This window comes from Syzygium oleosum, unplaced genomic scaffold, assembly GCF_021117445.2.
Source record: "Syzygium oleosum isolate NSW1041296 unplaced genomic scaffold, Sole_v2.1 Sole_v2.02, whole genome shotgun sequence".
Classification (NCBI taxonomy): domain Eukaryota; kingdom Viridiplantae; phylum Streptophyta; class Magnoliopsida; order Myrtales; family Myrtaceae; genus Syzygium; species Syzygium oleosum.
Window position 1 is genome coordinate 4,531,791 of NW_026607486.1, and position 244,281 is coordinate 4,776,071.

Here is a 244,281-nt window from a genome sequence, read left to right on the forward strand (position 1 = left end):
CCTTAATTGAAATTTTCCCTATGAATTATGTTACGGCGATTCGTAACTTTTAATGTATCGAGAAAATTGCTAAAAAGGGAAAAAAAAAAAAAAAGAAAAGAAAGGAGTTGAACGGATCGACTCTACTAATAATATGATGGATGACACTAACTACAGTTTACAATTAACTTGAAAGTCTGACGTTTGCTTGTGCACTGCGATGCGACTTGATATTTTTTTAAACAGAATTGACCCGATTCGTTAGAATAGGTTCTAACCGCTAATTAATCAAGAGAGAATATTAATGGATTATCACGCATCGAATCACCAGCTAGCACGTTTTAATGATCGATTTCTAATCTTCCCTCACGCCATTTGAAAATGTTGACTTCGAGTTCCGCGATACCTATCAAACAGCATACCTATTAAACAGCATGTATTATCGTCATTATTGGTCGCCATCCACCGTTCCATCTAATGACATGGTACGTGACATTCGGCAGACATCTCAATTGGAACGCTCACGCGTCGGTCGATCTATGGACGCTCTAATTTTGCAAGGCCCTCAAAACAGATCATTACTCAGAAGCGAGCGTCGACGAGCGGCTGGATCCGTCCCATCGCCGCATCAACCCCCAAAAGGACTAGGAGCAGAAGGCTCGTGCCGAGGAGGAGGAGGAATGTTCCGTTTTCCTCTTAACGAGGGATGGATGAGATGGATACAACTGGTTTGGTCCAGACTCTTAACACATCCACGCACACGCACATAGAGAGAGCGAGAGAGAGAGGGACTCACAACAAATCGGAAAGCGAAAACAGCAATAAATGGGGAAGAGAATGCAAAGGAAAAGAGTGGATAAAATTGCACGCTTGGTCACCTTCCAATTTCTAATGGGGATCGAAGGAGTGTGGATTGGCCTCTCGATATGGCCACTTGGTTTTCATATTTATGAGCATTTATGCTATTGAGTCGCTTGTCTTGGGGACCATTCGAACAGCTTGCTAAGTATGCTTCACAAGAAAATGTTGTGATTTTTAACAGAGAGCCCTTCGAGCCTCATGAAGGGGTTAAAAGAAGCCTATCCGACTCAAAGCAGTATGTACGCAATGGGTAAAACTTGAACATGTAGCCTTTAGAACTGAGCTATAGAAATCCTAATGAGCCCCACTCAATAGTACCAACCTCCAACTAGAGCAATTCCGTAGGACTAATTCGAAGGACGACGACTAGCTTTCGAGGAGCCCCACTCATTCGTGCCAACCTCCAACTAGAGCAATTCCGTAGGACTAATTCGAAGGGCGACGACCAGCTCTACAGGACTTAAATGACTCATATAAAAGGTCTAAGACTAGAGTGACGGATCGATGCAAGTTTTAGGATTTTCATGATTATTATCTCAAATAAATTGAAAAGAACGGACCAGTTCTCCTTGGATCAATGAATCATTGGAAGGGTCATGAGAATATAATATCCGTATGCTTGCTCTTTTTTCATAGACCACGATATGTCCATGCACCTAATAACGGTAAAAAAATTATATATTTCACTTAATGACTATATAGTATATTGAGTTTTAAACAATACCATAACCGTGTACTGATCTTTTTATTTCTAGCAAAAAAAAAGTACTTATCGTTTTATAGAGAACATCTCATCACCATCAATTAGGATAGTTAATTTCGACCAAAAAAATTGGGATAGTTAATTAATTACCATAAAGCATGGCTACTCTTTATCTTATTCCTTGATGCTTCGACAGCAGAGTAATGTCTCAATACCGGGTTTAGGATAAGAAATGAAGTGAATGTGACGTAAACTGGATTTCGGATCCACCTCACTTTATATCAGATCATGCTTTAAACCATAGGTTATTTCACAATGATGCATAAACTTGCATCATACGTATGACCCCCCAAAAAAAAACTTGCATCGTATGAATTTTTTTGGGTCTAAAAGAAATGCTTTTCACCTCTGATGTAGATTATGAAAAATCAATCTTTGTTTTAGATGGTCAAGTGGTATTCGAATGAATTTTGGTGTCCAAATTAACTATACTTCCTTCATAAGCAGACCATTCAAAATGAAATTAGGAGATTAGAATGACATACTTTGTCGAGGCCACACCCGACATTATCGAAACAATTGAAACTCCATGCCCTTTGGGATAAACAACTTTGATCACGTTACAAGATCGAGTAATCTTTTTTTTTTTGGTAAGGAAGATCGAGTAATCTTTTGACTTTATAAATTGAAAGTAGGCCAAGAAAACTACTAAATCGAATTTCACGAGACAATCGAAGTTAAATATCTCAGACGATGTCCTTTAAGAGATTAAGTAGATTAACTCACTTGAGATCGACCACAGTATGTTACTTTGCAAAATTCATCACGACTGTCCATTTATGGGCAATGCAAACACGTCGCAATCTCAATGGCTGTATCAAATTTAATGGCAATTTGACATCGTTATTGGCACCATCATCTGTACCTCTCTTCCACCACACTTTGGAGTTTGGTAGCAAATAACAGACAATGTACCCTCTTGCGTGTGGTTAATCGTGGCTAGCTTTTTTCTAATGAAAAGGGAAGTTTGCCTCGTTCACACATCCGTGATCCGCAGCATGAACAGCACCCAAACAAATCATGATTTGAAAGCATCAGTCTAAATGATGATTAAGTACAGAGAGAGAGAGAGAAAGAGAGAGAGAGACTCGAATCAATCATGGACAGAACCTTCGGGCCTACTCATCTCATGAATTGGCCCACGAGAAAACCATCACAGGACTCACATTGACATGACTGAAAGAGCTTGACATCCTAAGCATATAAGCCACTGCTTGTAGTGGGGTGTGAATGAAATTTTGCCTTTTTGCTCTTGATGTAACATAGTTGGGTAATTGAAAAGAAGAAGAAGAAGTGAAGTGACCCTCCAAATAATGACACTTCTGCTCCCTGAATTATTACCCATGATGTACAGTTGATGCAAAGTCGTTTTTCAAAAGTAAATCTGATCTTGTAAATCACGCGCCATCTTCAACCCTTATCACAACAATACATATCTTCAGAGCTTTCAAAACATTTTCGGTGTACAGGTCCATGCACATCGGGAGACGCTGAATCATACCTTACCTTCACTTTTAGTCGAAAGTGACCTTGTTATGTGGTTTACTTGGGCGGATGACTAGAAAGATCTTTTCCATCGGCAAAAAGGACCACAATTAATAATCCCTTGCTTGTTATTGGAGGAGCTCCGCACTCATGACTAGTGGTTCGGTTTAAGTTATAAATACTGCTCATTGTGAGCTAAGATGTCGCAGCTGCCCTGTCATAGTGCTAGTGGAAGTAAAGTCGAGATTATTTTACGTCTTGACACGGTCGAACCCACCCCGCGAACGGATCAAGGTTTCCGATGCCGAGTGGTTCGACTAGGGATCCGAACCCGTGACTTAAAGTTTCAAATTACTTGGGAGTAAGCCCTATACTATAAAACCAACCATCACAACCCTGAATAATAGGGATGATCACACGAGAAGAAAGGACCCCAAATCAATCAGTGCAACTTAAAAAGACCAAATTCTTGTTCTTTAGGGTAACTTTTCATGATTAGGATTTTGATCCCCTAAAAGAGGAGTTTCTAAACTCAATACAAATTCTGGAACCAATCTCAATCCCTCAAAGTAGCATCCATAGTGAATGAAAGCAGGACAAAAAGCTCCCTAGGCTTTTTAACTACAAAAGGAAATTTAAAGAGAGAGAGAGAGAGAAAAAATTAAAAAAAATTTTTTTTTAAATATTTTTTTTTTAAAAAAATTTATAAGGCAAGATACTGAAGACTTTTCTTCACCTTCAAATAGGTGCATGCGTAAGTGGGGGGCATCATTCCTCCACATCCCCTATAACATTACAACCAAGTGGATGTAACCCTCCAGTAATGTCTAACAGTTGTGGAGATGCCATGAGTTCCCTTCAACGTGTCTTGACAAGTGACATGCCTCCTTGTTGATGGTGACCAGGAGGACATAACATCACCCCACTCAATATTTGAGTCTTTTTGTTGTTGTTGTTGTTGTTGTTTTCCTCTCTTTTTTCCCACTCTTTAACGGCTAAGGATTACTATAAATTTTCCAACATAAATAATGACTTCCTTTTGCAACGAGTCTTTCATGTTCTTATCGTAGTTTCTCGATTATATAATAATCTGACTAGGAATGATAATTTCATACGTTTCATTGCACACCACACGGTTCTATCAATTTGAGATTTCTATGGTACCACTCTACAAGGAAACTTCTAGCTTGTCATGTTTTGGAAGGTGAAGCTATAGAGTCAATGAGAATGGCCGTTTGATACAGTTTTTTTCGCAGCAGTTTTCGGCTGTGATAATGAGTACGGTGACTTTCGGATGTGTTCGGGAACATCTCAATAACCACAAACATCGCTTCAAAGCCACAGCAATTTACTTTATATAGGTTTTAGGGAACTCCTCGACTCAGTTTTAATATAACGCAGCTTTATAACATGTATTACCAAGTACGTAACTTCACCATATAGCTGCTACCGGATACTACAATTACAGTTCAGACTTCAGAAGTAACGAGAGTTGTGCATAGCATTCTTCTTTCCCTCCTCGAAGATTTGTCTTATCCCGGTTAACTTCGAGTCGCCATGAAAGACTGGCCAACGACCTCTTCTGTAAAGAGCAACAGCTAAAAAGTGCAGCCGCATGCTGATGCAACACACAATGTATAAACCCCTCCAAAAACAATCATGGTCTTGAATTCAAAAGCGATCCCACATCAATTATTGCCAAAGGAACAGTAGGTTCGCTTTATGTGTCTTCTTTTCCGGTATTTCAGAATCTTCCTTACTTCCTAAACTAATTCTCCGAATAATTACATAGATCTCTACCCAATTAAATCATCACTATTGGACGTTGCTCTTTCAGTTCGATATTCTCTGCATTCGCCTCGATAAAGCTTCTTCTCCCGCCTAATCTATCTTATATCTCTTATTCAATCGGATCCTTTTTTCACCGATCCATCTTACATTGCGAGTCTCGAAGTTTTATCGGGTTCAATTTTTTCTTTTTTCTCGGATTTTTGGATTAGCGCCAAGTTGCAAAACTTCGAGGGAGTCAAATCCTAGATAGGATTAAACCTTGGTAGAGCTTCTAATGACTAGCCGCACTTCGAGGAAAAAAAAAATCGGTAGAAAGTATCTGTTATATTCTTTTATTTTATTTTTCGATTTCCTTACCCTAGTTGACCTATTTAATGACCTAATCTACCTCCTAAAAATGGAGAAAAAGAAGAAGAAAGAAAATAAAGAAAAAGGAAAAGAAGGAAAAGCTTTGCGAGGTGGGAAGTGTTGCGGCTTTGATGGCCCTAGGAAGGCGGCTCCTCGTGGTGACCGGTTGGCGCCGGTAATCATTGCTCCTATGTTCTTCCCAGCTGCAAAAGTGGGCATGAAAAATAAAAATAAAATAAAATAAAGGGCCTTCCTTTTTCATTTTAATTTCTGATTATTTTTTTGTGACACAAAAAAGGCAGAAAATAGGGAAGGAGATGGGGAGTCACAATTGAGCAACAATGAAATTTCACAAGACCCAAAACCAAGCGATGCCATATGGGATGATGTATGCATCGCGTATAACCCCAGTTCCAATATCAGAGAACATAATGAACACGTGTAATTATAATTAGACAAAAGTTCACTTAAAAAGAAACCTGATAATTTAATCGTGAATTTACAGAAGTCATCATGTCGCATATAAAGCTTAAAATAGGACCGCGAATATAAAAAAAAAAATTAGGTGATTCTATGCTTTAAAATCGAATCCTTGAAGCATGAGGGTCATCAAGTATTTTCCATTTTTTTTTTTTATATTTGGAACCGTGATAAGTAAGTCAAAACATCAAAATCGTGCGGTCCTGTAACAATTCTCCAAAAATTCGGGGGAATCGACGATCATCTAGAAAGTCAAAGATAAGTTCTTGTTTGGAAGAAAGTATCTGGACATGATAAGGACTTGCCTTGCCCGTTACTAGAATATTAGGTTTAAGGCGTCATGAGATGCGAGTAGGGAAGCCCGAGACCCACAATGCACGTAACTCTAATCCCGTCTTTTGCATATCAATCAAGATTTTTTAAGATCGATGATATATTGGAGCATGGAATTTGTGACTTTCGACTTGGAAATCAAATTTCAGGTCTTAAATCACTCGACGAATCACCTGATAAGTGAAAGTAAAAATATGAGTGGACGAATGAAGGGTGTGGTTTGCCTTTCAAAGTGGGTTCTATTCACCCAAGGGTAAATATTTATGCAACGTAGCTCGGAAACGCAATTTACTGAATTTTGGATCCCACATCCATAATCGATCTTCTTTTTCTTGGGGGGCAGAATATTTATAATTAATTAGGGAAACGAAAAGGAAGGCCATATTATATTTGGTTAAATATATATGTTAAGCAGCTATGACACAATGGTGGATCCGTGGCGCAATGGTAGCGCGTCTGACTCCAGATCAGAAGGTTGCGTGTTCGATTCACGTCGGGTTCAATCCCGCAATGTCCACCTCATCTTTTTGTCTTATGTTATGTTACGACAACACTAATTTGTTCTTAGATTTGTGTTGATCCTTCTTCTTATTGAACTTTTGTAGGAATGAATCTCTGTGGAGCACACGGGCGATCAATGTTTTCCTGGAATGAACTTTACTGGCAATCATCGGACACAATCAACCTGCATCTATTACTCCCCTTCTGTGTGTTTGCATCTGCTTCTTTTCTTTTCTTGCTTCTTCTTCTTCTTCTTTTTTTGCGAATTTCAAATGACTATCAAGACGTTAATAAAAAATCAACCTTGAATGAGTTCATGGGAATCATTATGATCCTTTTCACACTTCATGCCTTACCCACGATTAGATCTCACCCGGTTTGCTTGAAGAGTGTTTCCTGATATCATCCTTCAGTGCAACTTTTGCTGTTTTGGACTATCAGATCTTCCATGGGTACTTCCCACTTTTGTCCTTTGACAAATTCAAAGTGACGGGATGCAAAATCTCAACACTTGATATAGACGAGTTCTTCCTTATTTTCATTTCTTTTTTACCCTTTGATATCACTATAAGTAAACATTGATCTTCAGTAGAAGGAACAATTACATACATTCCACAGCGACATTTACATAAATTAGCCAACCAACAATTTTACTGTGTTTCGTCATCATCCGTGTCAAGCTCGAGGCCCTCCGCCGCTAAGAGCTGACTGATAACCTTCTTCCGTTCCTCTTCTGCTTTCTTTCTCATCAGATCTCTCTTCTTTAGGACGAGTGTATGTCGTTTAAGAGTGTTGGTGAAATATTCCCTGGATGCCTTCTTTTCTTTAGCCAGTATTCTTCTCTCCTCTTCTGGGTCGATCTAGATATGCATCGGAATGTATATACACCATCAGTTGGCAAAGAGCAATATTATCAAACAAAATCACTTCTGACCCAAAAATCGAAAAGGAAAAGAGAGAGCAGCCCAGCTGAAAAGACATCCACAGCAGTTCTGGTAGGGGGATCTGAAGAAAGAACTGGACTTTAAAGGATTAATCTCAAATCCATTGTTTCAGATCTTCTGAGAGTCTTGGGATTAAGAAAAAGAGCTTCCAAGAGGAAGATGGGAAACTGAACTATTTTAGCCACTCCTCCCACTGCCAGACAGCTTTCAAATTGCTGGATGAAGGATTTAATCGACTAACTATCTTTTTAATTACCCATGTATTCCCAGGTCTAACCATATTTTAATCATTCCATCAGTTGAAGCATGGTCTTGTTGACATTGTACATATAAATTCTCTCCTTGCTGTCGTACACCGCGGCTGTTTCCCTCATATAAATTGTCCCTTTTACCCGAAGGTCAGTCTGCTCACGTGTTCATTAAATTAATCAAATACCTTGGAACGTGCAAGCCGTCGTGCTCGGAGATTCATCTCACGTTGCTGCTGCTCAGCCCAAGCTGCAATTGCCATATCACCACGCTGATCAAATGCCTTCCGCTTCTTCATAAGCCATTCCATCCATGCTTGAGATGCCTGGAAAAATAAAATTCAACTGAAATGGCTAGTACAAAATACCTAAGTCATAAAGTACCCTATCACTAAAATTCCAACAGGCAGACTTTAAATGAACTAACAAGGGAAAAAGGATCCACCAAATTGCCAATGACTAACATCCTGAAGATAAAAATTGACAGAAAGCAAAATGATCCGCAAGACATTTTTCTTCTCTGCTTACTCTCAAAAGTGAAACAAAAAGAAATGCTGTATTTGGCTTAGCATTGAAGCCATACAGAGCGCAAATGAACTAAAATTTCAGGATCTGGTCTGCTGCCTCATTGATATATATTGCTACAGAGACACAGATCACGTGCTATTAAAAAAGAAAAGGAGATACAATTTTAAATTTAATCACCATCTGCTGGTATAAGCTTAGAAACCAATGACAGACAACCACAGTGTGAAAAAAATCTTAAACCATATGAAGCCTAGATAAAGTCACGGTAAACAAGTAACTTGCACATAGAACTCTAACCTTCATAGGGTTGACCCGGTTATCCATATCATATTTCCTGCGCTTCTCCTCATCTATGAGCAACTCGTAAGCAGCTTGGATCTTAATAAATCTAGCTTCTGCAGTTTCTCCTTCTTCCAGGGTGCCTCTACCATCATAAACTTTATCAGAAAAGAAAATCGAATCAGTTCAGACTTCTGATCACTGGGAGAAAAACGCAACCAACTCACTAACTTGCAGAAATGGTGCATCCTAGCATCAAAGAATTGATCAAATAACAATTAATGGCTACTCAGTGAGCTACCATCTTATCATTTCTCATGTTTCTTGTAGAATTGCCGCTACAGACTGATCTTTCTTGTGACATATAGCTGCTAACAAATTATTCAACCGTACCAAGCAAGCCCTCATGGCAATAAGCAAGGAACAAAACCGTAACAACACAAAATAAACTATCAGCTTGATAATTCCTTCTAAGTTCGTTTAGCCCATAAAAGTTTATAAGCAAAAACGAATTTCGCAACTTTGTAATGATTTTCTTTTCTATCTTACGCATTATGAGCATTATGAGACGCCCAATCAAGATAAAGGAACAAACCATCCGGATGATAATATTTTGCCAACCGTCTGTAGGCAATCTTTATCTGCTCGTCATCGGCATCTCTTTCCAACTCTGCAGAGATCAACGAATAGCAATTCGTCACCGAACCCATCAACTGAAAAACTCAGAGCCTCGCATTGCGAAGAATCGCTTCTTCCGCTCGCGAAGTACACCGAAAAACTCCAAATTTAAATTACCCAAGGTCTCGTACGGCGATTTCTCCTCGGCCCAGCTCGAAGCCTTGACCATGGTCCTCCTCTGGTTGACCCTGAACCACGTCGGCTCAGCTCTCTCGGAATTGCTCCAAGTGAACACGAAGGACGACGGGGAATTCAACCGCGGAGGCTCGCTGCTCGAGCTCTGGAACGGGACCCTGGTCACCTTCGATCGAGCTCGGGCTTGGGTTCGGCAACACGCGATGGAAGCGACCACCGCGTGGGGACGACAGATCGATCTCAGATTGCTCATGCTTCCCACCCCCAAAATCGATCGAATTTCTCGATCGGTGATGAATCCAAATTAGGGTTTCGGAGCTGAAGGCGATGAACGAATGAACCAACGGAATCTAACTGAATCTAATTTCCCATTTTTTTTTCCTTCTATTTCTTTATTGTATTTTTCCCGGGAATTTTGTGGATGGTTTTTTTTTGTATTTTTTCGACCAATGTGTGGCATTTATTGACTCTTGGGAAATTACTTCTCTTAATATTCTCCCCATCCTTTAATATGGAGAAAATGAAGAAATCATTTTGAAGTCAATAAGATAATTTTACATCTAACTGAAAGTGAATAAAAATAATAATTATCCAGCCGTTTCGATTGCGATTTAAAACGACCGAAAAGTCCTTTCTAAATTTCTCGCCCCAAGAACAAGAACGTTATTATGATATTTCCCAATAAAATTATGAAAAGACAATTCATATATTCGAATGGTTTGAGATGTATAGTGTCGATTTTAAGCTCGAAATAACAAGAGCCAAGAGCGAAACCCCCCATCTTTGGGTTAATTTCTTTATCACTTTGTCAAGCTATTAAACTGATTTTTCTAATTTATAAAGATCTCTACATGTTCCATAATCTCTAAAATTAAGAAATAAACTCAACTTTCTTAATGGCCCATTTCCTCTCCACTAGGTGTGAGCACAGGTTCAAGGCAGAACTGGGAACCGATCCGATTGGTTCTCGATTCTAAGGAGGGAGGTTCTGATTCCCTGTTTCATTTTTTTAGGAGCCGTCGGGTCCAGTTCGGTTCCTGGTTCCTATAGGAATTGGAATTGGGAACCGGAACCGAGAATTGGGAATGGAACTAAGAACCGGGAACCCTGAATCTAAAGTTCATAATTTTCCTACTACTCCTCACTTGTCACTTCTTAGCTCTCAAATTCTCATATTCGTCCACATGCTTATTGCTTTGCTTAACTTATCATGTAGAACATTTCCTAAGGTTTGTTTAGACCTTTGATTTATTATGGTTTTGGAGTACCCACCATTTGCATGATCATTGCTTTGCTTAACTTGTTATGTTTGGGTATTTATTGTCATGTATTTATGCCAAGTTTTTGTTGTTTAGTTAGGTCGATTGCTTTCGTCATTCACTCTTTCAAGAAACATCTTAAACTTGATGGTTGCATAATTAGAACCACGGTGATAATAGATGGTGAAAGGAGAAAAGAAAAAGTAGTTGCAGTTGCGGTTGCAAATAATCGATACACAATACTTCAATTTTAAATTTAAAACTATTATTAAGTTATCAACTATGATTATTGTTTTTTATTTTATTTTAGGTGATCAGAATTTGGAACAAATTTTCATAGATGGTTGAGGACCAAAAGCTCATCATTCATTTCTTTTTCTTGCTTCCCATTTTGTTTGTGGTCCTGTATATGAATATTGTCTTGATCGACATGCTAATCTCTCGTGAATTTTGTTGCGCATCGATTCTCGCAATGACTTATCATTTTAATTGTATTTATTTGAACCGTAATACTAGGAAAATTAGTCTTATGTATTCTCTTTAGTGAATGATAAGCTTGTTCGGTATTGTTGCGTTCATTTTCGTTTTGTTTAACTAAAAATGAAACTAAAAAAAAAAAAAAGAACTTGTTGGACCCTGAAACCTGTGACAGGGTAGGTTCTAGGTTCCAGGTTCCAACGGGTAGGTTTCAGGTTTAAAAAAATGAGGAACATGTACTCGATAGTGGGTTCTAGGTTCCAGATGAAATCTGTAAGGAACCTGAAACCGCTCACCCCTAGTCTTCACATTCAAACTCAAATTTAAATTTACTCTCCCATAATAAAGTTGTACTCAATATAATGATTGAGAGTTTCCCTCCTTCAAATACCACAACCCTCGGCATCTACTTTCCAACTTAACAGAAATTTACGCAAGCCGAATCATGCTGCAAACTTCATTCAAATGAAGCCTGCAATGCAAGTGTCGCTGGAAAGACGTGTACTATATATACAATAACGTCACGCACTGCGGAAGAACTAACGTGCCTAGATATTAATCGCGCGAGCGGCTTATCTCTATATTCACAATGATCAGAACTTGGGAGTCCTTGATAACTGCAGGCACATCCGTTGGAGTCTATAGAACGACAGCAGCAAGTTTTAGTTCCGGCCTGCTTGCCAGTGAGTCTTTTCCAGCTACGAAGGCCTACTTTTCCTGGTGCGGCTGTTCTGGTGTTGATTGCCTTAGGCAGGTTCGTGAGGACGGGCAGCCCACAGAGAGCTCAGTGCACGAAGACGGTGACAAAATTCTCCGAGGGCAAGCAATGCGCGGGCCGCTTGGCGGGTGGTTAGAATGCGAGACATTTGCTGCATGGTCTGCTGCCGGAGATGATCTGCCTGTTAATGTGGAAACGAAAAACGGCGTGTCAGCAGATCAAATGCGGTCAATGAGCAAAGCAAACAGAACTAGGGAAAACAGAATAGAGACTAGGCATTAAGCAATCAAATCCCTTGCTACTCAGATTTCTGGCACAAGCATTTCTGAGTTCGATTTCGTTTGAATTGAATGAGATCGTCACGTCAAGCCCTGCACCTTACGACTTGAATTGGTTTGGGTTGGATCCATTCCACCGAGAGACCTGCCTACTAATGTAATAAATCAAGAATCCTCCCAGGAGCGGCACAAGTTCGATAAGTGGAGATCACCTGGTTCACAAAGTCCTCCAATGCTCCCAATTTCTCCATAGCAGCAGCCACCTCGGAGGCGTAATGCCCTGTGCCTAGTTGATTATCGGCGACTTCCTGAACTAAATTCTGCTGAAGTTTTTCCAGTCCTTTAGATAGAGCCTCTTCGGCTTGCTGGGACAAATGTCGGAGGTTGCACACTTGCAGCATCTGTTGTTCGGTCAAAAGATCGATTTGCGGCAGTAGAACCTGTCGAATAATCGACGGATCTAAACTGAGGTTTTGATAGCGATTCTTTGTTACACAGGCAAAAGATTCTTTGGATTGGAAGACACTTCGTTCTCGTAAAGGAAGCGTCGAATGGAAAGGCAAGAGGGAAGGAAATTCTTACATTTAGCAGCTCCGACGGACGAAATCCTCCAATCCAAAGGAAAAACCGCTCTGCCGATGTCCTCCATGCGCCGGACATCAAAAAGAATATGTCGGCCTTGGCAGCTTCTGCTTTCATGCGGAAAAGATCGTAATAGTGTTTCAAGCCGCTCTCTACCAGGAATAGAAGCTCGACGTCACCTACTTGGCCTTGCAGCGCAATCCTAAGTTCACAACTCTTTTTACGTTGCTCTTCGACCCAGTGCCCATATTCCATCTCGAATGTGGCAATTCCTGGGAGATAAACACTAACGTTAATTTCTTTGAAGGAATTACATCTTTACTAGATGGTCCATCCATCTATTTGGAAGCTGAGAGGCGACATCTTATGTTTGGAATCATTAAAGGCTTTGAAATGGCAATCAGTTCTAACTTGCTTAGTGTTAAGCAGGATTGCCATAAATAAGCACCGAAACAGTTGCCAGATCCAGGAGAATACGAACCCGAGTTGACTGTTTGGGAGAATCCGAAATGATTAGCATCGTATGAATTTCCCAAGAACACCCCCTAAATAGAGAGAATTTAACCGGTCCATTAGAAAGATACTACGCAACCAATGTTGCACTAAAAAGCATTACGGTAGAAAGAATGACGTGATGAAAAGCTCTTAAAGAGTCGACATAGGCCTACTTGCTGCCTAGCTCTCCCGAGTTCCAGCTCCAACTGTGCTAGCTTCAAGCGGCTTGATTCTAGTTGTTGTACATATTTCTGAAAGACAACTTAGATCCAAACCTATAACTTGAAAGTCCAACAAAACTACAATGAAATGAACAGGACTGCACTTTCTTTTCTACCTTTTTCCGAAGACGACTTTTTCGAGCAGCTTCACGGTTCTGTGCCAGACGTCTCTGTACCTGCACAGTTGATGCACATGTTTGAATAGGTCGACACCGAATTATGTTGCATCGAGAGTTTATTCTAGGCAAAGCAATCTTAAAATAATACTTAAGGTTGCTTGACGCAAAATCATCTTGGATCTAGAGAAAGCTTGCTCGACCGTGGTTTAGATGGAGCATGAATAATTAAGCACATCCCGGAAACCAAGTACCGTTCATATCTGTAAGATGTAGGCAACACTGTTCACCTTGTCAGGTCTATTTGCCTCCTGATCGCTTCTGGAACTGGAATTTTCCGCCGATTCATGAGAAACATATTCAAACTGCGAAATTCAATGCTGAGAGAAATCAGTCATGACCCAGAAATACTCAAGGCACACAGTCTTATGAGATTAGTTCACCTTCTTGTCTAATCCATCATCTACTGCATGCACACTCATAGATGACGATGCTTCGAGATTTTTGACCTTGTCACCTTTGAAGGTGTCTCCCCACATGGTGAACTGGTCAAATGGCTCGTAAATGACCATCTTTCTTGGGTTGACAAGCTGGGCTAAAGGCGAGTTCATACCTGACCAGAAAGGAAGAGAAAAAGAAAGGTATATATTCACAATTATAAACAAGAAGGAAAACATCGGCAGTTATAAACAATGTCCTACACTTATGATAAGTAGGCATGCACGACTAATTTTCGGAGGAGCCCTAACAATGCTTTGCTGGTCTGGTCAATCAGAAGCCAAAAGCGTCTCTGAAGCTAATATCACAAAGCACACACCATGAATGGGACATTATGCAAACCGCATCGCCAATTAAGCTGTCAACACGGAGAATCTTCAACATACAAGACAAGCAAAATTAGATACTAAAGTATGAGATTTATTCATCCGATTGGAAAATTTTATTTATTCTCAATCAATTGACAAAATTGATGGCATCAATCATTGCGGCAACTTAGCATTATTTTCTTTTGTGATTGATGGTAAGGAAACAGTTTCTGGCTCTTTTAAAGGGAGTTTCTGAGCACTGCACAAGCTTCATTGTTTCGTGAAAAACCAAAGTCATCTGCTAAGTTCCTTGTTCATGTACGAGTTCCTTTTTCTTGCTTTTCTAGGAGCAAATTGGAAACAACTTTGCACACATATGCAAAGACGAGAGCTAATGAAGGAGATGCAGTCCATCAATCTTTGTTTATATCTTCGCTACATGTTATAAGTGGATTCCAATGCTGTGCCTATCTGAATCATCAGATTTACAACTAAGCAACGATGTCAAATCTTTTGAACTGCCTGGAAACAAAGTCGTATAGATCAGATTTCAGATCCTTGAAAGAAAAAGATTCTAATGTTGTCATGATTTTCGTCCCTTGCAGGTAAGACTTTAAGGCTCTCATAGGAAACTAACATTGAACTCAACCAAGAGAATAAGATGATCTGCAACATTTACTTGAGATCTACCGATTCTCTTTCCAAAATCCACTCAAGTTTGCAAGAACTGCAAAACGCTACAAAACATAAAGAAAAAAAGGAAAAGAAAACGAACTGGCGATCAAGTAAGTTATTTGTTCAGATATCTGTTTGGAAGAGAATGAGGAGACAGCTACTATCTCACTAAACACTTTGGTCACGCTTCAGCAAACCATTTGTTCTCATTTTCTGCAAAATCAAGTTGAAGGGAAGGATGAAGCAATAGTTTGTGAGATTCAAGAGATAGATAAATTCTCAACCTACTCAAGAATCAATTCACGAAGATATCTGGAAATGTAATCAAATCACAAATTTAGTTGGAAACAGAGAACAAGAGATCTAGAGAGGAAACTTGGCTTCGCAGCTTCATGATTTTTGTCAACGACCCATCAAAGGACCCATTTTGTTATCCTATGGTTCATAATAGCCAAAGATTGTGCAACTTCAATTCTTCCAGTACCACCACAAGAAAAATCTAACTAGAGGGAGCATGCAACTGTATTCTCTAGTAGTTTAAACTGTCATAGAACATTACCATATATATAAGACAACATACATGTTAACAACATACATCATCGGAAGGATGAATAAGAATCTGATTTGGCTTACCTCACTGGAACTGTTTCACAGCATCCTTCAAGAATCTAGCGCCCCGAAACAATTTGCTTACTGAACTGGAGCAACAGAAACAAAGCAAAACAAACAAATTTTCATTCATTAACAATGAAGACCGGAGAAAAGTAACAGCAAACTGGTGTATTATCAACATAAGAACTCTGCAGGGAAGAGCCAAGTTGAACAAAAGTTGCTGAAAAACATTAAGCTATTTTCCAAAGAAATGTCTGGAACAAAGTATGATCATGTTATCTTCAGCCCAATTCTCGAATCCAAACAAGAAGAATACGATCCTCGCATAAACAGTTAAAAGCTCAAGAATCAGATTACCTCCCACTTTGACTTGATTGCTGGAGAGCCAGAAACTGCTGGACTTGACCAAGAACTTAGCGCCTCTTCGCTCGCAGCTACAAACGGAGAATATCAAGAGTGTGCAAGTGCTGGTGTGGACTGCGGCGTACTAAAAGGAGGCTTATATTGGATCGCTCTCTCAGGTCCTCTGAGGGTCGCTGTTATTGGTCCCTCCAAAGCAAACAAAAACCATAAAGCAGATGCAAGACCGATAATAAACAATGACCATAACAACAATTATCAAGAAAGAAACAAAAGGAGCGATCAAAAAAGCAAGATTATTCTTTTAGCCTTTCCTTAGCTTATCAACCGATAAAAAGAAAACGTCTTGGTGTTCCCACTGTGAGGGGGAGTTTTATAAGGAAGGAAGTGAGCAAAGCAAAAATTACAGATGAGCGCACCAGCCACAAGCCACAACAGCACAAAACACCCCCCACATCTTTGAAAAGCAAAAGAGGGAGGCTGAAAACGACACCCTCAAATATGCGCACCACCACCAAACGCTTTGGAGCATCTTGGAACGACGATCACTTCACTGACACGAAAAGAAAGGGGCGGGGGGAAAAATCCTTTTTTTTCTTGATTTGATGGAAATTCTTGCATGTTGACTCGACTAATTACATGCAAGAATTTTCGTGGATGAAATGAGAGATTTTCTAACGTACGCATGAGTGAAAGGCTTCATCCGGACCTTGGGACGTTAAAATAAAAGGGTATTCTTGTTCTTCCTTAAGAAGAAAAACAATATTAGGGAGGGACAGGAGTGTTATGGCAGGGGACCTAAAACAAGGCGTTGTAGCCATAACAGGTGGAAACACCCTCCTCTGGGGCATGGGATCGTGATTTTCTTGATTTAAGTGAAGTAAATTAAAAATTTATCTCTACTACTTTTAATAGGATAATTGCAAGACAAATATAGAACTCGTCAATTTTGTGCACTTCAATCCAAAAACTTTAAGTTCATTCGTTTAAGTCACGAAACTTACAAATTCGGATGCGCTTTAAAGTCCTTGGATTTGCCTCGTGATTATCCTCTACTATCTAATTAAAGGGGTACATGGTGATTATGGTCCTAAAGTTTTCGTCCCTGAAGATTTCATTAAGTAAAGTCAAATTTCATTTTGGTGGTTGTGGATGCTTTAATAACTGGATGTGCGCCGTAATTATCACGCCGTCGCACTTTCTTGACAATCAAATCATCCACCTTCATAGTTTACCTGTGAAAGAAGACGAAAGAGGAAGACCGAGTGATTTAGCAATTTAAATTGATTTTGTGAAAATATGTTTTGCTTAAATGTATTCTACAATCCTTTTTCGGCTTAATCCCTTTAAAACAAACTCGATTTTAGATTCAGTCTCAATTCCGCCCAGAACTTTTTGTTTTGTTTAAAAAAAAGAAGGTCATGGAGAACGATTCTTATGTAGATGAGGGTGAACTTACTTTAGTCAACAACGTACAGAGACTGATATAAATTTACTTATAATCTTATTTCAATACCAACATAACCATAAAAAGAAAAACATACATATAAACAACTTGTCATCAAAAGGAGTCTTTGTCTGGCACAAACTAAGCAGGAGCATCTTTGTGCTCTACTGTTTGAAAAACAAAAAAACAGATAATCAATAAAAGGTTCGAATATCTCGCGTTATAAAATAAACAAAAAAAGAAATTCATTTTAATCGAAAAAGCTTTTTTGGGCAGTCAAAGAATAATGAATGTTTAGATTCTTCACGCCATTTTTTAGTCCAGTGGTTGGGAAAAGAAAGAGTCCTCGCTCCTCAGCTGAGTCCTTAAAATATCTCCGCAAATTGCACGCACAACTTGTACAATATTCCAGAATTTTTGGACCCATTCTCACTAAACTTTTTTAACTTTATTTTTTTGGATAAGTGCACTAAAAGTCCTAAAACTTATCACGAAAGTATAATTGAGTCATCAAACTTTCAAAAAATGCAATCAAGTCCTACAATTTGTCACGAAAGTGCAATCGAGTCATAAAACTTTCAAAAAGTGTAATCAATTGAAAGACTTGATTGAACCAATCTGACAAGTTTTAGGACTTCATTTCACATTTTGAAAGTTTTAAGACTCGATTGCACTTTCGTTACAAGTTTTAGGACTCAATTGCACTTTTTGAAAGTTTTAGGACTCAATTGCACTTCATGACGAGTTTTATGACTTCTGGTGCACTTATCCCTCATTTTCTTTTTTTTTGTAAATCTCTCGATCTTCTTACGTATCATGAAGCCCACTGAAATCACCATCACCTTATTATATATCGAATGCCACCTTTGCAATGTCTCACTTTACGTGTTCCTTGTGCATACCTCTCTTCGCAAAATGCAATAAAAAATATATTTTGCTGGGTGGGAAAGTGGAAAAAAGAGGCAAGGTCAGTCCAAAATATATAAATTGCCTTTCCAAAGTGGGTGTTGCTGCAAAGATTCATTCGTCGATCTTTTTTATTATCGAATGGGTTTGGTTTGTTAAGGAATTGCAGTAAATTTATTACTAGAAAAAGAATATACTCAGATTCGACGAGATATTTGTGATGGGAGCCAGAAGAAGTGATGCCATTTCATTAGAGGAAAAAAGTTGAATTGTGATATATATAAATTCAAAGTTCCCACCTTGAAGCATTAAAGCAAAAGTGACCCCCAATAAAATCGAAATTTTAAATAAGAAAATTGTAAAAGTGCCATCCCTTTTCGATGAAAAGCACGTATCATGAACGAGTGCTCTCTCCTGTGAAACCTAATTTTGCTGCTCAATGTGAACATAATCATTGGATCCTGTAACCCCCATCTCCATCCGATATCGAATACACAATTTGAAATGGTTTGGAACATCTGAAAAGCTTTCGTGGTCGGGAGGCCTTTACAATCTGTTCAATGAAATTGAAAAGTCGAGTTATAGAAACTATATAATTTGACTATAAGCGTTGAATTTTTTTTTATGAGCGTCGAAATAGGCAAGCGAGCGTGCTTGACATCCTCTTGGTTCTAGATGCTAAATCAATCAAGGGGGCGAGATGAAGTAATTACACTTTTTTTGAAAAAAAAAAAGATGGAAAGTAAATAGATTTATGAATCGTGGCTAACATAATCCCAAATTGAACAACTGTCTCCAAAAGTATGCTAAAAGAGGGAAATGTCTTAGGCTGCGTTTGGTTGTTTGGAATTCTAATTAAGATAGGACTAGATGGAATATGATATGAAATTAAGAGATTTTGCTATATCCTATTTACTAAACCGAATGTTTTCATTTTTTATTGTCACGAACTGTGATTCTCTCGTACTCCCATACCCTTGTAAGTGGAGCTTGGGGTTATCGAGTAAAGAGTGAAGATGTAGAAGGGATGAAGATAACTGGGTCATGGGAGTAGTGTCAGGACGATTGGTACTAAGATTTATAAGATAGAACGAATATACCCTTAAGAGCTATGAAGGCAGGGTTGGCCTCCCGTGCACAAACTGATCGGGAGCTGATGTCGCTCTCTTGATGTGGCTATGGCAGGTCAAAACCAGTTGTGGTGCCTAAAGTATTATGCGTGTATCGCTGGATGGACTAGACGTTCGACCTAAACTGGGCGTTGTACAATCTGATACAAGGAAACTATTCGCTGTATTGTTCTTTGGAATAACTAGAGAACGAGGGCTGGCCTAGCATGAATGACCCATTAGGTGCCGCACAAGCTATTCCGTGGCTAAAGAACTGTCGGCCCGTGACACTATCATGTCCATTATTTAGTACAAACAATGTATGTATATGATTTTATCCTATCTTGAATAAGAACCAAATACTGAATACGATAGATTATCCTGATTTCTACTCTGGCTACTAAACATACCCTTGCAAAACTCCGTGATACTTCCGTGATTGATAACTATAAGGATCAAGTTGACAGGTGTGTTAATTGCACCAATTAAGTATGCCTCAATAAAGAAAACCTCATCAAAATCACCGCTCTAAACACACCATAGGGAAAGAAAAGCATCTCCTTTTGGCTGCGTTACCAAAAAGCCAACACCAATCACATGACGCCGCGAGCTGAGAGCCACTTCAGTTCTTGCCCTAAAAAAGGTCCCAACCAAGTCAGCGTGAGTCGAGATTTTTTTTTCGTGACTCGGAAGAACCAAAGCTTTGGAACAAAAGAAGATCGGGTGAGTCAGATTCGGTAAATTCTCTAATTACATCGCCAACGTTTATGATGAAAAGGAACCCTTGCTTCACTTCGAATTTCATAGAATAAAATAATTAACCTGAACCGACATAAAGAAACAAAGGATAAGCAAAACAATTCCTTTTTCTCTATAAAGTGAATTTCTCGTGAAAAGCGTTTGATGTGTTAGATCAAGATGGGTTAAATTACCCAAAGTTGTGACCTTGCGCTGGCCTAATTTCTTAAAAACGCCCCCAATTTTAGGTCACGTCCCTAATCTGCCCCGAATATTTTTTTATTTCAGAAAAAACCCCAAGCTTTAGGTCCAATCCCAAATCCGTCCCGAACTTTTTTTTTTTTTTTTTGATAACCGGAACCCCGCACGGCCGACAGGGAGGGTAAACCCTGGGTGACGCTAGCGCAGGACCCACCACCACGACGCCACACTTAAGAATCCCTAACGACTACGGGGTTCGAACTCCGATCCCTTCGTGGGGGGACTAGAGCACAAGCCAACGCAGCCGCTGCGGGCGGTGGTTGCCCCGAACTTTTTTTTTTTTTTTTATAATCTCTGAAAAAAAAAACCCCAAACTTTAAGTACAGTCCCAAATCTGCCCCGAATTTTTGTTTTGTGTAAAAAAAAAATCACCAAAAATTCAATTTATTTTAAAACCCGAACTTTTTTTTCTAAAACCCCAAATATCACCTCCAATTTTTTTGTGTAAAAATCACCAAAATTCAATTTATTTTAAAAATATACGAATCCGTCCCAACTTAATGTGGCAACAAATCCACATTAACAAAGTAATTTGGTTTTTTTTTAGACAAAGAAAAGTTCAAAGCAAATTTGGACTGAATCTAAAAATTAGTTTTTTTTAAATAAAAAAAAATTCGAGGTGGATTTGTTGTCGTTCCTAACTTTCATATCCTAGAATGGTTTTATTTTGGAGAATTTCAACAATTTTTATTTGGTTTGATTTGTTATTGAAGTGGAAATGCGACTTCGGTCTGTACCTATCAGCCCACTACTTTGCTGATGTTGATTTGTTATTGATGTGGAAGTGCCACATCAAGTTGGGACTAGATCACGGGGGAATATTTTTGAAAATAAATTGAAATTTGCTGATTTTTTTACCTAAAATAAAATTTGGGAGAGATTTGGGACTGAACTTAAAGTTTGGGGTAAATTTGGGACTGCACCTAAAGTTTGAGATTTTTTCTGAGACAAAAAAAAGTTTCAGGCAGATTTGAGACTTAACTTAAAGTTTGGGGTTTTTTAGGAAATTCACCCCCTTACGCTCGCTAGGACAGACAATACAGAGCAAATCTCGTTTTCTTTCGACCCCCCGGCCACCCCCCCCTCCTTTTTTTTTCTTTTTTCTTTGTAGCCGAGGCAAACCGACAGACCGATAGATTATATTCCTAAATTGGATTCCTAGATTTAGATGGGTTCAAATGGTTATTCCTTTTGCCCTTTCCGTTTGGTTCTAATGTAGTTTATGTTGAGCATTGTTGATTATGAAAAATATACGAAACGCGACACTAGTTGTTGTAACTGGAAAATATAAATAAAGATTATAACTCGAAAACGATAACAAATATAATAACGACCAAGCCAATGTTTCTAAAATCTTAACAAATAAAGATTACAGAATTACGAACCAAATATAGATTTGCTATATGTTATAAAATCGTAGAGGAATTAAACCAGAGGTGAGATACGGATTACCAAATCTAAGGCGATTAGTTTAGTTTTTGCTAACGATGCTAAGCAGATCCAAACTATACCTCCCAGGATACAACATTTCGAACCCGTTTATATTAACACTATACAAATAAAACTCTGTCGAACATTTCTCGAAATTGGCACACTTAAAGAATGACTTATAGAGAAAACTCGAGGAGATCTTGTTTTTGAACTAAAGAGACGTTTATTTAAAGACAGAGTAAACAGTTGCAGAAAACCGAAAGAACGTGAGCTCAAGAGCCATGTCGGTTATGCTCACATTTGTTGAACCATTAACCCTTAATAGCAACAATATCAAAGCCAAAGAAAATTGCGACAGAAAACTGAAAAGACGTGTGAACCGAAGAAAATTACAACAGTTTACACTCATTCGTCATCCAATTTTATTTTATTTTTTTGCCTTTAAATTTCTTCCCTGGGTAAAGCTTTTCGCAAAGTCGCATTGATAAAGGAGGGTACTAAGATAGGCAAAAGTAAAGAGAGGAAAGGAAAGGAAAGGAAAGGAAGGACCGTGGTTTTGCAACTTGGTGCTTGAATAATTGGTGGGTCTTTCTTTCCGGAACTGTTTTGGCACGCATCGGATTAGCTTTGAAGGCAAAACTGGCTAAGCATGTGACAAGTCCATTGCCTTTAGCTTTTCAAAAGATTTTAAAGTTCTCATCGTCATCCTATATGCTGGGCAACCTGGATTTGTCTAGGCTCCTAGGCATTAGAGCCAAATTAATTCTTGCACTTTATGTCATAAAGTTGTACAATAGAATGTATTATTCTAAAATGAGATGGTTTATTCCCATCGGTTAAATTAGATGTTTCTGTCTTCGACAAAAAACAAAATAGTGAGTTAAACACACGATACATGCTAAATGGAGATGTAGATTTTTTTGCCTTCTCTAGCAGCAAAAGTCCTTAATTGCCTTTTGTGTTTCTAATTTTTTTTTTTTTTGTGGGTAGAATGTTTACGCGTCCGAAGCAACTTTAGATGGTCCAAGAGGGGATCATCAAAAGGTGGAGCTGGAGATATGCCCTGCAAGAGATCAATCAGGCAACAGAGATTCTCAGGGATAATCCCTAAAAGATTCATGGCAAATCTATGTGATAAGGAAAAAGGGCGACACAATTATTGCCGATATTATCGTCGTCACCGCCATCAAAATTACATGATTAATTCAATGTGTTATCCGAACTTTGGTCAACTAATGTACTGAACCAGAGGTGCTAATAAATCCGGCCCCTTTTTCAGCTATCAAAGCAAGGTATGAGCGATTCAACATGAACGAATGAAGCATAAATTGAAATTCAATCTCACAGCTGATGCATTGAATGTATGGTTTAATGAAAGCCCAGATTCTCGTTCCTTATAGCCACTGACCAGGTGATTTCGTACCACGGCATGGGCCTCTGTATTCAGGTTCAATGCAAAGAAGTCGACGATGGTCCAAAATAGACATGAAATCACGAGAGTAACCTTAAATTGGGCCAAGAAGGATGTCCCCAATTGAAAGCCCCACCCAAGAAAAAAAAGTCAAAAATCTTCCATTGCAAATCACGAGAGTAACCTTAAATTGGGCCAAGCAGAATGTCCCCAATTGACAGCCCCGCCCAAGAAAAAAAGGTCAAAAAATTTTCCATTGCCGGGAATCGAACCCGGGTCTCCTGGGTGAAAGCCAGATATCCTAACCGCTGGACGACAATGGAATTCTTGTTTTGTTGCCTCCATTAAAACCACATAACCCAATCTACCGCAACTATACAGATGCCCTGTGGCAACCCCGAGCACCGGGTCACGATATTGTCTCTTTCTGCGTTTTAATAAATGGTTAATATCACGAAAAACTCCAAATTAATACACTTATGATAATTTTATCTCAAATTAATTTTTTGACTACTAAAAAATTTCAAACCGAAACATTTGTGATAAATTTATTAAATTGGATTATTACCACGAAAAATCATAAATCGATACACCTGTGACATACAGAGGGTAAAACCCTAAATTGGTACATCCGTCAACTATCACATGTCAACAAATTCAATAATTTTGCGGTAAAATTTAACGGAAACTAATGAAGGATAAATTTATCACAAATGTACCGGTTTGGGGTTTTTGGTGGTCAAAAAATTAGTTTGGAATAAATTTATCATAAGTGTACAAGTTTAGGGTTTTTGGGGATATTAATCCTTTAATAAATAGAATTTGATCCTTGATTTTTTTTAAAGAGTAATTAAAAAAAAGAAGAAGCAGATGCAGCAACCAACTAGAGAGAACTTCGAGATTCAAGCATATAAGCAAAAATAATAATAATATAAGACCCTTTGAAGTGGGGTGAATATTTTAAACAGTAGAACAATAGTGTAGCGTCACTTCAAGCGAGGCGAAAAGGGGAAAAGGTTAGTGATCTGTGGGGGCTGTTTAGTGCTTAATTAATTTCGATGCACGTCCCTTTCCTCTGCTTAAACAACATTATCGCGACCTTTTTTTTTTTTCCCATTTCATGCGTTTCCCCGAGGGAACATCGGTTTCGATAAGTCAAAAGGGATGTAATGCGAGAGTTGATGATTTCTTTTTCCTCTTGAAAAAGGGCTTATCATTAGTGGCTCTTACATAACACCATCCCCACATTTCGCCCAATGCGCACGCCTATATTAGCCAAACTGATGTGTTGTATGCCTCACTGTCTTGCGATATCGGTAGCTTTTTTCGGAAAGTTCGTCTGGTGCAAACGATTGATGAATTCTTCTTTTATGCACGACCCATCGGTGATATGTGCGCATGGAATGTGTTGCTACGGCTAACTTGTTGCGCTATGAGTTTGACCCGATCCTCATCCTCACGGTATCGAGCGACAATTGGGTCTTAATTGCTAAACAATGTGTTGAGAATCTTGAGATACACGTGCGAGTTGTGTTAGATAAGTCCCACATTTGAGAATTGGTGTGATGTGTATCAGTTGGCCTTTAACTTATTGATTTAAGCTTTTAAGTGAAGCTAGGTCCAACCGGATATGTTGACGGGTTCGGACTTGAGTTCGGCCTTGGCGATCTTCCCGGGTGAAAGTATCGGGTTTCTGTTGCGCGCTCCCAACAAATGGTATTAGAGGCAATGATTGATTGGTGCTCCCTAATCTGTTCCGGTGTTTGGTGAATATCTCAAGAAAAAAAATCTCATGATTGTAGAAATTGTCATTGCGGTTGGTTTGGCAAGAACAGACCATGGATAGTCGTTGTGCGCTCCTAAGAAATGATATTAAAGCTGATAGTTGATTGGTACTCCCCAATCTGTTCCCGTGTTTGGTGAACATCTCGAGAAAAAAAAATCTCATGATTGACCCTTGTTTCGGGTGGAAATTGCTATCACGGTTAGTCCGGCGAGAAGAGACCATGGGCAATTGGTATGGTAACTCCTAACAAATGGTATTAGAGCGGATGATTGATTGATGCTCTCCAATCTGTTCCGGTATTTGGTGAATATCTCAAGAAAAGAATCTCATAATCAACCCTTGTTTTGGGTGGAAATTGATATCACTGTTGGTATGGAGAGAAGAGACCATGGACAGTAAAAATAATCTCATGTTCAACCCTTGTTTCAGGGGGAAATTGCCATCACGGTTGGTCCGGTAAGAAGAGACCATGGACAGTAAAAAAAATCTCATGGTCGACGCTTGTTTCGAGTGGAAGTTGCCATCACGGTTGGTCTAGCGAGAAGAGACCATGGACAGTAAAAAAAATCTCATGATCGACGCTTGTTTCGGGGAGATTCAACTTGAGATAAGTTAATGCAGAAGAATACCTAAATTTAGGGGGAGCAAACCTGCTACTGTGTGGTATTGAGCAATTAATATATCGAAGTTGGCTCACAACTCATTGGCTTAAGTTTTTGCATGAAGGTAGGTTCAAATAGATATGTTAACGGGCTCGGACTTGAGCTCTCTTTGGCAATCTCTCGGGATGAAGGTATTGGGTTTCTGCTGCACGCTCCCAACACAATGGTTAGTGGTCTGCCCTAGGAATCAATCAAGGTTGATACTCTAATATTAGTTGTGGATTAGGTTGTGTCGGAAATCGACCTTCACTATACTTAGGTAGTCATAATGTCTTGCTAGAGACCGCTTATGACTTGTGGGCCAAAAAGAGTTTTGGGCACATTGTTAATGTTTAGTGAACCTATAGGGTCGCACACAATAGCGAACGGACTTAATATTGTACGTGCGCCTTGATTTACTTAAGAAGTAGATTTTAATTTATTCTCCTATTTAAATTATCTATGCGGTCGTGCGCGTTATGAAATAACGATTAAACGTACGATTGAAGGTGGACGGTTTGGCGAGCCCAAATAGCCCGGCCCACTTCTTTTAATTCCGTTAGATAATAAGGCTGTATAAATAGATAGAGAATCGTTCTCATGTCTAGGGTTTTTCGATAGAGTATCGAAAATCAAAAGGCGTTCAAGAAAAAGGAACTTCAAGATCTTTCGCTAGCACGTGGATCGTTGGAGAATTCCGTTCGTGTGTGTGGATACCGGTAGATGCGCAACACTTGGAGCGCTCATCCGGACACAATCGATGCTTGATTTATCTTCGATCCGCAAAAGGTACGTATCAAAATTCCTTTTCGATTTCAATATACACATGGATCCTGTCTAGGTTCTATATTCCGCTGCGTTGTTTTTTGTTGATGAACCCTTCAAACCGACCATTTCGACACGAACAAAACTGAGGTCTTACTCGAAGGAGCACGTGTCGTCTTTCCAGGATCGGATCATTTCTCAAATCGCGGCTTTAAGGTATCCGGTTCATTTAGTCGTTCAAATCAATTTCGTGTTACCGGATCATCTGTTGGGCTTTCCTCATTCTTGTCAAGCTCAAGATATACTCCCACGTCATGAACAATATCGAACCAAAGTAGGGAATATTATTGGTTAGAGAATGGAAAAACTCGACTGGTTGACCCATCGCAAGGGCGAAGTTCTATTGCATGTTGACGTCCGGGAATGTCTTCTTTTTGCAAAAAATTGGATTCCGTTTTCTTTCATCGTATGATGTATCCAACAGAGTAAGAGAGAGAGAGAGAGAGAGAGAGAGAGAGAGAGAGAGAGAGAGAGAGTATTCGTCCATTGCTTTGAATAGAATCCATACTTTGGATTCCTTGGCTTATCTTGAAAGGACTTTTTCTGGGAATCCCAGAAAAGTCGCACACGTTAACAATTTTTGCATAAAAGTTAGAATAAAACCCTACCAATGTCTCATTCCTCAGGGCAAGTGGGCTTTTTCGGACGATGTACATTTATCAGATTTTCGAAATATTTAGTACATTTATCGCAAGAAAAGTCGGTGCGTGAAAACTCAACGATATTTTCCTATTTTATATCTTAACGAGCGCGTGCGAGACACTCTCTAACAAAGTTCTACCATGTAATGCGATGGGAAGAGATATATCACTAGGGTTTGCATGAATCAACCCAAAAAGTTGATTTATGATCTTGAGCATCCTCTTATTTGATTCACGTGTTTAAATGACGTGGCTAAATGTGAATTAACATGGAGTGAATAGGCTAATATTTAACTGTCAATAAGACTTGTGTTGACACCAAAAATAATCTAATCATCAATAAGCACATGCCTCCTAGCACATGAGTGTGAACAAACACGCGCATGGCACATGAGTGTCACTTCACGTACGCCAGCTTATTGACAAACACAAAAATATGGTAATTGGCATTCGTATTCATCAATGACACATATTCAATTATCGAAATACAATGATGGACGGTCGGTAGCCATTGATGTGAGCATCATCAATGAATGATTTGAAACTTGTAATCAGCAAAACAGTTGAGGTCAAGGGCACACATTTTTGGAGGGAGTAGTTATTACTTGAAAGCAGGATCGTGGGACAACCATTATTACGAGAAAAGACGATCATGAAGCAATTCACATACAACAATAGCAACCGCTTGAAAACATGGGTGCGAGACTTGTTGAGATATAAAAACATGGAGGTGATCGACAGGAGTTACTCAAGGGAATGCAATCGTCGGAAACCGTCAGAAGGCAGTTATTTCAGAATCATTATAAATATCATCAATCGTTCATAAAAGATCTCCTTGCACAAATCAAACACAATCTTTTAATTATCTTTAGCTTTTCTGCACTGTACTTTAAATTTCCTTAGTTGTAGTTTTCCATTTCGTGTTGTCGATTAAATTTCAACGTGTTTTTCTATCTCGGGTGCTGCCTCGTCCATTAAATTTCTGGCGTAGTGTATTTACGTTTTTAGGTTATGTCGTCGATTAAATATCAATAGAATCTAGTTACGTCGGGTTTACTTAATCGAGTCTATATTTTCCGGACCTTATTGTTGATTAAATTCCGGCATGGTTTCAATTTGTACGATTCAGTTTGGATCCGACAATATTTTTCACTTGTGCCCGTGATATTTTCTGTCCAGAGTTAGAACCTTGGTCTCCTAAATTAAGAGCCAAAGAACGACTTTCAGTAGAAGATATTTCGTCATGGGAACAAACTAGATGCGCATTTTCGGGAGCGGATTATTCCTATGTGAATAATAATTTTTGAGTTTCCATTTTCAGAAAGAGCAGCGTCCGACGCGTCCACCGAACACTACTGACACGAACATGGAAGGATATGTGCTGGTTGGGTCAGGGTGGAATTGACCGGAGGCCGTTCAAAAGCGATTCCATGTCCAATCTTGGACACGACCGAAGAAAGTGAGTTCGACTTCATGCTCCGTTGTCCGACCAAAACAAGGAAAAGAACCTCGCTCTTTCGCAGCAGAATCTTATTCTTTTCCTCGTCAATATTACCTTGAATGGGATTTGCTCGTCGGGGACGAGGATATTCGTGGGTCGGGTCCAATATTCGAAAAAGACGGGTATTCCCTCGACCCGGTTTTGTTCGATTCAGATTTTTACAAAGCAATTTCCATTATCAAACTTCTTGTCTTCCGTTGCTACTGAGAGGGCAGTGTTCGTGCCAAGAGCGATTCAGATTTGTGTTAAGGTGCACCATGAATTCGTATTTTAGATGGTGAAACTTTTCAATTTCTTCTTGTCTCATGTCTCTTCCGAAGGTCTCTGCAAGGCCTAGATTATGGAACGATCTTGACTGTGTATCGTATCTCCTTAAAATTGAATTAATCTTCGAGTGAACTTAATTTAACGAAACTAAGCATACGAGAGGTCAAGCTCTTTCGGAGTGCTGGCCCTTGCTATAAACTCAACGTAGCTAACGTTTCGCATGATCCGAATTACTATCCAGACAAGATCGTTTCATGGTCTTTCTCGATCATTTAAGTTACAACAACTCTTGCGGGCGACCATTCAAGTCTCGGGAAGTGAAGAAAAGTATTTTGTCCGTTTTCCTTCCAATTTTTTTTTTTTGGGTGTGAGGGAGAAAGCACAGTGATGCTGCCAACAGTTTTTCTTTATTCTCTGTTTTTTTTTTTGGGTGCTCTTGTAAGGGCAAAGGAGGAAGATAGGTCGAGGGAGATAGAGGCAAATAAGGTAAAAAAATGAGAAGTGACATGGTTGTTTCACGTCCCTGTACAGCACTCGTTCATATAGCCAAGCAAAGATGGTCCCTCCATGCATCCATCTTTATCTTCCTCCCACCACCATCACCCCACCTTATCCCCTCTCTTTAAGGAGAAAAGGCGACACCGTGCGAGGTATATACACTCTTTTTATCATATTCAAAACAACAGAAAACAAGAAAGCATCTCTCTCTCTCTCTGTGCCTGAGGACCTGTCAGAACCAGCAGGCCCCCGGCTAGTCTGAATCGTGTTGGATTTCTCTTGTTCTCTTTTATTGTCCAACGCGCGGTTAGGCTTTTTGCTTGTGCTTACTAAAATGGGGATGTGAGCGTTCTTCGGAGAGATTGCTTTTTGGGAAGCTGAGCAGCTGCTGCTGCTGCCAAGAACTGCAATACCAAAAAGGACAAACCCCCAACGTTTTAATATTACTGCTTGCGAAAAAGAAAGCAGGATAATACAGTAGATAATGTTGATGGGACACGTTTTCTAATATCTTTTACGATGTTGAACGGCCGAACATCATCGAAAGCACTCGTCTTATCATCAGGTGCACAATATACGGCGGTCCTCCTCCTGTCTCAGAGCAACCGGAGGATTATATGACAATTCGAGGCTCATGTCTGATGTATCAACTAACTTAACTAACGCTTGTTTGGAAAAGAGACCTACTTGAAACAGGAAACTTACAGTTTTAGAGCATACTAGACGGGTCTTATCTATTAAAAAGAACAATTATGATTTTTGCTCTCAGCCATAACGGCAAAAAAGAAAAGAAGGAAAAAGGAACGCTCAACTTGGAAGGTCATCATGAAGTGAAGAACTGGGAGTTACCTGATTTTGTTCTCTTCTGAGTCTATCATTCTCTTCATGCAAACGCTCAACTTCAATCTCCAACTCCATCATGTAAGCCTGCAATCTCCTCCCCAAAAAAGAACAATGGAGAGTATTGGAAATCCACGCGTTAAAAGAAAGGTTTTCCTACATCAAAGTCAGCATTAAAAATGACCTAACTTTTGTATGAGACACATATATTAGTAGAATCATCGTCCATAATGTTCAACACCTTTTGACTATCACAACTGGCCTTTACCCGAATACATTGTCTACCCTCATTTCGCTACGAATAAACTTATCGCTACCCAATGGAAGAAAGAAGCGATTCATCATGATAGGGAACATTTGGAAAATGTTATTAAGTTCTCATCAATGCTTAGCTGTAGAGTTTATCTAATTGATTGTCTGCTCATCCCAAATCTCACGACGAACTGAGTGTACTTGATCCGAGGGCCAAGATCAGGTGCATCGGGCACCTGATAACTGTCTGCTTACAATAATAGTCGGACACATACGGTGACAAGGTGTCTGGTGCACCTGATAAGTTGGGAAGTAATGTAATCAGTGAGAGCGAGAGAGAGAGAGAGAGAGAAATAGAGGACCTGTTTTCTGGCTCGGGAACGTTCTGCCGACTCGCGGTTCTTCATCAACCGCTGGAATCGCCGGTCACTCGATTCGCCGTTGTTCTCCATCGAACTCTTCCTCTTTAATGGTGGAGGGACTGTCGCCGGCGCAGGGGGCTTGACATGCGCGTCGGACGGCGTCTTCGTGGTACAGACATTACACGCTGGAGATACTCCCCCGCTGGCACGATGACTACGGGCCCGAGAAGTGGCCCCGACCCGAGCCCCCTTTTCCCTGTTCTGAAGACCCGACCCGGGGGCCAATCGCCAGCTGGACGATGAAGGGTCAGGGTCATACGCATTTTTTCTCGAACTTGGTGTTGGGTCCTCGTTGAAGGGTCCACCACCACCCCGACCACCACCCAAGAAGTCCTGGAGGTTTGCGTCGCCGTGGACGGCAGAGGAGGAGGTGGCGGCTGGCGGGCAGAGGGAGGACAAGTTGATGTCTTGCCAGAGGTCGTCCATGGATCTTAAGGAAGACGGAGGACCGGTAGAAGTTGGGGATGATGACGAGAGCAACAGTGAAGAAGAAGAAGACGAGCGTGTGGAGGAGGAGGAGGAGCTCGATTTGAGGGAAGATGAGCAAGATGATCTCTTGCTCTTGCTGCTGCTGCTGCTGTGTTTTTCGTCAGCAAGACCAGGAATTGATCCCATTTTCGCAATGTTTTAGGCTTGAGCGAGAGAGAGGGAGAGAGAGAGAGATTGGTGCACGGGAGATGGAGGACATGGATGGATATTCTTTTAAAAGCCCGAATGTGTGGCCAAAGCATTGCATGGACTTTGCTAAGTGGACGGTACCGTTGTCTTATAATATAAATAACGGTGCAATTCTGACCATGTATTTGATTCACAAGTTCATGGCGACCGGTTGGACTTGTGGAGGAATTTAAATATCAATTTCATAAGATACACATACCTCATTAACTCCTAGGTGGGAGCTGAAGAAAAAAAGGGGCAATGGCACCCTAAATTTTTTTGTTCAACTTGGCCATTACGTTAAAGAAGTAAATGAAAAATACTAATGCGGTCGACTAGTCACTAGTAAATAGTGACGTGGTGCTGAAGTGGTGCCTCACGTCGCTTTCGAAACTTTTTAACAAAGTGTAGGACAGAACAAATGCAGAAGAAAACAACACCAAATCACTAGACCCACGGTGGCATTCGAGAGAATTTTAATGATTTTCACTCGCTTGGGAAATTGGATCAGACCGGTCACTGTAGCTATTCTCAAAATATGATTTGCAATCACGGAATTAGTGGGTGTTTTCAGTCGTTACTAGTACTTATTATTATTATTATTGTTATTCTATTTTGAAGAAAAATACTTTACTATAAATCAGGGTCGGAAGTCACGTGATCATGTGAATTTTCTCAACGAACCAAACAAGGAAATTATATCAGGTAAAATTTGTATAGTATTTTATTGAAATATTTTTTTAACTTTAGCCTTGATTTTTTAGGTCCTTACACATATTCATCTATGAGATTCGAACGAATAGAGTAATTTTTTCGATTACTAATTTATTATTCATATATTTTGATCTTTTCTTTATTTCATTTGTTATTATACATAACAGATATCACCGGTCTTAATTTTAGTTAATGGAGAGTCCTTCCAAATCAACTTGATTTGAGTAAATAGAATGAGGAGCCGTTTGAATGCATAATGATTTCTTTATTAGTCTCAAAGCCAATATTTCTTGTGCTTTTTCATCTTGCAACTTGATTGATCTTTCTAATGACATTAACTATTCTTTTTTGTTAGAGATAATATTGTTCTATTTGTGATTATTTATATTTTGGAATCTAATTTATTCTAAAAATTGTCGGTTTCCTTATGTTATTTTTTCTTTTCTCATATTATGGAATCTCATGGGATTTATAGGAAACCCCCAAGTGAGATTTTCCAATTTTAAATTTTTCAAGGAAACCTGTTATGAAAAAATTTGAGGTGGAGAACCTACCATTTGGATTTGGAATCTAACAGAACCGTTACCTACTTTTTTGCCCTTATTCCGCCACCCAACTTCATTTTATTAGGTTAGATGGAGAGATATATGACCGTGATATGGGTGGATCGAGCTAGTTTTGTGTAGGGGTGAGCATGATATCGGGGTAGAATCGAGATATGGGTAGATCCAACTAGTTTGTGTAGGGGTGAGCATGATATCAGGGTAGAATCGAAAACATGAGAACCGGACAGGTGGGAACGGGTTCGGTTCCTTCCACCGGTCCGGTTCTAAAAATTGGGAGACCTGTTCCGGTGGGTAGATTTCAGGTTTTAGAACCTAGATCAAGTCTTTGTGTTTTTCTTGTTTTATGTTTTCGCGTGATCTTGTGGCATTCTATAGTGTCCAATGATTATGGTGTGATATGAAATCATTAGTATGAGCTTTCATTTTCGGCAATATCCATGACTGAGACTTATACGTTGTTAATGTTTGATATTATTTGTGTGTCTAAGTATGAGTTATGATCAGTAGATTAAATCAAATGATTGTCATTAGAGGTGATGATTCACTGCAATTGTTCAATTTAGAGTACAAGTGAAACCTGAGTAGACCCCGGAACCTGTGATAGGGTGGGTTTCGAGTTCTTAGGTATGCAGGGTAGGTTTCAGCTTCCAAAAATTAGGGAAATTGTTCTGACGGGTAAGTTCCATGTGGAACCTAGAACCGCTCACCCCTAGTTTTGGACTGGCTAAAAAACGGTCCTACTTAAATTGACCCATTTATATGTAATTCAAATTTAGTAACTCATACCTGACCCAATACATAATATTAAGAAACATCAATATTTAACCCAACTTAAGAAAACCAGTACCCACTTATTTAAAGCCCATTAAAACCCATATTTACGATACATATACGTTCTCAGCTAAGTGGGAACGTACTGAACTGAACACTGAACATAAACAGTAAGGTAAAATATGGGTTATCTAAGGGTGTGAATAATAACCATTATGTTTCTCTGTTTTTTTATTTTTTTGTTCTCGAGAACAGGTTTGGGACAAAAATCCATTTGGTAAAATAATTTCATTTTTTTTTAATTTCCGGGACAAATTTTGGCCTAGAAATAGATTTAGAATAGAAATGAGAAGTTAAAATTTTCTATTTTTCTATTTTTCAAACAGAAACAGAAATAGCATCTCTCTTTTATTGCTCACCCTTACCGCCCACCGCCGCCCACTCGTCGTTGGCCGCCCCTAGCCAACCGCCCACCGCCCGCTATCGCCGCTCACCGGCCAGCGGAAACAGAAATTTTATGCCGTTATGAAACGAATTTCTATTCCAGGAAATACATTTTGTGTCATTATCAAACACTAATTTTTGCTTAGAAACTCATCCAGGAAAGAGAAATAAATTTTTCTATTTCTAGCCAGAAATAGGACCAAATAAGAGAAATGTTGTCATTCGCGCTATAAATAATCCATTTAACCATGCCTTGTTTTTAGTGTTAACCCATTTTGACCAACTTTGTTGCCAAATGAGTGACCCACTATGTAAGGGCCATTAAATATGAGTTGCAATTTGAGATTGTGACCCATTTTGTCAACTCTAGAGAGATGTAAATAGCGAAATACTTTTTTCTCCAGTCCGTTAGATTTGGGGTTTGATCCGAGCTCGCATGAGTTGATAATTCACGTTTTGTCATGCCATATTCTTGTCACGTGGAAGTTTTGTGTCTTCCATCTAAACACAATAGACTTGTTGATGGTGTCACGACAAGCATATTATATGAAATAAAACGAAATGAGGTATTAAGTGCATTTAAGAATGACTTCTAATATACATACATAAAAAATACGTATTTGGAGGGTTATAAATTTGTTCAAACAAGCGTCTACTCATCTCATAAAACAGATTAAAAGAATCGACCGCACCCGATTAATATTCACATACAGTTCAAATCGGCCGTTCATGGCGCGAATTAAACTTGACTCGAACACCTTCTGTGATGTTCCTTGCTAGTGATTCTGTCAAATTGTCAGCCTAACTCAAAATAACTTCTTGACAAATCCGATCACGAGGGATTTCTTGTTGGTACCTCCAAAGTATTAACGAATGGCCTACCCATAGAATTGGAACGTGAGGCAGGAGAAGTTTGAGTCAGAGGTGCTGCCTCTTTCACTCAATGCTGTAGCTGTTTGTTCACATAAGCTGACAGTGAAAAGCCAGAGCATGGTTTTGAATGAAATTATTTACTTTACTACCTGTGCCTATTGCATTATAGATGTGGGGAAAATTACCAAAACAATCCTAAACCTATTGCAATTGTGCAAATTCAGTCCTAAACATTTTTTTGTGCCAATTCAGTCCTAAACCTTTTGCATTTGTGCCAATACAGTCTATCCGGCCAATTTTGGCCAGCTGGCACTGAAGTGGATGCTGGCTGGCCGGCCGACGTTAACGTGGCAATTTTTAAATATTTTGTCGAAATTTTTAATTAATTTTTTTATTTTTTCTTTTCTTTTCTTTATCCTTTCCTTTTCTTTTTTTTTTTTCCTTCATCTTCATCTTCAACCATGACCAACCGTAGGCGGGGCGGGGCGAGGGTCACTCACGGCCATGCGAGGCTCGATCTCGTTCCGCGATGAGGCCGACCTCGCCCGTCTTGCCGGCGAGTTCAAGCCTCGCCGGATCTCAGTGAGGGGTCGTTCTCGCCGTCACTTTGGCGAGGGCTCCAACTTGCCGGCACTGGTGAGGTCGGCCTCGCCCAGCAACGGCGAGGTCGAGCCTCACTAGGGGTGGGCGAGGTCGAGCCTCGCTAGCCCAGCAACGGCCGACCTCGCCCGGTTCTTGGCGAGGCTCGAGCCTCGCCGGCGAGCCCGGCGGGTGGCCTCGCCCGGCTCGGGGAGGGCCTCGTCCTCACCGGGGGGGTGGGGGCCGAGCCTCGCCCGGTTGCCGGCGAGGATGAGCCCTGCCAAATCTGCGGCGAGGCTCGAACTCTCCGATAAATTGGCGAGGTCGGCCCCGCCGGCCGTTGGCGAGGCTCGACCTCGCTAGCCAGAGGTTGAAGATGGAGATGAAGGAAAAAAACAAAAGGAAATAAAATAAAAAAATTAATAAAAAATTCGAAAAAATAAAAAATAATATTAAAAAATTACCATATCAGCATTTGCTAGCTGGCCGGTGTCCACATTAGTGCCGGCTGGCCAAAATTGGGCGGATAGACTGAGTTTACACAAATGCAAAAGGTTTCGGACTGAATTGGCACAAAAAAAAAGGTTTATGACTGAATTGACACAATCGTAATAAGTTTAAAACTGTTTTGGTAATTTTCCCCATAGATGTGCTATCTAATGGTCCCGGAATCATGGAATTGTCCTTATTGTTGCTTTGTGCGTGCACCCCGAACGTAGCCTAGGTTAAGGCAATCGAACTCCTCACTGCCCACATGCCCAAAACATGCGTAACCATTAGGGCACGAGCCTAGCGATTGTCCCGTAAACTCAGGATCGTCACTCAAGCTCGAATTGAGCGATAACGCATGAATATTCGGTTCAGCTTAAGTGCAAGGAGCAACTGCATCGACTAGACTCGGTCCGTTTGCACCCCTTTGTTCGTGCCCTGACTAAATCAGATCAGTGCAAACTTTATATTCTGGTGAAGAAGTAAGAGCTAATTCTTCTGTTCTCTGCGATTCCTTGACAGACATTTTCCATTTCTAGGTCCGTGCCACTTTCCTCATTCATGTATAGTTCTCCTGATTTTTGTGAATGATGATTTCCCCATTTTTTTTACCTAACGAACCAGTAAACATAGACTCAGCGTCAATAGGCGTGTACCATTCGCTGTTTTCAGTTTCTTCTACTAGTCACTGTGCAAACTCCACTGCTTTTGCTCTCATGTCATTTCTCTTGATCTCTCTCTAAGTAGGGCGAGAGAAAGTCAATATGATGTTTACATCCGTTTGCTCATCTAAGTGCACCCACTCTCTTTCCCCAGGAAGAAGTAACTGTGACCTGCCTCCACCATAACAAGTACAGAGTCGAACACAATTTGAAGCAAGGGGGTATCGAAAGGAGAAAAACAATGAAACTGGACAACTCATATGAACTGACTCGATGATCAAAAGGAGAAGGTATTTCTACAATAAAAGAATCGCGTATTGTTAACGGTGTGCCAAAAGATGAGTACAGAAAAAGACCCACTCCTGCTCAAGTAACAGCAGAACTCAATGACATTGATCCCACAGCAACCCTGAAAAGGATACACTTCGATCTGAACCAACGAAACTTAAGAATCTCAAAAAAGGTAAAAATACTCCCCAAGAAAACACCTTAAAACAGGTCCTCCACCGTACCATAAAACCATAGGTAATACAAAGAAGCATCCAAAACAATCTAAATACCAAAACAAGCTGTACAACCTAGTCACCTATAGTTCTTTTAAGCTCTTCTTTCCATTTCATTCAAAGTTTCTTAAGCCTCAGTGGAGAAAACCTGTAGATGTTTGTTATGCTTCCTCCAGCCACCTCATAAAACTGTCATTCAGCCTCTGACGGAAAAGATTAATATAAATAAAAGGAAGATGATGTCCACCTGGCATTCCAGAACCCTCGACGAGGCACCTTTCCAATAGCATTATGCCTACTTTTTGTGGTTCTGTAAGCATCAATTCTTGCTTGAAGACGAATGCTCAGTAACCTCCCCATTTGGGAGTTTCAATGCGCCTGTCAGTTCAGAAGAATTTCTTCCAGACACGTCCTCAGAGTGCAGATCTGCCCTACCAGCGACGTTATTGTTTGTTTCTACAACTGCTTCCTCCATCGTAAATTTCTCCAAAGCAGTTGTCAGCTTGTTGTGACCATATCCGCTAGGGGAAGGTGAATCAGTCTCAATGGCAACCTGCTTATTTGGCTCGTCAATTCGGAAGAATTTCTTCCAATCACCACGTCTCCTGACTTTCCGATCCTGCACAAATTTCATGGTGGGAGACACCTTTCAGTAATAAATTGTCTGTCAACTATATCCAAGCAGAACCAACATCTCTAACTCATAACACATACTGCAAAAGTAATGCTGAATCTAAGTAGATAGGTTACTTTAACCACGGCTCATCGTGCTTATCGCTGTGCCAAGTTGGTAGATGCACAATGGAACCCACATATGAAAAACTTACCCTCACTTCAACAATTCTTGAAGCTTTCAATGAATCCAGTATCAACTTTACGTCTCTGGTCCTTTCCTGAACCTGCAAAATACAGTGTTTAACAATAGACTTGTCTGTATAGTTGAAAGATGACATTCCGAGAAAAAATAAAGGGCGAAAAACAAACTCCTAAGAGCTGAATCTGTACCAGAAGATGACATTTCACAGAAGTATCTAGAACATGAACAAATCATAACCTACCAACAGAAACTTTCATACCCAAGGTCACCAGGCTCAAAAAAGATCCTGCACTAGCTGAGCAGATAAAGCAGATACAGACCAAAGGTATACTAAGAATGGAATTGCCAAGAAAATCATGAGAGCATACTTAATATGGAGAGTACAAAAGAAAATGTATAATTTCACATGCTGCTTAAGAAAAACTCGGTTCCCAACATCTGGAAAAATCCAATGACAAGACTATCTGCCATAGCTATAACAGCGCCTCCTCCCTATGTTTTGAGGACACTAACTAAAAGCACTGATAAAGCCCAACTCAATAAGATCATGAAATCACAACAACCATTGGATAGCACAATGGGAGCTGGCAACTTACTGATTTTACAAAGCACCCCCCCCCCCCCCCAAAAAAAAAAAAAAACGAAAGAAAAAGATGCACCATGACCACTAACGAAAGAAACAAGGAAGCTCCCATCGCTTTGTCACAAACAGATTCCAAAAGCCATGAAGGCTCACAAAAAGGAAATTACACCTCTCAGAAAACTCAGACAGCTTCAAACAAGTTCCAGAGTCGCTTAAGTTGAAAACCTACCTCAGGTACCAGCTAGTCAGGGCCACATTCACAACCTTTCTGAAGCTAGATGTATGGGACTAAGAAATTTCAGCTTATTTAATCTAAACCCCCTTGGGAAATGGCTCCAGGATATACTTATGCGGAATAGCCTTTGGAAAGGAAGTACTGTTTCCAAATATGGCAACTAAGAGCAAGGATGGCACACCGAGTTAAAGAGCTGTATGGTATAGAATCATGGGAACCTATGATCAAGTGTTTGGGATAAGTTCTCTGAGTTCACCAGATACAAAGTCGAAAATTTTGCATAGATTTGAGGAGCAGTGACAGACTTTTGTCAAATTCCAGAATCTCTTCATCACAGCAGCAAACAGGAACCTTAAAGTTTCTTCTCATTTGCAGAGCAAGAAAGATCTCATCCACTAGAAACCTGTTGCTTGACAAGAGATTTGATGATTGAGGAGAATCTGAAGTCTTCTCTCTTTCAAATGTCTTTATTTTTAAAATTTTTTTAATAACAGTGAAGACAAGATGTTCTGGAGGATGTTCAAGTGGCAAAAAATCCAGAATCAACAAATTTGCTTGATCAGGACAAAGGAAGCATCGTTATCAGTATAGCGTATTATCCAAACTAAGACATTACCCGTGCGGTGATTTGTAATTATGCAAGTCCAGCTACTCAAATTACTTATGATAAAACCAGTTATGCTCAAGCCAAACTAGCTCAACGAGCACTTCAGTATGTGGCTTCAACCATTTACCAGTCCCAACTAATACTAAACTCTGACACTGTTTCAAAGCACTTGACAACACATATATCCAAATAACAGCATCCAACTTTGGGTCACAAGCTACGAAGGCTTGCACAGTACCACATCAAAGTCGATGAAGTACATTAACTACTTAATATATGTTGTAGAGCCCATATGAAATCTGCATCGAATTTAACTCAATTCAAGTTGTATACATTAGTACTCAATTAAGTCAACTACTCATTGATCAATACATCACTGGTTCAGCTCATTACCCGTTAGTACTGTACAAGAAGCATAACATTGGTTTTCTGAAGTATTGAAGGAAAAGAGTGATAGCTGCTACCGATGAGCCAGTTGGCCTTGAAAGCCCTGCATAGCTGACCCAAACTCATGCAAACTAACCCGTGTGAAGAAAAATTACATTTCTAGCACTGGAAGCCAACACACATGCACATGCACACACACAGAGGACTGTGATGGCTAAATGCGAACGGCTAACTTTCTAGACTCTGTAGATTAGGGCCTAATGTCTCACTTGCTCATGGACATTTATTTATGTCAGAACATAGCATAACTTTCCCATGTAACCTAAGCTGCTTGAGGTGATAGAGGTGAAGGATATTTTACAGTTTTGCCACACCACAACATATCGATCCACGGAAACAATAAACTATCATAAGTTAGCCCATAAAAGTGGTCAAAGCAACTATAATGAAGTGTCATTAGAAGATATGCATTTGAACGATATAGAAAATAATTGACAAGGATGTACTTATCAACGAAAGCAATGAAATCATCGATAAATGAGCAAATTATAATTGAAATAGAAATGAAAGCGGCATCGATCAATTAACATGGACTTCTAGCCTTTTCATTTACAAACTAAGTAAAATAGGCTTCTGGACTGATGGATACTGGAAATCAAATATGCAGGGGTAAATGAGCAGAACCCATATGTGAACAGATATATATATGTTTGATTAAAAATGTCAGTATGCCTCCCTGCTATTAAGAACTGTCTGTATCCAACTATGTAATTGAGGCAATGAGAGAATTATTTTAATTGATACATCACGCCCAATCTTCTATTTGTGCTAAACGGTTAAATCAATCCCCAAGTAAGTCAAGAGTTGTAAACTGCAAAATTTTATATAGGCAATCCAATTATGCTGGAACAGTGAATATTACATACCCGTCTGAACTTTGCTATTATTTCAATAGAAACCCAGCCTTCCTCGTCCATATTTCTTCTCAGAAAAACGTCTTTAACCAAGTTATCGTCACTGAGATTCAAAAATAGGCATGACAAGTATTTTTCCACAAACTGAAAAAAAAAAGGCACAAACCAAACCAGTAGCCAACTACGATACCTGAAATAGTACTCTATTTGATCAACCAAAGATGCAGGCAAAGTGTTCTCATGCCCGGCTACAGGCACATTGCTCTCAGGGGCAGACACAGGCAGAGTGTTCTCTGGTACAGCCATGGGCGTAAACATGGGTGTGGTTGGCGTATGAACCACATATTGCCAACCCGTGTACGGATCCACATGCAATGCAGGAGGATAATATTGAGACGGCATCTCTGAAAACAAAAGCCCCAATAGTCAAGAAGAAGCAATCCCATAAAGGCTTACTTAACATACCTAAAGCTCGACTTACCAGCATAACCCATTGGCATTCCAAAAGGTCTCATAGGCTGTGGCGGCATATACACCATAGAGTTTACTGGTGGAGGTGAAAGCCTCCCGAAGCCCCTTGGAGCACCACCATGTGGCTGAGAGCGAACGCCTCTTGCGTCTGGGTAATTTCCACGGTCATGATCACGCCTATTCCCATAATTATTACGAGAGGAATGAACCCTTTGAGAAGATTCAGGGTGACCATTCATGGCCTGTGGCCGAGATGGAAGACCTCCAGTTGGTCTGCTGTCCCAATTATTCCCCCGATAAGGAGGCTCTCCATTGGAAAAATCTGGCGGTGCAGGACGAACAAAGTTTACGTAAGGATTTGGAGACATTTGAAACATAGGGACTGGTCGCGGTAATGGTTGTGAAGGAGGAGGAGGAGGAGGAGGAGCGAAGCCACTTTGTGGTCGCCAACTCCCACTGCCGTTGCTTGCTCCAGTGCCATCACCTCGTCTATTCGGCCTTCTACGAACCTGCTGCGTGCGGTTCGGTGCTGTTCTCGGGCTTCCATTGCCGCTGCTACCACCTTGTCTCTCAGGTAAGTTAGGAATAATTGGCCCCTATTCGAATCATATAGGCAGCATTCACAAATCAACCAATATAACGTGTGAGTGAGACAAACCTTCATCTTTTGCATCAGTAACAACTCAAATTCAATCTAATGGCACGCAATACTTAATAAGCGTGACGATATTCATTAACATGATAAGGTACACGTTCAAAATTCCAACTGGCCTAGTGATAGGTAAAGGGGTAAGAGTATTAAATAATGTGGATCCAACAGCTTTAGTTGATTACGACGTTCACAACACTGACGAGTGCCAAACTTAGGACCCTGCAAGTTTCTTTTGCATATCGTAAACGCTATAATCACAGAACGATCGAGAGCTACCAAGACAAACCTGAGAACTGGAGTCCGATCCATTAGGGACGGCTTTGGGAGTCGATTCGACGGATAACGATTTGACCGGAGCTCTAGCAGACTCGGACAGAGCAGGCCAAGCCACGGAATCCCCCATCACGGGACCAGCCTCCACGACGTCGCTCGCCGCCGCCGCCGGCTTCTTCCAAGCCGGCTTGCTCGGCCTCGACGGACCTGCATTGCCCTCGTTCGCATCGCAGCCCTCCGCCTCGGCCGCGGGATCGTCGGGAGCCGCCGCCGGGGCCGCCTTCGGCGGCGGGGAGGGGCGGCTGCGGCTGCGGCTGCTGCTCCGCCGCGCGGCGGCGGCGGCCGGGGAGGGGGCGGCGACTGATCGGCGGGCGCGGGCGGCGGATGCTCGCCGCGGACGACCTGGGCCCACGGGGAAGGGAGGCAGCCGTGGCGGAAGCGGGGGCTGCCGGCGCCGCCGACGCCGCCGCCGCCGCGAGGGGAGTGGTGGTTGGAGGGAGAATCGGGTGCCGTAGGCATTCGAGAAGCGGAAGAGTGAAGGAATCGACGGGAGGGGATTGATCGCCGGTTCTTCGATTTCGACGACGGGCGTTTGCGCGTTGCGGCGGCGAGAGAGAGGAGACGGAGGCTTCTTGTTGCGGGAGGTTGAAGTCAGGTACACACACGCACGCAGATAGAGAGAGAGAGAGAGAGAGAGAGAGAGAGAGAGAGTCTTGAGTATGTTTAGGTTTTCATTAAATGATGGTACTCAGTGTCGTTATTTCTCGGGGAGATTAATTGTAAATTAAATTATGCTTAAATACGTCTTTCAATTCGCGCTTAATATATACTTTCGCCTGTAATTGTTGTCCTTTTTTTTCCCCCCTATTAAATTGCTTCGTAGAGGTCTTGTGGCACGACATCTCTCGGACATTAAACACAAAGGGGGTATTCTTCTCCTCCCGGGGAAGAAAAAGATTCGAGGAAAAAATGCGGATATTGGCATGTTAAAATAAAGGGCACATCCGTAAAACCCGCAGTCTTTGCACCCACCCTGCATGTCAAACGGGACAGGGCGCGAAGGCCCTTGTAGAGAGCTCGCTCGCCTTTTGCGGTGAGGAAACTCCTTAAGCATTCCAAGGATATGTAGGATCCCTTGATTTCGTTATTGGTGTTGATAATTCGTTTGTGTGAATATATATTATTGGGATTGTGACCAATACAGCACAATGTGTGAGTTGGACATATGAAATGCGGCTTAACGGTTTTAAATTCAAAATTTTTGCGGAACAGATGTATGGCGAAAAGAACGAATGTATGCGTCTTATTGATGTATATCAGCAGTTCGACGTGTTATTTTCGTTTTTGTTGGCGCATAACTGGTTTCACTTATGGTCTCGACACTTGCGCGTTTCTCGTGAATGAATTAGACTTGTATGGATGCATAGATAATAAAAAATGAAAAAAAATTATAAAGTTGATCATACAAAGTCCGGAAAATGCTTGAAGTTGATTCATGTAGATTTTTAAGATTATGGTTTAGTTAATTTGGATATATGGTGGAAAAATTAGAAAGAAGAGTTTACTAACTATTAGCATAGTTGCAAGTTAAGTTTTTATTGTTATTTTAGAATATTTATATCCCGATCCAGTGTGGTAATCTTCACATGAAAGTTATGTTTAACTAAAATATCTAATTACAATGTCTAATGGTATCGATACAAGTGATTTTTTTTTAAGAACATTTTTTTAACTCACAGCGTAGGCCCGTCTAGTTCAGGTCGGCCCAGTCTGGCCCATATGAATTGGCATCGGTTAAAGGAGGTTCGTTGCCATTACTAGCGACGAGGAGGAAACCACGTATCAGAAAGCAAAGCATCAAAACCCGAATGTCCTCTATTAAGGCAAATGCTCAAAGACGCCCGATCTGAGCCCAATCTGGCGTCCCGAAATTGAGTTTGGCCACGTTTTTTGGTTTCGGAGGACGAGCCAACCGAGAGATACGCACGCCGGATTGTTCCTCGGACAGTCGGACCGGTCCATTCACGGTCATTAAATCGATGACGGATGTCTTAGAACAATAACTTAAGTCTGGCGACTGGCTCAGCTGATCACGCACATTATACCGTGACGTAAAATCCCTTTGTCGCTAGAATTCATTTGTACGTACGGACTGCACGGTTATTCGATCCCGAGAGAGATTGTCGAAGGACGGCATCAATTGCTTAGTCTGGCGATTCGATGAACTTGCAAAGCCAAGTTGATCTGTCGTATCTTTTTCCCGACCTCGTTTGAATATCAGTCACGGGGCTGTGTATGGTGCAGGTTTTGGCTCCTTTGCCAAATTTGGTTCGCAGCGTTGATGCTGCATTTTGGCCATGATTCCCATCACCGGCACCGGGATAAACCCCCGCTCGAAGCGTCGGGGCGACCGTCATGTACAACCATGTGGAGGCTTGGGATGATCAGGTTGGTGTTTACTGGTCTACTTTGCGTAGAGGGCGAAATTCACCAACTTAGATTGAAACGCAGTTTTTAGGATGTAGAGTTATTGAATGGCAGGCTAGGGTTATACGAATCAAATGCCATGCAATGTAGCTCGTCATTTTATTTATCGTTTCCAGACCTAGGCATTGTCTTCGAATCTGAATTTTTTTTTTTTTTTAACTTTTATGGCCCGGGTTGTGTGGCTGCTTGAACATTGGATCTTCTGGGTCGGGCCGTTGCTGCTGCTGTCTACCATCAATACATTTCGTGGGCGACTGCGGGAAAGGCTTTGCATATCAGCGGGCTGGATTATTTCTGGAACTGTGACTGGGCCGGTTTATGGGAATTGGTTTAGACAGTTCATAGAAGTTCATTCATAGTCGTGTCTGCAAGAAAGGCCGGTGCTGTGTACAAAGTTTTCGTTCATCTTTAGTTTCTGCTGAAAACCATTCCTGGGTACCGAAGTCTTGTTGAGCATTGCCCGTTTTCGCGGTTACTTCGACAGTTTCTCTATGTGCCGATGATTATGGATTCATGCGTCTAATGTTAGCAAGACTCACTGCAAGATATCTTGTATAAGAATTGTGCGCTTGTATATGCATGATCGATGCAATACATGACAAACTCAAACTTTCAAAACTAACTGATCGCAAGAAAAAGATAATCGAAAACGTAAACGATAACCTATACCAGCTTGAGGAACTCATCATCTATCGCACTCCACCGATTGTTTGTTGCCAATATTTATGGTCTTGAACGATCTAACTCCTTGAATTAGGAAGCCGATGATGACTTGTACCATAACGTGTGATCCCTCTTACTATGTCTGGTCTGTATCTGGAGTTGGACCTAACTCCAATCTTGTGCATGACTTAGCTAAATTTCTCTAACGGTATATACTTCATCTTTTCTATCAAAAAACGGAGAAATGTGAACCTATTTCAAGCGCCATACGAACAAAAAAAAACAAGGATACCTGGTCGTAAGAGGAATATAACGCCAAACTGAACCTTAAGAACAGGTCCCACACCTTTACGTTGAACCGGTCTAAATCAGGCAAGGATGGACCCCTTTGCAAACATGCGGAGGAGGAGGTGACCATCTCTGCAAACTAGTTGATCGAGTCAAGAACATGCACACTCAGATCCCAGAATATTGTTCTATATCAAGAGAAAATTTCAATCTTTCATGAGTCTGTTTTCTTTTCCATTGCTTTTGCTCACGCCTCGCGCTTCCCAATCTATTTGTAGAAGGATATTTCCATTCTGCTGGGGCAGAGAACATATATTTCTGGGACAAATGTAGAAAAAGAAAAAGGCCAAAAAGATGTAATTCTTGGGTTGTGGGTTCAATTTTGTCGACAGCCAGACGAATGGGTCAGCAGTCAACTCGTTACGACCACTCATTATGAACACGGGAGTCACGGACGTTTAATAATTTGCCGTATGCTTTCCAATTTGATTTTTCGGACGGCCCACTTCGTCATCGATCGAATCGATGAACCAGTAGTGAAAAAATCTTTTGCGGGTTGCTTTTGGTTTCGATGGATTATCACTTCACGTCGAGTGACCGAAGAGGGACCAAGAGCGCTCCACAGACGAAGATGGCCTACGCGATCCTCTGGTTCGTCATCTTGCCGCTCTTTCTCGTCCGCATCCATGTAGCCACCTTGTACGATTGCCGGTGCCGCTGCGGTTGCTATGATGACATGATATATGATTGTTATAGCCTGGCTGTCAAATCTGGTGAGCACCCTTCTCGTGTCGACGCCGAGCTCGCTAACGCCGAAGCTACGGTGCATCGTCGCCTAATTTATTCACTAGCGGTGTTAAGATCCCTCACGTTCTTCCAATTTAGCTAAAAAGATCTAAAATGATTCCTAATTCCTAGGTTTTACGAGGAAACAAGTGGTAAATGAAGCAAATAGGGTAAAGGTTGAAGTGGATCAGGACAAGGGAGTCTGGTTATGGTATGGGGAGACTGCAGTGCCGTCGTCGTCTAGCTCCTTTTTCATCATAGATGATGAACACTCTTCAAGTACGACCACCGCACCGACAGATATTTCACCAGGTGGGACTTACAGACGAATCACCACAAATTTGTATAAGGGTCCGCTTCTGGGCCGTGGGTCATTTGGATCAGTCTACGAAGGAATGACTGAGTAAGTGCAAAATGCTCTTCAGGCCTCATGCTACCCATTTAGTTCTGTTAGAATAACTCTCGAACCATTTCATTGGTCTTTACTTAATGCAGCTCTAAGGTTATGTTCCGAATTTCTTGTATAAATCACGTTAGCTGAATGTCAATTAGGAGGTGCTTGGATATCGAACGAGGAACACATTTCAGCTGTCTCACCGCCTTATCAATTTTTGCCAATAGCCCACTCTAAAATCATCGTGCAGAAGTTTCGATTTGCAAAAGGCATCGTCGCACCATTTGTTTCTTCGTGGAATACTATTGACTTCCTTTCTGTTTTTCATTTCTTTTGTGATGGCAAGTTGCTATTAGCGAAGCCAAAGGAGCATATGGATCTTAGTGTTGTTAGCTCTGATTGGGGGAGAGAAATTTTTGCGGTTACATCAATGTGCTGGGGTGATAGGTGAGGGTTGGTCCATTAAGGTTTACGAACTGGCAAATTACTGAAAAAAGATGACACAAATGTATGTGAGTGCTCTTCTTATATAGGACTCCTACATTAAGAAAGCCTTTACTTGTCAATCTTTTTGCTGGTGTCATCGAAAGTCGTGTACTGCACTTGGCATTATTATTGTTGCAGTTCCTACGTCTGCAGCATTATCTCATGCCCCTTCACTGAGAGAGTTTGTTATACCGGAAATACTTTGATTTCTCGGTACGCTATGCAGTCATCATGTTCTAACTTATACGTTAGGATCTTCTCATCAATGTCCTTCTTCCTCTCTATTTCACTGTAGTGATGGATTCTTTATTGCTATAAAGGAAGTCTCGTTACTCGATCAAGGAGATTTGGGAAGGCAAATTGTCTTGTATTTGGAACAGGTAATCATTATTTCTCCTTTGCTTGATCTAGAACACTAGCGAAATTATGAGAGGCTGAAAATGTCACAACTGTAATTTGTATTATTATTTGCTCGATCTCATCCGGTGCTTGCTTTTCAGGAGATTGCTCTGCTAAGTCAGTTTGAACATGAGAACATAGTCCGTTTTTTCGGCACAGCAAAGGTACAACTTTCTTTCTTATTACGTCATTGACGCACCTTTTAGCAAGTGACTCTCCGCACTCTTAAAAATCAATAAATGCATTAACAGGATGATTCCAATCTCTATATTTTTCTGGAGCTCATGACGAAAGGTTCCCTTGCAAATCTCAATCAAACATATCATCTCGGAGATTCTCAAGTTTCTTCATACACAGGACAGATCTTAAGCGGTCTAAAGTATCTTCATGATCGCAATGTGGTCCACAGGTGGGACATGCCATATGCATTTTTCCTTTATAAGCTCTTTTGATGTTACCATATCCTAATTCCTGTAGTGTTATTGGTGCCAAATCCTTGATTTTGGGTGCTCTTAGTGGCCCCTGTTGGTACGTTATATCTGCATTACCAATGTCCTACTGCCGCCTCTTTTTTTTTTTGTAGCAATATCTGTACGATCTCTACGTTCTTTGTGCAAACAGAAAGTTTTCCTGCTCCAACAGAAAACTTTTTTATTTTCTTATATGTCTTACTTGAAGAAAATTCTTTTAATAATGTTTCTATGGTGTGTATTCCGTAGTGTAATTAATAATTTTTTTTGGTCGAAATAGTGTAATTAATGTTGACTGTATCTTTAGGTGCGAGGTCTAACCTTTGGTTGGAAAAATATCTAGGGGTACTGGTGCAGTAAAACGTTCTTCCACTTAGGCTGTGTTCGTTTGCGGAAAAATATTTTTTCGGAAAATATTTTCCGCGTTTTCCGGTGTTCGGGGGCGGAAAATGTTTTCCATGGGAAAATATTTTCCTTCCCCACCCCCAAATCCTTCATTGTTTTGAGGAAAATGATTTCCTCTTTTCACAAAGAGGAAATCATTTTCCCCCAAATTGAAGGCAAAATTGCCTATGGGAAGGAAAATATTTTCCGTGGGAGAAGAAGTTGATCGCCGGTCACCACCGTTGGCCGGCCGCCCGCCGCAGCCGCCGCCCGCCGCCACCGGTCGCGCGGCCGCCGCCGCCAGCTCGGCCGCCGCCGCCGCCGCCGCCGCCCCGCCACCCGTCGCCGGTGAAAAATATTTTCGAAACTTTTTCATATTGATCGCCGAACACCGGAAAATTATGTTCCGGGAAAACATTTTCCAGGAAAATGACTTCCGGGAAAATATTTTCCAAAATAAGAATATTTTCCGCCAAACAAACGGAGAAAATATTTTCCAAAAGGAGAATATAATCCTATTGTTTCATGCGCTGATTTTACTTTTCTTTCCAGTTTTGGATTGATCTCTGCTTTTTGCTAATATGATAGAGCATTTGGTTAATGACTCTCTTTGTTGACTTAAGCTGCATAATCTGGATCACTTGACTCTGAAATGATTCACAAATCATTGTGAAGTTGTTTGATCTTACACTGCCAAATACTTGGAAAATTTGGACTTTTGTATGGCAGGACAATATGTTTCCCTTCGACTTTGTCTTCTGTATTTTGCTTTTGATATGTATTTGCTCTAGTATTATTTTGTGTCTTTAACTCGCTTGACTCTTGCTTTTATAATTGTTCAATCATTGGTAAGTCTGATTCACTTTTAGTGGTCGCCAATTGTCATTCTTCATTGCGTTATTATGTTACCTGTTTTGGCGCCTCATCTAATTCATTCTTCTGCATAAGGGACATCAAATGTGCAAACATCTTGGTCCATGCAAATGGAATTGTGAAACTTGCAGATTTTGGATTGGCAAAGGTAATTATCGCTTTATTTGTATGTAACAACACTCGGTACTATAGATGTCGAGTCAGGTAAGACCATGGGGTAATCCTCTTTCTTCTCTCACCCCAGGCAACCACATTAAATGATATCAGATCTTGCAAGGGCACTGCATTCTGGATGGCACCGGAGGTTGTCTTTAATCCTTTTCTTTTTTGATCGTTTTCTTTAACCACAATTTTGAGTTTTTGAGTTGGTGTCAGATTAGATTATTTTATACAAATGATGGCTGGTGGCTCATATGTAGAGCTGGATGAAAAATTTGATGGTGAACAAGGGCTGGACATGTCTGGGCAGGGTATTTCCTATTTGGGCATAAATTGAAATTCCTTTCTGGCCTCAGCTGCCAACTTGGAAGCACTCCATAAAATATCATATCCAGTCCCTTATCAGTCAACCAAATGCGGATTTGGAGTCTAATTGACCTACTGATACTTTTCTTGAAAACATTAAGGTCTAGGTTATCAGGTTATTGAGTTCCTGATTTTCCTTGAATTGGTTTTCCAAATTGTTCAGGCTTTTGTTTTTTGCTGTAAACATACTACCAATTGCCTTACTTGATATTTCTCGACTGTTTCGAGAAAACAAGATGATGTAGAGTGATACTTGACCATTGATTAATTTTGCCACAGAAATTGAATTGCCCCTAAACTATGATCAGAACTTGCAAGTTTTTTTATACTCGGGAGTCTTTAATATGGACTGAATATGAGTTATGCTGGGAGTTCTCATAGAATTTTTTCTAGTCAATATCCATGGATGATTTTCTCATAGATGCGAACTGCAAAAGTTGTCTACAATGACAGGTTCATCTCAAAGGATTTGTTAACGTCAAGAATAGACTTGTTTATTCTTTTTTGACTAATCTAGAGGTCCCCCTCCCCCAACAGAAAAAGAGAGAAAAAAAAACACACGAGGTCGTACTGACCTCACTAGGTCATTTAACTTCTTGTCCTCGGAGATCATAGAACACTACGACCATGCTTGTAATGTGATGAAAGGGGAAGAGAGAATTGTTTGCTTCTCCTTCATTTTCTTCTTCATCTTTCTTTTCCTTCATTTTGTTTTTTTTATCTGAATGTAGAGTTATCTATATTATTCAACTTATTTCTGAACATATAGTCTTTCTGCATTTTGGTGGGGGTTGTTATTCATTAAGAGAATTGTCATATGCCTTTGTCTTCTACACCCTGTAGTTCGGATAATTCGAAGGTTTTGGTTGGGTTTCAATGGGAAGGAGTCCCTGATAGCATAATCTCGGACATCATCTTGCAATCTACTTTGGACTTTTCTTCTTGTTACCATCGCAGGGGAATTATCCAGATAGACCTCCTCTATGTAGGTAGCTGGGTGGTGTGTAGATTCTAGTCTTTTCCTTTTCAGTTTGCTGCTTGCCGCTATCGTCTTGGCTTTAGGTGACTCTACTTTATATCCCAAGCTTAGTGGGTTTTGTCAGAGGGTGAAGTATGAAAACATATCCATGTATATGTTTGGTTGACAGTCATTGTCAATTTGGAGATTGAAGAAGCTACATACATCCTATATTTTGTTCTCCTGTCCCCATTGGGGGTGTTTGTAGTGAATTATATCACATCCTGACATGATGAAATAAGATGAATTGAGACGGTATTTGAGACAAAATGTGTTGTGAAGAACGTCGAGGAGGTAGGAATGGCAGTTGCTCAGATCTAGTATGGATTGGTACCGTCGGATATTAGAAAATGTGATTATATTTCTTATTTCACAGAATAGTGTGGTTTAATGTAAGTGCTCAAACGAAGTAATCGTTGGGTAATTTGAACTCCGAGCATTTCCTTCTTGAAAATATTGAAAAGGGCGCAGGAAAAATAAGTCGTAATCTGGTCTACAACTTTATTTTACAGGCAAATCATGGAGCCCTCATCTCTGTTTTACTTTGCAACAATTTTTTATTATGCTGTTAGCACACCCTGCAATTGCTTCCCTGTAAGAATGACAAAAGTATCCAGTGTGCAGCACCCACACTATGTGGCGTACGACTGTGTAAACTCTCCTAAGCCTCACTGCCATGGCTATTGAAAGTGTGCTTCTTGGTGGAGTGGCCTCAAATGAGGCCTTCTATAATCATTTAGGCAACAAGGTACCAGGCATGAAAAGGAATGTGATAGGATAATATCCTCATGAGTGTTCTATTTGTTTTCGTCATGATTAATAAATGCAAACAAATAGTGATTAGTTTTCCAGAAATTTATAGGGTCACAGCGGCATATTCTAGGAAAGAAGTGAAAATGCCCTTAACATCCAAGTAATATGTGAAAAGTGGACATCCCGTCCAGCTCAAATTGTTGCATCTAAAGAAAGTAATAAAGGTGAAATGGATTTTCATTCTTGCCAGTTTTCCGACCACCAAAGGGGGTGTTATGAGAGAAATCTTTTTAAAGCAGTGATATGCACTAGGTCATGGTATTCAAACTGTTAAAAAAACCTCAATGTTCTCCGAGTATTAGTAGTTCCTGTGTCTTATCAGGTAACCTGGATGGGGAGTTGTCTGTCTTGCAAGACTTGATTAGGAGGTAGATCTTGGGTCGTGTTTATTTACAAGTGATAGTGGATGAGGTTCATCCCTTTGTCTGGTGTTTGTGGCAGATTTTCAAAATGCATCTTCTGGTCGTTACTATAATTACTCTTCTTCTTCTTCTATTATTATTATTGCTGCTGCTGCTACTTTTTTTTCTTTAATAGTGCTATATTTTCCACTATAGATCCTTTAAACTTCAAATTAGTCAAATGCTTCATATGCGATCATTGTTTTTCTCTTTCTTTTTGGACATCAAGTCATCCAATCAAAGAAATTTCCTACTTATCTGACACACATTACACTAAAAGGTTGTAAATGCCAAAGACCGTGGCTATGGGCTTCCAGCTGATATATGGAGCCTTGGGTGCACTGTATTGGAGATGCTGACCCGTCGGGTCCCATATTTTCCTTTGGAACGGGTATGTTCCTCAAAACAATCTAGCTTAAATATCTCTTCCAATTGTCATGTCCCACAAAAAGAAAAATCTTTCCAACTATCTCTCTAGTGAGGCGGCTTTTCTACTTGGATAAATGAGGGTTTTCTTTTAGTAAGGGCTTTTTGATGATGTGAAATAATATGATGCCTTGTCTGTATTGCTTTTGCTTAATAGTGTACTCCCTTTACTTTTTTTGGTAGAAAACGGAATCATTCAAAACCGTTTTGTGCTCAAACCTCTGTTATTGCTTGAACTGAATTTACATTTATCCTGTAAAAAGCAAAAGATTATGTCTCTGTTTAACTAGTTGACCCAAGCAGATGCAAGCATTGTTTCGGATTGGAAGTGGTGAGCCACCACCGGTACCAGATTCTTTATCGAGAGATGCAAGGGATTTTATCTTGCAATGTATACGAGTTAAACCTGACGACCGGCCCACTGCAGCTCAGCTCTTAGATCATCCATTTGTGAAGAGACCAGTTCCCACATTGTCGGGCTCGGCATCTCCTTATCACCATCTCAGTAGATAACTGACTGCATAAACCATATCGAATTCATCCTGCTTGTCCATAGCTGTCAACTTCTCACAGCCTTGCTGCGGATCTGGCTGGAGACCTGAGATTATGGAAAGCATGTATTTGGTCCACATAATCAGGTTTATAAAATCGTGCTTTGTAAAGATGTTTCAGTTTGATGCCAAGGGTAGATAACTTTTTCTTCAGTTTTGTTTCTCTCAGTTTCTTTTTATGCCAGTGAAACTGAAGATTGCAAGGGACAGACGTCCCTCCTGTTGTTGTTGTCGTGAGAAAATAAAAGGGGAGACAAATGCATATATATCTTTCAGGATATATAACTAGTTTGTGCTAACTAGTTACCTTTATCCGGATAGTATATTTTTAGATTCACAACGCAGAAATTACTACTTAATAAATTTTAGGGATAAATTTCTGTTGTTGTTCCATAAAATAATACGGATTGTATCACGCCTAGCATAACTCGGGCGTGTAGTCCATCAAGCGAGAGACACATAATACTTTAGGCACCGCAACTGGTTTTAGCTTGCCATGGCCTCATTAGGAGAGCGGCATCAGCTCCCGACCAGTTTGTGCACGGGAGGCCAACCCTTCCTTCAGAGCTCCAAAGGGTATATTTAGAGTTCCTAGCATCGATCATTATGACACCACTCTCACAACCCAATTGTATTCATCTTTTTTGCATCATCACTCTTCACCTGATAAGATCGAGCACCTATCACAAGGGTACACAAGTACGAGAGAATTACGGTCCGTGACATTCTCTTCCACTCAATTCGGCAACGCCCTCGCTGTAGGTTGTTTTGTCGCTTCCCTGCTTCAATTCTCATTATTGATGCTGCTTTTTCGAGTCTTACATGGGTGGTGGACGCTCGCCCAATAAAACAACTTCGCTCCACTAGTGGCTTTTCTTGATCAAAGCCGTTCGGCACCCTTGGTCACTTATGCTTTCCCTGACATGTGTGGCATTTTTCGCCAACTGCACCATTTTGACAACAACATTCTTCGCCTACTTTTCGGTTTCTCATTATCTCAGTAGACCAATGGAGGTTTTTCTTCTTATTGATAACGTGGTAGCAAACCCATTTTGAGATTCGCCAAATTAATCCAGGAACGTTTTCCCTATTCAGTGAGGAATCAGTTCTTTCCTGTGTGCCCCCATTGTCAACCTGGAAGCTGGTCGAGAGCCGCATTTGTTATGAGCATTCTTTTGGCTCTGGCGATTCACTCTTCGCCCTCGTAGGACTAGGTAGACCACAAGTTTTCTTCGACTCACTCACCTACTAAAGGGATCCTGCTTTGTTACCATCTGTCACAGGCCGGCAGTTCCTTGGCCGCGGAATAGCTCGTGCGGCTCCTGACGAGTCATTTACACCAGGCCAACCCTCGTTCTGTTGTTGGAATATCTTCTTTGTATTGGATTGTACCACACCTAGCATAACTTGGACGTTTAGTCTATTGAGCGAGACACACAGAATACTTTAGGTACCACAAGTGGTTTCAGTCTACCATGGCCTCATCAGAAGAACGGCATCATCTCCCGACCAATTTGTGCATGGGAGGTCGATCCCGCCTTCAAAGTTTCTAAGGATATATTCATTGCATACTAGAACTCCTAGCACTAACCGTCCTGACACCACTCACACGACCCAGTTGTGTTCATCCTTTCTGCATCCTCACTCTTCAGCCTTTAACCCCGAGCACCACTCATAATGGTGCGTGAGTACGAGAGAACCACGGTCTGTGACACATGCATGTAGATACCCGTATATTTTATGGGGAAAATTGTCCAAAAAGTCCTAAACTTATTATACGGCGGCCAATTTAATCATAAACCTTTTAATTGTACCAATTTAGTCCTAAACCTTTTGATAACTTGTCAATTTAGTTCTAAACTTTTCGATTGTACCAATTTAGTCTTAAACATGATGATTTTCCAATTTAGTCCTAAACATTTTAACGATTTGTCAATTTAGTCATTCTAGCTAATTTTGGCCAGAAATCGCTGACGTGATGGTCTAGTCAGCACTGATCATCTTATGTGGCACGACCGGTGCTTATGTGGACAATTTTTGCAATGTTTTTAGTTTGTAAATTTTTCTTTTTTTCCTCTTCTTTTCTTTTCTTTATTATTTTTCCCTCCGTTGGCTATTGCTGAGCCTGAGGGTGACGGCAGCCCTTGCTAGTTCAAGTGTGGGCGTCCCTCACCTGAGGTCAATGACCTCTGCCGGCTATCGACAAGACCTGACGATGAATGTGCACGAACTAATTGCGAGGGCTAGAATGAGAGGTTTTCTTCTAGTCTTCCATGACACACACTTTAAAAAATTCTTAAGAAAGGCAAGTTCCTTATGTGAATACCCTTCTTTTGCACCAATGAGGAAAAAAGAAGAAGAAATCCTTGCACCCAAATTCATGGTTCTAATTTGATTTATTTTACAAAATATGAACATTTTTAGGAAATGCTAAAGATACTAAATTATTTATCGATGGTCAATTGATTTGGTAAGATATTACATTACATTAAATCATGTGCCCCATTTTATTCATGTGATATTTCCGTATCATTTAAGAAGAAGTTTTTAATCGAATGGTATATCTAGAATTAATCGTCATTATCTATACCAGGCCATTTCCTTTTCGTTATGTGAAAAGATGTAAAGTAATTGAAGAGGAAGAAGCTCTTCGATTTTTGCAGGCCCAGATGCGGAATGGATAAAAGAAAAAAGAATAAGGAGGGTGTGAATATGGTGGTTTTTCCATTTTCTTCGTCTTTCCCGGGTTATCTTCCCTCTTTTAGTTTGCCTACTCATTTCTTTTTTTTGGTACGTCTCTTTTTTATATTTTTCGGGTTCATGTGGGATCCGCTTGCTTGGCCTTTGAATATGGCATTTGTGTATGGGTTAATACTACGAAAAACCATAAAATGGTACAGCTGTGATAAATTTATCCCAAACTAATTTTTTGACCAAAAAAACCTCAAACTGGTACAACTGTGATAAATTTGCCTTCAGTTTGTTGCCGTTAAATTTTACTGTCAAATTGCTTTGTTAAATGACACGCAGTAGTTGACGGATGTACCCGTTTTATGTTTTACCCTCCGTTTGTTACAGGTGTACCAGTTTATGATTTTTTATAATATTAATCCAATTTAATGAAAACTAACGCAGGGCAAATTTATCACAAATATATCAGTTTGAGATTTTTTATGGTCAAAAAATTAATTTGAGGTAAATTTATCACAAGTGTATCAGTCTGGGATTTTTTGTGGTATTAACCCTCTGTATATTTTCTCGAGAACCCGGTTGGAGAAGAAGTGGAATGGGAATGCATGCATGCATCGGTCGACGTGGGAGGAAAATACATGCAGAAGTTTTGCTAGCTAGAAACGCATGAGCCCACAAAAAGAAATATACAGAAAACGTAGGGAGAGACGTAGACCGATAAATGGATAAGAAAACTTTCCTTTATTAGTCCTCCATGGAGAGGAATACATACATCAAAGTCAAATATTCTTTTTATGGTTTAGTTCGTGGGGGAGCTATCTCGACTCGTCCTGTTCACAATTTCATGTCAAGTTGAATACTAATCCAAATCCGGTAGACTAGCATCTGAACCAAAGAGAAAAAAGTTCTTTCGATCCTTAAAAAGTCATCAACGAATGAGGCGTGATATCGCGATGCTTGATGTTTAACAAAATAATCAGATCACATTCGAGGAAAAAGTCAGAAGCTCGTATCAAACACACCTGTAATATGCAAACCTGAAATTGCACGTAATATTATTTTCACGAAAAGGGAGCAGAAGACAAGAAATTACCCGGTCGTAAGAGGGAATAGAACACCAAACCGATCCCAAACCTTTTTTGTTGAACCGGTCTAAATCGGGGAAGGGCGTGGGCTCATTGCAAACGTGTGGATTCAAAGAATGACGGCGCAGCTGTGACAATCACGAATCGATCAATCCTATTCTCCGAAACTTCCATCTTCTGAGGAACGCGGAAAAGGAGCTGACTTCCATAAGTACCAAATTAATCCAAAAGGCAAAACACAAAAATGGGTCAGAAATGTAACTTCTGTTTTTTGTTTCTATTATTATTATTATTATTATTATTAATTAGAGTTAATATCACGAAAAATCTCAAACTGGTACATCTGTGATAATTTTACCCAAAACTAATTTTTTTACCACAAAAAACCCCAAACTGGTACACATGTGACAAATTTACCCAAATTAATATTTTGACCACTAAAAACCCCAAACTGGTACATTTGTGACAAATTTACCCTCCGTTAGTTTTCGTTAAATTGAATTAATAGCACAAAAAATCACAAATTGGTACACCTGTGACAAATGGAGGGTAAAACATAAAATTGGTACATCGGTTAACTATCGCATGTCATTTAACAAAGTAATTTGACAGTAAAATTTAACGAAAACAAACTGAGAGTAAATTTGTCACAAATGTACCAGTTTGGGATTTTTGGTGGTAAAAAAATTAGTTTTTGATAAAATTGTCATACGTATACCAGTTTGAGGTTTTTCATGGTATTAACCCTTAATATTATGGCGTCATAAACCATTTTTATTTCTTTTTTGGCAGATAAAATCCACCCAACATAGTAATCTCCCTCCCACAAAACATAGGCAGAGGAGGACCCGGACCCATTCAACGTGAGGGGGGTACATTGACGTTGTCGCATGACGAAAAGGCAAACGCTTTCTGGGATTGGCGAGTGGTGTATGATTCCGTGTTCGGGACCGAGTGTTTTTCCATGTATCTTCCTCTTCATTTCTCTCTAACATGATTCAAGAACTGCCTATATATATACGCACACGTAAACCAGAGACCATCGAAAGATTGCTAAAGCCAGATTGCTTAAACATTCCCTTTGAAGATAGATAAGCTCCAAGTCTTTCTCTCTCTCTCTCTCTCTCGCTCTCTCTGCTCTGGCGCATTTTTGCAGGCATGCTTCAGATGCCTCAGCTCAGAAAGATTAGATCTTCCCTTTCGAGTGCAGGTGAGGGTTTTCGTTCTTCTCGTGATCGTTACTCTTTATGCTTAAGGAAATTTTTCACCCCCAAACAGTTTCTTTTGTTCGAGTAAATTTGGTTGTCGAGGATAGTTGTTTCGGTTGTTTACGCCTTCTGCAAACATACCTTGCTTCGATTCTTGATCTTCAGCACGGAACTGATCTTACATCAAACTGACCAAATTTTGACATGAAACAAACGTTATGAACCCAAAGACATAGGCTTGAATGAAACTTTGCAGGTGGATATTTGTGAAAAATACAAAGGGTAAGATTAATTTTATTGAAATGCAGAAGTGGTAGGTAAAAATCCCCCTTATGGAAGGCGTCCAAAATATGAACATGTCAACATAATAATAGTCTACGAATTTTAGCTGACTTGATCACTAAGATGATATAGCTCTCTGAATCTCAGGAAGATACGCAAAGGAACGCGCGAATAGCCTGTGCAGCGATTCAAGCATCAATGAGCAATACATTAGAGCACTCAGGACAGATTCTTATGTGAGAATCTGCAAAATAGTGCAGGACCAGCTCGGAAAACAGAGTACCTTAAAGCTGCCCTCTGCCCCATCTAAGAGCCGGAGCTCCCACTTGCATCTATCCCAGAATCTACTCTCGCCTAGGCAAGAGACACTGACAGATTGGATCAAGACGTTAGATTTGCATCCTCTCATCGTTGACTACTTCGAAGACAGCCTAGAGACGTGCCGAGTGTGCGAACTACTCATCCTAAGTGTCCATCAGACCCGTGCTAATAACCGACGGATCAAAAGGGCGATCAAGCTAACCAAAAAGGTAAATGATGCAACAAGCAATACTGATCATCAATGCCGAATGATATGTGAAGAGCTATCTGCATTTTCGCAACACACGAATCCATTTTACCTAGTCAGCAAGGAAAAAATCCACATCATCTGTCAAGCATTTGCCATGCTGCGTCAGAAATTAAAAGCCAAGCACAAGAAGACGATGAGGAGGGCGAAACTGAAACGAATCGCAATTTCGATTGCAACCAGGCTGATGGGTTGCACACTGGGACTACATAAGAAGAGGACCAAGTCGGTCCAAGGATATCCTAAGATGACCAGGCAAGAGGTACTCGGTGCGCAGCTTGATGAGGCTGGGAGGAGCCTCTTTATTCTGATCAAGCACATAGATACTATGAGCGTAGCGGCAGGAAGCTTATACGACAAGGTCGAGAACATGAAAGAACTTGCCAACATGTGTGTGCAGAGTGGGAAGAGCGAGATGTTAAAGGAGGTGGTGAAGGAATTCAATGATCGCAATACCTGCTTCCTAGAGCAGTTGGAGGAACTGGAAAACCTAGCCTGCCTTTGCCTACATGACATTAATGCATCCAGGAGGTCCATCATGCAAAAAATAATGGCTCCTCAACAAGGTAGATGATAGTGAAATGGCATAAGAAATGACATTGATATTTTTGGCGCAATAAGCTTTTGCGCAAAATGCATCTTCCCTGAATCAGGCAAAATAGCTGCTATCAAGGCTTTGGCAAGGTGCCTGGCTCTGCTTCTTCTTTGAATAAACAAGCATCATTCACTCACAGGAAGTACAGCAGACGTGTATCATAAACATCGAAATACTGTAAATGTAGTAGCTGTTTTAGTTGATATTGTTTATTGTAAATTCCTCATGATTGATCACTAATACAAGCAAATACATCTTCCATATACTATTAAGCCACATTTGGCCTAACTAGTCTTTGGTTAATCTGGTCAGTTCATTGATGGTCAGCAATAAGGGATATAAAAGAACCATCAGGCATCATATTCTGGTTCTCGAGAATCACAATTTAGGCCAAGCAACTTCTTAAAATAAAAATCACTTAAGTACACATCAGTTCATGTTACTCTGCTTAACTTTCTCCTAACGAGGTTGCTCATAAAGCCATCAAGATCTCCATTTAAGCAAAGACTTTGACACCAGAAACTATAATGGGACTTAAATGTCTGCCCAAAAAAGTAAAACAAACTGACCATCCAAGAGTTCCAAAATTGGTTGTTTCCCATTTTCTTTAAAATCAAGAATAACACCGGCTTCCCTAGGAATGTGGGAATAGATGTCAAATTGGAACAACTCTGCAGACTTTCCAGTCTGAAGAATGAGTTGCTATTACTACTTCTGCCTTGATCGGAATTTAAAAAGAAAATGCAATGCCCGCCATCACTTCAACATGGCAAGAGAAACAACAGATATCAATCTCACCACCAAATCCAATGTCTAACCTGGGAGGAACCCCGGTTGTCAAGAATCACATGCTTCAGCAGGTGGAGACTCATTTCCATCTCCAATCACCAATCCCCGTCCTCAAAGTTTCAGTTCACCCATTTTGCCAAGTAACATGTCAATGAAACTTGTCCCATTCTTGATAACTTAGCATTGTTCTTTTAATCTTTTGTATTCTTCGAGCCCCAGCAATGTAGCCTTCACCTTGAGCCAGTCTGCTGGTTTTGGCATGATGATTGCAATGTATCCTTCTCTGTCTGCCTGTTCATTGTCAAAAAGCATCATGTGAATGGAAGTGAAAATCAAACGACACAGTGAAAAGTAAAACAAACAAGACACATCTGAAAGAGAACCCTTATAGATTATTTCAGGTAAAAAGAAAAGGAAGATAAGTTTATCCTTACCGATGAATTGAGCAAGTCAGGCTGCTTGATTAGTCTCTCGTTCACCTCCAGTAGAGACCCTTTAACACAACACCTGTCAAAACCAGGATGTCAACTGGGAGTCTGAACGTCGGGTGTAAATAAAACAGATAGCTTTTGAAGAAGACCGCTAGAAAAGATGTTACCTTACTACATAAGAATCACTCTTGGTGCAAACTTTACACAGCATACTGTTGGATTCCAAGTGCTGGGCGTTCTGGAGGAAAAAGAAGGAGAAAGAGAAAAGCTCAAATGCCACAATTAACAGGACATTGAATTGGCAGAGTCACGTGCAACACAAAGTATCATTTTTTTCTGTACGATGTACCTCTTCATTAGTGCCGAAATAATACAAAAAGGTAGGAAACTATGCCGGACATCTATTCACATCATTATGACCAAAAAAAAAAACTATTCACCTCATATATAACCCGATGAACCCACAAGAAAGAGAAGTGCATAGGCGATATTGCATCAAACCATTCAAAATCATCTGCGTTGCTGTTGCTTTGAAGAACCAAATGCCTATTCAAGAAAAATCTAGAGAATTACAGAATTTTTCATGCGTCTTATTTACCCTGTATTTATCCTATATTTAAAGGAATTCAAATCACAACATGCATAGTAGGCCTGCAAAGTGAAAACAAAGAAACTCCAATTGGACCAGCAGCCAGATAGGGGAGAGAGAGAGAGAGAGAGAGAGAGAGAGAGAGAGAGAGAGAGAGAGAGAGATGCTATGTTTCTCACAGGTATCAACTGCAAATTAGTTTCTTTTTCAGCAGAGCAACTCATAAATATATGATTGAGTCATCATACTCTCTTAAGGAAACAGAAGTACCAAAATTCACCTATTTCCAAGATGATTGGCCAATTTTTTTTTTCCCTCTTGGTAGATACATCAGTCAGCTTCTTCAACAGAATGATGCCATGGAATCACACGAGACCGAACTATATGCTCAAAGATTACATAACAATTAACCTATTGAGAGTCCCCAATCAAACTGTTTGGATATTGGACTATAACACTCTACACTATCAACAGCACAATTAAGTGAAATGCACAGGATCTAAAGAAAAGCACCTTCTTTCGCTTCCCAGTGACCTTAATGGCGCTGCGATCGGACTTGCCCACATTGAAGTCGACCCCCGTCACACCTCCTTCATCTCTAAACGCCACATGAGTCGGAGCCAGGCCTACCACGCACAGACTTTCATACACCAAAGCAAGAATCGCACAGAAGTTAATAAACCGCTCTCTTGAATTCACCTTTCAGCATTCAACACGTAACCAAGATACTCAAAAGATAAACAAGTTTCGGAATTTCACCCATTGGGATGTCGGTAAACGTACTGATCATGCCCCGGCTTCATAAAATCTGACACAGAACAACGGATTTCAAAACCCAAAACGTGATCGATGCTCCTAATATCTCAATCTCAAGGTAATCTCAATTTCGGAAATGGGATTTGAACCTGGAGCGAAGTAGGCGACGAAATTGGACTCGACGGCGGAGGGAGGGGCGAGAGGGAGATCACGCACGTCAGGCATTAGAAGCCCACGCAACTCCTCGTCTTCTTCGTCGCCGTCGCCGTCCACCTTGCGAGCTCCTTTGAGCTCTGCTGAACTGCCGTTGCTCTGCGCGGCATCAGAGTCCGTGCTTATGGACGACGGCGGCGCGCTCCGGTCGGTCATCGGAACCTGAAGCATCGACACGCTTCTCGTTCTCGGCCGCTGGAGAATCAGAGCGAGAGCGTTCCGATTCCGGTTCGAGCTCAACCGGAGTTTCGGTCGCGGCACGTACGTGTGACGGCGGTTCTTCGACTTTTCCGGGGGTAATCATATCATGGTACGAGTGAGTAAATGGGTCGGATCCGGGCCGAGAGGATCCGAACGCGAGGCCCACGGGTCGTACAGTAATTATTTGATTTTTTTTAGGGAGATTAAGACGTACTCCATATAAAAGCACATGACACCAGGGAAGATATTATTTTCCACGTGTCTGGGTGGGTGCGTTAGGAATATAATTTTGAAAGTGCAATTACACGATTTTCCTGTATTACCAACATGAGATCGCGGACAAACATTTAAATTCTCACCGGCGAAAAAACTCTCATTTTTAAAGGATTTAAAATTCATCACGAAAATATAATTGGGTCCTAAATCTTCAATTAAATCTTAAAACTTGACAAATTAGTGCAATCAAATTCTTCATTTAACTCCGTTTAAATTGGCTAACAAATTAGCCAAGAATATTTACTTTATGATTTTTCTCACTAATAAATTTGATCTGAATAAAAAGAGAAAGAATTGTTGCCATTCACTATCAAACCAGCCAAAGAAACAAAAAAAACCAAAGAGAGAAAAATGAAATCACGATTTCGCCACACAAACACAAATCACCCTGTCTGCAAAATCAATTGACTGCTCTGCAATTGAGCCTAATCTCTTGGCCGCCGCCGCCGCCACTCAAGCTGCTCATCTTGATCATGGAGTTCACGAACGCCTTCTCGAACTCCTCCCTGCTCTCGGCGAACTTGGAGACCAGCGCTTTCGTCTTCGGGACGGTGAGCAGCGCCTGATCCGAAGTGAAGATGCTCTTCCCTTGCAGGAGCATCTTGTAGTACACGTTGTCGAACTTTGTCGTCGTCGAGTCCAGCGTGGACCCCGCGCCCTTCGCCTTGTTGTGCGCCGGGCACACCTTCCGCAGCTGTGCCGCGAAGGACGGGTGCAACGACGGGTCGACGTCGTTCAGGGCGTTGAAGCTGTGGATTCGGTTTTGGAACGACGAGCAATGGGCGAAACCGAGGGTGTGGCCACCTATACATGGACGCCATGTATCAATACTTCATCCAAGAAAGAGTATGCAATGATGTTTCCGCTGAGTACTGACTCATGTGTTTCAAACCCTTCGAAGAATGCACGAGTTTATGCACGCATACGCACATACGAGTGATGAATACGGAGCGATCGTGTGTATACATACGAACGGTCGCGAAAAATTGTACCGGAGAGAGCCACCAAGTCTTCCATGGAAAGGCCTCTTTGAGAGAAGCTTTGTTGTAGCTGAGAGATGTTGAAAATTGGAGCTGGTAATTGCCTTGTATCAGTTGCTTTTGATATCCTCCCATCTTTTCTTCCTTTTGGCACATCCCAATGTGGTCCTCCAGACTGTAGAGATTCAGGAAAAATCGTGCTGAATTATTAGAAATGATAGCGAGATAGCATCACGAATCGAATTACGTGCGAGTTCATTTTTACGATGTATACTGCGGGGCATGTCGATAAACACGCAGGCGAATATAAATTATAGTGTACTTTCTAAAGAAGAGTGTATATGCAAAACGTAAAGCACCAGAGCAACGGCATCCCGAGCGGCCAAAGCCAAAATGTCGGCGCAAGAGACGACCCCGGGACACAGAGCTTCCGCTGCTTCCTTCGCATGGTCGATCACATAGAATGCGTGCAACGAGATGTTTGGCGGCCCGTCTTTTTCGGCCGTGTTCTTTGCCGTCGAGTTCAAGAGCACGGAACCATCACATCCCTGGAAATAATATCAGGCTTTAGTCCCATTTTATGAATGCTCTATAAATTCAAACTTGAGTTATTCTGTGTCGTTTAGTTTGAGTCATTCTGTAGAAGAAGTCATTTTTTCTTTCTCTTTCGTAGTGGAACTACCAAGAAGTGAAGATATATACAGCTAGCCCCACCTCACGAAAAACAAAACGTAGGATTAATAAGTAATTACTCTAATGAAGCAGTCGTGGAAGTGCATGCGAAGCAAAGCAGCAGGAACGGTGTTGTCATTCTTCATCGCTTTCTTCACCGCCTTCCTCACCGAATGCTCGAGCTTCGGGCACGTCTGGTCATAGTAATCCAAGCTCAGCGCGCTCACTCTACTCGCGACGAACGCCAGCAAAACAGCAGAACCGAGGGCAACCACAGTGGCTTGCATCGTTCGTTCGAAGCGTTCGAACTCTTCTGTTCTTCTGTTTGATGGTGGTGAGCTGATATAAGTGCTGATCAAAATGCTTAATGCTTTGTGTGCAGATTCAGAGAAAGTGAAGATGGGTTATTTATAATAGCGAAGAAAGACGGAGAGCTACAGGAGTCGTTACCGAAAAGACGGATAGAATGGCGGGGGTTAGTGAGATTTGGTGATTAAGAAGCCTGTCTATTCTTTGGTGGAGTTGTGGTCTCGACGCAAAGCTCGCAAGGCAGGACAACCTGTGATGTCGCACTATGTCGTATAACATATGGCCTCTTTGAGCAAGGTCGTCAACCACCCTTTTCGCTTTTCGACTAACCGGAATGTTCTCATCAACGACCTCCTCCTAACCTTAACTCTTTCTATGTTGCTTCTTTTTCGTTCCGTGGAACGTTGAAATACCCCGCATCGCCTCTCTACAATACATACGATCTCCTCCTCGTATTGCCTTAAACTTTTGCATTGAATTTCTGACATGAAGAAGTAGGAGTAAGCATTGATCCAGGATTGACTCTGGACCAACCATAGATCGGCCCAACCCGGCTGATCCTAGTCCGATTCTCAGGGGGATTGGGTCGGTCCCTAATCCTAGGGCCGCTGGAACCGGTGCTACGTGGATTGGTCCTTGGTCCTGAGGTTTTAGGGATGGTTTAACTCGGATCAACCCTGTAAATTTTTTTCTTCTAAACCCTATGAAAATAACCTAAAGTGTCGAATCCCTCCTCTTCTATCGCCCTTTTCCTCTCCCTCTCTCGGAGTCTCACTCTCTCTCTCTCTCTCTCCATCAATCTCAGATTCTTCTCGATCTCTCAGTGGCTCGATCTTTCTCTCTCTCTCACTCTAGCGATGACTCTCTCTCTCTCTCTCTCCCTGCTTGTTTATTCTTCACCAATGCCGATTATCAGCAACGAGACTCTAGGATTTCAACAATTTAGATGGATCATTGTTTGCAATCAACATCTACATCTCTAAGGTAACTACCTCCATACTCGATTCTAAGAGAACTGACCCCAAGAATCTTAACTTAAATGGCCATATGCATTTTGCATCTTTGTCGACAATCATGGTGACAATTTATTTTTGTTAATGTTACTTAAATATGAATACCATTAACTTGAACAGACATGTTATCATTTGAAAAAACAATAACAAAACGGGGCTTGTAACTTGGTCCCTGTCAGAATTTGTAATATAAGAATCTCCCTTCAAATGCTCGAAACAAATATAATAAATTTGTGAATCCAATCGTGTGGCATTATGGGTCCTCGATTCAACTCACACAAGTGATTTGACAATTTCAGCATGCAACTCTGACTTTAGCAGAGTTAAAGATTCGTTCAAGAATAAGAAATGCCACGTATTATTGATTGTTAAGTAAAACATGAACAGAAATTTTAACGAGTACGTTTATCTTTTCAAGGAATACAAAAGATGAAATAAAAAGAGAATTGATTGGTCCCTAGTTGACTTCGGAATCAAACCCACGGGATCGGTCTAGTCCTCGGTCCCAGGCTCAACAGGGTCAGTCCTTGGTCCCAAAAATTGGGTACCAGCACTTTACGAGGTGGTCCCTGGATTAAGCATTGGACCGGCCCAACCCGGACCATACTCACCCCTAACATGAAACGCGGTATGCCAATGGATCTAATTTCTAGGGTCATTGAAAATTCGATCGAGTAATTGACGGAATGCCGGTCCACTGTCCTTAGCCCATCGGAACTCGGCCAACCTTCATATATCTTCCGGTTAGAATTTAAAGAATGTCGCTTTGGATTTGCACGAGGAGAGTGGCACAACGACAAGGGCAAGTCACCTACGTGCATCACGACTCGTCGTTTGGCTTTTGTCCAAAGGAATATTAGGTAAATACGACATTCAAAAGAGGGGGAAGTTTGTTAGCAAAAGTGGTCACCCCACAAAATTCGGATGAATGATGTTTGGTCGGACAGGAATAGAGGAGTTCAACCAATGAAGTTGTCATATCCTAATCTCATAACTAATTCCCGAAGGAAAGTACAGCTATTTAGGAACGTACCACATATTGCTTCATGGACTCCAGTCCTCCTTGCACGAACGTCATCTTTTGATCGGTCCCAAGTTAGATCCATCGTCGGAAGAAAGTTATCAAAAAACTATTATATTTGTGCCGATCCAAAACTTTTTAATTTGACTAATTTAGTCTTAAGCCTTTTGATGATTTATCTATTTAGTCTTTCCGGCCAATTTTAATCGGAAATCCGGCAATGCCATGTAGAACAGTCGGGCTGACGTTGATAACTTTTATAATTTTTTTATTTTTCTTTCCATCTTTTCGTCTTTTGTTTTACGAAATCCAGCGAGGGCCTGCCGACCCTAGGCGAGGGCTGCGAAGCCCTCACTCGCAGCCAGCAAGGGCTTTGCAACCCTTGCAGGGCTTAGAAGGAAAAAAGAAAAAAAAAAAAAGAAGGAAAGAATAAATAAATAAAATTTAAAATTATGAGTTTTTTAAAAAATTTGTCCATGTGAGTGCCGGTTATGACACGTTGGATGGCTAGTGTCCGCGTCGGGATTTCCGGTCAAAATTGGATGGAATGACTAAATTGATAAATCATCAAAATCTTTAAGACTAAATTGACATAATTAAAGATTTATGATTGAATTAACACAAACGCAATAAGTTTAAGGCTTTTTCAATAATTTCCCCCAAAATTCTGGGTCTCCAAGAAAAGTTGGGCGGTAGCCTTATGAAACATCTTTCCATACCTGACGAGCTCAGCCCTATACATTGTTATCAATGGATCGGGCTGAGCCCATCAAGAAAAATGTTTGACCAGAAATTCTCCCATGAAAATTTTACAATTTCTAATTTTTTTCCTCAAGAACAATTTCTAATTTTCTTTTCGTTAATCGGAGAGATTTGGACAAGAGATAGGTCCGTCGCACCAATGACCGAGACGAGGAGTTCTGGACTTGTCACTCACTTGCTGGGAGGGCTTTTTCCGTATAATTGTGATGACACGACGATACGATACGAATCATCACATAATCATAAGATAAAGATTTCGGTAAAGGTTGACATGAGGGGTGGGAAAAACTATTGGAATTTCCCAAAAATCGAGTCGGCCGATCTTCCTTCCGTCGCAAGCAAGCTTGTACAAAGTGAACTTACATTATTCCAAACGAGCAAGCTACTATTTCATTGTGCTTTTTATTGATTTCTGCATTAATAATCCAACGAATCAGAGTAAAACTCCAGGCTGCATAAAATCGTCCCTCAGCAATTTCCATCTTCCATATGATATTGTGTGCTTTCTTTAGAGCTCAAAAAAAAAAAAAAAGAAGAAACAAGAGCAACGGCTAAATTCACTAATTTGATCTCTCAGTCTCATCTCCGCATAGATTTGAAGCTAAGCACTTCTCCTCCAAGCCATGGCGGGCTGCTTCAGCAAAGCATTGAAAGCAACAAGCACGCCTCTGCCAACAAGTGAACCCGACTTCCTGAAACTTTCAGGGTTTCCCGCTCACACGGCCACACCCTTCTTCACTGAATCAAAACTGCACAGAGCTCGAAAATGTTTGGCCGAAAGCCCAGTTCGACGGCACGATGTCTTCGAAGACCCGAGTCTCTCCGTCGGTAGTGGTGACCCTGAAAGATAGGGACTGGCCGTTTAGATAGGAATTGGACTGCCAATTGGCCCCCCAGTTCCTGGACATCGCCATCCAGCCCGCTCTCGTCCCTTTGATCGAAACAGATTGGATCGATCCACTTCCGGCGACGTTGGTGATGAGGACGAGCTCGAAGTAGTCCCGACCGTTGATGGTGAATCTCACACCCCCGTGCTTCTTGCAGGGGACCCTGCAAGATTTATAGCTCTAAAGCATGAGTTATATAGAAAAGATGAAAGTGGCAAATTCAAGTTTCATCTCGAACTACTTAAAAATCTTGAAGAATGTGGAGATGTGTGAGTTTGAGCTATTTTACATAAGCTGTCGCAATGGTTTAGTAGAATTATGACTATGCGGTGCACCAGTCAATTCCCAGAAATCATGATTTCGTTTTCATCCTTGTTAGGACTATAATTTTGTCTATTACCAAGAGAGGCTGCCTTTCAGTGGCTTTGAAGTTCATTAATTGGACTGATTAACATCTGTATTCTCTTACCATACCATACTAATTTCGTAAAGAATTAGCACTAATTCCTTATCAGATAAGTTTATATCGTGTGATTCATAAAGAGTGATCAGTCATCAGCGATTGTGTTTCCTACTGAATATGCATCACTAGTGCTTGTAATTTCATCAAGGCCAACCAGGGTTACGGTGGTTTATCTTAGATTCCGACTCGAAGACTAGAGAGCAGCAAGAAGAACATGCCTTTGGAACAAGACGGGGACGATCCCGCCCCTGTAGATGCCGATCTTTTCCCACGCGGGCTCAGCCATGTCGAAATGTTGGAGGGGAGGGTTACACCAGCCACCATTATTGCTCGGAAGAGCAAAGTTTGGAGGGCAAAAGTTGGTCGCAGTGACGGTCACGGACACTCCCTTCCTGCACCACTGGGTGTCTGCATTGTGGTCACATATGATTTTGTAGCACTGTCCACACGAAGCACCGTCATTGAACAGAGCAGTGCTCAGAGCAGCTGTTCTAGTTCCATACCCAGCCGAATACAAATCCCCATATCCACATGCTCCTCCTGCAAACCAAAACACAAATGAGAAACTGTGTACCAAGAAGCCCCAAACTACCAGCCCGCCAAGCCAACACAATATTGTCCGTGCCCACAAGGCTTTAAAGTGGGTCGCCCAAGTCTAACGCGAGACGAGGCTTATCCACCGCCGCGACAGCCCAAAAGCAAGCGACGTGAGATCAGAGACAAATCCGACGTCCAAGGGGATCTTCCGGATTATCTATGTATCCAGAGAACTACATTCTTCTAATTCTTGAAGCATGAAAGGCAAAATGAAGGGTGAATTACCCATAGTTCCTGAAGCATCACTCCCTCCATAGAAGGTGGCATGGGCTTTAGTCCACCCTGAGGGAGAGAAGGCATTGACAGCCACGGCAAGGTAAGAGCACGCGAGAAGAGTCGCTACTGCGAAAGCGGGTTTCGCCATTTCTCGATTGCCCAAGATGGGAAGAAACAGAGAAGAGGAGGGAGGTACGAGCAGAGCAAGGAAATGGGCAATGAGGGATTCCTAGGAACCAAGAGCAGCTACTATAAATAGGAAAGTCTTGCACATCAGTGGAAAAACCAAACATGTGATCCCAACATGAAGAGAGAGAGGGCATTAATAAAGACTTGCCATTAATTGAACTGTGTCTCCCTGCAGGTCTGATGATTTCTGATTGTCGTTCAATCATTCCCACGTTCTCGTTACCCATCGGCACCAAAATCCACATGCATCTTCCCCCAAGAAGAGCCGTGAACAAATCAAAAGTGCCACTGGGCCAATTGTTCTTGTTTTTTTCCGGAGTCCCTCTTGCTACTACAATGAGTTTTGTTTTTAGGTATTGAATTTTTAAAGTCTAACCACATAGTAAAGCGTTTGGTTCAAACACGATAAATTTTATATTCAAATCATGACATCTCTCGCTCGAATTAATCTTGAGAAGTCACGTTACCCAATAGTCACCCTATAGACGGAGCCTAACCTAATATATGTGGCGGGAGCTATTGTGTATATTTGCGGGATTAATCGAGCTGAAGGTTAGAACATCCGTATTATCTGAAATAAATGCATATGTTATTGTCAGGTGAAGGGATAAAGATCACATACTCGATTTTCTTTTTGAAGAATAGAATAATGTATTTGCCTAGATCACCGCTTGCTGCTTCACATGGACAGTCCTGTGATGCATATGATGCAGATTACAGACACAATTATTCTGGCCGAGTGCACATGACCCATTTTTGGCATTTAGATGATGGATGAGTTGTTTATGTGTTTTTCCAGTTGGGATTAGGCTCGTAAAGGATTCTGGTTGTTTCCACCTTGAGACTTGAGAGCATCTCTTTTCTTCTCTTTTTTCTCTTAATTCTTGCAAGTTAAATCAAACTTTTTTAGCTCATCGATCAACAAGGATTATGCCCAGCCAGACATAAACTTTGCATTCGTGATCGACCGACGGGAATTGGAATTTCTTTGAGCAGTAAAAGATTGATTTTGATCCTTCTGGCCCCAAATAAGGAAGAGATGAAATTTTATCATGCACAAATCCAATTCTCCATCCCTTTCCAAAATGCCCTTTCATTGGAGGAAGTAGCATTTAACTTCGGCTTTTTTCTTTTATCGTTGCTACTTAATGCTTTTTCGTGAATGCCGACTCTGTTTTGCAATCAAGGAAACTTTGGAAGCACAATGATAGCCTTATCTGACAGATTCACTCCTAAACATTTAGACCTCTAGCCACACAATCTTGCCCATGCTTGCACGTAAAAGATGAAACATCCAGGAGAAAAGAAAGATTAAAAAGGTTCCAATCACGTATGCCATAAAAATACAGAAACGTCTTGGTAAGTTGTCAAGAAAAGGAACCGATAAAAAAACGTAAGACGACAGAACATAAGGTTGTTAAAGTAACGCAGAGTGATGAATCCAATAAAGTGCCAATTCAAGCATTCTAGCTCCACCATCAAGCTACCTAGTTTTTCCTACCTCCTTTCCCTCCGAGTATTCGCACCATAGTTTGCTCCTGCTTTCAAGGAATGAAAGAACATAATGCGAACAATGTTTCTAGCAGAGTACAGAGAGTATTCCCAAAAGCACATCACCACATGAACTAAAGACTTCAAGAGCAGATAAATGAAGCTCGCCCCAACAGAAAAGCACCAAGAAACATCATCCTGTTCAAAAGTCATCATCTTCCTCCTCGGCAATATGCTTGGCAAGCTCCTGCTCCTGCTGCTGCCTCTCGCGCCTCTTCTCTGCACTCTCCTTCTCCTTATGTGTGTTTGGTGGAAACCGCAAGGCCCTGACAGCTTCATTGTGCATGTTGAGACAAAATGCAATCCGAGAGTTAAATGCCATCTGAGGCTCATTTGTGGAGTAAATGTCTCCAGTCTCCTTTGATACCATGCACCGATTAGTGTGGTCCAAAGTGGCATCAATCGCTCCATCGCGGATGGCCTTGGACACAATGCTCTCTGCATCTGCCACAGGGTTTGCTGAATCCAGACGCAGCTTTTTGGCTACATCCTCAAGAGAGATTCGAGAATAAGAGATGCTAATATTGCGTAGACCAGTCCTGATGACATTATGCCTCAGTCGTACAATCAGATTGTGGGTTCGGTCTGTGTTAAAAGTTGCAGCAAACTTCTCTGCAACTGCCCTAAAGAGCTCCAGATCACCAATCCGAACAGCCTGAATAAGTGAGGAAGGAGGCTACTTTTAGTAATTGTTGTAAAAGAGAACGTAGTTAAAAAATTCATCGGGCAAACTGTATAAAAAGTTAGTTCAAACAGTTTTGACAGAAGTCTCTTTTGGGGAGTAAACAAGACAAAAATGACAATTTTCTGCCAAACTTCGTTACTTTCAGAAATTGGAACCTGAAAGACTGATACTATTCAATTGTTTCAAACTTCCAATAATGATAATAGACACTCATTCTGTCTAGTGACAAGTAGCTTACAGTAGCAAACTAAAAATTGAAAAAATTCAGTCCATTGATGGCAAGCACTCTCCATATATCATAACAACTGAAAACAGTTCTCATCATGTTCTTTCTATCATGCTTTCAAGAACAAATCCTAGAAAACAAGGAGAGCAAGAAACAGTGACATTATTGCGACTTGCTAATAGGCCATACTGCCCAGAGGTGGCATGTGGTTCTGAGCTAGCATACTCTTAGCTCTCTACTCAAATATTTCTGTATTTCACAACCAAGGAAAAAGACCGAAACATGCCATACGACTATATCAATAACATAAGTTCAGTCAAAAAAGCAGATGAATGTGATCATTGGTACGATTCCAGATATGCCAAACTCATACTTACATTGGTCAGTTCAAAGTACGGCCTCAAAGCCTTTTCCATCCCTTTCTGCATAAAGATAGTCCTCTCTGGTATTTCACCAAGCAACAAACGGACTAAAACAGACCACTTGTTACACTGGATTCGAAATCCTCGAGCTGAAATTGGCGCTTTCCGAGCAGCCTGTTGGAGAGCCTCTTTTGCATCGGTGTACTCCAACTGAATTGTACGTATTTTCCCAAGGTAAAAAAGATAGCGACAAAACTGCAGAAGGAAACAACTCTATCATAAACAATAGTCGCCACATGCATTTTTAGTCAACACCACTACCTAAAATAAGGACCAAAGTAAGTAGACAGTATGCAAAAACAAGAATAGATAGGTCACATAAGACGACCGGTAAAAACAGAATCAAAACGACTCCCTTGTTAAAAAATAGGCACCTAGACAGGATTCTCTGATCAAATGAATGGAAAGAAAAGTTCACGAAAAATCTCCATAAAACATGCAACAGACAGAGAAAGATAAATAAATTCTCATCATGGCTGGATATCTCTCTGTACCTGCTGGTTTGAATGCGCTTCAAACCTTGGTGCCTTAGAACGCAGCTTCTCTGCCTGATCGTAAAGATTGTAATGGAGATAGTTACGAAGTAATAGGTTGAGAAGAGTTTCCTGTACCATGACATAAATCATATGTAAGTCTCCACATCCCAAACATCGCATCCTTATTTACAAAGTCAGCGACAAACCTGCCCCAGCTCATCATGGCGCAATGTTGCAATTCGATGCAAAGCAAGAAGGTTCCTGAAAACATAAGACGCACCGGATAAATCTCATTAACATACCCACTCCTCGATATTTCCTGCTGTCGGTATCAGACAAACCCCTAGTCATCTGATAAAATCTATCATTGATCAAGATGCCCATCAGCCTATATATATGATGCCATAACAATGCATGCAAATAGAAAATACAGTCTGTATAGCTAATAAGAGAAGGCATATACTGCTTGTATCTCATGTGAACATAATTAATCTACTTTGAGTTTTGGTATAGTCAGATATCTACTTTTATTCATGCAAACTTCATGTAAATTAGACTTTCCCAAAATATAATGAATCTCCCAAAAAATCGAAATACCCGATTATTATGTCCAAGCAGGATGACGAGACAAGGATGCATAAAATATACACACACAGGTCAGTGCGGTGAGCACAGAAGTCCACCCAGAGAGGAGGGCAGGATTCCAGATAATTAAAAATATTGAGCTGACATACCCCCGAATTTCTGCAAGATCACCAGTAATCTCATAGCAGTACGAGTAGTAAAAGTACAATCTGGAAGCTAACACATCAATGGTTCTCCTGTTTAAATTCTTCAGCCGAACGATGCTAGCAGAGGAACAAGCTTTAGCCTGAAAGTATAAATGGTAAGGGACTTTTACAGGTACAAGGAAATGAGGCCAGTGAAGAAGCTATTGCTACCTCGTTGTAGCGTTTCTGATCAATTAGAAAAAGCAGCACAAGCAAGTAGCAGTAGATCTCAAGCTCAGGCAACACATGCTTCACAGGAGCCTGATTAGCCGATGACGCGGTATCGACTTCCATGTCATGTTCATCTTCCTACAAAACCAATATCAGGAGGAAACTTATTCTGTGTCACCTTTTCAAGACCTACTATACATACTACAACGCTGCTCCTTCGAAACAGGATTTCCACAATCTGACAACTAATTGATTTTGGAAAAACAAGTGAGTAATTAATCATGGGTTTCAAAAGACAGCTCAGTGCATTATTCTGTTGACAGCTCCCGCTACCAAAAGAAAAGCAGATCAACTGCTGAGGACATTCAAAGGTGCTCTCACAAAGAAAATACAACAACTTTCATATCAATACTATGGTACTTCCAATCTCAATCCTAAGGTACTTCAGTTTATCACACTCACAACTCACACAAACTAAATCGCTAGATTTAATTCGTGCAAACATTACTCAGAATAATAACATCAGAAGCGAAATCAACATTAGAACTTGTACAGCTTTTCAATTTATTGTCTATAACATTTTTCTTCAATCAAAATGGACTAGAGCCTCAACTTTCTCCGAATTAACATACTTCATTTTCTTGAAACAATCTCTAATCATCCAAATCAGCACTCTGATGGAATTAAGTAATGCTTTACGTCTTTCGACAGATTATGTGCAAGTGTTGTGTGAGATTTGCTTTAGGAGCAAAAACCCATTCACTCCCTCTTAAAATGCACAGACCAGGAATAAAGATCATCCTAAGACTCAATGTAAGCGCCTACTGTAAACTTCTATTTGTTGTTAAAGAAAAGGATAATTCTCTCAAGCACATAACAACTTAACCATTCACCGTCATCTGAGTACCATGTAATAATCAGAGTCTTCTGAAAGCTCTGGAAAATCGACTAGCCATTTTTTACCCTTGTGAACTACTTGATAAAGGATAACCAATTTTCTGCAACTTTTGCACAGATGTGTTTTTAATAACATCAACTGCTCCAGCTAAGAGATCCAGTGGACCTTATAAGTAATATCTGGTATCAGGACTACTTCTTACGTACTGCATTTGGTCAAAATAAGATCTATGAGTCACAGTAACAATTGACCGAAGCACCTTATAATGCAATTCCTGATAAACCTTCTTCTTTTGGTTTTGAATTCGTCGTTATCCTAGTCCAACTACCTCCGCAACACAGCAATCTTCGCTAAAGTAATGAGCATTATAGGTTAACCAAATGCAAGATTAAGAATCCAGAAACATCTTAGATTTTGAGCCAAATCATTCACCTTCTTCATGGCGCAAAAAAGACAACACTTTCCCATACCTAACCCGCCTACCTCATGGAACAGCAACCCGAGCAAATATTTCAAAATCAAACAAAACTCCAGAAAAGCTAAGCTTTAAGCTAAAGTGGCATGAGTTCAGGACAGTTCAATAAAACCGAGAATCCACCAAAATCGTACCTTGGGGAGATAGACAGACAACCGGGACCGTGCTTCAGAACCCGGCCCCAGGGCATAATCGAGGAACGCGGTGAGCACCGGCGCGGTCAGCTTCTTGCGGAAAGCGATCGTGAGGCGCACGGCGCGAGCGATTCGGCGGACCTCCTTGGCGTAGGAGCCAGTCTCGATCAGCGAAGCGATCTCCTTCAAATCTGTTCCCCCCGCAAGTTAAGGACACGAAGGAAAAAGCCCCTCCCAATCGAACACCAAACTAAAAAAGGGGGGACCTTACGCTGCAGGGTCGAGGGCACGGCCGAAGAGACGGAGTGCGACGGCGTCGGGTGGTCCTTCATTTCGACGTCCTGCGTCATCTCGGCGGAGCTCGCGACGGCCGCAAAGACAAATTCGATCCGCCCCTGAAAGAGGAAGAGAGAGGGGAGAGAAATCAATCGAGATCGATCGAATCGAAGAACAGACGAAGGCCTTCGCGCTTACGAATCTGGCGAGGGAGATGGGGGGAGAGCGGAAATCTAGGGTTCCAAGCTTCGGTTTTTGGCCTCTCGGGAGCAGCAATGTTATCAGTCTCGCTCGCACTTCCTTTCTTTCTCTGCAAGTCAGTTTTCTCCTCCCTTTTTTTCGTTCTTTTTGATAATTTAATATATATAAAAAATGGCTTGGCTTGGCTTGGGTCGGACGGAGCGGACCGAAAAATAAAAGAATAAATGGAGAGAATTTAAGGGTTAATGAGACTTGAATTTTTTTTTTCTGATTTCGTTTTGCTGGATTTGGAGGAAATTGTGCGAGAAAATGAAAGCGATCTTTGGTTTTTTGCTCCTCTGTTTTCCTCGTGCGGATTGAAGTTAATACTTGTTAATGTTGAATATCTACGGCCTTTCAAATTAGCTATGGAATAATTTAGAACTCTTTCGCAATTTTTTAAACCTAAAATGCGGTTTTTTTTTTAATTCGAAAAAAAGTATTGAATTACTTTTCCATCCATGTTCCGCGGCATTTTAGTACTGCTTCTGCCTTCAACGCTCGGATTAATTCTGTTAAGAAAAATTAAATTTAGAACTTTTGTGGTGTGTGCATTTAGGTGGGTGGGTTGTGACCGTCATGGGTGGCTATGGCTAAAGGTCACCACGGATCTAACGGTTCAATAAGCCTGCCTATGACATTTGAAGGACAAATGGCTAGCTTTTGTAAGCACGTTCTAAGGCAGGACCAACCCCAATGCTTCACCTATTTGGCTCGTGCCGGCCAAAAACATTCCGAGGTGTTTTTTCAAGTTATTAATGAGTCTAGACAATGGTGAGAAATTAGATTCAATCTTTTGGGCTCAATGCAACCTCAATTCACCTATTGCTCACCCTATCGTGGCAAAGGCGTGATTTTTAGCACAAGGATAATCTAATATATAATACTAAAAGCGACTTTTGCACGTTAAATGCATCACATGTTAATGAATGGAGTTTTTTGTCTTTTTCAAGTGAAAATTTAAGAGCTTTTCCAGAAAAAAAGTGAAAGTTTAGAGAAAATTGATAAAATGTAGTAAATTGACCAATAAGGATGAAGAGAAATTCTCAAATCTTTAACATAGTTATAGATATCACTAATAGTAAAATTAGCTCTACGAGACTTATATATAGTTCACGTAAGATTGACTCTCTTATGCATGATAGGTAATACGATACTTACAAGGAAATATACATTCACGTATCTATTGAACCATACGAAGAGGACATTTGACTTTATCACTTACGGTATAATACAAAGTAGAAAGTAAAATTACCTCAATGCCATCCATGTATAAAATAGAGTTAATATTACTTGGATAATAATTACTTAAAAAAAATAAATGATCGAACGATCGAGTAAAATTAAATAGAAATTGTTCCAGATAAATTCAATTCGAAAACTACATGTAACGCAACTGATCTCGTTGTATTTAATAATCTTCCAAATGATATATATTTTTTGAATGATATTTCTCTTACAATTTTATGATTATTGTCAGTTGTCACTAACATAAATCTGAGAATACTGTTTGCATATAAGCTGAATGTACAAGAGGAGAGAAGCAATCTTGATAAACATAAATTTTAAAAAATAAAAAAAGAGCTTCCTATCAAAACCAATGCGAAACGCGGGCGAATATACTGAAGATGCCACGAATTCCCCAAGCACTTTCCTCCAATGTCAATTAATTCAATTATGTTTCCCAATGTACGATTACATCCCCAAAAATTTTTATTCAGTTGCGGAGCTATTGAAACATTCAATTTCACTCAATAGCATAGTTGATTGGAACACATGGATTTCCTACATATAAAAATGAAGAAAATCCTGCACGTCAATTCCTCACCTATATTCAACCAAAGAAAATTTACTTACCTATAAAAGAAAATACTCACTTTCAATCGCAAAAGCAGTGCATGCTAATTTTCTGCACATTGTCACTCAAACACTTCAAACATGCACTACATCGAGTTTCATGAGCAAGGGCACATCGCCCAATGAACATGCCCTCTCATCAAGTTTCAAGAACACAAATTTCAGATTGAGTGCAGGCCCGACTGCTCTGTAATATGTCAGTTTCCACCAATGTGATCGAAACTTAAAATGACATCCAAGCATATCGAGCACTCCACCAAGTCATATTCCAATCCCAAAATATAGGGCCCCATTGAGCTCAAGTTGCCTATTCACTCTAGTAACTCACGCTTTGAAAAAATCAAATCAGAGTGCAGCTAACTTACTTGGCTTCTGCTCATTTCAAATTTGGAAAGGAAAACAGAAACAACCCCATGATCAGATTGTAAAAGATGACTCAACATTCACCACCCGCATTCCATGTGCTTCACAGGAAATTAAAGATACCAAAACATGCAGGTACGAAGGAAGAAGGAACTCCCAATGCTCCCAACACTTCCTTGTAACAAATTTTCTTCTTAAAAAAAGCAAGAATCAATTAAAAGAATGTGCCACTGATAAATAAAGATGGGAAAAAACAATAATGCTCACCATATAACCTAACACTTCGGCGGAAAAAAGGGGGTAAAAACAAAGGAAGCTTGGGTGAGTTCTAAGTTACGAGTGTGTCCGAAACAGTTACACAGCGACATCCTACATTTGTTGATGGGAAAAAAAAACCCTAGAAGATGATAAACATAGAGATAGAGTAGGCATCCACCCTTGCTCCTAACTTCCAAGAGAGACATCGAACACCTTTAGGCAGCTGCTTGGATTGGTCGATTTGATCTGAAGCCACGCCCCCTTCCACGAGTCCCCCTGCCACGACCACGACCTATCACAAAGCATAATGCAGGAGTGTCAAGACTCACATCCATAATAGACAGAATATAGATCTCCCACTTAACCTTAACTTGCGCGTGTTAAAAATTTCACAGGAGGCCTTGCAAAAGAAACAGCGTGACAATCAATTAAACAACCCAATGGAACCAGTAAACCCCAACAGAACTGAGTAACAGTGCATCTTTCTGCAGTCTTCATTTTTTCCAAATTTTGAGGACTGTGATGAGGAAAAAGGAATATATGGAAAGATATGTCTCAATATGAAACAATTTACACGAAACATATCATATTCCCAAAGTTATAAGTTTGAATCTTTTATAATTTAGAATATGCAAGATATCTAATGCCAACCAACTCCAGCAACCAAACAAAGTCACTAACAACCGCTTATCACAGTATGTTCCTAAGAAACACAATTTACAGTGCAATGAAACAAGTCTTCACACAATGTCAACTGATGAAGAGCACTTAAGGGAGCAAATAAATTAAAATTATACCGCGGCCTCGAGCAGGCTGCTCCTGATAATATCCGCCATCTTGCTGTATATCAGCCGGAGGTCCATTATATCCTCCTCTTCCACGTCCACGGAAACCACGGCCTCTTCCTCGACCCCTGCCTCTAGCATATCCTCGGTTGTGTTCCCAACCCCCATCATCATAATCAGCATTCATGAAACCATTACCTAAAAATGACAGCACAACTATTCACATCATAGATTTCCAACCACACAGAGTGAAAACACCTTCAAGAATACCAGATATTTAGGTAGATTTCAGTAAATAACGAGAAGAGATTGCTTCAAAAACTAGTCAAAATCTGCTAAGAGGTACACGATCACAGAAAAACTATATTTACCTCTACCCCTTGGCCTTCCTCTACCACTGATGACCCTTTCTCGACCATTTGGATAGCCCTCTGCAGTTGAGAAAAATAATTTTTAAATGATTGTAATGAGCAAAAAAGTATCGACAATCTACATCATTAAGTATCAAATAACCTCCTTCATTTTCAAATTCACCCAAGGCCTTCACTTGTTCTGCAGGTAATGGAGGCTGATACCTGAATTAAACAGCATCCGGGGGCTAATGAGATATGGCAGATACAGCAGATGAAAATTCCATTTCAAGGAGTAAATTCTCTGACTAAGCAAAGACCTTTCAAGAAATTGCTAACAGCATGCTTTTAATGAAATAAGTAGCCAAGACATATAGTGTAACACTAGAAGGGGAAAAGCTCCTTTCAGCTATATCCAAAGAGAACGAGAGCATCTTCATCATAAAGAAATTATGAGCTGAGGTTACTTCAAAGAGATTATCCATCGTATTCCAAAATGTCACAGTAACTTCTTTAGACACAATGACAATCCAATCCCTCGACGGAAAGGGAAAATTACATTCATGAAGCAGAACTCGCCGTCAAAGTGAAAATTAACTTTGTATACCAACTAAGTAACAATTATAATATCTTGAAATACGGAAACTCCGTAATCAAACAAATAAGTTCTATTAGAGCGCTGGGCTTAACCATTAATTCTCAAACATTCCTACACAGAGCGTTTGAACTATTTAATGCATCCTCAAACCTCAGATATCTCTCTCGCATGATATAACGAGATCAGGGGGGAAAAACAGAACAAGAAAACCCACAAAAGATGTTGATCAGATCACAGTCCTGTGCTTGCATTTCAGAAATTACCAATGCTCACATAGGCTTTAATAGAATGAACTTTACAAGAGTAGTAGCCTTAGTAAATATTGTACAAGAAAGTTCACAAAAAAGAACAAACCAATATGCACACTTATAGAGTTTCATTACTGACAGTAATGCGATAAAATCAATCAAAGCACAATGGATTCAGACTCACCCAACAGATGAAGTATCCAATTCGTTCTTTGACAGGGTTATTGTAATCATCGACACATGCCTTGTAGTCTCCAATCTACACAAACAACCAAGAACACCCATAGATAAAATGTGAACACGCAGGTCATAACCGGTGTAAAAACTAAAAAATACGACTCTCTCATTTTCAAATCGATAGTGATCTTACGGGAGGAGTCCTTCCTCGAGGGGTTCCCAGGTATCCGTTATATCTGTGGATCCAATAGTGGTTATTTGATGAAGACCCACAATTCTCCTCTGCACACAAATTGTCACAAGGAACAATCTTATCTCAATAATAGAATAAGAGAGGTACATTTAAGGGAACACCTAGCCAAACACATACCTTGATAAGCTCCACTATAGTAACAGTCTTGTTAATAGCTCTTCCCATTGCCTTAAAGACAATTTCATTTGAACCTTTCTCCTAGACAACACAATGCAAAAGATAAACCAATTGAAATAAAATATATCGCACGATGGCCTATAAAATGATAGTTTGAATTCGTATTACCAACAGTGACGTTAGAACATGAACTTAATGGTCACACAGAAAAATGATTTCAATGCCTGGCCATTACAAAAGGATGCCCATACGAAATCGCGCTAACATAACTACACAGATTTTTTCCTCAGCATAACTTACACAGATCTTCATAGACAGTGAAGAACGTTAAACTATCAGCGAAGCCTCCATCAACACATCGAAACACGACGTTAACAGCTAGCTTAGAAATATAATTCTTGTACTGATGCTTTTAACTAGAACAAAATGTTCCCCCTACTTCCTCCCTTGCGCTCGTACTTCATAAATAGTGCACAACAACATCTTTGGACATCCTAAACGTTATTGTCGCATGCAACTTCAGAAACTAACCTAATACATTATCAGAATACCCACATGCATCACATTCACCTAAGCGCATATTACCTAATCAGCGCACACGGAACATAATCTCACACAAGCACATTAAGCGCCAGCGCCAACACGTCAAAATGCCGCTAATACCGCAAATCTCGAAGCAGGAACCCCAAGAAATGGTTTCAAACAGGGAGAACCCATCACCTTCAAAGCTCACAAAAAAAAGAAGAAAAAAAGAGCAGGAAAAAAACCACAAGTTACCTGGAGCAGGCCCATGGCGTAGGTGATGTAGCTCCGCATCCTGCCCTGGCTGGTGATACGAATCTCATTCTCGTCAATCGGCGTGTCCGCCTTTGGTTTCTCCACTCTCTGGTAACGATCCATCTTTCTTCTGTCACCATCCCCCCCCCCCCCCCAAAAAAAAAAACACATCAAAAAAAAAAACACGAAAACGAGAACGAGAACGAAAACGAAAACGAAACCTCAATAAAACCAAACATCCCGAAATCGCAGCCGAGAAACCCTCGATCTGCGCACGAAACCGAGCTCGACGGAGCACCGCCGCCTCTCAAAAGCCGTCGGCCGCCGATTTCGAAGCCGCGACGGCCCCCCGGAAGAACATCGCGACGACGGCGACGACTACGACGGAGGAGGAGGAGGAGGAGGAAGAAGCTAGGGATCGAGACAGCAAATCGAGGGAGGCGCGACGGAGATCGAAGCCATACCTCTCGCACGGATAGAGGTTTGTTTTTGGTGCACGGATAGAGAGAGAGAGCCCTCTTCAACGGCTTGTTTCTTCTCTTTACGCCCTAAGCCGCTCGCGGAGGGAGTGCCCGAGCTTTATATAGGAGGCGACCGAAGTTACCTACACGTATGCACACGGGACTCGGCGATATCTGCCCTCGAAGAAAAATGCTATTTTTCCACCCACCCCACCCTCAAAAATCGCTTAAATCCGGGGATCGAAATGGCTATTTTTAATTTCGGGGGAGCTGAGTAAAATAGTTATCCTCGATCTCTTCGATTTTTGTGGAAAACAAAAATTTGTCATGCGCTGTTTATTTTCCATTTCCACAATTTGTGTTGAAGCATTATGAATTTCTCATGGGGTTTCTAATGTTTTTCTTCTTCTTCTTTTTTATTGATCTGATTTGAACACGAATGAGACGAATATTTTGGTATTTTATAATTTTCGCGGTATAAAAAAATCGAAAATAGTTTATCGACGAATTTCCTAGCCGATTTTTCTTAAGGTAGAAAATCGGAGACACGGTTCGTTCTCTCTTCTTTTCGTAATTTAATTGAATCGGTGGGTCGACTTTCAAAAGAGTAAATTGAGTTTGTCTTTTCGATGCGAATAAATTAGGTTACCATTTTTTAGATTAGAGTTTGTGCTCGCTTTGAACAAGTTATTGAAAGAGTTGTAGATGGGGATGCAACGGAGAAATGCGACTATGATAACTCGTTTCAAACTTGAAACATCGAAGGTGTAGTAGTGTAAGATCGAAAGGCGACAAATAATAATAGTGGATAAGGCTCCGTATAGTTTGCGTAGCTTAAAACTATTTATCAATAACTATTTCTGTCTAAATATTTTCGTTGACAAAAAAAATATTTTTCGTTCATTTATCTTTATAAGAAATATAAGCATCATTTTAAAGAAAATATTTTCTTAATCATTAAAATGCGAATCGATAAACTATCTGCTTCAAACAAACATTGCCATAAATCGATATTTATCGTCTTGGACGTAGCTTTCTCGTTAAAAACACGCTATCAACGACACAAAATTTCTGTTCCCAAAACAAAAATTTGTTTGATAACGGCACAAAATTTCTCTCTCTCGAATGACCATTGAGTGGACGGTGGGCGGATAGCGGCCGGCGGTGACAGCGGCAGCGAGATGGTGGCGACGAATGACGAGCGACGGACGGCGAGGGGAGGTGGCGGCCAGTGCAGAGGACGGCGGCTGGAGGCAGTCGATGGCGGGAGGGGGGCGGCAGCAGCAGGAGGGCGGACGGTGGTAGCGAACGATGGGCAACGAACGGTTGGGGGAGGCGACGGTGGACGAAGACGCGGCCAGTGTGGAGGACAGTGGCTAGAGGTTGTCAGCGTCAGGCAGCAACGGGAGGCGGGCGACGGTGGCAGGAGAAGGGCGGACGGTGGCAGTGAACGGTGAGCGGCGAACGATGGAGGGAGGCAACGCTGGACGAAGACGCGGTCGGTGAGGAGGATGGCGGCAGGAGGAGGGTGGACAGTGGCAACAAACAGCAGGCGGCGAACGATGGGGGGAGGCGATGGTGGACGAAGACATGGCCAGTGTAGAGGACGACGGCTGGAAGTGGCCGACATCAAGCAGCAGCGAAAGGGGGGCGGCGGCAAGAGGAGGGCGAACGGTGGCAGCGAACAACAAGCGGCGAATGGTGGGGGAGGCGACGGTGGACAAAGATGCGGCCACTGCGGAGGACGGTGGCTGAAGTCAATCAACATCAGGCAGCGACAAGAGGCGGGCAATGACCGGCAACGGGAGGGGGGCGGCGACGAGAGGAGGGCAGCCGGCGACAGGAGACGATGGCCGTTGGCCAGAGACGACGGGAAGCGGCGGCTGACAAGTGGGCGGCAATGGATGATAGGTGGGCAACCGGCTAATAGCGAGAGCGAACGATGAGAAGAATTTCTCATTTTTGTTCCAGAAATTAAAAAAAAAAAAGAAAATTTGTGCTTCTCATTTCTGTTCCAAACCAATTTCTGAAATCAAAATTTGTTCCAGAAATTGAAAAATGAAATTGCGTTACCAAACGAATTTCTGTTCTAAACTTATTTCTATAGTAGAAAAATAGAAACATAATGGTTATTATTCGCAGCCTTAATTTCCTCGCGGAAAATGTGGCATTTATGAAAAATATTTTTCAAGAAACCATTTTCCAGGAAAATGGCACAATTTTCCAGTATTCGATTGAAATTTGAAAAAATCTCGAAAAATATTTTCCTCCATTTGGTATGGAAAATTTGATTTGATTTTCCTCCATGCACTACTTTTAATAATTTTTTATTTTTTAAAATCGATTTTAATTATTTATTCTTTTTCTTTTTCTTTTATTTCTTTTTTCCCCTCTTCTCCGGCGCCGCCGTGGTTGACGACCGGCCTAGAAAGAAGAAAAAGGAAAAAGAAAGAAAATAAAAAATAATTAAAAACTTGATTTTAAAAAATAAAAAAATGAAAGAAAAAAAGGGAAATTCCAATCAAGGACCCCAAGTAGGGTCTTTTTCTCAAAAAAAAATCCCAAGTTGACATAGTGTCAAATAAGGGTCTAAAGAGTCCAACCAGTCTCAAATAAAGATCCGAAGTGCTCAATTAGTCTTAAGTAAGGGCATAGCGTCGCCGGCCGGTCAAATGCTCACCGGTCGGTGATCACGTTTTTTGTTCCGGCGACCGGAACAAAGTCAGTTTCGTTTTTTTCTTTTTAAATTTTTTCTTTTTTTTCCTTTTTCTGTTTTTTTCTTTTCCTTTTCCTTTTATGTTTTTTTTCCTCTCTTTCCTCTACCGCCATAGCCGGGGCCGACGGAGGTTGCCCTCACCGGATCTGGCGATGGTCGCCTCGCCCGCCCAACCTAGTCGAGGGTAGCCCTCGCTGGCGTCGGGCGAGGGCGAGGGCAAGGGCAAGGGCGGCCCTCGACTGGGCTGGGCGAGCAAGGGCGACCCTTGCCAGATCTGGTGAGGGCCGCCCTCGCCCTCGCCCTCGCCCAACGCCGATGAGGTCGGCCCTCCACTGGGCTAGGCGACCCTCGCCCGACGCCGACGAGGGCAGCCTCCGTCGGCCTCGACTATGGCCGGCGGAGGGAACAGAAAAAAAAAATAGAAAAGGAAAAGGAAAAGGAAAAGGAAAAGGAAAAGAAAAAAACAGAAAAAGAAAAAAAAAAGAAAAAGACGAAACTATTCTTGTTCCGATCGCCAGAACAGTAACGTGATCGCTGGACGGTGAGCATTTGACCGACCGGCGAACCCATGTCTTTACTTGAGACTAATTGGGCACTTTGAGCCCTTATTAAAACTGATTGGGCACTTCGGGCCCTTATTTGACACTATGTTCACTTTGAACCCTTTTTTGAGAAAATGATCCCACTTTTGATACTGATTTGAAATTTTCCCAAGAAAAAATGAAAATAAAAATAAAAGGAAAATGTGTTTGGTGAAAGAAAATGAGGTGAAATAAGATATGGATTCTGAAAAGCGAAAAATATTTTCCCCACTTTTGAAGGTGTTTTATCAATTGATGGAAAATATTTTCCTTGACTAATTTATTTTCTATAAATCAAACGTCAAAAAATCCAAAAAATATTTTTTTTTAAATTATTTTTCGTAAAACTAACCGAGTCTAACGCTTTGAAAAAAAAAAACACTAAGACCGCCGCAACAATTGAATTTTGAATCTAGAACCCCATCTTTGGGACACACGCTATGATTACTTTCACTTAAAAAATATCAACTTGATTCAAGAGAACTCATTTTCTCTTGGTAATACGAAGGAGAGGAACCAGCTTCCGGATTTGATTCATATTCTGTGCAATCTCTCAATTGTAAGGAGGTCAATTTTTGGTGATACTTCGTAATCTACAATTGAGTCTGTTTATTTCACTAAAAACTTGATGATAAAAGAAAATATGTTACACGAAAATATTTTCATTTGTTTGATACTTTAAAAAAAGTGATTTCTTTTTTACTAAAAGCGAAAGTCGTTCTCCCCTAAATTAAACTTATTGTTTTCAGAATGTTTTTGGTAAATCGGTTAGCTTTTCTTTATTCAAATACCAGATAATTAAAAAATAATTTTCCGAAAACAGGTGTACAAAAGCTGGCTCATGGTGTTCCTATCTACCCAATCCTGACACAAAGCAGCAGTGACCTTGCTTTCTTGCGCGAATATGACTGGGCCAATTTAGATACCACAAGTGGTCACGTTTCCGTTCAAATAGGATCGACTCTTTTTCAAAGAACCTTTTGTCCACGGGACCCAAACAAACTCCAGCTTTTTGCTCCATCGTCCATGTGGAACTCACATGTACAGTTTGCACACGCATGCGATTTCAACACCCTTTCTGATACATGGGCCCTTCTACACTTTAGAGACGAAAATTGGAAGGCATTGAAATGATAAGTCCCACAATAAATTTACCCATCAAAACATGAAGTCCATCATCCTAAATTCTTCGACAGATTTTCATGCAATGTTCTACCTTTTCTGCCTCCCAAATCGGTGCTCGTAGTCCATCTATGCGCAGTTGCACAGAGCCAAAGACCAGCATTGGCTCCAAGGTGCAAAACAGTCCGCTTATAAAGACATGAGCTTGTTTTTTTGGTCGAAGCTTATAAGATATGATTGGAAATGTGACTTTTTCACTACTTGAATTAGCTTTCTTATCAATGCCTAAGGACACTTGTTATCTAGTAATACGACACTTGTTACTAAGGACCTGTCTATGTTAGTAAGATATCTCGCAAGTCGGAGTGTGATAACCAGAATTTTACCCGGCGATTTATTCACTTAGTCAGATAGATGGACTGCATACAGCAGAGAGATACCGGAAGCTCTGCTTCTCTGCAGAAACAGAACTCAATGCACATCGAGGAATGTAAGACGTAGTGTGTAATACTTTTTTCACTCCGAAAAGGGAATGGTTTCCTATTTCCTTTGTCCCTGTGCAGCAATCAGTGGATCGATAAAGCTCCTCCATCCCTCGTAATCTATAGGGGAGCCACCATCGGGCAGTAAGAATCCGTTTAGGAAGAATGACGGAGTTGCATACACTCCTTTTGAAGTACTATACTGCACGGCCAAAGCATCAATGGAAACATATCAGGAAATGATGAACCCAAGATAATAAACACGAATCTTTCAAAGATAACGCGAGTTGTCTTGTTAGGCTAAAATTTTGGTTATTAACAGCAAAAGAAAAGGTGGTTGGTCTGTTCTTACCTTGAAAGATACCCTTGTTTTGAGATCAGTTTGCCGGTCGTTGAAGCCTGCTGCAATGCTAGAGTAGTAGGAGTTCCCAACCGCTTGTGCGGCAAATTTCACAATAGAATTCACAATAGCAGCCCTTGACATGTCCTTTGTCTGGTCATTGTAGAATCTTCCCTGTTTGATTGTATGGACGAAATTCAGTCAATGTCATGTTATGTAGGGAAGCACTCTTTGTGCTTACTGCATCGAAGCATGATGCATTTATCGGCAGCAACATCATCAACTACTGCTTTTTGACTTCTCTCACGCACGTGATTCAATCAGGCTCACGACAAAGATAGTGAGTGCAGAACAGGTGTATTTGAAGAGGCAGAACTGAAGAAGGAATTATGCACCATTAGATCTGCCAGATGAACACATGATGGAAAATGAATCATAAAAGTCATGTGGTGGGTAGAACTTGCTAGATGCCATAGTTATGCATCTAATGATCTTCTCCTCTTCAGTTCTTGTTGACTTACATGTACACCATGAGACTTCCGCAGTAACATCGTTCTCTAATCTAACCTCAACTCTCGTCAAAGGAACCATTCGATCAGCATAATAGGAACTCACTAAATCTCTGCAGAAACCCAGAATTGTAGCAAGATAGGTTTAGGGAAACAAAGTCCAAGAGTCCAACAGCACCATAAGGATCTTGAAGCCTGACTTTAGAGTTTTGACAGCGGTACGTCCAACGCATACAACGGGAATAAGTTGTTCTACTAAAGCTACTTCAAGGAGCGAAGTCCATAAATTGCAAATAGTGTCAATCAAACTCAATGCATTGATCGTGGAATAAGTGCAATAAGAATGACTAGACGATGATGCACAGTTAAATAACTAAAAAATGGGGTTTCTCGTCCCCGCAAAGCAAAGGAAGAGCAGAGCTTCCCCTAATGGATAGCCAAGGCAATAGTGTGAGTAATACCAACCTGCTGCATGAAAAACATCTCCAGCAAATGGAATGTAGCAGAAGTATTCAACGCGTTTACGATGTGCAAAGCACGAGATGCTACATATGCATTGTCGTGGTAACTGCAAGCACAAAAAATAAAACCAAATGTCATCAAGCATTTTAATATATCAATTATTCAACCGCTATCAAATCACTGTTGTATATCATACTTGGTCCATAAATGCATAACAGGGAGAAACAGGTGAACTTATAGATTCCCACCTAATATCGCTATTACTGATTAATGGTAAGACATTACAGATTCCAGTCGGTTTTCCTGAATCGGAGGCATGATCAAGGTCAATTCCTCCGGAATTCATGAACACAGAACGGATGGTGCAGACCACAAACTTCTGCTATCTTTCTTTATTTTTATTTGTTCGTTTATATTTTTTGCTCGAGAACTTTCGCTTTCATGACAGACTGGTGGCCAGTAACAAGACTGCGATTGGAGGCTTCTAAGCCTGGCCAATCTTGGTACTTCCTTTGGTTTTACTGGAACGATGCATGCACTGCGAATTCACTGACCCCATTAATGAAGGCAATGTGTCAGAAAACTTCCCTTCATTCTGGGCCACCCAAACACAAAATGTAAAGCACAGATTCAAATTGAACGCCCCTCCCGGGTAGAATTTAAGAACCTCGACATGAATTTGCTTTTTGGCTTTCAGTGCGAGAGACCAGTAAAATCCAAATGTCAGAGCAGTTCCCAAAACAAAGTAAACACCCAAAAAAAAAAAAAAAACTAAGGACAACGAAACAACCAGCCATTTTTAGAGATGATGCAAGTTGTGATCCGATCAGGTTGAAACACAGTAATTCTCGGTGCTTGCGCGATATTCAAAGTCATCGGTCAATCAAGATCGACCTTCTCGAGCACGACGAGACTAGAACTAGCGACGAATGAGGTAGAGCCAAACGTAAAGCGGAAGCTAAAGAGGAGCGACGCTCACGCACGGTAAGGGGAGCAAGTGAACGACGAGCCAGACGCGAGGGCCGTAGTACCGGAGCGCCTGCTTGAGCGGAGGCCAGGCGTCTCTGCTGTCGGGGCAGACCGGGTCCAGGAACGCCTCGACGACGACGGTGTCCGAGTCGACCCGGCCGTCGGTGTACACGAAGCCGTCTCGCCTCGGCGGCGGCAGGGACTGCGCGGCCACGCCCGACGCCGCGAAGGCGAAGGCGACGGCGACGGCGACGGCGAAGAGGAAGGAACAGAGAGCGCTCGGCGTCGTCGCCATGGCTTTTTTCTGGGATCGTTTTCTGGTGCGAGTGGAGACAGTGGCGTTTTCTGTGGAATCTATGCTTATTCCACTGCCACCAACTTTGTCTTCTATTATATGGTTTTTTGCAACTTCTTCTGATTGGATCCCGTGATTCCGACGTAGGTACGCTCGGATGGACGTGCATTTGCTCTCGGTAAATCCGAGCCGCTGGATCGCTGGTTTTAATTTCATCGTACGGATCACGACGGTCTGATGTGCACAGAGAGCACTGTGTCCACAGCATATAGTAATCGATCCGTTGAGACGAGATGCCTTAGATTGGAAAACAACCGCGAGAGAAAGCGAGACTTAGAAAACGAAACGAGGAATTCAAAAGTCTTGTCTGATTTTGACCGTGGAAAAATAACGTGGGGACGAAAAATCGTGTGGTTCTACAAGAATCCTCGAAGTAAATTACGAGGAAGGTCGGTCGAAGGGATTGGAACGGATGAGTAACGAATGATCTTCGAATTGAGCTGTGAAGACCCGGGCGATTGTGTCGATTCCGAACTTACGATCCATACCATGCATGCTCGTATCGCAAAAAGGGAAAGCTAGTGAAAAGAATTAACAAGATAAGAAAATCTTTCGAGGGAAAAGAACTATTGAATCAAATTAGGTTAACACTTCGACAATGATAGGAATAAGATCGTGAAAAATAAGGACGAAATAGATTGTGATGGAAAATTGCGCAAATTAGCGGATCCTCAATTTGCTACCGAAGCCTCCTAACATCTACCTCCTCCCCGTAAATAGTAAATCTTCTAATCCCGACCGGTTAGGAAATCGAGAATACTTCGATACTTAAGTCGGTAATTTTTTTTTTGGTTCAAAAAGTCGGAAAATATATGAAGAGCATAGAATTTAAAGGAGGAGAGAGAGACGATATTCTATGCCTTGGCAAGTGGCCTTAAAAAAGTATTTAGGTGGGCTTGCCTACTAAGCTTCGGGCCATATTCCCGCAATCTACAGGTGACTTGCCCCTAATAAGTAATATTTGTATTATTGGCCCACACAATTGTTTTGTATCGAGAAAATGATACAAACAGTCTCTAAACTTTGATCCAATATGCAATGCAGTCCCTAAACTTTTAATTTGTTCAACATAGTCCCTGAACTTTAACTTAATGTGCAATGTGGTTTATAAACTTTTAATTTATTTAATGTCATCGCTGAACTTTTTGTACTTGTTCAATTTAGTCCTTGAACTATATGAAAATATTTAATATAGTCCTACCATTAATTAAAATTCAAAGAGTACAATGAACATTTTCATATAGGTTAGGGATTACATTGAACATGTACCGAAAGTCATGAGACCATATTGAACATTAAGTTAAAGGTCATGGACTACATTGAACAAATTAAAAATTCAGGGATCAAATTGCACATTGAACCAAAATTCAAGAACCGTTTGTGTCATTATCCCTTTTGTATTCATTTGGTTTGCCGTCATAGAATTAATAAATGGAATCCCATTCTAAGATCGCATTAATCGCCTCGCGCGGTTCTATCGATATTCAAAACCACGGCAACGAATCACGTGTCCATGCAGATTATGATCACTTGTCAATTTTCATTCATTATTGTGTCCACATCCCTTTCGAATTCCCTTAAGATAAAAGCCTTTCGCCGTCTGGAACATCAACTTAAAGACGGAAGACTTTGGCAGTAAATTAAATGATTTGAGGTGAAGAGCACAGGTCTGGATTAGAACGTCGTTTAAACCCCATTTAAGTAACCGGCAACTACAGCGGTGTCTCTACTTATGAAAAAGCTACGCATGCATCGGTCCACATAACGATTTGATTGTGGTGGAGCACTACATAATGTCGAAGCGCCAAATATTCTCAATAGAGCACATTAGTCCATTGATCAATTGTCACCGAGCATTGTCATCTGTCAGTCACGACCCGATGGCCCATTAAGGAAAATGTCTATACGGGGTAAAGAGTCCGTAGAGATAACGGGTCGGACTCTTGAGAATCCTAGTTTGAATACTTTGCATCGGGGCCAATTTGAACCCTAAGCCCGGACGCATTGACCCGGTTAACTCTCGGTAAGATGGCTGTCGAAAGTTCAGCACTAACACGCATATTCCTGAATGAAAGGTCATGTCGCTTTTAAGTCTTTGGGATGATTAAAATTTAAAATGGGATATTCCTCCAGCCGAAACAGCATCATCCTCGATCGTTTTCTTTTGTCTGCCTCGCCAATTGCATAATCATTCCACATGTTTTCGCCCCTCTTGAATCGCTGTCGTGGACCCATCGATGAAGTTGCCGATTCATCCACGTGCCGATCGATGTTCGACACAATAATTTTTTTAGGCAATCGATCATCTCCACTTTGTCGGTTGTGGAAGCATGACAATGATGGAAGCGGTCTTTTGTCAATTACCCCTTTATTTTCACTTAGCCAGGACTGATCCTAGCGGTAGAATGAGGTTCTGAATTGAATTGAACACACGCTCTTGTTTGTTCTTATGTGATTGGGACGATGGCATAAATAATCCTTGAGCTTTGATTTTGTACAATGTAATTCATAAATTTTTAATTTGTTCAATATGATTCATAAATTTTGGTCCAACGTTCACTATGATCCCAAAACTTTTAAATATTTGTATATAGTTTATGGACTATTTTGATATTTATCAATAATTCAAGAATCATATTGAACAAATTAAAAGTTAAGGAATGACGTATCAAATAAGTAAAAGTTCAGGTTCCCTATTACACCAATTAAAAGTGTAGGGACGATATATCGTTTGTGCTATTATTGTTATGTAATTCGTTTTTTAGGAGTCTCACATGAAAGATGCAAATATCAAGTATTACGGAGTTGCGATTGAATAGTACTATAAGCCAATTAAGGGCACATTTCCCTCGAAAGGAAATGATCAAGGGCACCTTTCCAATCAACCAAAATAGGTTATATTCGTATTGTGACTCGAGAGCAAGAGATTCTAAACAATTTACTTTAAAAAAAACCCCCTTCCGTGGATAAAGTATTTATTATTTCTACACGTCGATATTTGAAGCTTGAAAAATTACATATCCAATGCGATGCTAATATCAATTTTTATGTACATTTTTTTTTGGTCGAACAATTTTTATGTACTTTAGAAGCTTCCAAACAATTCGTACCGAATAAAATCAAACGCGAAAACTCCAAAATTCAGAAAATTTTAAGTCTTTTCCATGCTTGTCGTATAATAAATTACGTTGATTATTGTTTTTGAGAAATTCGATTTTATCTGTAAGTACTTTAATGTGAACAACCAACTGTTTTTGCTTTCAAAAAATGAAAGAAAAACTTTATATGAAGGTAATCAAATAGTCTCTTATTTACCGTCCAAATTTAACTAAGATTTTATTAGCTCAATTTTTACTGTCGAGTTTAGGAAGTACATGGAATGGGACTCTTACCTTTTTAATTTGGAATAATGACATGAATGGTTTATGAACTTTGACCCAATGCGCAATGTGATCCCTGAACTTTAGTCTAATGTGTGATGTTTGGAATTTTAATTTGTTCAATTGATACTTGTTCAAGTTAGTTGCTGAACCATATGAAAATATTTAATGTTATCATTCCATTAATTTGAGTGTAGCGACAACATTGAACATTTTCATAATGTAAGGACTATATCGAACATGTTTCGAAAGTTGGACATCATTAAACAAAATGAAAAATCTTATGAACATTTAAATAAATTAAAAAATATTGTACGTATCATTTCCTTCTAGTTCTACTTAATACCACAAAAACTCATAAACTGGTACGCTTGTGACAAACGTAGGGTAAAACATAAAATTGGTACATCCGTCAATTGCCGCGTGTCATTTAACAAAACAATTTGACTATAAAATTTAACGGAAATAAACTAAGGGTAAATTTATCACAAGTGTACCATTTTGAGATTTTTGGTGGTCAAAAAATTAGTTTAAAGTAAACTTATCATAGGCGTACTAGTTTGAAGTTTTTCGCGATATTAACTTTTTACTATTTCTACTTTCTTTTTCAAACTTTGCCGGTAATAAAACCTTTCGTAAAACCGCTCATCACCACCTCCGGAGAAAAAGGCGAGAGAGAGTACGTGACCGGGGGAACACTCCCCGTTCCGCGACAAAGCGGGGACTGAAGCAGCCATTCAAACTACCAAACAAAGCTTGGTCGGGCGACGAAGCTACCTGATCTCCTCCATTAACGACGACATTTGTACCCTCGTCGGATCTCTCCACCTCCATCTCGACGCTTCCCACCCAGTGAGTTCCGAGTCTCTCCATCACCATCACCTCCTCGGTGCCTACTGCCCTCGAACTGAGTTGGTCGCATTCCACCTGCTTTTCTGCGCGAGTCTCGCCGTCGTCGATTCCGTCGCTCGCCGTCTTTAGAAGCTTTGGTGATCTTCTATCTCTCTTTCTCGCTCGCTCGCTCACTTCTTTTTTCCTCCGGTTCGAAATCGAATCGCGTTTTCGTCTCGTGGATTTTTTTTTCACGTGTTTTGGACCGAGGTTTGAATCTGGTAAGCCTCGACCGATTTTGTTTTAATGCTCTTGTCGTTTTGCTCATCAATGGAGTTTTCGATCATGATGAACGCGAGACGCTTGGAAATCAGTGGAGATTGAACTGAAAACGCTGTTGAAAAAAAAAAACCATCGCCAGTGGGCGAGTACGAGTAGTACAAAGTTAAAGCTCGGTCGAGCAGCGGTTCGATCTTCCTGTGTTTCGGCATCCTTCTAGTCACTTCTTGATTCGGTCGTGGTGCGAGGGTGGCTCGCTAGGCATTCCTGATCGGTCGCTTCGGTTAACGCTTTTTTCTCTGCGTAGGTTTCCGAGCATCTCGGGGCTTTGAAGATGGGAGCGGCACCGAAGAGTTTTGACATGGAAGAGGGAACTCTGGAGATCGGCATGGGTACAGCTTTTGGCCCTCTCCGCTTTCTTACCATTTGAGCTACGGACGATAGAAATCTGCCGGTGATTAAGCTTTGTTTGTATCGTGGGGAGGAGTAGCTTTGTCTCCTTGTTTGTGGCTTATTGTGCCTTTAGCCATTTCAATTCCGCTGTGCTGGGAATCATGACTCTTATCATGGGATGTTGTTTTCGACGCTTTCCATGTGGCTTTCTTTTTTTTTTTGAAAAGCTTATGCTGCCCCTGTCATGACAGCGGTTAAAGCACGTAATGCTTAGATCTATACAATCTCTGTCGTTTCACATGTATTGGTGACGAGGTGAGGAATTATATGGCTATCGTCCAAGTCAAATTTCTAGCATGCCTTGGTCGCTGGGCCATAATTATCGGTTGTTCAGACAATTGCTTCGCAAATTGCAGAGTATAGGACTGTCTCTGGTGTTGCTGGGCCGTTGGTTATACTCGACAAAGTCAAGGTAGATTTCACTGGCTATAATTTTACGGATTTGAGTGAACTCCTGCACAGACATGTTCGATGATTTTTATGTTATATCAGGGACCAAAGTATCAAGAGATAGTAAATATCCGCTTGGGAGATGGAACGACTAGACGTGGGCAAGTCCTTGAAGTTGATGGAGAGAAAGCTGTTGTGCAGGTTCAGTCTAAGTTGCCAGCCTCTTCTTTTTTCCTTTAGCTCTCTCGATACTGCATCTTTGCTGGTTGGACTGTATTACTTGTGTCGCTTTTGTGTGCAATACTTTTCAGCTAATGACCTAGTGAAATCTCAGTCGTGCATTGCAAGCATCAGAAAAAGCAGAACATGAAGAATATTTTCTTGGGTATATCATATGTGATGAAACGTGAGAACATCATATGGGATCAAAAAATTGTGATCGAGTTTCTTGAGGAGAACAATGTTAAGAGTCTAATTAGCATTCCGTGTAGGCAATTATAGACCTTATTCGCTCTCGAGTGATGGAAGTCCAGTCGTGGTTTGGGTTATTTTGGCTCTGAAAAAGGCTAATAATCTTTCCTACATGTCTATAATTTTTTGCAAACCTTTGTAGGTTCTGTGATTCACTAGTTTCTCTGTCAATAAAATTTGGATATGGGTTTCTACTCATGCTCGTGTGACCAGTGGTCGTTCATCTTAGACTTCCAGTATGTAAAGCTTTCTGGTCATCCATGTTCACTCTCTTGTTGCTAGGTTTTTGAAGGGACTTCTGGGATCGACAACAAATACACCACTGTGCAATTCACTGGCGAGGTAATTATGCATTGTTTTAGTTTTCTGAGTAAAATGATGTTTCAGCTTCCTGTAGAAATAAAGAGTTAGATTTCTCTGTTCTATACTTGGGAACAAAATACTCCTACGTGTTGGCAACAAGATTTCACTTGTAGCATGAGACATAATTTGGTATATGTCAAAGCCTTGGCCTCTTGAAAGAGCTGTCAAAAGTGCATTGTTTTCTGCCTTCACAAATCTCTTCAGCTATGCCAGCATCTACTCTCTTTAATCTTAGATAAATAGAAGAACCTTTAGAAAACTTTCATGGAGTTCCGACATTTTTCTTCTATTGCAGGTTCTGAAAACACCTGTATCCCAGGATATGCTGGGGCGCATATTTAATGGTTCTGGGAAGCCCATTGATAATGGCCCTCCAATTCTGCCGGAGGCTTACCTAGATATTTCTGGTGAGTTGTGTCATTGTGACAGTATTTTTGATTGGCCATGAAGCCATTTATATTCCAAGGCACCTGTGGCAATCCCAAGAACTTTCTTGTAGTCTCATATGAACTTTCTCTTTCTTAGGAAGTTCTATAAATCCCAGTGAAAGAACCTACCCGGAAGAGATGATACAAACAGGAATTTCCACCATTGATGTAATGAATTCCATAGCTCGTGGACAGAAGATCCCACTTTTCTCTGCTGCTGGTCTTCCTCATAACGAAATAGCTGCTCAGATTTGCCGCCAGGCTGGTCTCGTGAAGCGATTGGAGAAGGCTGACAGTATTACCGAGGTATATGTAGCATTTTTGCCGTATACCGATGTTATGATACCCTGCTCTAAGAGTTCTATTGCCTTGATAATTTAATGAAATACAGTTAATTTCACGGAATTTTCGTACGGTTATGGAATGAAGGTTCAGAATTCACCTAAAATGTATTTTATCGTTCGACTGACTAGCACCACTATTATATGCTGGACTTCTCAATTGCTAAATGCATTCTTTAATGAAGATTTCTGATCTTATTTTAGTTGTTGCTTTCTTTGAGAATCGATGCTGTAAGTCTTCGTTTTGCTCTACTATTCCAAACACTCTCTTTCAATATTATTTCTGAAGGATGTGCTACAAATTTATGTAGGATGGCGAAGAGGACAATTTTGCCATAGTATTTGCAGCTATGGGAGTGAACATGGAAACTGCACAATTTTTCAAACGCGACTTTGAGGAAAATGGATCAATGGAGAGAGTGACCCTTTTCCTTAATCTGGTAATTTCTAATGAGCTGATAGTTGGTTGTCTCACAGATTTTTTCTTTCTGGCAATTTTTGCAAGTTTGTAGATTGAGTTTGTGATATAGATATCCTTGCTGATTAAAGGGTTGTATGGGTGCCTGTATTTCATTTTACAAAGTTTGCTCTTTTGTTTAGGCCAATGATCCAACTATTGAACGCATCATCACTCCACGAATTGCTCTTACAACTGCTGAGTATCTGGCTTATGATTGTGGGAAGCATGTCTTAGTCATTCTCACAGACATGAGTTCGTATGCAGATGCCCTTCGTGAGGTAAGGATAGTCTGAAAAAGAGTCGCCATAATGACCATATTATGAGAGTTAGTCTTGCTGTTAATTGTTCATTAATGAGGCAAGCTCTTGGTTCTTCGTTTCTCCTTGAGCACTGGAAAACTGCAGCTGGACTTGCAATCAGTTTGGGGCCAAAAAATTCTTAGTCCTTTACAAATTCTGACTGATAATTTTGAGCTCTCATCTGCCTGTAGGTATCAGCTGCACGAGAGGAAGTACCTGGAAGGCGTGGGTATCCTGGGTACATGTACACTGATCTGGCAACGATTTACGAGCGTGCTGGGCGTATTGAAGGGCGAAAGGGCTCCATCACTCAAATTCCTATTTTGACTATGCCTAATGATGGTGGGTTTAATGCTTACACAAGGTCTGCATTCCAGTCATTTCTCCACACCTAATATAGTTTATTCTTGTTATGCTGATGGGATGTCAATAATTCACTGTTTATTCATTAGATATTACGCACCCGACTCCAGATCTTACTGGTTATATAACTGAGGGGCAGATATATATCGACAGACAACTTCACAATCGACAGGTTAGTTGGGTTCAAACGTTATGATGCGGAGAACTTGCCCCGACTTCTTGTACCGCGTTTTGTTCTAAATTGCTGTCTCAAATGCATTTTATTGTCCCATAGAGTGGTATAATCGTTTTACAACTTTTGTACGCCTAAAGAGATAAGTACTTTGGTGCATGGAAGCAATCATTTTATGAGGTGGTTTATATGCTTCTCTTATAGGAGAAATTAATGAGCTAGTTCAGTGGCAAACATAATTAAATTATATTATGTTCGATGGCATTTACTGCTTATGTGATTGATCACTTAATTTATTACTTTGCTAAATACTCTGGTTGTATGGCTGGAAATGTAATCTTTCTGACTATACCAAAGGGTGCTTAGCTTTATCTTGAAGGCTTGACTACTTATAAGATCATTGTTTATACATTATTTCTTTTCTGAAACAGATATATCCTCCCATCAATGTGCTTCCCTCACTTTCTCGACTGATGAAAGTAAGACATTTTTTACTGCATTTGAATTTCCTAGTTCCCTTTGGATTAACTTCAGGTGTTTAATCTGTACCCTTTACCTTGCAGAGTGCAATAGGCGAGGGAATGACTCGTAGAGACCATGCTGATGTCTCCAACCAGGTATTTCTTTGTGAAATAGATAGTTTAATCTTTATCGAAATGCTGGTACTTGGTATTGAGCTTTTACTGGTTTTCCTGCAGCTATATGCAAACTATGCAATTGGGAAAGATGTTCAAGCTATGAAAGCCGTGGTTGGAGAAGAAGCTCTGTCTTCTGAGGATCTGGTTTCTCTCTCGTTCAAACCATTTGGATTCTCCTGCTTCGATATTCTTCTCCTCTTCCTATTGTTCGTCTTCCCCTTGATATTCTAAGTAATAATACGTGATTTCTTTTCGTCGTATTTCAGCTTTATCTGGAGTTCCTTGAAAAGTTCGAGAGGAAATTTGTGATGCAGGGGGCCTATGACACCCGCAATATTTATCAGTCTCTTGACTTGGCATGGACTTTGCTTCGCATATTCCCTCGCGAGCTGCTCCACCGTATACCAGCAAAGACACTGGACCAGTACTACAACCGTGACTCCACGAACTGATCTAAAGAAGTTGCGTGCTTGTCACCAATAATCAGTTCATTGCAAAACAGGACTAGTCTTGGTGCTGTTCACCGGTGCTCTGTCATCTCTTGTTGGCTTGTCTGAATCAACCCCAGTTTTGAGGAGCAACTTATGATGGCTCACTAGCTTCTCCAGCCAAATAAACGGAATTCATCGTCATATGCTCCTCCCTTATACTTTGTCGCATAAAAGTATAATTCCTCCCTTATATTTTCAGGGCTGTATTTATTGAATGAACTGTTTCAGAAACACACAATGTTGGGAGAAAGATATACTTATAATCCTTCTGGTCTGAATCGCTGACGGTAGATACAGAAAATTTGTTTGCATCTGTTTGATGTGAACTGCAGCTATAATTTCTTAGTTTTCGTATTTTAAGTGGACACGTCACGAACGCTCAATTCACCTGTCAATATAGTGTTCCCAGTGAAACTAATTCAGGAACCATAGAAGCTGCATTCAGCAGCTGATAATTGTGAGATGGTGGCTTGTCGCGGCGTGATAGGCAAAACATGGCTGTCGTGGTTCGGTATACTCGGATATGTGTCAAAATATTTTGGTTTGTTCCAAAAGGATAAGAGGGAATGCACATATGACATGTCGTCGGTTGCTAGAGCAAAGTCCATGAATATCTTTGACAAGTCTGGACATATTAGCTTGTCCTAACAACGGGTACATATAAAGGGAGCTGTGTCTAAGTACAATTGATGACCCTTCTGTTTGGATTGTTTACAGGTGTTGCATTTTGAATGCAAAAGCTCTCTTATAAGCATATTGACCAGAGTTTGGCAATGTTACAATAGACCAAGAATCAATGAAAGAATGGGCGACCTGTTCAAACTACTTGAACGAAAGAATGCATAACCAGATTAATTCACTCGAACTATGGGACTTCTACATAAAGGGCAAGACCTCTGCTTGGAAATCCACTTATCGATGCAACGCAGATGAAACAAGTGGCGACAGCTAGGCAGTCTTTTCGCCACGTCTTTGCATTCGAAGTCCTGGATCAGTAAACAAGAATGAGGATTAAGCAAAGGAATGGAGTTTTAATACTAGGTAAAAGCGAGTCATGGGTCGAATTATCCAAGTCTAGTCTAAAAATACAAACCTGAAGGCATATCGAGCAGGAGTTTCTGTTTCCTGAAGAATCCATCAAGTGGTCCTCTGTTATTCTGATCCTGCCAATCCTGTCGAATGAATGTTTCGATACTTTGGTGCGGTCTACTGTGATTTCGCTGATCATGTTGTCGGCATGTGCTAGAGTTTGCTCTATTCTCGACAGGGCGAGATTATAAAGGAACCGTTGAACTAATTCTCCGGCATCAAGTTCTGTCGTCGAATCAGTCTGCCAGGAGCAAAAGGGGGATTAGGAAGTAAATATCTGAAAAGTTATAATCGACCCAAGCTCTGAGCCCTGAGAAGCCGAGAACTTACCCATTGAAGAACGTCGTGGAACGAACCATCATCAGAGAGCCAGATGGAAACGGATGTTTTGAAGGTGTTAATCGACAGCACGCTGCCTGCAACAGCTCCTACCACCATCCTAGAGAAGAGGCTGCCCTGGCTTTTCATGCCGAGCAGAACTCCCGTGAACGCTCCCAATGTACTTCCGACTGCAAAAGAGTGATATGTCCCCGCGGCGTCATCGCAGTTTTCAAGATGATGGGCTATTACGGGTGGTCAATGAAACTAAACGGCGGAATCAAAATCGACGTCCTACTACATAGATCATGGATAACTTAGTGAACAGAATCATTCGGTATTCAGATATCCGTCTCCCTGGCTCGGAACAGCGAGGAAAGACACCGGAAAGCATGCCATGAAATGCTATCAAGAAGCAAAATGATCCGGAGCAGGATAAAAATGCAAAAGGTGACCAACAGCACAACATGGGACGTACCAATAGCTAAGAACAAGACGGAGACAGCATAAGAGACGCTGAAGATGATCGCAGACACTCCATAGCAGCACCAAACCCACACCTTCTCCATCGACGAAAACCGAAGACCCCCCCGCAGAACGAAGCTCTTTGAAACTAAGCCTCGGCGTTCAAAGTTGGATCCCTTAATACGAAGCCGCCGGTGGAAACATCGTGGAAACAGAGGCGATGACGTTCGAACGTTCTCCCCCTCGCGTGGTTTCGGTCAAAAGTCCATGAGCCCAAAAAACATGAAACATTCGAGAACAAAGACGGCCGAGTCAAGGCCGGAGGAGATGAACGTGGAATTGCAGGTGGTCAACTCAGATGGGTCTGTTTTCCTCCCCTCCCCCATGCAAATTCGTCCTCGAAAAGGAAATCAAAATCCGGTTGCGTCTTAAAGATGGGAGAGACGTGAACGGAACGGGAGTAGAAGTTTTCTTGTCCGCCTCCTCGCTTTTTAGGTGGAGTGTTGGACTTTCCGTATGTCCTGTGACAGTGAATTTGTTAATCTAGAGTCGCATAGTTCCAAAGAAAACAAAAGAATTTGAGAGATTCGCATCCCGATTTCGATGGATGTTTTGCCGTAGGATCGAGTCAACCTAGGAATATGAGTAGTTGACTTGGCTTCGTGTTCTATTCATCCAGCTTTTCTTAATAAGTCTTTGACTCGAAATTTCGCAATCCATTGAGTTTGAGGGCTCAAATGATTAGAATCTACTGAGCGAATTCGCGGGTTTCGATTAGCCCGTCGGAATCTACTGGGTCGATTTGGACCCCAAAATTAAAGTCCATTCGATGCGTGATCAGAGTTGGCAAAATGGGTCGAGAGCCCGTATTTTGGCTCGTATTTGATGAAACGGGCGAAATATCGGTCACTTCAAATTTTGAGGAGAGGTCGGGATGAGTTTGTCAATATAGAGCGCAAGTTATAGATGGGCTCTAATGAATCTGTCGTGTCGTGAACCCATTTTTATCTCGCTAAATAACTCGAGACCCATTGATCGAAAGCGTGCCGGCACCCTATGGGAATAATCATTGGGCTGGGCCTTAGCCTCTGAGCAGCTTGAATCTTGGGTTCGGGTGGGTGCACACGACCTTCGTTCTAATGGACCACATGCCCTGCTTTTTGGGCCGAACATGGGCTACTTCCGTAACGCCCGTATTGATCCTCCCATTTTCTTTTCTTTCAATACCATGAAGAAAAGGGAAATTAGTGAGTAAACCCAATTTGTTCAAATTGACATTGTACATGTAATAATTTTCGGAAATCTTCTCTTTGTGCATCCTTCGTTCATGCAGATATATACGCTAGGGAAAAATCATTTTGTTGGATATTTTCGTACTCACACATGTATTCTCTCGAATTCGATTGATAAGTCTGTACGGTTTTCAAGTGTATAATTAATTAATTCATCAATCACGAGGGATGTTATACTTACCATATTATGGACCAAATCAGAGCATCGTAGGTGTCGACGACTGAGAAATTAATTCCATGCCAATTTAGACTCATATTTTCAAATATTTGAGTATTTTCAGACCTTTTTAGTGCTTACGAGAGTAGAAGTTTATGTCATGTATATCTTCTTAGGTATGATCTCTTTTGCTAAATTAAATCAAATTTAGCACTAAAAGAAATAACAAGAGATGCGTTTTAATAACTTGATTTATCAAAAAAAATTTAGTAATTGCTTATTTGCTATTTTGTTTCATGTTTAATTTGTTTTTAATTGGTTAGTTTATGCTATTATTCATATTTAGGAGAAAAATTACTAAAAGAAATCGATGCTTGGGTCCGAGTCCGAGTCAGGTATGGATCACAAAATATGTATTACATAAAAATGAGTCAAAATGGGTCAGATCGTTTTCAATTTGAGCCAACTCATCATTTTGATGGGCCTATGCATTAAATTTATGAGTAGTCTTGTGATGAAGAAAGATTAGCCGATATTGGCATTATTTGCATTCTAACATTTAGTTCATTTTACTACTATAAGTCATTTCTAAAAACACAAAAACCATAATTATATGCAAGATTCTAAATTTTTTTTATATAGAATGTAATTGAGTTTTAGTCATTCTCTTCGAAAAGAAAAGTCTAATCATTTCGGTTTGTGATATGCAGACTTATAATGTGTTTGCTTCCTCGATAATTAATAACTTCGAAAATATTTTTTGAAAAATGATTAGTTATATCGTTTGAAAAATTAGTTAATGACAAATATTTTCAGGATCAACAATAGTTTATGCCGCGTTGGTTCATTTCGTTACTAAATACAAACAATCATTTTAAGAAAAACGTTTTTAAAATTGTTAATTTTTGGTGAAATAAATGCACTCTTTCAACTTTTGCAAAAGTCAGAATGAATTCCTCCGCATTATCACTTCTCCAACTTTGCTGAGGTGGCGACTATTTTGTGCTGCCATGCAGGTGATTAGAAGATTCTTGTGTGGAAATCAAGAAGGCATTGCTACGAACGACCATACTGCAAAACTATGCGCAAAACTTTTTGTTTTTCCCCTGCACCTATATGCAAATTATGCAACTGGGAAAGATGTTCAAGCTACGAGAACCGTGGTTGGAGAAGAAGCTCCATCTTCTGAAATTCTGGTCTCTCTCTCTGTCTCATACAAACCGATGGGATTGTCCTGCTTCGTTTTCCTCTTCCTCTTCCTATTGTTTGTTTTCCACTTGATGACTTTTTTTTTTTAAAGTAATGATTCGTGATTTCCATTCGTGATATTTCAGCTTTATCAGGAGTTTTCCTTGAACGGTTTGACAGGAAGTTCGTGGCGCGGGGGGTCCTACGACACCCGCAGTATCTATCAGTTTTGGGACTTTGCTTCGCGTATTCCCTCACGAGCTGCTCCACCGTATACCGGCAAAGGCACTGGACCGGTACTACAGCATTGACGCCACAAACTGATCTAAAGAAGTTGCGTGCTTGCCACCAAAACCAGTTCATTTGGAAACATGATTAATCTTGATGCTGTCACCCCTCATCGGTGCTCTCTCATCTCATTTGTTGGCTTGCCTGAACACACACCAGTTTTAAGGAGCAACTTATCATGGCTCCCTAGCTTCTCCAGCCAAAGCAATGGAATTTGTCCTCGTATACTCCTCCCTTATACATTCTCGGTTGAAAAAATAAATCCCTCATTTTATTTTCAGGACTGTAATTGTTCAATGAACTGTTTCTGTAATATGTAGAAGTTGGGAGAAAGATATACTTATAATCCTTCGTTTGAATCGCTGACAGTAGATACAGAAAATTTGTTTGCACCTCTTTGATGTGGACTGCACCTAGAATTTCTTAGTTCCCACCTTTAGAGAAGACACATTTGTGAACACTCAACTCACCTGTCAACGGAATGTTCACCGCGAAAGTAATTTAGGAAGCATAGAAGCTGCATTCACCAGCTGATAAGTGTGGGACGGTGGGTTGTCGCAGTGTGATAAGCAACACATTGCAGTCTTGGTTCGATATCCTCTGATATATGTTAAAATCTTTTGGTATGTTCCAAAAGGATCAGAGGGAATGCATTTATAACATGTCATCAGTTGCTAGAGCAAAGTTCATGAATTTCTTTGACAAATCTAGAAATCTTAGTCTATTCTGATAACAGTTACATACATACAAAGGTAGTATTGTCTAAGTGACCCTTCTGTTTGGATATGTTTACAGGTGTCGCATTTTGAATGCGAAAGCTCACTCATAGCATATTCACTAGAGTTTTGCAGTGCAACAATAGACCAAAAAAATGAAAGAATGGGTGACCTGTTTAAACTACTTGAATGAAAGAATGCATAACCTAATTAATTCACTTGAACTACGGGACTTCTACATAAAGGACAAGATCTTTGCTTGCAAATCCACTTATCGATGCAATGCAGATGAAACAAGTGGCGACAGTTAGGCAGTCTCCTCGCCTCATCTTTACATTCGAAGTCCTGGATCATGAACGAGAATGAGGATCAAGCAAAGGAATGGAGTTTTAAAACCAGGTAAAAACGAGTCATGGGTCAAATTCTCTCAGTCTAGTCTAGAATACAAACCTGAAGGCATATTGAGCAGGAGTTTCTGTTTCCCGAAGAATCCAACAAGCGGTCCTCTGTTATTTTAATCCTAGGAATCCTGTCGCACAAATTCTTCGACACTTTGGTGTGGTCTACCGTGATTTCGCTGATCATATTGTCGGCATGTGCCAGAGTCTGCTCTAATCTCGACAGGGTGAGACTATACAACAACTGTTGAACTAATTCTCCGGCATGGAGTTCTGTCGTCGAGTCAGTCTACAAAGAGCAGATGAGGGATTAGGAAGTAAATATCTGAGAAGTTACAATTGACCCAAGCTCGAGCCTTGAGAAGTCGAGAACTTACCGATTGAAGAATGTTGCTGAAAAAACAATCATCAGACAGCCAGAAAGAAATGGACATTCTGAAGGCATTAGTCAAGAACTTGCCGCCAGCAATTGCTCCTACCACCACGCTGTAAAAGAGGTTGTTCCGGCTTTTCACATTGATCAGAACTCCCACGAATGCTCCCAGTGTACTTCCGACTGCAAAATAGTGAGGTCGCACGGGGTCATCGCAGTTGTTGAGATAATTGAGTATTAGGGGGTCAATGGAAATTTAACACGGAATCAATATCAACGTCCTATTATGCAGAACATGGAAACTTAGTGATTAGAAATATTTGCTAGTCAGATGTTTTAAAGAAACTAGAAAGCATGTGATGAAATATTACTTCTGATATGGTGATTGACGATTGCCTTAACATGCTCAAATAGCCCAATTTAACATTTCAATTAGCAAAGTGTAACTAACCATACGAAAGAGTCTGCACGACCTCATACTTTCGCGAAAACTGCAAAAAATAACTACGAAAGCCACACCGATTTATATTTTCAACCGAAAATTCTCGAGCGCGATGCTCTTTCCTTTTTCCTCTTACCCGAGCTTTGTAACTTTCGTTCGATATTCAATGTTTAATTTATAACTTCTTTCGACTGGACTGAAGGAAACATCAAAAAGCAAAGAACCTGGACGTACCAATAGCTAAGAAGAAGAGGGAGACTGCATAAGAAACGGTGAAGACGATTGCAGAGACTCCATCGCAGCACCGAACCCATGCCTTCTCCATTGCAAAAGCCGAAACCCCGGAACGAAGCTTTAGAATCGAGCCTTCGCGTTCGAAGTCGGATCCACGGAGACGAGGAAGCGGAAGAGCTTTTTATACGAAGTCGTCGGCGACTGTGTGGAATTTGCATGGAAATGCCGCAAACGACACTGTAGCGTCCCCCAGTACGGGTCTGGTAAAAAAGGCATTATCCCAGATGTGAAACACGCGAGAAGAACGAGCTTTGACAAGTCGTCGATCAAGTCATATGATACTGAGACTGAGACTGAGAGAGAGCTAAAAGTTAAAACCAAAGCATATGGATCTCGATTTCCAGGTGGCTTCTTCTTTTGTTCAGATTGGTGAAGTTACGTAACAATCTGAGTAATTGACTTCTTCTTATTGAAATCTAGTAGTTGACTTCATGTGTCTACCGAACTCCCTTCCATTTTCACCATCGCCACGCGGTGATGTGCGCTTGTTCATCCAGCTTTTTTGACTAATTTTTTGACGCGATAATGACAGAAATAATCCATGAATTTTGGCCAAATGTATAATTTCATCTCTAAATTTTTAATTTGTTTAATGTGATCCTTAAACTTTACCCCGATATGCAATGTGGTTCTTAGACTTTTGGTACATATTCAATTTAATCCTCGAACTATATGAAAATGTTCAATATTGTCATTCAATTAATTCAAGTTCAGGGACAACATTGATCATTTTTATATAATCGATGGACTAGATTGAACATGTACCAAAGGTTCATGGACCACATTGAACAATTTAAAAATTCAAGGACCACGTTGCATTTTGGGCTATAGTTTAAGGATCGTATTGAACAAATTAAAAGTTAAAGGACCACATTGCACGTTGGGTTAAAGTTCAAGAAATTATTTCTGTCATTTTCCCTTCTTTGACTCAAAATTTCTAATCCATTAAGTTTGAGGTTATAATTAGAATGTATTAAGCAAATTCATGAATTTTGATTAGCCCATTAGACTCTACGTTCAGTCGACTCATACTCGAAAATAGAGTTCATTCGATGCATGATACGTATGAAGAGTCTTGTGATAAGAGTGAGATTAGCTGATATTGATATTATTTACACTCGGAATATTTAGTTCATTTACTATTAAGAGTCATTTTCCAAAATAAAATATCGAAAACAAAATTATATGGAAGGTTGTAAAACCTTTTTTATAAATAATGTAATCATTTTTGTTAAAAAGAAAAGTCCATTTAGTTTGGGGAATGTAAAGTTAGAGCTTGCTTGTTTCATGGATTATCAATGATTTTATGAAAAATGATCGTTTATATTATTTACAATAAATCAAAAACAATTTACACCAAAACATTTTTTGTTGTTGATGAAAATATTCTTCGATAATTCATTTCCATAAAACGATAGAGACGATCATCAAAAAAGAATATTTTTTCGAAATAATTGATTTTTTGTGAAAGAAAAAAGAAAAAAGAATAATAACAATAAAAAAGAAAAGAAAAGAACAAAAAATTATAAAAAAATTAAAATATTATTAAAAATGTTTACGTCAATGACGGCCATGCCACTTAGGATGGTCAATGTCCATGTTAGTGATTTTCAGCCTAATTGGTTAGATGGACTGAATTGGTACTAATGTGAAAAGGTTTAGGATTAAATTGGTCAATTGAAAAGTTTATGATCGAATTGATATCAATTCAATATGTTTAAGATTTTTTTGGTATTTTTCCCTTTTACAAAGAGTACATGTAGGGTTTTTATAACCCCTGTACAAATGGCGGTTACTAATTTTGAAAGAAAAAATAACTCACTTTTGGTGGTTACTAGAAATTACTTCACGAATGGATATGACATAACCAACCAACGGTTATCTTTGTTTCGATTGTTCGCCATCGATATCGTTGAGTTTGTCAAGAAACTTCAAGACTCTCGTCAATAACTTCATGTTGTGTTGTCGATGACTTCGCTGACAAGTTGTCGATTTCCTTTAAGTTATCGGTAATTCTGTTCATAAATGATCAAATTCTGCTCTCATTGACTAAGTCTATTACTTGTCGATAATAACCAAAAGTTGGTCATTTTTGCTGTAAACATATGCCCTCTTTTAAAAGAATCGAATGATTCATTGATCATGTAATTCTTTTATATTACATAATCATAAGTCATAACGTGCCCCTTTGTCGTTGGCAAATTCGATTTTTCTTTGCCGAATGTTATCTTGGTCAAATTCATCATTTGACACGTTTTTTCACCAAAGCCATGTTTTGTGTAAAATTTTCATGTGGCTCTCTATCTTTGTCCTTAAGTAGCTGTGCATACTTAGACACTTGCGTTGCCAATTGAAATAACGGCAAAGTTTTGGCCTTTGAATTTTTCTTTTAGGCTCCATTCGTTTGACGGAAAATATAACATATTTGGAAAATATTTTCCAGGAAGTCATGTTCCCGGAAAATGGCTTAATTTTTCGGTATTTGACTGAAATCTGAAAAAGTTTCGGAAAATATTTTCTGGTGTTTCACGACCGGCGACTGATGGCAGCGGCGAGCAACGGGCGAGCGGTGGCGGGGACCGGCGACCAGCAGCGACCGGCTGCGATGGCACCGACGGCCGGCGAGGCAAGAAGGAGTCCGGCGGAAAATGTTTTCCACTTTTCAAAAGAGTAAAACATTTTCCTTACTTTTCTTCATGTTTTCACTCATTGAGGGAAAATGTTTTCCGAGGTTAGTTTATTTTCTGCCCCCGAACATCGGAAAACTCGGAAAATGTTTTCCTGGAAAATATTTTTCGCAAAACGAATGGAGCCTTAGATTGAATTTCAATTCATCGAAAGCCAAATTTGTGAATTCTTTCTCTAAGAGTGAAGTAAGACACTATTTTCGGCCTTTTTGAATCGAGCAACAAAATGATAGGCCAACTCGTTATTGTATTGATAGAGCATGGCTAAATCAGTAATCAATACCTTAGGTATTGTTCTATAAAATTAAGGATGAAATTGTTTCTCCATCTATGCTCAATCACAAACCAAATTAGGTGGTAAATGAGTATATCGGGTAAAGGCAGTTTTTGACAAAGAAAAAGAAAATAACTGAAGTTCTAAAAATTCATTTGTCCCTACTTCTCTGCATTGGGCTATAAATCGACCACTGTGTTCAATTGTTGATTGTTCATTTTTGCCAGTAAAATTGGCAAATTCAAGGATTTCAAAGTCTCTTGAAAAAGGTTGGTTATCGACACATTCAAATGTGGTTTCCGCAAACAAGTGTGAAAACACCCCTGTCAAATAGCAATTATTGCCGAACTTCTTTGATACACTGAACTGGGTTTAATTGTGGATTTGGTTAGCCATTTTGCCTCTTAGGAGGTAACATCAGTCTTACCAGATTATCAATGATAATCGGCATGTTAGGCGTAATAGGAATATTCACATCGAATATAATTGGCCTTATATCTTCAACATTCGGCAATTGACCGGCCCGTTGACCAATTTGATTTGCCATATTATTGTCATCAATTTTGTTATTTTGACCAACATTAGCTTGATTATTCTCATTAATGTGACATTGATTAGAAAAATCAAGCCTTCGCATAATTTTTATAGAGGGTTGACTACTCTGACCAATATTATTAGCATCAATAGATGAAGAGGGACTAGGAATGTACCTTGTTACAACTGGAATGAATAATGGTGGTTGATTGGACGATTCCGACCCCGAGAAAACATCATTCATGGCATTGAGCACGATAGGCCTGATCACGTCTAACGTGTGACTCATAGTGTAATTGGCTATATTGTTTCGTCGCTCTTCGAACAATCTCTTCATAGTGGCCAAAATATGAGGATTTGGTGCAACTTCTCTTGATTGATCCTCATTAAGAGTCGGGAAAAGTTTGCCCCCTGGCATTCGGAGTGCATAGACCCATCATTGCCATTGACGGTGGAAGAATCGAACTGAAACCGGAACCAAACTGAAATTTCGTGCATTTTCGGTTTGGGTTTCGGTTTGGATAATGAAAAATATTTAATTTTTATTTCGGTTCGAATAGTTTCGATTCAAACTGAAAATTGCCCCTCTTCTTAATATTACAACTTACACAATCTCTCTCCTTTTTAACTAAACCCTTTCTTAATATTACAAAAAAGGAAACAGAAAAACCGAACCGAACTGAACCGGTCGAGTTGCGGTTTGGTTCAAAGCTAATGCACACCTAAACGGTTTGGTTCAGTTTTCCTGAAAACCCAAACTAAACCGAACCGAACCTTTGATAATCCTAGCTGCCATTGGGATCGTTACCGCAACATTGTTACGTTCTAGATGATTCCTTGTTCTTGACATTGTATTTCCTCAAATCGAAGCACAAGTTGTCACACCAGGCGTAACAAAACGACATTCGTCTAAAATAGTTCGTCGACAAAATACCTTTCAGTGAAATTGGTTCTTTGATTTTATTAAGAAGAGACGGGTTTTGTGGCGATTCTAAACATGAGTCTCAAAGAATCACAAGGAACAGATATGCTTCGTCGAAATTTAATCGACGAAGATATACAAAACACATTACTAGAATTTAATTGACATCAAAGTGCGATGATACAAGGTTGGAATTTAATCGACGACGATGATCTAAGTATAAGAAATTAAATTGCAAAAAAGTAAAGATAAAGATAAATTTACGAGAACGTTGAGTTGTTGGATTGATTGAAGGGCTTTACAAAGAGTACACTTGGGGTATTTATAACTCTTACAAACGTCGGTTACACATGGCGATTACTAAATTTGAAAGAAAATATAACTCCTTTCGGTGGTTACTAGAAGCTACTTCACGGACGGATGTGACATAACCAACCAACGGTTATCTTAGTGTTGATAGCCCACCGTCGATATCGACGACTTTGTCAAGAAACTTCAAGACTCTTGTTGATAACTTCATATTGTGTTATCAATGATTTCGCTGGCAAGTTGTCGATTTCCATCAAGTTATCGGTAATTTGTTCATTAATGATCGAACTCTGCTATCATCAACCCAGTCTATCACTTATCCATAATAACCAAAAGTTGGTCATTTTTGGGCATAAGCAGTAGGCTTGCCTGAACCCACACCAGTTTTGAGGAGCAACTTATGATGGCTCACTAGCTTCTCCAGCCAAAGAAACGGAATTCGTCCACGTATACTCCTCCCTTATACATACTCGGATGAAAAAATAAATCCTCCTTTTATTTTGAGGGCTGTATTTGTTGAATGAACTGTTTGGGGAATATGTAGAAGTTGGGGGAAAGATATACTTGTGATCCTTCGTTTGAATCGCTGACGGTAGACACAGAAAATTTGTTTGCACCTCTTTGATGTGGACTGCACCTAGAATTTCTTAGTTCTCGCCTTTAGAGTGGACACATTATGAACACTCAACTCGCCTGTCAACGGAATGTTCACCGCGAAAGTAATTAAGGAAGCATAGAAGCTGCATTCGCCAGCTGATAAGTGTGAGCTTGTGGCCGCGTGATAAGCAACACATTGCTGTCGTGGTTCGATATCCTCTGATATATGTTACAATCTTTTGGTATGTTCCAAAAGGATAAGAGGGAATGCATATATAACATATCATCCGTTGCTAGCAAAGTCCATGAATATCTTTGACCAGTCCAGACATCTTAGTCTATTATGATAACAGTTACATATGAAGGGAGTCGTCTGTCAAGTACAGTTTATGACCCTCCTGTTTGGATATGCTTACAGGTGTTGCGTTTTGAATGCGAAAGCTCCCTCATAGCATATTCACTAGAGTTTTGCAAGGTAACAATAGACCAAAAAAATGAAAGAATGGGTGACCTGTTTAAACTACTTGAATGAAAGAATGCATAACCTAATTAATATTGGAAATATGGGATAAATTGATGGGTGAATGAATGAGAAATTGATGCTCAAAAAACACCATTGAGTTGGAAGTGGGATGTGGAAAAACACTAACGTATTGATCTTATAACGGTAGAATTAGTCGGCCGTTATTCGTATTGACGAAACCTCGGACTTTGTTATTGCAATTTCGTTTATTTGCGATTCTGTATTGTTTGTGATTTTTATACTAATGCCAATTTGAATTTTCGCAACAATTAATTCACTTGAACTACGGGACTTCTACATAAAGGACAAGATCTTTGCTTGCAAATCCACTTATCGATGCAATGCAGATGAAACAAGTGGCGACAGTTAGGCAGTCTCCTCGCCTCATCTTTACATTCGAAGTCCTGGATCATGAACGAGAATGAGGATCAAGCAAAGGAATGGAGTTTTAAAATCAGGTAAAAACGAGTCATGGGTCAAATTCTCTCAGTCTAGTCTAGAATACAAACCTGAAGGCATATTGAGCAGGAGTTTCTGTTTCTTGAAGAATCCAACAAGCGGTCCTCTGTTATTTTAATCCTGGGAATCCTGTCGCACAAATTCTTCGACACTTTGGCGTGGTCTACCGTGATTTCGCTGATCATATTGTCGGCATGTGCCAGAGTCTGCTCTAATCTCGACAGGGTGAGACTATACAACAACGGTTGAACTAATTCTCCGGCATCGAGTTCTGTCGTCGAGTCAGTCTACAAAGAGCAGATGTGGGATTAGGCAGTAAATATCTGAGAAGTTACATTTGACCCAAAGCTTTGAGAAGTCGAGAACTTACCGATTGAAGAATGTTGCTGAAAAAACAATCATCAGACAGCCAAAAAGAAATGGACATTCTGAAGGCATTAGTCAAGAACTTGCCGCCAGCAATTGCTCCTACCACCACGGTGTAGAAGAGGTTGTTCCGGCTTTTTACACCGATCAGAATTCCCACGAATGCTCCCAATGTACTTCCGACTGAAAAATAGTGAGGTCCCACGGCGTCATCGCAGTGTTTAAGATAATTGAATATTAGGTGGTCAATGGAAATTTAACACTGAATCAAAATCAACGTCCTACTATACCAGAACAAGAAAACTTAGTGATTAGAAACATTTGCTAGTCAGATATTTTGCAGAAACTAGAAAGCATGTGATGAAATGTTATTTCTGATTTGGTGATTGGATGATTGCCTTAGCATGCTCAAATAGCCCGATTTAACATTTCAATTAGCAAAGTTTAATTAACCATACGAAAGAGTCTGCACGACCTCATACATTCGCGAAAATTGCAAAAAATAACTACGTAAGCCACACCGATTTATATTTTCAACCGAAAATTCTCTAGCGCGTTGCTCTTTCCTTTTTCCTCTTACCCGAGCTGTGTAACTTTCGTTCGATTTTCAATGTTTAATTTACAACTTCTTTCGACTGGACTGAAGGAAACATCAAAAGGCAAAGAACCTGGACGTACCAATAGCTAAGAAGAAGAGGGAGACTGCATAAGAAACGGTGAAGACGATTGCAGAGACTCCATCGCAGCACCGAACCCACGCCTTCTCCATTGCAAAAGCCGAAACCCCGGAACGAAGCTTTAGAATCGAGCCTTCCCGTTCGAAGTCGGATCCACGGAGACGAGGAAGCGGAAGAGAATTTAATACGAAGTCGTCGGCGACTGTGTGGAATTTGCAAGGAAATGCCGCAAACGTCACTGTAGCGTCCCCTGGTACGGGTCTGTTAAAAAAGGCAGTATCATTATCCCAGACGTGAAACACGCGAGAAGAACGAGCTTCCACAAGTCGTCGATCAAGTCATAATGATATTGAGACCGAGAGAGAGAGACAGAGAGAGAGAGAGAGAGAGAGAGCTTAAGTTAAAACCAAAGCAGATGGATCTCGATTTCCAGGTGGCTTCTTCTTTTGTTCAGATTGGTGAAGTTACGTAAGCATCCGAGTAATTGACTTCTTCTTATCGAAATCGAGTAGTTGACTTCATGTGTCTACCGAACTCTCCTCCATTTTCCCCACGCGGTGATGTGCGTTTATTCATCCAGCTTTTTTGACTTTTTTTTTTGCGGGACAACGACACAAATGATTTTGTGTACTTTGATCAAATGTATAATATGATCTTTAGACTTTTAATTTATTCAATATGATAATTGAACTTTACCCCAATATACAATGTGGGTCATGAACTTTTAATTAATTTAATGTGATACTTGAACTTCTGGTACATGTTCAATTTAGTCTTTGGACTATATGAAAATGTTGAATGTTGTCCTTTTATTTATTCAAATTCAGGGACAATATTGAACTAGTCAAGGGGCTAAATTGAATATGTACCAAAAGTCCATGGACTATATTGAACAATTTAAAAGTTCAGGGATCACGTTGCACATTGGGCTAAAATTCAGTGATCGCATTGAATAAATTAAAAATTCAGAGATCACATTACACATCGAGCCAAAGTTTAGAAAATCATTTGTGCCATTTTACCTTCTTTGACTCGAAATTTTCAATCCATTAAGTTTGAGGTTTTTTTTTTTGGTCATGATTAAGTTTGAGGTTTAGATGATTAGAATGTATTGAGCAAATTAATGAAATTTGATTAGCCCATTAGAATCTGTATAGGGTTTTTTTGGATTCAGAAAATAGAGTTCATTCGTTGCATGATTCGTATGAGTAGTCTTATGATAAGATTGAGATCAGCCGATACTAATATTATTTACACATATAATATTTAGTACATTTACTATTAAGAGTCATTTTCCAAAAAAATTATCTAAAATATAATTACATGGAAGGTTGTAAAACTTTTTTTATACATAATTTTTGTGAAAAAGAAAAGTCTAATCATTTTAGTTATGGAATGTAAATTAGAGTGTGTTTGTTTTACAAATAATATATTTCGATAATTTATTTTCACAAGTAATATAGACAATCATCAAAAAAGAATTTTTTTTCAAAATAATTGATTTTTCGTGAAAGAAACCAACTCTTAAATGTTTTTTGAATCTCATCACTTCTCCGACTTTAATTAGGAGGAAATCAAGAAGGCAATTTACGCAAAAGATTATATTGCAACTCTTTTGTTGCAAAAAAGAAGAAGAGAGTTTAAGTACAATGAATAAATAATTTAAGAGAAAATGTCAAATAAGGACCCAAAGTGGACAATGCTTCAATTAAGGGCCCAAAGTGCCCAAACTAGTTTCAAATAAGGACCCAGCTCACCGGCCGGCCAAATGTTTGCCGGCCGGCGACTGTGAGACATTTTCCGGCGCCGGAATAGGGGCAATTTTGTCTTTTTCTTCTTTTTTTTTCTTTTTCCTTTTTTTCTTTTCTCTCTTCCCTCTTGTGGCCATCGCTGGCGACGTCTGCCGGCCTCAGGCGAGGGCGGCCTTCGCCGGCGTTGGGCGACGGTCGCCCTCGGTTGGATTGACGGACGTCGCCGGCGATGGCCACAAGAGGGAAGAGAGAAAAGAAAAAAGGAAAAAGAAAAAGACAAAATTGCCCCTATTCCGATGCCGAAAAATGTCTCACGGTTGCCGACCGGCGAATATTTGGCCAGCTGGTGAGCTGGGTCCTTATCCTCGCCGGATCTAGCGAGGGTGAGGGCGGGTCTCGCTCGCCCAGGCGAGGGCCACCCTCGCCCTCGCCTGAGGCCGGCGATAGCCACAAGAGGGAAGAGAGAAAAGAAAAAAGGAAAAAAAGAAGAGAAAAAGACAAAATTGCCCCTATTTCGGTGCCGAAAAATGTCTCACAGTCGCCGGCTGGCGAACATTTGGCCGGCCGGCGAGTTGGGTCCTTATTTGAGACTAGTTTGGGCACTTTGGATCCTTAATTGAAACATTGTCCACTTTGGGTCCTTATTTGAGAAAAGAAAATCACTTTGGGTCCTTATTTGATATTTTCCCATAATTTAATGGCATTCGCTTAGCGAAAAAAGAAAAAAAACATAGAAGTGGATGGCATTCTTTATCGGAGGCTCTATTTGTTTCGTAAAAAACATTTTCCGCATTTTCCAACGTTTGGTTTGCTTAAGAAAATGAGTCAATTAGAAAATATTTTCCTGATCAACAGAAAATCTATGCTTAAATTCTAGAAAATGATTTCCTCTTAGAAAAAATCGGAAAACACTCTCCAAAATATGACTAGGTGTCGGCACTTAGACCCAAAACTCTACTTTTGGATATGAAAACCCTAATGCTCAAGTCTTTGGCACCTGGGCTCAAGTTTGGATCCATCGAGGCTCGAATCGGGCCCCTAGTGCCCACGTCCAAGTCCATCTAGGCCCCGAAGCCTTGGTGCTCATGCTCAATGACTCGGTACTTGAGCCTGGGTGCATAAAAGTTGTGCTCGGGCCTTTGATGCTCGAGCTCTGGTCCCCAGCACTTGAGCTCGCGTCCACAAAGGCTATGCTCGGGTCCTCGGTGCTCGAGGTCGAGTTTTTAGTTAATGAAATATTTGTTCTAATAAAAATATATTTAAAAAAATCATATTTTTATTTTAATTTTAATTTTCTTTTCTTTCTTTTTCTTTTTGCTTGGGTCCTAGGTAGGAGTGAGCAAGATGGACCGACCAAACCGGGACCAGACTGGACCCAACCAACCGGTTTGGTCCAGTTCTCGGGAATATCGGTCCGGTTCCTAAAAGTGGAACTGATTTTCGGGCGGTTCGGTTCCTGGTTCTAGAGTGGGAACCGGACCGGATCGGACCGATAATTATATATTTTTCTAATTTTTTTCATATATATATTTTTAAAATTTTTGAAAAAAATAAAAAGCCTAATCTAATTTCCCCAATTTCCTTTTGCCTTTACCAATAAGTGATTGGTCCCATTGGAACCGGACAAGACCAATGGTCCGAACTGGTCCATAGTCCCAAGACTAGCCGATCCAGTCCCTAGTCCTGGAAACTGGAAATCGGCAATTTCGGTCCGGTTCTCAATTCTTGGATTGGATCGGGTCGGACCGTGAACCGTTCACCCCTAGTCCCAAGCGAGGGACGAGCTCTCCCTAAGCCAGCAAGGCTTCACCTTCTCGACGTCTGGTTACCTTAGGCGGGCTCAGCCTTGTCGAATCAAGTGAGATGGAGCTTCGCCCAAGGCCGCGAGGTTGGCTAGGTTGAGCCTCGCTAGTCTAGGGCGAGCTCATCTGTGACATTCTGAATTTCGGGCTATTTTTGGGATTTATAAAACGTGTAATTCGTCGGTGTGCTTATAGTAAAATCTCGCTCGGGAACTGATCACTCCCGGTTATTGATTTTAAAATTGAGATTTCGCTAGAATCGCACTTGATCGAATTTGGCCAGTTATTTAGAGCCCAAACTTTGGTGTTGAATTTCTCGGAGTTACGGGACGAATTTAATTGGACGGTGTCGATATTATTGTGGCCAGCCTCGATATTACCCGGGATATGCGAAAAGTGAAATTTTGACCGGGTGCAGATTTGGACTAGTAGACTTCCCTCGTAGTATATTTTTATTAATATCTTTTGGCCCTTTTCCTATATTATTAATAGGAATTTTCGTGGACCGTTGGATCGTTTTTGAATTTGATCAAGGACCGTCGGATCGCACTTGAGTGCGATGTTGACTTTTCTCTCTCTCTCTCTCCCTTCCCTTTTCCACGCCGGTCCCCCCCCCCCCCCTTTGCGTCTGACACCCACCAGCCCCCACCAACTCTCTCTCTCTCCTCTCCTTCTTTTTCTTTTTCTTCTTTTCTTTTCTTCTCTTCTTCTTCTTCTTCGCTGGTTCCACTTCTGGTTCGTGCTTCTGCTCCTTCGTGCTGCTCACCGACCAGACCGCCCTCCCTTGCCGGAACCAGCCGCTCGCCGCGCGCCGCCTTCCTGCCGCGAGCCACCGCCACCCTAGCTCCCCTCTGGCCGAGCCGCACCACCGGCCACGCCCCGTAGTCGCCTGTCGCTGGCCTGTTCCAGCCAGGCGCGAGCCGCGCCTCCCGCCGGCCCAGCCACCGTCCGTCCACCGTCGCTCACCGCCGTTGTCCCCGCCGCCGGGACACCACCATCAGCCGCCGTTCAGCCCTTGAACCAGCCCCGCCCAGCCACCACAGCAGCTGTCTCCCCTCGCCACGCCCGTTCACCGCTCACCGGAGCATTCCGAGGACACCGCGGACCGTCCTCGTCACCGCCGTCGTCCTCGCGTCGTCGCCGGCGTTAGCCGAGTAAGTTAACCCCTAATCCCGTGTTTAGGGCGTTAAACTTGCTTAGGGTAGTTTAATTTATGTTTAGTTTGTGTTAATTATGGGTTAGTGGTTAATTAATTGTGTTTAGGGTATAAGTTATTGATTAATTTATTGTTATTGATTATTATATGAAATGTTATTATTTTCGGAATTTAAATATTATTTTATTAGTTAATAAATTAATTTCGAATTAAATATTATTATTTTATTATTAAATAATTAATTTCCGAAAATTAAATAGTATTATTTTCGGAAAATTTTCTAACGTTAATTGTGATACCAATGTTGGTTTTCGCGGTATAAGTTGGCGTATTTAGAAAATGATTTGAATGATTTCAATTCGAGGAAATATTTTGACATTTTGGAAAATTAAATTATTTTCGGATATTATTAATTAATTAATTCCGAATTTAATTTATTGTTATTTCGGAAAATTTATAATTTCAAATTATGATTTCTAGCTTGAATGTTGGCGATTTTGCCGCGAATTGTCGTATTAAATTGATTTTATGGCAAATTGTTTGATCGAAAGTTTCTGTGGAAAAATTTATGAGACTTTTGGAATTAAATTATTTTATTCTGTTATGCCAAGTAATGTTAGTGATATTTTGTGGTTGATATTCGTGTTTGATATCGAAGATTGCAAGAATTGATTGACCGTTTGCATGTGTGGCCACTTGGTATTATTGTATGACATCGAGGAAAGCACGATTCATGTATGCATGGGCTAATTGAGAAGATAATAATTGGCCGGAATGCTTGTGTGCTCGTGTGGTCACACGTTGGAACCGTCTTGCCGTGTATCGCTTGACGATGCCCGATTTATCGGATGCTTGGGGATTATCCGAGTGCCGATCCCGGATGCCTTGTCGCGGCCGAGGCGGACTCGATGCTCCTTACGGGATATCATCTTACTCGTAGATCGTTTGATGTTGCCGTATTGGAATGCCGTCTACGTAGATCGTTTGACGTAGCCGTGCGAACGGGCGGGACGGGCCTTTTTGGAAGGCGCCATCTTCTTTGCGTATCGCTTGATGTGTAGTGGCCGAGGGCGTAGTACCGGAATACGTGTGATACATAGTGCCACGATTATGTGGTAGAAAAGCTAGGCATGGTATGGGACGTGCCCAAGTGGATTCTATCTTATAATCGGGACACGCACGCTTGTGATGCATTGATGCATGAGTAAATGATTTAGATGCTTCGAGTTTGCGACATATGCATTTCATCAACGAATGTCTCAAGGCGAGGTAAGGATGCCTGTGATTGTTTAATGATGTGCTGATGATGCTGTATTGCCTGGTTAGGGACCCCCGTGCGAGTTGGCCTCCTAAGCGGGGCTTAGGCTATTAACTTATTGAGACTTTCGTCTCATTTGTTGTTGTTAACCACTTTTCAGGCCGTTAGCACGTTGATGCACCCAATTGGTTCAGGGTGTTCGGAAGCTGGTTTTTGGAGTTCGACTTGTTGGTGGAGTAGATTAACCCGAACCTTTGTCTTTTGCTGGCTTTTTGTGAAAACGCCTGGAGTGGGCTTGTAAGTATGTTCCCAGGCGTTAATCAAGTAAATATTAAAAATGGCTTTTGTTATGTCTGGTTTTCGTCTGCTATCCCTGATTTGATTATTGTCTGGGGATTGTTGTGTTGGTTATCGTTTCCGCTTGCGTAATTCAAAGATAAAAAGAAAAGGGTCGGCGACGAGTCCTGGGTCGTCGCATCATAACGACCATAGCGGGATGTTGCGTGTCCGTAGGGTTCGGGGCGTGACATCATCCCTCATATGTCGTTGGTCGCCAACCACTAGCCGAGAAAGAAAGAAAAGGAAAAAAAATTAAAAATTCAAATTTTTCGGTAATTTTCCTCGAGGAAAATATATCAGATACCAAACGACGGCAATTATATTTTAGTTCATTTTCACGTTTTAGTCAAACATAAAAAAAAAAATATTGTTATTTTTCTGAAAATGACTTTTTAAAAAATATTTTTCAGAACTATCACATTTTGCGTGCAACAAACCCTGCCAAAATTTAAAGATTTTTACACCGCAAGATTCTTTAATTTAAATTGAATAAAAAAGGAAAAGAAAAGGAGAAATTGGAAGCAGTATGAATATCCGACGAACGAGCAATGCGGTTTTGCCAAAACAACAAAATGTTGCTCGGCAATTTAGCCTCCTCTTCCTCAGCGACTCACTCCACCATCTTCTTCTCCTCCTCCTTCCATCGATGCCCTAGCCTTCGAGCTCGCCCCAGCTTCCTCACTGCTCTCCGAGCTCGTTCAGCTCCGGCGGAGCACGACCGCGGCCCTCTCGAAAGCCGCCAGCCGGTCCCCGCGCCGGCGAGCAGCTACGCCGGCGTCAAGCTGCAGGAGACAGTCGACGCCGCGAGGTCCGGCAAGCTCAGGCTCGACGCCTGGATCTCCTCCCGGATGCAGGGCGTCAGCAGAGCTCGCGTCCAGTCGAGCATCCGATCGGGCTTGGTCTCTGTCAACGGCCGCGTCGTCGATAAGGTAAAAGAGGGCACCGACCTCGAGCAGATTTTTTTTTTTTTGTCGTGCCGAGAGCATTCAGTGGTTGAAAGCCGTGGATTGCGCGGTTTCCTCCTTCTTCAGGTCTCGCATAATGTCAGAGCTGGAGATACGGTTGATTGCACGATCTCGGAGCTGCAACCTCTGAGGGCGGAGCCGGAGGATATACCTGTGGACATAGTGTACGAAGACGAGCATGTGCTTGTTGTCAACAAACCTGCGCACATGGTAATTTCTCTCAATTTCTCTGTCCATTTGGATGTCCAATTATTATTACCATAACTTCGTACTTATAAAAGTCTGGTGTCATACTCTCCATACTGTCCTTAAAGATACGCACGCGACAAGATTTTTTGGATCATTTGTTTCTCCGTGTGTATCTTGTCGCTGAAAGAGCATGGTGTAATTCTATCCCCCAAAATTTTCAGTTTGCAGCTTATTATAGTGCATCAGCTATTTAGGCTCGATAGCATCTCAAACCGACGTCATTAAGGTTCAATTCTGTCATTGGGAATAGTTTAAGCAGCCTATCGTTTAAATTTCAGTGATTTGTAAGCTTGAAACTGAGCATAGTGAGGTAAAAACCTGAGAGTTGAATTGGCATTGTTGTTTACCATCCAGGTTGTTCATCCAGCACCCGGAAATGCTTCAGGAACTCTTGTGAATGCCATTCTTCATCATTGCAGTCTTCCAACAGTTGCTTTTTCAGAAACAGAACTTTCTGAGGGCGAGGAGGTGTCTGATGATGAGTCCAGTAGCTCTACAGCTTGTGAAACTTCTACTAAAGGATTTAACTCCTCTGAATTTGGAGGTTCTGTGCGTCCAGGCATTGTTCATAGGTTGGACAAAGGAACTAGCGGATTGCTAGTTGTTGCAAAGGTAACGGTTCTTTCAGATATTTCCACTTCACTTTCATTAGTAGAATTCCTGCTCAGTATCTTCCGCAATGATATAGAATGAGCATTCACATGCCCATTTGTCGGAGCAATTTAAGATGCATACCATTCAGAGAGTATATGTCAGTCTCACATCCGGGGTTCCTTCTGCAACATCTGGCCGCATTGAGGTTCCAATTGGTCGTGATACAAACAACCGTATTCGCATGGCTGCTATTCCAGGACCGAGCAACGGGGGTCAGGCGCGTTATGCTGCTAGTAGGTGATTCATGGACGCTCTAATTTGGTAGTTGTGTGAATTGTGATAATTACACTCTAATTGCTCGATGATTATGTCATATTTCAGGAGAATGTTGGGTTTTAATCGGTTAATAAGATCCTCGTAAATGATCCTTTCAACTTTTAAGAGGCCTATTGCTTATTGTAATTCTTGAATTATGAGCTTTTAAGAAAGCAATAGGTATATAAATTTGGTCAGGCAGGTTGAAGTTTGTGATAATTGTCATTTGAAATCACCTTTTGTGTTCCTTCAGTTCAGAGTCTGTTGGCTTGGTTGGAAGCGGTGAAAATCTGTTTTTGAGACATGCTTTCTGCGTAGTTCTTCAAATATCATAGCTGTAGAGAGCATGGTCACCATGCGGAGTTCCTGGTAGGGCTTTCTAACTAATGAAATAGGTCTTATATCTATTAAGTTTTACAGGTACAAAGTAATTGAAGTGCTTGCCTGTGGAAGCTCCGCTTTGGTTGAATGGAGATTAGAAACTGGGCGTACTCATCAGGTATCGCACCAATAAACCCGCTTTAAGTGGCATGTTATTCAACAATTTGGTATTCCTTGATCAGTGAGTTTTTGCTATGCATTTTCAATTTTTATGCATATCACAAAGTTCTCATCTGCCTTCTCTTTTTTTTTTTTTTTTTTGTGGCAACTAGGTTTTATTGCTTTATATCACAGTTCTTTGTCAAAAAATGCAATCTTTTCTTCAATTGTTCTTCAACTAATATGTAATTTTGTAGATAACCCTCTTATTTTTTGCATTTTTCTTTCGAAAGGGTGGTGCACTCAGATCCAGAGATTAGAGATCAACATCACAACAGCTGCTGCTTTAGTTGTATTTCTTCATGCTTTACATAGACAATCTCCTACTGGGACATGACAGTTTTCGACCTTCTATGTCTTCATGCATAGTTACTTTTTATCTAGCTTTATAGCAACCTCTATAGCTGCACAGCAAATTCCTGCTTATAGCAACTTCTCTCTCGTTCTTGCCCTGCTGCATACTATTTTGACTCTACTGATTGCATATGTCAGCTTTTGCATTGCTCTATCCTTACGTCAATGAAATGTATTTATTTGGGTTTCTCGTTATCTTGACCCTCAAGTGCTTTTTGGAAACAGATCCGTGCCCACGCAAAGTATGTGGGAATTCCTTTATTGGGTGATGAGGTGTACGGAGGGACAAAAAACATGATATTGTCACTGCTGCAAGCCAAATTACCACCTGGTCACCAAAGCCACCTTTCAGAGTTGGTTTCTAAACTAGAAAGGCCTTGCCTCCATGCTTTTTCTCTTGGGTGAGAAACTAAACCATTGTCATATTATGTTTTGCCTCTGATGATGGTGACTTGTCATAGTTGGGTTCACTGTAGCATGTTGCTTTTATAGGTTTATACATCCTCATACAGGGAAAAATGTGCAGTTCTCATGTGAACCACCTGAAGATTTCTCTCTAATGTTGGGTCAACTTTACAAACTTGGCATGAAGAAGGTAATTGGTCACCTGTTAGGGATGGCTCAACCATATTATCGCACTTCTTGTTTCTGTTTTCTTGATTAATGAGCTATATCATTTTACTTGTGGCATGAAGAGAGTGTGATTTGCATGCATACTTCGCCCATTCCCTGAGGCTGTATGTGCGAGTGTTGATCTGATGGTAATGGGGCCAGATGTTGGGATGGGAGTAATTGTAATAAATTTAATATATACATGCATGAATCAGTTAGGAGGAATCTAACTGAATGGTGCGATATTTTCTTTGTGTATTGCCTTATTCCTCTGTTAGTAACGGTCAAGATGCTCCAGGCCATGCTTAAACTCTGGCCCAAGTTTGCACTTTTGGGTTGTTGAGCTGTCGAAGGAGCAAAGCAAGGTCTACAGTTCCTTTGTGGGATCATTTTAATAAGCTTTTGTCCTAATTGATTGCGCCTAGCAACTTACCTGGAAAATACAATTTGCTCCAAGGATGAGAATTCTCTGGACATCCAGGCGTCTTTATTCTCTTTTTGTGAGCCCCGGGGTGCTAGAATTGGGTGCTGTCATGTAGGTGAATGCACTACTTCCAAATGTTGTTTGAATTGATCAAGCACCTTGTATGTTCATTATTCTGCTTGCCTGAGATGGAGGCATAGCAGATTGCAGTTATCAAAATGGGTGCAATTTAAAATATTTTCAATTATCCTCATAATGTTTGAAGCATGGATCGATGGATATTGAAGCGCCCTTAATTATATGTGGACTGGTTACAGTATTGCTGTGATTTAGCTGGTTGAATAGACAATAAATTCCTGTTCTTCTTTAAAACCAAATTATTCCTTACTCTATCTCTCTCTCTCTCTGATTGCAGCCTACCTTGAAGACATGATTAATCCCAGCAAAAATTTGAGTTGAGTGAGTGCTCGTATTATTTTGGAGCGAGCAGGCATGAGGTTAGCGAGATTTTTGTTGAAGTTGGTTATTTCTGCCGAATCTTTTGATGAATATGCCATACCTACTTAAATATGTCTGTCTTGTTATGCTAAGTAGCTGTCCTCCAGGAGATGTATGGAGATGTATGCTGTCCTCCTGTATGAATTGAATTGTGACTTGTCGACCATTATGATTTTGTATTCTGTGCTATAAGATTAAAGATTATTCACTGCGCGCTGCGATCTGGATTCAGTGGCTCTGAATGAACTGTAAGAAAAAGCTTCTATCCAGATCATGGAATGAAAATCTATGCATCAATATTTTTTTTTTCTGCCGTATATTGGAGAATCGATTTAGCCTGTTAAGTTATGTAATAGATATGGGCAATTTACACTCTGAATGTCAAAACAAATTGCCTGAAATACATGTACAGGAAAGGTAAATTGTAGACGTTTAGGAGATGCTTGAGTTGAGTCTGCAAAGGCAAAATAAGAATCGTCAGGCTACATCCAAATTCAATTTACTTGCAAGAGTTAAATGGTTATTCTGCCTTAGTTTGTCAGAAGCAAACTGCTAAGAAGGTTGCATAATGGATTCTGGACGTCAGGGAAAGGGAAAAGATAGAGCCTACGGCTTATGGATCTTTCGGCTGTACCCTGTAGCCATAAGTCCAATGTAACTGAGGATTCTCATAATACTCCCCATGATCGAACAGAAGTACTTGCTATTATATAGGAATTATTTGCAGCATTCACTACTAGAGAACGAGTGAATGCTCGTTTGCTTGTTTATAAGTAGAAGAAGGGACCAGTTTTTCTGTCAACTTTTAAAGTGACGAGTCTGGTCCACTTGTTTGTGAGAGTTTTTAGCCTGACCTAAGTGGGAGCATCAGATTGAACTTTTGGATCAGCTGCATATTTTACAGAAAAAGAAGTAATTTAACTTTCTTCAATATTTAGGACGAAATATTATGGTAAAAGGACCATATAGCGCCTCCAATATTTAGAGTGAATGCATGTACTTTTAAATTGATGATACTGACCTTTGTTGCATATTTGTCAAATTAGCTGTCCATCTAACTTTTGCTAGGTTTCCTATGGAGCTAGGCAGTGCGAAAACCTCCTAGGCTGTCTTGAAGGATGGTTGCATCAGAAATCCTAATCAAAGTTGTTTTTTTTGGTCTGAATCCTATTCAATATCACCCACTTGAAAGTACATGGGAAGATCAAGTAAAACACTGTTAAATACATGGGAGTACATGAGAACCGAATACGATCATAACAGCAGTATTTTTGGAATTAGCTTGAAAATTGAAGAGTACCTGTAATAAACGATGGCTTAGACCTTGTACTCCTGGACGTGCATCCACTTAGGAGCTGACCACTTTGTCCCTTTGATCACGGAGCATGCACCTGACATAGGCAGTAGAGCACATCGAATGAGAATATGCTATTTTGGCATTTTTTTTAGGGAAATTAGTTAATCAAATGCTGATTTCAGTACAGGTTGTTAACTCTCCCATGCGACACAGGGCTGGTGCTAAATTGGGAACTAAATCGCCAGAGCAAGGAACTACTAACCATGCAAACTTGCCGGGTCAAGCGAACCGTCAGGCTTCATGCTCCAGAAAAGTACTGCATTCCCCATTTTCGGTTTTACAGACAGTCCCTGTTTGCCACATTCTGATAATTCGTTCCACCAAGGCACGGCGCTGAAGTTTGCCTTGGCAGCTGGAAACACTGTCTCTCCCCCTTCCTCGACGTCACTCCTGGATTATCATCAAAAGGAACTCAGTGAAGAACATAAAAAAAGGAAGACGAACTATTTATGTGAAAGGTGTTGAATTTCGTGTTTATCATCATATGCATTTTGGAAAAAAAGAAAACGATCCTTACAGATACATAAGCATTGTTGCCATTCTTTGGCCTCCATTCCTAGTGTTGAAAGGGTCGGAAAAGTAGTCATGATGTGCATCGTATTTTTGCCCGTGCCCATATTGCAGAATTTGAAGTCCTTCTCCATGCTCTGCAAATGCATAAGGTTTCTCATCATCAGTTGAACTATCTCAACAAAAAGCGACTGATAAAAAGATCATGGAAATTGGCATAGAATGGCCGAAGATGGACCAGAAATTTCAATTTCGGAGATGGATTGCAAGGGCCATGTGACGCTGGCAAATGATGCTTCAAACCAGCTTTTCATTCTGAACATTTTGCACGCATGGCTCGGCTTACCTACGGGAATGTGAGTGAAGTCAGCTATTCTTTTCTCTATTGCCCTCACGATTTTGTCTTGCCCTCGGTTGAGAAACATTCCGAAGCTTGTGCGCACCCTGCAATTTCCATTTTTGTATAAGCAAAGAAGCTAAGAGCTTGCTCGTTCTTGAGCGAAAACTGGACGTGGACAAGGCTTTAGAGCTGGGAGACATCTAACCCGCTATCCATGCTCTTCCCGGTCGAGCCATCGACGACGGTCGACTTGCTGATGCTAGGTTTAGCAAGACTTACCAGGTACTCACACTCTTCCCTGGACTGTAAATCAAAGGATCTCGACTCAGCTTAGCATTTGACAAAGATTCATCGCATGCTGGGACACATGGAATCGTAATCCCAACCTAGACTTTGTAAAAAATGGTAATGCTCAGTTGTGGAAATCGAATAGTACTACTGACCAGGAAATTGTGGTAAAGAAAAGCTCGGGGCTCCCACGAGAGCACCTGAGTCCACTGCTTCCCTCTCTCTCCCAACCCTCCAAATGCAGCTCTGCACATCATCAAACGACACAAAACTTTTGTCAGCATACATTACCGTGCCGCGCGATTCATTAAAATGGCGTGCAAAACACCTTCGCATGCGCGCGCAATCTCGTTTACCTCTCGACAGTGTGGGCATGAACGGGGGTCGATCCTTCCCGCGGTGAAATCTCTCTTCTCACGGGAAGGGACACGAGCCCGAGAGCGAGCAAGATCAGAAGGACCACCGTGAACGACAGCAGCAAAGTCAGAGCAAGCGAGCGGTTCCATGCCCTTTGCGTTTGCACCCGCGCCACCTTGCCTTTTGCCATCTTCGGACCGCGGTATGGCCAAAAGAAGGCCTTCTTGACGAGATCCCACAGGAACCGAACGTACAAACCGATCATATGAGGCCTCATGGAGGTATGGAGATGCACGATACTGAAGCAAAAGGAAAAAGGAAACGAAATGAAGCGATGCTCTTTAGTCTCGTTATTACTGAGATTAATATAGAGGCCTCGGTTTGTGATGAAACCGTTGGGGTCAGAGGAGTTGAAGTGTCGATTATGGCCTTGGAGCGTCTTAGGTGGTTGGTCGTGTTGTTTTTGCTAAAAGCGCGTGGAAAGGGGCGCAAGTCAAAGCGAGGGTATATTTGTCAAAGTGGTGTCGCTCATGGTTTTTCTGGTTAGTTTGTGGGCAGCTCCAAGGTTTGTCTGGAGATCAGCAGGCTGTCTAAAATATTCTCAGTTCGAAAAGTCTTCTTCTTCCCGCTGGTTTTCTCAAAAGTAAACGTGGGCCGGGCCGGGCCGGGCTGGAAGAGGCCCAAGCCCGTGCAGCATGTTCATGGAAAAAGGAATTTTAGTCAAATTGATTAAATTTATTTTCTCCGCTTCAATGCCATAGGAACGGGTATATGTAATAGACCCGTCAAACGGGTGAAATTGAGTCGGATCGAAAATGACCGACCCAAATTGACCTATTTTCATACAATGCAAATTTAATGACGTATACTTGACCTAACCATTACTCTATTCCATATTCGATCCATATTGTTAAAATACTTTCATATATGTCTAAATATGTTATGAACCCATTTAACATCATATTATTCTACGATTTACCATTTTAAATTCATATGTGATCCATTTAGTGAATATAATTAACTCATGTAATAACTCAATCCATTAAACATGGGTTCATAAATGAGTCTATAATCTATTTTTACATATTTCATATTTAATCAAATCTAAAAAAACTTATACCTTTTCAAGAGGACACAGTGAACAGTATCAGTAAGGACCCAGTCTTACAGCTAATCGAATAGACCTGAGCTCGTTGGGCGGCCAAATAAGCCGCCGTAGGCTTATTCCATTTATCGGAATAGGAGCAATTTGTCTAAATATTTTTTTTTTTTTTAACTAGCTTAGAGTGAGTGAGTGCGAGATTGAACGAGAGAGAGAGAGAGTGAAGAAAGAGTCTTAGAGTGGGTTATGTCTAAATATGTTATGAACCCATTTAACATCGTATTATTCTACGATTTACCATTTAAAATCCATATGTGATCCATTTAGTGAATATAATTAACTCATGTAATAACTCAATCCATTAAACATGGGCTCATAAATGAGTCTATAATCTATTTTTACATATCTAATCCGTAATAAAGTGATGCCCAATAATCATTTATCTGGTCAAGTCAATAAATCTTTATTTCGATGGGAAAACATAGTATTGAGTAGTAGTAGCAGAAGTAGGACAGTGGGTCTAGTTTTGGGCACTCAAGGGCCAAGGCCAAAGAAGAGAAATTGCAGAAGTACAGCTGGAAATCCACTATTTTGTACTTTCTGCTCCCTTTTTTGTATTCCATGGAGTGGAGATGAGATGCGTCACCCATCATGAGTGGGAAATGGTCCATTTAAGTTGGGACAAAAAGGGGTCACTTGAAAAAACGGTGGGGAAATGAATGTCGTATCTAAAAAATGTGCCATTTGAAATTTTGTCCTACCGTGATTCTCAGACATGCTAAATGTGCGTACATTGTGCATAACACGATGGGAAAGATACAATTAGCCTAAGCAAAATCAAGCTTTCTTAATCGCTATAAAGAGTGTCGCGTTCAACACAAAAATGTTCAGAACTAAATGGGATATCCCTAGCGTAGACGAATCACTGCAATCTTATCGATATGCTAGCAAAATAAAAACCCTCAGCTTCATTGGCGCACTGTGAATTATCTCTCTTCTAAACTCTTGACCTGATATTCAGGGATTTGCGCCTTAACTGTTCGCCCATTTCCGTCGTAGGGGAGATGATTCTAACTTAATTATTGTTGATTACACGAGAGTTACAAAAGCCGAAACTATGGACCAAATGTTCTTATTAGCGCGAATGAATCGAGCGAGACCTAGGCACGTTGACACTGAGTTTAAATACCGATAGCTGATTTCAAGACCAATCGACATAAACCGAAAAAACAGCCGTTCCCACGTGATTAAGTATACCATTTCTAGGTGTATTTGTAAAGATTATCCAATGGCGAGTACAACGAATAAAGCCTTTGCTAGGAGGGTGCTAATCCATACGAAATTTCGTCATTGACAGCAAAAGAAATATAAAGAAAGACCCGGAGCCTGGGGCTAGTTGCGCAAATACGAGGAAATTCTGACCTCATCTGGGCAAATTATTCCCGAAAAACCAGCCAGCTCACCCAGCCCCTCTCTCTCTCTCTCTCTCTCTGCTGGTTCAGACTTCGAGTCCACGACCGTCTCTCTCGCTCTCTCCCTCCCTCCTCGCCTCCTCTCCGCCGAACGGCCTCCCGGTCACCATCTCGACCGTCGATTCCCGCCTCCCTCCCTCCGTCGCGTCTCCCGTCGGCGTCGATCGCGACCAGTCGGGCGCCCTCATTTCCGGCCTTGGCGGCGGCGGCGGCGAGGACACCGGCTGGACATGGCGGCGCAACCCGCGTGGCAACCCCAGGAGGAAGGGCTCCGGGAGATTTGCGCCCTGCTCGAGCAGCACATCTCCCCGACACCCGACAAGTCCCGCATCTGGCAGCAGCTCCAGCACTACAGCCAGTTCCCCGATTTCAATAACTACCTCGCCTTCATCTTCGCTCGCGCCGAGGTAGCCTTTTCCGTCCCCGGAGAATTCCGCGGCGGCTTTTTAGTGGCGTGGGCGGGGGGACGGGAGTCGATGAGTTTTCCGATTGCGCTGTTTGGGTTCTGGTAGGGTTTAGTGGGGCCGATAGATGGTTTTAAGTCTTTGTTTTTGGCTTTGATTGTTGAATGCGGTTTTTTGATTGTTTTCCGACTAAGTGAGCTCTTTCGTTGGGGGCTGCTGGTTTGCGGAATCTATCTCGTCGTCTTTTGAAACGAGACAAGCTAATCAATATGGGCTTGAACCCGTAGCACGGCTCGTTCTGCTTCTGTAACGCTTCCTTGCTTTTTTGGTCGAGGTTTCCCTCGATTATGGATTTCTTCTTTGTCCTACCTGATACGTGCAAAGTGTTGGCTATGTAGTTTTTTTGGCTTCATCTTTGGAGGAGGATGATTCTAGTAGATAAGGGCCTTTTACAAACTCCCCTAATACGGTTCATCTTTTGCTGGATGTTGATGGTCCCACTGTCTTATTGGGAAATATTCATTCGTTCCCTTCACTGTGACAGTCTTGCCCACAATAAGCTGATCATGCCTGAAATGGCTGGTGGGCAAGATGTCTATGTGAAATTTGGAGCTGTCGATTGTTAAGGGTGTTTAATATTTGTGTTAGTGTCGGTGCATGGTGTCAAATTCCAGCACAGTTTTCATATGAATACATTAAGTTGTGTGTATTTGCTGTTGCCTTCTGGTTATCGTGTTTATAGTAATTTGAATTCAACTTCTTGGTTCTGACTGCTGCCTTCGACGTTGCTCATCTGTGTATTTCCAAAGCATTTGTGTACAACTAGCCATCAAAATCTTACTTGGTGGCTAGTTGCCAAGTAGGATTTTAGTGGCTAGTTTAACACGAGGTGCTCTTTTATTGTCTAACAAGGAGAAATATCTTCTTGGCACCATGAGGAGTTTGAAAGCTTGAATTTACTTTTTTTCATTAGAGGGTTCAGTAGCTTGTTTATTGACACCAATCTCCTAAACAGAGTAAATCAGTTGAAATTCGGCAAGCAGCTGGTCTACTTCTAAAGAATAACTTGAGATCTGCTTTCAAATCATTGGATCCTACCTATCAGCAATATATAAAGACAGAGCTACTGCCTTGTCTGGGAGCAGCCGATAGACACATAAGATCGACAGTTGGAACAATCATTAGTGTTGTAGTTCAGCAAGGGAGGATTTCTGGGTGGCCGGAGTTATTGCAGGGCCTCGTACAATGCTTGGACAGTAATGATCCGAATCATATGGAAGGTGCCATGGATGCTCTGTCAAAGGTATTTCTGAAGATGCTTCTTGCTTTCTCTTAACACAAGCAGACATCACTTAGGGTGATTAGCATACATAAAGCAGTGGGGTTGTGAAGAGTATGTGATTAATTTTTTGAGCGGATTATGTTCTTAATCCGGATTCCTGAAACTTTTCTCACCTATGTATCTAAATCACATGTTACAAACCGAGTACATTTAAGGGTTGAGTTTTAATACCATTTTCATGAGTCCGTAGAGCGCATATTAGTCGGTGATTTTGAGCCTTTCACATGCATTGCCCCTCTTGCGCATTCACCTTATCAATTAGGGAGACTTTTACCTGCGGAGGCCTCTTAGATTCAGAGTGTCAGGCGATAATATTTACTTGTAGTAAGCAAAATTGTTGATATAAGCATCAACTGAATATGAAATCTCTATATTCTTGTCTTTTCTAGATATGTGAAGACATTCCCCAGGAGCTCGATGCGGACATTCCTGGATTAGGAGAACGCCCTATTGATATATTTCTACCAAGATTTTTCCAGGTGACGTGTCATACTCCTCTTTTGTCGTTTTGGCAGGAGATATTTTCTCCTGCTTTATCATCTGTGAGGTCATTATATTGATGTTTTATCATGCTTTCCACATTTACTTTTTTCCTTCACCAGTTTTTCCAATCGCCACATGCCTCCTTGAGGAAGCTTTCTTTAGGATCGATAAATCAGTTCATTATGCTGATGCCCGCTGTGAGTATTGGTCGTGCTTGCGATATATACTCTCTCTCTCTCTCTCTCTCTCTCTCTTGCGTGGCATTTACTCACTCATTTTGCCTGTGGTCAGGCATTATATAGGTCCATGGATAAATTTTTGCAAGGCCTGTTTGTCCTTAGTCACGATTCTGTTGCAGAAGTCAGAAAGTTGGTAAGTAGTTTCTACATTCTTGATCCCCGTATTCCTATATCAGTCAATTGTAGTCTCTGTCCTGGGATATGACTGGTTGTAGTATGGTTTGTAATGCATTTTTGCAGTTGGAAGAATTGCTATTGGGCTGTGCTTTACTGCTTTTTCGCTTTTGTCTTTGGATATATCAGGAAGTGTTTCAAGTGGTGTTCACACATTTTGATGGATGAAAATGATGCATATGGATGTTTTAGTCTGTTCATATTTTGTTAAAAAAAAATTATGCCTTTATTGGATCTGCCTTACTATAACGTGCTCTTAATCTGGAGTATACGCAGTTGAGAGCTTTTGTTCTCTATATCAGTTGGCGATGTAGGAGAATCAGAATATGATAGGATAGGAGTCAAGGCAGGAGGTACTCTTCCTGGGCTGTGAACATTATCTGTTTGGGCAATTATAGCCAAAAGGAGGGTCGAAGATCTTAGGCACTAAACTCAAAACTTTCTGAGCATCAATCATTATACCTTGGGTCCTGTGGCATTACTTTTAAGCAAAGAATTGCATCACACAATCTAATATCAAGCAAATGCTAGAGTCCACACTTCATTATTTTAGTGAATCATCTATTGCGAAAACATCATCTTCATAGACTAATATCCTAGTCTCATGGAAGTAGTAAATATTAAAATCGTTAATTTGACTGGACAAAGGAGAAACAATTTCCAAATGAACTTCAAGCCTATGTAGAAAGATTCCTGGTGGACCTTAACTAAATTTGGACTCCTGAGATATCAAGGAGAAGAATGATAATCCTATTAGGACTCTTATTTGACTTGTGCATCAATTCGTTGATTGCTATATACTTGTTCAAATTTGTGGGCTGCATAAGTTAGATAAGTTATTCATCTGGTATTTACTTTAGTTTGTTGTGCCAACAGGTTTGTGCAGCTTTTGTCCAGCTCACTGAAATTCAACCATCTGTCTTGGAGGTAAATAATCATGCTCGTTTATCTTCTTCTCTATGATTTTATTTGTTGTACATCTTCGGATCTCTCTGAGAGTCTTTAGAACATGAATGTTATATGATGACACTACTGTTTAGATAAGCAGCCAGAATAACTATTTTTAACTGGAAAATCTCAATTTTCTGTTTATTCAATTTTTTGGTTCATTGAATCATAGAACTGCTGCAATATCCATCATTATCTTCATTTCTCATATTCTCGATCACTTTAAGGCCCTTTTTGATGCAATTTCCATCATTACATGACAGCCGCATCTAAGGAACATAACTGAGTTCATGTTGCAAGCTAACAAGGACCGTGATGATGAGGTGGCCCTTGAAGCTTGCGAATTTTGGTATTGCCTTCCTCTATGTTTAAATTTTTTAATGGCTTTAGTTTTTAGTCTCTATATCCCATCCTCTTGCTGAATGTGTCCTTTTGCTGGAAGTCTTCTTCCGGAAACACAAATGCACTATTAGCCATTGTTTAGGATAAGTTCACATGCTTTCCCATGCATCGGGGTGAACTTGTAGTATTCAATGTAGTTCTACCCTATCAATCTTATGGGCGACAATTAGTTGGTTTGATAAGATTTTCTGAGGCTTTGCTCTAAAAAGTGAAGAAAAAGGATCAGAAATATGAATATTTTACTAACTTCATGTTGCAGTTAATCTTCTATTGCCACGTATTTCTCATCCCTTTAATGAACCAGCTGGTGGCTCCTAAGCTTACCCAATGATTCAGATGGAACAATTTGAATTAAGGCCTATCAAATTGTACCATAATGTGACTCCATTCTGCTGTACCTTGTATTGTACTTTAATCTTGTTAAGTATCCTTTCGATAAGATAATGCATGGTTTCTCTATTCTGTGTTTGTAATCTCCATAACCAGCTATTTTTCCTCACATCATGCCATTTAGTTTGGGGGGAAAGCTTTCCTGTTGTACTTTTGCTACACTAAAGAAATTTAGCTTTTTCAGAGCTAAAGAAGTTACAAGCTTAAGGCAGCTCTTTTTGGTGTTAGGTCCACATACTGTGAAGCTCAGGTGAACCTTGAACTACTAAGGGAGTTTTTGGAACATCTACTACCGGTATAGTTCATCCTTGAGTTTTGCCATTCTTTGAGTGATTTATGCAACTGTATTATATTTGATACTGTGAATGGCCATTCTTTTGATGTTCTTCAGATCTTATTGACAAATATGGCCTATGCAGATGATGATGAGTCACTTATTGAGGCGGAGGTGAATTCATCTTCATCATGTCTATTGTTTCCGTGTGTTCATGCTTGCCAATTTTGACTAAATTTTTGTTTGTCATTAATTTGCATAACATTACTTTTAAGTTCTCTGTTTGCAGGAGGATGACTCTCTTCCAGATAGGGAACAGGTTTTGTTTCGTCTCATATGCTTTAGTGTCATTTGACAAATGTCATTTGAGGCTTCTTAATTATTAAACTATTAGGTCTACTTCTCTCTTATGTCAATTCCATGCAGGATTTGAAACCCCGTTTTCACACATCAAGGTTTCATGGATCGGATGAAGTGACAGATGATGTAATTGCATTATTCTTGTAATCCATACGTTTCCTGCTTTATTCGCAGCCGATATTTTTGTCTGTTTGATGATTAATTGCATGCCGACCTCGGGAAAAAATGTTGATATTCATCATTAGCTGCTGATAATTTTTTTTTTTGGGCATTTCTATGTAGGATGATGATAGTTTCAATGTTTGGAATTTGAGGAAATGTAGTGCTGCTAGCCTTGATGTAATCTCAAATGTCTATGGGGATGATATCCTTCCAGCATTGATGCCGTTGATTCAGGTAAATGTAATTATTGTGATTTTGTATTTGCTGTTCATATGCCAATACAACTACCTGTTTTACATAGCATTGTTTTGATTTGAGTGGGGTGCATATGCATCATTGTTGTACTTATTTCTTCTTAGATTACTTTGGGCTTGTAAAGGAAGCTATTGTTTCACAGTAAAAGAAATCACTTAGATGATACCACTTCTCGTTTGTTCTTTTGGCTAATTTGCAAGACAAGGAAGAGAAGTGCTTTTCTAGGATTTTATATTTGGTCTCTCACCCTTCACTCTGTATAGTGGGAGAGTATAGTTTTTTTTGTACAATCTCTTACAGATGCTAGAGACCATTTTTTTATCTTAATCTCTCGCACATGGATGGCTTCCTCTTTGAAGTTGTTCTCCATAGAGTTATACCCTCCTTGGTACCTTCATAGTGGAGCTTTATTTTAAATATAAGGGCAAATACCACAGAAAACCCACCCACTATGACAAAAATACCCAAAATTTTTTTTGTGTCACCAAAAACCCTAAACTTGCTCACTATGACAAAAATACCCTCGAAAAAACCCAAACTTATACATGTGTGACATACATACCCTCTATTTCAGTTTTATCTGGGTGTATTTGTCACATTGGTATAGGTTCGGGGTTTTTTATGACAAAAAGTTTTGAGGTATTTGTGTCACAATGGGCAAGTTTAGGGTTTTTTGTCACACAAAAACAAGTTTGGAGTATTTGTGTCACATGGGCATACTTTGGGGTTTTTTGTGGTATTAACCCAAAATATAGAAAAGCACTTATCTACCTACTCTCTCAAGCTGCCCTACTCTTTTGCTAGTCTTCAACTGATCTGTTTAACTTAAAGGTTATGATGCTGGATAATTTGGCTCAATGAACTTCACAATTCAACTTTGCTTTTTGTGTGTCCTAGAACCATCCTGAAGTTTTTTCAAGGAATGTAGACTAATCATACTGTGCTTTGACCTGGTCTGAAGTCTGTGTTTTGTATCAAATTCCTTTATGTTCGCCATCAATATTAGGTTGAGCTTATTTATATGCCTTTCCAATGGCAATGTAAAATCGGAAAACATGTCTTATATTTTCTCCTTAAGAAGAGGCTGTGAGATTTTGGTGGACCACTGCCAACTATTCTAAAAGCTTAAGCTGTTAGATGAAGGCGTGGTTTAATATTTAATTACCCTTACACTCCCCCCACGCTTAGTCTAGTCTTTTTACTTAGTACTAAGCGTGAACATATTTAATTGGGGAGGCAAATGGGTCAGGAAGATTTGAATTCAAGACCTCCTGCTCTGATACTATGTGAGATTTTGGTGGAACCACTGTTAATTATTCTAAAAGCTTAAGCTATCAGATGAAGGCGTGGTTTAATATTTAATTACTCTAACAGAGGCCATGTGTATTTTGTACTACCTTATTCCAATTAAACCCTTTTTGACAAGAAAAGGCTGTGGGAATCCACTCATTGATCGAAAATTAATCCCAGAACTTATCGGTGACTTTTTCATGTAGACATTATTTTGTGATTGTGCATTCTTTACTTGCTAATTTTACGATTCCTTTCTTGATCCAGGCTAAGCTGTCCTCATCTGGTGATGCAAACTGGAAAGATCGGGAAGCTGCAGTTTTGGCTCTTGGTGCCATAGCAGAAGGTTGCATCAGAGGTCTTTACCCTCATCTGACTGAGGTACCATTCCTTCTATACAGCAAATTGTTGGAATGTTCTTTATCTTACTGAAGGAATTAACTAGAGTGATGTTTCTTTGCATTTGAACACAAACATGTTTACTGGTTTGATCCAATCAGGTGCTTATTTCACATTTTTGCATTTTAAGTCAAACATGTTTACTCATACTTTTTATGAAACCCATGCATGTAATTCATTCAGCATATGTTAGGACAGCAAACTGGTTCTGTCTTGTCTGTTAAAATCGTTGTTCTTTTTTACCCCCATAGCAGGGAGATTATGGTTTGCTTTTTCATTATTGCAGATTGTGGAATTCCTTGTTCCTTTGTTGGATGATAAGTTTCCTCTGATTCGGAGTATAACTTGTTGGACACTTTCTCGTTTCAGCAAATTTATTGTTGAGGTATTCGATAGGTTCCTTTTGATTTGCTTGGGTGATTATGATATTGTATGAAGAAACAATTTTCCCCCCTTTTGTTTTTTTGATCAGTCTGCTTTTCCCTCGTTTTTTAAAGCTTAAAAACAGTTTGGAAAGGAAAGAACATTGTATGTCTATTTTTCAAAAAAAAGAAAAAAGAAAAAATAGATTGTACTGGAAATGAAATATCTTTCTCTCTAAAGAAAGCATATTATTGTTTCAAATTTTTTAAGAAATAGTTAATTGGTGATAAAGAAAAAAACAGATAGATGGATCACGTAAACTTGAAGGATTGAACTTTTTGGGAATGAGGAACATGTGTTCTCTTCTCTTGGAAACGTTTGTTCAATGTATCTAGCTAAGAATTGGGAGGGATAAGGTCTGCTTCAAGTTGATACGATAAATGGCCCATTGATTGTTTTACAATCTGCTGAGACCATAAGTTTTGCTGTACCCTTAATACGTGTCTTTCAGGGTATCGGGAATCAAAAGGGCCTTGAACAGTTCACTAAAGTACTTAAGGGCCTTCTGCAAAGGATATTAGATACTAACAAGCGTGTCCAGGAAGCTGCTTGTTCAGCTTTTGCCACACTTGAGGAGGTACTTGAACTGATGTTGCTTAGTCTTTCAGGTTATAAGTGCACATCTTTTACGACTTACTATTTGCTATCTGCTATTAGGAAGCTTCAGATGTGTTAATTCCACATTTGGAAACTATCCTCCAGCACCTCATGTGTGCTTTCGGAAGATACCAGGTTTAATATACATGTCTCTGTTTGATTGAAGCTACTTGATTTCTGTTCCAGTTTTTTCAAGAGACATGTAAGCTTTTGGTCTCATCTTACTGCGTACATACGTTCTATTTTTTCTTTTGTTATCATAGAGACGAAATCTGCGAATCGTCTACGATGCAATTGGTACTTTAGCTGATGCAGTTGGAGAAGAACTGAATAGGGTATAAGCTCATTTTGCATGGTTTCATGTTCTTTCTCTTTTCACATACCTGTTGCAAGTCTTGGTAGTTTCTATCTATTTTCATTCTTATTTGCCATAGTCGACAGAAAGTTAATTCATAATCTTTCTTCCTGGTTGTATACAGCCTGGGTATCTTGATATTTTGATGCCTCCACTAATATCCAAGTGGCAGCAGCTCTCTAACTCAGACAGAGATCTTTTTCCATTGCTCGAATGCTTTACATCTATTGCACAGGTACGTTAGCCTTGTTTGGTATTGCACGTGATCTTTCACTGGTTGCATATACATTGTTGATGAGCTATCTAATCTCGCTGTTGTCTGGATGTTGTGGTAAAAGGCTGGTGTAATTAAGGCCCAGAAAACTGGAAGTTTGTGAGACCCAGTGTTGTTGGAAACACAAGTTTGTTTTTCTAGTTTGTTTAACTTGTCTGATGAGTAGCTACCTTGCATGAATCTGCCCTTTCGTAGGAATGAATGCACTAGTTTCCCAGAAAAATCCCAATGCCTCTTAGCTATGAAACTTAAGCTCTCTCTCAATCACTTAAATGTCTTTGCTGGGTTTGGATTTATATATGACGTGACTATGATGAAATGACCTTGTAGGGATGCTTATATTAATTTCTATGGTTAAAATCTTTTTCAGGCGCTTGGCACTGGATTTTCACAATTTGCTGAGCCAGTTTTCCAGAGGTGCATGATCATAATCCAATCACAACAACTGGCAAAGGTTATCAGTTACCTCTGTAATCATATCATTTCAGTATGAAAATTTTTTGGTTTATGGTAGTTTGGAAGTTCATTTGTGTAACGTGCCAACATCGGGGTTGTCGATTGAGTTTTCACTTGGGTTTACCAAAGATAAATACTCGAGTTTTCACATAAGGTGCTTGAGTTTGCGTTTACATTGTCAGAATCAATGTGTGTCTTTGAGAAGTGTTATGCCTATTTTTTTATGTTATTGGGTGGGAGACTACGATGGCAGCTTCAAGGAAGGCCTTGTCTATTTCGACGTTACAGAACTATGTCATTAATTTTCTTTGGTATTAGTTAGCCTTACCTTAAAAGTTTGTGTAGCTTCTAAGTCTCTCAATAATTGAAATAAGATGGAGGCCAAAAGATGTGGGGAGAGAGTTGTTAGGGTGGGGAAGGGGGACTAATTTTTACATCTGCAATTGCATTTCACATAATCTTATCCATTTTCCCTCTCTGTTTTAATCTAGAGATCTGTGATTTATGTGTAGGTTGATCCTGTGTCAGCAGGAGCTCAATATGATAAAGAGTTCATCGTCTGTTCGTTGGACTTGCTATCAGGGCTCACAGAGGGTCTTGGTAGCATGATTGAGAACATGGTATAGACCTGTTTATTATCTGTAATTTAATACATTATTATCATTTGATGATTTTGTTTCCCTCTGCAGAAGCTTCTTTCTTCCGCACATTTCTTTGTTTGATATCATTTAGATAATCTGGCTGTGTTCTAGTTTGATTTTCTTGACTCTCACGCGCGCGCATAGAGTCAACTAGTGAGGATGGGGGGGGGGGGAGAGGAATTTCAAGCAAAAGACCTATGGGTCTTGATGAGGACAGTCATTGGTGTTATTTTGGTGAATTCGAATGGGTTAGCACCTTTTTTACATTCATCTTGAGTTTTATATTTGACTATGGTAAAAGTTGCAAAGCATTGAGTAATCAAACAAATTTCCAGATGATTTTTAAGTTGGTAATCTAAATAGCCCTCATAGGAAACTGCCAGTCAATCGAAAAGAGATGTACCTGATTAATGTGCATTTTGAAGAACTAGCATTTGGTTGAGAATTCTGGATATATTAGGTGAAAAACCACTGGGTAGCATTGACATCCTTTTGCAATGGTATTATGGGACGCTTCACTTTGTCAAGTAAAGTATGATATTTAACTGTCCTCTTTCAAGATTTTGATGCCAGAGAAGGAACGTTGAGGATAAACCATGTAGGCAATCAATCTTTTCTTTCTTACTGTAAATTGTTAGACAACTAATTACATGACAGATTACTGTACCTCCCCATTGGGGTATTATGTAGTTTGTGCCTTTTATGAATATGGTGTTAACAATTTTGTCTATTCTAGGTTGCACAAAGCAATTTGAGAGACCTGCTTCTGCAATGTTGCATGGATGATACTCCTGATATCAGGCAAAGTGCTTTTGCTCTCCTTGGGGACCTTGCAAAAGTTAGTCTAAATTTACTATCCAAAAGTTCATTGTTATGTATTGAGATTTCTATCTTCATCTGTAAGGCATTTTCATCACCTATTCTGGTGTTTGTGGCCAGGTGTGTCCAGCATATCTGCATCCACGCTTGTCTGAGCTTGTTACGATAGCTGCCAAACAATTGGTTAGAGGATCTTCTTTGTAATGTGACGCATGGATGCATTCTTGTATATTTTAGTTGTGTAACAAGCTAAAGGAACTTTTTACGCAGGAGACTAGCCAGCTGATAGAATCCATATCTGTTGCCAACAATGCATGTTGGGCCATTGGCGAATTAGCTGTTAAGGTGGGTTTTTCTTCCCGCACTTTTCTGCTGTTGCCAATTCAAGATCATTCATTCTCAGCATGTACAATGACGCATAGACGCTTTCTTGTTTTCAACAAAAGTGGGGAACCACTATTGAGGATAAGTTGAAAGAAGCTTGTATTTATGTTTTGATTTGGAGATGTGAGTTGAAGGCCTGCGTAAGGGTGTAGAAGATGTGACTCTACAGTGGCGATGAAATTTGAAAAGGGAATACCTAAAAGACATGGATGGAGATTTAAGGCAATATTTTGATTTCTCGGATTTTATTGGAGAATTTATGAAAAATTGACAGCAATAGGGTTAAAAAATCATCCTACTAAGTAAGAAAAAACTATATTGGTGTTATATATCCGTTTAGCATTTGTTTGGAGTGATTTTTACTCTAAAAGTTTTTCGTTTTAGCATTTTAGATATGACTTTGCTTAATATTGAATGCCCGGAATCTTTAAAAACTCTACATGTAGGCATTTAAGGTCATTTTCGTTCCTATATAATTTTTTTTATAGTTTCTTTTACAACTAAAATAATATTTCTGGTTTTTGTGGGAGGTGAAATTGATGCTTTTTCTTAAAGAAGATGGAACAAAATGGTTAATAAAACAATGTTGTTCTTCCTAATTTATGTGAGTTGGGTGCTGTTCGTATACTGTCATCGTCCTGGTGCATGCACATGCATTGCCTGCCTTGGCCCCATCCACATCCCAAACCCCCATTAGGCTTTCCTGCCCTGCTCCAGTCTAGCTGGATCACGTAGGTTTCCATCAGTAACTCATCTACTGATAGATGTGGCTCTCATAAGTGTAAGTAGAGTATTGGTCTAGTTGAATGGAAGGAAAGGTCGAAATATCAAGTGGTTTGGCGGATTGGACTTCAAATTGATTCCTTTTTCATGCTTTCCTTTTGGGTGGTTATTTTCTGTCTTTGTTTGAGATTCCTGAATTGATCTTGCTGCTAATCTCTTCTTAAAGATGCTTCAACGAAATAATGTGGCTATGACCTTATTAGAGTGGGCACTAGGCACATTGTTTCAGTATTTTATTATTTGATGCATTGTACTGTCTCTCTGAGTGTTAAAATTGCTTGCATTGAGTAAGAATTGTTTTATTTTTGGCTATAGCATTTGTTGCACATGTCAGCTATTCTTGTGGTCTTAGTGTGATTATTCTTTTTGCTTTTGGTTTTGGTTGATTCTGCATATTGGAAGTAAACAAAAACATTTTGTATGTAATTATTTTGATTTTTGGTAATAGCTTTGTGCATCCGCTTGTCAGGTTCGTCAAGAAATTTCTCCAATTGTGATGACTGTCATCTCATGTATTGTGCCAATCCTTCAACGTGCGGAGGTATTATTCTATATTTATCGGAGTCTATTTGGAATTCACTTCTTTGTCATCTAACTTTATTTTTTGGGCACTCTTCATCCTAACTTGCATTGATGTTTGGCAGAGCCTTAATAGGTCACTCATTGAGAATGGTGCAATTACTCTTGGGAGGCTTGCTTGGGTCTGTCCAGAGATAGTATCGCCGCACATGGAGCATTTCATTCAACAGTGGTGTATTGCTCTCTCCATGTACGTTTATCTTCCGCTCGAAAAAATTGTGGCCCGCTAGGCATGTGACCTCAACAATTAGCTATGGCACAAAAGCCTCCTTTTTTTAGTGAAAGTAGATATGCTGTATACAGTGTACAGTATTTCATGAATGTCATCTCCTTTGAATCAGAAGTGTATGGATGTCACAAAGCTTAGTCATGTGAATACTAACCTGAAAAGCAGCATTTCTGGAGCAATGTAATTAAGATAATTTTGACAAGGTAATATGTGCTCAAGTTGTTGGTCAATACATTTTGATTGACCTTATAGCTGTCGTCATCATGCCTAGTCTGGAAATTGAGAGTCTTGATGAATGCAACAGGAAAGGGAAATGAGGGTATCTAATTATATATTGAAGTTATGCTTTTGAGCGACCTGTGATTTGAAATTCTTTAGCCCCTGAGATAGTTCATTTGATCTCGATAAGTTCAGGCAATTAGCACAAGCTTCCAGTATTCTACCAGCTTGTGATTGCATATCATTAAAAGCATTAGTGAATCTTCACTCTTAAGTTATTGCAGAAGCTTACAAATTTCCAGTTGATTTTAAGAAATATGGTTTGATCCTCCTATCTCCATTCAATAACCAAAATCTATGTGGCAATATTGATCAGGATTCGTGATGACATTGAGAAAGAAGATGCTTTCCGTGGTCTCTGTGCTATTGTAAGTATAATCCCTCGATATTTCTCTGTAATGCTTCTGTAATCTCATATATTTCTCTATATTACTTCTCCATAGCCATCATAAGCTTTTCTCATGCAAAATGGATGTTTTCGCAGGTTCGGGCCAATCCATCTGGGGCCTTGAGTTCACTTGTCTATGTGTGCAAATCTATTGCAAGTTGGAATGTAAGATTTTCTAGACCAACACAAATTCAAGAGTGTAGATGATGTCTAATTTTCTTAGCCCTAAGTCCTCATCTGATTTTAGGTCATAAGGAGTCAGGATCTACATGATGAAGTTTGCCAGGTGTTGCATGGTTATAAACAGGTTCTCTTCTCTCTTCCCCTTTCTCCGAGTCTCATACAAAGCTCATGCAAGAGTTTGAGATATGAGTTTTCTGCCTACTTGTTCAAGATTCTTTTATGCTTCCTCCTGATCAGCTGCAATTTTTTTTTACAATTGGATCTACATTTTCTTTTTGCACCTATGATCACTATTGCTGAACATAATATTTACTAGGTATATTATGACATATATATGCCTACAGATGCTAAGAGATGGATCGTGGGAGCAATTCTTATCCGCACTGGAGCCCTCTGAGAAGGAAAAATTAGCCAAATACCAGATATAGCATCTATTGGGTTACCTGTTACCACATCTGTGATGCTGTCTGCTTTGTCATGTTGGCACTTTCAGTTCTTGCAGTATGAAGCTGATAATTGTTCTGAGGTTGGAGCAGATCCATGTCATTGTATTGGGGTGTTGGTCAAATGTGCTGCCTTTCGTTAGATTTTTTATTGAGATTAAGGCAGATCGATTGAAGTTTTGAGGGGGAGATGAGTCTAAAAAGTGCAATTTTTGTAGCACTTTGTCATTGCATTGAAGTGATGTGTTTGTCCTCCCCCGGACTTCAGGTTCATTTGTTTAGAGTAGGGACGTCTGTATTACATCCCAAATGGTTTTGTTATCTTGGGTTTGGGTAGAGTCATAGGGCTTTCAGTTTTGAAGTTTTTCGAGTCATTTCGTCGCAGTTTCCTTCTTATTACTTGAAATTAATTTTTGAAGAAAGATGAGGTCGTCCTTTTACTTGTGTTTCTTCTTTCTCTTTTGATTTCCTTTTTCTATTTCTTGGGATGGGAGAGGTTTGAGTTGGGACTGGGGAGGAGATTGGTTGTTTCTTGGCTATCGCATGTTGCCCATTATTCAGGTATCCAAAGGATTCATGTATTGAAGCTGCAACCAACAAGTTACTTGTATAATACATTGTTTGCACCATACTTTGTTGGTATTGTATTATAGCTGGTGTTTGGTTTTGTTGTAACGAAATGAACAGATCTCACATATCATAATGGCTGAGCACAATAAATTTCCTTTTTTAACGTATCAAAAAACTTCTTTCTGGAGCTATTGATATCAATTCGAGAATTGCACGACGGCACAATGGCGCAATCGTTTCTGTGTTCTTATTATTTTGAATCAAATAGCTTCTCATTTTTGTTCTTGATGAACGGATTTATCAAGCATGAAGTAAAGATGTTCTATAAATTAAAATGGGGTGGCGATCAACAACGGATTGAAAGCCATGGAATGGCATTGTTGCCACACTTGGTTCGAGATACGGAAATGCTTTTGAACTTATTGAATGATTGTTGCAGTCTGCGAACGGTTCGAAGGGCTCAGATCAGGTATTCTAATTGTGAGCATGGTATGAGATGCAGGTTCTGGAAATTAGTAACAAGCTACCCAGTTCGCCAACGAGTGAAATTCAACCGAGCAACCCAGTACAGTCCTTTGTAGGGTCTATTTGAAGTACAGATTTTCCTTGGTTGGCCACCTTTTAGACTTGTCCGAGCGTTGCGCCATTTCGTGTTGGCTTTCGTTCAAAGATGGTGGAGTTATGGTAAAAGTTGCTGGAAAAGTTACTGGAGTTGCGTAAATTTTAAAGATAGACATTTATGATGAAAAAGTTACTATGACAACTTGCGCATGAATTTGTACGTCTCTCGATTTTTCACCTTTTCATGAAAGGATTAATCAGCCGCACGCTTAAGAGCAAATGGATACAAATCTCCCATCTCTATCAGAAGTTACCCAATGAGTGGAGAAATTACTAGATTGAAATGTTCAAGTTTACTCTTTTATGTGGAAAGATACTATCAGTTACTGACTATAGATTGCGTGAAAATGGCCTCTCTTAAATGCAAGTTATTAATCTAATAGTGAAACCATCAGTTACTGATATGTACGAGCAATAAGTAACGGCTAATAGATTGAAAATCACGTTCTAAGATAAGAGTGAACTATAATGAGTGACTTTTTCAATGCAATAAGTAACTATCAGACTTGAATAAACAAGTATTTACTTATCAGTAATTAGCAGTTTTTACCTATATTTCTTTCGTTATCAAAAGATAAGTTTTCGACATCATAACGTCAGCAATTTTTTCACAATAAGCCAATGACCAGCATGGCAAATTTCATGACAATCAGCTTAATCAGTTATTGATTCTATGTAAACAATTTCATTGATGTATGATCGCACAACGCGAGAACGCTCTTTCATTTTGAAAGCCCAGCAGCACGGAACCACAGTACCTTTTTCTCATGAAAGGAGGCCGAAGCTGCCTAATCTGGGATTCTGAGTGCGTTAACTTGATGGAAGGTGGAGACTCAATCCAAGAGCCCACGAACAAATATGCGATTCCTAAAGTAAAACTTCTAGTACTTTAAAAGCAATCACAACCATCATTCTGAGAAAAAAAAACTTTACTTCGAAAGTATCTAAAATTTTTCTCGAGCTCGGGTTTAGAAATCGTGCAAAGCTAAACAGACCATGCATACTTGCTAGCATAAACGATAAATATAATCGGGATAATTCTTATATAACCATGAGGCAAAAAATTTTCCACACAAAAGATACAGTATCCCCAGTGAGTCAGGTCTGATCATAATGCTTCACCTTTTTGATATATTAGGATATCTGGGTCACTCTTATGTAAGAATGTATCATCAGCATAGTATAAAGTCCATACCTCAGATCAATAACAAGCTGTATAGTAACACATTCCAGTCGAATAAAGAGAAGCAAATCTAGTTCGAGGACCCTTTCTTCCCCGACCAATTGCTACCTTAGCATCTGCTGCAGTTGCTACCTCAAGTAAGTAGCATAAAGAACTGATTTGAAAGCCAAGTTTCACATAATGGATCCTGACTCATTGGAGAGGCATTTCAATAGTCAAAAGTCTACAGTATACCCAGATGAGTTGGGTGTTGTTGGCTAGGATCTACCTCGACTTTCCTTGGGCTAACAACATGCCTAATCTGATGATCCATAATCTGCAATGTATAAGCATTTCAGAAGACGAGAAACTTTCCACATTTTGGCCAATACTTCTCCCTCAGAAAAATTGAATTGCTGGTACAGGCAAGACCACTATTCAATCCACTATCAGTGACCTTGCATATCAAGCATCTCATCGAGATCTTTCACTCTCTCCAATCCCTCGCTGAGCAAGAATCGGATTCTTTGCTTGTCATCGCAGTACCTGTTCTTTTCAATTTCTTGTCTAATTGTCTGCCTCAGTTCAGCTGTAAGAAGGGCACATCATAGAGATCATAATCATACCATGGCATATGACACTGCTTGAAATCAGCACAAGGGAAGCTACTGCTAGTTCATGGTGGTCATGAGCTTTTCATAAACTGATAGGCCAATTAAGCAGCAAGAGTTTCTTAGAGCAAGATGCTAGCTAATATCACTGTCATGGCCACACATGCATTCACTTACAACTTAGACAGGCCAAAGCGGATGGGCATTTTTACGAGACAAGACCATGGGACTAGCAAGTCTAGCAAATTCACCTCATAACAAAGAAAATGCACAAGGAACTTCTTAAAATGTCGGAGTAGCAGAAGCACATTTTCAAAACCAGACTGCCGAAAACTTGTACCAGCAATGTTATGTTGGTCCAAAAATTGCCAAAATGTCCTCGTATATTTAACAAACAAATTTTCAATACAAAAGAAAACCCTCTGCATAGGATGCACCGGTTCATACCTATACGGAAATCACAGAAATTTGACAGAAAGACGGATGCTATTAAATCTATAAGATCCATTCTTCTTTTTCTCCCCGCTATGGTCAATAAGATCAAGTCGAAAAACATATTTTCATGAAGAAGGAATTACAGAACGTCCTAGAGCCGACCAATTTCTGTAGAGTACATATTAAAACTCGGTTATTGCTAGCTAACCCTTTTCGGTCTGTCATTCTGTAGTTAAACGAAAGCTCATCAAAGCAGATAAGCTACTAAGCAGAAATAATATTCAGTCAATTAGTGTGCCATGCAATGAAGCCCAAAACAAGTTAAACCCGTTCGGATCCAGATACTTCACCTTGAGCATGATCAGGTGCTCTTCGAGCAATCCTTAGAGCTTGCCTGTACAGCTTCAGAACTCTAGCGCGGAGGAGAAAATCCTGCAGGCTGAAGGAATGAACCATAACAGATTCCTCCTGGCACAATAAATTCCACATGAGTGTCTCCTTCAAAAAAGGGAAAAAAGAACGAGCTTCGTCACAAACGCGGCTCGCCTTCAAAACACGAGCATTTGCAAATTTCAAGAATTCCACACATGGATCGAGTTGGAGGAAAGAAATATATGTTCTTGACAAGGAAGCTATTGGCCCAAACAGATTCTTTTTCTTCTAATAAAAAAAACAAGCATGGATGATTCACTGTTCTGGCAAATGGAACAGCACGAGACACTTCAACTCCACAAAACCTGCTCAGATTTCATCGCATCGGCTTCCCCAGAGGGACTCGATCTTCAAGATCGATAACCCACATTTCGCAATGGATTCAGGACGACGGACTCCACGAGCAATACCGCGTTTGAACCGGCAAAGCCGGACAAATTTCAAGAACTCAAATTTTACCAAGGTTCCGGCGAATCTAGGATGGGAAAGTCGGCAATTTGAACGATGGGCAATGCAAGAAATCGACCCGCGAGTTCGAAAATGCACGAATTAGAGAACAAGATTCGAATTACCGAGGAAGCAGAAGCATACCTGGAGGTTGGAAAGAGATTTGATGTGTTGAGCGGGCAACGAGCATAGAAGTGATTTCAGTTTGTAGAGACTTCTCTAGAGGCAATACGGAGCAAGCGGAGTGGCGGTAGTCTTTTTTTTTTTAAATTATTTTTTTCTGTTTCCTTTGTCGAATCTTATTTAGGCGTAAAACACAAATTTTTTTTTTTTTTGTATATGATAGGTAGCTAGTTTGTCAAGGGTGAAAGCATATTAGGCATGTGTAATACCGTTTGCATGGGAAAAAAAAAATTCGATTTTCAATAGAAAGATTACATTCTGATAATAACAGAAGAGTAATTTTTCTCATCGAATGAGTTATAAGTTCTCCCTTACCTATTAAGATGTTCTTCTTTTTTATTTCGTTTTACAATGTATAATATATCGATAAGTCTTGCAACGTTTTCGGTTGTGCAATCAAATTTCTATCACCACGTGTCATTTTAGGGTCCGTTTGTTTGAATGAAAATTATTTTCGAACCTTTCCATGTTTGGCCGATGGAAAATTAATTACTCTACGGAAAACAATAAGCTTAGATTGGAGAAAAATAATTTCCCCTTCTACTAAAAAGAAATCACTCTCCTTAAATTATCAAAAAAATAAAAAAAATTAATTATTTTCATTGAAAATGATTCATGGAAATATATTTTCCTTTATGATGAAGTTTTCAATTACACATACGAACTCTTAGCATGACTTTAATGATAAGGCAAAAAAACTGGCTATGTGTTTCCAATGGGGCGACATCTACAAAATGCAAAAGTTTTAAAAAAAGAGTACTCAACAGGTTTGAGAGTTAATAGCATAATCGCCATTGCTTGCTGGAGGGCAATGCAAAATAGTCCTACCTTGAAAGCACGGGAACATTGCCCGAGTGGACCTAAGTGAGGGTTTGGGTTAACTCGAGCGAGGGCGAGGGCGACCTCCGCTGGCACGACCCAAGTGAGGTTCGCCCTCTCCTCAATTCTCCGGCAGGGCACTCTTGCCCTAGTTCATGTGCACGCAGGCAAGGGTGGCCAACTTTATCGCGGATTGGGCCGCTAATTCACTACCTTCAAATTGGGTTGTTTCACCTCCTCAAACTCTTTTGGACCTTTTGTATACCGAAGCCCATTTACAGGGCCCGTTTGGATTTCCTAGTTGAATGAAACGATGCTATGAACAAAAATTTGAATGAAATTCCCAACAATGAAAAGCGGAGTGAAAAAAGGGGGCCTTCCTTTGTTGGATAAATGGAGTAAAAACGGATAATTATTGGGTCCGCACCTGTGGATTAGGCAAACCTAATCCCTTCCCTCCTCGGAGTTTGCCAAAAAACTCATAAAAAGAAAACTGCATCCGAGGAATTAATCCTCAGTAAATGTCTGCCTAGGATCGAGTCAATCCTTTTTGAACGCAAGCCTCATTAAATTCGCACGAGGAGACGCCCGTCCCTCCATCCTACAACAGGTCAGCGTCATTCAAGTCCCCCCCCCCCCCCCCCTAGGGCAAATCAAGAAGGTTTCACGTTCTCACCTGTTTTGACCCAAAGAAACAGCTTAGACCCACCAAAGATTAATAATTAATGGCGCAATGACATTGCAAAACCCGCATAAGATCAAACACCAATCTCCATCTCTCTCCCTCTCTCTCTCTCTCTTTGATCTTGAAAGAGTCAGAACACTCCACCGAGACGGAACTCGCCATCTTCCTTCTCCCACCATATTAAAAAGAGAAGAAAAGAGAGATCAGAAACTCTTCCAAAAGGACAAGTTTTGATCCTTTCTCGGGCGTAATTCCAATGGAGAAACCGCCCAAGATGAAGGGCAGCATCAAGAAGAGCCTTTTCAAGTTCGTCACTTTCCAGAACCCTCCTTTCAGCCCCACCAGAGACAGCAACGCGCGATCGTCCACGTCGGAACTGTTCGGGAAGATCAGCGGCACCGCCAAGGCTCACGCCAAGAGGGGCTCCTTCTCGGGCCCGATCGTGCCCCTGATCCCCAAGGAGGCCAGGCTCGGGAGGAGATTCAAGAACGGCGGCGGCGCCGATCAGGACACCCCGCAGGAACCCACTTCCCCGAAGGTCTCGTGCATGGGCCAGATCAAGCACAAGAACAAGAACAAGAACAAGAAGAAGAAGAAGAGCGAGGAGAGAGCGCGAGTCGACAAGCCTTCTTCTGGGTCGTCCCGCGGTGAGGAGAAGAAGCCGAAGTGGAGAAATTTCGGGAGGATCTTCAGCCGGGCGAGAGCCGAGAGGAAATCTGGTTCTTCCGGCGGTACCACAGAGAGCCGCGGGGAGGGAGAGGCCGACAGCGTCTCCGACGAGAGGGCGCCGTCGCTGGGTCAGATGAGGAGGTTCGCGAGCAGCCGGAACACGCTGGCGAACTTCGACTGGGCGGCGCAGGTGGCGCCGGTGGACGCGGCGGAGCGGAGCAACTGCTACGCCGACGACGACGACGACGACGACGACGAAGAAGACAGAGGCAGAGAACATGGAGACGGCGGCGAAGCGAGGATTCCATTCTCGGCCCCCATTTTGGTAGGTGGAGGAGTGGAGTTGAAGGCGAAGCAGGAAGTGAACCTGTGGAAGAGAAGGACGATGGCTCCCCCTCAACCACTCCGCCTGCAACACCCCTACTAGCTCTGCAAATGCGTGATCGTGTGTTCTCGAATGGTCCTGCGTTCATGGGATTCCAAATTTCTCATCTCCTTCCTTCCTTTTTTCTCTGTTTTTTCCAGTTTGTTGTCGGCCCTCGCCTCTTCAATCCGCACTAGGAATTTTTTCGATTTTTCTTGTACAAAGTTTCGATTTTTGAAGGATGAGGCGTAATAAGTTGCATGCAACATTTTGCTCTGTGCAGAGCACACACATGTAATTATTCTCTCTCTCTACCCAATTCCTTCTTCATGTTATTGATTTCAATCTTAGTGCAATGTCGTGCAAAAATTGGAAGTTCAGCAAAGATCGAATGAATGGTGCGCTCCCAAGTCTTTGGTCTGAATATCGAACTAATTAAGTAATTATGTTTACTGTATTATCAGTGTTTAAATGTTTAATGTCCCGTGTCAATGTTCGACTCACCAGCGAGCAAAACCTCGATGACACCGGAGCTAAACTCCAAAAACTTAAGCTTTTTAGATCTCTTGTGGGGACTGGTTTTCGTTTCACTTGGTCTAGTTTGATTGCATGTGGACTCTTATTGATTCTTCATTCCTTTTCGTCTTTGTAATTTTTTTGTTGTTGAGAACAATGGGTATTCGAGGCTATTGGGTCCCTCTAATCCGGTCCGTCGCCGTCTTTGTTGATTTGTGCCGAGAGAGTCGAGTCGCCATCTTTCTTGATTTGTACCGAGAGAGTTGAAGCGGTATCTTCTTTTTTTTATAGTGAGCGAAATCAAAACGACAACGACAACCTTACACATTATCAGTTACGGATTCATCATTTATGTATTGATCAAGCAAGCATGTCCAAACGCATGATGAGTTGTTTGCTCACGTTTCACCCATTTCGTTCATGCATTCGATAATTGCCGATCCCGATGTATGTTTCTTTCTTTTGGGAACTTGATGCCTCCTCATTTGTGCTCCCAAGAATTTACAATGCAACACTCCGCATCGGCGCAATGACATTCCCTTTTGACCTAGGAGATTCAGCCCTCCGGTGTATGTCATCGAGAAGAACCGATATAGTATCATTCGATATACATTAAGTTAAAAAAAGTATCTAATTGATCAGTGATATCGAACAAACACGACGCACTAAGCGCGAAATCGAATCGGGCCGTACACTTGTAAGCTGCACATCCTCGATGTGCGAGCAAATACTTTTCCCCTCAAGATATATAAATGAGGAACGAGTCATAAACCGGTGGCTTTTGTCTCAATTGGAAGTGGGAAATCAAATCAAATTGGAGGTATCTTAATGCTGTTTTCATGGACCAGCTACCGGATCTGACTAATTTGTTCGTGGCAATGTCTTCAAATATTTTGTTAGGTTGGTTTTTTCGTTTTTTTTGGGCACGTGATGGTGGAAAATCTCAACTGTCAAACCGATGAAAGCCATGGTTCAACTTAGAATCTTCCACGACATATATACGGATTCAAATTTAAGGAGGCATATTTGTATTGAGTTTTATATGCATATATGTGTTCTTGGCATCTTCTTTTTAGCAAGTCATAAAGTGAGAGGCATTGGTTAGGGATAGGCCGAGCATACTTTGATTCAAGCCGCCAAACCGAACTGACATTGTCAATTCAACTTGATTTGGTGACGTGATTTTAAAAATCCAATTCATAAATTGAATCGAACTTAAATTTGGCAATTTGGATCGATTAGATTTTTTGTTTTTCAAACCGAATTATAAAGTGAGAGGCATTGGTTAGGGATAGGCCGAGCATACTTTGATTCAAGCCGCCAAACCGAACTGACATTGTCAATTCAACTTGATTTGGTGACGTGATTTTAAAATCCAATTCATAAATTGAATCGAACTTAAATTTGGCAATTTGGATAGATTAGATTTTTCTATTTTTCAAACCGAATTATAATCGAAAATTCGACTGTTTTTTTATGAGTTATTGTTCGCGTACTTTTCAAATTGGAGATCTAGTTGTAAGTTGGAGTTGCGGCAATTAATTTTGCACTGAAACTTCACTCTACCGTGCAGCTTGATCATTAACCAATTCAAGGTTGAGAAAGTACAATACCATATGAAATCCAAGAATATTAGATAAGAGAAGGGGAAAAAAATGATGAACCTAATTCAATTCTATTCTAAATTGACTGAAAGTTCCGATTATGTTCAGTTTAGTTTCAAACTCTTATTTAATTCAGTCCGGTTTCGAAATTGAATTGGTACATAGACGACGAGTTCAAGCTCACCCATGACATATAATATACTAAAATTTCTTTGCACGATGATTGGGTCTCGACGGGTTCAAAGGGACCCGTGTGAGCGGATCGGGTCCAAGAAGGAATTTGCTTAGGCATTGTTCGCTCGGGTGGGATCACTAGCCGCCCGATGCTTTCGAGTTCGCAGGCTGTGTTATAAATCAATTCATTTCCCTTGATTTTTTTTTGGTATTCTTGAGAAGTCAAATCTGCGTACGCCACTCGTGCTCTCAAAGATATTTTTCCCCTCACGCATTAACCATACGGGAAAGGGACTCGAAATCATTTTCAAAACTTGACCATCTTCTTAGATATCAGAAGAGCATGAACATATCTTGCAACGAACAAAAGTTCACCAACAAGAACACGTAATGCAAGAAGAGTTAAAATCGTTTTGAGTATACGAGGTCATGGTCTCTTGTCGACAAGTAGTAATTTGGGGGGGAAGCATCCTGCTCCGAGTAGCATAACCACCGACCTTCGGATCAAAATTCAATCAGTAATCTCACGTTCGAATTAACCCCCGGAATCAGTAGGTGACGCGAACCCCTTGGTATCTGAGGATCTCTCCGATGAGCTCGCCCTTGCCGGAGCCGACGTACCTCCCCCGGATCTCGCCCTCTCTGATGAACAGGAACGTGGGCACCTCGATGACGTCCATGTCCTTCAGGAACTGCATGCAGCTGGCGTTCTCGTCGCCGTTCATCCTGGCGAAGACCACCGTGTCGGACATCTGCCGCGACAGCTTGAGCACCGTCGGGTACACCTTCACGCACGGCCCGCAGTGCTTGAGGCCGACGTCGAGGACGATCAGCTTGTGGTCGGCCTTGTGCCCTTCGATCAGCTTCTCCACATCTTCCCTGCAAAAATTTAGGAATCAAAATCTGTGCGAGGAGTGTATGGTGTTGTGGACTCCAATCCGCTTTCATGTCCTAATCTTACTTCATCGACCCGAAACGAACCAAGCTTAAATTTACTCTTGAAATTTCATCTAAAACGCCTTTAATCCGCCGGTCTTTTTCTTATCGGGTGATTCCTGATGTAAGTTTCTGGGTGCTGTTACCTGGAATGGAGCTGCTCGACGGCGGAGTGGCTGTCGCCGTAGTAGAGGACGTCGCCGACGAGCTGGTCGGGGCCGATGCCCTCCTCGTCGTGGACGCGCTCCATGGACTTGTAGAAGGAGAAGTGGGGCGCCTTCTCCACCTTCTCGCGGCGGCACAGATCCCGCGTCGCCTCCGACTCGTCCCCCATCACCAGCAGGAACACCACGTCGCTGCACTGCCGGCTCAGCTCCACCATGAAGGGGTACATGCTGCTGCTGCTCGCGCTGCGGCTGGCCGCGTACTCCACCACCACCAGCCTGTCCTTCGCCGCCCGCAGCGCCTCGTCGAACTCCTCCGCGCTGTGCACCTGCTGGACTCGCTCGTCGCTCGCCGGCGGCGACGACGACTTCGACTTCTGGGTGGCGGCCGTGGCCCGCAAGGTGAATCCGCGAGGGCGATCGGGCCTCGCGGCGAGCGGCCGGTTGGGCTTCGCGAGGCTTGGGGAGGAGTGGGTGGTGGAGCGGAAGAAGAGAGGGTTTGGTTGTTTGGGGAGAGACGGTGATGAAGGTGGTTTGGAGAGGAGGAAGTTGGTGATTGTAGCCATTGTTGGAGAAGTGGGGTGTTTGAACAGAACAGAGGAAGAACAGAGCAGATTGTTCACTTCAGATGGAAACGAGGGGATTGTCAGGGGAGATACTGAGCTGGGCAGAGGAATCACATCCACTCATTTTCAAGGGGATCATGTTATCCACATGTTTGGTGCACTTCGTGCTAGATTTTTTTTTTGCCCTGGTAATGTTCCCACACATTTGGATGTTGATATAGAGAGAAAAATTGGGTGGTGTCGTTGAGAAGCATGCGGTCTTTTCCTTGGCGATATTTTTATAGGGTGCAATTAAAATTTCCGAACCACAAAATATCTTGAAAAAGAAAAGTTCAAACAAAGTGTGAACCGAAAAACCCGAACCGAACTGAATCGATTAATTCGGATGATCAGTTTAGCATAGACAGTTCATGCTTAAGCTTTTCGTCTCGGATTGGGTTTCTTGGAAAAAGCCCGTTGACACCCGTTGAGGTCCAGTCCAGGACTACCGCAACACAAATAATAATTGTTTTGAAGCAATGCGACTCCCATTAGAAATCGCATCGATCAGTAGTAGGTCGAGCTGAAAATTCGTCGTCGAAAAACAAATCATCTCGAGTACCAGACAATTTTGAGTTCCCATCCACACATATTTCATCTAAACAATGAATTCCATCGTGCATGAACTTCTCTATAGGGAAGAGCTATCGCATGAACGGAGGTACATCTATACCGTAGCAGCAGTTCGTCGGATTTATCATTGGACCAACAAAATTGAACGATAGAGAAGAACACAAAAGACACGCACTAGTTTCGAACAATAGTTTTGGTAGATATTTTTACCCGTGTCAAGCTAGATCTTCTTCTTCTTAAGGAAACCCTGCCCTAGATTTTCATTTTGGGTCGAGTTAGATTTTCTTTTTGCTTGCCATAGAAAGGTTTCCGTATACATATAACAGGGAGAGTCAAAGTACCAACTCAGGGAGGACGTTCCCCCACATCAGAAACTAGCAACAACTTCAGAGGCGACGGGAGTTCGAGATGCCAATTCACTGGCTCCATCTTCCTTTTCTAGTGTTGAAGCTACCCAATGGGCACGCATGTTAAGCTTTCTAGGGAAAAACAGAGAAAAGGACTTCATGAAAATGCTTTCATTCCATAGAAATGGCAGCTAGGACAGGATCCAGCTTCCAAGACTTTTTACCCTGCTGTCGTTTTAGCTCATTGCACATAACATTAACATGTGAGTCCATCTCAAAGCAGATGTAGCCCCAGGATTACTCCTTAGCCAGTTGAATGGAGTTCCACGCAACAAGAGCTTCTGCTATGTCAACTGAGTCTGCATCAACTACTAAGCCTCTGCCACCAACAAGCTCTCCATCAGAATTCTTAGCCATCACAATTTATGAAAATAAGCATCCCCCATGGGCTTCTTCCATTTCTGTAGAAGATCTTAATATAGCTTTAGGAGCACTATTCCTAATCTTGCTTGTCTCTTCCACAAACATAACAACCTTCTTCAAGGCAGCACTAATCAGGGAGACCACAACTTGGGGAGGTTGTTCAACCTGGTTAAAAACCAGCTCATTTCTACTCTTCCAAATCTACCAGCAACAAGAGGCTACTTTTGTCAATTTTCTAGGCTTAAAGGACAGGTGATCCCTAATTCATCTCCTTTAGCCACACATCAAAAGTGGTAATTTGCTCTTGAATAATCCTGATGCCAGCGCTCCCAAACCAAATAGTTCTACATCTAACACATGTTCACAACAAATGCTCTACAGTCTCCGTTTTCTCTGTAGATAGCACAACAAGAATCCTGCTTAATCTTCCTTAGGGATACTTTCTTGTTGGCAGGAATGGCTCCAGAACACACTTTTTATAAATGATGCTGCATTTTGGTGGGCATTGGGCTTTCCAAATTACTTTCCACACCTGCTCCTCAGTTACACGAGAACTGGAGGCTTTTAGTCTAACCATACCTCTTTTTTCAAGTTGTCTTGCACAATGATAATCAGTTTTGACCGAAAGATTTCCATCTCTCTCCCAGGGCCATCTTAGTCTGTGCTCACCTTTGCTACAGTTAGCTTTGATTATTGAATTCTATCCCGTCCCTCATTTTCCACTTGCTGTCTAATTGGTTCCATATTCTGACTTTTGGATTCCTAATCAATGATCGGTTCCACCTCTAGAACAGGGATAATGTCTGTGTCAGGTTTGGGGTGCAGCATAGGTCATGACTTTGAGGTATTACTCATCTCCCCATACCTATACAGATTGTGCATTGTCGACCTGCCACTTTTCTTCACCAGCTCCTTCCCTTCAGGTATACTTTGCCAACCCCAAGAGTCTCTGCACCCATTTTTAGCTTCCAGGAAATTTCTATTTGGAAAGTAAAAGCCTTTCAGAACTGGAACTTGGAACTCATTTGGTTTACAGAGCATTCTCCAAGCTCATTTAGCAAATGACGCACTAATAAGAGAAACAAGTTGTTGACACCTAAATTTCGGCGCATCATTTAGTGATTAATTGCATAGAAAATTAGGGATTAAATTTTAATCCCTGAACAAAAATATTACAAATCGCATAGCATAAAGTTTAGGTTCATATAGATTAACTGCATTTAGCATCGGATCGGCGGTGGTAAGCGAGCTTAAAATTCATCACGTAAATCGAGCTCGGGCACCGAACGAGACTCGGCTCACTCGGAAAGCATGGGCCGAAAATCACACACAAAAGGGCTTGGTTGTCTTAATTTGAGCTTAAATTAGCCCATTATGCTTAATTAAAGAAAAGCCCAAATTAATTCAGCCCACTTAGAATTAAATTAAAGCCTAAACCTAAGCCCATTAGGACTAGAAAGCCCGGCTAATTGACCTGGGTTTACATTATAAATATATGTTTATGTCTCATAATCGAGGGGGCTCTCATAATTTTTCAGATCGGATTTTTAGAGAGACATACGAGAGAATTTTGAGAAGAGTGAGAGAGAGAGAAGGAGACCGCCCGCCGCGCCGCACGCACGCCCGCGCGCCACCGCTCGCCGTACTACGCGGAGCCGCTCCGCCTCGGCCCATTGCGTGCCATCGCCGCGCGCCCTTGCCTCCGCCTGGGCTGCCGTCTCTCGCCGTGTGCCACTGCCGTTGCACGCCTGCCTGCCGCTGCCTCGTCGCACACCACCGCCTCGCCGGTGCCACCGCCGCCTCGGGACGTCCCTCGCTCCGCCCGCCTCGTGTCGCGAGTTGCTCTTGCCGCACGGCCGCGGAGAGCCGCCTTGCGCGCCGTCGCGCCTGGGATCCGCCTCGCACCGCGCCGCCAACGTTTGCCCTCGCACCGCCGCCGCTGCCCGAGCCGCCTCGCACCGCCGTTAGCCCACCGCCTGTGCTGCCGCTGTTCGTTGCACAGCCTCCGGATAGTCACCCGTCCCCGCCTGTTGGCCGCTGCCCGGAGACGCCCGCCGCGCCGCCGTTCCCGTCGTGTCACCGTCGCTAGCCGCCACTGTTCCCGACGTCACGCTGCCGCTCCCGACGCACCGCCGATCCGCAATCCCGATCCGCTACAGATTCAAATTAGGAAATAAATCTGCAAATCAGGTAATTATCATATCCCGATTTGATTCGAATATTTGGTTGCCTAATTTGTGCTTATTGATATCTAATTTTGCATATTTGGATAATAAGCATTATTTCAATTAGATTTTATTTCCTTTTTTGAAATCTTGGATATCTATTACTTTTCAAATTTGGATAGAATTTAGAATTTTCAAAATCTTTTAAATATATCCAAGATATTTAAGATATCTAATTTTTTTCAAGATGTGATCGATTAGGAAAATTTCCTAATCCGCAATCAAGACACGTGGAAATAAATCTATCTATCGGGCTTTAGATAGAGTTATTTCCATAGCGGGTATTTCGAATTTTAGGATCGATCTGTCAGGCTTCATATCGAAACTTAAGTCGAAAGATTTAGCGGTTATATTTTTTACTTGATTTTAATTTCGAATTTTGATAAAAAATGCCAAAAAGATTACTCTAGAATAGGTTAATTTCTTTAGTTTAAAATTGCATGTTTAGATAATTAGCATTTTTAATTCCGAATTTCATTAAAGAAAAAATACAAAAAAAAATAATATGCCCGTCATTAGAAATAGATCACGTCGTCGCATGACATATAGTTTGCATGTTAGGTTGCATTAATCACATGTCAATTTTTGCACGTCATTACATATAGGTTAGCTTTCATTTAAATAACTAAAAAATCAAAAAAGAAAATCTCTGCACCTTTGAACTCTAAGTCAGGATTTATCAAAATTGTCCAATTGAGTATTTCTCTTGAAATTCGTACCGAAAGGGCGTTAGGGAATCTAGCGTAACCAAGTCCCCGAATTTATAATTTCTGGTTCGCAGAAATAAAATAGTACTCCCGCTATTTTATTTAGGTTTCTAATCAACCTACCTTAAATGATTAGTGGCGACTCCCATTGAAAATATTTGCATGCTCACAATTGGACCTAAGTTGCGATTTGGTAGAGTTTGGGAGAACTCGAGCTATGTTAGTTAATTTAATTGATCTAGTAATCCATTAGCCTAAGATCGAAAACCCGATTTTTTTTTAGGTCGCGACACAAGTCTCTAAAACCCAAACTCCCTTCGATTTTGGCTCACTGAGGCTCTCCCAGCTCTGCTAATTATCTTTCTTTCATCCTTTCTCTTGAAATGGTGGCATCAACCTCCACACACCATTTTCTTGGAAACTTAAAACAGCCTATGGAAGAAGAAGGCGATGGACGCTGAGATGACATACGTCATAGTTAGATGTAAGAAATTCGAGAGAAGAGAGGGAAAGCTCTCACTAGAGGAGAGGGTTGAAACGTTAAAAAAAAGAGGTCGACCAAGATTGAGGAGCCATAATCTAAGAAGATCACATTATGGCAAATGGGCTGGGCCGTGATGGATCTATGACATGCATCATGTTCACGTTGCATGTGATTGAGGGTAAATCCCATACTGGCTGTGTTCGTTTGCGGAAAAATATTTTTCCGCAAAACATTTTCCGCATTTTCCGGTGTTCGGGGGCGGAAAATATTTTCCTCGGAGCGGAAAATGTTTTCTGTGGGAAAACATTTTCCTTCCCCACCCCCAAATCCTTCGTTGTTTTGAGGAAAATGATTTCCTCTTTTCACAAAGAGGAAATCATTTTCCCCCAAAGTGAAGGCAAAATTGCCCATGGGAGGGAAAATGTTTTCCGTGGGAGAGGAAGTTGATCGCTGGGCCACCGCTCGCCGCCCGCCGCCGGTCGCCGGCCGCCCCGCCGCCGGTCGCCGGCCACCGCCCGCCCGGCGACCGGCGGCGGCCATGGATCGCCCGCCGCCGGTCGCCGGCCGCTGGCGCCGCCTGCCGGTCGCCGGCGAAAAATATTTTCCGAAACTTTTTCATATTGGTCGCCAAGTACCGGAAAATTATGTTCCGGAAAAACATTTTCCGGGAAAATGACTTTCGAGAAAATATTTTCCAAAAGGAGAATATTTTCCGCCAAACGAACGGAGCCTAAGTAGAAAATATTCAATAGTTACCGACCACCACGTTATCAGCTCACGTGGCATGCGTGATCCTAATAGCTCCACTCAAAGGCTACAAGTGTCCTCTGACATGAACTGACTAGAAAATAAAAAAAAAACTAAAAATTGGAGGCTTTCTTTGCTCTCTCTTCTAGCTGGCAGACTGAAACAAAAAAAAAAAAGGACTGGGCACAAGCAACAATAAATGCTCCCGCTCAAAACTCTCTCTCCTCTTTTCAATTTTCATGGGCTTTTTACATTCTCTCAAGACTCCGTTCGTTTGGCGAAAAATATTGTGTTTTTGGAAAATATTTTCCCGAAAATCATTTTCCTAGAAAATATTTTTCCTGAACACAATTTTTCGGTGTTCGGCTGAAATATGAAAAAGTTTCGGAAAATATTTTCCGGTGTTCGGCAATGATCGCCACAGGCTGTGTTCTTTTTCCTTCTTCTTCTCCGGTGTGTCGCCGGCCACGGCCACGGCCGATGTCCGGTGACCGGCCAGAGGCGAGCTCGAGCGTTGCCATAGGCCAGCGAGGCCCCAGCTCGCCCGGCCGGCGACCTGGGCGAGCCTCGACCTTGCCCAGGTCGCCGGATCTGGAGAGGCCCGAGCTCGCCGGCCGTGCGAGCTGGGACCTCGCCGGACGTCGGCGAACCTCGCCCAGGTCGCCGGACGTCGGCGAACCTCGCCCAGGTCGCCGGACGTCGGCGAACCTCGCCCAGGTCGCCGGATGTCGGCGAACCTCGCCCGAGTCATCGGCGAGGCTCTGGCCAGGCTAAGCTCGCCGGTCGCCGACTGGCTGAGGTAGAAGAAGCAGCAGCAACAAAAAAAAAATAGGAAGAAGTCTGAAGCAGAGCTTCAGACTTCCGGAAAATGACTTCAGCTTCTCAGAAGCGGAAGTCATTTTCCTCAAAATTGTGAAGGGTTTGGGGGTGGGGTGGGAAAATGTTTTCCCACGGAAAACATTTCCCCCCCCCCCCCCCCCCGAACATCGGAAAACGCGGAAAATATTTTTCGGAAAAATATTTTTCCGGAAACGAACACAACCTAGTAGAACAATGAAGGCACATCTTCTCTTTCTTTCTCCGATACGTCCCACCGTCTTTGCCTCCCTGAAAGCCCCTGCTGGTCGCAACTGCTGCTCAAATTTGCCTCTAGCACGTCACCTCCCATAAGAGCCCCATCGGTCGCAATTGCTAGGTCCCGAGCCCCCTCCTCCTCGTTGTTGCCTCCAGAGCCCCACCGGCGATTAGGATTCATCAACTAACTCTTCTCTCTCTCTCTATCTGTCTCTCTCACGATCGCACAATCATGCCGACACGCCAGACCACGTGGGCTAATGACGCGGTGGTTACGAATCACCAAATATTTTCTCCATACTGAGACTATCTACTACTATTGTCACATAATTGAGCCTGGAAGCTCAAGAATTGGTACGAGCCCAAAAACAGTTGTTGATTTGATTTGAAGAAGTACTTCGTATATTCGTTTCACGAAAAATCAATAACTGATAAATATTCTCGATGTTTGCCCATTGTATGTCTTAGGAACATAAGTCAACATTAATTATTTTCACCCATCAATAGCAATATTCAAGCATAGATTAATGTACATGTTAAAGCATTTCGATCTACGCATTGTCCTAAACAAATAGGAAGCAAACTTAGGTCACCGATACAATTATAGAAGTGGCTTTCCGCACCAAATCATCAAATTCACAATAGCTATTCAGTTGCGGGTCAATTGCTGTTTAACCAAAATTTGATGTACTTTCATCTAGACTTGAGACACGCCTTCATCATAACCCATGAAGACGCGGTTTAGTAGTTAAATATTGCGACAGTAGGGTTGAAACTGAATAGTTTGATAGAAGTAGTTTTATTTGGAACTCGTATGTTCAAATGTCCACTATCCTTCGTCAATCAATCGTCCAATGACCCCAAGCAAAGCATATTCTCTCTCTTTATCCTTTCTCCCCAACCCTTTGTACAAGAGATCGCGACAGAAAACGAGTGCTTCGTCAACAAGTTGTGAAATGTCGTGGGTAGGTCCAAATCCCACCCAGCCTCATCGATATCCGTAACATTCATGGTCCGAAATTACATCATGACATAGTATAATAAATGGCGAATACCACGAAAAACTCTAAAATGATATATCTGTGATAATTTTATCTCAAATTAATTTTTTGATCACCAAAAATCTCAAACTGGTACACTTGTTATAAATTTACCATTGATTTGATTTCGTTAAATTTTACTGTCAAATAGTTTGGGGTGAATTTGTCACAGGTGTACCAGTTTGAGATTTTTTGTGGTCAAAAAATTAATTTGGGGTAAAATTATCATATGTGTACCGATTTAGGATTTTTCGTGGTATTAACCCTATAATAAATTGTTCGAACTCTTAGGCTCCGTTCGTTTGGCGGAAAATATTCTCTTTTTGGAAAATGTTTTCCCGGAACATAATTTTCCGGTGTTCGGCGACCAATATGAAAAAGTTTCGCAAATATTTTTCACCGGCGACCGGCGGCGGCGGGGCGCGGCGAGAGGCGGCGGCGAAGCGGCGGCGGCGGCCGGCGAAGCGGCGGCGCGGCGGCGCGGCAAGCGGCGCGGCGCGGCGCGGCGGCGCGGCGGCGGCTGCGCCGGCCAACGGTGGTGACCGGCGATCAACTTCCTCTCCCAGAGAAAATATTTTCCCTCCCATGGGCAATTTTGCCTTCAATTTGGGGAAAATGACTTCCTCTTTGTGAAAGAGGAAATCATTTTCCTCAAAACAATGAAGGATTTGGGGTGGGAAGGAAAATGTTTTCCACGGAAAATATTTTCCGCCCGAACAGAAACGCGGAAAATATTTTCCGGAAAAATATTTTTCCGCAAACGAATACAGACTCTTAAACTCGATCAAATCCATGTCAAACTTAATGATTTGAAAGACATTTGCCCCGGTTTGTGATACAGATCCTTGCGTGCAAGCTCTCAAAGGGGAGAAATCGCGCCCATCCCAATGCATCCACCGTACTCGAATAGAAACGAGACAAACATAACATGATCCGATTAACATATAGAGTTTATACCATATTATTATACGAGTCATGACATAGTTTGAAGTTGAAATATATGTTCGTGGACATCGATGTGGGGGGCAAAATCACGAGCTTGTGTACACGTCAGGTCCAGTCCGCATTGCTTTACTGAGTCGCTTGCGTTCTGCTTGATGCGGCTTTCGCTCCCGGTATTCCACGTTCCCCTGACTCCCCCCAGCTTGCATGCCAGTTTTTGGGGGTAAAATTAGAACATCTATCAGAACTACTTTTTTTTTTTCAAGAAAAACAGAGGGTATTATGGAGCGGGTAATCCCAAATTGATACATCCGGTGACAAATTTATCATAAATTAATTTTGTGACCTTAAAAAATCCCAAATTGGTACACTTGTGACAAATCTACCATCCGATAGTTTCTGTTAAATTGGATTAATACCACGAAAAATCACAAATCGGTAACGGAGGGTAAAACCCCAAACTAGTTCACCCATCAACTGCCGCATGTTATCCAACTCAGCAATTTAACGATAAAATTTGACGGAAATAAACGGATGGTTAATTAGCCATAGATGTATCAGTTTAGGGTTTTTCGTGATATTAACCCTTATATTAATATATTGAAGTCAAAAGTGTGATTTATCTCTCACTTTTACGTTTTCTGTTGAACTCTTATAAACTTTTTTTTTTCTAGTTGTGTAGAGAAAAGAGAAAAAAAAAGGGTAAAGTTGATAGAAGGAAAGGGACAGAAAGGGTAAAACTAAATAATTAACTACCCTCTTTTTATTAATAAATTGCACTTCCTAAAATTACTTAATTGTCCTCGTGGTGCAATAATCCACCTCATACTCTGTTTATTGAAAGAATAGCAACGTATTTATTTAATAACTTATTTCTACTTCAGAAATTGTATAGTGGTAATTAAGAAAATGATGTCGAGTTTATTTTATTTTTCAGTGTAGCTAGAGTTACGAATTTCATCAGGAGCTTCTAATGTCGCACAGTGAATGAAGACTGATGTCAACTTTTCAACCCCGTCGAAGAATTTGACCAAGGAAAAGAAGACCTTGTTCTCAAGTCGGAATTAGAAAGATTTCGAGACCTAATTTCCACTAGACTCGGTCCGGAATGGTTGCACCAAAGATGGGTCCGCCGAGCGGGGTTGACGGGGTTTGCCCGAGGTCAAAAATTTCATTTATTAGCGTATCGGATTTTTCTAGAAGATTTAATTTTGTCTTCTCGAATTGAAATATCTTTGCATCTTCTTGATTAATACGAACCTTACATCTACTCTCGAATGGAAGGTTCGAGATTAAGATATGATCATGATGTATAAGGAAATGTTGAGTTCGAGATGTGGCTTCATTTGTGATTTTTAATGGCATCTTCGAATATGCATGAACCAAGATCTCATCGTAGGATCCTCTTCATAAGTTTTTATCGCAAAATGAAGGAAAAATTCCCAATAGAAGCCTGAAGTGAGGTTATTTTCTTAATAAGAAAATGGGTCAAGTTAGACATTGTTTCAAATAGAACCTAAAGTGGTCAAATCAGTCTTAAATAAGGACCTGACTCGCCGATCGATCGGCGAGTACTTGATTTTTTTTGTGGCGGGAATAGCATTCGTAGACCTTGCTTGACCAATCGCCAGATTTGACCATAGCGGGCATGGCTGAGCCTCCCTCAACTCCTCAATTTTTGCTCTCGAGATCTCCATAGTTGAGCGTCTTCAATCTTCATTCTCATCTTCCTCAATTGTCGAGCATCATTTGGACCGAAAATGATCTTGAAGCAGAATGGTCTCGCTAGTTTGGCGTCGAAGTAGGAAGCGAGCTCACCTTCCGGCCAAGCTTCGGGCTCAAGTGGCCATGGCGGTAGCAAGCTTTGAAGCCAGATTCGACCTTGAAGCTTGTAGCCGCCATGGCCAGCAGCTACGACAAAGCGTTCCCGAATGTCCATGCGGCAATGGGTAGGGACGAACGTGCGCCGGAGGAGTTTGGCCGAGCGATCTTGAGGTTGAAGACGATGAACAATAACTTCGTCAAATTTTTCTTTTTAAAAGATCATGTATCTACTAAAGGGGGGGAGGAAAAAAGCCACTTTTCAGGTAAAGAATTTCAGAACCAATGTTCAAAAAAAGGATAAAGATCCGCCATGCTCCCCGACCCACATAGCCACCGAATCCTAATTTCTGTTCAGACAGAACCTTAAAAAACAAACGAACAAAATCAAAAAAAGATCAAAAAGAAAAAAAGAGACCCAACACGATTTTCCCACCCAACTCCCTCAAGCCAGCAAAATCCCCAGATCGCCAGTTGACTTTTCCCGGTCGAGCGTTGACTTGGGCAGTGAGATCGGATCGGTTCGTCCACGTCGCGGATCTCGCGGGAAGAAGAAGTCCCCCCAGCATCTGACAGCCCATGAAGGACGCTTCGAATCTGATCTGAATCGGAACAACCCCCCAATTCCATTCTGGCACCGTAAAGGAAAATTTTGCTCCAGACCGTCAACGCATTTTCTTTTCAACCGCGGCCGTTAATAGCTCCCCACCCCCCTTCCCTTTTTCCGCCTTTCGGACAGAACGGCGTGCGCGTTCGTGCGCGAGCGACCAACGTACGACTACTCGGCAGACGGAAGGGGCCGGTTTTTCCACCGACAGAGCGCACGTCGCCGTCACCCTCGCCTCTGTTGCGCCAACTTCTGAGAAACCAACGCACCTCTCTTCACCATTTTCCTCCGCCCGATCTCTCTCTCTCTCTCTTCGGCTCCGCGTCTTTCCGATGGCGGAGGACAGCAAATCCGGCGCCGTCCTCCTCATCCACGGCGACCTCGAGCTCCAGATTCTGGAGGCGCGGTGCCTGCCCAACATGGACATGGTCTCGGAGCGCCTCCGCCGCATCTTCAACGCCTGCCGCCAGCCCTTCGACTGCCAGCCCCCCGCCGGCGGCGGCGGCGGCGGCCAGAGCCAGGGGGGCAGCCGCCGCCAGCACCCCCACCGCCGCCACCACCGCGGGAAGGTGATCACCAGCGACCCTTACGTCACCGTCTGCCTCGCCGGCGCCACCGTGGCCCGCACGCGCGTCATCCCCAACTCCCAGGATCCGGCCTGGAACGAGCGGTTTAAGGTGCCCGTCGCGCATCCGGTGGCCAGCATCGACTTCCACGTCAAGGACAACGACATCTTCGGCGCGGACATGATCGGGACCGCCTCGGTCCCCACCCGGAGGTTCATTTCCGGTGAGACCGTTGAGGATTGGTTCCCCATAATCGGCGGTAACGGTAAACAGCCTAAACCTGATTGCGCTATTCGGGTCCAGATTAAATTCACTCCGTGCGACGAGAATGCTCTGTATAAGGTCGGCATTGGCGCCGATCCTGACAATTTCGGCATCCGGAATTGTTATTTTCCGATGCGGAGAGGCTGCAACGTGACGCTGTATCAGGATGCGCACGTGCCGGACTCGATGCTCCCGGAGATTAAATTGGAGAATGGGAAGACGTATAGCCACGGGCAATGCTGGGAGGATATATGCCATGCGATTCTGGAAGCTCATCATTTGGTGTATATTGTTGGTTGGTCGGTTTTTCATAAGGTGAAGCTCGTCAGAGAGCCGACCAAACCTTTGCCTAACGGTGGGGATTTGAATTTGGGGGAGTTATTGAAGTATAAGTCTCAGGAAGGAGTACGAGTTTTGCTACTGGTTTGGGATGACAAGACATCCCATAGCAAGTTCTTTATTGAGACGGTAGGATCATGAATCTTCTCTGAACCTTTTACAGATGTTTTTGTTGTGAGAAACATTGATGGGTTCTGGTTTCTGAACAAACTACCGGTGAAAGAACTGCCGGGTTATCGCCTTGTTAGTGTTGATTAAATCCTATCGAAGAGTCATATTCATACAATGGGACAGATTTAGCTGAAGTTGAAACTTGCAAGGTAATGCGAAGATGGGATACGAAATTTAGCTAAAGGAGAACATGTCAACTTTTGTTTGCATAGATCTTAGGCAATTTAAGTTCTTACTGGAGGGAACTAGTGGTTGATGAGATATAATGACAGCAGCACGACAGTGTAAGCAAATTTGTGCCTTGAGGAAGTATCGGGCTGTCATAGACTAGAAAAGGCAATGAATTAGCTTTGATTTGTTATCTAAAAGAGGGGTGTCACCATGCCGCAGGCTCCTGCTATTTTGGGGTTCGCACTTGGGGAGGGTTAGATGTATGCAGCCTCACTTTTGCTTTGCATATAGGCTATTGCCATGACTATATATTGAATATGATTTAGAGGATACTACTGCTAGTAAGTAAGATTCCATGCAGTATCGTTGTAGTTGTTATGACATACCCATGACAGTCTCTTACCACAAATTAATTTTATGTGCTTGCAGGCTGGGGTAATGCAAACTCATGATGAAGAAACCCGTAAATTTTTCAAGCACTCTTCTGTTACATGTGTGCTGTCCCCTCGCTATGCCAGCAGTAAGCTTAGCATTTTCAAGCAACAGGCATGCTTTACACCATGGTCCAGTATTGTTACTCTTTTTCTGCCAATTCCTATTTCGCTGTTCATGTTATATATCTGTTCACCAATGAATACACATAATTACAGAAGCATGTCATCTCAAATTCGAAGCTAGAGAGTCCCCTAATGCATGCCCAACAATTTTTGTCATGATTATTTCAAGTAATTCTCTAACTTCTTAATTTGCTCAATCTCTGACCTTAAACAACAAAGAAAGCGTCCAAAAGCCTAAGTCAAATGCAATTAGAAGTTATACTATAATGATAAGGATCAGTTTCTCAAGTAGACTGGAACATTCTCAGTGATGTCTCTACCTGCACTTCACCACTCTGTTCTGAGCTCTTTTCTAAGTTAATGTCACTGGAAGATGCATGACCATATCACTTCCGTGACTATTACAACCATAATGGCGGTGGCACGCATTATGTTATTAGAATGCTCATTCTAATCATTTTGTTTTACATCTTTTGCATCCTCATCAAACTATAGAGTTGTGCCCAATAGTTTTTTCTAGTAGCAAGCACTTCTTTAGTTATCAAAGAAAAGATATAGGTGGGAAGTCCCTTAGGTTAGATAAGCGCAATATCAGTATTCCAGTGAAAGAGGGAGAATTAAGCTTCAGAAGCCCCTTTTAGCAGCTTCATCCAACATGGCATACCTTTCAATTTAAATGGATGTAAAATTGGCGACGCTGAAATATAAGTGCAACGAGGGTGTTTTTTTTTTCAATTTGACAATTACAAGGACAGTTGTTGACCTCGCAATCATCAATTATACATCTGATGACGCTGACATAACTAATATTTCATCACTATGCTTGAATGGTTGAATGACTACGGGACTGCCCACAATTTCTATTTGAATAATGCTAGAGATACTAAGATAATAACATTAGAATACAAAATTGGCTTACAATGTGATGTGCCGGTTTCTTATTGGGTGTTTGAATATGGTCCACTTGAATTTCCTCTCATAGTTTGCCACATCACTTGTAAACCGACTTTGTATGTCGATTTTGGTTTCTCTAGCATGGCCTTGTATTATTTGGGCGTCATGCTTCACTTCATTGCAGATTGATTAGGCTGATGGGTTGTCCTTTCCCTGCTGAGTATTTTAGTTAGAAGTATTACATTGATTTATGTCTGCATTGATGCCAATTTATAATCCTTTCTTGCTCCATCTACAATCAGGTTGTTGGAACCTTATTCACTCATCACCAAAAATGCGTCATCGTGGATACACAAGCTTATGGAAACAACAGAAAAATAACTTCTTTTCTTGGTGGCTTAGACCTTTGTGACGGGCGCTATGATACACCCGAACATCGACTATTTCGGGACCTTGACACAGTCTTTGAATATGATTACCATAATCCAACTTTTCCAGTGAGTGCCTGTGTTTTGAACTCCTCTTCTTTACAATGCTAGATAATCCCATTTTGTTTGGGTTAGAAATTTTCTTTGCATAATGATTCTTTAGAGAGATTCTTTGTTAGTCGAGAAGACAGAGAATGCTCAACTGATCTATTTCAAAAATTAATGTATGTCTAACCAAAAATAAAATAAATTTACTGCTTTATGCTTTCTGTTTGTAAGATGAACACATCAAATGCAGATTCTTTCTCATAGAATAGGGACTTAAATAAAAACACTATCTAGGCTTGACAGATTGAATTATTTTAAAAATTGTGACCTGATTTTAGACTAATCGAAACTTTAACTTCACTTTTTGTTTTTTTTTCCTCTTGTATAGGTTGCTACTAGGGGTCCAAGACAACCATGGCATGATTTGCATTGCAAGATTGAAGGCCCTGCTGCTTATGATGTACTAAAGAACTTTGAGCAGCGATGGAAAAGGGCCACAAGATGGTCAGAGTTTGGTCAACGGTTTAAAAGGATATCTCATTGGCATGATGATGCATTGATAAAGATAGAGCGCATCTCATGGATACTAAGCCCTTCGACATCAGTTCCGGATGATGATCCAACTCTTTGGGCTTCCAGGGAGAATGATCGTGAGAGGTGGCATGTGCAGGTAATATGCATCATTGAACCCGGTTGTCAAATGATGAATTTTCTGGTGCATTTATTCAACTTTTTTTTTTTTTACTTGACAGATATTTAGGTCTATAGATTCTGGCTCACTGAAAGGTTTTCCAAAAGATGTGTATGAAGCTGAGTCTCAGGTAAGATTTTAGCTAAATAAGTAACACTAACTGACATCCTCTTATCCAATACCTCACTTTGCATACATTTATAGTGGTCCATCATGGTACTTATTTCTTCTGCAGAACCTTGTCTGTGCAAAAGATTTGGTGATAGACAAGAGCATTCAGACTGCCTACATCCAGGCAATCAGATCAGCTCAACACTTCATTTATATTGAAAACCAATATTTCCTCGGATCATCATTTGCATGGCCATCTTACAGAAATGCAGGTTTTGGCACCATCCATATGCTTTTTATTTTTCACTGTGATAAATGCTACAATTTGGAATATCATGGATGTTTTTTGGGGAATCAATATTTATTGCTCACGTCATATTCCCTAAATATTGGGATGTGTTTTTGTTTATTGTCTATCTAGCAATTTCTTAGGTATGTACTGCTGGTTACAGGCATATATATTAGCTTACGTTGCAATTTTTTATTGTCTGTGGCATGATTCTTTTGGTACTTGAGGGACGTCTATCTGAAAATTTGTTCTCTTATGTAGTCTGCAGCATTTCTTACTCATCAAGCTGTGCATCTTTCCCCTCCTTTTCATTTGATTAGGTGCTGATAATTTGATCCCCATGGAACTGGCCCTAAAGATTGTCAGCAAAATTAGAGCAAATGAGAGATTTGCAGTTTATGTAGTAATCCCGATGTGGCCAGAAGGGGTCCCTTCCTCTGCCTCGGTGCAAGAAATTCTATATTGGCAGGTAATTTGATTCCTCCAGTCAGCACTTGTATGAAGAAGTGCCGCGCCAATATATTTTACTTGGGGGGAGCATACTTTATGTTTTTCCTTCTTTCATGTTTCTTTTTCTTTTTTGTGTGTGTTGGTGTGTGTGTGTGTGTGTGTGTGTGTGTGTGTGTGTGTGTGTGTGTGAGAGAGAGAGAGAGAGAGTCTGTTTTGCATTACGCTTGGCATTGTCTTTTCACCTTTGGACGGAAGCTGCAAAAAAAAATATCAAGGCTACGGGGAAGAACCTTTGATATTGAACTTACTCACTGTATTTGCAGAGACAAACGATGGAGTTGATGTATGAAATTATAGCAAAGGAGTTGAACTCCATGGGTCTGGAGAATGCACATCCTTGTGACTACCTGAATTTTTACTGTCTTGGTAACCGCGAGGAGCTTCCCAAAGAATTGTCAGAGCAGAATCAACCGCCCAGTGATGGTGTTAAGGTAGCTACTGCAGAAATGTCTACCTCTGTTTAGTTAAGGAGTCTGTGATGCTACCACTGCCCGCAACAACAAAATCATAATGTAGTTCTATGAACTTTTTCCTTAAAGACATATAGTATCCACATCTGAACCCAACTTTGACTGGAAGACAAATTTAATTGTGAAATGTGGAATGCAGACTGGGCTGGCTAACTTTGGTCCCTCTCGGGACCAGATCACCTCTGCTTTTTTTTTTTTTTTTTGTGTTTAAGTTACCATGCACCACTTTCCAATTTTCACTTAAACAAACAAAGAAGTCAATGACCATGAGCATTATTTCCATATTGATGTCTCAGATTTCAGCATCTCAGAAGTTTCAGAGGTTCATGATCTATGTACATGCCAAAGGAATGATTGTGGATGATGAGTATGTGATACTTGGATCGGCAAATATTAACGAACGATCAATGGCTGGTTCAAGGGATACCGAGATTGCCATGGGTGCATATCAACCCCATTACACATGGGGTGAGAAAAAGAAACATCCCTTGGGCAAAAAAGAGAAGAAACATCCACGTGGCCAGGTGTGTAATCTCAGTTTCTCCATTCTCCAATAATGCCTTTTCATTTAAATCTCTGCTTTTCCTTGCATTTCATTTTGATACGAGCAGTCTATTTTTTTTTCTTTTTTTCCTTTTTTCACTTTTCGGGTTTTATAATTCTCAATATTAATGTTGACATTAAGTGCACTTCTTTGAAAGTGATTTTGTTGAGACATTGTTAATATGTTTCATTCCTTCTAAATGATATTTACAGATATATGGGTACCGCATGTCACTATGGGCCGAGCATCTGGATGTGGTAGATGATCGCTTTGAGGAGCCAGAAGACTTGTCGTGCGTGAGAAAAGTGAACAAGATTGCTGAAGAAAACTGGAAGAAATTCACTGTAGAAGAATTCACGCCATTGCAAGGGCATCTTCTGAAATACCCTATAGAGGTGGATACAAAAGGTAAAGTTAGTGCCTTGCGTGGACAAGAGTGTTTCCCAGATGTCGGTGGTAAGGTGCTCGGCACTCGCACTAACCTTCCCGATGCTTTAACAACATAGTTTCTCCTGGCATGTACATTATGTTCTGTTGTACTCTCATGCCTCACCATCTCAACGGGGAAGACAACCGTGAGATGATTCAGTTTTGGAGCGGATGGATAAAAGGTGTGTTCGGTAGATGGGAGGGGTCATACATTTCTTTTTCCTGTTAAGTTATTCTTCTTTCAAAGTTATTGGAGCTTCCTGAAAGAAAACTTTTCAGTGCCGTAACTTAATAAGTGTGAAGAGGAGGGAGTTCTATCGTGTGAAGAGCTGATTGTAGCCGCTGTTTTCGAATTGTCATTGTTGTTGTAATTGAAGAGGGGGAGGCGAGTGTTTGCTGTTGTATCAGTGTATTATTTCTCCATAACAATCGACTGTATCTTACAGAACCTGGGAGGAAAGTTATCAATGATAATACCGATATTCGAACGGATTTTCGGTGTTCAATTTTGGCTGCGTAACTGCTAAAGGAGTACATAGCTCCTGGAATTCCTCTCTGAATACGGCAGCATTCTACGCGGATAATGCCCATGGGTTTACTGGCAGTCATTTCGCACACCATGGAAGTGAAGATGAGACATGGCTAATGCTCAATGCTATATCTATGGTAATCACATGCAAACATAAATGTGTATGTCCGTGTGTTTTTCGTGTAAGTGATAAAATTAGACATAAATTAAGGTCGAGAGGATCAATGGGACTAAGCTCACAGATTTGAAGGACGGAGGTGACTGCATGTAAAGGAAGATGATTCCATGTTGATCATTACTATAATTCGTGCCAAGTATCTCTGAAATATGTCCAAAAGTAGGAACTAACTGATCGAGTCCAAACTACGGTGCTTCAGCCTTGTAGGGTTCGAGCCGCATCGCGATCACAGCTACTCATTTTCCTAGAGAGTCGGGTTCCAATTTCTTGAAATTAAATGGCGATTTGAGGCGAGATTATGCCTAATTTTTAAATGGCATGGTGCTAACCGTGTTTGCATTTTGAAAGGAGCTCACTCCGGTTCTAAAACCTCTCCTGCCATCACACTTAGCATCGGAGGTTGCATGAGCAGTTCTTGAAACTCTAAAAATAGTAAACAAACCAAAGGGTTCAGGAGTCATCAAAATGCACAATTCATCTACATCATTCAAGCTGAGCAAAATGCAACACGTGAGACGTTATCCTGGTTTTCATGATCCCCGTACACTCCCTCGTTCTCCAAAGTAAACAATACATCGATTCCTCAAACTCAGTTGACAGTCTCATCGATATCATCAAACTCAGTTGACGGTAACCTTTCCTATCATACCGGCTCCTTGGTGGGGCGAGCAGTAGAAGGCGTACGTGCCTTTCTCGGTCAGGGTCACGGCGTAGGTCTCGCCGGGGCCGTTCAGCAGTTCCTCCTCCGGCATCGAGATCTTCGCCACGTCCACGCCGCTCGGGATCTCGTCCTCGTCGAACACCACGTTGTGCGGGAACCCGGCGTTGTTCTTGAACACGATCTTCTCGCCGGAGCTCACCGTGAAGTTGCTCGGCGCGAACACGAGCTCTCCCCCGTCACCCCCCAGGAGGACGTCGATCGCCATCGCGTTGCCGGCCAGGAAGGCGCTCGCGGCCGTGGCGACGGCAGCGGCGCCGATGGCGTCCTTCAGGGAGGCCCTCACGGCCAGCCTGGGGGCCAGGGGGGTGGCGGCGGGGACCCTGGCGGAGGCGGCAGCAGGCTTGGCGGGAACGGCGGCCTTGAGGCCGGTGAAGGAGGGGATGGCGACGGTGGCGGAGGTGACGGCGGCCATCACTTCAGTCTACTGCGGTTCAGTTGGTGTTACTTGCGGTTGTTTTTTGCGTGCTGAGGATGATGAAAGCAAAGGGGAGCGAAGAGGTGAGGAGGGTTATAACGTGATGAAGAGGGGGAGAGTTTGAGAGCGAGAGATTGTGATTGTGTGGTCAAGAGCTGGTAGCCATGAACGCGTGAAGATGATGAAACCATGGATGAGAGAGAGATCGTGAGGTGGAAGATGACCGTTATCTGAGAGGATCTCTCTCATTGGCTGAATATCATGATACCTCCTTCTGACGTGGCATGAGATGGATATGAGGACAAAATTTTTGGATGATGAAGTAGAATAATTATCTTACTAAGAATAAGTGCACTAAAAGTCCTAATGCGATTGAATCCTAAAACTTAAAAAAAAAATGCAATCAAGTCTTAAAATTTGTCACGAAAGTACAATCGAGTCCTAAAACTTTCAGAAAGTGCAATCAAGGTAAAAACTTATCAAATTAGTCCAATCAACTTTCTTGATAAATTTTAGTACCCGATTGCACTTTTTGATAGTTTTAGGACTTAATTACATTTCGTAACAAATTTAAGACTTCCAATGCATCCCTAAAACAATTATCTTACCAAGTTGTTACGTGAGAACCATGATTAATAGGGTTTATTAGAGGGTTAGGTGTGCAAGACTCATTTTTCATGGGACAGTCTCGAAATGTGATTTGAATACCACGACATATCCTAATTCGATGATTAGGAGCACACGATGCTCCAGGACAATCTCATATATTCTCGTAAGATGGATAAAATCGGGTAAGGCATATCACAGATTACACATAGATATCGTACTAGAAGATTAGCGGGAGAAATCGGGCTTCTCTCAAGGAAAATGATGGGTTAGGAAACAGATATCGCAATTTTCTCTCTTTGTTTTTTTTTTTTTTTCAATTGGACCTGATGGGCAACCTCAGAGAATTTGCATGGCTCGATTGCATCGGGGTCCATTCATTGGTACCGGATATTTTCGACGAAGAAGGTGACGCATCGCCTCACGAGGAGCACATATGAATGGGTTCGTCTCTTTCTCAAACGTTGGATGGGGACAAAAAAATGCTAAAGCTTCTTTGGATTTGGACAGACAACTTAAAATCCGGGAATTAGAGAGTGTCTCACGGCTTAGGATTGTGTAGGCCAGGATGAACACGAACAGAAGGGTAAGTAGCATATGATAAAAATCCCTATGTTACTCGCTAAGAACCCAAATAGTTTTTCCACCATTCAAGGCAATATTATGCCTGACAAAAATCCCAGACTCTTGCACATTGAGCTCTTACAGTATGCAAATCGTAGCGTGGCCATAAGAGGACTACGATGCAGGTCGTGTGCTTGAAGTTCAGACACAATCTTCTTCGCATCTGATGTGATAATTCATCGGCACTTCTGCACTCAAAGCATGCGAGTGCATTCACAGTGCGCGCACGAGATGACACGGAAGCCACAAAGACATGGACAATGGCAACGCACGAGCACATGCCAAAGGGATGCAACCAATGAGGGAACCGAGCATATAAAAAGAACTCGACCCAGGCTGCAATGCAAGAACTAGTCATCAGAGATGGCACAACACAAGTCCCATATAGAGGATAGGTAGTATGAAACTCCCAGCTCAATCTATCAGGAATATATAAGTTGATGACCTTGCCTCGAGCGCTAGGGAATTTTCCGAATGATGGGTGGGGAATCAATGCACTTAGCTGAAACCAGGCTCGAATGCTATGTGCACACAAATAGACACGAATAAACATGCGAGTGAGGGCAAGAGTGAGGAATGGTAATGACTGACATTTCCAGTAATGTTCCTGAGAGTTTCAGATATTTTTTCGTTGATGAAAAACTTGCTCGGAGTTGATCTCATCACAGCTGAGGCATCGCATACCACGAGAAGTGAATAAAAGGCGGAGCATCTGTAATGATATTAGTTTGCCAAAATATCAGGTATACTAAAACAAGAAAAATGGGTGGCCAATGTAAAAATGAGAAAAGCCTCTTCTTAAGCACCACAAGCATAGATAGTTATCTGGAAAAGGACCAGGAGGTCTAAGCAACATTTTACAGCAGTACTAATTTAACCAAAACAAAGAGATGATCCAGCTGAAAACATGGAGGATGAATGATCCAGCAATCAGGAATGCAGGAAAAAAAAAAAACAATCCTACCACAAGTGAAATTGATCATACTCACTCCTTCTCAGTCAATAAGCAATGGAAGAACCACAGATGATGCACAGCCAAGCATCAAGATGTCCATGTGAGCTAATATGCTAACATTCTGTATCGTACTGCCATCTCCCAACTAGTTGTAGGCATCAACCAAGAGATACAAGTTAATCTCTAAGGGCAGAATTATAGTAGCCAAAGCTTGTGGTAACTGCACATGCAACTGATTTCCACAAAAGAAGGCTTCCTTCTCAAAGTGGAATGATTTCCAATATGAGATGGAAAGACAACTAAAGATTGGCTTCTAGTACGAGACTGGAGAAAATTTGCTACTTCTGATTTACCAAAATCAAGAACTTCGCAGCTCATAACAATGCAAAACATCTGACTTGATGCCTCATCTGAGACTGGTAAAGCTGAAACCAAATTTCGGTACAGCTCACCGGAGCTTTTGTTAAATAAGTTCATGCATACAACAGTACATATTATGGCTAACCAGCTGAGAATATTGACCGTCTTGCTGGAGGCCAAACATTTCTAGCTTATCAATAATTATGAGGAAAACATTTAGACAACCGATAGAAAGTGCATTTCCAGTAAAAAGATTAAGCAGTCATGGAGTGTTGAAAAGGCATCATTACATCTTTTTATGTTGTAAATGCATTTACAAATGGAAGAGAACAAGACACAAAGATGTCTCCTTCTCGATTTCACTCTGATATCTCATGCGACAGTTCAATTGTACAGCCAGTACTGCCGACTTCTGGAGTTACTCCCTAAATCATGGTACACGGATGATGGTTGTTATGGTTTGCAGGATCTTTCGTTGAGGGGATTTTGGCTGCATAAATGGTTAAGTTCAAATGATATAACAGAGTGCAGAAGAATGATAAATCACTTGCTGGAACTAGGGCGTAATGGGAAGTTAAAATACGAGTATGTCCTTGCTCACCACTATTTACTCAAATGACTGTATTTCGGTCTCCATATCTGTTAAGTTATTTTCGACAGTATTTATCTTCAAGATAGTGTGTTTGGATTGTGGATGCGTATGAATTTCCTCAAAACTGCAGGACGGAGCTGGTTCCTTTTAGCGATTTCCACATTGCACTGGATAAATCACTCGGGAAACTCGGAAGCCATCCTAAGCAAGTCCTAAAGTTCTAAGGCTACTGAATACTAAGGGCGGTGAAAAGATGGAAAATTTCTGCGTCATATGCTGGACAAAATAGCAAACAGAGATGCTGTCACATTAGCCAGTAGTTAGAATTTCAGAGAGAACAAAAAGAGCAGCATCCACAGAGACTTCATTCTTGATCAACCACATAGAAATCTTTGTAAGACATCTGAATTCATACATAAATAGTTTTGAGCTAGACAAATCATTTCGGATACGAAGAAGGAAGACTAAGCTAAATATCCTGATAAATACAGAATTCGCCAATTTATAGTAAACACACTATATGATAGATTAAGCCCAATGTGATATCGGCAATCTGACATCTCCATTCCAATAATGATGGAGTACTATCTCCACCCTTAAGGACAAGGCAATCTTAATCTCTAACTAAATATATTTTTGATCAATACGCGTTTCATTGATGATGTATAATGTAATTATAAATACACAGAGCCCATCAAAAGTGAGGATGCAAACTATATACACAACAATTCACAAAATCGCGGGGAGAATGTACAATTTGGCACTGCTAATCCCACTAGATTGGAAATACATCATTGGTCTCATCACCATCATCAGTAATATTCAAGTAGTTGAAGCCAACATCCCACTTGGGTTCCCTGTAGTTAAAGCTTGGGTTCACGTAGCACTTCATCTCATGAAACAGGTTCAGATTGTCCACCAGCTTGTGAAAGACATTGCAACCACAACACTGCAAAAGACACCACAAAACCCATTTCTTTATCCTAAGCTAAATGATTAATCACGCTGAAAAATCAGCTATGTGATAAATATAGCAAATTGCCCTTTTCTATCATGCAAACTCATCATCATCAGCGGAAAAATCGAGTCTTTTTTTTTTTTTTTCTCTTCGGCATCAGCAAATTACCTGAACAAAGACGGTGCCATCAGTGTAGGCGTGCGGATTGATGGCGCGAGTGGTTCGCTGACCGCAGACGTTGCAAGTGAAGGCGACTCGCATCCGCCGGCGAGGCGATTTGGTGAAGAGGGACCACGGGAAGGTGGACACCCTGTCCGTACCCGATCCTCCCTCGGCACCTGTAGGAGCCACGGGACCTTCCATTCCAGAATCAGTGGTCCAGCCTCTCACGGAAGCCGCACTCAACACCAATCCCATGGCCGCCTCCTAGTTCCGATCGCAACCAAAACCGTGAGCCACTCAATCACACCGATCGCTCCGAAACTCAGCCAATATCGAAACTCCCGTCACCGATCAAAGCGATCGCCGCGTGAAAATTTACCTTGGAGAGAGTGCGATTGCTGAGGACGGGGAGCAGGTTCGGCTCGCTGGAGTCCGAACGGAGGCCGGAATCGCTCTCGTTCCCTGTCGGAAAACAAAACAAAAGACCGTCCTCGTTAGACGGAGACATGGAGGACGACGAACGGGAACGGGGCGGAGATGATGAGAGCGACGAGGGGGAAGAGCTCTTTACTCTTGGAGGGCGCGAGGAAGCGGACGAATCTGGCGGGAGAGTCGTTCGGTCTGGCCGGAGAGAAGATGGAGAGAGGCGGCGACGGCGGCGAAGCGGAGAAGAAGACGGTCGCGGCGGAGGAGGCGGAGGAGGAGGCGAGAGCTTCCATGGCGATGGCTTGTCGCAGAGGGAGAGAGAGAGGCCGGAGGGCGCTTGCCTTTGCTTTTGTGGTTAATTTGATTCGAAACTGAATTTTCAGAAGCAGGAGGAGGTTCAGAGGAGAGGACAGCCACTAACTTAAATGTTGGAAAATTTCAAATAAGAATATAAAGTGAATATTATTTCAAATAAAAATATAAACAGGATAATTTCAGTTCTCAAATAAGGATTCCAAGAATCCTATCTCAGTTTTAAACAAATGCCTGAGCTCGCCGGCCGGTCAAATGCTCTCCGGCTTGCCAGCCCTTGAAATGCTAAGATATACAAAAGAAAGAGAAGGAAATTAAGAATAGCTAAAATGGGGCGTCTCCTGCCTACTGATTTTCGATTTTCTTAATCACAACATATAACACCATAATATATAATTATCGACCACTATTATTTTCTCTATTGTTGGGTATAGATTATGAGATAAGTATAGATGACACGGCCAAAATTGACCATGACAATCCTCAAAATGCGAATATGTCGAGTATACATGTGAATCTTTAATAAATTGACAAAGTGCATGAAATCTATACATATTTTTAATAAAAAGAAATTGCGTACCATCATAATGTATAAATTTGTTATAATATTTCAATATTAAACATGAACATCTTCGTGTAGCGATTTAAATTTTTCGGAACATAATACCAAAATCGGGCCCATCTGTTTTTCAAATTCCACGTGTCCGCGAGAGAGGGTTGTTAAACTACCGCCGCTGCTCGTTTGTCTATGAAGTTTGTATACACACTCATTACACTCGACGGTTGATTAAAGCCATTCGGAACGGACGTTCTGGCAAGATTTCAGATTCCTAAGTTACTATTTTCCATTTGGTTATTGGGTTATGTTAGAGATATTTAGAAGTGTCCAGAGATATTTAGGATATTTGTGAAGTAAACAGGTTATGTTAGTTTGGGGCTAGTGGGAGGATCATGATCATAAGTCTGACTCGCCCGTCGGCCACGAAACGGCATTCGACCTTCCACGACTGGGGCTTCATCGACATCAATGTCGACGATGGACAGGATAGGATCGGATCGGATCGGATCGTCGCCGCCGTCGTACCAAATTCAAATGTCTGCCAGTAGAGAGCTGCCGAGCTGTCCAGCAACGAGCATACGTCTGACCCCTGCTTGCGCAGAAACAAAAGAAAGTAGAAGAAGAAGTCTCTTTGAAGAAGCGCCACCTATGCAAATGCATGCTTTTTTTTTTGGGTCTCCCATGCACTTTCGTCTCCCTCCACTTCCCTCTCCGAAACCCCACTCAAAACCCACTCACGAACCTCCCTCCCGCGTTCTCTCTCGCACTGCATTCGCCGACTCCTTAACCTGGTCGACGTTGCTCGATTCTTCCTCCTCCTACTCCTTCTTCAACCTTCTCGCTCTCAAGCCTCGAGCTGCTTCCGTCGAGCATGGCGAGTTCCGTCGACGCCCATCGGGTTCTCAGGGAGATCGAAGTCGTGGTGGTCGATGTCGAAAACGTTCCCTACCGGGAAAATGGGGAGCTCGAACCGATCAGCTCCGGCGTCGGGCTGGAAACTCCCAGGAGCAGCGCCGGACGCTCGCCGGAGGAATCCGCTTCCTTGTCCGGAGAAAGCTCGGCCGGAACTGTCCGCGAGTTGTGCAAAGAGTTGCCCATCCACGAGAACCCAAGGGTTTCGTCGAGTTCGCGTGCGGAGGAGGCGTTGCCTCCTGCCTCCAACGCTCCGTCTCGTTGGAATTCGCGGCTGTTCGTAAACAGGCCGAAATCGAGGCTTCTGGATCCTCCCGAGGACCAATGGCAGCAGCGGTCAAGGATCGCGGCGGATTTGGGGCCGTTCTCGGCAAAAGGAGGCGATGATCGTGAAGAAGAAGGGGACGATTTCGAGGACATTCCAGATGAGTACAAACACACGAAGCTCGGCTTGTGGACGGTGCTTCAAGTCGTGAGTCTCGTTTTGATGATCGCAGCTCTAGTTTGTAGTCTTTGGATAAATGCACTAAAGAGGCAAAAACTGTGGGATCTTCCTCTGTGGAAGTGGGAGATCATGGTTTTCGCGCTTATTTGCGGAAATTTATTGTCTGGTTGGTTGATCAGATTGGCCGTGTTCTTGATTGAGCGGAGTTTCATACTGAGGAAGAGAGTTTCGTACTTTGTCTACGGATTGAAGAAACCTGTCCTAAATTGTATCTGGTTCGGTATCGTCCTGCTTGTGTGGAACTGTGTCTTCAGTGATAAGGTTGAGAAGGAGACCAAGAGCAGGATATTGCCAAGAGTAACAAAGATACTCGTGTGCATTTTGATAAGCGCAGTAGTCTGGCTCCTCAAGACTCTGCTTGTTAAGGTCCTCGCCTCGTCGTTTCACGTGACCACATTCTTTGAGAGGATTCAGAAGTCCCTCTTCGATCAGTACTTGATCGAGACGCTCTCAGGCCCACTGCTGTTTGAGAAGTTCTACAACGAAGAGGAGGAGAGGGCGATCGCTGAGTTGCGAGAGCTTCAGGATGCAGGGGCCAACATTCCTAGCGATATCAGGGAAAATCTTGTCCCGAGGAGTGACAAATTCGTGGGGAACGGAAAGAGCCCCATTGTGGGGAAGAGCCCTCGGCTTTCGAGAAAGGCTTCACGCGAGCAGGACATGAAGATCCCGATCAAGCAACTGCACAGGCTGAATCAAAAGAATGTATCGGCTTGGAACATGAAGAGGTTGATGGATATCATAAGGAATGGCACCTTTTCTACTCTGGATGAGCCCATTCTTCGTTCTGATGTGAAGGATGAGGCCGCGTTGCAGATAAGAAGTGAACGCGAGGCAGAGAAGGCAGCCAAAAGGATATTCCGGAACGTTGCTAAGCGGGCTTCGAAGTAAGTTGCTTCTTTCGTATATCAAACCATCAACATCGCCAAATTCTAAAATAATATTTGGGAACTAGTACACTTATTACTAGCTACCGGGATTTTCCGAGGTAGAATGTCATGGCTGCTCCAAAGGTGACCTGTGCTGATGAGGCACGGCAAGCGAAAGAATGAGCTGTCTTTCCTGCTTATTGATTCCCATAGACGAAGTCAATGCATCAGCTGATGCTCAATTAATTAATTGGGGACCTTTAAGAAATAGTCCAGGTCAAAGTACTATGTGTGGGATTGTACCGGTTGTCATTCTTCGAGTTATACTACAAGGGGATAAAAAGGGTTTTCTACTTATTAATTTCTTGATCTGCTTACGTATCTTAGTATCTTGCAAGAGTAAAGTGAGGCTGTGTAGAGTAGACAACCTGACATTTGCAAACAGACAGTAAGATAAGGTTATCCTGCCGTGCCACGATTGTATCACGGGACAGATTTTCTTGTTCCAATATTAGGTTTGCTTTAGTTGCTGATTATTAAATTGTAGGCGTTGATAAATCTTACGCATCTTTTAAATAGGTGCATTTATTTGGAGGACGTGATGCGCTTCATGAGTAAAGATGAAGCTTACATGGGAATGGATCTCTTCGGAGCAGCATCTGAACGCGAGGGAATTAGCTGGCAGTCTCTTAAAAACTGGGTGGTAAGAGCTTTTTTTGCTCCACTTATATATTTTGACCGTCTCTAGTTAAAGAAGGTTTCTGTTTCACTTCTTTCTGTCCAATGAAACATAATGTCTTGAGACCCATTCTGATTCAGTAAACGGATCATCCAACCAGTAAAATTTTACTAAATGGGATGTTGTATATGCAAAAATTGATGGAAGCAATTGTCGGTTGGTATGATATATGTCGTGGGTTTTTTTGTCATTTGAAACTTATCTAATGCCTTTTGCAGGTGAATGCATTTAGGGAGAGGAGGGCCCTTGCGTTGTCTCTAAACGACATTAAAACTGCTGTGGACAAACTCCATAAGATGTTGAATGTCGTCATAGCTTTCATCATCGTGATTATTTGCCTCGCTATACTACAAGTCGACGTCACCCACTTCCTTATTGTCATAAGCTCGCAGCTTCTTGTCATGGCATTTGTCTTTGGGAATACCTGCAAGACCATCTTCGAAGCTATCGTCTACCTATTCGTAATACATCCTTTCGACGTGGGTGATCGCTGCGAGGTGGATGGAGTACAGGTAAAAGACCCTTTTCTACGTAAACTCTCTCTTTCCATCCAGGGGCAATCTTAATCTCTTTGCTTTGCTCACAGATGGTGGTGGAAGAGATAAATATACTGACTACAGTCTTCCTGAGGTATGACAACCAAAAAATTGTATACCCAAACAGTGTCTTAGCTACCAAGCCCATAGGTAATTACTACAGGAGCCCAGATATGGGCGATGGAGTTGATTTCTCTATCCACGTCTCAACTCCGGCCGAGAATGTTGCTATTATGAAGGAACGAATAGTCAGGTAGGGAAGAGACATATCCTTTTGTTTCTAGGTTCATCACTTCCATATGTTTCTTTTGATGTTGGTTGATTCATGGAATGTTCAATCAATGAGAAAATGCCCTACATAGATTTCGATTGCGATTGCGATTGCCTATGTAAATAGACGTTCTAGTCAAAATGATTTACTGTTCTTCGTGTTGTAGGTATATTGAGAGCAGGAGCGACCACTGGCATTCAGCACCGATGGTGGTGACAAGGGAGATTGAAAGCCTGAACAGAGTGCTGATGTCAGTTTGGCTCCAACACCGAATGAATTATCAGGACATGGGCGAAAGATTTATCAGGAGAGCTCTTTTGGTTGAAGAGATGATCAAAATCTTCAAAGAGCTCGACATCGAGTACCGGTTGCGGCCTCTAGATGTGAACATCCAAAGCTTACCCAATCCAAATTCAACTAGGCTTCCTTCAAATTGGACAGCGGGCGGTAGCTGATCATACTCGCAGTATGGACAAGCACCAGCTAATTTTCCCACAAGACTCCCAGACTCAATGATGTCATACTGCGATAGTGACAGAACAGTTTTTTAACCGTGACACCTACGTGCAAAAGACATTTGTATAATTCCGCTATGAATGTAGCTTCGCCGATGACAAACTCCGAATCAATAAAAGAATAGCTGGATAATATTTTGCTTAGACTCGGTGGCATCATTTGACTCCGGTCTTCTTTACTCGACTTCTTTGCTTCCAACTTCATCTTCCGTGGCCTTAGGTGGACGGAACACGATAAGTGGAAAGTTATGCTCGGGTTAGCGAAGGTTAAAGGGGACAACTTTGTTCTGGTGTTTGATTGATTAATGGGCAATAGTTAATACAGAACTGGATGCCTGTTAGGTTCTTGTCAAATCCCTCCTTTTGTGCCGCCCTAGTTTCTCTTGTATGTTGGTGGACCCAACTGAACCACCCTCATCAAGTAAAGGATCAAATGGGCGAGTCAAGTCCATTTGTGTGGCCGGAACTTGAACCAGGAAACAACAACTAAAGGAACAATCCCGCTCTCTCGCACAACACACACACACAAATGGCTGCCCCGGTGAAGGTGTACGGACCACCGTTGTCGACTGCAGTTTCGAGGGTACTCGCTACGCTTATCTGCTCGAGAAAGATGTGTAGTTTCAGCTCGTCTCTGTTAACTTCCCCTCTTGTATACTGTGAACAGCCCTTTGGCCAAGTCCCTGCTTTCCAAGATGAGAGCATCACCATTTTCGGTACAAACGCCCACATCCTCATTTGTTGCATCTCCTCAAAATTAAATTCAGTTCTCATGTCATCTGATTGGTACCGCTAATTGGTTGATTGATCTATGCCAAATTACAGCATTTATCGAATTTGAAAAAGAGTCGGAAGAAATGGATCATGGGATTGGTTGTGAGCAAGGAAGCCTTGAGTTGGACGCGTAAGGTTAAGGGTGGTGTGGGTTTTCGATCGAATTTCGCTACCTTAGAACCGTTATAGCTTCGGCCACCGTTCACCGGGGATTCGGTCGACGGCTCCAGTGACAGAGTATCTTTTCTGGTTAGACTGTGAGAATACAATTACTTGTACTGCAATTTGATACCTGAATGCTGAATTTTCATCTTTAATCGTGAAGATTTTCCATGATTGTCATCACAAATGCCTATGTTGCATCTGTTCATTTGTTTGAATGGTATTACTAGTGTTAAATTTGTACTATGACAGCCACTTAATTCCATGGCATCATTTCGCTGACTTGCTTGATTCGATCAATTCGCTTGTAGAGTCCAGAGCGATCTGTCGCTACATATGCGAGAAGTACGCGGACAAGGGCAACAAGAACTTGTACAGCACGAAACCGCTGGTCAAGGCCTCCATAGAGCAATGGCTAGAGGCCGAGGGCCAGAGCTACAACCCTCCGTCCTCGACTCTGGTTTTCCAGCTCGCGTTCGCACCACGGATGAATATAAAGCAAGCCGAAGCACAGATCAAACTGAACGACCTGAAACTCCCGAAGGTGCTCGACATTTATGACCAGAGGCTGGATAGCAGCAGGTTCCTGGCGGGCGACGGGTTCACTCTTAGAGGCTTTCAGCTTGAGGAAGAATGTGGACTGGTGGTGGAACGAGATCTCGAGCCGAGACTCGTGGAAGAAAGCCGTGGAGATGAAGAAGAGCAAATGAGAATCCGGGTTTGGTTGGCTTTAACGCAAAACGGGATTTGCTATCGAATTCGAGTTCTTGCTTCTGGAGTTTTTCGTGGCTTTCGATCGTGCTGTTTCTGCAATTTGAGATTTCTTTGTGTTTCCAATGGGATCAATGTTCATTTCGATTTGATGAATGAGAATTTGCATGTTCTTCATTAACAGTTGATGTGCATCTGCTATACTAGAAGAGAACCCTTCTGAACATAGCATTGAACAGCAGACTTGTGCAGTGGAATGGAGGAGAACCTCATTCACCAGTATTGAATGGATCCATAGCATGTCTACACAGTGTCCACTTTTTATGTAATAAAGTGTTTGACAAGATCTTGAAGTTCAGGGGAAGTGAGATTGTAGATTTGATTCCTTGCTTCTGCTCGGTATAAACACTCAATTTAGACTATGTTTATTTCACGGAAAACGAATAATTTAAACAACGTTTTTCTCAAAATGATCGCTTGTATTGCTTTAAATAATTAGTCGATGAAATTTTTTTCATTATCGACAGCAATTTATATGTAAATATTTTTGTGAACAATAGAAATATCTTTCGTTGATTCATTAATATAAGCAATACAAACCATCATTATTAGAGAAATATTTTTAAATCATTTATTTTTCTTGAAATAATTGCACCCTTATTATACAAGAAAATAATCCATTGCAAATCTGATAATATTAATACGGTTGAGTTGCCTTTGTTTAGATTAAAGTGATGGATATACTGGATCACGCTACCATATCACTTTTGGAAAAAAGTGTACACTTAGGTGTTTTTTTTCTTTTTTTCTGGATAATTAGGTGTGTTTATTTTGCGAAAAATGAATGATTTAGATAAAATTTTCTTAAAAAAGATCGCTTATAGCACTTGACATAATTAGTTAATGAAAAATATTTTTATTATCGACAATAATTTATGTTTATACATTTTCATGGATGATGAAATATTTGTCGTTCATTTATTTTGTAAGCGATAATTACTTATTTTTCACGAAACAAAAAGAGGTTAGTAATATTTCGTTATCGTTTTCAATAAGTGGTCATAGAAAAAAGAGTTAATACCACAAAAACCCTAAACTTGTACACCCGTGATAAATTTATCCTAAACTAATTTTTTGACCATAAAAAATCCCAAATTTGTACACATGTGATAAATTTACCCTAAACTAATTTTTTGACCACTATAAACCCAAAACTAGTACATTTGTGATAGATTTACCTTATATTAAATTGGATTAATATCACGAAAAACCACAAGCCGATACATCTGTGACAAATGGAGGGTAAAACCCCAAATTAGTACGCCCGTCAACTGCCACGTGTCATCCAACTTAGAAATTTGATGGTAAACATAGGTTTTCCATTGATCAGGAAAATATTTTCGTTGACTCATTTTCCTAAGCCAACCAAACACCAGAAAATATTTTCCGCGAAACAAACAGAGCCTCTATACTAACTAGATTTCAAATTACTATTTACTCCACAATTTGAATTTTCCATTGGATTATTGAATTAATTATGGTAGTGAAGAATGACATATATTTGATTTTGTTTTTGGTGGGTGAATCATAAGTCGACTTGTCGGCCACGTAGCAGCATTTAAATTTTTCGATTCGGTTTTAAGGGTGCGAATGATAACTATTTTTATTATCGGGAACAATTTCTGGCCAGAAATATTCCTTAGACGAGTTTCTAAGTCAGAAGTGGCGTTTGATAATAGCACAAAATTTCTGATCTTGGAACAAAAATTCGTTCAATGAATTGGGATTGAACATGCTTAATCAATTGAATTGAAAGTATCGTTGTAGAATTCGTACATCGACGGGCGGCAACTATGAGAGGTGAGGACGAGCGACAAGAAGAGTTGCTATTTCTATATGTTCCGGGAATAGTAAATCATTTTCTACTTGTCATTTATGTTTCAAACCTTTTTTTGGGTTAAAAATTTATCTCGGAAATAGAATAATGAAATTGTGTTATCAAACAGATTTTTGTTTTAAACTTGTTCCCCAAAACAAAAAAAATAGAAAAATAGAGAAACAAAATTGTTATCGTGCACGCACTATTTAGGGTGATCAGTTCCAAGGTGGGTCGGTTTCCACCCTAGAATCGGAACCGAACTAGAAGGGTCGGTTCCCTATTTGTGGAATCAGGGAATGGTCCACCTTGTATTGGAAACGAACCGGATGGGGTGGGTCCAAGAATTGATGGTGATATCTTTCTTTAATGTTTTGGATTTTTAATTAATGAAACTATCAACGGAAAGATATTAAAGCTGTGATAAAATATAATCAAGTATCATTAATTTGTTAATAAAAAACTATCGATCCGGTATGTGTGGTTGGGTTTACACTTGAAATCGAAAACTGGATCGACATCTATCAATTTTCGCGAAAACTGCCTAAAACTAGCTGATTCAGTTCGATTTCAGTGGTTACCCTTAGCTTCAATTAGGGGTAAGCATTGGTCCAGGGTCAACCCTGGACCGGCCCAACCCTGCCGATCCTAGTCTGGTTCCCAAGGGGAATGGGTCAGTCTTTGGTCCTAGGACCCTGAGACTCTACATTGTGCAAGTTGGTTCTCGGTCTTAGGAGTTTAGGGTTGACCTTGTATATATTATATTTTATATGCTTTTGTCTACTCTAAACTCTAGCGCCTCTTCCTCTGTTCTTTTCTTTCTTATGCAGTTCAGTTTGTTGTGTAAATTAGAAAGTAGAAAGGAAACCCTCTTCGCTTGCCTCGGCCTTGCTCAGCTCATGAGCGCAGCTTAGCTGGACAAACATACTTTGTTAAGTATTAATTATGTACGTTGTTTGTTTTGTTTTCAAGTGTTCGGAAGTTGAAGCGATCATTTAAGAATGAACAAGATATGAAGTTGTAAAATTCATGGTTTATATTATGTATTTTGAACGGTTTATGTTCATTTTCATGGTTTGTTACTTTTAGCAAGTGTGAAATTTATATTGTTTCCTTATCTTATGTATATATGTTTGATATGTACTGGTGTTCATAGTTCAGTTTTTCAATATCGCATTGTTGATGGATATGTAATTTGAAATAGTATGCTTGTCCTTTTTAGAGAATATAAACAAAAAAATAATCGGTTGGTCCTGAGTTGACCCTGGAACTTGACCGACCCTATGGGTCTGGTCCGGTTCTCAGTCCCAGGCTCAATAGGGTCGGTCCTCGGTCCCAAAAATTGAGGACCAATATTGTGCGGGTTGGTCCTTGGGTTAAGTGCCGGACCAGCCCAACCCAGATCATGCTCACCCCTAACTTCAATGAATCGGATCGTCGTCGTGAGGGGTAATCGGTTCCTCTGGTCCGGTTCCAAGGTGGAACCAGGAATCGGACCGGGAGAACCAGTTCGGAATCGGGGACTGGACCAATTGGTCCCACAATCGGGAATTGGGAACTTTTTTTTTCCCACTACTTGATACCATATGTTTTAAAACTAGAATTGCCTTTCCCATGCCGACTACACATAATTACAAAAACAAACGTGCAATTCGAGCAAATGCGATGACGAATTGTGTTCCCCATGCCGACTACATATATGTTCTAAAATTAAAATTGTATTCCCCATGCCGACTACACATAATCACAAAAAAAAAGTATATGTAGTTGGCTCGGTTCGGCCCGATTTCTTGGAAACAAGGAATGGGACCCATTTGGACATCGATCACATAATGCATTCATGAGAACCCGACCCAACCCTGGGTCGGTTCAATCCGGTTCGTTTGGGGCAATTCTCAATTTGGGCGGTATATTTTGAACACCTCTAATCGTGGTACCAAAGTTCAGTGTCGAGTCTCTCAGCTCTACTATTCTCTAGCACTAGAGAGCTGCCGAGCTGCGAAACAACGAGCACACGCTTGTTTTGTTTTCGCAGAACACAGAAGAAATTTTTTGAAGAAGCGCCACCCCACCTCCTAGGGGTGTCAGAAACCGAACCGAAAACCGAACCGAAATCGAAACCAAACCGAACCGATCCGAAAATTCATGAATTTTCGGTTCGGTTCAGATGTCAGTTCGGATAATAAGTAAGAAAATTTGGTTAGTTGATTATTCGGTTTGGTTCGAATCAGTTCGGATCGGATCGGATCGAATTTCGGTTTCTTTTTTATTTTCTTCCCTTCACGTACACCCTCTCTCCTCACTCACTGTTCATGATTCTGAACCGCAACTTTCTCTCCCTTTTCTCTCTCTTCCCACTCACTTTTCTCTCTCTGCGTCTCCTTCTGATAGCGACGCCACAGACCATCTCTCTCTCCCTCTGCAATAATTCAGCATCCCAAGGAGAGAGAAAGAGCAAAAGGCACTGTTTCGCTCTCTTCTTCAGCTGCAGCAAGCTTCTTGGCTTTGATCTTTTAAAGAGATGTTTCGCCCCCATCACTTCACATGATCCCTCCTGTTTCTGCCCCTCACGTCTCTGCAATCTCTCTCCTCAAACCCTTTAACTTGAAGAAGAAGGGTGGTCGGGTTGGTCGGGAGCTTCAACGAGTGGTTGAGCGAGTACGGCAAGAGGAATTGCAGGTGCTTCTTGCAGAGAGCCAGAGCTGCGATGAAGAAGAAGAAGAGGAGTGGCGGCGGCAGCAGCCTCGGCAAGCCGCATCGGACTTCTCGGCCACCACCGCCTCTTGTACTTAGGGAAGCTCGCGGCTGCGGCGGAGGGCAACGGCGAGCTCGAGGACAACGTGGCCATGTCACCTGGCTGGGTCGGGAAGTGGAGGGTGCGAAGGGAAGAAGCGCAGAAAAAACAAGAAGGAAAACCGAAAATCGATCCGATCCGAACCGAAAAGAACCGAACTGAATCGCGTTTTCAGTTCGGATCATATCTGGTTCGTTTGGCCCTTTGGTTCGGAGCAAGCACACATTCAAACAGTTCGGTTCGGGATTTTTCTAAAAATCCGAACCAAACCGAACCATTGACACCCCTACCGCCACCCTACTACCTCTCTCTCTCTTCCACCAGTGCATGCCTTTTTGTCTCCCATGCACTTTACTCTCTCTCTCTCTCTCTCTCTCCAAAACCCTCTCGTAAACCTCCGCGTTCTCTCTCGCATCGCATTCTCACGTTTTGCTCGATTCTTCCCCCTCCTCCTCCTCCTCCTCCTTCTTCAACCTTCTCGCTCTTCAAGCCTCGAGCTACTTCCGTCGAGCAATGGCGAGGCCCGTGGACGCCCCTCGGGTTCTCCGGGAGATCGAAGTCGTGGTGGTCGACGTCGAAAACGTTGCCTCCCGGGGAAATGCGGAGCTCCAACCGATCAGCTCCGGCGTCGGGCCGGAAACTCCCGGGAGCGGCGCCGGGCGCTCGCCGGAGGAACCCGCGGCCTCATCCCGAGAAAGCTCGGCCGGAACCGTCCGCGAGCAGTGGGAAGAGTTGCCCGTCCACGAGAACACGAGGGTTTCGTCGAGTTCGCGTGCGGTTGAGGCATTGACTCCTGGCTCCAACGCTTCGTCTCGGCGGAATTCGCGGCTGCTCGTGAACAGGCCGAAATCGAGGCTTCTGGATCCTCCCGAGGACCAATGGCAGCAGCGGTCGAGGATCGCGGCAGATTCGGGGCCGTTCTCGGCGAAAGGCGGCGATGATCGCAAAGAAGAAAAGGACGATTTCGAGGACATTCCGGAGGAGTACAAACACACGAAGCTCGGCTTGTGGACGGTGCTTCAATTCGTGAGTCTCGTTTTGATCATCGCAGCTCTAGTTTGTAGTCTTTGGATAAATGCACTAAAGAGGCAAACACTGTGGGATCTTCCTCTGTGGAAGTGGGAGATCATGGTTTTCGCGCTTATTTGCGGAAATTTAGTGTCTGATTGGTTGATCACATTGGCCGTGTTCTTGATTGAGCGGAATTTCATACTGAGGAAGAAAGTTTTGTACTTCGTCTACGGATTGAAGAAAGCTGTCCGAAATTGTATCTGGTTCGGTCTCGTCCTGCTTGTGTGGAATTGTGTGTTTGACGATAAGGTTGAGAAGGAGACTAAGAGCAGGATATTGCCAAAAGTAACAAAGATACTCGTGTGCGTTTTCATAGGCGCTGTGATCTGGCTCCTGAAGACTCTGCTCATTAAGGTCCTTGCCTCGTCATTTCACGTGAACGCCTTCTTTGAGAGGATTCAGGAGTCCCTCTTCAATCAGTATTTGATAGGGATGCTCTCGGGCCCGCCGCTGTTTGAGAAGTTCTACAACGAAGAGGAGGAGAGGGCGATTGCTGAGTTCCGAGAGCTTCAGGATGCGGGGGCCAACATTCCTAGCAATCTGAGGGAAACTCTTCTCCCGAGAAGCGACAAATTTGCGGGGAATGGGAAGAGCCCCATTGTGGGGAAGAGCCCTCGACTTTCGAGAGAAGCTTCACGCGGGCAGGACATGAATATCCCAATCGAGCAACTGCACAGGCTGAATCAAAAGAATGTATCGGCTTGGAACATGAAGAGGTTGATGAATATCATAAGGAATGGCACCTTATCTACTCTGGATGAGCACATTCGTCCTTCTGATGTGAAGGACGAGGCCACATTGGAGATAAGAAGTGAGCGCGAGGCAGAGATGGCAGCCAAAAGGATATTCAGGAACGTTGCTAAGCAGGGTTCGAAGTAAGTTGCTTCTTTCGTATATCAAACCATTAACATTGCCAAATTCTAAAAAAATATTTGGGAGTTAACAGGATTTTCCGAGGTAGAATGTCATGGCTGCTCCAAAATTTTCCATTAACTTGGGTGACCTGTGCAGATGAGGCACGGGAAAGAATGTACTGTCATTGCTGCTTAATGATTCCAATAGACGAAGTCAATGCATCAGCTGATGCTCAATTAATTAATTGGGGACCTTTAAGAAATTGTCCAGGTCAAAGTATTATATGTGGGACCGTACTGGTTGTCGTGCTTCTAGTTATACTAAAAGGGGATAAAAATCCTGCTTACGTATCTTAATATCTTACAAGAGTAAAGTTAGGCTTTGTAGAGTAAACAAGCTAACATTTGCAAACAGACGGTAAGATAAGGTCATCCTGTTGCTGCCTCTGAGAAGTAGCATACCTGTGCCACGATTCTATCATGGGACAGATTTTCTTGTTCCAATATTAGGTTTGCTTTAGTTGCTGATTATTAAATTGTAGGCGTTGATAAATCTTATGCATCTTTTAATAGGTGCATATATTTGGAGGATGTGATGTGCTTCATGAGTAAAGATGAAGCTTACAAGGCAATGGATCTCTTCGGAGCAGCATCTGAACGCGAGGGAATCAGCTGGCTGTCTCTTAAAAATTGGGCGGTAATAGCTTTTTTCCTCCACTTATATATCTTGACTGTCTCTAGTTAAGTAAGGTTTCTGTTTCCCTTCTTTCTGTCCAATAACACATATATGGTTTACTAGATCCAGGCTTACATATTGCTTTTTACTTTTCACCAAATGGGATGTTGTATATGCAAAAATTGATGGAAGCAATTGTCGGTTGGTATGATATGTGTCATGGGTTTTTTGTCATTTGAAACTTATTTAATGCCTTTTGCAGGTGAATGCATTTAGAGAGAGGAGGGCCCTTGCTTTGTCTCTAAACGACACTAAAACTGCAGTGGACAAACTCCATAAGATGTTGAATGTCATCATGGCTTTCATCATCGTGATTATTTGCCTCGCTATACTACAAGTCAATGTCACCCACTTCCTTATTGTCATAAGCTCGCAGCTTATTGTCATGGCATTTGTCTTTGGGAATACCTGCAAGACCATTTTCGAAGCTATCATCTACCTATTCGTTATACATCCTTTTGACGTGGGTGATCGCTGTGAGGTGGATGGAGTGCAGGTAAAAGACCCTTTTCTATGTAAACTCTCTCTTTACGTTTGAGGGCAATCTTTATCTCTTTATTTTGCTCACAGATGGTGGTGGAAGAGATAAATATACTGACTACAGTCTTCCTGAGGTATGACAACCAAAAAATTGTATACCTAAACAGTGTCTTAGCTGCCAAGCCCATAAGTAATTACTACAGGAGCCCAGATATGGGTGATGGAGTCGATTTCTCTATCCATATCTCGACTCCGGCCGAGAAAGTTGCTATCATGAAGGAACGAATAGTCAGGTAGGGAAGAGACATATCCTTTTGTTTCTAGGTTCATCTCTTCCATATGTTTCGTTTTATGTTGGTTGATTTATGGAATGTTTGACCGAGGAGAAAATGCCTTACACGGACGGTAATTATGATTGCCTATGTAGATAGATGTTTTAGTCCAAATGATTTGCTGTCCTTGTTGTTGCAGCTATATTGAGAGCAGGAGTGACCACTGGCATCCGGCGCCAATGGTGGTGACAAGGGAGATTGAAGACTTGAACAGAGTGCTGATGTCGGTTTGGCTCACACACCGAATGAATCATCAGGACATGGGCGAAAGATTTGTCAGGAGAGCTCTTTTGGTTGAAGAGATGATCAAAATCTTCAAAGAGCTCGACATCGAGTACCGGTTGCGGCCTCTTGATGTGAACATCCAAAGCTTACCCAGTCCAAATTCAACTAGGCTTCCTTCAAATTGAACAGCAGGCGGTAGCTGATCATACTCCAATATGGACAAGCACCAGCTAATTTTCCCACGAAGTCTCGGACTCAAGGATGTCATTCTCCGATATCGACAGAACAGTCTTTTGACCATGACATCTTCGTGTGAAAGACATTTGTATAATTGCCCCACGAATGTAGCTTCGCCATAAAATGATAAATTCTAATGAAATTAACCTTACAATTGCTTGGACTTGGTGGCATCATCTGACAATGGTTTTCTTTACTCGACTTCTCTTCTTCCTACTTAATCGTCTGCGGCCTGTAGCTGATGAAACATGAGAAACATGGAAAGTCTTGTACCGGTTAGCGAAGATTAAGGGGAACAACTTTGTTCTGGTGTTTGATTAATGTGCAATAGTTAATACAAAGCTAGATGCTTTGATTAATGTGCAATAGTTAATACAAAGCTAGATGCTTGTTAGCTTCTTGTCCAATTCGTCCTTTAGTGCCGCCGTGGGTGTTCCTATTTACATGTTGGTGGACCCTACTGAGCCACCCTCATCAAGTAAAGGATAAAGCGGGCGAGTCCAGTCTATATGTGTGGCGGAAACTGGGACAAGGAAACAAGAACTAAAAGCACAAATCTCACTCTCACGCACAACACACGCACAAATGGCTGCCCCGGTGAAGGTGTACGGACCACCATTGTCGACGGCGGTGTCGAGGGTACTTGCTTGTCTGCTGGAGAAAGATGTGGAGTTCCAGCTCGTCCCTGTTAACATGGCCAAAGGGGAGCACAAGAATCCTGACTATCTCAAGATCCAGGTTCTCTCTTACTCTGAGTTTAACTTTATCTTCTCCGTGTTCGATTAATTTGGTTCTTAATATTTTCGGGAATTCTTTTTAACATCGCCTCTTGTATGCTGTGAACAGCCCTTTGGCCAAGTCCCTGCTTTCCAAGATGAGAGCATCACCATTTTCGGTATAAACACCCACATCCTCATTTGTTGTATCTCCTCGAAATTAAAATTCAGTTCTCATGTCATCCAATTGATTGGTACCGCTAATTTGTTCATGGATCTGAGCCAAATTACAGCAGCGGTGGAGTATTTTTTTTCTGGTTGGAGTGTGAAGATACAATTACTTGTACTGCAATTTGATACCTGAATGCCGAATTTGCATCTTTAATAAGGAAGATTTTCCATGATTGTCATCACAAATGCCTCTGTTGCATCAGTTCACTTGTTTGAATGGTATTACTAGTGTTAAGTCTGTACAGTGACAGCTAGTTAATTCCACGGCATCATTTCGCTGGCTTGATTGATTCGATCAATTCGCTTGTAGAGTCCAGAGCGATCTGTCGCTACATATGCGAGAAGTACGCGGACAGGGGCAACAAGAACTTGTACAGCATGAATCCGCTGGTCAAGGCCTCCATAGAGCAATGGCTAGAGGCCGAGGGCCAGAGCTACAACCCTCCGTCCTCGACTCTGGTATTTCAGCTCGCGTTCGCGCCACGGATGAATATAAAGCAAGACGAAGCACAGATCAAACTGAACGACCAGAAGCTCTTGAAGGTGCTCGACGTTTACGACCAGAGGCTGGAGAGCAGCAGGTTCCTGGCAGGCGACGAGTTCACTCTGGCCGATCTGTCGCACTTGCCGAACACGCACTACTTGGTGAGCGTGGGGAACCGGGGAGAGGCTTTCAGCTCGAGGAAGAATGTGGACCGGTGGTGGAACGAGATCTCGAGCCGAGACTCGTGGAAGAAAGTCGTGGAGATGCAGAAGAGCAAATGAAAATCTGGGTTTGGTTGGCTTTGTGCAAGACTAGGATTTTTCTATAGAATTTAAGTTCTTGCTTTGGGAGTTTTTCGTCGCTGTCGATCATACTGTTTCTGAGATTTTTTTCATGTTTCCGATGGGTTCAATGTTCATTTCGATTTGATGAATGAGAATTTGCATGTTCTTCATTAATAGTTGATGTGCATATGCTATACTAGAAGAAAACCTAGCTGAACATAGCATTAACAACAGATTTGTGCAGTGGAAAAGAAGAGAACCCCATTCAGTACAATATATCTGAAGATTCAACGTAGGTAAAAATTCAATTTAGATTTTCCTCTCCTAATATTTTGATTGCTGCCTTTCCTAGAATTTGGCTTGTGCTTTTGAGTTTTGATTAGAGCCATAATGCGTACATGACGTCCATTTTTCACGTAATAAAGTGTTGACAAGATCTTGTCGGTCAAGGGAAGCGAGATTCTAGATTTGATTCATGTTCTACTCCACATTAACACTAGATTTACATTTAGATAACAAGAAAATAATCCTCTCCAAATCTTCTAATCCTCGATATGGTTGATTTGCCTTTGTCTAGTTTAAAAAGCTAGGTACGTTCAATCATGATACCACGTGATTTTTGATAAAAAGCACATATACTTATTAAAATTTCACAAAATACGATTAATTTGTTATCGTTTTCAATTACTTAATACTATCACCCTACAACATATTTATTTTCAATTAATTTTTGTCTCTCGAATCTCGTACTTGCGATTCAAACTATCACACCATTAACATACCATCCAATATCCAACACATGTGGATTTCTATGTCGGATTTGCCATTCTCCACATTACTTATATAACAGCCATCACCGTGTGTGAGTGTTTTTTTTTCGGTCGGAATTTATGTTGTGTTGACATGCGGGCATTTTGGGGGATGTTGGACGAAATGCTAACGGAGAATAGATACAAAAAATGAATTTTGAACTAATGTATCATTTATGCCAATTTTGACAGATGGGCATTTTACTGGTATTTTCTGGTAGATACTCAAAACAATAGTTCGCTGCTCTCCCCCACTCTCTCTCTCTCTCTCTCACTTCCGCCTTCCTGAGAAAAAGTGAAAATCCTCAAAACCCAAATCGCCCCGGAATCACCCAAAGAATCATCATCTCTAGAGGTCTCGGTCACAGCGAGTTTGCTAGCGGCAAAGGTCTGATAATGGAGTGCAGCGGCTCCAAGGGAGAAGATGGGTTGGGGGACTACAACAGCAGCAACATCAAGAGGGCGCGACTGCGCTCCGCCCTCTCCGCTCTCCTCCAGGACCCCATCCTCGCCGACGTCCCCAAGAACCCCGCTTTGTCCGACGTCGACACCCTCATCAGCCTCGAACTGGGCAGCGCCATGCGGGTCTCCGTCCTCAAATTAGACGGCACCAGCTTCGGTATTGTGTGAACTTCCTTCGTTTTCCGTGTTCATGTTGTCTTGGCGTTTTATCGAACACCTGGAGTGCATGCTCCGCGCTTAGCTCTTCTCTTTCCGTTGGTCGGCGAAGTGTAGATGTTGCGGTTATGAATTCGGCCACGGTGAAGGAATTGAAGCTGGCTGTGAAGAGAAAAGTGAGCGATGCGGAGCAATCCAAGATGGGTCATCGTCAAATTTCGTGGTTAGTTGTTAATCGTTTGCTCGAAACTCGTCCGGGCGGATTGTGGATATGCAAGTGTGGAATCTGCTTTTGAGCTGAGAATTAACAGGCGGTTGAATTAGCGGCCATTCCCAATCCTCATGAATGGTGATGCCCAGTGAAGATGAAAGGGACATAAGTTCTTCCCCTTTCTGTTAATCTGCAAAAAAATATAGTTGAATAATACAACAATACCATCAATGTCAAGGTTCATTTTTTTTTTTAACTAATCCTGCCAAGATGATGTACTATGCGATGAATTTTCCCCGCTTTTGTTCGGCCTCGAAGACTTCTTGAATTGCTTCTGAAATGTAAACTCAAACGGTTGGTATGCTTAACAAAAGATTCTATTGGATTTTCAGGAAGCACGTGTGGGCGAACTTTTGCCTATCATACCATAATCAGAAACTGCTTGATGATGATTCCAAGCTTCAGGATTTTGGCATCCGAAACAATTCTCAGGTTCTGATACCCTGTCTCATTCTCTAGCACTTTTTGTCTATAGGCTTTTGTAATGGTCTAGTAGCTTTGGTTCTCTTCATCCGTATTTGATTTAGGAACATTCATGTGCTGATCAGTGGCTTTAAGTGAAATGCCTTAAAGTTTAAGCTGCAAAACTGTACTGGAGATTTAAATGCTTACTATATAATAGGGTCCACCTATCCTGGAGCATCATGCTCCGACACTCGAGTGTTAAGCCCCTTGGAGACGTGATAAAGGCGATCACTTTGTCAATAAGAGTGATGTCTGGAAAATCCAAATGCTTTTAACTTTAGCACAGTTCACATTGATGTACCAATGACATGAACATATTTATCAGACTCGACATTGGTATACCAACTGGGGCATGGTATCCTCAGGGCCCACATAACTTCTGTGCACAAATTGGTCGTGACAGATTGTCGACACACTTACGCTTGACATGAAAAAAAAAAACGAGGATATTTTTTCGGGGGTCCATGCAGTGAATTGTCTTGCCTGCAATAGCATTCACATGCCTGTATCCTGTAAGCTTGAAGTGTTCGTGCCATGTATGTGTATGCAGGTGCATTTTATCCCCTCTGTCATGTCAAAGAATGCCGGAAGACATTCTAAGAGAAAGAAGCACCGCTTCTTCCATGGCCTGAGCAAGCGTGCTTAAGACAACCCATGTAATTTGTTTTTCTGGTGCTGCTGTATCATCAGAGAACACATCCTCTGTATACCAATTATTTTTCTGATATTCCTTATATTTTCCTTGCAACTACATTTTTGCTTTCTTGTTCATTTATGCTTCGGTCCTTGAGCTAGGAGCTTCACGTTCGCTGCCAATTCTGAAACTATTCGTCTAAAAGAGAATGCTCACTGTATAGAATTTTTGCCTGAACTAATAGCTTCCGAGTTGTCAGTTTCACGAACTGACTCTCAATTTTCCAGGATTATTGGTCTTTTAGGAGCTGACTCTCGGTTTCATCTTCATTTCTTTATCCAATACTTCTATCTATATCTGCATCTCATGTGCAAAGCTGGGCTCGGAGAAGAAAATTCTTGCCAAAAATAAGTGCGGTCTGGTAAAGAGAGCAATTCAGTATGAATGTTTCTGGGAAAAACAAAGTCATTGGACGTAATAAATGCCTCTGTTTCGCTGAAGCTGTAAACACCATGAGTTTTGACACTGCACTGTACAAAATCGTATTCAATAAGCCAAAATTCCTAAAGTTTGTCGATGCAGGCAATAAACTGCTCGACGAGATTTGGTCTTCAGTTCTGCAGTCCATGGATTTTAGACGGTATGTATTCCCTTGACAAATAGGAAAGTGAATGGACCGAGAAGGCTTCAATCTCGAATTTCACTCCCCTGTGCAGCATCAACTCTAGCTCGAACCTTCCTCAGGCAATGGGCGCCGCTAATTTAGTAATGGCAACTATCTTTCTTAATAGAAAATTGAAAATTCTACCTCCAATCTGGCGCTTCGCGCTGTAGGTAGCATCTAAGTAATATTGCCTCTGTCTTTCTTTTATCTGGCAAGTGTGTAGGAACATAAGCAATTATTCTCTGGCAAGCATAAGGTGTGGTTGAAAAGCATCATGTACTGAGACAGTAGCATCAAATGGGAAAGCCTCACCTTCTGCTGTCAAAGGAAGGAGACACTCTGTTGGAAGACCGTACTTCTCAAAATCTGAAGGAAAAGCTCCTAGCCAGCTCATTTTGGGATTGCGCATAAATTTCGCATCGTAAGCCATTTGCTTGCGTAAGGAAATAAGGGAAATGGAAATTGAGATATGTAAGTAATAAACATTGAATAAGCTGAAAAATTTGCTCATGGGATTTACTTTCTGCAATTTAACTGATTATTCACACGGTGTAAGTAATTGATGATTAAATAAACTGACTCGAGAAATATTATCAGAGATTTCTAAAGTTGAAATTTTCGAACCATGGAACCAAATCGGTAAGTGGACAGAATGTCGAAGCCATATGGATCACAATCTACCAGACAATAGGCAGGCAGATGCAATGTCTCAATGAGAAGCCTCAAGAACCTGGAAGAAGGGAAATGACGCATGTGATGCCCGGTATAAAACCAGGGTCAGGTAACAGATCGATGATGCAAAACATCGCCCCAAGTTCACTGAGTACAAATATCTTTACCTTCTGGTGGGAATATCTGGGTAACCTCTTCCCTGTTGAAACAGGGTATTGGAAGATAATCAGGGCGGAAAAAGTAGAAGGTATACTTGAAACTAGTTAGTTTGCAAAAGATGTCTATCCACTAACAGTAATAACAATGCAACGGTTTGCCCTGCAGAACTGGTCATTCGCTAGTCGCTGGAACACTGCATGTCGAACATTCAACTGTTAATATCTGGTCAATAAGAAAATACTGACTCAGAAAATTTTTGAAACTTGCTGACCTGATTCCTTCTCCACGACTAGAATGTAATCAGCAACACTTAAAATATCTGTGAGAAAGAACAATAGAGAAACTACCTATCTCAGCATGAACAAACGTGAAATGTTGCAGTATTTATGAGAGACATTGAGCCATATCATGAAATTAAGATTTTGAAAGCAGGGTGAGGCCAGAATGACTGAAAACCGCGTTTTGACTTTCTGCACTCTTAGGAAGTATGTGATGAATAGAGATTCAAAAAAGAGTTCCGGAAAGTGCTCTTTGCCAAATTAGCAATCAACAACATCGGCAATCACTTTTTTCCGGTAACATATGTGTAATCAGTTATATACCTTCAACTTCTTCAACGTGCACCGGAACAGGTTGGGCCTGCCACAAAATGAGAAGCCTATGCTTGGATATATAACTTTTCCTATATTTGTAAAATGATTACTTAAATGATTATGCATCTGAATGTACGGTTCTTCAACTCACCGAATTAAGGTTGTTCATGCAATCGAACTTCGCCCCAGCTTCAGTGAATCTTAACCAGCCCATCACCAACCTGAGAAAAAGTGGAATAATCCAAAATTGTCATCAGAAATGTTGAACCATCTCAAATGCCCCTTAAGCAGTGAGGTTACTAATAAAAGCCTAGCTCATAGCTGTAAGAAATCTTGTGAAGATAACATAACATCAATGGAAAGTTAGAATCTGATAGTGGGATAGGACTAGCAACATTCAACTACTTTTCATGGGCACAATCGGATGGATGAAACAATGGATAAGAGCGAACTATTTTGACATGCTTCAGATTAGTCTACAAAAGTAAAGTGAAAATTATGCATGCTTCTCTACTCATCTCCCAAGAAGTCCCAGGAAAGTCACATACCCTTTTCCTACAGAAACCTGCCAAAAGTAGACAAGAAGAAGTTATTATAACGTTAATGTAATTATGAGGTCGGTAATACGAAAGCAGTACGTTAACCATGAAATGAGTTCTGGGTTCACTTCAACCTACTTTCCAAGCGCAAAAAATAAAAATTTCCGCTACATTTAAATTAAGAAACTGAAAAATGGCTGAACCCACTGGGAGATGCAATCGTAAACTACTAGTGCAGATCCAAACTTTATCTGAATAGCAGAAATCCCGTGCAAACTGAAAAAAATAATAATATTCCAAGATAAGAGACTACTAGCAACTTGTGGGAACCATGCAAAGATACCATTTGCCACCCTAGACCAACCGAAAAGTAAACAACTCGACAAAATTTCGCTTCTATTCTGGAAAAAGACGCCGTAGCAGGATTCTTGAGGAGGGCCTTTTTCTTTATTTGCCTCTAGAGAATTTCTTTTTTTTTTTTTTGTTGGAAATTTGATGTTCTCCAGAGAAGTGGTCATAATCAACTGCTCCACCAAAAAAATGACCAGTGCTAATGTTCATCTTGCTGTCTTCTTTCCACAGAACTTCCCCATCAAGAACAAAAAAAAAAAAAAATCATCTCAAAAAAATGTTTACCACATTTAAGTTGTGGCGACTGCAGCCGAGAAGGATACAAAGGTCGTTTATCGCCCGATCTACAACTGACTGATCTGGATCACAATATAAAGGAAATTACTGTAAGATTTAAAGCACACTACAAGAGAAAAATGAATTATTGTAGAAACCATCAGCTATAAAACCGGTGAATAGTAGATTCATGGGTCATCTAATGCCAGATAAGACTGATGTTCAATTTTTTCTTTATTTGGGTGATCAGCTAAGACTGATGCTGATACTCTTCCTTCCTTTCTCTTTATTTTCCTTGCTTAACAAGCTAGTCTGATGTTGAAACTAGAAACATAATGAAATGCATATGCCTCCTGAATAAAGCATGAATGACGACGGTTTACATTTCATGTAGAGTGAACTTGAAAAGGCATGGGCACACTGAGCCGTGATCACTTCATCATTGCATTCATTGAAGGAGCTCGGTCCACGTAAAAGTTTTCATTAAGAGATTAGATTGATGATCAGTAAGAAGCGATGTATAATCTAATTTCACCTCTGAATACAGAAGGATGCATGTAATATATATCTCTCTTTGATCCGTGTCTGTTTTCTTGCAGCAGTTGCTGAACGATCAGCAGCACTCTCAGCAAGACATCTGAAAGCGCCAATGGATAAACACAAAGTTGGGGACTACATATCTTCCACAATTATTCCAGAATCCAATGTCTGTAAACTAATAATTCTCAGGCAGATGACCACATACCGAGCCTATGCACATGCGATTCCTTACGAAAAGTCACGATTTCCTTTCCCTTTGGAAAATCGGGCTTGCAACTACTGCACACAGCAACATCAAACATGAATAAGATCTTTCGGGCATAACGCTGTAGCAAAGGCCGAAAGATCTGGGGATCGGTATGCATGTAATCCCTTTTTTCCCTTAATTTTCTGGACATCGACGTCATCTTGAGCCAAAAGTAATTGCTCTCTATTCCCCTTCACAACATACCAAGTCTTGAATTTTTCCAAATTTTCAACGGCTACCTAGCACTATCAGCAAAATGAGCAAATGCAAGAACTGTATGCTTTCAATCTGCACTATGAACTGCACCATTCAACGTAACCTATAGATGGATCGCGGCAACTCAGACACCGCCTTGTCTCAGATTCCGAAGTTAAACGATCAACAGTAAAATCACTCTTCAAGTGCGAATAACAGGATTCGTCCGAACCAAACGAAGAATCCTCCAACAGAGAGATTAAAATTGCAAAGACGGAACTAGAAATCTTCAGAAACGTGAGCTAACCAGCTTCCGTTGGGGTTCCTACAGTAACTCCGGAATACGTCGATCGCGAGCGACGGGGATCGACCGTTGCCGAGATCGCCGAGTACCGATTTCGTGAGCTCTGCGGATGAGTTCAAACCGAAAATCAAACGGCGGCCGACGACGAGGGATGAAGAAACTTCAAAGCGAAATTAGCCTTGCGCCGTCGACGATGAACCTCTGATCTTGCTTAGCAGGTGAGGGGTTCGTGAGCTCGAGCGGTTTCTGATTCTGTTTCCCTCCATTTTTTGGTACAATCGAACAGCTTCGACGACGGACTCGGTTTTTCCTTCTTATAGTAGGATCCGAATCGTGCCGACCCGATAAACTGTCGGAGTCGGGTCATGCAGGGGTGGGAATTTCCTGGATAAGAAACCATTACGGCAACAACTTCTTAATTAAGTTGATACAGAAATTCAAAAAAAAAAAAAGAAGACTTATTTTGGGGAACTGTCCAAGCAAACTCGTTGACAAGAGTTAAATAAATTAACGCTCGGTTTGATTCGCAAAAAATAACGTAAAATGAATTATTAAAAACACATTTTCTTCAAGATGATCGCCAGTATCGCTTGAAAATAATTAGTCAATGGAAAATATTTTTATTATCTACAACAATTTATGTGTAAACATTTTTATAGATGTTGAAAATACTTTTTGTTCATTTGTTTTTGTAAGCAATACAAATAATCATTTTTAACAAAATATTTTTCAAATCATTTATTTTTCGCGAAACAAATAGAACCTCGAAGCCCTAGCTAGGCCATAAGCTGCATATATGAAAATTATATTTTCAAAAATTTATTGGTATCTTAAAAATTATAGTTGCACGAGTCTTTTAAGTTGGATAGTTCAATTGGATATAAATTAAGTTTCAATTTCCAATATTAGATTACCTTATTCATCGCATTCATGCAGGACACAATATCAAGACTAAACCATGAGGTATCCGTAAACAGAATGTTGAATGCTGCAACATTAGTTTAGCAAAAACAATCTAAAAATAAAATTTAGAATCCATGTCCTCTCATGGGTTTATTAGCCAAAATTCCTTTTTTCCCCCTAGAACTCCCCAAAAATTACAATCATTAGATGATGATCCCCAGAAAATTCAGATATTGACACTCTTCTTCATCTGTGAAAAAGAACTTTACAGATAAAGAATCAATCGTACATTCACTTCTCTTCTGCCCCTTTTTCAAGGACTTGCAAACAAGAAGAACAAATGGGGGAAAGCAATGCGAGGTGTTATTGTTCGCTGACAGTGTCGTCGCTTCCATTGTGAACCCTCAAAGGAGCATCGGAGAGACCACTCTCGGGCGGTAACGCGTCCTCATCACTTTTGTCCGAGTCTGATTCCGCATGGCTGCTCCACTTTCTCTTCATGATTTTAGGAACCAAGCGAGTCACTTTGGTCTCTAGGGCTGCTGCATCATCGCAGTCAATTCGTTCGAATCTGACAGCGCTAACCTTTCTTGCATTTCCTTCTAGTATCTGCAGCAAATAGGAGACCGCAGAAAAATCATTCGCAAATGTCACTGAAGATGAACATGTACCTCAGACTTCTTGAAAGTAGATTGGTGGGAATGCCTGTGCCAGTACACTCATTCCACACTAAAGGGTCAGAAATGCGTGAAATCCTTGTCAAAAGTAAAGCCCAATGTAAATACACTTTTCTTGAAGTTTGGTCTGTTCTCTAGTGCGCCATGTTACCTAGGATTTTGTTAATAAGTGTCCCATTAAAAAAACAACGGAGGAAAGTATGCCATTTTCAATAAACTGTCTATCTCGTGTCATGTGGAATTAGTAAATTGAAAATAACATTTCTTTAATGAGTATGGTCAACAAGTTTTCCGGAGACACTCGTTAACAAAACCTTTTTATTTCTCACAAATCACAAGGGAAAGCATTCACCAAGAATTCCAATCCAGGTCAGCCACGAAAAGCTACGTACATTTTAGTTCATAGTCCCAGTTGAAGCATAAGCTAGGAATTGGATATTTGAAACCATTTATTCAGAAGAATAGGTGCTTTCAGATCAGATCAGTACCTCGAGTTTGAAAAATTGATGTTTTTCCTTCTCCTTTTGATCCTTTCGGTCAGATTCAGTTTCCACATACTCATCCTCCTCTTCTCGGTTTTCCTTCTCAAGAACCACTTTGATCGTCTCACCTGTCCGAGGTATATATCCAAATGCTTCACATATAAAGCCAGACACAGTCTCGTATTGATGGCCCTGTCAAGATAAGATGCATAAGCCAAACAGGGATGTCTACCATCCTAAGAAAAACAGTGCTACAGCAATAACGATGAATTTACAAATGCCCAGGCACATCCAAAAGAAGCAAGACAAGAAGAGAGCTTTAATCAAGATAAAGGAGACAAATAGAAAAAAATCGTGGATCTCCATTTGAAACCTGGAGCTCTAATCATGTAAATAAATCTATTGGAAACAACCAAACCAACCCCAATAAATAAATAAATTAAACAAAAGGTTCACCTACTGATGAAAACACGTATCTTGACTCATAGATAAATCCCCGCGACTATCTAAAAGGCATATGTAGAGCTAGGGCAAGAATTGTTACAAACTTCACAGGCTATAACAAGAAATAGCGGGTTTCCATGATTATCTCATACAGACATTTAACCAAGATCGTGACAAATTTATTGCGTTTCTCTAAATTGTTTCCAGCTAGAAGTGGATTGAAGTACTAAATTCAAGTGAAATCACTAGGCTACTAGTAGTCATCACCGAACCATTGCTAAGAGACCACCCCTGCTATGGAATAGATGGATGAAGTCCAATTGTCTACACAAGGTAGACAAGATTAAGACGACGAACGCCGATCCCACTGGAAATGTAACTGGAATCCTAGAAATCAAACAATTTTATACCTCAGGCATTTTGATATTTAGGTCTTCAGAGAGTTGATCAATTGATGTGTTGGCATCCACGTCATATACTCCCTCTGCTCGCATTACAATGTAGCCAGTTTTCTTCTGGATCTCTTCCTGTTTCAAACAAGAGCAGATAAGAACACGGATGAGAATCAGGAGATAAACTCAGTTAACATACAGAATAATAAAAAATGCCAGCTGACAATCAGCTTGGCCTATTCATTTCTTTCAATGCTTAGATGTCATTCAAGGTGGCTTCAAAATGACATGGACTTGATTCAGAACTCTCTCTAACACAAAGTTGTCCAAGAAAACTGTCCTCTATCTGGTGCCATGAAGGTAGCACATTTATCTAGACAAACTCCAAATGAGCTATTGTGCACACTGTGGGCATTATTGTTAGCATGCTTTATAAATGACTTTAAAATATATTTTACCCTCCTCATGGCTATGAGGCAAATTGGAGATTTATAATTTCTTAGACAAACTTTAAACTCTATGCAAGCCTATATCAGTGCCATGTGATGCTTTTTCGGCCCAATAGTGCAATGTCATGTGAATGGGGTCCTCTAGCCAGATAAGATTACTTATGATCACACTATACAGGCACAAGATAACACATTCCACAACCCACATAATCAAAACACAAGTAGTAGTGAAAGCAAAAGTTGATGAAAACTAAGGGTGACATTCAAGAGCAAACATTTTGCTCACCAAGTGATGAAAACCAATTCAATCAGAACAAAGTATCAAACAAATGTGAGAAACAAGAAACAAAGGCATCATGTGAACCACCAGAGAAAACATTATACAATGTCATTAGCTCAAGCGTGAAATATCCCAAAACTAATAAAAGACCTTGCACATGACCCAATACAAACATTTGCACAATAAAATAGGGGTGAACTTACTTTTGAATCATTTTCATCAAAAATTTCGCCGACAATTTCCTCCACAACGTCTTCTAGGGTAGCTATCTGTCTCACACAAAAAAAGAACAAAAAAGACCAGAATTCAAGGGTAAGCATCTGAATACCAATAATCACCCCAATGTTCAGAACAGTAATGACCCCTAACATGATTACTCAGCGCAAAATTCTTTAGATTACTACATAAAAAGCCGTCGTTCATACGCCTTTCAATTTTATTATGTGAAGTAAGCATCTGACAAATAACTATATGCATTTCTTTATAGCAAGTCCTTGATAACTCAACCCAAGTGACTTAGATGCCACCACTCACTCAACAATATGAACAGTCCGGACTTCTCATTTCAACTTTTACTAACTCAAACCCCATCCTGCTCTGAACAACCACCTCTATGAGCATGAGTGAGAATGTAGATTTAGATATGCATGCATGCATAGTGAAACTTGACAGTATTTTCTGATCTATGACTAAAGCATCTCTGCAACAGTTTCAAAATTGAGCAGTTCACAAACATCTCTGGCATCGCATAAAAAATAATGGGTGCATAGTAGCCATTAGCTAGCTGACGAGAAATGTGTCATGAAGCAATCAGAAAAATCAAGTCAACGATAATGACATACTCCCACAGTTCCGCCATATTCATTGAGGACGACAGCCATGTGAACCTTTCTTATGCGGAACTCTCTAAGAAGATTCCAAACTGACATTGAGTCTGCAAAACCAGTCACAGAACATGATAAATGATGATGCAAAGAAACAAAACAATATAACTTTAATGTACACAAACTAAGGAATTTAGGGTGCATTGGAAATCAATGTTTTGTTAACTTGAACTGCAAAATAATATGTTCTAATCAAGTTATCAGTTTCAAAAAGTTTTACATATCTTTGCATTTTAGGCAAAGCGGGCTTGCACTCTCAGATGGTTAGGCCACAGGACAGAAGTAACTTTTACTTGCATCAGTAGGTTTCAAAGTCTATGATTCTAACATGTATAGTATGCGCATAAAAAAAAGTTGAGTATAGTAAAAGAATATCAATGGCGGTCCCGACTGATCGTTATGCAAGCTCAAACCAAAGAATATTACCAGGCACAAAATAGGCAGGTTTGTGAGCCATCTCTCCCACAGTAGAACTTTCTAACAGTTCACCCTTCAAAATTAAACAGATTATAAATCTGCATTCTATGAGAATGTTGCAAAAAATTAATAATCAAATCACCCATAGGCCAAACAGAAGAAAATGAAAGAAGAACTGCCTGACCTTTTGGACACAATCTAGCAGATCCATTGCGTATGCAATTCCCACTATATTGTCAACGCGCTGCTCAAAAACGGGCACCCTGAAGAGTAACCCATAGCTTTCAGCTACTTCATGACCAAATTTCTGTTCATGATTCGTGTGTTGAGAAAACAAGTTCAACTTGCCTTGAATATTGATGAGTCACCCACAAGCGGTGAAAATCAATAAGAGTCGCACTCGCATCAATCGCAACTACATCTACAAGAGGTGTCATCACCTCTCTCACGTGGGTATCTTTAATCTCCAAAACATTTTCAATCATATCCTGCAAGAGGTTTCCATCACAGAAATGTCACATGAAGCAGTGTATGCCTTTTGAAAGCTGGGAACAATTCAAATAGAGGATATCTAACTTCTCTCTAAAATATTTTCAGGAAGGTATTTACAAACCCCTGAAAACAGACACTCGAATTTGTATGTTGAAGATGCGGTCAATTAAGAGACCCAAGAAGGTGTGACCAACACACAGAGAGCTCAAAGCACATACAGCCAAGATGAAAGTAAAGCCTAAATCTCTATGTGTTTCCTTTAGCTAACGGGCAGACTAAATTGGGCGGGCATATTCAGTTCTTACAAAACCGAATGTAAGAAATGTATGTTACACGAGGAAGTAATAAGGAAAAGTGGTGTGCAAAAGCTCCAATAGATCTAATTTTAGCAAATTTGAACTAGTTTGAAGAGTCAATCAATCAGAATCTTACTTTCTACTAAAGTGAAGTATCAACCTAGCACCACTCTTAAAATTGTATTTGAGAGGATTTACATTGGTAAGTTCATACTGGATCTTACCTGTTCTTCCTCCTCAATAGCACCGCTCAGTATGGCACCCCGCAACATCAATTTCAACTCTTCTTCAGTAACATATGGCTCACTGCAAATTCCACCGCAGAGAGTGAGGAATGACAAGTTTTCAGCAAAAGAGTATCATGTTAAAATCGTCATAGGGCACACTTGATAATTAATTCCAGAGACCAAGTTTATGTTCTAGATCTTTTGTCTCTTTTTTTGGGCCTGATTATGTTATAGTCCATAACTGCCACTCTGTGAGACTATAATCTGGAGAAGTCAATGATACGGTCTCAAATGAATCACAAGTCAAATACTAAATCTGAAGTCTGGAAGAAACGGGATAACTACAATCAAATATTTACTGCAGAAGCTCATATGCGCCATTCCCTGCTATGACCAAAATTTTATGTGCTTTATTGCTATAGTTTCTCTTTTCTGAGCTTCAAAAAGTTACAACCTACTTTATGGGGAGATCTCCAAAATGCACAAAAAGAAAAAGAAAACGAATTCATTTTAATTGAAGAACCATGTGAATCAGAAGCAAATATACAATCATAACATGACAGAGGAAGCTGCAAATAAACAGCATGTAGTTTTGAAAATACCTCCTTCCTTTCAAACCAAGCATTTTTAGCATCCCCATTGACAAATAGGTGACTATCCTTCCTACGGGGTATAATATCAAGGAGAGCCATGCAACTGGTCTGACCTAGAGGCACCACGAACAGTAATCATTAACCAATGCAATACAAAGCACAGAAAAAAAAGATTGTAACGATGGGAAGTTTTTAAGGCAAAAAACTGGACAGATCTCTAATACACGAGAAAGAACTTCAAAAATTCTAGACTTACCACAAATCTAGCAACCTCTGTAGCATTATGAACTGCTATACTCTTGGGAGTGATTTCAGTAAGAAGCAAGACGGCAACCTAAAGCAATTAATCCCAAATATGTCAGGAAGCACTTTAAGCTACAATTGGCACATCTAGTCAAGCAACTGTCCTTTTCTAACACAAAACATGTAATAAAAATTCACCTACCCAATAATCCACGTAAGTTAAAAAACAAAAAAAAAGCATTGACAATTTTCAAGCAAACAATTAACTCTTTCCAAGATGTACTTCAATGAAAAAGCACTAAATGGGTCATCATGCACCTACTGAGTCCAGCTGAAATTTCTAATCTTTCCACTTATAATTCCCCAATGTGTGAAGCAAAATTACAGGAAAACACTTTCGACCTGAAAACAATAGACTTACAGTCATTACTCCAGTTGCTGCACTAACACCAGCTTCACCAAACATCGCCGTGGCAGCTTCTGTTACTAATGCAGTAGCTCCAATGTTGACCACTCTGAGCACGTAGATATAATAAAGTAAGAACAGCTCTCTTCTAAAACCTAGAATATAAAATCACCAACTGATAATTGCAAAAGCTTGGTACGTTGTGCCAATAAGTATCGTGGTCAAGAATCTTGTCACATCACTTCGAAGCATTCTGAAGACACCATTTTCAGGCTCTTTTTCAGCCAGTTCACGCACCTAAAACAATATATGACATGATGATAAGATAGCAAGAAGTCCACATTATTTACAGCATGCTGCCAACTATAAAGACTTGTATGAATAAGCCCATTCCCCATGTGCAAGATAATATAACAGAATTATCAGTGAAACAGCAGATTAGTGTGAAGGAAAAAGAACTTTGTGGAATAGAGAACAAAGGAGGATGGAACCATCCTTGAGCAGTTTTGTCTCTATATGGAGGAACGTTTAGATACTGTTTGAGGCATTCTTTAAGAGGGCTCTCCCCCAGTCAAAGTATCCTTAGAAGATTCAGATACATCACAATCCTGCAGTTCATTAATGCTGAGTTTCCAAAAAGAGCCTAGATGAAGATTATTTTTCAAATATTTCTCAACAGAGCAGTTATGTGAAACCCGCAGAAACTAGTGATTAGCGTCACCCTCTCCAATATCAAGGGCAGTAAATCTTCTCGATGGAGTTTGTGAATTTATTTTAGCCATCAATGGATCCATCTAGAAGTTACAAAGGATCGAAGAAACCAAATTTAGAGCCAAGAGTTCCACCTTCCAAGGCCAAAGCGTGGTGATTGAGGTCTCCGCCATGGAGAAGAAAGCTGAGAGCGCAAAAAGCAATGCCAACACCAACCCTTGCTCTTTAAATACTATAAGAACTTGAGAAACCTTAGGCCAAGCATTTCTCAGCAACAATATGGTCTGCCCAATAACTCCATAACCTGCATTCACCGCACTCTCCACTGCAAACACTCTTTTACACCCCAAAAACAAAACCCCACAAATCATCGCCACCAAAACAACCCCGCGCCTCATCACAACTTCAACAGCATCCGGATTACTCACGGAATAATTCGACAAATTCTCGCTACTCCTGACTAGTACCGATCTCAACGGAACTTCATTGCGAAGAACCAAATTATTTTGGAACCCGGCATCGTAACAGCCCGCGGACGTGCTCGGGCCAGCACAGCTCACCGCGAACCGATACGAATGCCGGTAATCTCTCGGGAGAAATCTCACGGGCAATCTCCTCCGTCGGTCGCCGCAGACCACCAAAAACGGCGACTTCGCGCCGGAGAAAAACGCGTGCCGACTACAAATCGAAGATTCGAGCGCCATGTCTAGGGATTGAAGCCGACGGAAACCGAACAAAAGCAAAGCCCAGAAAAATATAGAGCAACGTTCATGTGTTCCTTCTGGTTTCCTGGCGATTAAACCGATACTGCAGAGGAAGAATCGATGCAGCGCGCATCAAATGCGGGCTAGCTAAAGACGAACGCGGCAAAAGGGATCCATCAAAAGCTTCTGAATCCGCCATTCTCCTTCCTTCTGCATGGTCCCGGATTCTCCCCCCGTACGGCGTGAGGCCGGAGACGGGAATTGGAGTCGGAAGGATGGTGGGCGGGCTTTAGGGCTTCATTGGGCGCGCGACGCCGAGGGAGAGACGATGAAAGTTGAGATTTTTGGAGACGGAAGGAGCAAATTCCGGCGGAGAACTGGAGGAGAGATTGGGAGCAAAAGCCGGCTCAGGATTTCTGCGCGCTCTGCAACTATTTTGGTGTTTTGTTTGGTGGGCGAAAGAAGACCGTGCGGTGTAGGCATGGAAGACGGGGCAAGTGGGGAATCAACTGAAATTACGACGCAGCCCCTCGCATCCCAAAAAAAGTACAAATTGTTTTGAGACGGTGTTCGCTCGTTTTACGACGAGGAATATCCTCCACCGAAATTTCGATTTTCGATTTTTATTAAGGTAGGTTCTGTGGTTTGATTACTAGGAGAGTTGTAATGAAAGATAAAGTGTAACACATGATTATATGGAGCGGATAGAAATCGAATGGACTGGAAATGGATTTGAGATCAACAAAGTTTCGCACTACGTTACAATACTTGAACGCTAACTAAAACTGCAGGAAGCTGTAAATGCAGGAAACAAAGGTATGAAGGAAACTAAAGTGCAAATAAGCTTGATTGGTTTGCATTGTTGTTGGATCTCTTCCTCTTTGCTTCCTCTGAGTATTTGTATCTCCTCCTATCCTGTAACTGCTCGTCGGTTACTTCCATGTTTTCAAACTTTGAATTTTGGCGCTTCCAATAACTGCCTTTTCTAACCACGTTTTTCCAGTTTTATTGTCCGCCAAAACCTGATCTCAACCGCTGAGATGACTTCAAATCTGGACAAGTAACTTCCCACAATATGCTCATGCTCACTATCTCCGCTTTTGCTCACAACTTCTTGCTATCGTGATTTACGTGGCTGGGCTGTGATTCTTCAGTATATTCCCAAAGTGTAAACCTCCCGAGTTTTGGAAAAGGGTCGCTGTCCTGAGGCATAAATATTCCAACGTCTCGAACTATAACTTTCATGTTTCGGTAAATATACATATTTTCATCAATTACCGAATTCGGGACATGATGCCATTCACGCTTGCTTCTCAGCATGTTTCCGAATTTGGTCCAGACGTGTTTCAGAAGATGGCTGATTTTCATTATACACCAAATTCGGCATTAAAGCCAACTCAGCGTTTATGCCGATTCTCATTTTGGTGTCAACAGATGGTAATTACTAAATTACTAGTGAGTGATCGAGGTACGATAAATTGTTGTTAATAATACAAACTGTTTTCAAAGATCGGTACACCAGAAAGTGTTATCGGGCTAGAAGCGTTTGTCGCGGGTTGACTCATTGTTCGTCGACATGTTCTTTTTCAATTTGATATCAATCTTCTTCGGCGGTTGTTAAGTTTTTCGGTGTTAATGTGCAGATGTGTGTATGTGTGTGGGATTGATTCGGCAAAAGGAGCAGCAAGGGCAAGGAAATGTTTATTGGATTGTTTGTGAATTACAAAGGACGGAGAGGAGCTTTGTTTCAGATGGGCAGAGTAGTTATGTGGACTGATTTCTTTTATGTGAAATGGCGGATGTCCCTGTTAACGATTTCCGACCATAATTAGTCAAATGGACTATATTGACAAATCGCCAAAATATTTAGAACTCAGTTAGCACAATTGAAATGCTTATGACTAAAATGACACAAATGCACTACGTTTAGAACTTTTTTGGTACTTTTCCTTAGGGGTGAGCATGGTTCTAGGAAGAACCAAACCAATGGAACCTGTCGATTCCAAGTTCCAAAATATGCATGGTAGGTTCCAAGTTCCAAAAATTGAGGAGTAAGTTCCAGTAACTAGGTAAGTGGAACCTTGAACCTGACACCTTGAACTTGACACCTCGAACCTGAAACACATTTTTGTGTTTTTTTTGTCTACGTCTTTGCGTGATCATGTAATTTTCTATGGTGTCCGATAATGAGTGTATAATATGAAACCACTAGTCTGAGGTGGTCATTGAAAGTGATGATTTTGGACTTGACGAGGTTCAACCTATTTATGTGGCTTATCAAGTATATTATTTAGCATTTGACACAAGCCCAATTTAATTAAATATATTATGGGCCATATATTTGTGACATTCAATTAGGAATATCTTAAACCTTGATGGACGGTTGAGATTTGGCAGCGCTAGGGTTGGTCCCATCACTCCAAGGTATCTTTTTGGTGGAGAATGAATGCATCTAATTATCACGCTTCCTCTATTCTCCACAAAATTGTTGAGAAAAAAATACACACTCATCACAATCGTTATAGAAAAGAGTAATGAAGATTCATACCCACAGAGACAGCTTCTTTGCTTCTTTCTCATTGGATCACTAATGGCTTCTTTTGATTCGGATATACTATATTTATCAATTTGATCTCGTGTTCATGTGATTAAAAAATCCTATTAATCTAACAGGTTATTCACTGCAATCTTTCAATTAAAGGTTTAAGGGTTGGTTCCAAATTTCAGGTATACGTGGTAGGTTCTGAGTTCCAAAAAATGAAAAATCTGTTTCCATGAATAGATTCCAGATTTCAGATGAACCTGTATGGAATCTAGAACCGCTCACCCTCACTTTTCCCCTATTATAGTGTAGTTGTTTTGTAGACCGGCACATGAACAAGCATCATCGCAGCCCAACTTATGGGCATTCTTCGCAGACTCTATATGAAAAGATCTCTGCTTTTGTTGGAGTAGGCTGCACACTTCACCAACCACGAGTAGACTGGATTCTCCTAGACATTGCTAGAGGATCCTAGACTTTTGAGAAATATTGATCAAGTTTTAACATTCACGACGAGAATATTCAATGTTTTTTGTCTTTAAATATTTGTTGAATGTCTCTCGAGCCTCGAGCGAAAGGAAGCAAATTTGCGTGCATGTCTGTGCTTACACAAGCTACTGCAAAAACTACAGAGCTTGCTCCTTGAAATCACATTACATTTCTTGAAGTTAATTCAGACCAGTAATAAACACGCGAACCCATGAAGAAAAGAGAGGGGAAAATCAAGAAGAATGAATAGAAAACCCATCAGCAGTCCAAAACATATGTTATAAAAGCAGCAACGTACAGGCAGTCTCATCTTCCACGAAAGCTAGGACGATTCTTCCTTGGCTTCTTCATCTCGGGTCTTCTGTGTTGGAAGACTGTGTTTCCCGTGGACAGCCCACATACCAATCCACATCCATATCTGAGCGAGATTATCTGCCAGTGGAAGAAGCTCGCGCCCTCGGAGTCATCTTCTTGGACGGATGTTGGTGGTGGCGGTTGACCTCCAACGTCGTCACAAGGTTATGACAGAGGAAAGCTACATAATGCCGAGTTACCAGCCAAGCAGTCAGTTTTTGAAAGTGTTGAACTGGTTGCCTTGGGGAATAGGACCAGTAGGTTGATTTCCTGAAAGGTTTAGGAACAAGCAGAGCCGTACGGTCCTTCAGTTCTCCAGGAATTGTGCTGCTGAGCTTGTTTGAAGGAAAGATCTAACCATTCCAGATTGGCAAGATCTCCGATCAATCGTGAAATGCCTACTGTGATATTGTTTCTGGTAAGGTTCAGGCTTTGAAGAAAGATGAACTTTCTGATGGCGTCTGGAATATCCATTTAAAAATTGTTGTAACAGATCAATGGTTGCGAAAGTCGTTATAATGTTCTCCGTCACAACCTCCCAAAACCCTTCACAGCCACTGTCACGGAATCTTGATACAATTCATCACCTAGACACTGTGGACTATATTGCTTTGCATCCACGGTCATCATAGCTCTCAAATGTTCAATATAACTCAAAATGACAAGGGACGACCAAAACAGTTGCTAGAAGGATCCAAAATTTGCAACTTTGGGAATGAATGGTCTGCACCGGAACGTTGGACCAAACCGTTGAATTTATTTGACTTCAAAACAAGGACTTGCAGATATGGTCAGGGTTCCAACCAGCTCGGGAACGTGTCAGTGAAGATCTAAAACTTCTAGCATTTGACTACCTAAAAACTATCCAGGCTGTGGTCCTTCACGTCTATTTCGACTGAAATTAACAGTCCTTAAGTTATTATTAGTTCTGAGCAATTCAGGAAGCTCGCCACGCAAGTTATTCATGTGGAGGTTCAAAACCAAGAGACTCGTATTGGAATGTTAACATAAAATGCAGAATTGTGCCAGACAAACTTTTATTAGACAAGTCAAGGACTTTGAGGTTGGCCGCATTGCAACTGGAGGAAGATGAATGACTCTCATGTAAACCTATTGTTGGAGAAGAAGTAAAAGCCGTTGTTGGCTCCAGGAATTGGAACTGACCCCACAAACTTGTTACCAGAGAAATCAATGATTACCGGTCTTTGAAAATGCTTAATTGACAGATGACCACTGGAATCATTATCTGAGGTGTTGATGCTAAATAGACTTGGAAATGGATATCTAGACGTAAATTTGTCTAGAGCTCCACAGAACTTGTTCAACTGCAGATTGAGCATTCTTAAAATGGGCAGAGTTTCCATCCAGAAAGGGAAAACATCCTCTATGACGTTGTTACTTAGATCTAGTGAAGATAGTCTGGCACAGATCAACAAAGATAGAGGTAGAGGGCCTTCCGAGTGATTATTATTCAATTCTAGCTATGTGACATTGCTTAGGTTTCCAAGGCACTGGAATGCGGCCACTGAGACCGTTAAAAGCCAGTCTCAGAAGTTCGAGTTGCATATCGAAGTAAGACTCTCCTTTGTAAAACTGTTTTCGCCCATGTCCAACTGAAGCACGGAGGAGTGCAAAAGTGGTGGCGGCCTCTCTAATTTGTTTTTGTTCATAATCAATCACCAGAGATTAGTTAAATTTGTGAAGCCTCGTGGGATATTGCCGGTAAGGTTGTTGCTAGATATGTTTAGTACAACAAGGGAACTAGCATATCAAATTGTAGAAGAAATCTCACCATCGAAAATATTGTTTGCAACCCCGTTGTAAGTTGCAGAAGGTGATACTGTCCCACGAGCAGCAATGGATGCTATCTTTCCATGATGAAATGGCATCTGCAACTTCATCGCACTTGGAAATGCTACTGCTGGAAAGTGATTTGCGAAATTTGAGCAGTGCAGTCCTCTGGTCATTCAGGCACATTCGCCTTGAAGAAGCAGAAACTGGTAGATGTAAGAACAAAACAGTAGAAGGAGGTGATAAAAACTTGTCATTTTTGTCGGTGTCTTTATTTCATGATGTGGCAAGATGTGAATTTAGTGAAATGGATGAGCGCTCAAGCTCTTATAGCTGCACAAGTCAATGGTCGTGGTCAAGTCGGTTCCTCAATTAGGACAGATCAAAAATAATATGTTACAGATTATGCCTGTGCCAGTTCAGTTGACTCGTGTCTTCCCTACATGTATTAGTCTGTTGATCATTTCTTTTTGGCTAGTTCTAAGAAAAATCACTAATTTCTGCGTCTGTCTCTGGTCTTTACCCTGGCATTTGCCAAAGAATTATTAACCTTTCTGTACAGTTTAATCATTAATATGGAGAGCTGCACTTTTATAGCATTAAGTTGATATTACCAGGCCTTTTTTAAAACTGGTTTGAAGCATCTTCGGCAAGCGCATTGACCCCATGAGGGACTAAAAAGTTAACGTCTAAAAAGGATTGATCCGGCCGTATTATTCTAAGTTCTTTACGTCCCTAATGAAGCTTGGGGTAAGGAGCATGAACTGAAATTTGAATGAGCGAGTGTGATGTTAACTGGTATAGCTTTATATGGTCCAGCAGCAAGCCCCAAGCTCTATCATTAATGCAACCCTTTTTTAATCAATAAATGCATCGTTATTTAAAGCTGGTAATTATGACTTTCAGGAGCAGGATATGTATTCAAGTGATGTACGATGAAGGTGTACATGATCCATAGGAGAACTGACATAGACAGTAAATTTTGGGAGTCCATTCAAAGTCCTATATTATTGTAGGGAGTGCAATTCAGTACCTTACCTTTCGGAGATTTAAGTCACAAAATTCATCTTTCTGCTTAAAAGCTAATGCTAAAAGTGTGGAGCTAGCTCCTTCAGATCAAATTGCATTTCTTGACATAAACACATACGAGTATAAACTGCAAAACACATGAAACAGTGAAGAAAGGAGGGTAAATGAACAGAAAACGAAAACAGACCAGTTGTCCAGAACACATGCTATCATAAGAACAAACACAAGTATTCTCATCTTCCGTGAAATCTAGGAAGGTTCTTCCTTGGCCTCTTTGGCCTTTTGCAGAACTTCTCCTCGAACATTCTAACAAACCATTCAGGTCTTCTGGTTTGGAAGACAATGTATCCCATGGACAATCCACCTATCAGTCCGCATCCATATCCCATCAAGATTATCTTCCAGTCAAAAATATTTGTACGCGCAGAATCTTCTTCAGGGATGGAAGGTGGTGGTGGTTGATTTTCATGGCTATCACAAGCTTTTGACAGGGGAAATCCGCATAATCCCAAGTTACCGGCAAAAGAGTCATTATCGAAAGTATTGAACTGATTGCCTTGGGGAATAGGACCAAAGAGTTGATTTCCTGAGAAGTTTAGGAACGACAGAGCCGTGAGGTCCTTCAATTCTCCAGGAATTCTTCGACTGAGCTTGTTAGTTGAAAGATCTAGCCATTCCAGATTGGCAAGATTGCCAATCGACTGTGGAATGTGTCCTGTGATGTTATTTCCAGAGAGGTTCAGGCCTCGAAGCGAGATGAGCTTTCCAATGGCATCCGGAATCTCCATTTGGAAATTGTTATTGGACAGATCAACGGTTGTAAAAGTCGTTAAAATCTTCTCCAACGCAATCTCTGAACCCTTAATAGTGATTGTCACGGAATCTCGATACAAATCTTCCCCTATATATTGCGGACTGTATTGATTTGGCAAAAGGACACCAGAAGTGCCATAAGTTGTGTACGGAGATCACTTTGATGCCATAACTTTTTTTCGGATCACTTTGGTGCCAAATCGGAGGAAAATATATCACTTTAGTGACTCCGGCCAAAATTCCGACCAAAAAGCTGATGTGGCATTTATATTTAAAAAAAAATGGTCTGACTTGTACACGATGAAATTATGTGGCTTTTTTTTGAATTTTTTAATCTTTTTAATTTTTTTTTTTTCCTAACTTTTTCCCGGTCGCCGGTCCAGGCAACCGGCCCAAAGGGGAGGGCCGGCGAGGCCGACCTCGCTGGCCTCGCGGCCCGCCCCGCACGGCCCCCAGGGTCGGCGAGGTCTTGACCTCGCCCAGCAAAGGCAAGGTCGACCTCGCCGTCGCCTGGGTCGAGGCGACGGCGAGGTCGGCCTTGCCTTTGCCGGGCGAGATCGGCCTCGCCTTTGCCGGGCGAGGCGAGACCTCGCCGTCGCGACCCGGGCGACGGCGAGGTCGGCCTCGCCGTGCGATCACGAGCGAGGCGGCTCGCCCGCCGGCCACCGGCCGAGCGAGCCACAATCTTGCGAGGCCGACCTCGCCATCGCCCGAGTCGCAACGGCGAGGTCTCGCCTCGCCAGCAAAGGCGATCGCTTCGTCTCAGCGAGGGTCGCTGGGCCCGGCCAGGGGCCGGCGACCCTCGCCCACCACTGCCGGCCCTTCCCGGCGGTGGTGGGGTGGCAGCAGCAGCGGCGAGGGAGCCCTCACCGTTGCTGCAATGTTTGATTTTTTTTTTCAATATAAATAAATATAATATAAATTTTATTTTTCTAAAAAAGTACACGTCAGCGGACTAAACGGCGTCGTTTTTTGTTTTTAATGCTGATTGGACCTCTCCGGCGAGCCATGGACCTCTCCGGCAAGCCATGGACCTCTCCGGCGAGCCATGTCAGCGCCACGTAAGATTTCCGGCAAGCCATGTCAGCATTGGCACTAAAGTGATCGTTTTTCAAAAAAGTTGGCACCAAAGTGATCCGAAAAAAAGTTATGGCACCAAAGTGATCTCCGTACACAACTTATGGCACTTCTGGTGTCCTTTTGCCGTATTGATTTGCACCCACTGTCATCATTGCTTGTAAACATTCAATGAACTCAGATGACAAAGGACCACCGAAATGGCTGCTGGAAAGGTCCAAAATTTGCAACTTTGGGAACGAATAATCTGCATCGGGACTTTGGACCGAGCCGTCGAAGTTATTCAACTTCGGGACAAGGACTTGCAGTTTGGGGAGGCTTCCCAACCAGCGTGGGAACGTGTCCTCTATCATGTTATAGCTAAGATCCAGAACTTCCAGCATTTGGCAGTTTAAGAGAGATCGAGGAACAACACCGTCAAGTCTATTTCGACTGAAATCAAGAGTCCTTAAGCTGCTATTACCTCCGAGTATTTCAGGAAGTTCACCTTGGAAGTAATTCATGCGAAGGTTCAAAACTGAGAGACTCGTATTGGAACTTGTCAAACAATTAGGAATAGTGCCAGACAAGCTGTTGTTAGACAAGTTTAATACTTCAAGATCGCTCGCATTGCAGATCGAAGAAGATACTCCTGCAAACTTGTTGTTCGAGAGCGAGTACAACAGAGTCCTGGCTCCAGGAATCGGAACTGAACCGTCAAACTTGTTGTTGGAAAGATCAACCTGATGTGCACTCTTAAAAGGCTTAGTTGACAAATGACCACGGAGATCATTATGAGCAAGGTTGATCTCAAATAGACTGGGAAATGAGAATTCGGCCACAAACTTGTCTAAAGGTCCGTGAAGCTTGTTTGAGTCCAGTTTGAGAGTCTGTAATATAGGCAGACTCTCCATCCAGAAGGGAAAAGTATCATTTATCATGTTGTGGCCGATATCAACTGAAGTCAGACGAGTACAGTTCACCAAGGAAGGTGGAAGAGACCCTTCCAACTGATTATTTCTCAAGGCCAATCCCGATAGCGAGCTTATGTTTCCTATACACTCAGGGATTCTGCCATTGAAGAAGTTGTCCGACAACGCCATATCTCCAAGAATCTTCAGATCACAGACTGAAGAAGGAATCTCCCCAGAGAGTTTCCCCAGGCATACAATCGACGCAGGGATTGCGGAAGCGGTAGCGACCCCCCTAATTTGTTATCATTCAAGGCCAACCACCACAGACCGGTCAGATTTGCCAAACATTGTGGAATGCTACCGGTGAGGTTGTTCTCAGACAAGGTCAGCATAAGAAGAGAACTGGCATTGCAAATTAGAGACGGGATGTCTCCGTCGAACCTATTGCCTGCAGCGTAGAACGCAGTCATGGAAGGTGGTGGAGCAGGGAGTTGTCCCTGAAGCAGATTATTCACAATCCCAATTGTATCCAGTTTCCACAGGGGAATTTGCCTTGGAGTTCCTCCAGTTAAAAAGTTATTCGAAATATCTATAGAAAACAAAGATTCCCTTCCCGCCTCCCATAACCATCCTGGAATCTCACCATAAATCATATTGGAAGACAGATCTAGTGTCGTCAATCCCCTGTTAAGTGTCGATGAGATGTTGGGGAATTCACGGAGGCTGCAGTCTTGTAAACTTAGTGACCCTAGACTAGGAAAAGTATAATTCTTGTCACTATCGACATTGACTGATAGACCTGAAAGAACTAACTCTTCAAGGCGGTACAGCAGTGTAAACACTCCAAGGTCCACATTACCAGTGAAGTTGATAAATGAAAGATACATTCCCGTGAGGTGCTCAAGGTTTCCAAGTGAGAGTGGCATACGACCAGTAAATTGGTTTGAAATGAGTTTCAGAAAAGTGAGAGATGTGAGATTCCCAAGAGATGGTGGAATTGAGTTTGTAAACTCGCACCTTTCTAGATTCAAAATCTCCAAGTACTTCAGATTGCCAATTGAATAAGGTAAGCCCCAGAAAAGCTTGTGAAAGAGAGATCCATAAGAATGAGCGGACTAGTCCGGTTAAACTTTGGAAGAGTGCCAGTGAGATCTTGATTTTGTTGCAAACTAATAGCTTGCAGATTTGGAAACGAAAAGATGTATTCTGGGAAAATTCCTGTCAATCTACAAGAGTGAAGGCTAAGGGAAGTCAAAGCAGAAGACATATTCATCCAGGAACTTTGCTCTATCATAGACAAGCCTATGCCATCAAGAAAAAGTTCCCTCAGCACCGTCAGATTCTGAAGGAGCCTTGCCAAACTGGTATTGTCAAATATAAGACCAGTAAAAGAGAAATCAAGTGAAGTAAGTTTGGCAAGACAAGAGATTTCAAGACGAACGGGCCCGACGAACCCAGCAAAAGAAGGTCAAGATGTGTCATGCTTGAAAACTGACCAAACTCGGGTGATAGTGCAGACCCACTAAAATAGTTGCCAGCAAGATTGAGCCTGGTAAGGTGTGAAAGGGAGAAGAGGCTGCTGTTTGGAAGGATAAGTCCTTGAAGCTGGCTGCAACTTAGATCAAGATCATTGACATTACCTGTTGCATTATCACAGGTAACGCCGTCCCAGGTGCAGCAGTCCGTGCTTTCCCTCCACAAGTTTGTCTTTGGATAAGAAGTGACTCCAGTGACGAGACAGTCGGAATTGTTGATAATTGAGAATGACCTGCTGAAGCGGAGCAAGGCAGTGCTCTGGTCAGTCAAGCACACGTGCCTCGAGGAAGAAGCAACTGACAAGTGCAATATCAAAAAGGATAGGAGGAAGACTTGATAGCATTCCATCATTTCTAGTTAAAACTATGTTTCCAAGGAACATGAAGGATGTATGGGCAACTTTATAGCAGGTTGAGTTTAGAGTGTCCAGCAAGGAGTATCTTCCTCGAAAAGCTCAAGGTAATAAAATATGAAAAAATGATCCAATAACATTCTGTTAAGTAGAGTTCGCTCAAGAACTTCTTGTTGTTCAGGATTAAAACTTTTAGGTCATCGTAGGAAGAAAGACCGGGAGCCTCTACAGCTTCGCGTGGTCTTTTGATTGGACTTTTTGGGTACCAACATCTTTTAGGTGGGTTCACATTATCAGATGGAGTGAAAAGAACTTGTTGACCGTTTCTATTATGTTCGTCGTCGTACAATACCTGTTCACATGTTAACAGATTTCCACAAGATGAGGACGGCAAAAAATTGTTAGATTATGACAAAATCATTAATCTTTTTTATGCTGGTTTAGAAAGGAATTCAAGTCGTCTCCTTCTCCTCTGCATTTAAAGAATTTAAGTCAAGCAAATGACTACAAATGAGAGCATAAACGGACAAGCACATCATGTAAACTGAATGAAGGACTTGCCTTGTCGTTATATTTTAGAATAAGCAGTTCCTCCAAGGAAACCTGAGGCAAAATGTATCAACGAAAATTCAAATGAGTAAGTCTGTGTGCATTTAATCAGTCTCCCACTGAGAGTACATAGTGAGCTGCAACATATAGGTGCAGCTGAGAAACGAAAGGATGCAATATGTCCTACCAAGTCTCAAATCCACGTCCAATATTCTCAACCTTCAAATCTCCGTATTCACATCAATGATTCAGCATATCATTTGGCATATCATGTTTTGACTTGTTCTACTTTCTTTAACACGGTTGTTGAAGATGTCACATTGTGAATGCTCGCTGCCCAGATATCTGGATGCTTGCTTTTCAACAAGCCAATTGCCTTTTATCTTCGGACAGTCCTGCTAAATTGACTTTTGTGCTATTCAGGATACAACAAACTATATCCAACTATGCCTTGGCGAAGATGAGAACGTATGGCACTAAACTAATCAAGAAATCTTGTGAATGATTATAGGTGGATTATAGGTGGAACAGGACAGCATTGGGTCAGATCAGGGGCGAAGCCGATCACATTGCAGCAGGACAATGACTTTCTGAATTGGAGCAATGCATTGGGTTAATCATGGAGGCACACTTGGTGATTATGCTTCAATTTGTAAGTGGCTTGGTCACAATATCTTCACTTGACCAGGTTTAATGAAAGGTTATTTAACCATTTCCATAGCTCTCTTTCTTTGACAAGTCCTCTCTGTGAAATGCAATAAAATCAAATATATACACCACGAAATATTCAGTAGGTACAAAGTGCCCATCTAACAAGGACGGCATTTCTTTTAACTGTATATAGCTCATCCTTTTCTCCCACTATAGGAAGAAGGGTTAATGGCGACGTTTTTTTGGAGACGGGACCTATTATTGTCACTCAGCTCCAAAGGTCGGGGATATTTCCTAATGAATGCCTCTTAGTCAGGGCAATACTGAGCATGCGTCAGGGGGAAAAATAACAGCGGCTTTAACTTTGCATCCCCGAAATATGTGCAGAGACGTCATGTACTTCAGCACATGACTTGCAATTTGGGGGGAAGAGGCATCCTGGTTTAGCAATAAAGCCACAGATGTCTCCTCCTCCTTGTCCAGAGATGATTGAGTAAAAGTACTAGCCAATTGCATCCTTCAGTAGCATAAACCAAGCCATCCAAATCTTTCCATCTTCAGTCCTTCAGTAGAAGCCTGTCAACAGAATAAAATGTGCAACAAAGCCAGTCTCTGTCAACTTTGCAACGGAAATTCCGCTAAGTTTTCATTTGACTGGCGTTAGAGCCGACACGATAAAGTGCAAACCATGACCAGGACAAATTTTTCTAACTTATTGCTACATCTGCAATCTGTGGGAGCAAAGAAGTACCGGTCGCTCCTTTTTCTGTTAAAGTTAGAAAAGGATAAGAAGTTGAAAACATGCCAGGCTCAAAAAGATAGAAGAAACAATAATCAAGCAGAAATTAGCAAGGCAAATAAATAATATGCAAAGGAGCTGAAGATAGTCACCGTGAGAACTCCTTGCTTAGCTCATCTTCCATAAATTCTAGGAGGATTTCTCTTTGGCTTTCTAATCCTCGCAAGATTTTTTTATCTTTCTTACTAAAAACGAAAGATAAGAATTTCTTATTATGTCATAATTACGAATTACATCAGTATATATAGCGAGCATTAGGGTTCACTGACAATGAAAAAGACTAAAATACCCTTCAACACTCCCCCTCAAGTTGGGGCATAAATATTAAAGAGCCCCAACTTGTTACATAAAGTAGTCACTCTATTACCCCGCAATGACTTAGTGAAAAGATCAGCAAATTGGTCTTCGGTCCGTGTGTATTGAAGTGTTATGTCCTTGTTCTGAATCTTTTCTCGCACAAAATGACAATCTACTTCAATATGCTTCGTGCGCTCATGAAAAATTGGATTTGAAGCGATATGCATGGCGGACTGGTTATCACAACACAAAACTAAGGAAGCTGAAGATGGCATGCTAAGTTCAGATAATAACATCCTTAACCAAAGTAATTCACTAGTCATATGAGCCATGGCTCGATATTCTGCCTCTGCACTTGATCGAGACACCACCTGTTGCTTCTTCCTTTTCCAACTCACAAGATTGCCTCCCAAGAACACACAGTAGCCAGAAGTTGATCTCCTGTCAATAGGACATCCTGCCCAATCAGCATCAGAGTAGCCAGTGACATTAAGATGTTCATGATTCTTGAACAAAATTCCTTTACCTAGTGCTCCCTTCAAGTACTTAACAACACGTAGCACTGCCTCCCAATGTGTAGTGCGAGGAGCACTCATAAATTGACTAACCACACTAACAGCAAAGCAAATATCTTGTCGTGTGACAGTTAATAGTTGAGCTTACCCACTAACCTCCTATACTTACTAGGATCATGAAGTAAGTCTCCATGCTCTGCATCAAGTTTCACATTAGGATCCATCGGAGTATCGACAGGCTTAGCCCCAAGAAAACCAACCTCACTGAGGATATCCAAAACATATTTTCGCTGTAATAATGAGATACCATCATGTGAGTAGGCCACTTCAATGCCCAAGAAATACCGTAGACGACCCATATCTTTTGTACTGAACTCTGTCCGTAAAAACTGTTTCAACTTTTGTATGCCCACAGAGTCACTACCAGTGACAATAATATCATCCACATACACAATTAGGAGAACACATCCTGCAGAAGAAGTGGAACTAAATACAGAATGATCCACGGTACAACGTTGCAAGCCAAACCGAATAACTGCATCACTAAAACGACCAAATCAGGCATGAGGAGATTGTTTCAACCCATATAATGCCTTGCGCAGGCGACAAACACTAGTAGACTCCCCCTGAGCAACAAACCCCGGAGGTTGCTCCATATATACCTCCTCTGCCAAGTCGCCATGAAGGAAGGCATTCTTGACATCAAGTTGATGGAGAGTCCAACCATATCGAGCAGCAAGAGAAATGAAAACACGAACAGAAGGCATCTTTGCGACAAGAGAAAACGTGTCATCATAATCCACTCCATAGGTTTGAGTGTAACCTTTGGCCACTAGACGCGCCTTCAGACGCTCAACAGAACCATCCGGTTGAAACTTCACTGTAAAAACCCAACGACACCCCACAACCTGTTTGCCAGCAGGTAACGGTGTAAGGTGCCATGTCCCATTATCCTGTAACGCCTGCATTTCATCCTCCATAGCTCGCCGCCAACCTGGATGAGCAAGGGCCTCTGCAACAGTACTTGGCACAGACACGGTAGATAAAGAAGCAACAAACGAGGAATATGTTGGAGAAAGATAATCATAGGATAAAAACTTAGAAATAGGGTGACGAGTATGTGTATGACAAGACAATGCAGTATAGGGGGTAAATCGGGAATTGGGTTGACCGACGCAAGAACGCGTACCTTTGCGCAATGCAACAGGAATATCAGTAGTAGGATCAGGCTCAGAAGAAACTGGCGGATCAAAGGCCGAGGCATTAATTGGCGGAGAATCATGCATATCCAATGTGGGCGGCGACTATACTACCTCACGTTGAACAGGATGACGCCGTTGATAAGTTTTGTCAGCAAACTGGAAATCAGGTGGTGCCTTAGGTATACTTGGCAAGGAAACAGGCGGTAAAGGAGCTATGGCCGAGGACAATGTATCTTCGGAAGGAGTCACCGGTTGGGTAGTAGAGGAGTAATATGACTGATCCTCGAAAAAAGTTACATCTGCCGAAACATACAACCGCCGACTAACAGGATTATAACACTTGTACCCTTTCTGAGTTCAAGAGTACCCAAGAAACACACATTTATCAGCTCGTTGATCGAGCTTGTCATGACCAGGACCAAGACGATGCACAAAACAAACACAGCCAAACACACGGAGTGGTAAAGAAAAAAGTGGACTTGTAGGATGGAGAGCAGAGAAAGGTATGCTTCCACGAAGCACAGAGGATGGGAGACGATTTATAAGATAGCATGCTGTAAGAATAGCATGCCCCCAGAATGTTTTGGGGAGGTTCATATGGAAAAGAAGACAACGAGCAACATCCAAGAGATGGCGATTTTTTCGTTCCGCCACCCCATTCTGCTGGGGAGTGTAGGGACAAGATGTCTGATGTAGAATCCCATGAGATATAAGAAATGATTGAAAATCAGTGAAAACAGCCATATATTCTTTGGCATTATCGAAGCACATACATTTAATAGAAACATGATACTTGTTGGGTTTATTATTTATTATAATGTTAACAAGTTGGGTTATTTCTGTAATTGTGCTAGGCTTAAGGTTAAGCCTATATATATACTTCTTGTGTTTTCTTTGTAACTTAACAAAAATAGAAGAGAGAGAAAGCCAACTTTTTCCACATGGTATCAGAGCATTGGCTCTCTTTTCTCTCTCTCTCTTCATCTCCTCCAGCTCGTGCCCTACCCGTGCGAGCTCTCCTTCTCGCCTCCAGCTGGTGCGACTAAGCTGCTCCAGCTGGTGCGACCTGCTCCAGCTCACTTGGCGGGAGAAGTGAGCCCGGTTGAAGTTTTGGGTCACACTCATTTCTCGCCTCTAGCTTGTGCGACTGAGCCGCCTCCCTCTCCTGTTCGCCGCGTGCTCAAGGCCGATCGTGGTCCTCAATTTCATGTGGAACCTGGTCTTCGCGGTGGTCGTGCTCCTGTCCGCCTTCAAGGAGAGGTTGTCCACTCCTCTAAGGCTGTGGCTCTGCGGATGATTAGTCAAAGATCACGTGGGTTACGGCGTTGAAAGGATTTTCAAAGCTAAGCGTGAAGCGAGTTCTTCATGTGCGCCGAGTACCGGCGGAGGGACGGGGACGATGAGCTTCTAGGTGTGAGCGGACTGTCGCGGCTGCCGATTCGCAGCAGGTGAGGCCTCGATTCGTGTATTCTGAGACGTTACATTGGTGTATTGCCCGTGTTGTTGCTGTTCCGAGCTGAAAATTGAAGCTTTATGGGTTGTAAGGACTCGTTTAATTGTTATTGTGGTGTCATTTTGAATCGATCAGTGAGTTTTTTATGAGGTGATCAATCTATGTTGGTGATAGTAGTAGTTGGCTAAGGGACGTGTGATCACTAGACATTGGTTCTTTATTTGGAAGTGGTGTTGAAGACAGATTTTTGTTGGGGGTTTCCGATTAGTCAAATTTGTGGATATGTCTACGGATCCAGCAAACTCTCCGTCTAATGTTTCAGGGGTGATCCCTCCTAATGCTACTTCTAGTTCAGGGTCTTTTGGTACCTATCAGAGTGGTACTCATGGTATGACAGGCTTACACACTACCTTGGTTAAGTTGGATGGTACCAATTATCCTACTAGGTCAATGGCTCTTTCTACTTTTATTTATGCTAATCGTCAGTCTAGATGGCTTGAAGAGGAACCACCTGCAGATCCAGCTAGTCAAGAAGAATGGAAGGTCACTGATGCTACATTGCATACTCTTTTATGGGGGAGTATGGCTGAATCTGTCCGCCATCTTTTCATGGATTGTACGACAGCCCGTGAGGTATGGACAAAATGTGCTCTACTCTATTCTGGACAGAATAATATGAGTCGAGTTTGTGATATGTGGGAAGCTTTATTTGAAGCTAAAATTGGTGATGCCGGGTTGGGAGAGTATTATGCTCGTTTTTCATTCTTTGTATCAACGTCTCAAATCCTACCTTCCACCGGCTACCACGGTTACTCAAATGCAACAACGAGAAGTGAATATGGTGGTAGTCCTCTTCCTTCGAGGTCTTGGTCCAGGTCACAATGCCCTTCCGCAACAGATTACTTCTTTGGACTCTCTACCTTCCATAGAAGAAGTGTACTCTCGAGCTGCTCGTTATACTTCGAGTCCCCAAACTTTAGTTATATCACACAGTAGTGCTATGGTGGCTCGTGGTGGTCAACGAGCTCGTGGTCGTGGTCGTGGTCGTGGTGTTCAGGGCCGAGGTGCCCCTCGCGGTGGTGGTAGTAGCAGTTCTAAAGGAGCTAGTGGGGGTCGTTTTTGTACTCATTGTCAGCATACAGGACATACTGCTAATTATTGTTACGACCTCCATCCTGAGCTACGGGGTCTACATGTTTCAACTCCTTCATCTAGACCACCGTCTGGACAGAATATGGTACATTTGACTCATGCAGAATATGATGAGCTAATTGAGGCACGACAGCTTGATGTTCCTTCAGGTCCAGTTGCTACCTTGGCACATCACAATGATCCTACTTGTCTCTTGTCCACTATAGCGACCCCTCGTCCTTGGGTTATTGATTCGGGTGCCACTCATCATATGACTGGTGATTAGCATCTTCTTACCTCAACCTCATCAGCTTCGTCCACGTCAGTCACTTTGGCAGATGGTTCTCAGTCCAAAGTGACAGGTTCAGGTTGTGTATCATTGAGTTCGTCTTTGTCCTTACTATTTGTTTACCATATTCCAAACTTTCCTCATAATCTACTATCTGCCAGTTCTCGTACCCGTGAACTTGACTGTGATATTATCTTTTCTTTTTCTTCGTGTGTTTTTCAGGATCGGAAGACTGGACATCAAATAGGTGGTGGGCGTGAGGCTGGTGGATTGTATTTTTTGGATCCCGGGATTTTTGCTGCTACCACTACTGTTCAAAGGAAGGCTGTAGATGACTCCTATCGATTACATTGTCGCCTTGGTCACCCCTCAGCAGACGTACTCCGACTTTTTCCTTTTATGTCTAGTTCTAGTCTTCATTTTGATTGTGAAACATGTCAGATGGGGAAACATCATCGTTTGTCTTTTCCCCCTCGTGTTTTGAGTCGTGCGTCTCAGCCATTCGAGCTAGTCCACTCCGATGTTTGGGGTCCTAGTCGGGAGTCTTCTTTTGCTTTCCACTATTTTGTAACATTTATTGATGATTGTACTCGTACAACTTGGTTATATTTAATCAAAGATCGTACCGAAGTGTTTTCTTCTTTTCGCTATTTTTATAATGAAGTTCGTACTCAATATGGCTATCCTGTTAAGTGCTTGCGCACTGACAATGCTCGTGAATATTTTTCTTCTTCTACCTTTATTCCATTTCTCGCGTCGCATGGTATTTTACATCAGAGTTCTTGTGCTCACACTCCGCAACAAAATGGGGTTGCTGAACGAAAGAATCGTCATTTGTTGGATGTTGCTCATTGTCTACTTCTCCATACCCATATGCCTAAGTCATTTTGGAGCTATGCTCTTCTTACAGCATGTCAACTTATTAATAGTCTTTCGTCCTCTGTGTTGAAGGGAGCTATCCCTTATGCTCTTCTTCATCTCGATCGTCCTTTGTGGTCTGTTCATCCTCGTATTTTTGGGTGTGTCTGTTTCGTTCATTCTTTGTCTCCTGGATCGGATAAATTATCACCTCGTGCTGAAAAATATATATTTGCCGGTTACTCCCGTACTCAAAAGGGATATGTCTGTTATAGTCCTACTCGCCGTTGGGAGTATGTTTCTGCTGATGTAACTTTCTTTGAGGATCAAGCATATTTTGGTAATGTTTCTCCTCAAGCGCCATTAACGATGGATCTTCTGTCATCTTCTGGACCTTATCAATCGTTGTCGTGTACTCCGACTGCTTCTCAGTCGGAACCACCGCTTGTTCCTTCTACTAATGCTCCGCCAGGATTACCTAGATCAACTCCACTTCAAGTCTACAGACGTGGTCCTCGCCCTATTTGGGGTCGTGCCTCTCCACCAGCAAACGTCCCACCACCACCTCTGACACCGGCTTCTGATCCTCTTCTACCAACTCCTGCCGATTCTCCTATTGCTCATCGTACTCGGTCTCGGTATCCTCTTTCTCATTATGTATCTTATCATAATTTAACCCCTCAGATGTTTCTCTTTGTGTCATCTCTTGCATCTGTATCTGTGCCCAGTAGTGTGCAGGAGGCTTTGGCCCATCCAGGTTGGGCTAGTGCTATGGAGGAGGAGTTGGCTGCATTGCATCATAATAAGACCTGGGAGTTGGTCTCTTTGCCTCCTGACAAACAATTGGTCGGTTGTCGTTGGGTCTTTGTCGTCAAACACCGTCCCGATGGTTCAATTGAGCGTTTGAAGGCGCGTCTTGTTACGAAGGGTTATACTCAAACTTATAGTATCGACTATGATGAGACCTTTTCTCCGGTGGCCAAAATTTCTTCCGTCCGTATCATTATTTCTTTGGCTGCCCGGTTTAAGTGGACTCTTTATCAGCTTGATGTCAAAAATGCATTCCTTCATGGTGATATTCACGAGGAGGTTTATATGGAGCAACCACCCGGGTTCGTTGCTCAGGGGGAGAAGGTGTGCCGGCTACGAAAAGCCCTGTATGGACTTAAGCAATCTCCTCGTGCTTGGTTTGGCCACTTTAGTGATGCGGTTATTACTTTTGGCATGCATCGGTGCAGTGTGGATCACTCCGTGTTTAGTATGTCATCTTCAAAGGGGTGTGTTATTCTTCTTGTTTACGTTGATGATATTATTGTTACTGGGAATGACGTAGAAGGTATACAGTGCCTTAAGCAGTTTCTACAGAAAGAGTTTAATACTAAAGACTTGGGTCGTCTTCGATATTTTCTTGGCATAGAGGTTGCCCATACTAATGACAATATCGCTCTCTCTCAGCGAAAGTATACTCTTGACATTCTTAAGGAGGTAGGCTTGCATGACGCTAGGCTTAGTGACACACCTATGGACCCCGGGGTGAGGCTTGATAATGAACACGGAGAGCTTCTTCATGATCCCGAGAAGTATCGTCGATTAGTAGGCAAGTTAAATTATCTCACTATTACTCGTCCAGATATTTCCTTTGCTGTTAGTGTGATGAGTCAATTCATGAGTTCTCCCCGTACTACTCACTGGCAAGCCATTCTACACATTGTTCGCTATTTGAAGGGAGCTCCAGGTCAAGGACTTGTGTTCCATAATCGGGGTCATCTTCATATAGCTGGTTATTCTGACCCTAAATCTTTGGAGGTGACAGCATACTCTGATGCAGACTGGGCCGGTTGCCCTGTGGATCTTCAGTCTACTTCTGGATACTGTGTCTTTGTTGGTGGCAATCTTGTGTCATGGAAAAGTAAGAAACAACCTGTTGTTTCTCGATCTAGTGCAGAGGCCGAGTATCATGGCTAATGTTATAAGTGAACTTCAATGGGTTCGTATGTTGTTGACTGAGATTGGACTACCTATGACTGGATCATCTACTCTTCATTGTGATAATCAATCTGCTGTTCACATTGCTAGCAATCCAGTGTTTCATGAACGAACAAAGCATATAGAGATTGATTGTCACTTTGTTCGGGAAAAGGTGAATTGTGGTGATATACGGTTGGTGCACACACGATCTGAGGAACAACTAGCAGACATTTTCACTAAACCTCTTCGACGCGGACAAGTCTCATACATTTGCCACAAGTTAGGCCTTTTTTATATGTACTCCCAACTTGAGGGGGAGTGTTGGGTTTATTATTTATTATAATGTTAACAAGTTGGGTTATTTCTGTAATTATGCTAGGCTTAAGGTTAAGCCTATATATATACTTCTTGTGTTTTCTTTGTAACTTAACAAAAATAGAAGAGAGAGAAAGCCAACTTTTTCCACAATACTGATTGAGAATCTCAAAGTAAAACATACGAAAACGGGAAAAAACTTCAATACGATCTTTTATTAAATATAACCACGTTACGCGGGAATAATCATCCACGAACGTAACAAAGTACTTATAACCAGACATATCATTGACACGACACGGTCCCCAAACATCATAATGGACTAACTCAAAAGGACTTGACACACGACTCTGGACACAGGAAGGGAAAGATACTCGATGATGTTTGCCAAATTGACAAGCATCGCACTGGATAAGACTCTTAAATGATGAAACAGGAGAAAAATGACGAAGTATGTCAGGCGGTGGATGACCCATATGACAATGCATCCGAAAGAAGTTTGAGGCAGTACTCTTCTGAACGGCAGCAGCAATAATGTCTTTGTTTAGGTAGTACAACCCATTGGACTCATGCCCTCCACCAATCATCTGTCCGGTCCTCAGATCCTGAAAGACACAACGAGTGGAGGTAAATGTCACAGAACAATTTAAATCTTTGGTAAGGGAACTAACGGAAAGCAAGTTATATGGGAAAGCTGGTAAATGGTAAACAGATGAAAGAGAAAGAGAAGGACCCAATGTTACATTCCCTTGACCAGTGATATGGGACTGTGAGCCATCAGCAAGTGTAACAGGACTAGGTGACATAGGGATAATACTAGACAATAAGTTAGAATTACCGGTCATATGATTGGTGGCACCCGAGTCTACTACCCAGGAAGTGGGTGCAGACGAGAGTAAACAAGACGAACTACCTGAAGAAGTCTGTGCCAAAGTAGCAGTAGGAGCTGAGGAACCCACCACCTGATGGGGGCGTACTAAGGACTCATACTCGGCGCGAGACAACATAATGGTACTAGGCAGTTCTTGTGACTGATCAGGAACCTTTTGCATTGGGGGCTCACTCGCATCGGCATAAGCAACCTGTGGACGAAGCTCGGGATGTAGAGTATAACAATATGCCTCAGTATGGCCAGCTCGTTGACAGTGGTTGCAATAACGTGAACTTCCAGCACCCCTATTGCCTTCACGGCCACTATTTGGAGAGAAACCAGATTTGCCACGGCCACGGGAACCACGCCCCCGGCCTCCACGACCACTAGAAGACTGAGAAACCATAGCACTTGCTACAGGTGCAGAATAGAGTGCAGATGATGAATTAGGCGTGTATCGAAGGACCCGAGAGAAGACCTCATCAACTGATGGAAGAGTACTCTGAGAAGTAATCTGCTGTCGGAGAGAAGAATGAGCAGAACCAAGCCCCCGGAGAAATAACATAACTCTCATATCTTCTTGACGCTTGGCCAACTCTCTAATGTCATGAGTGGCAGGCAAATAAGTGTCCAGTCTCTCGCAAAAAGTGGTAAACCTAGTTTGAAGGACCACATATCCCGTCGACAATCCACATACTAGTCCACATCCGTATCCCATCAAAATGATTTTCCAGTCAAATTCATCTCAAGGAAAGTCGATGGTGGAGGACGTCAACCTTCACTGTCTTTACAAGAATGTGTCAATGGAAATCGACATAGCCCTAAATTACCGGTGTATGAATCACCTTCAAATGTGTGGAACTGATTGCCTTGGGGAATGACCAGTAAGTAAATTTTCTGAAAGGTTCAAGACTGAGAGAGATGTCAAGTCCATCAGTACTCCCGGAATCACTCCACTGAGTTTGTTGGAAGAAAGATCTAGCCACTCGAGATTGTCCAGATTCCCAATAGATGCCGGAATCTGTTCGGTGATGTTATGTCCTGAGATGTTTAGTCCTCGGAGTGAGATAAGCTTTCCAATGGCTTCAAGGATCTCACCCTGGAATTCGTTGTTGGACAAGTCAATGGCTGTGAAAATCTTCAAAGTTTTCACCAGCACGATTTTGATCCCCTTCACAGTAACCTCCACAGAATCCTGATATGACTGATCGCCGATATACAGCTGACCATCTTCTTCACCATCTGCTGTCATCATAGCTGTCAAATTTCCAAACCAATGAAAGAGGACCACGGAAAGAGTTCCTGGAGAGGTCCAGAATCCGCAGCTTCGGGAAGGGATGATTTGCATTGAAACTCTGCACCCACCCATGGAAGTAATTGGATTTCAAGACAAGGACTTGCAGTTCTAGGAGGGTCTCGAGCCAACTGGGGAAAGTATCCTCAATGTGGTTATAGCTAAGATCTAGGACTTCTAGCTTCGTATAATTCACAAAAGATCGAGGCAATCGGCCTTCGATTGGAAGTTATTGAGACGAAGATTTAGAACAGAGAGGCTCATGTTGGAACTCAGCAGGCAAGGGGGAATTGTTCCAGTCAAGCTGGTATTAGACTAGAGGAGGGCTAAAAGCCCCATCCCGTTGCAAATTGAAAATGGGATCTCGTCCTCATACTTATTGCTTGAAAGAGAAAAATTTATCAGAGGCTGGTGGAGTCAGAATTTTTCCCTTAAAGTTGTTGCAGGAGAAGTCAAGTTTGCCTGCTTTTTCAAAATAATCCGCCACCAAATGACCATTAAAGTTGTTATGAGGTAGGCTGATGTGATAGAGTAAAGGAAATGAAGATTTGGTACTTAGCTGGTCTAGTAGAGTTCCATGGAATTTATTTGAGCTCAAATCAAATGGACTTAAGAAGGAGAGATGCAGCCAATGGCGGAAAGCATCATCAAGCATGTTGTTGCTGAAATCTATGTGAAAAAGGTTCATGCAGTGGGCCAAAGATCGAGTTAGTGGCCCTTCCAAGTGATTATAACTGAAGTCCAACCAGAATAGGGAACTTAAGTTCCCAAGACATTCTGGAATTATCCCGATACTCGACAAATTCAGACCATAAAGGGAATACATATTGCAGATCGTAGAAGAGATCTCTCCAGTGAGATTGTTGCTTGAGGTCTGTAAGACAGACAGGGAAGGTGGCGGAAGTGGTAGTCGCCCTTCGAGATTGTTATTGCCCAAGTCCAACCACTTAAGATGGGTCGAATTTCCTGTACATTGGGGGATCCTGCAAATGAGTTTGTTATGCAATAAATCTAAATTCATAAGAGAACTCACGTTGCAAATTTGAGAAGAAACCTCTCCAAGCAAATTACCCCTGAGGCTGCTACTTTTCACTTTCCTCCATAAAATTTGTCCTTGAACTTCTCCTGTTAAAAGGTTATCAAAGAGATCTACATATTCTAGTGTATTATTCCCAGCATCCCATAAGCACCCGGGAATCTCACCCTGGATGAGGTTGCGAGAAACATCAAAGGCCTTCAACCTTGAATTGAGAGTAAATGAGATATTTGGGATTGAAGATTGCAAGATGTCAATGTCAGTGACATAAGATTCGGAAACATATAATTGACGCTGCTGTCCATGATCAGAGATAGATTACCACAAAACGAATGCAGTTTCATGAACATTTTCCAGCTCTACTGTGCCATTAAAGCCGTCAGCAGAAAGGTCCAGTACTGTGACCTCTTTGAGGTTTACTAGTGAGGATGGGATTGGAACAATGAAATTGTTGTGAGAGAAATCCAAAATGCCCATTCGAGTGAGGTTCCCGAGCGACGAAGGGATTGAACCTGTAAATTTGGAGGCATGTAGGTTTAAAACCTTCAAGTTCTTTAGGTTGCCAATTCCAACGGGTAATTCCCCTAAGAAGCTCGTGGAAGAGAGATCCAACGAAACGAGGGGACTGGTCCAGTTGGCTTTTGGGAGAGTGCCAGTGAGATCAGTATTTAGCTGCAAATTCAGATCCTTGAGGTTGGGTAAGTGAAAAATCTGCTCTGGAAATGTTACTTGTAATGCACAATTACCAAGACTTGCCGATGTCAAAGTGGAAGATATGTTCATTTAAGAACTAGGCAAGATTTAGTACAGGTTCACGCCATCAAGGACGAGTCCCCATAACTCTATTAGATTCCGAAGTAGCATTCTCAAGCAAGGATTGTCGAACCATAAAGTATGATAATAGCATCCAGCGACTCAGGTTTTAAAATATAAGATATTTCAGGTGGGACTGCACCCAAAAAAGGAGCAAAAGAAAGGTTAAGGTGTGCCCTGCTTGAGAACCGACTAAACTTGGGTGAAAATGCCGAGCTATCAAAATTGTTGAAGGCGAGGTTGAGCCTCTGCAGATGGGGAAGAAGGAAGAGGGTGCCGTTTGGATGAATACGCCCGTGAAGCCAGCTGCAACTGAGGTCAAGACCGATAACATTCCTGTCGTATTATCGCAGACAACCCCGTCCCATGAGCAACAGCCGCTATTTTCACTCCACGAGGCTGTCTTTGGAGAAGACGTGATGTGTGCAAGATGGTCGCACTTGGTATAAGAAGAATTTGCATTGAGGGGCAAGGACTTACTGAACTGGAGCAAGGCATTGCTCTAGTCACTACGGCATAATACTTGTCCAGAGCAAGACGCGATTGATAGAAGTAAGGTAAAAAAGACAAAGAAGAGGACTTGATGCAAACCCATATCTTCTTTCAAGAAATGAAGTTGCATTGTGTAATCATTGGACGTTGCGGGAGAACAAGATAGGTAAGAAGTAAGCTCTTATAGTTGCTGAGTAAACGGCCTGCAAAAAAGCCTTCAGTGCTATTGTATGGTATTGTCTTTTTAACTATAGGAACCGATTGATTTATGTATTTGGCACTCTCTCTGGCCTGCTTCCAATGGCTTCACCAGATTAATATATGATGAAAAACATAATCGTCGTTCACTTTTTTCTGATTACATCATCTCTATATATATAGTGAGCATTAGGGCTCACTAATTATAGAGAATACTAAACTACCCTTTCAACACTCCCCCTCAAGTTGGAGCATAAACATCAAAGAGCCCCAACTTGTTACACAAAGTAATCACTCTACTGCCCTACAATGACTTAGTGAAAAGATCAACAAGTTGGTCTTCGGTCCGTGTGTATTAAAGTGTTATGTCCTTGTTTTGAATCTTTTCTCGCACAAAATGGCAATCTACTTCAATATGCTTCATGCACTAATGAAAAACTGGATTTGAAGCTATATGCATAGCAGACTGGTTATCACAACACAGAACTGAGGGAGTTGAAGATGACATACTAAGTTCGGATAACAACATCCTCAACCAAATCAACTCACTAGTCACATGAGCCATGGCCCGATATTCCGCTTTAGCACTCGATTAAACACCACCTGTTATTTCTTACTTTTCCAACTCACAAGATTGCCTCCCAAGAATACACAGTAACCAGAAGTTGGTCGCCTATCAAAAGGACAACCAGCCCAATCAGCATCAGAGTAACCAATAACATCAAGATGTCCATGATTCTTGAACAATATCCATTTACCTGATGCTCCCTTCAAGTATTTAACTATACGTAGCAGTGCTTCCCAATGTGTAGTACGAGGAGTACTCATAAATTGACTAATAGTACTAACCGTAAAAGAGATATATGGTCGGGTAACAGTTAAATAATTGAGATTACCAACCAGTCTCCGATACTTACTTGGATCATGAAGTAATTTGCCATGTTCTGCATCAAGCTTCACATTAGGATCCATCGGAGTATTAACAGGCTTCGCTCCAAGAAAACCAACCTCACTAAAAATATCCAGTACATATTTCCACTGTGATAATGAGATACCATCACATGAGTAGGCCACCTCAATATCTAAGAAATACCGCAAACAACCCATATCTTTTGTGCTAAACTCTACCTGTAAAAACTGTTTCAATTTTTTTATGCCCACAGAATCACTACCAGTAATGATAATATCATCCACATACACAACCAGGAGAACACACCCAGCAGGGGAAGTAGAGCTGAATATAGAATTATCTACAGTACAACGTCACAAACCAAACCGAATAACTGCATCATTGAAATGACCAAACCAGACACGAGGAGACTGTTTCAATCCATATAATGCCTTGCGTAGGTGACAAACACTGGTAGACTCCCCTTGAGCAACGAACCCCGGTGGTTGCTCCATATATACCTCCTCTACCAAGTCCCCATGAAGAAAGGCATTCTTGACATTAAGTTGGTGAAGAGTCCAACCATAATGAACAGCAAGAGAAATGAAAACACAAACGGAATGTATCTTTGCTACATGAGAGAATGTATCATCATAATTAACTCTATATGTCTGGGTGTAACCTTTGGCAACTAGATGTGCCTTCAAACGCTCAACAGTGCCATCTGGTTGAAAATTCACTGTGAAAACCCAACAGCACCCCACAACCTGTTTCCCAGCAGGTAACGATGTAAGTTGCCAAGTCCCATTATCCTGTAGCGCCTGCATTTCATCCTCCATAGCCTGTCGCCAACCTAGATGAGCAAGAGCCTCTGCAATAGTACTTGGCACAGACATAGCAGATAAAGAAGCAACAAACGAGGAATATGTAGGAGAAAGACAATCGTAGGATAAAAATCAAGAAAGAGCGTAACAAGGATGTGTATGACAAGACAAACCACTATAGGGAGTAAACCGAGAATTGGATTGACCAACACAAGAACGTGTACCTTTGCGCAATGCAATGGAAATGTCAGTAGTAGAATCAGGCTCAAAAGCAACTGGTGGATCAGAGATGGGACATTGACTGGTGGAGAATCATGCATATCCAATGCAGGCGGCGACTGTACTACCTCACGTTGAACAGACCGGTGCCGTTGATAGGTCTTGTCGGCGAACTGAAAACTAGACGATGACGCTGACGACTCAGGCATACTCACCGGGGGAATAGGCGGTAGTGGAGCCATGGTCGAAGACAGAACATCTTCAGAAGGACCTGCTGTAGAGGAGTAATATGATTGATCCTCGAAAAAGGTTACATCTGCTGAGACATACAATCGCTGACTAACTGGACTATAACACTTGTACCCTTTCTGAGTTTGAGAATACGCAAGAAACACACATTTGTCGGCCCGTAGATCGAGTTTATCATGACCAGGAGCAAGACGATGCACAAAACAGACACACCCAAACACACGAAGTGGTAAAGTAAAAGTGGACTTGTAGGATAGATAGTGGAGAAAGGTATGGCCCCATGAAGCACTGAGGATGGAAGGCGATTTATGAGATGGTATGCTGTAAGAACAGCATGCCCCAAGTACATTTTGGGGAGGTTCACATGAAGAAGAAGGCAATGAGCCACATCCAGGAGATGACGATTTTTTCATTCAGTCACCCCATTTTGTTGGGGGGAATAGGGACAAGAAGTCTGATGCAAAATCCCATGAGATATAAGAAATGATTGAAAACTAGAGGAAATAGCCGTATATTCTTTGCCATTATCAGAACACAAACATTTAATAGAAACATGATATTGATTGAGAATTTCAAAGTAAAACATATGGAAACAAGAAAAACTTCACCACGTCATTCGGGAATAATCATCCACGAATGTAACAAAATATTTATAACCAGACATATCACTGACACGATACGGTCCCCAAACATCATAATGGGCCAACTCAAAAGGACTTAACACACGACACTGGACACGAGAAACGACACCCGATGGTGTTTGCCAAATTGGCAAGCATCACACTGGATAGGACTCATAGATTCTGAAACAGGTGGAAAATGACGTAGAATGTCAGGTGGTGGATGACCCATATGACAATGCATCTGAAATAAGTTGGAACCAGTTTTCTTCTGAGCAGCCGCAGCAATGAGGTCTTTGTTCAGGTAGTACAACCCATTAGACTCATGTCCGCCACCAATCATCCATCCGGTCCTCAGATCCTAAAAGACACAACTAGTGGAAGTAAACGTTACAGAACAATTCAAATCTCTAGCAAGAGAACTAATAGAGAGCAAGTTACGTGGAAAAGCTAGCAAATGGTAAACAGATGAAAGAGTAAGAGAGCGACCCAAGGTTGCATTCCCTTGACCAGTGATATGGGACTGTGAACCATCAGCAAGTGTAACGGAACTAGGTGACATAGAGGTAATATCAAACAACAACTTAGAATTACCGGTCATATGATTTGTGGCACTAGAGTCTACGACCCAGGAAGTGGGCGTAGAAGAGAGTAAACAGGACGGACTACCTGAAGAAGTTTGTGCCAAAGTAGCGGTAGGAGCAGAGGAATCCACCACATGGTTGGGACACACTAAGGAGTCGTACTCGATGCGAGTCAACATAATGGTACTAGGTAACTCCTGTGACTAACTAGGAACCTTCTGTACTGGAGATTCTACTGCTTCGGCATAAGCAGCCTGTGGACGAAGCTTAGGATGTAGGGTATAGCAATAAGGCTCAGTATGGCTAGCTCGCTGACAATGGTTGCAATAACGAGAACTTCCAATACCCCTACCACCATCTCGGCCATGACCTGGAAAAAAGACAGACCTGCCACGACCCCGAGGACCACATCCCCGGCCTCCACGACCACCATAAGACTGAGAGACCATAGCACTCGCTATAGGTGCAGATGATAATGAGTCGGGCACGCATCGAAGGACCCGAGAAAAGACCTCTTCTACTGATGGAAGAGTACCCTGGGAGATAATCTGCTGTCGGAGAGAAGAATAAGTAGGACCAAGCCCCCAGAGAAATAACACAACTCTCATATTCTGTTGGCGCTTGGCCAACTCTCTAATGTCATCAATGACAGGCAAATAAATATCCAGTTTCTCACAAAGGGTGGTGAACCTAGAATAGTAATCAGATGCAGACATGTCTCCAATACGTAGGTCAAATAGCTCCTCCCACACATCACAAACACGGGTCATATTATCACAACCCGAAAACATAAGAGCATATTTGTCCCAAATAGCTTTGGCTGATGTACACTACATAAACTGAGGACTAATCTTGGAATCCATGGTATTCCACAACAATGTCCGAATAGCAGCATCGCCAGAGCGCCAATCATCCTCCTTTTTTTTATCCGTAGGTGGAGACGAAGTCAGATAACTCAGCTGTTTGGTGGCTAAAAGATATGTATTGACTGCCATATACCAAGAAGGGTAATTGGTCCCATTGAGCTTAACAGATGTCAACTTCAGATTAGTGAGACTGGTATCCGTGTTTCCAGAATTGCCAGCCATAATTCAATAATAATATAAAAGTGAACTTAACAGAAATTTGCACCTTGTGCACCAAACGTAATAATTACCACCAATTACCACCAAACACAATAGCACATCAGAACAGAAGCACAAATCAACATAGGGCATTAACAAACCCAATAATCAACCATCGTGAGTAAACTTCAACACCAAGCAGGGACTTTAGTTTCGCAAGAAAGGAACACCTATGCGATATCCCACACTTAGTATTTCTAAGGCAATTGTTTTTCATCAAAGCTTAAGAAAAGTTTCTGCTCTACCATGGAATTCGCGTCTCCTAAGACTGGTGAACCTTGTTCAATGGCTTGTCTATACAATAAGAGGAGCGGCAGGGCTAGAATATCTATTACTGATAGGATTAGGTCTTTTGCAAATGATGAAGATCCTTCTAAAAAAAATATTGGGTCGGCAACAATCCAAATCGTTTCTTCAGAAGAACTCTTTACCTCGAGTATTTGTCATCGGGCGAGAAGCGAGCCTAATAAGCAGATTGTGTAGCGATACCCAAGGGCATTAACAATAAGAGAAGTTACCGCCAACCCGTGCATAATCTCTCTGTTCAGCTCTTGCCCTATGTTTTATCGAGTCACGATGTAGGGACTCACGCAAGACGGGCGCCAGTGTCAAGCGTCGGGCGACGCTGGTCGACGATGCTTCGCCAGATCTAGATGTCAGGCGACACTGGGTAGGGTCGGGTGACGCCGGATCTGGGCTACGTCGAGCAACGCCAGGTGGCGTCGGGCAACATTGTCCGCTCTGGATCTAGGGTTGGGCGGCGTCGAGCAACGACGGGTGGCATAGAGCAACGCCGGGTGCCGTCAGGCAACGCCGACCGCTCTAGACCTAGGTTTTTTTTTTTTTTTTTTTACCGATAGCAGAGAAGGATTTTGGTGACGATCGTAAGCTCTGACACCATGATGAAAACATAATCGTCATTCATTTTTTTCAGATTATATCATCTCTATGTATATAGTGAGCATTAGGACTCACTAATTATGGAGAAGACTAAACTACCCTTTCAACAATATAGTTCAGCGTTGTCCAACAATAGTTTAGAGACATCAGGAGGCAGAAGCTGTTTACTCTAGTCAAGACGGCAAATTCTTCAAAACATTAAAGCCGAGACGGCTCAGCGTAACCTGTCCTTTCTAACGTTGGTTTCAAACTAAAGCGACAAATGTCTCCTCCTATACATTCAGATTCAGTGCGTCTTAGATCTAGCACATATAACTATTTTTTTCTTTTTTGGGCACTAAGCACATATGACCATCAATGAGACCAAAGTACGAAAATGTTTTGGTTATTCTTTTTCGTTTCACTTTGAAAAGCATGATCAGTGCCATCCTCCTCTTAGTAGAGATATACAGTTTCAGAGTCGAGGCCAGATGCATCACTTAAATTGTAGGAGAACAGGTCAACATTGACGCATGCTCATAATCACTTCGGTCTTACATTTAGAACTCAGCAAACTGCAAGCACATTGAATTTGACAACAATGAATCAACTCATGAACACATTCAACAGGCCTCACTCATGCGTCCATGTTTGAAAAATCAGCTCATCAACTCATACAAAGGGTACAGATCCACATCTTTTTTTGATGTCATACATGGTTATGTTGCAGTTTATAGAGCCAACATGAGTGCATGGTTTACCAGGGAGAACTTCAGCAACAAGGTTTTCTTTCCCTTCTATGTTTCTGGTAAGAAAGTTTTATTCCAACAGATCTTTGTCAATTACACTGCACGAAGAAAGGGAGTTGGAAAAATCAAAAGCTCCCGCCGGATTTTTCAGTTTACAATCCCATTTGCATAAACCAGCAGCTACATTACAAACTCTATATATCCAAGAACACTACTATTCCAATATTGATACAAGGTAAATCTCTGACTTAGCATCCAGAGTTCATCTGTAAATTTCCCAAAGAATGAGTCATTGCTCGAGTTGATGACAATGACAACTCAGTTTCGTCCTCTTTTAAGCATACTCCGATCCATCCTTTCAAGCCACATGCTAAAGTGATGACAATGATAACTCGGTTCAGTCCTCTTACTGATCTTCTGTTTCTGACTTTCCTGATTTTTTTTCCTTCTTGGATTAGAACAAGAAAGT

The 244,281-nt window shown here is 41.4% G+C and overlaps 32 protein-coding genes, 2 long non-coding RNA genes, 2 other non-coding genes and 1 pseudogene across 58 annotated transcripts; 14 read left to right on the plus strand and 23 right to left on the minus strand.

The window, feature by feature from the left end:
- Positions 1–6,470: 6,470 nt before the first annotated feature.
- On the plus strand, positions 6,471–6,542 carry TRNAW-CCA (transfer RNA tryptophan (anticodon CCA)). Its single transcript has one exon. It is a non-coding gene; the product is annotated as a tRNA-Trp (tRNA).
- Positions 6,543–7,058: 516 nt separating this feature from the next.
- On the minus strand, positions 7,059–9,718 carry LOC115666562 (uncharacterized J domain-containing protein C1071.09c). The gene is made up of 5 exons (XM_030588275.2): positions 9,336–9,718; positions 9,136–9,210; positions 8,559–8,698; positions 7,922–8,059; positions 7,059–7,401 (listed from the first exon to the last, which is right to left on the minus strand). Exons 1-5 carry the CDS (start codon positions 9,604–9,606, stop codon positions 7,192–7,194), a joined length of 834 nt encoding a protein of 277 aa, XP_030444135.1. The 5' UTR covers positions 9,607–9,718; the 3' UTR covers positions 7,059–7,191.
- Positions 9,719–11,399: 1,681 nt separating this feature from the next.
- Positions 11,400–16,351, minus strand: LOC115666516 (transcription factor TGA1-like). 4 transcript variants are annotated; one of them, XM_030588247.2, is made up of 11 exons: positions 15,950–16,351; positions 15,614–15,678; positions 15,081–15,193; positions 13,943–14,112; positions 13,790–13,864; positions 13,500–13,559; positions 13,336–13,413; positions 13,149–13,212; positions 12,668–12,939; positions 12,298–12,525; positions 11,400–11,988 (listed from the first exon to the last, which is right to left on the minus strand). In XM_030588247.2, exons 4-11 carry the CDS (start codon positions 14,108–14,110, stop codon positions 11,836–11,838), a joined length of 1,098 nt encoding a protein of 365 aa, XP_030444107.1. In that variant the 5' UTR covers positions 14,111–14,112; positions 15,081–15,193; positions 15,614–15,678; positions 15,950–16,351; the 3' UTR covers positions 11,400–11,835. The 4 variants fall into 4 exon arrangements, with proteins under 4 accessions (XP_030444107.1, XP_056164872.1, XP_030444120.1 ...); XM_056308897.1 differs by lacking the exon at positions 15,081–15,193 and having other exon boundaries at positions 15,614–15,673; XM_030588260.2 differs by lacking the exon at positions 15,081–15,193.
- Positions 16,352–23,506: 7,155 nt separating this feature from the next.
- TRNAE-UUC (transfer RNA glutamic acid (anticodon UUC)) lies at positions 23,507–23,578 on the minus strand. Its single transcript has one exon. It is a non-coding gene; the product is annotated as a tRNA-Glu (tRNA).
- A 5,768-nt stretch (positions 23,579–29,346) lies between these two features.
- On the minus strand, positions 29,347–31,653 carry LOC115663460 (protein FD-like). Of its 2 annotated transcripts, none has more exons than XM_030585464.2 (3): positions 30,869–31,646; positions 30,264–30,341; positions 29,347–29,818 (listed from the first exon to the last, which is right to left on the minus strand). In XM_030585464.2, exons 1-3 carry the CDS (start codon positions 31,541–31,543, stop codon positions 29,744–29,746), a joined length of 828 nt encoding a protein of 275 aa, XP_030441324.1. In that variant the 5' UTR covers positions 31,544–31,646; the 3' UTR covers positions 29,347–29,743. The 2 variants fall into 2 exon arrangements, with proteins under 2 accessions (XP_030441324.1, XP_056164709.1); XM_056308734.1 differs by lacking the exon at positions 29,347–29,818 and adding an exon at positions 29,826–30,097 and having other exon boundaries at positions 30,869–31,653.
- A 5,304-nt stretch (positions 31,654–36,957) lies between these two features.
- On the minus strand, positions 36,958–45,693 carry LOC115665231 (la-related protein 1B-like). Its single transcript, XM_056303802.1, has 7 exons — positions 45,568–45,693; positions 42,139–42,756; positions 41,211–41,796; positions 40,920–41,133; positions 40,742–40,832; positions 38,014–38,085; positions 36,958–37,805 (listed from the first exon to the last, which is right to left on the minus strand). Exons 1-7 carry the CDS (start codon positions 45,691–45,693, stop codon positions 37,506–37,508), a joined length of 2,007 nt encoding a protein of 668 aa, XP_056159777.1. The 3' UTR covers positions 36,958–37,505.
- Positions 39,096–39,691, minus strand: LOC130137393 (uncharacterized). Its single transcript, XR_008815833.1, has 2 exons — positions 39,556–39,691; positions 39,096–39,513 (listed from the first exon to the last, which is right to left on the minus strand). It is a non-coding gene; the product is annotated as an uncharacterized LOC130137393 (long non-coding RNA).
- Positions 45,694–46,021: 328 nt separating the features above from the next.
- On the plus strand, positions 46,022–53,401 carry LOC115666937 (mitogen-activated protein kinase kinase kinase 1-like). 2 transcript variants are annotated; one of them, XM_056308525.1, is made up of 9 exons: positions 46,022–46,336; positions 46,482–46,752; positions 47,525–47,609; positions 47,730–47,792; positions 47,880–48,037; positions 49,431–49,503; positions 49,600–49,659; positions 52,393–52,503; positions 52,829–53,012. In XM_056308525.1, exons 1-9 carry the CDS (start codon positions 46,135–46,137, stop codon positions 52,871–52,873), a joined length of 1,068 nt encoding a protein of 355 aa, XP_056164500.1. In that variant the 5' UTR covers positions 46,022–46,134; the 3' UTR covers positions 52,874–53,012. The 2 variants fall into 2 exon arrangements, with proteins under 2 accessions (XP_056164500.1, XP_056164499.1); XM_056308524.1 differs by having other exon boundaries at positions 46,028–46,336; positions 52,842–53,401.
- Positions 53,402–57,888: 4,487 nt separating this feature from the next.
- Positions 57,889–59,794, plus strand: LOC115668618 (UPF0496 protein At1g20180-like). Its single transcript, XM_030590047.2, has 2 exons — positions 57,889–58,075; positions 58,503–59,794. Exons 1-2 carry the CDS (start codon positions 58,024–58,026, stop codon positions 59,495–59,497), a joined length of 1,047 nt encoding a protein of 348 aa, XP_030445907.2. The 5' UTR covers positions 57,889–58,023; the 3' UTR covers positions 59,498–59,794.
- Positions 59,795–60,097: 303 nt separating this feature from the next.
- LOC115668628 (uncharacterized) lies at positions 60,098–62,570 on the minus strand. Its single transcript, XM_030590053.2, has 6 exons — positions 62,233–62,570; positions 62,087–62,135; positions 61,841–61,967; positions 60,906–60,976; positions 60,742–60,814; positions 60,098–60,598 (listed from the first exon to the last, which is right to left on the minus strand). Exons 1-6 carry the CDS (start codon positions 62,465–62,467, stop codon positions 60,485–60,487), a joined length of 669 nt encoding a protein of 222 aa, XP_030445913.1. The 5' UTR covers positions 62,468–62,570; the 3' UTR covers positions 60,098–60,484.
- Positions 62,571–63,055: 485 nt separating this feature from the next.
- LOC115668403 (peroxidase 64-like) lies at positions 63,056–64,818 on the minus strand. Its single transcript, XM_030589867.2, has 4 exons — positions 64,506–64,818; positions 64,113–64,301; positions 63,766–63,928; positions 63,056–63,577 (listed from the first exon to the last, which is right to left on the minus strand). Exons 1-4 carry the CDS (start codon positions 64,710–64,712, stop codon positions 63,174–63,176), a joined length of 963 nt encoding a protein of 320 aa, XP_030445727.1. The 5' UTR covers positions 64,713–64,818; the 3' UTR covers positions 63,056–63,173.
- A 3,071-nt stretch (positions 64,819–67,889) lies between these two features.
- LOC115668413 (expansin-A11) lies at positions 67,890–69,945 on the minus strand. The gene is made up of 3 exons (XM_030589875.2): positions 69,703–69,945; positions 69,099–69,420; positions 67,890–68,580 (listed from the first exon to the last, which is right to left on the minus strand). Exons 1-3 carry the CDS (start codon positions 69,839–69,841, stop codon positions 68,274–68,276), a joined length of 768 nt encoding a protein of 255 aa, XP_030445735.2. The 5' UTR covers positions 69,842–69,945; the 3' UTR covers positions 67,890–68,273.
- Positions 69,946–71,191: 1,246 nt separating this feature from the next.
- LOC115666114 (probable 26S proteasome non-ATPase regulatory subunit 3) lies at positions 71,192–76,164 on the minus strand. The gene is made up of 9 exons (XM_056308612.1): positions 76,147–76,164; positions 75,962–76,085; positions 75,691–75,881; positions 74,184–74,321; positions 73,977–74,113; positions 73,449–73,503; positions 73,261–73,371; positions 72,722–72,961; positions 71,192–72,088 (listed from the first exon to the last, which is right to left on the minus strand). Exons 2-9 carry the CDS (start codon positions 76,038–76,040, stop codon positions 71,576–71,578), a joined length of 1,464 nt encoding a protein of 487 aa, XP_056164587.1. The 5' UTR covers positions 76,041–76,085; positions 76,147–76,164; the 3' UTR covers positions 71,192–71,575.
- Positions 76,165–78,640: 2,476 nt separating this feature from the next.
- LOC115666951 (uncharacterized) lies at positions 78,641–82,599 on the minus strand. 2 transcript variants are annotated; one of them, XM_030588597.2, is made up of 9 exons: positions 82,454–82,599; positions 81,990–82,119; positions 81,213–81,293; positions 81,036–81,124; positions 80,850–80,924; positions 79,983–80,044; positions 79,841–79,900; positions 79,482–79,667; positions 78,641–78,976 (listed from the first exon to the last, which is right to left on the minus strand). In XM_030588597.2, exons 2-9 carry the CDS (start codon positions 82,110–82,112, stop codon positions 78,900–78,902), a joined length of 753 nt encoding a protein of 250 aa, XP_030444457.1. In that variant the 5' UTR covers positions 82,113–82,119; positions 82,454–82,599; the 3' UTR covers positions 78,641–78,899. The 2 variants fall into 2 exon arrangements, with proteins under 2 accessions (XP_030444457.1, XP_030444462.1); XM_030588602.2 differs by having other exon boundaries at positions 81,990–82,115; positions 82,454–82,473.
- Positions 82,600–87,237: 4,638 nt separating this feature from the next.
- On the minus strand, positions 87,238–89,994 carry LOC115666235 (uncharacterized). The gene is made up of 4 exons (XM_030588004.2): positions 89,646–89,994; positions 88,666–88,768; positions 87,704–87,865; positions 87,238–87,553 (listed from the first exon to the last, which is right to left on the minus strand). The coding sequence occupies exons 1-4, from the start codon at positions 89,924–89,926 to the stop codon at positions 87,410–87,412; spliced, it is 690 nt and encodes a 229-aa protein (XP_030443864.1). The 5' UTR covers positions 89,927–89,994; the 3' UTR covers positions 87,238–87,409.
- A 4,016-nt stretch (positions 89,995–94,010) lies between these two features.
- LOC115666223 (V-type proton ATPase subunit B 2) lies at positions 94,011–99,683 on the plus strand. 3 transcript variants are annotated; one of them, XM_056308636.1, is made up of 15 exons: positions 94,011–94,355; positions 94,784–94,868; positions 95,286–95,341; positions 95,422–95,520; positions 96,073–96,132; positions 96,449–96,560; positions 96,679–96,887; positions 97,234–97,362; positions 97,523–97,660; positions 97,873–98,023; positions 98,134–98,216; positions 98,648–98,695; positions 98,780–98,833; positions 98,915–98,998; positions 99,121–99,683. In XM_056308636.1, the coding sequence occupies exons 2-15, from the start codon at positions 94,811–94,813 to the stop codon at positions 99,304–99,306; spliced, it is 1,467 nt and encodes a 488-aa protein (XP_056164611.1). In that variant the 5' UTR covers positions 94,011–94,355; positions 94,784–94,810; the 3' UTR covers positions 99,307–99,683. The 3 variants fall into 3 exon arrangements, with proteins under 3 accessions (XP_056164611.1, XP_056164612.1, XP_056164613.1); XM_056308637.1 differs by lacking the exon at positions 94,011–94,355 and adding an exon at positions 94,528–94,663; XM_056308638.1 differs by lacking the exon at positions 94,011–94,355 and adding an exon at positions 94,534–94,695.
- Positions 99,684–99,934: 251 nt separating this feature from the next.
- On the minus strand, positions 99,935–101,666 carry LOC115666246 (NEP1-interacting protein 1-like). Its single transcript, XM_030588011.2, has 4 exons — positions 101,231–101,666; positions 100,765–100,943; positions 100,439–100,675; positions 99,935–100,331 (listed from the first exon to the last, which is right to left on the minus strand). Exons 1-4 carry the CDS (start codon positions 101,319–101,321, stop codon positions 100,197–100,199), a joined length of 642 nt encoding a protein of 213 aa, XP_030443871.1. The 5' UTR covers positions 101,322–101,666; the 3' UTR covers positions 99,935–100,196.
- Positions 101,667–104,813: 3,147 nt separating this feature from the next.
- Positions 104,814–106,474, minus strand: LOC115668358 (NEP1-interacting protein 1-like). Its single transcript, XM_056306112.1, has 4 exons — positions 106,306–106,474; positions 105,634–105,812; positions 105,309–105,545; positions 104,814–105,203 (listed from the first exon to the last, which is right to left on the minus strand). The coding sequence occupies exons 1-4, from the start codon at positions 106,394–106,396 to the stop codon at positions 105,069–105,071; spliced, it is 642 nt and encodes a 213-aa protein (XP_056162087.1). The 5' UTR covers positions 106,397–106,474; the 3' UTR covers positions 104,814–105,068.
- Positions 106,475–112,480: 6,006 nt separating this feature from the next.
- Positions 112,481–113,880, minus strand: LOC130137431 (NEP1-interacting protein 1-like). The gene is made up of 4 exons (XM_056308727.1): positions 113,715–113,880; positions 113,041–113,219; positions 112,721–112,957; positions 112,481–112,615 (listed from the first exon to the last, which is right to left on the minus strand). Exons 1-4 carry the CDS (start codon positions 113,803–113,805, stop codon positions 112,481–112,483), a joined length of 642 nt encoding a protein of 213 aa, XP_056164702.1. The 5' UTR covers positions 113,806–113,880.
- A 6,677-nt stretch (positions 113,881–120,557) lies between these two features.
- LOC115664367 (RNA pseudouridine synthase 2, chloroplastic) lies at positions 120,558–126,820 on the plus strand. Of its 14 annotated transcripts, none has more exons than XM_056308695.1 (10): positions 120,558–120,948; positions 121,051–121,194; positions 121,588–121,845; positions 121,922–122,124; positions 122,563–122,641; positions 123,262–123,437; positions 123,529–123,631; positions 124,488–124,569; positions 126,055–126,385; positions 126,552–126,820. In XM_056308695.1, exons 1-8 carry the CDS (start codon positions 120,568–120,570, stop codon positions 124,503–124,505), a joined length of 1,362 nt encoding a protein of 453 aa, XP_056164670.1. In that variant the 5' UTR covers positions 120,558–120,567; the 3' UTR covers positions 124,506–124,569; positions 126,055–126,385; positions 126,552–126,820. The 14 variants fall into 14 exon arrangements, with proteins under 14 accessions (XP_056164670.1, XP_056164674.1, XP_056164673.1 ...); XM_056308699.1 differs by lacking the exon at positions 126,552–126,820 and having other exon boundaries at positions 121,588–121,707; positions 121,792–121,845; positions 126,055–126,404; XM_056308698.1 differs by lacking the exon at positions 126,055–126,385.
- LOC115663618 (probable prolyl 4-hydroxylase 3) lies at positions 124,813–127,762 on the minus strand. The gene is made up of 8 exons (XM_030585606.2): positions 127,422–127,762; positions 127,221–127,311; positions 126,983–127,080; positions 126,784–126,881; positions 126,445–126,574; positions 126,130–126,317; positions 125,871–125,961; positions 124,813–125,024 (listed from the first exon to the last, which is right to left on the minus strand). Exons 1-7 carry the CDS (start codon positions 127,697–127,699, stop codon positions 125,888–125,890), a joined length of 957 nt encoding a protein of 318 aa, XP_030441466.2. The 5' UTR covers positions 127,700–127,762; the 3' UTR covers positions 124,813–125,024; positions 125,871–125,887.
- A 2,247-nt stretch (positions 127,763–130,009) lies between these two features.
- On the plus strand, positions 130,010–144,582 carry LOC115663606 (transportin-1). The gene is made up of 29 exons (XM_030585597.2): positions 130,010–130,403; positions 131,416–131,703; positions 132,132–132,221; positions 132,345–132,422; positions 132,517–132,597; positions 133,515–133,565; positions 133,850–133,935; positions 134,607–134,673; positions 134,770–134,826; positions 134,942–134,971; positions 135,079–135,138; positions 135,295–135,408; positions 136,987–137,100; positions 137,405–137,503; positions 137,993–138,118; positions 138,199–138,273; positions 138,402–138,473; positions 138,618–138,728; positions 139,138–139,221; positions 139,736–139,843; positions 140,601–140,702; positions 140,804–140,866; positions 140,954–141,028; positions 142,320–142,391; positions 142,495–142,619; positions 143,254–143,305; positions 143,422–143,490; positions 143,573–143,632; positions 143,853–144,582. Exons 1-29 carry the CDS (start codon positions 130,227–130,229, stop codon positions 143,934–143,936), a joined length of 2,670 nt encoding a protein of 889 aa, XP_030441457.1. The 5' UTR covers positions 130,010–130,226; the 3' UTR covers positions 143,937–144,582.
- A 1,580-nt stretch (positions 144,583–146,162) lies between these two features.
- Positions 146,163–148,516, minus strand: LOC115662879 (uncharacterized). 2 transcript variants are annotated; one of them, XM_030584977.2, is made up of 3 exons: positions 148,374–148,516; positions 147,701–147,818; positions 146,163–146,893 (listed from the first exon to the last, which is right to left on the minus strand). In XM_030584977.2, the coding sequence occupies exons 2-3, from the start codon at positions 147,804–147,806 to the stop codon at positions 146,754–146,756; spliced, it is 246 nt and encodes an 81-aa protein (XP_030440837.1). In that variant the 5' UTR covers positions 147,807–147,818; positions 148,374–148,516; the 3' UTR covers positions 146,163–146,753. The 2 variants fall into 2 exon arrangements, with proteins under 2 accessions (XP_030440837.1, XP_030440835.1); XM_030584975.2 differs by lacking the exon at positions 148,374–148,516 and having other exon boundaries at positions 147,701–147,848.
- Positions 148,517–149,919: 1,403 nt separating this feature from the next.
- On the plus strand, positions 149,920–151,305 carry LOC115662975 (uncharacterized protein At1g76070). The gene has a single exon (XM_030585053.2). It carries the CDS (start codon positions 150,173–150,175, stop codon positions 151,010–151,012), a length of 840 nt encoding a protein of 279 aa, XP_030440913.1. The 5' UTR covers positions 149,920–150,172; the 3' UTR covers positions 151,013–151,305.
- Positions 151,306–153,654: 2,349 nt separating this feature from the next.
- On the minus strand, positions 153,655–154,930 carry LOC115668575 (thioredoxin-like protein CDSP32, chloroplastic). The gene is made up of 2 exons (XM_030590014.2): positions 154,326–154,930; positions 153,655–154,122 (listed from the first exon to the last, which is right to left on the minus strand). The coding sequence occupies exons 1-2, from the start codon at positions 154,907–154,909 to the stop codon at positions 153,792–153,794; spliced, it is 915 nt and encodes a 304-aa protein (XP_030445874.1). The 5' UTR covers positions 154,910–154,930; the 3' UTR covers positions 153,655–153,791.
- Positions 154,931–166,069: 11,139 nt separating this feature from the next.
- On the plus strand, positions 166,070–172,912 carry LOC115665574 (phospholipase D delta-like). The gene is made up of 10 exons (XM_030587435.2): positions 166,070–167,236; positions 167,879–167,995; positions 169,203–169,397; positions 169,765–170,046; positions 170,129–170,197; positions 170,303–170,450; positions 170,788–170,936; positions 171,241–171,408; positions 171,744–171,971; positions 172,204–172,912. Exons 1-10 carry the CDS (start codon positions 166,271–166,273, stop codon positions 172,495–172,497), a joined length of 2,616 nt encoding a protein of 871 aa, XP_030443295.1. The 5' UTR covers positions 166,070–166,270; the 3' UTR covers positions 172,498–172,912.
- A 641-nt stretch (positions 172,913–173,553) lies between these two features.
- Positions 173,554–174,392, minus strand: LOC115665581 (plastocyanin). The gene has a single exon (XM_030587442.2). The coding sequence runs from the start codon at positions 174,258–174,260 to the stop codon at positions 173,748–173,750; it is 513 nt and encodes a 170-aa protein (XP_030443302.1). The 5' UTR covers positions 174,261–174,392; the 3' UTR covers positions 173,554–173,747.
- Positions 174,393–178,013: 3,621 nt separating this feature from the next.
- Positions 178,014–179,304, minus strand: LOC115668086 (uncharacterized). The gene is made up of 4 exons (XM_030589595.2): positions 179,092–179,304; positions 178,900–178,982; positions 178,527–178,784; positions 178,014–178,349 (listed from the first exon to the last, which is right to left on the minus strand). Exons 1-4 carry the CDS (start codon positions 179,237–179,239, stop codon positions 178,176–178,178), a joined length of 663 nt encoding a protein of 220 aa, XP_030445455.2. The 5' UTR covers positions 179,240–179,304; the 3' UTR covers positions 178,014–178,175.
- Positions 179,305–180,688: 1,384 nt separating this feature from the next.
- On the plus strand, positions 180,689–184,208 carry LOC115668056 (mechanosensitive ion channel protein 6-like). The gene is made up of 5 exons (XM_030589568.2): positions 180,689–182,121; positions 182,683–182,806; positions 183,061–183,354; positions 183,429–183,631; positions 183,816–184,208. The coding sequence occupies exons 1-5, from the start codon at positions 180,689–180,691 to the stop codon at positions 184,102–184,104; spliced, it is 2,343 nt and encodes a 780-aa protein (XP_030445428.2). The 3' UTR covers positions 184,105–184,208.
- Positions 184,209–184,693: 485 nt separating this feature from the next.
- LOC115668117 (glutathione S-transferase-like) lies at positions 184,694–185,992 on the plus strand (annotated as a pseudogene).
- Positions 185,993–190,878: 4,886 nt separating this feature from the next.
- Positions 190,879–194,579, plus strand: LOC115668066 (mechanosensitive ion channel protein 6-like). The gene is made up of 5 exons (XM_030589579.2): positions 190,879–192,427; positions 192,980–193,103; positions 193,345–193,638; positions 193,713–193,915; positions 194,094–194,579. The coding sequence occupies exons 1-5, from the start codon at positions 190,995–190,997 to the stop codon at positions 194,362–194,364; spliced, it is 2,325 nt and encodes a 774-aa protein (XP_030445439.2). The 5' UTR covers positions 190,879–190,994; the 3' UTR covers positions 194,365–194,579.
- A 341-nt stretch (positions 194,580–194,920) lies between these two features.
- On the plus strand, positions 194,921–196,305 carry LOC115668093 (glutathione S-transferase PARB-like). Its single transcript, XM_030589603.2, has 3 exons — positions 194,921–195,154; positions 195,263–195,311; positions 195,674–196,305. The coding sequence occupies exons 1-3, from the start codon at positions 195,002–195,004 to the stop codon at positions 196,126–196,128; spliced, it is 657 nt and encodes a 218-aa protein (XP_030445463.1). The 5' UTR covers positions 194,921–195,001; the 3' UTR covers positions 196,129–196,305.
- An 862-nt stretch (positions 196,306–197,167) lies between these two features.
- LOC115668106 (U11/U12 small nuclear ribonucleoprotein 25 kDa protein) lies at positions 197,168–199,045 on the plus strand. The gene is made up of 4 exons (XM_030589616.2): positions 197,168–197,559; positions 197,676–197,781; positions 198,162–198,261; positions 198,845–199,045. The coding sequence occupies exons 1-4, from the start codon at positions 197,337–197,339 to the stop codon at positions 198,938–198,940; spliced, it is 525 nt and encodes a 174-aa protein (XP_030445476.2). The 5' UTR covers positions 197,168–197,336; the 3' UTR covers positions 198,941–199,045.
- A 351-nt stretch (positions 199,046–199,396) lies between these two features.
- Positions 199,397–203,740, minus strand: LOC115668127 (meiotic recombination protein SPO11-1). Its single transcript, XM_030589635.2, has 15 exons — positions 203,668–203,740; positions 203,472–203,571; positions 202,928–203,001; positions 202,718–202,819; positions 202,192–202,265; positions 201,565–201,581; positions 201,168–201,237; positions 201,026–201,062; positions 200,695–200,742; positions 200,558–200,616; positions 200,432–200,463; positions 200,217–200,322; positions 199,905–200,025; positions 199,737–199,800; positions 199,397–199,663 (listed from the first exon to the last, which is right to left on the minus strand). Exons 1-15 carry the CDS (start codon positions 203,732–203,734, stop codon positions 199,540–199,542), a joined length of 1,095 nt encoding a protein of 364 aa, XP_030445495.2. The 5' UTR covers positions 203,735–203,740; the 3' UTR covers positions 199,397–199,539.
- Positions 203,741–204,432: 692 nt separating this feature from the next.
- Positions 204,433–212,321, minus strand: LOC115668079 (DUF21 domain-containing protein At1g55930, chloroplastic). The gene is made up of 14 exons (XM_030589589.2): positions 211,499–212,321; positions 210,853–210,950; positions 210,669–210,762; positions 210,261–210,338; positions 210,014–210,117; positions 209,409–209,490; positions 208,745–208,884; positions 208,581–208,659; positions 208,406–208,469; positions 207,938–208,029; positions 207,299–207,364; positions 206,385–206,501; positions 205,537–205,722; positions 204,433–204,980 (listed from the first exon to the last, which is right to left on the minus strand). The coding sequence occupies exons 1-14, from the start codon at positions 212,066–212,068 to the stop codon at positions 204,735–204,737; spliced, it is 2,016 nt and encodes a 671-aa protein (XP_030445449.2). The 5' UTR covers positions 212,069–212,321; the 3' UTR covers positions 204,433–204,734.
- Positions 212,322–218,506: 6,185 nt separating this feature from the next.
- LOC115668685 (receptor-like protein 7) lies at positions 218,507–221,943 on the minus strand. The gene is made up of 3 exons (XM_056303834.1): positions 221,385–221,943; positions 220,310–221,271; positions 218,507–219,133 (listed from the first exon to the last, which is right to left on the minus strand). Exons 1-3 carry the CDS (start codon positions 221,941–221,943, stop codon positions 218,507–218,509), a joined length of 2,148 nt encoding a protein of 715 aa, XP_056159809.1.
- Positions 221,944–227,759: 5,816 nt separating this feature from the next.
- On the plus strand, positions 227,760–229,262 carry LOC130136400 (uncharacterized). The gene is made up of 3 exons (XR_008815360.1): positions 227,760–228,273; positions 228,369–229,043; positions 229,126–229,262. It is a non-coding gene; the product is annotated as an uncharacterized LOC130136400 (long non-coding RNA).
- Positions 229,263–244,281: the final 15,019 nt, after the last annotated feature.

Excerpts from the sequence above, each read along its gene's own strand:
- LOC115666562 (XM_030588275.2), bottom strand. The coding sequence starts at position 9,606 with ATGAGCAATCTGAGATCGATCTGTCGTCCCCACGCGGTGGTCGCTTCC. Across the intron at positions 8,060-8,558 it reads ACCGGGTCAACCCTATGAAG|GCATCTCAAGCATGGATGGA; the intron begins GTTAGAGTTCTA and ends TTATTTTTCCAG. Across the intron at positions 7,402-7,921 it reads GACGGCTTGCACGTTCCAAG|ATCGACCCAGAAGAGGAGAG; the intron begins GTATTTGATTAA and ends ATGCATATCTAG.
- LOC115666516 (XM_056308896.1), bottom strand. Across the intron at positions 13,865-13,942 it reads ATGATGGATTAGACAAGAAG|TTTGAATATGTTTCTCATGA; the intron begins GTGAACTAATCT and ends TGAATTTCGCAG. Across the intron at positions 12,526-12,667 it reads GTCCGTCGGAGCTGCTAAAT|GTTCTACTGCCGCAAATCGA; the intron begins GTAAGAATTTCC and ends ATTATTCGACAG.
- LOC115663460 (XM_030585464.2), bottom strand. The coding sequence starts at position 31,543 with ATGGGATCAATTCCTGGTCTTGCTGACGAAAAACACAGCAGCAGCAGC. Across the intron at positions 30,342-30,868 it reads GTTCCCGAGCCAGAAAACAG|GCTTACATGATGGAGTTGGA; the intron begins GTCCTCTATTTC and ends AGGAGATTGCAG. Across the intron at positions 29,819-30,263 it reads TCAGAAGAGAACAAAATCAG|TTCTTGGCAGCAGCAGCAGC; the intron begins GTAACTCCCAGT and ends TTGGTATTGCAG.
- LOC115665231 (XM_056303802.1), bottom strand. The coding sequence starts at position 45,693 with ATGGTCACCTCCTCCTCCGCATGTTTGCAAAGGGGTCCATCCTTGCCT. Across the intron at positions 40,833-40,919 it reads CAAATAGAGTACTATTTCAG|TGACGATAACTTGGTTAAAG; the intron begins GTATCGTAGTTG and ends TTTGAATCTCAG. Across the intron at positions 37,806-38,013 it reads CAAGAATTGTTGAAGTGAGG|GATCGGAAAGTCAGGAGACG; the intron begins GTAAGTTTTTCA and ends AAATTTGTGCAG.
- LOC115666937 (XM_056308524.1), top strand. The coding sequence starts at position 46,135 with ATGGATTATCACTTCACGTCGAGTGACCGAAGAGGGACCAAGAGCGCT. Across the intron at positions 46,753-47,524 it reads GTCTACGAAGGAATGACTGA|TGATGGATTCTTTATTGCTA; the intron begins GTAAGTGCAAAA and ends ATTTCACTGTAG. Across the intron at positions 47,610-47,729 it reads TTGTCTTGTATTTGGAACAG|GAGATTGCTCTGCTAAGTCA; the intron begins GTAATCATTATT and ends CTTGCTTTTCAG.
- LOC115668618 (XM_030590047.2), top strand. The coding sequence starts at position 58,024 with ATGCTTCAGATGCCTCAGCTCAGAAAGATTAGATCTTCCCTTTCGAGT. Across the intron at positions 58,076-58,502 it reads ATCTTCCCTTTCGAGTGCAG|GAAGATACGCAAAGGAACGC; the intron begins GTGAGGGTTTTC and ends TCTGAATCTCAG.
- LOC115668628 (XM_030590053.2), bottom strand. The coding sequence starts at position 62,467 with ATGCTTCAGGTTCCGATGACCGACCGGAGCGCGCCGCCGTCGTCCATA. Across the intron at positions 61,968-62,086 it reads GTTTACCGACATCCCAATGG|TCTGTGCGTGGTAGGCCTGG; the intron begins GTGAAATTCCGA and ends GGTGTATGAAAG. Across the intron at positions 60,599-60,741 it reads CTGACTTGCTCAATTCATCG|GCAGACAGAGAAGGATACAT; the intron begins GTAAGGATAAAC and ends GACAATGAACAG.
- LOC115668403 (XM_030589867.2), bottom strand. The coding sequence starts at position 64,712 with ATGCAAGCCACTGTGGTTGCCCTCGGTTCTGCTGTTTTGCTGGCGTTC. Across the intron at positions 64,302-64,505 it reads TCCACGACTGCTTCATTAGA|GGATGTGATGGTTCCGTGCT; the intron begins GTAATTACTTAT and ends TATTATTTCCAG. Across the intron at positions 63,578-63,765 it reads AGACTTGGTGGCTCTCTCCG|GTGGCCACACCCTCGGTTTC; the intron begins GTACAATTTTTC and ends GTCCATGTATAG.
- LOC115668413 (XM_030589875.2), bottom strand. The coding sequence starts at position 69,841 with ATGGCGAAACCCGCTTTCGCAGTAGCGACTCTTCTCGCGTGCTCTTAC. Across the intron at positions 69,421-69,702 it reads TGATGCTTCAGGAACTATGG|GAGGAGCATGTGGATATGGG; the intron begins GTAATTCACCCT and ends TTTGGTTTGCAG. Across the intron at positions 68,581-69,098 it reads GTCCCCGTCTTGTTCCAAAG|GGTCCCCTGCAAGAAGCACG; the intron begins GCATGTTCTTCT and ends TAAATCTTGCAG.
- LOC115666114 (XM_056308612.1), bottom strand. The coding sequence starts at position 76,040 with ATGACGCAGGACGTCGAAATGAAGGACCACCCGACGCCGTCGCACTCC. Across the intron at positions 72,962-73,260 it reads AAGCGCATTCAAACCAGCAG|TTTTGTCGCTATCTTTTTTA; the intron begins GTACAGAGAGAT and ends TTCCTTCTGCAG. Across the intron at positions 72,089-72,721 it reads CGTACTTTGAACTGACCAAT|GCTGTTCGGATTGGTGATCT; the intron begins GTAAGTATGAGT and ends TCACTTATTCAG.
- LOC115666951 (XM_030588597.2), bottom strand. The coding sequence starts at position 82,112 with ATGGATCGTTACCAGAGAGTGGAGAAACCAAAGGCGGACACGCCGATT. Across the intron at positions 81,294-81,989 it reads ACGCCATGGGCCTGCTCCAG|GAGAAAGGTTCAAATGAAAT; the intron begins GTAACTTGTGGT and ends TGTGTTGTCTAG. Across the intron at positions 81,125-81,212 it reads CTATAGTGGAGCTTATCAAG|AGGAGAATTGTGGGTCTTCA; the intron begins GTATGTGTTTGG and ends ATTTGTGTGCAG.
- LOC115666235 (XM_030588004.2), bottom strand. The coding sequence starts at position 89,926 with ATGGCGACGACGCCGAGCGCTCTCTGTTCCTTCCTCTTCGCCGTCGCC. Across the intron at positions 88,769-89,645 it reads GTTCACTTGCTCCCCTTACC|TTACCACGACAATGCATATG; the intron begins GTGCGTGAGCGT and ends TTGTGCTTGCAG. Across the intron at positions 87,866-88,665 it reads AGATGTTTTTCATGCAGCAG|GGAAGATTCTACAATGACCA; the intron begins GTTGGTATTACT and ends ACAATCAAACAG.
- LOC115666223 (XM_056308636.1), top strand. The coding sequence starts at position 94,811 with ATGGGAGCGGCACCGAAGAGTTTTGACATGGAAGAGGGAACTCTGGAG. Across the intron at positions 94,869-95,285 it reads AACTCTGGAGATCGGCATGG|AGTATAGGACTGTCTCTGGT; the intron begins GTACAGCTTTTG and ends CGCAAATTGCAG. Across the intron at positions 98,217-98,647 it reads GACAACTTCACAATCGACAG|ATATATCCTCCCATCAATGT; the intron begins GTTAGTTGGGTT and ends TTTCTGAAACAG.
- LOC115666246 (XM_030588011.2), bottom strand. The coding sequence starts at position 101,321 with ATGGAGAAGGTGTGGGTTTGGTGCTGCTATGGAGTGTCTGCGATCATC. Across the intron at positions 100,944-101,230 it reads CGTCTTGTTCTTAGCTATTG|TCGGAAGTACATTGGGAGCG; the intron begins GTACGTCCCATG and ends ACTCTTTTGCAG. Across the intron at positions 100,676-100,764 it reads TCCACGACGTTCTTCAATGG|ACTGATTCGACGACAGAACT; the intron begins GTAAGTTCTCGG and ends TGCTCCTGGCAG.
- LOC115668358 (XM_056306112.1), bottom strand. The coding sequence starts at position 106,396 with ATGGAGAAGGCATGGGTTCGGTGCTGCGATGGAGTCTCTGCAATCGTC. Across the intron at positions 105,813-106,305 it reads CCTCTTCTTCTTAGCTATTG|TCGGAAGTACACTGGGAGCA; the intron begins GTACGTCCAGGT and ends ACTATTTTGCAG. Across the intron at positions 105,546-105,633 it reads TCAGCAACATTCTTCAATCG|ACTGACTCGACGACAGAACT; the intron begins GTAAGTTCTCGA and ends TGCTCTTTGTAG.
- LOC130137431 (XM_056308727.1), bottom strand. The coding sequence starts at position 113,805 with ATGGAGAAGGCGTGGGTTCGGTGCTGCGATGGAGTCTCTGCAATCGTC. Across the intron at positions 113,220-113,714 it reads CCTCTTCTTCTTAGCTATTG|TCGGAAGTACATTGGGAGCA; the intron begins GTACGTCCAGGT and ends ACTATTTTTCAG. Across the intron at positions 112,958-113,040 it reads TCAGCAACATTCTTCAATCG|ACTGACTCGACGACAGAACT; the intron begins GTAAGTTCTCGA and ends TGCTCTTTGTAG.
- LOC115664367 (XM_056308695.1), top strand. The coding sequence starts at position 120,568 with ATGCGGTTTTGCCAAAACAACAAAATGTTGCTCGGCAATTTAGCCTCC. Across the intron at positions 121,846-121,921 it reads GATTGCTAGTTGTTGCAAAG|AATGAGCATTCACATGCCCA; the intron begins GTAACGGTTCTT and ends GCAATGATATAG. Across the intron at positions 123,438-123,528 it reads CTCCATGCTTTTTCTCTTGG|GTTTATACATCCTCATACAG; the intron begins GTGAGAAACTAA and ends TTGCTTTTATAG.
- LOC115663618 (XM_030585606.2), bottom strand. The coding sequence starts at position 127,699 with ATGAGGCCTCATATGATCGGTTTGTACGTTCGGTTCCTGTGGGATCTC. Across the intron at positions 126,882-126,982 it reads GGGAAGAGCATGGATAGCGG|GGTGCGCACAAGCTTCGGAA; the intron begins GTTAGATGTCTC and ends TGGAAATTGCAG. Across the intron at positions 126,575-126,783 it reads CTTCACTCACATTCCCGTAG|AGCATGGAGAAGGACTTCAA; the intron begins GTAAGCCGAGCC and ends ATGCATTTGCAG.
- LOC115663606 (XM_030585597.2), top strand. The coding sequence starts at position 130,227 with ATGGCGGCGCAACCCGCGTGGCAACCCCAGGAGGAAGGGCTCCGGGAG. Across the intron at positions 134,972-135,078 it reads CTCTTCCAGATAGGGAACAG|GATTTGAAACCCCGTTTTCA; the intron begins GTTTTGTTTCGT and ends AATTCCATGCAG. Across the intron at positions 138,474-138,617 it reads TTGGAGAAGAACTGAATAGG|CCTGGGTATCTTGATATTTT; the intron begins GTATAAGCTCAT and ends GGTTGTATACAG.
- LOC115662879 (XM_030584975.2), bottom strand. The coding sequence starts at position 147,839 with ATGTGGAATTTATTGTGCCAGGAGGAATCTGTTATGGTTCATTCCTTC. Across the intron at positions 146,894-147,700 it reads AGCACCTGATCATGCTCAAG|CTGAACTGAGGCAGACAATT; the intron begins GTGAAGTATCTG and ends CCCTTCTTACAG.
- LOC115662975 (XM_030585053.2), top strand. The coding sequence starts at position 150,173 with ATGGAGAAACCGCCCAAGATGAAGGGCAGCATCAAGAAGAGCCTTTTC.
- LOC115668575 (XM_030590014.2), bottom strand. The coding sequence starts at position 154,909 with ATGGCTACAATCACCAACTTCCTCCTCTCCAAACCACCTTCATCACCG. Across the intron at positions 154,123-154,325 it reads GTCGAGCAGCTCCATTCCAG|GGAAGATGTGGAGAAGCTGA; the intron begins GTAACAGCACCC and ends AAATTTTTGCAG.
- LOC115665574 (XM_030587435.2), top strand. The coding sequence starts at position 166,271 with ATGGCGGAGGACAGCAAATCCGGCGCCGTCCTCCTCATCCACGGCGAC. Across the intron at positions 167,237-167,878 it reads GCAAGTTCTTTATTGAGACG|GCTGGGGTAATGCAAACTCA; the intron begins GTAGGATCATGA and ends ATGTGCTTGCAG. Across the intron at positions 170,047-170,128 it reads GTGAGAGGTGGCATGTGCAG|ATATTTAGGTCTATAGATTC; the intron begins GTAATATGCATC and ends TTTACTTGACAG.
- LOC115665581 (XM_030587442.2), bottom strand. The coding sequence starts at position 174,260 with ATGGCCGCCGTCACCTCCGCCACCGTCGCCATCCCCTCCTTCACCGGC.
- LOC115668086 (XM_030589595.2), bottom strand. The coding sequence starts at position 179,239 with ATGGAAGCTCTCGCCTCCTCCTCCGCCTCCTCCGCCGCGACCGTCTTC. Across the intron at positions 178,785-178,899 it reads GCAATCGCACTCTCTCCAAG|GAGGCGGCCATGGGATTGGT; the intron begins GTAAATTTTCAC and ends GATCGGAACTAG. Across the intron at positions 178,350-178,526 it reads ATGGCACCGTCTTTGTTCAG|TGTTGTGGTTGCAATGTCTT; the intron begins GTAATTTGCTGA and ends TGTCTTTTGCAG.
- LOC115668056 (XM_030589568.2), top strand. The coding sequence starts at position 180,689 with ATGGCGAGTTCCGTCGACGCCCATCGGGTTCTCAGGGAGATCGAAGTC. Across the intron at positions 182,807-183,060 it reads AGTCTCTTAAAAACTGGGTG|GTGAATGCATTTAGGGAGAG; the intron begins GTAAGAGCTTTT and ends TGCCTTTTGCAG. Across the intron at positions 183,632-183,815 it reads ATGAAGGAACGAATAGTCAG|GTATATTGAGAGCAGGAGCG; the intron begins GTAGGGAAGAGA and ends TTCGTGTTGTAG.
- LOC115668066 (XM_030589579.2), top strand. The coding sequence starts at position 190,995 with ATGGCGAGGCCCGTGGACGCCCCTCGGGTTCTCCGGGAGATCGAAGTC. Across the intron at positions 193,104-193,344 it reads TGTCTCTTAAAAATTGGGCG|GTGAATGCATTTAGAGAGAG; the intron begins GTAATAGCTTTT and ends TGCCTTTTGCAG. Across the intron at positions 193,639-193,712 it reads GTGAGGTGGATGGAGTGCAG|ATGGTGGTGGAAGAGATAAA; the intron begins GTAAAAGACCCT and ends TTTTGCTCACAG.
- LOC115668093 (XM_030589603.2), top strand. The coding sequence starts at position 195,002 with ATGGCTGCCCCGGTGAAGGTGTACGGACCACCATTGTCGACGGCGGTG. Across the intron at positions 195,155-195,262 it reads CTGACTATCTCAAGATCCAG|CCCTTTGGCCAAGTCCCTGC; the intron begins GTTCTCTCTTAC and ends TGCTGTGAACAG. Across the intron at positions 195,312-195,673 it reads TGAGAGCATCACCATTTTCG|AGTCCAGAGCGATCTGTCGC; the intron begins GTATAAACACCC and ends ATTCGCTTGTAG.
- LOC115668106 (XM_030589616.2), top strand. The coding sequence starts at position 197,337 with ATGGAGTGCAGCGGCTCCAAGGGAGAAGATGGGTTGGGGGACTACAAC. Across the intron at positions 197,560-197,675 it reads ATTAGACGGCACCAGCTTCG|ATGTTGCGGTTATGAATTCG; the intron begins GTATTGTGTGAA and ends GGCGAAGTGTAG. Across the intron at positions 197,782-198,161 it reads GGTCATCGTCAAATTTCGTG|GAAGCACGTGTGGGCGAACT; the intron begins GTTAGTTGTTAA and ends TTGGATTTTCAG.
- LOC115668127 (XM_030589635.2), bottom strand. The coding sequence starts at position 203,734 with ATGGAGGGAAACAGAATCAGAAACCGCTCGAGCTCACGAACCCCTCAC. Across the intron at positions 202,266-202,717 it reads GCATCCTTCTGTATTCAGAG|ATCAGTCAGTTGTAGATCGG; the intron begins GTGAAATTAGAT and ends ATTGTGATCCAG. Across the intron at positions 200,617-200,694 it reads AGTCGTGGAGAAGGAATCAG|TGTTCCAGCGACTAGCGAAT; the intron begins GTCAGCAAGTTT and ends TTCGACATGCAG.
- LOC115668079 (XM_030589589.2), bottom strand. The coding sequence starts at position 212,068 with ATGGCGCTCGAATCTTCGATTTGTAGTCGGCACGCGTTTTTCTCCGGC. Across the intron at positions 208,030-208,405 it reads ACCTGCCTATTTTGTGCCTG|ACTCAATGTCAGTTTGGAAT; the intron begins GTAATATTCTTT and ends CTGGTTTTGCAG. Across the intron at positions 206,502-207,298 it reads TTGATGAAAATGATTCAAAA|GAAGAGATCCAGAAGAAAAC; the intron begins GTAAGTTCACCC and ends TGTTTGAAACAG.
- LOC115668685 (XM_056303834.1), bottom strand. The coding sequence starts at position 221,943 with ATGTATCTTTCATTTATCAACTTCACTGGTAATGTGGACCTTGGAGTG. Across the intron at positions 221,272-221,384 it reads ATGTTTGGCAAATCTGACCG|TCTGTGATCTGAAGATTCTT; the intron begins GTCTGTGGTGGT and ends TTCCTTCTTCAG. Across the intron at positions 219,134-220,309 it reads GTTTACAAGCAATGATGACA|GGTTCAGAGATTGCGTTGGA; the intron begins GTGGGTGCAAAT and ends ATCACTATTAAG.